The 257,617-nt window shown below is 40.9% G+C and overlaps 2 protein-coding genes, 11 non-coding genes and 1 pseudogene across 20 annotated transcripts; 1 reads left to right on the plus strand and 13 right to left on the minus strand.

Moving 5' to 3' along the window:
* Positions 1–7,362: 7,362 nt before the first annotated feature.
* RS1 (retinoschisin 1) lies at positions 7,363–22,763 on the minus strand. The gene is made up of 7 exons (XM_027534752.1): positions 22,736–22,763; positions 22,240–22,265; positions 21,556–21,661; positions 12,659–12,800; positions 10,306–10,501; positions 7,745–7,889; positions 7,363–7,421 (listed from the first exon to the last, which is right to left on the minus strand). Exons 1-7 carry the CDS (start codon positions 22,761–22,763, stop codon positions 7,363–7,365), a joined length of 702 nt encoding a protein of 233 aa, XP_027390553.1.
* Positions 22,764–32,163: 9,400 nt separating this feature from the next.
* Positions 32,164–32,237, minus strand: TRNAV-GAC. The gene has a single exon. It is a non-coding gene; the product is annotated as a tRNA-Val (tRNA).
* A 406-nt stretch (positions 32,238–32,643) lies between these two features.
* TRNAF-GAA lies at positions 32,644–32,716 on the minus strand. The gene has a single exon. It is a non-coding gene; the product is annotated as a tRNA-Phe (tRNA).
* Positions 32,717–33,132: 416 nt separating this feature from the next.
* On the minus strand, positions 33,133–33,207 carry TRNAF-GAA. Its single transcript has one exon. It is a non-coding gene; the product is annotated as a tRNA-Phe (tRNA).
* A 409-nt stretch (positions 33,208–33,616) lies between these two features.
* TRNAF-GAA lies at positions 33,617–33,689 on the minus strand. The gene has a single exon. It is a non-coding gene; the product is annotated as a tRNA-Phe (tRNA).
* Positions 33,690–34,105: 416 nt separating this feature from the next.
* TRNAF-GAA lies at positions 34,106–34,178 on the minus strand. Its single transcript has one exon. It is a non-coding gene; the product is annotated as a tRNA-Phe (tRNA).
* Positions 34,179–35,309: 1,131 nt separating this feature from the next.
* TRNAF-GAA lies at positions 35,310–35,381 on the minus strand. The gene has a single exon. It is a non-coding gene; the product is annotated as a tRNA-Phe (tRNA).
* Positions 35,382–40,387: 5,006 nt separating this feature from the next.
* TRNAF-GAA lies at positions 40,388–40,460 on the minus strand. Its single transcript has one exon. It is a non-coding gene; the product is annotated as a tRNA-Phe (tRNA).
* A 406-nt stretch (positions 40,461–40,866) lies between these two features.
* On the minus strand, positions 40,867–40,939 carry TRNAF-GAA. Its single transcript has one exon. It is a non-coding gene; the product is annotated as a tRNA-Phe (tRNA).
* Positions 40,940–42,110: 1,171 nt separating this feature from the next.
* Positions 42,111–42,183, minus strand: TRNAF-GAA. The gene has a single exon. It is a non-coding gene; the product is annotated as a tRNA-Phe (tRNA).
* A 1,315-nt stretch (positions 42,184–43,498) lies between these two features.
* On the minus strand, positions 43,499–43,571 carry TRNAF-GAA. The gene has a single exon. It is a non-coding gene; the product is annotated as a tRNA-Phe (tRNA).
* A 3,883-nt stretch (positions 43,572–47,454) lies between these two features.
* TRNAV-UAC lies at positions 47,455–47,527 on the minus strand. The gene has a single exon. It is a non-coding gene; the product is annotated as a tRNA-Val (tRNA).
* A 1,020-nt stretch (positions 47,528–48,547) lies between these two features.
* On the plus strand, positions 48,548–205,995 carry PPEF1 (protein phosphatase with EF-hand domain 1). Of its 8 annotated transcripts, XM_027534408.1 has the most exons (21): positions 48,548–48,791; positions 49,686–49,738; positions 77,282–77,365; positions 81,475–81,572; positions 82,565–82,638; positions 88,432–88,596; positions 116,959–117,086; positions 119,687–119,747; positions 129,000–129,160; positions 136,490–136,604; positions 141,542–141,588; positions 168,051–168,217; positions 171,041–171,077; positions 172,149–172,298; positions 176,271–176,414; positions 187,131–187,316; positions 188,714–188,856; positions 197,615–197,721; positions 201,114–201,277; positions 204,082–204,166; positions 205,362–205,995. In XM_027534408.1, exons 6-21 carry the CDS (start codon positions 88,524–88,526, stop codon positions 205,568–205,570), a joined length of 1,977 nt encoding a protein of 658 aa, XP_027390209.1. In that variant the 5' UTR covers positions 48,548–48,791; positions 49,686–49,738; positions 77,282–77,365; positions 81,475–81,572; positions 82,565–82,638; positions 88,432–88,523; the 3' UTR covers positions 205,571–205,995. The 8 variants fall into 8 exon arrangements, with proteins under 8 accessions (XP_027390209.1, XP_027390208.1, XP_027390214.1 ...); XM_027534407.1 differs by lacking the exon at positions 82,565–82,638; XM_027534413.1 differs by lacking the exons at positions 82,565–82,638; positions 172,149–172,298.
* A 6,956-nt stretch (positions 205,996–212,951) lies between these two features.
* LOC113887821 lies at positions 212,952–214,131 on the minus strand (annotated as a pseudogene).
* Positions 214,132–257,617: the final 43,486 nt, after the last annotated feature.

Here is a 257,617-nt window from a genome sequence, read left to right on the forward strand (position 1 = left end):
TAAGTGTGCAACTTTTTTTCAAGGCCAGAGGATTACTTTTCAAGTATGTAGAAGGCTCTGTCCATTTCTGTTCACCTAGGTCCTGGTGGTGATTCAACTTTTAGCAAGGGCAATGGCTCATTGCAACTTATTCCTAGAGCTCAGCTGGGACTCAGAAACCTGCATATTCTCTCCCGGTCAGAACATTTTTTTCTGGAGAGCACTGCTTTTATATCTAGAAGTTTGTTACCTCCTGCATTATAATAGGACATTGAGCTCCATGCGAGCACTAAGATCCACAGACTCGTACTTTTGTGACCTGGGAATGTGGTATGATACACTGAACCAAGTCAGAAAATAATGAAATATTTCCTTGCCTCCTTCAGTTCATCACTAATAAAGTGTGTAGGCAGAGAAAACTAATTTGCAGTTTAAAAAAATGGTTTCTTTAAAAGAGGCTGCAGAAACGACAGTACAAATGTTGTTAAATGTCCTGTCGCTAATCCCAGGGTCAGAATCTCACAAGAACGTTCTCTTAGAGACTTGAAGGGCCAACTTACAAAATAAAAACTTGTAAGTGGTTCTGATTTCTTCCTTTTGCGTCTTGACCAGCTGAGATGCAGAATATCTTGAGGTCTGATTCAGCTGGGTAAAAAATACTGTCTTAGAAACCACTAGTAAATGCAAGAAAGTGAATTCATGACAGGATGAGTCCGACGTCTTTCTGTATACACACAATGTGATAGTAGTAAAGTGGCTAGAAAACTGTGGGCCTGCTGCCCTATTCTATTCTATTTCTTCTTTTTTAACTGAATGTACTATAAACAGTCATAGAATTTTGTGCCAAGTCAGTTACTACATGAATATTCATTTCCCATAGTGCTTTGTTAATACATCAGCATTTGGCCTGGTCCTGACTCTACCTTTCTCCACTCCAGGCATTGATCCACCTTTCTATGTATTTCCTATAGGGTATTAAATATAATCACGACCTGCCTTGTACTTTCATTCACTAACTGTTTACTCCCAAGTTTGAGGGAGGTTTGTCTTTTATTTTGCCAGAAAAAATTTGTAATAGTCTACACGTTGGATTTCTAGGGCCAGAGAACTACAGCAGTAAAACTGGTATCTCTTCTAAGGCCCTTCATTACCCACAAGGTTAAGCTCTCTGAACCCCATTTGATCCTTGGGTTGTATTTTGATCTTCCTTTGGAATCTTAAAAATCGGTCTCCATGTTGTATGCAGATTAGAAGTTGCCTTGTTCGCTACTCTTCCAGCACAGAGTATCAGGGAGAAAGAGGCCTTATCTGTTCCTCCATCCCCTCCATTTTGACAGACTGCTAAGAATTCCTCAGGACTTCCTTTGGTTTGGGATTTTACATTCCCAAAAGCCTGATGTGATTCATTTCAGGCATAGACAAGTTTGTCCCAGTGCTCTGCTTCAGGGCTAATCAGACAAAACCCAGGAATAGAAAAGGTAGATGCCTTGACTTTTGTCCCCGTTTGGGGATTAAAGTATTTATTGCCAGAGTTGTCAAAAGCTCCAATTATAACACATTCAGTTTCAAGGGAAAAAAAAAAAAAAAGATGCTTTTCCTTCTGGAGAACTTTTAAGTTCTCTACAGCTTAGATTTTCCAAAATGGAAAGTAAAGCTTGTATAAAATCTGTTTTCACTAGAAGTATTAATATACAATTGATTATAGTCAACTCAGTTCATTTCCCTCTCCTTGTTTCCTCCTTGGTCACTGATTGAGTCGGGCTGGAGGGGTAATGCTGTGATTGTAAGAAGTAAATTCTCACGTAAATGTGGATTCATCAACAGAAACAAACCAAACAAAATAGTTGCCCCTAATTCCTATCTCCAAGAATTGCTTTGTGCCATTTTGAATTCAGGTAGTTATTCTGTATATATTTAGAAGACTATTCTGAGCTTCTTCAATCTCTAGGAAGTTTGAAGTGGGTATCTGGGAAGACACAGGGCAGGGAGACTTTGAAAACCCTGCTTGTGCCTGAAAACAAAAATAGGGATAAGCCAGAGTGATGTAACATCTAAATTTGTGGTAGATGAAGAATCAGTTGAAATTCTTAATTGCACAGACTTTATAATCCATAATAAAAAGTGTAATTCCATACTTTGTACTGTGGCAAGGGTGTGACGTGGTGTTAACCTTTTTAATTTTTGAATCCAAGCTGAATTTAAAGTGTTGAATATTTAAATTCCTCACAAGCTAATTATGTACCATTTGTAAAGTGTTTATATAACTCTTTGTATCATGTGTTGGTACATCTTATCAAGTTTTTTCTGGCATGTATTCCATTCTAAACTTCTGTAAAATTTCTATTGTTGCTGTAAATATTATACAAATATCTATTCCGTGGTAACCTTAATTATCAGCATGAAATGGTTAATTTTTACTGAGCACAATGTATTTTTGAATGGACCTTCCCAAATGTCTTTAATAAAATGCAGATTTTGCACTGACTGATGTGATTGCCAGGCCATCCCCATCGTGAGCACTGTGGTCCCTCTTGTTTGAACAGCAAGCAGCTCCGCGGTCACTCCTTCTTTGTAAAGAACTCGTTTGAATTCAAATGAAGGATAATGGGTCTTTGAAGTTGGAATCAGTTTAAGGGACAGAAATTATTGTAAAGCAGGGCAAATCCTGTTATTTACTGATGTTGATAATTTTTTTGTATTTATAAAGCTTTTCCCCCCCTTCTGGCATTTTGAAAACTTTGGTTTATTTTACATTTGAGTGTTGCCTCCTTTTTACGTTGCTAGACACTCACTTGGTGGTTTGGGGAAGATGGGAAGATGTCAACTTCCTGCATAGTGCCATTGGAGGAAGCAAAGGTGGACAACTTAATAAGGATTTCTTCATGTTTTGGAACAGGGGGTTGGCAAACTTTTTCTGTAAAGGGCCAGATAGTAAATATTTGAGGCTCTATGAGTCATTGGATTTCTGACTACTCACCGTGCAACTCTGCCATTGTAGTGCAGAAGTAGTATAGATGATATGTAAATGAATGGGTGTGACTGTGTTCCAGGAAAACTTTATTACAAAAACAGGCAGGGGACCAGATTTGTCAACCGGTTTCAGGCCCTCACTTTGTCTTTAAGGATAAGAAGACCAACTAAGTAAATGGGGTGAGGGGGAGAACTTAAATTTTGTGATAACATGTGTAAATGTTCTCCAACTTTCTTTATCTTTCTAAACAAAGGATGGAGCTAAAACACTTTCTTACAGAACTGTGTCACCAAATCTTCACTCCAAGTTTCTCAAGTGTCATACAGACTTGTGGCCTATGATTTCAGCTATACTGTTGATCTAGATTGACTCAAAGTAACTGAAGCTTGTCACTTTTTTATGTTCATAGCACTTAATATGGCTGGGCAAATTGCCAAGTATTTTACTTATATTAATACATTTATTTTTCGGAAGGCAACAAAGTGGATAGTATCCCCATTTGTAGATGAGGAAACTGAGGTTTATGGCGTTTACATTAACCTACCCAAGGTTACCCTGCTAGGATTTGAAACCAAGTACTTTCACTGTTAAGACTATACCCTTTAACACTACTATACTAAGCGATCACCATGTTTCCACGTATAGAAACTGACATGGGTTTGTGCCGTGGGGCAGTTCATGTACCACCCTTCCTTCCATCTCCCATCAGGTGGTAATTGATCTGATTTGAGAGTAGAAAATTTCATTGAAACAAGTCACTGTGTGTGTGTGTGTGTGTGTGTGTGTGTGTGTGTGTGTATGCGTGCATGCTAAGTTGCTTCAGTCGTGTCTAACTCTTTGTGACCCTATGGACTGTAGCCTACTAGGCTCCTCTGTCCTGGGATTTCCCAGGTGAGAATGCTGGAGTGGGTTGCCATGCCCTCCTCCAGGGAATCTTCCAGACCCAAGGATTGAACCCACGTCTTGTACGGCTCCTGCATTGGTAGGCAGATTCCTTACCACTGAGCCAGGGGAAGCCCATATACTTTAACTGGAAGTTTCCCCCACAAAAGAAATAGTACTACAAACATAGTTTATGTTTTTAATAGCAAGATTCTGTTGGGCTTCAGGTGTCCCTCAATAAAAGTTTTATTTTTTATACATTCTGTCATTAATTAAATGAAGTAAGAAATTCAAATGCTGTTATAAACAAATAATAGATAAATGTTTTACAAATCTCATTGTTTATTAAACTCTGAAGTATTGAGCAATTTCCAATAAGAAATCTCAGCTGACTTCTTTGCAGAAATTGACAAGTTGATCCCCACAATATTATGGAAACTCAAGGGACTCAGAGTAGCCAAAATGATCTTGAAGGAGAACAAAGTTGGAAGACTTATGTGTTACAATTTGAAAACTTACTACAAAGCTACCGTAATCAAAACAATGTGTACTAGAATAACAATAGACATATAGACCAATGGAATAGAATTTAATGTCCAGGAAATTTCCTGGTGGTCCAGTGGTTAGGACTCTGTTCTTTCATTGCTATGGGTGCAATGAAACTAAGATCCCACAAGTGACATGGCAAAAAAAAAAAAAAAAAAAATATATATATATATATATATATATATAGAGAGAGAGAGAGAGAGAGAGAGAGTGTCCAGAAATATAAACCCTCACCCTCTGGTCAGTTGATTCTTGGTAAAGGTTCAAGATCATTCAATTGGGGAAGAATAGTTTTTTCAACAAGTGTGCTGGGACATTTGGATATTCACATGCAAAGAGTTAAATCAGACCCCTACCTCATACCATATATAAAAATTAACTCAAAATTGATCAAAGATCTAAATTTAAAAGGTAAAACTATAAAATTCTTGGGGAAAAAAGCAAAAATAAATCTTCATGATCTGGATTTGGCAATGGTTTCTCAGATATGACACCTATAGCACAAATAACAAAAGAGAAAAAATAAGCTGGACTTCATCAATAAAATGTGTTTCAAAGGACTCCTTCAAGAGAGTGAAAAGACAACTTATGAAATAGAAGAAAATATTTGCAAATCATTTATCTGGTGAGGTATCTAGAATATATAAGGAACTCTTACAACTCAATATTTTAAAAAACAACCTAATTTCAAAAATGGGCAGAGTCTGAATAGACATTTCTTCAAAGAAGGTGTACAAACACAGTAAACACATGAAAAGATATTTAACATCATTAGTCATTAGAGAAATGCAAATCAAAACCACAATGAAGGATACTACTTCATACAAATCAGGATGGCCTCAATCAAAAAAGACAGATAATAATAAGTGTGGAGAAATTGGAACCCTCATACATTGCTGGTGGGAATGTAAAATGGTATAGCCACCTTGAAAAACAGTCTGACAGTTCCTCAAAAGGTTAAATCAAGTTACCATATGACCCAACAGTTCCACTCCTAGGTATATACCCAGGATAAATGAAAACATGTCCACACAAAACCTTGTACACAGTTGTTCATAGCAGCACTATTTATAATAGCCAAGAAATGGAAACAATCCAAATGTCCATCAACAGATGAATGGATAAATACAATGTGGTATATCCATACACTGGAATGATATTCAGCCATGACAAGGAATGAAGTACTGATACATGCTACAACCTGCATGAACCTTGGAAACACTATACTAAGTAAAAGAAGCCAGACAGGAAAAACCACATATTGTATGATTTCATTTATATGAAATGTCCAGAATAGGTAAATCTACAGAGACAGGAGATTAATGGTTTCCCAGGACTGGGGTGGGCAAGTGGGTTGGAGGGGTGATGGCTAGTGGGTACAGGGCTCCTTTTGGAGGTGATAAAAATTTTCTAAAATTGATTGTGATAATGGTAGCTCAACTCTGAATTTACTAAAAGTCATTGAATTATACACTGTAAATAAGTGAGATTTGTATGGTATGTGAATTTTATCTCAATAAAGCTATTCCAAAACAGAAGTTTCCAATATAAACAGTTATTTGGAGAACTTTCATCCCTGCCTCACCCTGTTTACTTCTTTTCTTTTTTTCCCCTTAACTGTACTCCCCATCTGGGTCTGGTGTGCCAGTTGTAGTCCTGAACTCTTAGGATACCACCATTTTCTCTGACAGTCCATATCACAATAAGAGTTCATTCATCTTTCCCAGTAAGGATCTCTGTAGGCATTCTGTTCAAAGTGGATTTGTCCGTGTATCCTAAGGCCAGAGAAGGATTTTTTTTTCCCTACCCTGAATTGATAACCTCTATATTTGAGAGAAGATTGAGCAGAGAAAGGTGTTTTTCCAGGTTTAAGTATACAGCATGGGTATTAGAAAGATGCTAGGTTAAATAAGCTGATCTAAGACCCACAATACCAGAGAAGGGATTAAGGGATTTTAGGAGGCTGGCCATTCACAGAGAAGGTGAATATGATGTCCAGGATCATGTTGGTGTCCATTCACTAAGCTTGTCGTCTGAAAACTAACTCAGAGAAATGAATTTCTGCTAGCAGAGGCTGCACTGTGTCAAGGCCAGAACAGTCTTGGATTCCCTCGTCTCACTGGGGTCCCTCATCCTCAGATTCCACCCTCTCCTGGCTCCTACTTTCAAATCCTCTCCTGCCCACGTGCCCTGCTTCTGGGGAAGTGCCTGAAAACAGGCTGAGCTATAAACGGCAGAAGAGGCGGACTGTCCTTCCCCCAGCTGCCTGCTTACAGAGCTCCTCTGGGAGGGGAAGGCCAGACCAGCCCATACTTTACAAAGCAAGGGGGCTGAGGTTGGAAGGTTGGGCTCAGCAGCGGCCTGGCTACATCACGCTTCTCAGATTGTAGGTCCTGATCACTTCCTGCAGAGTGTACTTGTCTGATGGGCCTCCTCTGTAGCCAGTGACAGCTCCTGGCCAACTGTTTTCCCAGTGTTAAGTTTGTTGAAGAATGGTAGCCCTAGATAAAAGGATGTTCTGGTGTGTTCTGGTCATCTGGGTTTCCTAAATACAGGGAAATTTTGTTCCTTACATGTGTAGCCTGTCCCATGTTATTCAGTTAAATACTGACCACAGACTGGGATCATGTATCTGAGGGCATGCAGAGTGGAGCTGTCTGTAATGAGAGCTCTGAACCTCCCCTGCCACTGCGTGCAGTGTTGGGCATAGGAAGTGAAAGCTCAGAGCAGGGGAGACCTTCCTACCTCTGGGGTGTTTGGTCATGCAAAGCTATCACAAGACTGGGACACCAGCTCCCATCTACCAGACTCATCTGCGCCACCCAATCATCCCCAAACTCCATACCCAATGCTCTAGAGTCCTAAAAGACCATACTTTAATGAAAACTTAGGAGAAACCACAAGCTTGCTCCCCCTTTGTGTTCAGAGAGAGGCTTTATAAAACAGTATGTTCCTGTTTTGAGCATGGTAAAGAAAAAGAATTTTCAAATTATGAGGGCTGCTTTGCATTCCCCTGCAACTGCACCTTTCACTGCGTCGGAGACTAAAAACAAAAACAAACAAAAACAACACCCCCAGAGCAGCAAATTACTGCTGCTACTTAGGATTTCTGCATGAAAATTGTTTTTAGAGACATTTTCTTTATTCTTATTTTCTTTGACCCTGAATGGGGAATAAGTTCATTTTCATTTTCTCTCACTGAAATTGGAAACTATGCAAAAAAGATAGTATTCTCTGCCCAGCCCTGCGCTGAAAAGAGCCTGTAAAATCCAGCCCTGCTGGTCACAGTGATAAGTCAGCGTTCCCCCATGGGCCACTCTGCACCCTTCACCCACTGCAGGTATGAGCCGAGGCAACATCAGGTACACTTGCTGACGCACTCCAGCAGCTCCATCCGGATGGCAATGCGAACATGCCAGCCTAGCGGTATGAGCCGGATGAAGCGGGAGATGATGGGGGGCCGCAGCAGGTTCTGGACTGTGGAGGTTCGGTCCGAATTTCCATAGAAAACCTAAAGAGGAAGGAAATACTATCACCATCACAGCAGAGAGAAAAGGAAGACGTTTCCTGTCTGGATTTGGCTCCAACTTTTAACTATGGAAAATCTCAGTGCTTAAAAGGTAGAGAATTTGCTGATATCCTCCAAAATCTGACCTTGAGTGTTTGTCAGCACCTACATGCTCCAGGCATCAACAGAAATGAATTAATATTAGGTAACAACACATCCTCAGTCACACTAGCTGCTATTCAAATGCTTAGTACTGTATGTCATCCGTTGCTGCCATATTAGATACTGCAGATAACATTTCCTTCATTGCAGAAAGTTCTACTGGATGGTGCTGATAGAAAATGCCTCTTGGTTCATATCACCAATTTTGTGATTTAATCCTTTGCATTTTGACAAGAATTTTGAAAAGGACCACATTGCTTAAAAGAGGAACGTTCTCATGTTCCAAAGGTATCCACAGTGGGGCTCAAGTGAAAACTTGTGAACTGGCTCTGAAGTTGTGAGCCAAAGCTTAACTGTGTGTGTCTGCATTGATACAAATGGCAAGTACTTTTTAGACTTGGGAAAAAAAGTGTTTTTTAAAAAGAAAAAGACATAAAAACTAGAGAGAAGATTCTCAAAGTGGGAGAGCAGTGCCCAAAATAGAAAAAGGGGTTGCTTCCTGTTATGCAGTAGCTATAACATAGGACACAGTGGCTATTTGCCTATATTTTCAAAGAAACTTCTTTGCACTCTTTCCAGAGTCCTAAGTGCTCTGCCCCGTGACACTAGAACATTTCATTTCCTTCTGGGATTATCTCCTATAAAAAATTTGGCTGTCACATTGACCTCATCCATACACAAATCAAGAAGGACTTCAGCTGCCATGATCTTGACTGTATTTCTTCCCAGTAGCAACACCCCACACCCTCTTCTCCAAGCTGTTTGCTCTTGAACCTATTTAAGTCAGGAGCCTGGTGAAGAGGAAGGACGGAACAGGCCCACTCCACACAGCTGCCACAGTGGAGCACTTCTTTGCAAAGAACCATCAAGGCCTTCAGAAACTCAGCTTGAAAAAGAATTTGCGTATCTTTTTGAAAAGCCAACTAATAAGAACAAAAATGAAATACAATGTCCAAGTATGGAGGTGGTTTTTCCTATTGTGTTCAAACTCCTTGAAATCTCAACCTGTGAATGTTTTGCTGTACAAATTGTCATCAGAGAGTACAGAGCCTTCTGATGTTCAGCTACACATGTCTGCTTAACCTGATGAAATGTCTGAATTAGCTGGGGAGGCCTCAATCTCAGGCAAAAGGACAATTAACTTTTCCAAACAGCTGGTGAGTTTTTATTTCACTGCAGATAGCATTTTATATATATGTAAAATATTGACTATATATATGTGTGTATATATATATAGGGCTTCCCTGGTGGCTCAGCTGGTAAAGAATCCGCCTGTAATGCGGGAGGCCTGGGTTCGATCCCTGGGTTGAGAAGATCCTCTGGAGAAGGGAAAGGCTACCCACTCCAATATTCTGGTCTGGAGAACTCCATGGACTGTATAGTTCATGGAGTCGCAAAGAGTCAGACACAACTGAGCAACTTTCACTTTCATGTAGCTTCCCTGGTAGCTCAGACGGTAAAGCGTCTGCCTGCAATGTGGGAGACCTGGGTTCAATCCCTGGGTCGGGAAGATCCCCTGGAGAAGGAAATGGCAACCCACTCCAGTACTCTTGCCTGGAAAATTCCATGGATGGAGAAGCCTGGTAGGCTACAGTCCATGGGATTGCAAAGAGTCGGACATGACTGAGCAACTTCACTGATATATATATAATATATATAAACTAAAGAGCTTACTGTGTTCAGTCTGTGTTGAACAAGACTTGGGTCTCAGCCCTCAGAGATTAGTAGGATATAAAGTTTCTCAAAGGTTTAAGTGATTCTATTTCTTCTCAGCTAGAGTCCTTTTAACCATTTACATGGTTTAGTGGCTAACTTGTTGAGATTGTCTCAGTCAACAGTTAGGAGAAGCCATATCTATTGATACATAAAGGGACGAGGACCTAGCCGCATCAGTAGTAGATCAAGGAAACCCATGCAGTAGTGTTCAAGGTCCAATGAGTTTGGAAGCATCCAAATGACCAGTCTTGATTATTTAAGCATCTCTGCTGATGCGAGAATTCAGACAAAGATTTCTTTTGCACATATGATGGCACTCATTGGCAGACAAACTGTGCTAGGCATGAGGGGTACAAGAAAAGACACCTGTGTTGATATCGCTATCAGAGAGCAGATTGTGTGGTGGGGAGGAAGCATGGATGACTCACCATGCTGGGGGGGCAGAGTTCTGACAGAGCATGACGACAGAAACACAGGGATGGATGGGAGGGAAGTCCCAGAAGGGCTGTGTGGAAGGAGGTTTGGGGTAAGCCCGACATACCCGGTTGTTTCCGGTCTGGTCTTTATAGTAAATCCAGTTCAGACTCTCATCGGTCCTGTACTGCACACTGTACTTGGTCATCCACTCATCGATGTCACAGCGCCCCTGGGTGAGGATCCCCGAAATCACCTTGACCTCCTTCAGATCTATCTGTAACCACTGGCTGCTGTCCTGGAACTTGGAGAGCCAGGCACACCTGCGTGGACACAGCAAGTCACCAGGAGCCTTACCCCATGAGCCCCTCCGAAGAGCTGGGAGGCACTGTCTTTTGAGGGGACACCAGCACCTGCAGAGCACCCACAAAGGTCAGGCAGCCTGGGCTGCAATCTGTTAAGCACCCAGAGGCTTGTCCTCAAGAAATATCTGGCCTCTGATCCTTCTGTAGTTTCTCTCTCCCTGCACTTCCACCACCCAAGGAAGAATTGCCAGACTCAAATAATTTGTCAAAGAAATGCCTTCAAGTGTAGCTAAAATCATCTTTGGGGTGTGGTTGAGCATGTTTTTCTTCAAAACATGCAAATACATGGTCATTTCACCCACTGGCCCCCTTCCTTTTTCATTAGTTTCTCCTGATGTTATTTCTCCATAAGTTGTCTTTTTTCTCTTTAATTTCATCTCTTCATACCTTATCTGTGTCTCCTTCAGGTGCTGTCACCCACACCATGGTAGGAACTGTGTACAGAACATGAAACCAAGTGGCTCTGGAAGGCCTTCTCACAATTGTAAAGCAAACCAACCAATGAAGGAACTGATTTATGTTTTAGTTATATCCCTCATAATTTGTGGAAACCTATAGTTTCCCTTTGTGGTATGTGTGTGTGCACACATTGATTTAGCTTCTCAGGACTCTCAGCCCTTGGCTGCCTTCTCCTAATTCTGGACTTGCTCCTTGGGTGGCTCCTGAATTTTTAGGTCCATTCCAGACCTTTTCTAAATTCCAAATCCCAAGAATCAATTGCCAGCTATTCAACTTCTCCTGGATGCTATACAGCATCTCAAAACATGTCTAAAAAGAGCTCTTAATTATCCTAATCCCAGCCTCTCCTTCCAGTGTTCTTCTCTCTGAATGCTACCACTTCCTCTCTGTCACCTCAACCATCTAATCCATCTCTTGGGTCCATCTCCAAATGTTCCTCAAAGTCATTTCACTGCCACCATGCTAGCCCATGTCACCTTCAGTTCTTGCCTGGACAGCTGGCATAGCTTACTTAACTAGTCTCTCTGGATTCCTCTCCCCACCTCACCCCCAACCCATACTGCACATTAAACCGTTCTTCCCGTAAGAGCCAGAAATTTTTACTTAAAACATAAATCCGATTGTAATACTCCCCAACTTTAAATCTTTCTCTGGTAGAGTCTGCCGGTTATCTCCCCATATCCTCTACCCATCTTCCTTTAGTAATGGAACCCCTGAGATTTTTGCAAACGAGTGGCCACTCAGCTAAGATCACATTTCCCAGTCTCCTTTGCAGCTGGATGGGACCGTCTGAACAGATTCTGATCAATGAGATGTGGGCAGCAGTGGCCAGTAGGATTGTATATATATCCTTAAAGGAAAAGTGTCTGCACCGTGCTCTTCTCTCCCTACTGACTAGACTGTGGATATGGCAGTGGAAGCTAGAGCAGTCATCTTGGGCCCCAAGATGGAAACTTCTTATTAAGGAGGAGAGAACAAGGTAGAAAGAGTTTGGGTCCCTGATACCATCCAGCTGTCATAACAATTCTAGACTGCCTAATCACCTTCATGTTGATTAAGTCTCTGTATTTGGGGCCTGTTTGTTATAGCAGCACAAATCTGTATTCTAACTCATGCACATTCAGGGTTCTCCCAATATCCCTAAAATAAGGACCACAATCTTTAACATGACTTATAAGGCCCATACCATCTGACTGCTGCCTACCTCTCTGGCCTTATCTCATCGTCTAGGCACTTGAGGGATCTTCCCAACTCAGGGCCTTTGCATCTGCTGTGCCCTGTGCCTCTCTCCAACCTTCCCCCAACCTGGCCAACTGCAATTCTCAGGGCAAAGATTTTTTTCCTTAGAAAACCTTTCCTGGTGTTTCAAATCAAATAGGTCTTTCTTCATCTCCTCCACAGTGCTCCTCACACTTAGCAAATAGCCAGTTGTGTGACAGTGTGCTTAGAGTCCCCCCTCTAAACTGAGTGCTTCTCAAAGGCCAGGAGCTCATCCACCTTGTTCACTGCTATATCCATGGTCCTTGGCACATGGAAGGCACTTGGTCAATATTTGTTAAATAAATAAATGCATTCTATGTCATTCATTTATCACAGAGACATACTTTTTCAAATTACATGGAAAAAATAATCACCCAAGTTGCATGCCCTGCTTACCCAAAGCCTTGACTGTTAAGCCGGGCCTTGTTGGCAGTCCAGGAAGAATACCAGCCCACGTACTGCTCCACGTTGGAGCAGGTGATCTGGTCTGGTGTAACCTCTCCTGACTCGAAACCCAGGGGCTTATGGTATGGGCATTCTGGCAAAGGAAAAAACAAGGCACATTGAAACACACAGATCACATGGCAAGACTCAACAAACATGACATGATTGAAATAACAAATCAGACCCTCTCGTGAGGTGGAAGATGTTTTCCTTTGTCAGCACCATTCTCAGTGGATAGGACTGGGTCTTCATTCTTTTCACTGCTCTTGTGAGAAGAGAGTGAAGATGAAGTAAAGGGATTGTCATAGAGACTCACAACATTCATAAAAGCAGAGGGAAGTAGCTCTATGGCAACCTCTTGGATAGGGGGGAATTTTGAGAAATACTTCACCTCCTCCACAAACTCAGAGACCTAAAAACTAAGAGATTTGTAGCAAAATATCATACTTAAATGCCATACTCTCTATTTTCCTTATTAATACTGGTTAGCCATCCCACATGATGACATCAGAGTCCCTAATTGTCCTCAGGCAGCATATGATGCCAATTATAGGAACAAAACAATGGTGAGAGGCAAGAAGGGCAATTATATATTAAGACTGACTTCCTACTTGTAAATTGCAGTTTTCTCACTAGTCTAATGAAATTCTAATGAAAAAAGGAGAGGGGAATGAAATGCGCCTAAGTGACTGTTGAATAGGAACATTTGAAAGGAACTGCTTTTTCCAAATAAGACTAGACGAAGCTGGTGCTTGTATATGAATTTTCTGCTGCTTCTCATGTATTTCCTCTTATATTTAGCATTGAGTTACCTGGTCAGAGACTGCCAATTGCCAACCAAGCATCTATTCTCCCTTTCTTTTTGACTAAAATACCCTAATTTTGTTGGGTGCAGCAATGTAGCGAGCTGTATATGTATATATATGTATGTATTTCCCGGTCACCTTTGCAGTTAGAATTGACCATATGACACAGTTTCTGACCCATGAGATAGGAGAAGATATCTGTTGGTGATTGCGAATCAAATTTTGCTTGCCCCCTCTTTCTTCCTTGCCTAAAAGAAAGATCCGATGGCTGGTACAACAGTAGCCATCTTGCACAATGATGGTAAGGCCAAGAGAACTGAAGAGACCTCAGCCCTGATATCCTTAAGCTATTCCTTACCCCTAGTTTTTTACCATGTGAGTCAAAGCAAAACTATTTCAATAAGCCACTATTTAGGGGGTCTCTTATTTATAAACAAACCCAGATTCTAGCTAAATTTCTTTAGAAAACAAGCAATAAATTTAGGCAGATACATTCTCCTAGTTTTCCAGTTGTGAATGATAAACTTCAAGTAAGGCAGATCAAATTACTTTCTCACCATGTGTAAATGTAAGTTCAGATTAAAAAGCCGAGTGTATTTACTAAGGCATTGTCACCTTCAACGGTAAAATGAGTGCTTATGTCTTTGTAGCAGATAATTTTCAAGCATCAGTAAAATTGAATGAGGCTTATAAAAGCTTGAATGACATCCTGAGGCTCTGGAATGCCTGTAGGGATAGTCCTGCCCTGCCTCAGATGCTGAAGACAAAAGGACAGCTTCGGGCCTCTGGCCAAGGTGGCTTAACTGCCTTGCTACCCAGTGCACTGAAGGAATAGGGCCAACTCCCACCAGTGGCTGCAGCTTAGTGGAGCTGGGGGTCCGAGGACAGCATTTGTAGTTTATCAAGTACTCGAAGCTTTGGGTGGCCTATTAATGTCAAGAGAGAGAGAATAGGAGTGCTTTCTGGGCCACTCTATTATGCCTTATGTGGTCAGATCATCAGAGGGGCTTGTTAAGAATGCCGGTTCCAGGATTCCACCCCCAGAGCCGCCGCATTTTTAATGAACACACTTTGAAAGCACACTTTGAAAACCTTGGTTTGCCAGGAAGGTGTTTTGTTGGCTGGAGGATTCAGGGGGCCTGCTCTCTGTGGCCTTGGGGGTTCATCCACCTCCTCACCTCCCCCTCTGACCTGGAAAATGAGCCCAGCCACCAGAAGGAGGGACAAGGCCCCCAGCATCAGAAAGCTAGGTTTCAGTTGTAAACCACTTAAATTCTAACCATGGATGTCCCTGGGGCTCCTCCATCCTGAACCTCCCTTTTCTTACTCTGGGGCCACCAGCTCAGAGGGAAGAGGCAGAGGGAAAGGAAAAGCCATGGCCACCTCTCCTGATTGCTTTATTCTTGCCATTTGGCTCTTTCTCTATTTTCCCCCTCACATCTCTTTTGCCATCTCTTCCCAAGTAGCCCATCTAACAGTTAGTTACACTGCAGCGACCTGGCCAATGGCAATGTCCTTGGTGGCCTGTGAGGGCTTGTCCCGACATGGATCTTGCCCATACTCTCCAGGGCAGATGATGAGCTCACCATCCCCATGGCTTCAGCTGGTGTCTGAAAGCCAAAGAGTGACTCCCAGGCCCCAAGCTCCATTCCACTGCCTCCTGGATATTTTCTAGGTGAACAGTTCCATCTGGGTGACCTAAAGATGCTTCACACTCATCTATCCAAAACTAAGTCCTTCAGCATCCAAGCCCCAAGCCTGCCCCTGTCCAGTGCTCCATGACTCTGGCATTGGCGCCTCCAGCTACGAATCTGCTAACCCAAAAACCCCAGTGTTTGGGCCCAAGGCACAAAGTAGAGACTGTGATGGGTCTCAACCAGGACATCACCTGGAAAGTTCAAAAGTGCTGGTGTTCAGGCCATACCACCAGCGATTCTGATGTCCTTGCTCTGGGGCAGGACCTGGGCATGGGGTAAAGCTGCAGGTGATTTTAATGGGCAGCCAAGCTCAAGAATGCCACTTAAAGCCAGTTCAACCTAGGATGGGATCCCACTCTCCCTTCAGTGAGCTTAGGCAAGCTGCTCAACCTCTCTGGGTCTGTTTCCTCATCTGTGAAATGGGTACAACAGTCGTCCCTGCCTCCATAAAGTTGATTTGGGATTGTTTAAAACAGTGTAGAGTGTAGAGCCTCTATTGCCTGGCCAAAAATAATCAGCTAGTGCTGGTGTAGTGTGAATTTGTGAGAGTATATTAATGTCTTGAGTTGTATATATATATATATTTTTTTTATGGTGAAAACTCACCAGGGGAAATAATCTAGCACCTCTCTACCCCCGTCATCCTCCCTATATCTGTCTGAGAAGGTCAGCTTCCTATTTCTAAAGGTTTGGACTCTCCTTGCCTCACAAAGGAGTAAGATGTTTACAAGTGCATGCATGTGATTTGAGACAGGAGAGGCCTATTGACAGCCTAGCATCCCTCAGGCTCATGGATTCGGAAGGTCCAGGCCTCAGCAGGAATGAGGTGACTCTCCCAGATGAGGTGGCTGGAGGCTTTGGGCTTTGAGCCTTGCTGGGGCCTGGGAGAACTCGTGATAGGGGCCTGAGCACCTCTGAGAGAGTCTTGGGAAAATCCCCCGGGATTAAGCTTGGTTCAGAATGAGAAGGGCCACCAACAAGGTGTCTGCCCTCCTGTGAGGGCCAGTCAGGCAGAGAGCTGCCCCCAGTCAGCCCTGGCAGGCCCCCAAGGGGCAGGGGGCAGGGGAGTATAGTCCAAGGGGGAGAAGCAGGACCTTCGACAATCCTGTCTTTAGACTCTTCACAGCCCATGATAAAAGAGGAGTCAAACCAGAGTTATCTAAAAATTGGAAAAATAGAAAATGTAACATTTCTCCTGCTCTTTGTGCCCTGGAATGAAGGGCAGTCCACTCACATTCTTACTGTTTTCCCTGGCTCCTCCTTTCCCCTTCACCTGGCCACCTCTTCTCATCCTTTGGCTCTCTTCCCACTTCCCCTGCCCACCCTGAGCCGGTAGGGACTCCAGATGCTGCCTCCAGCTCCCCCGGTCTGTCTAGCTCACCATTCTATCTTGAGCTGAGCAGAATGCCTGTGTGTGCTAGGCACTCAATAGATATTGATTGGATGTATGAATGGAGGGATAAACAAACTTCATCACCTCATCTTGGGTGGCCACTGGGGATACGCAGAGATAATGGCAGGAAGAGGAAGCAGGGAGTTCAGGAAGGTAGTGGGAGTTGACTGGCCCAGAGAATTCCCCATTGGTCTCATCAAAAACTGTCAATTGAGTCTAAACTAGTATTAAACAACATAAACAATGCTGCTAGAGGAATTAAAGCGATCCACTTCACACACACACAGAATATGTCTGTCCCAAGCTTTCTGCTCAGTGGAGGTTACTATAAGCTATTAAGCCTTTTTGTGCACTCATTTTACTCTTATGGAAAAACCTGCATCTTCTGTGGCACAACTGTCTCTTGTGATCATTAGATGGGTAAAGGCATCATCATGCTGCTGCTGCTGCTGCTAAGTCGCTTCAGTCGTGTCCGACTCTGTGCGACCCCAAAGACGGCAGCCCACCAGGCTTCCCCGTCCCTGGGATTCTCCAGGCAAGAACACTGGAGTGGGTTGCCATTTCCTCCTCCAATGCATTAAAGTGAAAAGTGAAAGTGAAGTCGCTCAGTCGTGTCCGACTCTATCGACCCCATGGACTGCAGCCTACCAGGCTCCTCCATCCATGGGATTTTCCAGGCAAAAGTACTGGAGTGGGGTGCCATTGCCTTCTCCGAGGCATCATCGTCAGATCAGATCAGATCAGGTCAGATCAGTCGCTCAGTTGTGTCCGACTCTTTGCGACCCCATGAATCGCAGCACGCCAGGCCTCCCTGTCCATCACCAACTCCCGGAGTTCACTCAGACTCACGTCCATCGAGTCAGTGATGCCATCCAGCCATCTCATCCTCTGTCATCCCCTTCTCCTCCAGCCCCCAATCCCTCCCAGCATCAGAGTCTTTTCCAATGAGTCAACTCTTCGCATGAGGTGGCCAAAGTACTGGAGTTTCAGCTTTAGCATCATTCCTTCCAAAGAAATCCCAGGGCTGATCTTCTTCAAAATGGACTGATTGGATCTCCTTGCAGTCCAAGGGACTCTCAAGAGTCTTCTCCAACACCACAGTTCAAAAGCATCAATTCTTCGGTGCTCAGCCTTCTTCACAGTCCAACTCTCATATCCATACATGACCACAGGAAAAACCATAGCCTTGACTAGACGGACCTTTGTTGGCAAAGTAATGTCTCTGCTTTTGAATATGCTATCTAGGTTGGTCATAACTTTCCTTCCAAGGAGTAAGCGTCTTTTAATTTCATGGCTGCAGTCACCATCTGCAGTGATTTTGGAGCCCAGAAAAACGAAGTCTGACACTGCTTCCCCATCTATTTCCCATGAAGTGATGGGACCGGATGCCATGATCTTCGTTTTCTGAATGTTGAGCTTTAAGCCAACTTTTTTACTCTCCACTTTCACTTTCATCAAGAGGCTTTTCAGTTCCTCTTCACTTTCTGCCATAAGGATGGTGTCATCTGCATATCTGAGGTTATTGATATTTCTCCTGGCAATCTTGATTCCAGCTTGTGTTTCTTCCAGTCCAGCATTTCTCATGATGCACTCTGCATATAAGTTAAATAAACGGGGTGACAATATACAGCCTTGACGTACTCCTTTTCCTATTTGGAACCAGTCTGTTGTTCCATGTCCAGTTCTAACTGTTGCTTCCTGACCTGCATACAAATTTCTCAAGAGGCAGATCAGGTGGTCTGGTATTCCCATCTCTTTCAGAATTTTCCACAGTTTATCGTGATCCACACAGTCAAAGGCTTTGGCATAGTCAATAAAGCAGAAATAGATGTTTTTCTGGAACTCTCTTGCTTTTTCCATGATCCAGCGGATGTTGACAATTTGATTTCTGGTTCCTCTGCCTTTTCTAAAACCAGCTTGAACATCAGGAAGTTCACGGTTCACATATTGCTGAAGCCTGGCTTGGAGAATTTTGAGCATTACTTTACTAGCGTGTGAGATGAGTGCAATTGTGTGGTAGTTTGAGCATTCTTTGGCATTGCCTTTCTTTGGGATTGGAATGAAAACTGACCTTTTCCAGTCCTGTGGCCACTGCTGAGTTTTCCAAATTTGCTGGCATATTGAGTGCAGCGCTTTCACAGCATCATCTTTCAGGATTTGGAATAGCTCAACTTGAATTCTATCACCTCCACTAGCGTTGTTTGTAGTGATGCTTTCTAAGGCCCACTTGACTTCACATTCCAGGATGTCTGGCTCTAGGCATCATCATATGTACTGCTAAATCGGGCTATGCACGCTTAACATACTAGCCTTTCTTACTCAGTGTATAATTTTTCCATATGTAGACATATGAAAGTCAGACATGGAGAATATTAACATAAAGGAACACAAAGAGAGTTCAGGGCCATTTTTGACAAAAGACATGTGACTATTATTATGCACATGTGTTAGACTTGAATCTGTATGATGATGTAGTGGAATACAGAATAATGTTTATAAAAGAATAGAGTATAAACTTGAATATAATATGGAAATATAAAGTATTGAGTCATTGGATGTCTTATACTTTGATACCTTCCCTACCTTATTCCCCCCCTCTCAGAGTGACGAGGTAATCTTGGCTCAACATTGAAAAAGACAGACCTTTTACTATAAGAGCATTAGGCTGAAGATTAATAGGCCATAATGCAGCCAGTTGGTCACCTTCTGCTCTGTGGGTAGGGCCCCCTGGCAGTAACAGACAGTGTGCACCTGCCAGCACCTCCTGGCAGCTCTGAATGACCCTCCTGTCCTGTGCTTTCTAGGCTGTCCTTCCCTCATAAGGCAGACTCTGGTGGAAGCACTCAATCTCAGGATCCAGAAAGACCAGGCCACGTTCTTGATGTTCTAATGAGGATCTGAGGCACTGATGGGCAAGTGAATTCTGGAAAATTGTGGCCAGTCCTGCTGTCCCAAATCATCTCTTTTGTGGAAAAGCCAACTTACATAAATGAATCAACCATGTAACACTAAGATTGCATTTTTTTTTCTTTCCAGGGAATATCTGTATTGCTAAAATAAAAACAAAAACCCCAGTGGGGCAAGGAAAACACTTAAGCTAAAAGAATTTCTGATTTCAGAACTTCAAGTTCATGGCAGCTGTGTAGTGGAGAGGGCCTGAACCACCCAGGCCATCTTCATGTTCCTCAGATACACAGCCCTCCTCAGCTGCACAGTTGATGGGGTCAGTGAAACTAATCCATATAAATAATCTCTTCTCAATTTCTTCTTAGAAAGAGCTTCCTTGGACTGGAATTCCAGGAGGACTCCTGTCTCTAGTGAAGAGAACATTTGTTTCCACTAAAGGGTAAACTCCTTCAGGGTAGAGACAGTGGTTCATTTTTTATCTTCCCATCAGCACATAACAGGCACATGATGACAGAGGGTGGAATTGAATTCTAAATGGATTTATTAAGGAGATTGCCTCAGTCTTGACTGGGCAGATCACCCCAGCACAGAAGGGCTGCAGGAGCTCAGTGGGATGTCCTTCCCAAGGGAGAAGCCCCTGAACTCATCAGCACTTACTGCTTTCCTGGCTACCGGGCCCCCACTGTTTCCTTCAAGGAGACTTCCTTCAGAAACCAATTCCTACCCCTTTAGTAAATAGGAAAGCAGGCAGTAAAAGCCTTTGTAGATCCCCTTTCCCCACAACTTGCTATTTTAATGCAAATTTAATGAAATAATGCAGAGAAACTCACTTACTGCACACTAAACCTCTCTCCTGGAGCTATTATTAGGCGATTATGTAAAGTGAATGACACCGCAGGGCTCCAGCATAACTCTGGAAAGGGGTGGCAAGGACAGTTTCAGCTAAAGAGACTAAGAGACTTGGAGCTGTGGTAAATACTGAGCCTGGCAAAAGTTTGCTAGGCCACTTGAAAGTCAGAATGTGAGCTCTTAGGAGGCAGGAAGAAAAGGAGCTACAGTTTGCCAGGTCCAGGACAAGACACTTTAATGCCTCATCCATTTTATTCCTCAGAAATACTCCTTAGAGCAGGTTCCACACACTTTGGCCCGTGGGCCAAATGTGGCTCCGTGCCTGTTTTTATAAATAAAGTTTTATTGGAGCACAGCCATGCTCATGTATTTACATACTGTCTATGGCTGCTTTCTATTTGAGGTGTCAAGGCCCTGCAGTGCTCAGAGCCACAAATAATTACCCCCGGGTCCTTTACAGACAACGTTTTCTGGCCCCTGCCTTAGAGGAAGGCATTCATATTAGTCAGCAGAGGCTGCAGAAAAAATTGTCACAGAAATTTCAAAGGCTTAACACAACAAACTGATTTTTCACTTAGGTGAGGTCAGCAGGAGGTTCTGCTACATTTAACCTTCCTGGCTCCCAGATGAAAGGAGAAACCACTTTATCCAGCAGGGAAATGGACCCCATTTCAGAAGAGACACGGCTTCCTTCAGCTGGAACTGCTCCTGTGAGGCCACCTGACTGTGAAGGGGCTGAGAATGTGAGGCACATGGTGGTTTGGTGAGCAGTAAGTGTCCGGGCATAGTAGTATCACCTCCATTTGACAGAGAAAGGCCAGAGTGGAGTCCCAGAGTTAAGCAGTGATGCAGCCAAGATTCCAACCCTGGTATTTCTGGCTCAGAAGCCTGTGCTCTTCTCAAAATTGCCATTAGTTTATTTTAGATAAATTATGTTATCTCTTTCAGTGAAATTTAGGTCCCATCTTACCATCTCACAGAGGTCAAGCAGAGATCCAGCAAACTGTTCTGAACAATGATAGCAGTGCCATTTGTTGAAGCAGTGGCCACTGAAATTTGCAGTTTAAAGACCAACTGGTGAAAACCCGACTGTGGCATTCAGGGATTTAATTCATCAAAGTTGAAAGAAAGAAGAGAAACAGGGTGTTCCCAAGGACACCCTACGGATCTGGTGCCCCAAAGAGAGGAGACACTCACCCGGTATGCAGTCCAAGGGGGTGGGACCTGCAGACCACAGGGCATTGGCACCTCCTTGGCAATCGCACTTGCACGCTTTGTGGTACCAGGGATCTTCACCCTCATCCTGTGGGAAGTCAGGGGGCAGGGACTTCAGAAAAGTCATAGTCAAAGGCAACTGTGGTCAGAACTACTGGAAAAGCTTGCATTCACAAACCTCACTCATTCAGTTCCTATTGTATAGGGCAGCTCTCACTCTACAGCAGTGCAACTGACTTATGAACCCAGTTTAACACAGTCACCGCTCATCTTTGAGTCTAAATAGACAAATGTTTGTCACTGTGGATGACCAGCTAAAAACTTCACAGACACACCTATGTACAGAGCCATGTCCACCCCATTGTAGTGAGCTTCCAGTCAGGCTCCTCGCATCTCCTAGAGGTCCCTTCTGGGGATCCAATTTTAAAAGGGACTGAATTCAAGATTCTGCCATCTGACTTAAGACCTGGTCCACTTGCATTATCTCATTTATCTGAATCAGTCTTGGACTTTGTGCAGATAAAACATGCTATTTCCACCACCAGAAAAAAATATATGTTTAAAAATACATTTTTAAAGAAGTGGTAATCCTATACATTGTTTTTGGCTACAAAAATCTTCAAAAACAGTATCTGTATGAATTCCAGCCTTCTTACTGTAACATACCTCAGTAGATGATAATCCCAGTGTGGCTGAGCAAAAGGACAAGAGAGGAAAAATCAAGTTAAAACAAGAAAGAAAAATTCAACAAATGACTCATTACACGGAAAAGCAAAGTGATAATAGTCACATAAGAAGTTAACAAGACCCCTTCTGGAAGAAGTCAAAGTGAGTAAATATGTGCCTGGAAAAACATCCACGGAGGCTTAGAAACTAGGGACAGTAAAATAGAAAGACAAAGATGATGGTAATTATCTTGTTCATTATAGAATTTTGGAAAAATACATTAATGTTACAAATAGGAAAAAAGGCACCTCTCTCTCTACACACACACACACATATAAATATACCACCAAATGTAACACTATTAACATTTTACTGTAAATTTCTTCTCTTTTCTTTCATATTTTAAGAACATATTTGAGAACCTATCTAAACAATGTTTTAAGTTTATGACATTCTTATTCCATTTAACATTGTCAGTGAGAGTTTTTCCCTTTACTTGTTAACTCCTTATCATTCATCATCATGGTTCCCAGTGTCTGCCCAATGTGCTATTAAAGAGTTGATTCCTAGACCCCCTTGTGACATAATTAGGTGATTTAGAATTAGGACATCATTTTTTTAAAGTTTTTTTAGGTTTGTTTATTATCTACAAGAAATATCAAACCATAGTCAAAGTATAAATACCATATAAATGATGTGGAAAAATTGAAAATCTGCAAAATTTAACAAAATACTAACATTTAACCTATCTCTATAGAAGTATGAATAAATAGAGTGAATGCATAATTTAATAGGAAAAGAGTTTGTCTGTGTTAGCATAAGCGGATCACTTAAACCTGCACTGTCCATTGCGGTAGTCACTAGTCTCATGTGGCTATTTGAATTTAAATTCATTAATAAAATTAAAAATTCAATTCCTCAGTCATACCAGCCAAATTTCAAGTGTTTGCTGGCCACGTGACATAGTGGCTCCTGTACTGGGCAGCACAGATATATAACATTTCTGTCATCACCCAAGGTTCCATTAGACAGTGCTAGTTTACTGCACCAAAGCTCCATTTTCCATTTTCAACGAAACAAATTCCTTTATTTCTTTTCTGATTATAAAAGCAACACATACCTATTATAAAAATCTCAAACAAAACCCAAGTATAGGTAGTAGATATAAAAGTCCTTCCTTAACCACTTTCCTGTCTAAAAATTGAATCTGATGCCCACCAAAAACTTTCAGATTGTGAGAGTAAAGGAGTGGTCTCATCATTTTCATTAGAATTATAAAGCTAGTTTGTTTGTTTTTTTTTTTTTTCAAATTGTGCCTTTCTTTAATAATATGTATCCTTCCACACACCACTTTTTTGTGTCCACTGTGAGCCTGGCTCTGCTCCAGGGCCTGTGCTTTCTGAAATGGAAGCCTTGCTCTCTGCCCACAAGGGGCCTGAGGACCCAGGAGAAGACAGATCACTGGACTGCGCACATGGTGAGTCCCCTGCTGGGTTATGCATAGGCTGTAAGGGTAGTCGAGGGGGCATATCTTTCAGCCTGAGCAAATTCAGCACTACCTCTCAGCTATGGTCAACAAACTGCTGTCTCTCCTGGGCCTTATCCATTGATGATTCATTCCTAGAGACTCATTGGTCCACCTGCTATGGGCAGAATTGACCCTCTCAGGTAGCAATGTAACACTAGGGAGTATTATCTTGTTAGGAGTGCAAACTCTGAGCTGGCAAAGGAAGTTGCCAAGGGCTTCTTTTTTTTTTTTTTAATTGGGGTATAGTTGATTTACAGTGTTGTCTTAGTTTCTGCTGTACAGATAAGTGAATCAGTTATACATATACATCTATCCACTCTTTTTTAAGATTATTTTTCCATATAGACCATTGCAGAGTATTGAGTAGAGTTCCCTGTGCAATATAATATATGTTTTTGTTTGTCAGAGAACATATGTATGCATTTCTAGTGGGTAAATACTTGAATGGAATTCCTGGGCTGTTGGGCACATATATGTCCAGCCTTTGTACAAATTACTAAAGATTTTTTCAAAGAAATTAGACCAACTTATACCCCACAAGCAACATATGGGAGTTCAGGTTGCTTTATGACCTAGCCAGCACTTGGTTGGGTCCAGTTTTAGGTAGCAAGAGATAATTAATGAGAAGATATCCAATAAGCCAAACAAAACCATGTATTAATACTAGATTATTTGTACTAGCAGTATTTGTAAAACCCCAAACTGGAAACACTCATATGTCCATCAAGAGTAGAATGGATACACGTGGTAGATTCATACAGTGGAACACTACTGCAATGAAAATGGATGACCTACAACTCCACGCCACAATATGACCACTGCTCACAAACAACGCTGAGTGGAAAGGCAGATGAAGTGGACATACTATATGAATCCATTTAAAATGTACAAAAGTCATCTATGCCACTAGACCTTAGGGTCCTGGTTATACCTGGGGCAGGGAGTGGCAAGGCGGAAGCCCAGGGAGGGTGTCTGGGAGGCTGGTCAAGTTCTGTTACTTGATCCGAGCACTGGCTACTTAGGTGTGTTTAGTGGTAAAAATTCATTGAGCATACACTTACTTATACTCTTCTGTATGTATATTATACTTTAGGAAAAAAAATTTTTTAAACACTGAACTCATTACATCCTTCCTCAGATTGTTCTGCTTTCTCTATTTCTTATCCTACTGCATGGCTCCACTATTCACTACCACCCCATCCAGAAATCTGGGACTCCTCCTAATCACCTCTTTTTCCTAAACCCCCATAGGGAAAGTGAAGTCGCTCAGTCGTGTCTGACTCTTAGCAACCCCATGGACTACAGCCTACCAGGCTCCTCCATCCATGGGATTTTCCAGGCAAGAGTACTGGAGTGGGGTGCCATTGCCTTCTCCGCCTAAACCCCCATATCCACTGTCTATTACAGGCCATCTTTCCTCTCCACCCCCACTGCCACTTCCTGTTTTAGGCCCCCACCCTCTCTCCCCTAAAGAGAGACCTTGCCTCATCCATCCTCTATGCTGTCAATGGGATAGAAGGCAAACCTGATTGTGTCATCTGCTCCAAATCCTTTTGTGGGTTCCTATTATCATCGCCCCAGTTTCACATCTGACATAAGTTGTATGACTGCATCCCTCCACTTTTCATCTCTAAAATGGGTATAATAGTAATGTGTCCTTTAAGTTGCCATGATCTATCTCCTGCCTATCTCTGCAGATTTATTTTTTGCACTCTCTAATATTTGAGTTCATCAAATGTGCCAGGCTGTTTCATGCCTGTATGCCTTGGTGCATGATTTCTTGGCCTCAAATGCCTTCCCCTCCCAACTTTTCTGCCTGCTTATCCCCTTCCCTATGAAGAGGACCTTTTCAGTCCCTCACATAGAACTCACCACTTGCTCTGGCCTTTGTGTCCTATGTCTTTCTTGTCCACCGGTACAATTATTGAAATTGATAGAAAAGATGGCTCATAATGACTGGTCCCAAAGCATTCATTCATTAATTTTCATTGAGCATCTAATATATTCCAGGTCCAGCTTTAGGCACTGGGGATATAGAAGTAAACAAAGCAGGAAAAAACACCTGCCCTTCTAGAACTTAGGAGTCTAATGTGGGTTGGGGGAAGGTTAGGAGATAGAGAATGAATGAATAAAATATATAGTACATAAAAGAATGGTGACTATTGTAGAGAAAAATAAAGCACAGAGATATGGGAGGTAGGGGGAAGGGACTGGGAGTGGTACTTTGGGGCTTAGGGAAGGTTTCACTGAGAAGGTGATGTTGGAGCAAAGACCTGAGGGAGGTGAGATACCTGTGGACAGAGCCAATAGCATGTAAAAACCTCAGGTGGGTGGGTGCTTGGCATGTTGTCTAGGGGAGAGATGATGGCACCTTGGACACAGGGTGGTAGCAGAGGAAGTGATGAGAAGCGGCTGGATTCTCACTGTCTTTGGAAGGTAGTGCCCACAGGATTTGCTGACAAATGAAGTGAGTGTGAAATAAAGAGAGGAGAGGTTCAAGGCTGGAGCACCTGGGAAGATAAAGCCACCATTTACTAGGGGAGGAGAAGGCTCTAGGGGGACAGGGATTTGGGCAGATGGGATAGAGGTGTTCTGAGAGGCCTATGGGACTGTTGATACAGAAGGCACTCAGCTCCACCCCATCCTCAAGACCTGCTGGGTTGGCAGAAAGGCTCTGGGAGACCAAAGGTGAGGTGAGTCGGTCACTAACAGAGTGGCCCTAATAACCAGGTCAGATTGGCCTGGAAGCCATGTCCTGTCACAGGAAGAGGGTCTACGTGGCTGCAACTGAGCAAACCCAGATTTCAGATGAAGCCCATAATGGTCACAGAGTTCAGGGCCTTTGAACTAGGTGGGTCCTCGGGTGCGCCCCCAGAGGGCTCTGAATTGCACTGCATGGCAACAGAACAGAAGGCAAAAAGGAAAGGGCAGAGCGAGGAGGGGTTCTACCTGTGGAGAGGAAGAGACCCAAGAGGGAGGCCTGCTTGCAGAGCTGCCATCTGTGTTCATTCAGATTGCTGCCTTTGTTTCCCTGCCTGGGCTCCTCTCCCCAGAACGTGTTTGTCTGTAGGCAGCCTTGGGTCCTGAGGCACCAGATCTTATGGAAATGAGCAGAGAGAGAAGGAACAACAAGCCTTTTACAGGAAAAGCTGTCACCAAGGGAGCAGCAACGTGGCTGCTGTCATCCCTGAAATGATTTAATCACCCCAAGCTGGTGAACAAAAGCAAAAAGCGTGTTTGGTGACAACTTCTTATAATACCAGAAAATAACACTGTTGGGATGAGAAAAACAGGTCAGCCCTTAAAGGAAAAAGGACAAGATTTCACTTACATGGTTGCCTATTTTTCTCCCCACTCAGATCATCTTTGGGGTTCCTCCAGGTTACAGTTTTCCACCAGAGGGTCTGCCCCTCACCAGCCTTAGATTTTGGCAATACGAGAGCATTCTGCCCTTTTGCTCAAAGGGCCACTCTGTAGGGAAACACTTGTTACCACAGCCAGAAAATTCAAGCATGCCTATTTCTCAAAATGCAAACCCAGAAAGCAAAGTGTGCATTAGACACACTTAGGAAAGACTATTTCAGTTTGTTTGATTGGCTCTTACTAAATATGGAGTTTTCCTTCCCATGGAAACAGGTGAAGCTGAAGAGAAAGGCATAAAATTATGAATGATAGAAGCTGTCTATAACTAGCTTCCAATCTACTTGAGAAATAAGAATAAGACGTAGCAGGCTGCAGTAATGTCCCTCTGGTGAAGAAGAAAGAAGGAAATTGCTTCTGGTATGAAAGTGTTACTATTTTAAGCAACAGACATATTCATGGGTAAATCTGTTATCTGTACATGCTTCAACACAGATGAATCTCAAAAACATATGCTAAGTGAAAGACAAGAGACCATATGTTGTATGATTCCATTTAAATGAAATGTACAGAAAAGGCAAATCTATAAGAAGAAAGTAAATCAGTGGTTGCCAGTGACTTGGGGGAAGGGGAAATGGGGAGTGAGCACTTAATATCTACTGGTTTCTTTGGGGGATGATGAAAATGTTCTAAAGTTAGATTGTGTGCTCCACAAATCTGTAAATACACTAAAAACCATTGAATTGCACACTTTAAATGGGCAAATTTAATGGTATGTAAATTACATCTCAATAAAGCTGCTTTGAAAAAAAAAATCTGCTATCCCTGATGCTAACACACCAGCAAGGAAGGACACACACTCACCTGTGAGATGAGGCTTAGTGATTTTTTTTTTAACTTGTTTTTATATAATAGCCACAACCAAACAGTGGAACAATATACTTTAGTAAGATGGATGTTTTAAAAATCATCCTCAGCATTGAATCCAAAATGTATAATGGAAGATAAATAGAAGCCTGAGTTGATGGGTCCTTAAAGAGACACAGGTAGTGCTTTTACTATAATGATATGTGTATTCCGAAATGACCCTTCATCCAACACACAAGTGGAGTTAATCTATTTACCTTATTTCCCCATAATAAGGAGCCACTGCAGCCATGGGACAGAAACAGCAGAGTAAATTAGACAAAGATCCTTTGTCTTCAGGCTCCCAGTTCTGTAGGATACAACTTTCCCCTGTGCAGCAGCCTTATTTCTCTCTCTGGAACTGTACCCTGATTAACTGCAGCAGTTGTATCCTGCTGTTTCTCTCTTGGCATACCCCTGTAGCTCAGGGTAGAACACACCTAGGTTGCCAAGCCGAGTGTTGGGGCGGCTGCTTTCCTTTGATGCCTTGTGAGGGTGGAGGGCCTGGGTTATGTGTTAGGTGGATAAGAGATTTAAGTGTCTCAAGCCTATCTGCTGGACCACATTCTATTCTGCCAGGACAGATGCAATTCTCTGTTCTTTGTGGAAATTTTTGGAGCTCCCCAGCCAGGCACAAACGTTGATAAGCTATAGAACAGGAGAGAGTGTCCTGCTCTGTGCCTCCTGACAGTGTCTTTTATTACAGTTATCCCCTGACTGTGTGCATGTAATTGAAAAATGATAACCTTTTCTAGGGCTTATTCCCAGTTAGGGGTCATAGAACAAAGTTTTTAGAGTGGGCACAGCGAAAATAAGGATCTGCCCAGTGTGTCAAGTTCTTACATAATGTTTGGCCTATCATAGCAGAAACTCAGAAATGGATTCTTGAAATGACATCAATGGATTCTTGAATGAATCAATGGATGAATGAATCTCAATGCCAATCACAAGTAAGAGGAATCTGAGGGTGAGCTCTGTGGATGTCTGAGAACCAAGGGTATTGGGAGCTAAGTCTTGAAAGGTTCTGTTTAGATTTTCTTGCTGAAAAAAGAACAAGGAATAAAGGGAAAACAACAAACCCTTCGTGCTAAGTTGCTCCAGTTGTGTCCAACTCTTATGCGACCCTATGTATTGTAGCCACCCGGGAAGCCCTGATCCACAGGGCTTTGCAATTGCTATGCATATAAGTGAGAAGGAAGGACTCTTACTGCGGCTATTTCCCTTTGCTTAAGTGCCAAGCTCATCAGAGTTCAATTATAAGATAGTGAGGTTGCTAGAATTGCTCTTCTCCTGGATGTAGAAAAAGCAAGAGAATTCCAGAAAAACATCTACTTCTGCTTTATTGACTATGCCAAAGCCTTTGACTGTGTGGATCACAACAAACTGGAAAATTCTTAAAGAGATGGGAATACCAGACCATCTTACCTGCCTCCTGAGAAATCTGTATGCAGGTCAAGAAGCAATAGTAAGAAATGTACATGGAACAATGCACTGGTTCCAAATTAGGAAAGGAGTACATCAAGGCTGTATATTGTCACCTTGCTTATTTAACTTATGTGTAGAGTACATCGTGCGAAATGCCAGGCTGGATGAAGTGCAAGCTGTAATCAAGATTGCCAGGAGAAATGTCAATAACCTCAGATAGGCAGATGACACCACCCTTATGGCAGAAATCAAAGAGGAATTAAAAGCCTCTTGAAGAAGGTGAAAAAGGAGAGTGAAAAGGCTGGCTTAAAACTCAACATTCAAAAAACTAAGTTCATGGCATTGAGTCCCATCACTTCATGGCAAATATGGGGAGACAATGGAAACAGTGATGGACTTTATTTTCTTGGGCTCCAAAATCACTGTGGATGGTGACTGCAGCCATGAAATTAAAAGTCGATTGCTCCTTGAAAGAAAAGCAACGACAAACCTAGACAGCATATTAAAATGCAGAGACATTACTTTGCCAACAAAGGTCCATCTAGTCAAATCTATGGTTTTTCCAGTAGTCATGTATGGATATGAGAGTTGGACCATGAAGAAGGCTGAGCGCTGAAGAATTGATACTTTCAAATTGTGGTGCTGGAGAAGACTCTTGAGAGTCCCTTGGATTGTAAGGAGATCAAACCAGTCAATTCTAAAGGAAATCAACCCTGAATATTCATTGGAAGGACTGATGCTGAAGCTGAAGCTCCAATACTTTGGCCACTTGATGCAAAGAAACAACTGGTTGGAAAACACCCTGATGCTGGGAAAGACTGAAGGCAGGAGGAGAAGAGGACAACAGAGGATGAGATGGTTGGATGGCATCACTGACTCAAAGGACATGAGTTTGGGCAAACTCAGGAGATAGTGAAGCCTGGCATGCTGCAGTCCATGGGGGTGGGGGGCAAAGAGTCAGACACGACTGAGCAACAAGTGGGTATAGATGCCTCCACTTGGATGTAGGCTAAAATACTTGCTCTGTGAGAGACCTCAGATTGTGAGATTGCTAGAAATTGTTCCTTGTATGTAGGCAAAAACACTCACTCTGCCAGAACCCAGGACTATTCAGATCTTCAGTCTAATGCTCTCCCAACTGAGCTATGCCCTCTCAACGTAGCTTAGGAAAGAGTTTCTTGGAGGACAATTCCAATCCCTGGTGACTCAGATAATGAAGAATATGCCCGCAATGTGGGAGATTTGGGTTTGATCCCTGGGTCAGGAAGATCCTCAGGAGAGAAGGGAATGGCAACCCACTCTGGTATTCTTGCCTGTAAAATACCATGGACAGAGGGAGCCTGGAGGACTATGGTCAATGGAGTCACAGAGTCGGACACGACTGCATAACTAACACTTTCTTTCACTGGATGTAGGACTTCTCCTGGATGTAAGCTAAAACATCTGCTCTTTGAAAGAGCTCAGATCGCAAGGTTGCAAAAATTGTGCCTTTCCTTGGATATAGATGAAAACACTGATTCTGCTGGAATCTGGGTTCAAACCAGGGACCTTTAGATCTTCAGTCTAAATGCTCTGTCAACTAAGCTATTCCGGATCCCTAGTGAGCCCTGCCCTCAATGTATCTTAAAGAGTTTCTCAGAGGCGTCCCTGCTTCTTCATTGTAAGGGAACAATTGCAATGCCTGATGTATCAGATAGTAAAGAATATGCCTTCAATGCGGGAGACCTAGGTTCGATCTCCGGGTCGGGAAACTCCTCTGGAGAGAGGGAAATGGCAACCCACTCCAGTATTCTTGCCTGGAGAATTCCATGGGCAGAGGGAGCCTGGCGGACTATGGTCCATGGAATCACAGAGTCGGACACGACTAAGCGACTAACACTTTCTTTCACTGGAGATAGGACTCCTGGATGTAAGCTAAAACACTTGGTCTTTGAGAGAGCTCAGATCACGAGGTTGCAAGAAATGTGCCTTTCCTTGGGATGTAGAGGAAAACACCTGCTTTCCTGGAAACCTAGGTCGAACCAGGGACCTTTAAGATTTTCAGTCTAACACTCTTCTAACTGAATTATTCCAGTGCCTTGGCAAGCCCCACCCCGCCCCCTCCCGCCCCCCCCCCCGGGGGGGGGTATCTTAAAGAGTTTCTCAGAGGCATCCCTGTTTCTTCATTGTAAGGGAACAATTACAATGCCAGGTGGCTCAGATAGTGAAGAACATGCTCGCAATGTGGGAGGCCTGGGTTCGATTCCTGGGTTGTGAAGATCCCATGGTGAAGGGAATGGCAACCCACTTTGGTATTCCTGCCTGGAGAATTCCATGGACGGACCGAGCCTGGTGGACTGTGGTCCATGGAGTTACAGAGTCAGACAAGACTGTGCGACTAACATTTTCTTTCTCTGGTTGTAGGACTCCTCCTACAAATCCTCCTGTAAACTAAAAAACTTACTCTTTGCAAGAGCTCAGATTACGAGGTTGCAAGAATACCCACTACGGTATTCTTGCCTGGAGAATTCCATGGACAGAGGGAGCCTGGACGACTATGGTCCATGGAGTCATAGAGTCGGACACGACAGTGCGACTAACATTTTCTTTCACTGGATATAGGACTCCTCCTGGATGAAGCTAAAACACTTGCTCTTTGCCAGAGCTCAGATTGAGAGGTTGCAAGAATTGCACCTTTCCTTGGATGTAGATGAAAACAACAGGGGTGCCGGAACCCGGAATCGAACCAGGGACCTTTAGATCGTCAGTCTAAATGCTCTGCCAACTGAGCTATTCCTGACCCCAGTGAACCCCACCCTCAATGTACCTAAAGGAGTTTCTCAGAGGCGTCCCTGCTTCTTCACCATAAGGGAACAATTGCAATGCCTGATGTCTCAGATAGTAAAGAATATGCCTTCAATGTGGGAGACCTAGGTTCGATCCCCGGGTCGGGAAACTCCTCTGGAGAGAGGGAAATGGCAACCCACTCCAGTATTCTTGCCTGGAGAATTCCATGGGCAGAGGGAGCCTGGCGGACTATGGTCCATGGAATCAGAGTCAGACACGACTGAGCGACTAACACTTTCTTTCACTGGAATTAGGACTCCTCATGGATGTAAGCTAAAACACTTGCTCTTTGAGAGAGCTCAGAGCGGGAAGTTGGAAGAAGTGCGCCTTTCCTTGGATGTAGATGAAAACAATGGCTCTGCCAGAACCCTGGATCGAACCAGGGAGCTTTAGATCTTCAATCTAACTCTCTCCCAACTGAGCTATTCCGGCTCCTTGATGAACGCGTCTCCTCCACCCCCCAACGTATCTTAAACAGTTTCTCAGAGTAGTCGCTGGTGTTTAATTGTAAACGAACAATTGTGATGCCTGGTGACTCAGATAGTAAAGAATATGCCTACAATGCGGGAGACCTAGGTTTGATTCCCAGGTCGGGAAGATCCTCAGGAGAGAGGGGAATGGAAAACCACTGCAGGATTCTTGCCTGGAGAATTCCACGGATAGACCGAGCCTGGTGGACTGTGGTCCATGGAGTCACAGAGTCGGACACGACTGTGCCACTAACATTTTCTTTCACTGGATATAGGACTCCCCCTGATGAAGCTAAAACACTTGCTCTTTGCCAGAGCTCAGATTGCGAGGTTGCAAGAATTGCGCCTTTCCTTGGATGTAGATGAAAACAACAGGGGTGCCGGAACCCGGGATCGAACCAGGGACCTTTAGATTTTTCAGTCTAAACGCTCTGCCAACTGAGCTATTCTGGAACCCTAGTAAGGCCTACCCTCAATGTACCTTAAGGAGTTTCTCAGAGGCGTCCCTGCTTCTTCATCTTAAGGGAACAATTGCAATGCCTGATGTCTCAGATAGTAAAGAATATGCCTTCAATGAGGGAGACCTAGGTTCGATCCCCGGGTCGGGAAACTCCTCTGGAGAGAGGGAAATGGCAACCCACTCCAGTATTCTTGCCTGGAGAATTCCATGGGCAGAGGGAGCCTGGCGGACTATGGTCCATGAAATCACAGAGTCAGACACGACTGAGCAACTAACACTTTCTTTCACTGGAATTAGGACTCCTTATGGATGTAAGCTAAAACACTTGCTCTTTGAGAGAGCTCAGAGCGGAAAGTTGGAAGAAGTGTGCCTTTCCTTGGATGTAGATGAAAACAGTGGCTCTGCCAGAACCCTGGATTGAACCAGGGAGCTTTAGATCTTCAGTGTAACCCTCTCCCAACTGAGCTATTCCGGCTCCTTGGTGAACGCATCCCCTCCACCCCGCAAAGTCTTAAACAGTTTCTCAGAGTAGTTGCTGGTTTTTAATTGCAAGGGAACAAATGCGATGCTTGGTGACTCAGATAGTAAAGAATATGCCCACAACACTGGAGACCTGGATTTGATTCCCAGGTCGGGAAGATCCTCAGGAGAGAGGGAAATCGCAACCTACTCCAGTATTCTTGCCTGGAGAATTCCACGGACAGACCGAGCCTGGTGGTCTGTGGTCCATGGAGTCACAGAGTCGGACACGACTGTGCAACTAACATTTTCTTTCACTGGATATAGATCTCCTCTTGGATGTAAGCTAAAACACTTACTCTTTGCGAGAGCTCAGATTGCGAGGTTGCAAGAATTGCGCCTTTCCTTGGATGTAGATGAAAACAATAGGGGTGCCGGAACCCGGGATCGAACCAGGGACCTTTAGAACTTCAGTCTAACGCTCTCCCAACTGAGCTATTCCGGCTCCCTGATGAGCCCCACCCTCAATGTATCTTAAAGAATTTCTCATAGGCGTCCCTGCTTCTTCATTGTAAGGGAACAATTGCAATGCCTGATGTCTCAGATAGTAAAGAATATGCCTTCAATGCGGGAGACTAAGGTTCGATCCCCGGGTAGGGAAAATCCTCAGGAAAGAGGGAAATCGTAACCCACTCCAGTATTCTTGCCTGGAGAATTCCATGGGCAGAGGGAGCCTGGCGGACTATGGTCCATGAAATCACAGCGTCAGACACAACTTAGCGACTAACACTTTTTCACTGGAATTAGGACTCCTTCTACATGTAAGCTAAAACACTTGATCTTTGCGAGAGCTCAGAATGCGAAGTTGCAAGTGTGCCTTTCCTTGGAATATAGACGAAAACACCTGCTTTGCTGGAAACCTAGGTCGAACCTGGGACCTTTAAGATTTTCAGTCTAACACTTTTCTAACTGAATTATTCCGGCCCCTTGGAGAGCCCCCCACCCCGCCCTCACCCTCCCCCCCCCCCCCAAATATCTTAAAGAGTTTCTCAGAGGCGTCCCTGCTTCTGCATTGTAAGGGAACAATTGCAATGCCTGGTGGCTCAGATAGTAAAGAATATGCCTGCAGTGCTGGAGACCTAGGTTCGACCCCCCGGTCGGGAAGATCCTCAGGAGAGAGGGAAATGGCAACCCACTCCAGTATTCTTGCCTGGAGAATTTCATGGGCAGAGGGAGCCTGGCAGACTATGGTCCATGGAATCACAGAGTGAGACACGACTGAGAGACTAACACTTTCTTTCACTGGAATTGCTTCCCCGGTGGCTCAGAGGTTAAAGCTTCTGCCTGCAATGCAGGAGACCTAGGTTCGATCCCCAGGTCGGGAAGATCCTCAAGAGAGGAAAATGGCAACCCACTCCAGTATTCTTGCCTGGAGAATTCCACGGACAGACCGAGCCTGGTGGACTGTGGTCCATGGAGTCACAGAGTCGGACACGACTGTGCCACTAACATTTTCTTTCACTGGATATAGGACTCCTCCTGGATGTAAGCTAGAACACTTGCTCTTTATGAGAGCTCAGAATGCAAGGTTGTAAGATTTGCGCCTTTCCTTGGATGTAGATGGAAACAATAGGGCTTCTGGAACCTGGGATCAAACCAGGGACCTTTAGATCTTCAATCTAACGCTCTCCCAACTGAGCTATTCAGCTCTCCAGTGAACGCAGCCCTCAATGTATCTTAAAGAGTTTCTCGGAGGGGTACTCTTTCTACCCTCGTATGATGTCTATGTCAGAAGCTTTCTCTAGCTCCTCTATACTTTAATAAAACTTATTACACAAAAGTTCTGAGCAATCAAGCCTCGTCTCTGGCCCTGGATTCAATTCTTCTCCTCCAGGGGCCAAGAATCCTGGCGTCTTTGCATGATTCAGCAACAACCGGTCATCTTGGGGGCTTGTCTGGGATTCTTCAGGACAAGGTAAGGATGCTTGGAGCTCTAGTTCTTTGTTCTCCTAGTGAACAAGTTTTCTGTTGTACTTTACTAACTCTATTGTGTGCTTGCGTGAATGAATGAAACGTCCTGCATGAAGCAAGTGAGGAGCCCTGCTCTGTGGTTCCACAGTGACTTCATACGGCTTATGGCAGAAACATGTCGGGAGTTTATACCGACCTGCCAATGCCAAGAGGCACCCAACATCTCCTTTGGGGACCGACCAGAAATGGGCAAAGCATGTGGGCCGAACTCTCCTTTCTTGGTGAAACTTTTCAGTCTCTTTGACCATTTCATAACTCCTTGGGAAATTAGAAGTACTAACCTAATCTGTCGGATCATGGACTTTCAAGGGACTTGTGATCTATGTTGTTACCGTGTACTATGACTTAGGTCTCAAACTTGGATTGGTAGTCAGGAAGCGCCTAGCCTCGCTAGGAATCAAAAGTTCGGAAGCTAGATGGAGCTCTAGCTACAAGAGCATCTCTGAGGTTAAAGGTTACTCGGATTGGAACTGCAATGGGGTTTTTCCCTTTGGTAGCCCTGGCTCTTAGTGGACTAAAGTAGGCTCTTACACTGGTGTGGTGACACTTGGAAGGAACATCTCAGTTTTACGTTAGTATCGGTCTTATTGTAGTCAGGGATATACTCAGGGTCATGCACAGGCACTCAGGTGACGAACGGTGCCCCAAGCGGTCTTAGCCTGGGAGGCATTCCAGAAGGTTACTCTGATTGCACCCCGGGTGGCATCAGAGGTAATGGTGAAGAGCTGGACGTCAGTTAGGGATGTCATCAGGTCTACCCCTGGTGCATCTCCACCCCGGCTTGGTGGTAGACCCAGGAGGGACGAGTACGACGCCTGCGTCAGTAAGGGACAGATTAAGTCTGACCAGGAAAGAAAGGCTTTGGTGTAAAATCTGTCTACACCCCTATCTAGAGCATGGAGGGACGCCTCCAGTAGAAAGATGGCACTGGTCACTTTTTTTTCTCTCTTACAGATGGGAGCTAACAATTCCAGCCTCACTCCTTTGGACTGTATCCTGAAAAACTGGATTTTTTGATCCCCAGGGTTTAAAGAAGATACACCTGGTCTTCCTATGTGATACTGCATGGCCACGGTATCCATTGGAGGATGGCGAATGGTGGCTGGTTGGAGAGTCTCTTAAGTATAATACTGTTTTACAATTAGACCGGTTCTGTACAAAACAAGGGAAGTGGGTAGAAGTAGCATATGTGTTGCCCTTTTTCTCCCTGTGAAATATGCCAGACTTATGTCCTAAGGGTACAGATTTGGGTTCGACTCCTTTAGCTCCCTCCTGTCCTCCTACTTTGCTAGATGAGATGGAGGACAGGAGACAAAGAGATAAAGAAAAGCAGGTTTCTCCAATCTATCCCTGGGATCATATGTGCAGAGCAGCCAGAAAGACTGAGGAACAGCCACACAAGCTGTTGCCTCTTCATAAATCACCCACCAGGAGAAATAATCAGTCTATGAGAGTTAATAAGCCTTTTTCTTATCAAGAAATACAAAGACTCAAGGAGGATCTGGGAGACTATTTAGAGGACCTAAAAAATATATTAGAGCTTTTAAAGGTGTTTACTCTGCTTTATGACCTTACTTGGAAGGATGTGATGTCTACCTTGGGAAAAGCAGTTGCTTATGAAGATGAATGGTTTGGTAATGAATCAGTAGGGAAGAGGGAGGATGAGATAACCGCCCTCCCCACTGGGAATCAGACTGTCCCAACTACAGAACCAGACTGGGGCTACAACACAGCTAAAGGAAGATGGGATTGGTGTCATTTTGTCCTTTCAGTTCAGTTCAGTCGCTCAGTCATGTCAACTCTTTACGACTCTGCGTGAATTGCAAAGAATCAGGCCTTTGCAAAGAGCACTCCAGGCCTCCCTGTCCATCACCAACTCCTGGAGTTCACTCAAACTCACGTCCATCGAGTCGGTGATGCCATCCAGCCATCTCATCCTCTGTCATCCCCTTCTCCTCCAGCCCCCAATCCCTCCCAGCATCAGAGTCTTTTCCAATGAGTCAACTCTTCGCATGAGGTGGCCAAAGTACTGGAGTTTCAGCTTTAGCATCAGTCCTTCCAAAGGACACCCAGGACTGATCTCCTTTAGAATGGACTGGTTGGATCTCCTTGCAGTCCAAGGGACTCTCAAGAGTCTTCTCCAACACCACAGTTCAAAAGCATCAATTCTTTGGCGCTAGGCTTTCTTCACAGTCCAACTTTCACATCCATACCTGACCACTGGAAAAACCGTAGCCTTGACTAGATGGACCTTTGTTGGCAAAGTAATGTCTCTGCTTTTGAATATGCTATCTAGGTTGGTCATAACTTTCCTTTCAAGGAGTAAGCGTCATTTAATTTCATGGCTGCAGTCACCATCTGCAGTGATTTTGGAGCCCAAAAAATAAAAGACAAAATAAATTTTGTCCTTTAAACTATGGCAAATTGGCAAACATAGAACAGGAGAAGGAAGCTCCTGGTAAATTCCTAGATAGACTGAGAGAAGCCCTTCACAGATTCACTGAGATTGATCCAGAATGTGAAGAGGGAAAAGTGATCTTAAAAGATTTCTCACTCAGTCGGCTCCAGATATCTGCCGTAAGCTATTAAAACGGGCGTATGGACCAAATCAGTCTTTAGATAATCTGTTAGAACTGGCTCAGACAGTCTGTTATGGTAGGGAATATGAGGAAAAGAAAGAAAGGCAGAAAAAGACAAAGGAACAGGTGGAAGCCTTTCATAGCAATGGCTATGAAAACCATTCTTAAACAGCCTGAGACAAATGCCCAGAAGGACCCAGGTGAAAAGGGATGGGCTTGCTATTACTGTGGAAGGTAGGGGCACCTCAAAGGGGATTGCCCTCAGGCATCTAAGCCGCCCCTGGCTCCATGTCTGGTCTTCAAAGGACCACACTGGAAGAGAGACTGGCCCCAGAGGCCTAGGTTTCAGGGGTCAGACTCTCAAGATAATCAGGACTGAAGGTGCCTGGGGGTCCCCACACAAGCTCCCGTCCTAATTACACCTGAGGAACCCCAGGTATTAATAACTGTGGGAGGCTAATCCGACGATTTCCTTTTAGACACTGGGGCAACTTACTCCGTGCTTACTGAAGCCCCTGGCCCACTGGACGAGCCAAAAGATGGACCTGATAATCTATGTGAGCCTACTTCTGCTGACTCCAAAAATCCTGAGTCTGCCATTTGATCCTCAATACAATGCCTTCCTGTCCTGGGCTCACTCCTACACTGCATTCCACAATCAGTCTAACTGCTGGGTCTGCGGAGCACTCCCCTCTTCATCAGTGGAAGGCTTCCCATGGTGGACATCGCCACTTCAAGGAAAAGACTTTCTCCAAGTCTGTGAATACCTTGACAACAATCATATGTGATGCATCTTCTTAACCTGATGACATCTAACAATCCTAAAATGGACTGATTTAACTATGGACATATGGCTCAGACATAAAGCGTCTGCCCACAATGCGGGAGACCTGGGTTCGATTCCTGGGTTGGGTAGATGCCCTGGAGAAGGAAATGGCAATCCACTCCAGCACTCCTGCCTGGAAAATCCCATGGACGGAGGAGACTGGTGGGGTCGCAAAGAGTCAGACACGACTGAGCGACTTGACTTTCACTTTCAATGACTATTTTGCCTCGCATCTGGAACTGTGTAACTGGATTTGGTTGTAGTCACATGAAGGCTTTTAAGTTACAAATGGCGTCCAAGATCCTATGAGTGCCACAGCCTCCTCCAACTATTACTTGGGGCCCCTGGATCAGAGACCCTCAATGTGAGGGCTAGAAGAATATGTTGTGTCAGCAATTTAGGGAACACACCCCTAAACAGCAGAAAGTAGTTATGGAATCAAAATGACACCCCTTTCCCTTGGCAACATAATTCTACTAAAAGAAAAGGGGGGAATGACAGAGTCATTTCCTAGGCAGGTTGATAAGTCTAGGGGTACCCAAGGAGAGGGGGGTCTGGAATTCTTAAGGAGGAAGAAAGGACAAACTTTTCTTTCCTCTACATTCCTTAGGATTATGTATCCTGCCTGAGGACAGTCTCTGGATTAAACCTTCTGGCTAATTCTGTTATCTTAAAATGTAAATTATGGGAATAGGTCTGGTGAGGACTTTACAACCTCCAGACATTCTTTGGATTCATTGGAGAGTATATAACTCCATTGCTAACACTAGCAAGCAGGTACTCTTTCTCACCCACTTCTGATGTCTATGTCAGAAGCTTTCTCTGTCTCCTTTACACTTTAATAAAACTTTATTATACACACACACACACACACACACACACACACACACACACACACAAAGAGTTTCTCAGAGGCGTCCCTGCTTCTTCATTGTAAGGGAACAATTGCAATGCCTGGTGGCTCAGATAGTAAACAGTATGCCCACAATGCGGTAGACTTAGGTTCGATCCCCGGGTTGGGAAGATCCTCGGGGTCAGGGGGGAATGGCAACCCACTCCAGTATTCTTGCCTGGAGAATTCCACGGAAGGACCGAGCCTGGTGGACTGTGGTCCATGGAGTCACAGAGTCGGACACGACTGTGCAACTAACATTTTCTTTCACTGGATATAGAATTTCTACTGGATGTATGCTGAAACACTTGCTCTTTGAGAGAGCTCAGATGGAGATATTGCAAGAAGTGCGCCTTTCCTGGGGATGTGGACAAAAATAGCGGCTTCACCGGAACCCAGAATTGAACCGGGAACCTTTAGATTTTCAGTCTAACGCTCTGCTAACTGAGCTATTCCAGACGCCTGGTGGAAGCTCCCTCAACGTATCTTAAGAGTTTCTCAGAGGCGTCCCTGCTTCTTCATTGTAAGGGAACAATTGCAATGCTGATGGCTCAGATAGTAAAGAATATGCCCGCAGTGCGGAAGACATAGGTTCGATCCCCGGGTAGGGAAGATCCTCAGGAGAGAGGGAAATCGCAACCTACTCCAGTATTCTTGCCTGGAGAATTCCACGGACAGACCGAGCCTGGTGGTCTGTGGTCCATGGAGTCACAGAGTCGGACACGACTGTGCAACTAACATTTTCTTTCACTGGATATAGATCTCCTCTTGGATGTAAGCTAAAACACTTACTCTTTGCGAGAGCTCAGATTGCGAGGTTGCAAGAATTGCGCCTTTCCTTGGATGTAGATGAAAACAATAGGGGTGCCGGAACCCGGGATCGAACCAGGGACCTTTAGAACTTCAGTCTAACGCTCTCCCAACTGAGCTATTCCGGCTCCCTGATGAGCCCCACCCTCAATGTATCTTAAAGAATTTCTCATAGGCGTCCCTGCTTCTTCATTGTAAGGGAACAATTGCAATGCCTGATGTCTCAGATAGTAAAGAATATGCCTTCAATGCGGGAGACTAAGGTTCGATCCCCGGGTAGGGAAAATCCTCAGGAAAGAGGGAAATCGTAACCCACTCCAGTATTCTTGCCTGGAGAATTCCATGGGCAGAGGGAGCCTGGCGGACTATGGTCCATGAAATCACAGCGTCAGACACAACTTAGCGACTAACACTTTTTCACTGGAATTAGGACTCCTTCTACATGTAAGCTAAAACACTTGATCTTTGCGAGAGCTCAGAATGCGAAGTTGCAAGTGTGCCTTTCCTTGGAATATAGACGAAAACACCTGCTTTGCTGGAAACCTAGGTCGAACCTGGGACCTTTAAGATTTTCAGTCTAACACTTTTCTAACTGAATTATTCCGGCCCCTTGGAGAGCCCCCCACCCCGCCCTCACCCTCCCCCCCCCCCCAAATATCTTAAAGAGTTTCTCAGAGGCGTCCCTGCTTCTGCATTGTAAGGGAACAATTGCAATGCCTGGTGGCTCAGATAGTAAAGAATATGCCTGCAGTGCTGGAGACCTAGGTTCGACCCCCCGGTCGGGAAGATCCTCAGGAGAGAGGGAAATGGCAACCCACTCCAGTATTCTTGCCTGGAGAATTTCATGGGCAGAGGGAGCCTGGCAGACTATGGTCCATGGAATCACAGAGTGAGACACGACTGAGAGACTAACACTTTCTTTCACTGGAATTGCTTCCCTGGTGGCTCAGAGGTTAAAGCTTCTGCCTGCAATGCAGGAGACCTAGGTTCGATCCCCGGGTCGGGAAGATCCTCAAGAGAGGAAAATGGCAACCCACTCCAGTATTCTTGCCTGGAGAATTCCACGGACAGACCGAGCCTGGTGGACTGTGGTCCATGGAGTCACAGAGTCGGACACGACTGTGCCACTAACATTTTCTTTCACTGGATATAGGACTCCTCCTGGATGTAAGCTAAAACACTTGCTCTTTGCGAGATTGCAAGAATTGCGCCACACTTGCTCTTTGCAAGATTGCAAGAATTGTGCCTTTCCTTTGATGTAAATGCCACTTCTTTGGATGTAGATGAAAACAGTAGGGGTGCCGGAACCCGGGATCGAACCAGGGACCTTTAGAACTTCAGTCTAACGCTCTCCCAACTGAGCTATTCCGGCTCCCTGGTGAGCCCCACCCTCAATGTATCTTAAAGAATTTCTCATAGGCGTCCCTGCTTCTTCATTGTAAGGGAACAATTGCAATGCCTGGTGGCTCAGATAGTAAAGAATATGCCCACAGTGCGCAAGACATGGGTTCAGTTCCTGGGTCGGGAAGATCCCCTGGCGAAGGTAATGGCAACCCACTCCAGTATTCGTGCCTGGAGAATTCCACAGAAGGACCGAGCCCAGTGGACTGTGGTCCATGGAGTCACAGTGTCGGCCACGACTATGAGACCATTTTCTTTCACTGGATATAGGACTCCTGGATGTAAGCTGAAACACTTGCTCTTTGAGAGAGTTCAGATCGCGAGGTTGCAAGAAGTGAGCCTTTCCTTGGGTTGTGGACGGGAACAGCGGCTTCGCCAGAACCCCGAATTGAACCGGGAACATTTAGATTTTCAGTCTAACGCTCTCCTAACTGATCTATTCCGGCTGCCCTGTGGAAGGTCCCTCAATGCATCTTAAAGAGTTTCTCAGAGGAGTCGCTGGTTCTTAATCATAAGGTAATAATTGGAATGCCTGGTGGAACCGATAGTAAAGAGTATGTTGGAAATGCGGGAGACCTGAGTTCGATCCCTGGGTTGGGAAGATCCTCAGGAGAGACGGGCATGGCAACCAACTCTAGTGTTCTTGCCTGTTGGACTGTGGTCCATGGAACCACAGAGTTGGACACGAGTGAGTGACTAACAGTTTCTTTCACTGGATGCAGGACGACTCCTGGATGTAAGCTAAAACACTTGATCTTTGAGAGACCTCAGATCACGAAGTTGCAAGAATTGCCCCATTCCTTATATGTAGATGAAAACACTGACCCTGCCAGAACCCGGGATCAAGCCAGGGAGCATTTAGATCTTCAGTCTAACGCTCTCCCAACTGAGGTATTCAGGCTACCTTGGTAACCCTCTTTTCAAGGTATCTTAAAGAATTTTTCAGAGGCGTGTCTATTTCTTAATTGTAAGGGAACAATTGCAATGCCTGGTGGCTCAGATAGTAAAGAATATGCCCACAATGCGGGAGACCTGGGTTCGATTCCTGGGTTGGGAAGATCCCCTGGCAAAGGGAATGGCAACCCACCCCTTCCCGGGCAGAGCGAGCCTGGCGGACTGTGGTCCATGGAGTCACAGAGTCAGACACGACTGAGCGACCAACACTTTCTTTTATTAGACATAGGACTCCTCCTCCTGGATGTAGGCTAAGACATCCTTGAGAGAGCTCAGATCGTGAGGTTGCAAGAATTGCACTTTCTCTTCGATGTAGATGAAAACACTGAATCTGCCAGAACCCGGGATCGAACCAGGGACCTTTAGATCTTCAGGCTAATGCTCTCCCAACTGAGCTTTTCCAGCTCTTTATGATGCCCACCTCAAGGCATTTTTAAGGGGTCCTTGGGGGAGTTGCAGATTCTTAATTACAAGGGAACAATTGCAATTGTTTATTTGCAAACAGATAATGGATCTAAAAGATCCCTACTTAGAAATTTATCTTGGGTGTTTGCAAAATAACCTTGGAGTTATATTTTTATAGGTCTTCCCAAATATTGAGAAATGTGACTAAATAACAAAAGTTTTAAGATTGGGGAATCATGAAAGTGAGTATTCTACCAATAAAATAATGAGAGAGTAGAGCAGTCCATGGCGTCACTAAGAGTTGGACACGACTGAGCGACTTCACTTTGAGTTTTCACTTTCATGCATTGGAGAAGGAAATGGCAACCCACTCCAGTGTTCTTTCCTGGAGAATCCCAGGGATGGGGGAGCCTGGTGAGCTGCCGTCTGTGGGGTCACACAGAGTCAAACACGACTGACGTGACTTAGCAGCTTAGCAGAGAAGAAAATGATTTAAATCAGGAATTCTGACTCCGTGTGAGTTTTGTTGTTATCTGTCTACCAGGTCATTGGCAGAGTGAAGTCTCCTTCTTCCTGCCCTCCTTATTTATTTCTTGTAACACGCATAAATATACAGTGACCACAAAGAACCAATTTCTAATGTATGTAAAAACCTAAAAAGGAATTCTGAGTTAATGGGTCCTTGAAAGATGAGAGAGCCATGAAAGAGCATGATTTGAAAGATTGACATCGAATTTAAAATTTGAATTCGATGACATTTTAGAGATTTGCCTTTAATTTCTCCTTAATTAAGCATTTCACTCTGCCCAGGCTATATTTAGAAATTTTAAAATGATTGAGTGTATTGAGCCTTTGGGGATTCCTGACTCTCAGTTGGATTATGCTTTCTTAGTGTCCAGTGGTATTCGGCATGTTATGTTAATCCATATTTAAACTAGGGTGACCTCACATCCCGATTTGCCTAGGACAGTCCTGGTTTACACCTGTTGTCCCAGTAGAATTATTAATAGCATCCTCTGCCACTCAGTAGTGTCCTGGTTTGGAAGATTAAATTCTATCATCACCCTAATTTTGGCTCCTAAAAACATTCAAGAATATACCAGACTTTCTTAATTGTTGCAATTTATAGTTATTTTACACAATTTTGAGACCCTTTCTTCTTTCTGTCCCATTTTTAGCATCCTTTGAACTTTAGGTGGCTCCTTACAGGACCCGAAAGCCAATGGTGAGACAAAGAGGACCGCATCACACAAAGAAAACTATTGTTCATTAATAACACATATTAAGTAATTAGGATCCTTTGCTCATTAGTAATATTTTAATTATTCTGGTTGCATTTCTATTAATCAGCTATATGATTAATTCAATTGCATTATTAAGTATTTAATGAGTGCTAATGGTTTGATAGCACATACCTTCATAGCCGAAGAGAAGTAAAAACAAGAAGTTTTCTATCTTGCGTGGCATTCTCCCCTTGTCCTTGGCTGCTGCTCTTCCTTATCAAAGTGGAGAGCTTTCCTAGGAACAGAAGCTTAACTTAAGCACTGGCCTCATTAAGCATCTTATTCCATTTAGTTCTTAGGGCTTTGGCTGAGCCCCGCTAAATTAACCCACATAGTTACCTGCCTCAACAAGTCTCAGAGAGGAAGCTAATGTCAACTGAGGTCGGTTTAGCAAAGGAAGATACTGGCATTATTCTATGTTTAAATGTAAGCGAAGCAGAGGAGGAAAATAGAAACTAGCATCAGAAGACCCAGGTCTTAATCCTTTCTCTGCCATCATCTTCTAGGGGGTGACCTTGAGCAATTTCCTGCCAAGTAAGCACTAACTTCTTGAATTCTATGAAAATGACATGAATTCCCCACTCAGAAAGCAAGTTGGCATCATGTTTATGCCTATTTACTCAGGAAAACAGTAAATTGGGAGGGTGGTCAGTTACAGACAAACATTTACATTGCTGTGTTGTTATAACAAGACAAAATTGGAAACAATCTACATGGTCATCAAGGTGGGGATTCAAAACACCAAGCAGGTTTAAGAACTCAGATTCCCAAGACAGACTGGACTGGATGCAAATCCCAGCTCAACCAGTGGTAATGTGGCCTTGAGAAAGACAGGTAAAGTCTCTATGCCTCGGTTTTCTCCTCTGGAAGATGGTGAAAATAATGCCTACTTCATAGAGTTATAGGATTAGGCTACCCACTCCAGAAGGGATAGGCTACCCCCACTTCAGTATTCCTGGGCTTCCCTTGTGATTCAGCTGGTAAAGAATCTACTTGCAATGTGGGAACCTGGGTTTGATCCCTGGATTGGGAAAATCCCCTGGAGAAGGGAACTGGTCGCAAAGAGTTGAACGAGACTGAGCGACTTTCACTTCACTTCATAGAGTTAGTTTGAGGCTTAAATGGGATGAGATATATATATATATATATATATATATATATATATATATATATATATATAATGTTGAACATAATTAGTTATTATTACTGTACAGCCATTAAGAATAAAGTTGATGGGGGTAAGGGGAGTTGCTTAATGGATCAGAGTTTCATAAAAAAGTTGTGGAGATCTTTTTCACAACAATGGGACTATACTTAGCATTTCTGAACTATACACTTAAAAACAGTTAAGATTTTTTTTTTTTTAAGTTAATGAAGTGATTATAACAACAGGGACAATCGTGTTACACTCCTGAGTTAGAAATGGACACAAATTTACCCCCTGTATGAACAAAAACAATGTGGAAAAATGCAGAAAAAAATACTGAGTTTCTCCTTCCCTTTTTAGTTCTTGGCCACCATTATCCCCAGAGAAGGCAATGGCACCCCACTCCAGTACTCCTGCCTAGAAAATCCCATGGACGGAGGAGCTTGGTAGTCTGCAGTCCATGGGGTCGCTGAGGGTCGGACATGACTGAGTGATTTCCCTTTCACCTTTCACTTTCATGCATTGGAGAAGGAAATGGCACCCCACTCCAATGTTCTTGCCTGGAGAATCCCAGGGACGGGGGAGCCTGGTGGGCCGCCGTCTATGGGGTCACACAGAGTCGGACACGACTGAAGTGACTTAGCAGCAGCAACCATTATCCCACCTCAGTGCCCCAGGATCCCAGACACCTTTGCTTCATTCCTCTTGTTGAAGATGAAAAAGGTCAATACTAAAAAGATAACAATAAGCCCCCCCACCTTTTCAAAAGCGATGAATTAATACAGAGGAACAAAAAGGAACTAGAGTAATGTTTAATCATTTAGTTAGCATTTTGGGGGTGTCCACAAGCCTGACGCTTACTCTATACTATGCATGGCTTCTTCATACCTTTTTATTTTATTCTTCATTAAACAGATGACGGTCTATTTAAAGTCTATTCAACAAACCCTACTGCAGCATTACAAAGAAAAGAACTATTTTTTTCCTCTGCTCTGTATTTTAGAGTTTAATGGGGAAAAAAAATTTAGTAGTAGAAATAATAATAATAAACCTTAATAATAGAACTGCAGTCAAAGCACTTCTATACTATATTTTAGTTGGAGACTGCGGGGCGGCGGGGGGTCCGGGCTGCCCTGGTTTGCAGGGGAAGGGCGGCTCCGGGTGACGTTGGTTCCCACGAGCGCTGGATTTCCCTAGGTTGCTCGAGTACCGAAGGAGACGTGGGGGTAGGACTCGGGCCCGGCCAGACCCCCACTTTTGCAGTTTCCTAGGTCGGGCGAGGGCGGTGAGGATGGAAGGAGAGGGTATTTGTCACTACGCTTCTGTTATAAAAACATGCCAGAAAGTAGAGAAAAATGAAAAAAAAAAAATAATTTTAACGGAGAACGAAAAGCACCTCGTATTTTCTTTCCCATCGTTAAGGAATGGAAAAAAAAAAAAAGCCTTCCCGGCTTGGTTCCACTGGGGCTCGAACCCAGGACCTTCTGCGTGTAAAGCAGACGTGATAACCACTACACTACGGAACCTCTATGCAGAACACTTGCGTCGTTACTTTATTCATAGTGTCACAAGAGAACCAGAGCCTCTGCTGAAACCCCGCCCCTACGCTGTAACTCCGCCCCCACCGTGGCCCCGCGCCGCCTGCGGGATTTGGTGTTCGCGGCCCGGCGCCGGACTCCGGCTCCGACGTCTGGAGCGCTCGCCCTCCGTGTCCTCTAGGTTTTTCGCCCTTGAGACCCGGGGAGGCCGAGGCGAGAGGTTACCCTCCTGGCGAGAGCGCCGCGCCACTAGTCAACCGTCCCTAAACTTTCCCGCAGCCGCGGCGTTCGCGAGATCGGCCCGGCGGGCGGAAGCGGACAGTGCCCGCGGTGCGGCCCCTTCTAGTAGATTCTCTCAGCCTGTGAGGGACTCGCACTTCCCCACTTTCCCCACGGGCACACTGAGCCGCTTCCGTCAGTACTGGAAGCCTTGAGTCCGGAGCAGGGCGCACAGGAGCATCACGCCAGGCAAAGACTCAGGCAGCGCGGGGCTGGGGTGGTGGGGTGGCCCAGGGCGGGGGGTCATTTTTATATTGATCTTTGTTTTGTCAGCTATGGAAAAGGCAGCTGGTCAGTCGGCCTCTTGCCCTAGGATACAGACTCCTAATGCTCCCCAGACCTTTTCCACTACATCCTTCCCCTCCTGAAGCTCCAGGGGCTTTTGTTTGAGCTTATTTGTCTGGGGAGGGACGGGGGCAGTAGAGACCAGCCGCCCCTTTATGGCTGGGGGTGGGGTGCGGCGGGGGTGAGGCAGGACCGGCCACAAGATTTGAGGGGCCCAATGCAAAAGTAAAATATCAGATTCCTTGATCTTAAGTTACTAAAAATTCCAAAATCATGACAGGAGAGCATTAAACCCAGCGCGACCCGAGGGAATGCAGCCCATGAGCCTGCTGCTGTGCTTCCAGGACTGTGGTCCCCAAGAAGTGCTGGGATCATCCATTATGAAGGGCGTGTGTGTGTTCTTTTTTCCTGGTTTTCATTGTCGGTGCCGTTTGTTTTCCCCAGTACTTCTGGATGGATCTTCCTTATCCTAGGATTGCTCGCCATCCTCAAGCTTGAAAACCCACTTAAAACCATTTGAGGGGCCTTTTTAAGTGGTGAGTTGGACATGGCTGAAGGCTATGGCTGTCCTCTTCCCAGGCGTCTTCCTCTGAGGCTGGCAAAATAATGGAGAAACGATACTGATTGTATGAAAGCATCCCTTTTGGCCAACTCCTATCTTCCTGGGAAGGCCCCCTGGAAGAAACAGGTGGGTGGAAGGTGCACTAATCTGAGGGTGGTTATCTGGATTCTAGTGCTGCCTTGGCTACTCACTAGCTGTCTAGTCTTGAATGTCAGTTCACCTCCCAAGCCTCTGTGTATCTGCCTTTGTGAAATGTGTGGGTTGAACTAGACACCCTTGCTTTCCCCTCTGGGTCTAAATGTTATCTCTACTTTCCAGGTTGAGAAAATGGAGGCACTTGTCTGCTGTGTTAAGTTTTTCCACAGGAGTAGTTAGGGGCGGGGTTAGGTTCTCTAGTACCAGGTTTCCTGTATCCTAATTAGCTCCCTGTAATGTTTACATGGGCCCCTTCCAGAATGCCTTTTTGTTGATAACATTTCCAGAGGCCTCTTGAGCACTTGACACTGAGAGTGTGAGCCATGGGATGACTATGAGTGGACAGCCACTAGCCAGAGGATGAATTCATGGAAAGTCTGTGTTTCTTGCCAGTGAGCCATAATGACTCCCACGATGCCTAGTAATGAGTGTATTTCACCTGTTTCCAAACCCTTGTCAGTTGAAAACAAGGCTGCCAAGAATTAGGCCTAAATTGCACCTGCCGGATGTGTTTTGGTTTGTCTCTACAGAATGCTTTGCCCTTTCTTGAGCTTTCTCTCTGCCCTTGCTCTAAGGGTTGGTTTGCCACGTGCAAGCTTTGGCCAGGTTCCCACACATAGAAAAGAGGCTGGTGCACCTCTGATGCACGCGACATAGGATTCTGCCTTTAGTGAAAAGGAAGGAGACTTCTGTTACACTCCCCAGCTGCCTTCAAGGTGTATTCACAGTCTCTGTTATTAGTAAAGTGCTATATGGTTTACAAAGCATTTTCACATCCATTCCTATGAGGTAGCCATGGTAACTACTACTGTCTCCATTTTTCAGCTGAAGAAGTTGAAGCTGAAGAGTTCCAGTGCCTTGCCGAGACCATTCTGTTGGTGAGTGGCAGGGCGGGGCTCATACTCAGTTTTCTGATAGCCATGTGATTTGGGGAGGCCCTTATTCCTAAAGGCTGCATGTTTGTATTAAGAGTGCCATTGGTCTCTTATAATATCTTGTCTTTTATAATTTGTTTCAACTGGAAGATAATTGCTTTACAGTGTTGTGTTGGTTTCTGCTGTATAACAGCGTGAATCGGCTAGAAGTTTATATATGTTCTGTTTCTTTTGTGCCTTCCTGCCACTCTCTTTTGTAAATTTTTAAATGAAATCCTCAAAAGCTGGAACCAATAGCCTGTAGCCAATCACTGTTGATGACTTTTAACCTTGACACTGCTAGCGTCATGGCTAGTGCCACAGTTGGCCACAATTTCACCTTGCACTTCAGTCTAGTCAGATAGATTTGTGAGGCCTGTTGCCCCCAGGTCTGCCAATAATCACTGAACAACTACCAGAGAAATAGATACACTAGCAAATAAAGACAAGAAGTCTCTTTAAACTTTTTGAGTCCTCTGATTGCTCAGATATTTGGTATGGTTTCCCCAGCATTAGGCCTCACTGATGGAGGGTGACTCAACCAAGGAAACCACAGCCCCAAACATTGAGCTGACTTAGGAAGCTCCACTGACTTGATTTCATTTAAATGTGATTGTACTCCTTCAGTGTTTTTTCAAGTATTCACTAAGGAAAGGGAGTGGTTAACTTAGTATGACAGAGTTCACCTTATTTTTCCCTTTTTACAGCTCATCAAGACATTTGAAACTAGTCTGTTGGAATGGGTGTTTTTTCTAAAACAAATTTATTTATTTTTTTGGCAGTGCTGGGTCTTTGTTGCCACGCGGGCTTTTCTCTAGTTGCAGAGAGCAGGGGCTACTCTTGGATGCTGTGGTGGCTTCTCTTGTTGCGGAGTATGGGCTCTAGGGCACGTGGGCTCAGTAGTTGTGGCTTCCCGGCTCTAGAGGACAGGCTGAGTAGTTGGGACGCATGGGCTTAGTTGCTCTCCAGCATGTGGGATCCTCCCAAGGTAGGGATCAAACCCATGTCTCCTGTATTGGCAGGCAGATTCTTTGCCACTGAGCCACCAGGGAAGCCCTGGAATAGGTATTTGTTACTTTTTGCCCACCTGCCTTTTCACAGTCGCTTACATCCCTCTGTCTTTTTACCCAGTTCAAGTTCTGTGGTCATTTTTATCACTCCTTTGCCTCTTGGTTGCTTGTCCTTGTTGGCAAAACCAGTTTGTTAAATCCAACTCTTTCCCAATCCATCTCTGAATATGGCCCCAGGAGGAGCACACCTTCAGGCCTACTGATTTCACATTAAATTCTTGACAGAGTACCTCAGCGTGTTCTTAATGCAGCCCAGAATAATGTCTGCTTTCCCTGTTCAGTCATTTTCCACCTCACCTAGAGGACAGGTTAATGTCTTCTCTCCCTAAATTTCCTGTACCTCCTGCCCCAACCTCACCTACAACTGATGACCTTGCTTCCTTATTTCCATGCAAAAAAAAAAATGGAAGCAACCTGAAGAGGGGTAGTACCCTTCACTCTGCTCACTTGCCTGCATTTGTGCCCTTGTAGCTCTAGACCTGGCCCTGCCTCTAGATTAGGGCTTTCTGAACACAGCCCCGTTGACATTTGGAACTGGGGAACTCTGTCGTGGGGGAGCTGTCCTGTATAATGTGAGACGTTTCACAGCATCCCTGGCCTCTACTCACTAGATGCCGATAGCACCATTCCCCAAGTTGTTACAACCCAAAATATTCCCCGGGGGCTATTTGGCGATGTCTGGAGATGCTCTGGGCTGTCATGACTGCGGTGGTGGGGCTAGTGTGCTGCTAGCATCCAGTGCGTAGAGAGGAGAGATGCAGTGAAACATTCTACAGTGCACAGAACAGCCCCCACCACAAGAAATATCTGTGCCCCCAAAGTCACTAGTGCCCTGGTTGAGAACTCCTGCCCTAGATGACTTGTCTGCATTCCTGACACCCAACCACCTGCTGTTGCCTATTCAAGGAAAGTACCGTAACAACTCCCTTCTTTCTCCTTCATTATTATCTACTTTCTTTCTATTGGATCATTCCTGTCAGCATACAAACATGCTGTAATTTTTCTCATTCTTAAAAAATCATCTCTTAATCTCATTTCCACGTCAGCTACTCCCATTTCTCTGCTTTCTTTTATAGAAAAAAGAAAAACTCTTAGAAAATATGTCCCTAGGTGCTCTCTCCAGTACCTCTTCTCCTTGTGGAAATGATTACCCCTCCCAGTTTTTTGGTTTTGTTTTTTGTCCTCCCAGCTTTTAGGATGCCACTCTCTCCTGATTTTGTTTCTTACTTCACTGGTCACCCCTTCCCAGTCACCTTTGCTAGATCTCATCTCTTAGACTTCTAAACATGGGTGTTCCACAGGCCTCAGTTTGTGGATGTTTCTATTCATTATCACCACTCTGGTGATCTCATTTAATCTAATGACTTTAAATATGGTCAGTAACCTAGATGACTTTCAAATTTATATCCCTAGTCCAGACTTTTCTTTCAAACTCCCAGTCTTCCTGCAAAACATGTCCATTTAGATGTCTAATAGGTATTTCAGTCCTGTTCTGCCTGTGTCCTCGCCTTTCTTAGTCTTCCTTATCGTCCTTGTCTCAGATAAGGGCAACCTCATCTTTCCACATTTTTCTTTCTACATTTAGGCCTAAAATGTACATTTTACATTTTTCTACAAAATTGTACATCTTTCTACATTTAGGCCTAAAATGGAGAAAAAATGGAAGAAATCATACTTGATTCTTTTTCCCATCTTACACTTCAAATTTAATCTCACTTGCAAATCCTTTTGTCTATACCATCAAGAGCTATGTAGAATCTAATCACTTTCTACCATATGCCCTGCTACCATACAAATCAAAGTCACCATCATTTTTGTCTGGGTCATTGCCAAGAACCTCAAATTCTGGCCTCCCAACTTCTGCCCTTTTCTCCCTACAGACTATTCTTCACACAGTAACCAGAGTGATCTTTTTTATTTTTATTTTTTTTTAAGTCCTACTTGCTGGGCATCTTCTTTCAGGCCTTGTCACCTAGGGATTTTTAAAAAAAACTTTATTTATTTTTAGCTGTACTGGGTCTTCATTGCTGCGTGGGCTTTTCTCTAGTTTCAGCAAGTGGGCTCTACTCTCTGGTTCTTGGGCTTTTCATTGTGGTGGCTTCTCTTGTTGCGGAGCATGGGCTCTAGGGCACTCGGGCTTCAGTAGTTGTGGTTTTCGGCTTTAGAGCGTGGGCTTAGTAGTTGCGGCGTAAGGGCTTAGTTGTTTCTTGACATGTGGGATCTTCCCAGACCAGGGATCGAACACATGTCTCCTGCATTGGGAGGTGGATTCTTCATCACTGAGCCACCAGAGTGATCCTTTCAAGACCTAAGTTAGATCATGTCATTTTTCTGTTCAAAACCCTTCAATAGCTCTCCACCTTAACTCGAATGGAAGCCAGAGACTTACACTGGCTTGCAAGGCGCTACATGATCTGATCTTCCATTTATTACCCCTCTGATCATATATCCTGTTACATTGCCTTACAGGACCAGACTTGGCTGCTTTGTTGTTTTTCAGTCACTCAATTGTATCTGAATCTTTTCAACCCCATGGACTGCAGCATGCCAGGCTACTCTGTCCTCCACTATCTCCTAGAGTTTGCTCAAATTCATGTCCATTGAGTCAGTGATGCTGTCTAACCATCTCATTTACCTTCAATCTTTCCAAGCTTCAGGGTCTTTTCCAGTGAGTCAGCTCTTTGCTTCAGGTGGCCAAAATATTGGAGCTTAGGCACCAGTTCTTCTAATGAATATTCAGGGTTGATTTCCTTTAGGATCGACTGGTTTGCTCTCCTTGCAGTCCAAGGGACTCTCAAGAGTCTTCTCCAGTACCACAGTTTGAAAGCATCAGTTCTTCATCCCTCAGCCTTCTTTATGGTCCAAATCTCACATCTGTACATGACTACAGGAAAAACCATAGCTTGGACTATACATACCTTTGCTGGAAAGTGATATTTGCTTTTTAATACACTGTTTAGGTTTGTCATAGCTTTCCTTCCAAGGAGCAAGTGTCTTTTTTTTTTTAATTTGTTTTTAATTGGAGGATAATTTTTTTTGCAATACTGTGGTATTTCTGCCATACATCAGCATGAATCAGTCATAGGTATACATATGTCCCCTCCCTTTTAAACCTCCCTCCCCATCCCACCCTTCTAGGTTGTCACAGAGCACTGGCTTTAGGTTCCTGCATCATACGGCAAATTCCCATTGGCTGTCTGTTTTACGTATGGTATGTATATGTTTCAATGCTATTCTCTCAAATTGTTCCACCCTCTCCTTCCCCTGCTGTATCCAAAAGTCTGTCCTTTATGTCTGCGTCTCCTTTGCTCCCCTGTGAACAGGATCATCAGTATCATCTTTCTAGATTCCATATATATATATGTTTTTTACATTAAATTATTTTGATTGGAGGATAATTGCTTTTCAATACTGTGATGGGTTCTGCCATACATCAACATGAATCATCCATAGGCATGCATGTGTCCCCTCCCTCCTGAATACCCCTCTCACCTCCTTCCCTACCCGATCACTCCAGGTTGTCACATAGTCCTGGCTTTGGCTTTCCTGCATCATACATCAAACTCCCACCAGCTATCTATTTTATATATGGTAATGTACATGTTTCAATGCTATTCTCTCAAATCATCCTACCCTTTCCTCCCACTGAATCCAAAAGTCTGTTCTTTCTGTGTCTCCTTTGCTGCCCTGCATGTAGGATCATCAGTACCATCTTTTAGATTCCATATATATGCATTAATATACAATATTTGTCGTTCTCTTTTTAACTTACTTCACTATGTATAATAGGCTTTAGATTCATCCACCTCATTAGAACTGACTCAAATGCATTCCTTTTTGTAGCTGAGTAATATTCCATTGTATATATGTACCACAACTTCCTTATCCATTCATCTGCTGATGGACATCTAGGTTGCTTCCATGTCTTAGCTATTGTACATAGTACTGCAGTGAACATTGGGGTACATGTGTCTTTTTCAGTTCTGGTTTCCTCAGGATATATGCTCAATAGTGGGATTGCTGGGTCATATTATAGTTTTATTCTTAGTTTTTTAAGGAATCTCCATACATAGTGGCTGTATCAGTTTGCATTCCTACCAACAAGAGGGTCCAGTTTTTCCATATCCTCTCTAGCATGTATTGTCTGTGGACTTTTTGATGATAACCATTCCAAAAAGTGTGAGATGATACCTCATTGAGCTTTGATTTGCATTGCTTTAATAATGAGTGATGACCAGCATCTTTTCATGCGTTTGTTAGCCATCTGTATGTTTTCTTTGGAGAAATATCTGTTTAGGTCTTCTGCCTACTTTTTGATTCGGTTGGTTGCTTTTCTGGTATTGAGCTGCATGAACTTGTATCTTTTAGAGATTAATCCTTTGTCGGTTGTTTCATTTGCTATTATTTTCTCCCATTCTGAGGGTTGTCTTTTCACCTTGCTTATAGTTTCCTTTGTTGTGCAAAAATTTTTAAGTTTAATTAGGTCCCATTTGTTTATTTTTGTTTTTATTTCCATTACTTTAGGAGGTGGGTCATAGAGGATCTTGTGATTTATGTCAAAGAGTGTTCTGCCTATGTTTTCCTCTAAGAATTTTATAGTTTCTGGTCTTACATTTAGGTCTTAAATCCATTTTGAGTTTATTTTTGTGTATTGTGTTAGGAAGTATTCTAATTTCATTCTTTTACACATAGCTGACCAGTTTTCCCAGCACCACTTATTGAACAGATTGTCTTTTCTCCATTGTATATTTTTGCCTCCTTTGTCAGAGATAAGGTGCCCATAGGTGTGTGGATTTATCTCCAGGCTTTCTATCTTGTTCCATTGGTATATATTTCTGTTTTTGTGTCAGTACCATACTATCTTAATGATTGTAGCTTTGTAGTATAGTCTGAAGTCAGGAAGCTTGATTCCTCCATCTCCATTTTTTTTTCCTCAAGATTGCTTTGGCTATTTGGTGTCTTTTGTGTTTCCATACAAATTGTGAAATTATTTTTTCTAGTTTTGTGAAAAATACCATTGGTAGTTTGATAGAGATTGCACTGAATCTGTAGATTGTTTTGGGTAGTATAGTCATTTTCACAATATTGACTCTTCCAATCCAAACATGGTACATCTCTCATCTGTTTGTATTATCTTTGATTTCTTTATCAGTGTCTTACAAATTTCTGCATATAGGTCTTTTGTCTTTCTAGGTAAATTTATTCCTAAGTGTTTTATTCTTTTGTTTGCAATGGTGAATGAGATTGTCTCCTTAATTTCTCTTTCTGATTTCTCATTGTTAGTGTATAGGAATGCTAGGGATTTCTGTGTATTAATTTTTTATCCTACAACTTTACTATATTCATTGATTAGCTCTAACAATTTTCTGGTGGCATCTTTAGGGTTTTCTATGTAAAGAATTCATGTCACCTGCAAATAGTTTTACTTCTTTTTCAATCTGGATTCCTTTTATTTCTTTTTCTTCTCTGATTGCTGTAGCTAGGACTTCCAAAACTGTGTTGAATAGTAGTGGTGAGACTGGGCACCCTTGTCTTGTTCCTGATCTTAGGGGAAATGCTTTCAGTTTTTCACCATTGAGAATAATGTTTGCTGTGGTTCGTTGTATGTGGCCTTTATTATGTTGAGGTATGTTCCTTCTGTGCCTACTTTCTGGAGAGTTTTTTTTTTTTTTTATCATAAATGGCTGTTGAATTTTGTCAGAAGCTTTCTCTGCATCTATTGAGATGATCATATGGTTTTTATCTTTTAATTTGTTAATATGGTGTATCAAATTGATTGGTGCACTTCAGTTCAGTCACTCAGTCATGTCCAACTCTTTGTGACCCCATGAACCACAGCACACCAGGCCTCCCTGTCCATCACCAACTCCTGGAGTTCACCCAAACCTATGTCCATCGAGTCAGTGATGCCATCCAACCACCTCATCCTCTGTCATCCCCTTCTCATCCTGCCCCCAAACTTTCCCAGCATCAAGGTCTTTTCCAATTAGTCAATTCTTGGCATCAGGTGGCCAAAGTATTGGAGTTTCAGCTTCAACATCAGTCCTACCAATGAACACCCAGGACTGATCTCCTTTAGAATGGACTGCTTGGATCTTGCAGTCCAAGAGACTCTCAAGAGTCTTCTCCAACACCACAGTTCAAAAGCATCAATTCTTCAGCACTCAGCTTTCTTTATAGTCCAACTCTCACATCCATACATGACCACAGGAAAAACCATAGCCTTGACTAGATGGACCTTTGTTGACAAAGTAATGTCTTTGCTTTTTAATATGCTGTCCAGGTTGGTCATAACTTTCCTTCCAAGGAGTAAGCGTCTTTTAATTTCATGGCTGCAATCACCATCTGCAGTGATTTTGGAGACTGTTCATGAACAGTATGATTGGTGCAAGCATCTTTTAATTTCATGGCTGCAGTCCCCATCTGCAGTGATTTTGGAGACCAAGAAAATAAAATCTGTCATTGCTTCCACTTTTTCACCTTCTATTTCCCATGAGGTGATGGGACCAGATGCCATGATCTTAAGTTTTTTGAATGTTTAGTTTCAAGCCAGCTTTCTCACTCTCCTTTTTGACCTTCCTCAAGAGGTTCTTTTGTTCCCCTTCATTTTGTGGCATTAGAGTGGTATCATCTGCCTATCTAAGGTTGTTGATATTTCTCCCAGTAGTCATGATTCCAGCTTGTGAATCATCCAGCCTGGCATTTCACATAATGTACTCTGCATGTAAAGAATAGCAAGAAGAGATAAGAAAGCCTTCTTCAGCAATCAATGCAAAGAAATAGAGGAAAACAACAGAATGGGAGAGACTAGAGATCTCTTCAAGAAAATCAGAGATACCAAAGGAACATTTCATGCAAAGATAGGCTCGATTAAGGACAGAAATGGTGTGGACCTAACAGAAGCAGAAGATATTAAGAAGAGATGGCAAGAATACACAGAAGAACTGTACAAAAAAGATCTTCACGACCCAGATAATCATGATGGTGTGATCACTGACCTAGAGCCAGACATCCTGGAATGTGAAGTCAAGTGGGCCTTAGGAAGCATCACTACGAACAAAGCTAGTGGAGGTGATAGAATTCCAGTTGAGCTATTCCAAATCCTGAAAGATGATGCTGTGAAAGTGCTGCACTCAATATGCCAGCAAATTTGGAAAACTCAGCAGTGGCCACAGGACTGGAAAAGGTCAGTTTTCATTCCAATCCCAAAGAAAGGCAATGCCAAAGAATGCTCAAGCTACCGCACAATTGCACTCATCTCACACGCTAGTAAAGTAATGCTCAAAATTCTCCAAGCCAGGCTTCAGCAATATGTGAACCGTGAACTTCCTGATGTTCAAGCTGGTTTTAGAAAAGGCAGAGGAACCAGAGATCAAATTGCCAACATCCGCTGGATCATGGAAAAAGCAAGAGAGTTCCAGAAAAACATCTATTTCTGCTTTATTGACTATGCCAAAGCCTTTGACTGTGTGGATCACAATAAACTGTGGAAAATTCTGAAAGACATGGGAATACCAGACTACCTGACCTGCCTCTTGAGAAATTTGTATGCAGGTTAGGAAGCAACAGTTAGAACTGGACATGGAACAACAGACTGGTTCCAAATAGGAAAAGGAGTACGTCAAGGCTGTATATTGTCACCCTGCTTATTTAACTTCTATGCAGAGTACATCATGAGAAACGCTGGGCCGGAAGAAACACAAGCTGGAATCAAGATTACCAGGAGAAATATCAATAACCTCAGATATGCAGATGACACCACCCTTATGGCAGAAAGTGAAGAGGAACTAAAAAGCCTCTTGATGAAACTGAAAGTGGAGAGTGAAAAAGTTGGCTTAAAGCTCAACATTCAGAAAACGAAGATCATGGCATCTGGTCCCATCACTTCATGGGAAATAGATGGGGAAACAGTGGAAACAGTGTCAGACTTTATTTTTCTGGGCTCCAAAATCACTGCAGATGGTGACTACAGCCATGAAATTAAATGATGCTTACTCCTTGGAAGGAAAGTTATGACCAACCTAGATAGCATATTCAAAAGCAGAGGCATTACTTTGCCAACAAAGGTCCGTCTAGTCAAGGCTATGGTTTTTCCTGTGGTCATGTATGGATGTGAGAGTTGGACTGTGAAGAAGGCTGAGCGCCAAAGAATTGATGCTTTTGAACTGTGGTGTTGGAGAAGACTCTTGAGAGTCCCTTGGACTGCAAGGAGATCCAACCAGTCCATTCTGAAGGAGATCAGCCCTGGGATTTCTTTGGAAGGACTGATGCTAAAGCTGAAACTCCAGTACTTTGGCCACCTGATTCGAAGAGTTGACTCATTGGAAAAGACTCTGATGCTGGGAGGGATTGGGGGCAAGAGGAGAAGGGGACGACAGAGGATGAGATGGCTGGATGGCATCACTGACTTGATGGACATGAGTCTGAGTGATCTCTGGGAGTTGGTGATGGAGAGGGAGGCCTGGCATGCTGTGATTCATGGGGTCTCAAAGAGTTGGACACGACTGAGCGACTGATCTGATCTGATCTGATCTAAGTTAAATAAGCAAGGCGGCAGTATCCAGCCTTGTTGTACTTCCTTGTACTTCTTTCTCATTTTGAACCAGTCCTTTATTCCATGTCCTTTTCTAACTGTCACTTCTTGACCTGCATACAGGTTTTTCAGGAGACAAGTAGGCTGGTAGGTTATTCCCATCTCTTTAACAATTTTCCATAGTTTGTTGTGATCTACACATTCACAGCTTTAGTGTAGTCAATTAAGCAGAAGCAGATGTTTTTCTGGAATTCCCTTGCTTTGTCCATGACCCAGTGGAGGTTGGCAGTTTGGTGTCTGATACCTTTGGCTTTTCTAAATCCACCTTGAACACCTGGAATTTCTTGGTTCACACATTGCTGAAGCCTAGCTTAAAAGATTTCGAGTATAACCTTGCTAGCATGTGAAGTGAGCACAGTTGTATGGTACTTTTAACATTCTTTGACATTGCTCTTCTTAGGGATTGGAATGAACACTGACCTTTTTCCAGTCTTGTGGCCACTGTTGTTTTCCAAATTTGCTGGCATATTGAGTCCAGCACTTTAACAGCTTCATCTTTTAGGAGTTTAAATAGCTCAGTTGGAAATACATCACCTCCCCTAGCATTGTTCTTAGTAATGCTTCCTAAGGCCCCCTTGACTTCACACTCCAGAATGTTTGGCTCTAGGTGAGTGAAAGCACCAGACCACACTTATCTGAGTCAGTAAGACCTTTTTTGTGTAGTTCTTCTGTGTATTCTTGCCACCTTCTCTTTTTTGTTGTTTTTAATATTTATTTATTTGACTGCTCTAGGTCTTTAGTTGTGGCATGAAAACTCTTAGTTGTGGCACGTGGGATCTAGTTTTCTGACCAGAGATCGAACTGAGGCCCCCTGCATTGGGAGTTCAAAGTCATAGCTACTGGACCACCAGAGAAGTCCCTTGCCACCTCTTCTTAAATCTCTTCTGCTTCTGTTAGGTCCTTACTGTTTCTGTGCTGTATTATGCCCATCCTTACAAGAAATGTTCCCTTGATATCTCCAATTTTCTTGAAGAGATCTTTAGTCTTTCTCATACTATTATTTTCTTCTGTTTCTTTGCATTTTTCATTTAAGAAGGCCTTCTTATCTCTCCTTGCTATTCTGTGGAACTCTGCATGCAGTTGGGTATATCTTTCCCTTTGTCCCTTGTTTTTTGCTTCTCTTCTTTCCTCAGCTATTTTAAAGCCTCCTCAGACAACCACTTTGCCTTCTTGCAGTTTCTATTTCTTTGGCATAGTTTTGGTCATTGCCTCCTCTGTCTGTAATTCTTTAGGCACTCTGTGTACTAGATCTGATCTCTTGAATCTGTTTGTCACTTCCACTGTATGATCATAAGGGATTTGACTTAGGTCATACCTGAATGGCTTGGTGGTTTTCACAACTTTCTTCAATTTAAGCCTGGATTTTGCAGTAAGGAGTTCATGATCTGGGCCACTGTCAGCTCCTGGTCTTGATTTTACTGACTGTATAGAGCTTCTCTGTCTTCAACTGCAAAGAATATGATCAGGCTGATTTTAGTATTGATCATCTGGTGGTGTCCATGTGTAGCGTCATCTCTTGTCTTATTGGAAAAGGGTGTTTGCTATGACTGGTGTGTTCTTTTGGCAAAACTCTGTTAGCCTTTGCCCTGCTTCATTTTGTACTCCAAGGTCAAACTTGCCTGTTACTCCATATATCTCTTAACTTCCTACTTTTTCATTCCAGTCCCCTGTGATGAAAAGGACATCTTTTTGGGGTGTTAGTTCTAGAAGGTGTTGTAGGTCTTCATAGAATTGGTCAACTTCAGCTTCTCTGGCATCAGTGGTTGGGGCATAGACTTGGATTACTGTGGTATTGAATGGTTTGCCTTGGAAACAAACTGAGATCATTCTGTCATTTTTGAGATTGCACCCAAGTACTGCATTTAGGACTCTCTTGTTGACTATGAGGGCTACTCCATTTCTTCTAAGGGATTCTAGCCCAGCAGTAGATATAATGGTCATCTGAATTACATTCTCTCATTTCTGTCCATCTGAGTTCACTGATGCCTAAGATATTGATATTAATTCTTGCCATCTCCTGCATGAACACATCCTGTGTACCTTGATTCATGAACCTAACCTTCCAGGTTCCAATGCAGTATTGTTCTTTACAGCATCGAACTTTACTTTCACCACCAGACACATCCACAACTGAACATCGTTTCTGCTTTTGCCTAGCAATTTCATTCTTGCTGAATCTATTAGTAATTGCTTGCTGGTCTTCCCCAGTAGTATATTGGACACTTTACAACTGGAGGGGCATGCATCTTATGGTGTCATATTGTTCTGCTTTTTCATACTGTCCATGGGCTTCTCCAGGCAAGAATACTGGAGTGGTTTGCCATTTCCTCCTCCTCTGGACCACATTTTTCCAGAACTCTTCACTATGACCCTTCCTTCTTGGGTGGCCCTCCATGGCATAGTTCATAGCTTCATCGAGTTACACAAGCCCCTTCATCATGACAAGGCTGTTATCCATGAAGGGGTCTTGCCTGCTTACTGTCCCTCAAACACAGTAGGGCTTTTCTGCCTCAGGGCCTTTGCACATGCTATTCTCGCAGCCTTTACTGCTCTTTCTCTGTGTCACCGCATTGCTCTCTCACCTTGCTCAGGTATTTGCCCAAATATCTTCTTAGCAATCCTCCCCTGACTGCCCTGTTTAAAATTGCTGTTTTCCTTTCCCCTTTACCCTGGACACTCAATATCCCCCTTTCCTGCTTTATTTTTCTATATACTGCACCTCTATGTAATTTTCTAGATATTTATTTATTTCTAAATATTTTCTGCCCCTTATTCTCAACCAGAAAGTTCTGTGAGGCATGGATTTGGTTTTGTTCACTGTTACATTCTGTGGAACCTAAGTAGGACCTGTTACATAGTAACCATTCCATAAAAATATCTTGAATGGAGCTGTTCAAGATTGGAGATGACTCATGCTAGGTCAGTCAGTCCCAGTCAGAGCTTATTCTGGGCCTTTTGTGTGAATTCCTGAGAGGAGACATTTCCTTGTTCACCCTGGACTCAGTGTCAGATAATCCAGAGGCTGGGGATTCTCTTGTCATCTGACTACTGCATGGTATCACACGGGCTCTGAGTGGCCTACAGTGGAAGCTTTTTGCCCCAGATATTTACTGCTCTTCCTAGGTGGGATTTTTATACCATTGCCCCACGGATAGGTTTGACCAAGTGACTTATTTTCAGCAGTTGGATGTGGGCACAAGTGATGTGCCTCACTTCCCAGCAGAGGTGTGAAGGGCCAGCTTGTGGGGTGCTGCTTTGATATTTCCCCTTTGTTATGAGTATAACAATGACACTCCAGTACTCTTGTCTGGAAAATCCCATGGATGGAGGAGCCTGGTAGGCCACAGTCCATGGGATTGCTGAGGGTCGGACACGACTGAGCGACTTTACTTTCACTTTTCACTTTCATGCATTGGAGAAGGAAATGGCAACCCACTCCAGTGCTCTTGCCTGGAGAATCCCAGGGACGGAGGAGCCTGGTGGGCTGCCATCTATGGGGTCGCACAGAGTCGGACAGGACTGAAGTGACTTAGCAGCAGTAGCATGAGTATAGCAATGCCCCAGAGAGAGGTTGGCCCAAGTCTTAGAGGAAAGATCATGTTACTGAACTGCCGCCAGCCTGCACAAAACAGGAGTGAAAAATAAACCTTGAGAAGTGTAAACTACTGAGATTTAGGGTATAACATCATCTAAGCTGATTCAACACTTCTCCTAGTTTAAGAACAAAATATTTATTAAAGGATATTTGGTGGCCCAGAGGCTCTCCGAGAAGGCTGGCTTTGGAGACTCTAAAGCCAGGAATTATGTCTGAATATCATTGCAAGGCTGTACCAGCAGAGATACCTGCCCACGGCTACCCCTTTTGAATACAGACTTAGAAACTCAAGCCAGTGATGGGGCCCAGAGTCTCTGGTACTGCTGTCTCTGCAAACTAACTTTGGCAGATGATGGCTTTCATAATCCCTTGACTCCTTCTGTTGCTCTCTTCTAAATTGAGGTCTCTGGCAGAGCCTAGGTTACACACCTGTGCTCCTGCTATGAAAGAGGTTGGGAGAGCAAATTTCTTGTTTCTCCTCAAGGATTCAAATGTGGAGAATTACTGAAACATAGGGAGGATGTTGAGAAGTTAATGTGGGTGATCGCAAGGTCTGAGAGACACCAGTTTGAAGCCTGAGAATAGAGCCAACAGTGAGGAATTGGAGGTGAGAAACAGAGTGACTTGGTACTATCATTTAAGGCCTTGACCAAGTCAGGCCTTAGATCTCCTCATTGACTCGTCAGCTGTCAGAAGGGTGCATTTCCAGTTTTGCTGAGGCCAGCAGGAGTTGGCCTTACTGACTCTTGCAACAGGAGTCCTGATGACTCATGTCTAGAATGGATGGGCATCACCACAGTGGGCTGGCAGTGCCTTCTTGGCTCACTTGGAAGTTTTGTTGCCCTTGGTTCTGAGGAAATGAGGACAGAGGCTGATGGTCATGGGAATGGCTGCTCTGACAGCTCAGGATTTTGGTTTTCTGGCCTGGAAAGCCATCAGTTCTCAGATGCAGCAGGCCACTTGTCCCCACTGATTACAGTAACCAGGATGGGTGAGGCTACAGAGTGGCCAACACATCTACAGCAGATACTGCTGGTTGCTTATTCAATATTCATTCTTCTTTTTGTCAGTAATAAAAATAATCATTTTTAGAATGCTTGCTATGTATTAGAGACTGTTCAGACTCTTTACTCATATTAACTCATTTAATCCTCCCAAGAATCCTGTGAGAAAGGTACTGTTACTATGGTTAGTTTACAGATGAGAAAACTGAGTCACAGAATAATTACATAACTAAGTCACAAAGCTAAGTAAATAAAGGAGTAGGGTTTTACACCCAGGCCATCTGGCTCCATTATCTGTATTTAACCTCTACACCACACTTCCTGATTTTGTTTGACTCAGGAATGTGTCCAACTAGGATTGATTTCCTGGGCTCCCTTACAGTTAGAAGAGCCTGTGTGACGTAATTCTGGCCAATGACTTGTATAGAAGTAGGTGGGCTTCCAAAACCATTTCTTTAAAAGGAGGTCGACTCAGTTGGTATGCCCCATTTTGCCCTTAGCTTCACTTTCTCCTCAGAATGCACATAAAATGTTGGAGGGAGAGCAGCCATTTTGTGATCATGAGCTGACAATTGTGAAGAAGAAAGCTACATTGCTCAGCAGAAAGAAGGAAGATACCTGGGTCCCAGCCCCAAATTTACTACTTCCAGACTCTCGATTACACTTAAAAAATAAAATTACTAATTTTTAATGCTGCTATTTAGTGAGGGTTTCAGTTATATGAAGGAAAACACAATCCCCACTGATGCAGTATTTCCACATTTCTCTCCTATACCATTTTGACAGTGTGTTTAATCTGCCCACCAGTTACTGAGGGACCGCTCCTCAGTGTCTCAGTTCCTTTGTTTATTGTCGCATACCTGCAGTATGTCTACGAGTTCAGTGTTTTTGTTTGTTTGGAGTTTGTTTTTTTTTAAAGTGTACGACATGGCCCCATCTCAAGGAGTTTAGAGAACATTAATTAACCCAAAGGACTAATTTGTTTCAAGATGTTAATGGATGATAATGGCTTGATATGTTTTTCCTAACTTTGGATGTTACTGAATTTTTTTATTATTGACTTTTAGACTCTGTCTCTTCTCTCTTAAAGAGAAGGCAGGAGGCGGGGCAGGGTGATATGCAAAAGCCTATCTATTAGGAAAGATGGCTTTGTGGGGTATTCCTCTCGACAACAGCTATATGTCATCTACAAAATCACCTGCAGTCACATTCAGTGAGCTTAGACTTGATAGATAGCCACTCAAGAGAGAAACAGATCAACTGAAAATACTTTGTCTCCCCCTCCCTTACTTCAACGATTCAGGATGCCTCCAGTTTCTAAAGTCACTCCCCTGGGACTGTGTAACTGAGCACAGAGCAGTTTGGCTACTCCCCAAATTGGCTACTCCTATGGAACCCTGCTTAAAAGGAAGTGACTGATAGTGGCACCCAGCCAATGCTAATTGGTGACAGAAATGACATTTCCCTCTGATTCTCCCAAACTTACTGTCTTTAGATTTCTAAGTAGATTCAACTGTGCACACAATGGGACTTGCCTATAAGCTTTCTTCATAGTTTGATGGGAAGATTTCAAGAGTGGTGGAGGTGTTAAATTAAGATCATCTTAGTGTTTTTGTTAGTGATTTTAAGTGTTTGTGACTTTTTGGGATACAATTAGGGTATAGTCTGAAGACTATATATAATGATAAAACCAAAACCAATTAGTAGGTTGTTTAACACAGTTAGAGGCTGTCTGCAGGCTACCAGCTTTCCTTTGCTAAATCTTGTTAAAATGCAGTGGGTTCTATTTTGTGCAGAATGAGCAGGCTGCCATGACAACTGTCTGTGAATATTATTTCAATATTAGTCATAGGTTTCCAGTGTTTGCCTCTGGATCCAGCGTTCATTCTAAAACCCAGATGCACATCTATTCTTAAAGGCGTTCTCCTGGACGTGTTTACAAAAAACAAAAACAAAACAATTTCAATTCGCTGTTAATTTTTTTTTTTTCTCTTTTTGAAGAGAAATTTGAAAGAATTCACACAATTGAAAATTGTACATTTTATTGCTGTTCTTTTCTTTGGAAAAGGTGAGTTGGATATGAATTTTTATTGTGCTTGACTGTAGATTTGATTAAGTAGATTAAATAGGAGCCTGGAGATTACTCATATTGCCTGTCTTTAGTTACATGCCCACCTGAACCCTCCCTTTTGCTGGGAGAAGAGGATGTGTGAGCTGCCTAGGCCTGTGTTGTGTGCCTAGCCCTGGGCAGTCATTGTTGCTTGGCAAGTGGGCTCATGCTGATTGAATTAAGCCAGTTCAATCTCACACTTAGAGTGGAGGGTGGTGTCAATCCCATGCAAACCACAGGGCTTAGTATAGGGACAGAGTTGAGCTCAGAAAGGAAAACTAGGGTACTATTGTAAGGGATCAAGAGGCAATATTTGTCGGCCACCTGGTTAGGCAACAGAATGATGGGCAAATAATATTATTTATTGAATACTAACTATAAGCCAGGCACTACTCAAAACTGCTTTACAAGTGTATTGTTTAGAGAATGTGTTTGGCTGCATGTGATGAGGTAAGTGAAATAACAGGGACTTAATGCAGAGGGATTGGCTTTTACCTCAGGTGACATTAAGTCAGGAAAGAAGCCACTTCACATAATTTGTGTCCCAGGCTCTCCTTCAGCCTTTCTGCATTATCATTCTCAGCATTAGCCTCTTGTCCTAATGCACTCAAAAGGGCTGCTTTTCCTCTAGGCATTATGTCATGGTTCCAGACACAGTGGGGGAAGGATAAAAGCAAAGGGCTTCTGACAGCTAAGTCTTATCTCTTTTTTTTTAATCAGAAAAATGGCTTTTCTGGGAGCCTCAACCACTAGATTTCTCCTTATATCTCATTGGCCAGAACAGAGCCCCTAACCACTGGGGATCCTAGAAAATGAAGTTTTGGTGGCTGGGCCCATTGCCATCAAAAGCAAAATTAGGGCTTTATTGGTATGGAAGAAAAGGAGAATAGATACTGGCTAGGCAACTATCTGTGGCTGCCACAATGTGTATGAACCCATGTATTCCTTATATCAACTCAGTGTGAGCAGTGCTATTACTATCTCAGTTTATAAGAAGCAGACACAGAGGTTGTGTAATTTTCCCAAGCTCAGACACAACTATTAGGTGGTGGCTGTAGAAAATGACCCCAAGCAATCTGACTGTGAAACTGAAGTGTCTGATGCTCCTAAGCACATCCTGACCCACAGACCAGGCCACATTTCTCCTCCAGGATGTGTATCCACTCAGGAAATGTAGGCCTCGCCTAGAAATGGTAGCTAATATCTGTTTAGCACTTTATAGTTTATGAAGGATTTTCCACTTAGATTTTTCCATTTAAATATTATCCCCATTTTTAAAATGAGAAGGCACTCGGAGAAGTAATAAACGTTTCCTAAGGTACCCGGCTTGTATTAATAAGTGACAGAGCTGATATTCCCTTGAAATTGCGAGAATTTACTCCTGGTCCCCTTTCCTAACCCTCCTGTTCTTCCATGCACAGAGACTTTTTTAATTTTTAAAAATGACAGTACTTTCTCCAGACCCTATATTAACTTTATAGCCTTCTTAGGAAAAACAGTGTAGACAAATCTTGAATCTGCCACCAGCTCGTTTACCTAGTATCCGTTTCACATAACCACATCAGCAGGAGCATGGCATAGGAGGCAGACATACCGGTTTAGTGGTGAGAAACAGAGGCCTAAGTGGGGAGGTTATTTGTATCTCATGTAATATAAAATCCAGAGCTTCATTCGAAATGTATGTTCATTACAAATAGCTCTTATCTCCCTGTTAAAGTAAGAGAGTCATTAAACATGTAGAATTTTCCTGTTCTTAGTTACATCAGGTTAATTTGAATACATATCCTTAAAACTGTTTTGTAAATCAGACTTATGAAATAAGAATAACAATCCACCTCACTAGGGCAAATTAGTGAGGTTTTAGTACATTACTGATACATCAATTTGCTTATGATTGTTATTTCTTTCATTCTTTCCAAATATTTGAAATCTTTATGGCATTGTTTCATTTATACATCACAACATTCTCATGTTCTTCTGATACTGAGTTGACCGTGAAAATCACAAAAGCATTGTAGAATATATTTGACTTTAAAAGCTGTGGAAGAGTGGGTTGAAAAAGAAATAGAGATTAAAAAAAAATACAGTGTTACAGAGTAGTGCCTCTCAAAGTATGCTTCACCATCCCTTGGGAATTCATTAGCACTCCAGACTCATGAGCCAACTCCAGACCTACTGAATCAGAACTTCTAGGGGCTGGGCCCAGGCATCTGGGTTTTAACAGGGTCCCCAGGTTGTCTATAAGCACATCAAAGTTTGAGAAGCACTATTTTAGAGAGTTTTATGTAAATGAATAACTTTTGCCCTTTGGGGGATATTAGTGAAAATACTAACTTCAGCTTTAGTAAACTAAAGACTTATTAAACCCTAGTTTTTCCTTTGAAAGTCCCTAAATCATAGAGTCCACTTATATACTCCAGGGTCTAGAACAGTGTCTGGCATACAGTAGGGGCTCAACAAATATTTGTTGGATGAATATATGAATAAAACCAAGACAAGAGTAAGTATTCTTAAACAAAATTCTCTAAAAACCTTTCCAAAGTCTTCACCATAAACTTGTAGTCATCTGAGGCAATACTAACAAATGTTTTGTACAGAAAGCCATGGGTATTTCCTAGGCCTTGCTTTAGCTAATAGTTTCGACATTCCTCCAAGAAACCAACTGTTCTTTGTTCTCTATGTTCATGAAAACAAACACGGTTGACAGGGAGGTAATGGTTGGCGAAAAGTAAGCTTGGAGAACGTGGAAGCTACCTTCTCAGTAAGCAGGAAGTGGTTCTCTCATCCAGGTTGTGTTGTTCACATTCCATTGGCAGGTACAGTCATACCTGCATTCATCATTATGGAGTTGCCAAGGCAACCTATTAAAGAGTCATTCTAGAATCTCCATCTGGAAAATTCCAGGTGAGGCTGAGGACTCCTCTTCAAGTAAGATCTGTAAGCGTGATGATGGATTGTGTCCTGAGTCTGCAGGTCAGGCTAAAAGATTCAGCAACCAACAACGTGAAAATCTAGGAGTTTTACTTTCCTTCAACCTGTGTGGAACTGGTAAAACTTAGAGGGAAGGATAAGAACTCTTAAAGGAGCAGATAAATTGAATGAAATCTGGGTAGACATGGAACCATATGTTCTTCCTGTTGTTTGGCCAGATCTAGTAGAGTTAATGTTTTATGTATTGAGTTTGTCATACTTTAGTGTATGTAGTATTGAAGGTGTCTTTATTAGGGTAGAGTTGGATCACTGATGTAATGGGACGAGTACTGGCCACCAAGTCTTAAGACGATGATGTTGGGAGGCTACTTAACCTCTCTGGGCCTGACTTCCTCTCTCAGAAAATAAAGGGCCTTTCTGAACAAGTCCAGAGGACCAGAGTATCTTACCACATCACAGCCTGGTGCAGGGCTCTGGGACATGACCCTTGTGATGATCTTGTAAGGGGACTCCGCTGTCTGGCCTAGATCAGTTTTGCCCAATTCCCCGTGCTTTGACATGAGAGGGGATAGTATAAATGTATATTCTTTGTTTCACTTTTGTCTTGGAATGATGGACTATAGCTCCTGCTGAAGGAAAAAAAAAAAGTAAGGAATTACCATTGCTCTGCCATTGACTCATGCTAGATGTCAACAGAGACACAATAACAAGCTGAAAGAACAGATTGTGGCGATATTTAAAAATATCCACAACTCTCTAAATAAGAAGCAGTTCTGATAAGGCTATTTGGAATTCATGTGAAACGCCAAACACCCATAATTCTGAAAATCTGAATTGTACATTTTGCCAAGGTTATTTACTTCTGTGCATTAATTATAGATAAAGGTATATTAGATTCCATGATAATATGTTTCTCCCTTGGTTTACAGATATCCCTCTCTCCTGAGCCTTTTCCTTTCCAGATTGTTCTGTTTTTAGTCTCCTTTTTTTATCCCTCCTCCTCATTCCCTTTAAATGTCTCTGTTCCTAGGCATCTGATTTTGCCCCTGTTGCCTCTAACTTTACAAGTGCTCCCTCTGATCACTTTAGCTGTTACCGATAACCTGATAACCTCTTTAATCAGAATCTGCAGACCTGATTTATTTTCTGGGCTTTAAAAAGAGCCTCTGCTGCCTATGGGACATTTTAACTTGTTAGGGTGTCACTCACTAGACTGTAAATGACCAGAGGGCAGGGACCATGTGTGTTTTGTCCATCGTTGTACCCCCAGGGTGCAGTGCAGTGCCCAGCACCTGGTAGATACCCAGTGAGCATTGGTGAAGATGTGATGGATCCATCTAGTATTTCAGACTAGAAACTTTGGAATCCTTATCGATGCCTCTATCCCCCTTACTCCCTATACCCAGTCTGGGACCAGTGGGTTTATTTCCTAAAGGGCTTTCACAATTGGCCTCTCCTCTCCATTTGCACTGCTACTGCTTTAATTAAGCCCTTATCCTTGATCTCTTGGATCATTGCAGGTGCTTCCTCATTGGTCTTCCTCTGGCTGGCATTTCACCAGGTCATTGCCATGTGACCCGCAGAGTCATCTTCCTAAAGTGTGAATCTAATGAGATTACTCTTAGGCTCCTCTTCACTTAATCAGAGTTTGCAATCTGGCAGCCTCACACTGGAGTCTGTACAGTGTTCTGAGAAAGTGAGAATCACTGCTGCATTTCATTGATTCTGAGAGACACATTTTTTCACATTTTAGCACCACTGAAATTGGGATGTGCCTTAAAATCAATGGTGTGTCACAGTTTGATGAGTTGCTTTTTTGTTTCCTATTGGTACATAAAATAATGATATGCCTTGTAATCGATGGCATCTTAAGTTTGTAGAGGTATACTCATACTGGCATTTAAAAATACAGAGATTTTACATAAAAGTATGTTCAGCTTCTTTTGAAAAATTACAGTGGGTAATGTTGGGTTGGGATTTTTGGACAACTGCTGCCTCATTTAGATAGACACTCTCTACAATGTCCCATCATCTCCACCCAGGCTGCTTTATTCATTTCTGTTATGTATTCCAGCCCATGTCAGCATTTGAAATTGCAGTCTCTGACTGACAGATAAAAGTATGAATTGTTTGCTGTGATTTATGAGAACAGTCACAGTTGGCACCAGTCTACCTCCTCAGGTTCACATCCCCATCTTCTGCTGTTATACATTCTACCCACCCCAGTCTCAGGAAATATAACTCAAATGTAGTGTGCTCCCAATTTCCCTGGAGTGCCGTTCTCTACCTTGTATGCTCTAGGAAATGTCTCCTGACTTGTCCTGGCAGGGCTCGTATCCTTCTGGGCTGTGGTAGTACATGGCATATCTTTGTACCTGATCTTGGGTGGCCTCAGCCTGTAGTGGCTTGAAGCAGGATTTTGGTTCCTGGCCAGAGACTGAGGCCAGTTACAGATGGTGAAAGCGCTGAATCCCAGCCACTAGACCAGTGGTCAGTGACAAGGCCCTGGCTCTTCGGCTCTGCAGAATTCACACGAAAATGGAAAGTAGTGAAACAAGTCAAGTGTTCATTAGGAGGAAACGGGTACGGTACGTGTGGATAGACACATGGGCAGACTCAGAGAGAGTTGTGCCCTCCTGGTGGTTTGAATCACTTAAAAAAAATTATTTATTTATTTTACTTTTGGCTGCACTCGGTCTTTGTTGCTGCTGGCAGGGTTTGTCCAGTTGCGGCAAGTGGTGGCTACTGTGTAGTTCTAGTGCGCAGGCTTCTCATTGTGGTGGCTTCTCTTGTTGCAGAGCACGGCCTCTAGGCATGCAGGCTTAGTAGTTGTGGTGCATGGGCTCAGTTGCCCCGAAACATGTGGGATCTTCCCAGACCAGGGATTGAACTGGTGTCCCTTGCATTGCAAGGTGGATTTCTTAACCATTGGACCACCAGGGAAGCCCCTTGAATCACTTTTGTGGGGCATTCCCTCCAGGTTTCCTTTGGCCACTCATTTTGATTTGTCTGGTTCTGAGTCCGTATTTGGCATATCTCAGAATCCTCTCCTGTGTGCATGCTCATCTCTTTGCCAAGGTGAACGCTGGTGAAGAGGCTTATGGGAAGTTGACATCACTTACTGTGAGGTGATGTCCCCTCCCTTTTCTACCTCCAAGGAGCCTTTCTGCGCATGTGTAGTCAGGGAGGTCTCCTTGACTTTGAGAAGTAGGAATATGTGGTCTTTTATCTCTTATCTGGGTAGGGCCCAACCTCCTCCATCATTCCGCTTTTATGCAGTTTCTGTCCATTGCAGAGAAACTGTTCAGCCTGGGGCATGTCTGTCTCCTGCCTCATACCTACACCTTCTGTCTTAAAATTATCTGTGGATGGCCCATGTCCCTCGTTACACTATGAATCTGGTAGGGAAATGAATCAGAATGTATTCATTTTTTATATCTGCCCCCTCATAGCTGGAACTTGCTCAGTAAGTATCTGTTAGATAAAGGATGGATGGGTTGCAATTTTCTCACTGGGGTCTCTGATTATGAGTTTTGTCCATGGATAGCTAAAAGTGAAGTCCAGTGGAAGGACAAGTGTATTCCTTGGTGCTCATAGTTTACAGTGGCAGGCACTGCTTCTGGCATTGCTTTAGGAAGACCCTTGGCAGTCACAGTCAGCCCATGCGGACTTTAATGTCTGCAGACCCAAAGGCACTAAGGCACAAAGGGCAGCTCTGAAGTTTTATAAAAATTTATTTTTAAATTAGTGTACAGTAAAACCGACTTGTACAGTTCTGTGAATTTTAACACTTGGGTAGGTTAGTGTCACACCATAATCAGGATACAGAACATCACCTCCAAAACTCCTTGCTCTTCCTTTGTAGTCACATTCTCCCTTACCCCATAAACCTTGGCAGCCATTAGTCAGCTCTCCATTACTACAGTTTTGTCTTTTTGAGAATGTCATGTAAGTGTACTCAACGTTTTAAGCCTGACTTTTTTCAGCATAATGCCTTTGAGATTCATCCAGGCTGTCTTTATCAGTAGTTTGTTCCTTTTTATTGGTAAGTAATATTCCATTGTATGGCTGTCCTGCAGTTTGTATATCTGTTTACCCACTGAAGGACATTCGGGCTGTTTTAAGTATTTGACCATATGAACTTGAGTACAGGTTTCTATATGAATATAAACTTTCATTCCTTTAGAGTAAATATCCAGGGGGTAGGGTTACTATGTCATATGGCAAGTACATATTCAACTGTATGAGAGACTATCAAACTATTTTGCAGAGTGGCTGCACTATTTTGTATTCCCACCAGCAAAGTATAAGAGTTCTAGTTGCTCCATATCCTAGCCAGTGCTGGGTATTATTAGAGTTTTAAAAAAATCTAATAGGTGTTCAGTGTTAGCTCACTGTGCTTTTGATATGAATTTAAGCTTCCTTGAATCCAGGCTGTGGAAATTGGAGGGAAAAAAATGGTTAACTCACCACCAGTGTGGCAGTACTTCAAACTCTTATCTTCTCAATATGCCTTCTGCTGTTTACTTTCCAAACTCTTTGTGGTACTTATTTATTGCTGTAATAACAAAATCTAGAGGCTTAAAATGCACATTTATGATCTCACAGCTTTTTTGGGTCATGAATCCAGGTGCAGTTTACATGGGCCCTCTATTTCAGGGTCTCTCACAAGCTGCTGCAGTCAAGGTGTCAGGTGAGCTGCAGTCATCTTAAGGCTTCACTGGGGGAGGATCTGCTTCCAAGCTCACATGGTTGTTGGCAAGATTTCAGTTTCTTGAGGTCTGTTTGACTGAGGGCCTCAGTTCCATGCTGGCTTTTGGCCCATGACTTCCCTCAGTCCTGTGCCATGGGGGCCTCTCCAGCACGACAGATTATTTCATCAAAAACACACGAGTTGTGAAGGCAATAGAGAGAGTCTGCTTACAGGACAGAAAGTCACAATCTTTCATAACTTAGTCACAGTAGTAACAGCCCAACATATTTGCCATATTCTGCTGACTAGAAGTCAGTCACTAGGTCAAGCCTTACACTGAAAGGGAGGAGATGACACAAAAGCATGAACACCAGGAGGCAGGGATCATTGGGGGCCATCTTGAAATTTACCACAGTCTTCAAACAGCTGGTCCACGGATTCTGTCCAGGTTTTACAGCTTTATTCTATGGGAGAGACAGGGTAGAGTGTCCTTACTGTGTCTTACTCTTTCATTTGATTTATGAACATTCAAGGTTAATTTAAGGAGTTTTGTTTTTTGAGTCATGCCATCTTGGACAAAGCTAGGGTTCGACTGTTGTTTTTCAGTCACCCAGTCATGTCTGACTCTTTGCAACCCTGTGGACTGCAGCATGCCAGGCCTCCCTGTCCCTCACCATCTCCCGAAGTTTGCCCAAGTTCACGTCCATTGCATTGGTGATGCCATCCAGCCATCTTATCCTGGCAGGGTTAGATTACCAGTGGTTAAATTCTAATATCTACTAATATGCTATTTATTAAGTGACAACCATGGAAAGCTCAACTTTTGTACTCAAGATGGAGCCTTTTCAGTGATGAATTTATAAACTTCAACACATGACAGCTCTTTCAGCCTGTCATTGTGGCTGCTGACCAGGTGACCACAATAGACAGATGTGGCCAAAACTGGCCTTTATGAATTTCTTTCACCTGATAGTGACTTATAACCCATCTTTGATTTATTTTAATAACTTTCTAATGACTTGCCAAATCTGGCCTCTCTTTTCTCCTACTTAATGTGGTTTTTCAATACCCAGAAATCATCCCTGGAAATAGGCTTGATCCTTTCTCTTTATTAAAATATAAAACTACTTAGTATTCCTTCCCTCTCTTCAAAAGAAGCAGGCTCTTTAAATCAAGGTTCTTCAAATGTTTTTGATCATGAACTTCTCTCAGTGAAAGCTTTCTGAGAATGGATGTCTGATAATTATATTTATTTATATACAGCTAATACTATTGAACTCATATTTTGTGTATATTACCAAAAATGTACATTATGAAAATAGAAAATTCAAAAAGAATTAGAAAATATGAGTTCTGTTACTTTGCTTTTTATTGTCCAGCAGATCTTTTGGTTTTTGCTGTGGGGCAGGTACCTCAGTTTGGAGACTATTAGGTGCTAGGAAATCCCATGGACAGAGGAGCCTGATGGGCTACAGTCCATGGAGTTGCAAAGAGTCCGACACGACTGACTAAACAACAACAACAAGAGGTGCCAGGAAGCTGGGATTGGATGTGATTGCTTATCACTGGCCCTGAAATGGAGCAGGATCCTGTGGGGCTGTCTGGGGTGCAAATCCTTTCTGTGTCCCCTGTTTCTTGTTTGTAGGAAACAGGCTTCATTCAGCCCCCTTGCTCTTCCCTGAGTCCCAAAGGCGAGCTTTGAACAGTTGCTAATCAAATGAGGAAATGCAGAAACTGGGGAGGAGCGGTCCAGAAACAGCAGTGCAGGGTCCTGGCTCCTCCTCAGGGGGCGCACAGAATGGTGTCTCTGAGCTCTTCTGCAGGAGCTAAGGCCCCACCCGGGCAGAGGATGGCAGTTTCAGGCCATGCACAAGCATCCTGGAACACCACCCTGTTACCTCGCCAACAGCCATTCAGAAGAAAGTCTGAACATAGTGGAAGATAAGGGAGACTCTGACCCCTTCCCCAAATGATTCTCCCTTTAAACACTTTCATGGTTGAGCAGAGTCTTCAGAGTTGGTTTTTGGACACTAGTCCACCTTCTCCCCAGGTTGTTGGTCTCCTGGATAAAACAGCCTTTTTCTTCCAACCACCACTCATCTCTTGAGCATTGGCTTTTGCGTGAGCTGCTGAGCCTTAGTTGGGAACAACCCCAGCACTAGAGGGCTAGCTGAGAGTCGCCAGAGCTGGGAGGCCAGCCCAATCTGAGCTCCCCACTTTGGTGCTATCAGGTGTTAAGGTATCAGGCACCATGAGCAGGCAGACACTTTAGTTTAAGTACTACTCACTCAGCACCAAGCATATCTGCACACACCATTTCTTCTCAGTCTGTTCCCAAGTCCAGTTGCTTTGCCTGGATTCTAGCATGTTTTCCTTGGCTGTGTCATGACCAATAATAGGAGCTGCTCATTAGATGACTTTTCCTTTATAGAAGCTGGAACTGTGGCCAGCTCCAGGAAGCTTGTGAAATAGTAGAGGTTTACCTGCAATGCCCAATTTCTCCCTTGTGAGAAAACCAGCCTTCTCTGTTCCTCTGTGCCTTGCTATAGCTTGCTACTGCCATAGACTAACCGAGTGTCCTGATTTGGGTTCCCTCAGAAGCTGACCCCAAGACAAACATTTGAGACCAAGTTTATTTGAAAGGTGAAGGGAAACTCAATAGGGGAGTGGGGAAGTGAGAAAGAGAGACCACCAAGACAGCCAAGAAAGAGTCAGTGAGTCCAGGCTGTAGAGGTTGTGCAGCCACCATTTTTCAGTCATAGCAGATGGATAGTTTTCTCTTATCTGCTTATAAGTCTAATTGCAGCATTATAATTAGGAACTCAGTTCGTTCTGATTTTTGTTTCACTGCTGCCGTTGCACATCCTTATTAGGTACATATCTACAGGAGGCCTTTTTTTCTCCTTCATTCTCTTCTTCTGGTTAACTCTTAACTTCTGGCTATATAATCCTCCAGTCTTAGGGTATCACTTCTTCTAGAAAGCCTTGCTTCACCCTCCTCTCAGGGGTAGGGCTCTTTCTCTGTGGCCCCTGCCTGTCCTATTAGAGATTTTGTCATACTGTATTGCTTTCATTTATTCATGTAATAAATATTTGTTATGTGCCTGGCAGTGTTTTAGGTTCCTGGTGCTTATATTCCAATACCAGAGGTACTTTTATTTGTAATTTTATTTTGATTTCTTATTTACCTGTGTGTTTGCCTCACCTAATCATATCCATTTTGTTTACCATTTATGTCCTTGTCCTTTTAACACAGTGCCTGCCAAATAGAGGGAGAGCAATAAAAATGTGTTGAATTGCATAGAAAAGCACAGTGCATCTTAGTTCAGAATGATTTGATATTTCTATGGCCTTTTCCAAGGAGGAAACTGATCTCTCACCTTTCCATTGGCTGTTTTCATATGACACTGTGCCCATTGAGAGATAAATTGACCCACCTTGCCTGTTGGGGGTATAAGTCTGTTATTGGGTGAGTTAACGTTATTTTGCCCATTATATTTTCTTTTTTCAGGCTGGGGGAATACATCCCTGCCTAGCTGGAGGAAAGGAGGAGAGCATCCGAAGAGGCTGGCAGCTTCATTTTGAAAACACACAGGTGCTGACTGAAGCAGTATAGTGTAATTGATCTCCGATGGCCTTGGCCTGCAGTGACTTGGAGTGGGGCTTGGGTTCCCAGCCAGAGATTGAGGCCCGGTAGCGGTGCTGAGAGCACCAAATCCTAGCCGCTAGACCAGTGGTCAGTGACAAAGGCCTGGCCCTTCAGCTTTGCAGAAATGAATTCCTACAAAGAAAGTAGTGAAACAAGTAAAGTATTTAACAGGAAAAAGAGTACAGTATGTGTGGATAGATACACAAGTGGACTCAGAGTTACTGAGTCGCACCCTCGTGACAGTTTGAATTATTTTTATGGGACATTTCTTCCAGATTTCCTTTGGCCAGTCATTTCGATTTGCTTGGTTCACAGTCCGTATTTGGTAAATCTCAGGATCCTCCCATGTGTGTGCAGGCATCTTTTAGCCAAGATGGATTCTACTGAAAAGGCGTCTGGGTAGAGCATTCCTTGGCATCACTCCCCCTTTGACTTCCCAGAAGCCTTTCTGCACATGTGTGGTTGGGGAGGTCTCCTCACTTTGAGAATGAGAAATATGTGGTCTGGGCAGGGCCCGGCCTTCTCCCTTAATTGTCTTGCTGTTCTTGTCTTGGAGTTTTAGTCCACAGGGAATGAATCTCAAATCATTTTACCCTGGAGGGGGGCCCATCTACCTCCTGCCACATAATGATTGTAAGTAGAAGTTCTAGAGTCAAAGTGCCCAAGTTGAAATCCCTGCTCTGCCACTCATTTGCTGTTGGACTTTAGGCTCCAGTTTCTAATGCATAAGTAGGAATAATAATAGTATATACTTCATAGGATAGTGTGTAGATTAAGTAAGATTAACACCTTTAAAATCAACAAATGCCTAGAACGTGGTAAGTGATCAATAAATGTTATCATTGTGATTTGTTCCCATATGTCAGTGCTGGTTCATTTAACAATTTGAGGCTGGCTACAGGAGTCTTTGTGGTGCTCAAAGTAACATTTCAGTGTTCTTCATACAGTGGAAAAATATGGTAAAGGTCTTCATTGTAAACAAACTCTAAATTTTAGACAAATCATGTAAAGTTCACAGCCAGTCCAATTCATGGTCCAGAGACTGGCTATTAAAACAACCACCTAAATCATAAGTTCTTTCCTTCCTTTCTTTCTATTATTAAATATTTAGTGAGTACTCTAGGGGCAGAAAAATTTTCTCTTGCCCTTCTAGGTTCTTTGGCTAGTATAATAGTTATATTTATATAAGGCAGGTTAATAGGAGAAAAACAAATTTAATTATGTATATACAGAAACCCTATAAACATATGAAGACTCAAAAGATAGGGAAGATCCCCTGGAGGAGGAAATAGCAACCCACTCCACTATTCTTGCTTGGGAAATCCCATGGACAGAGGAGCCTGGCGGGCTACAGTCCAGGGGGTCACAAAGAGTCGGACACAACTGAGTGACTGAGCACACGTGCATGTACTCAATTGGAACTTATATAACGTCCTGAGCTAAGGAAAGGGGTGGGAGTCTGGGGATACAGAGAAAAGGAAGGACATTCACAGGAAGGCAGAGGAGAGATTTGGAAAACAAGGGTTGCCCTGTTACGCAAATAAGTTTCTTAGGTAAAAAGGTATCTCTGGTAATAGTTCTCTTCCTGGTACAAGGCCCCTTTCCAATGTAAATTTAGGCAGTTGAGGGGGAGGTAAAGAGCTTTTCCTGAATCTGCTGGATTTTTGATTGCCTTTAGCTCAAAATTATTCCTATGCCAAAATGGCATATTTTGGGTGGCAAAACCTGCTCCCCTTCAAATGCTCTTATGCATTTGGAGGCAGAGATGCCAAGAGGAATGAAATGGATCCTTTTCCTTGAGGATTTCACATGTAAAAGGACAAATTACAGCACACTTTGGGAAGTTCTATAATTGGACACACACATGGCTTGGAGAGCCAGAAGACAGAATGACTAACTCCACTTTGGTGATTTAGGAAAGGCTTCACACAGAGGAGGTGACATTTGAACAACTGTAGCTAGACATAGGCATCATTTAATCACGTGGCTTGAATAGGCATTTGGCTGGAAACCCAGCCGTATAGTGACATTGTCCGTTATTTTGGGGGAGCCTGGGTAACTGTATTATCGTTTATAGTACTTATAGCAGCCTTACCAGTTTCTAGTCCTGGAGCCTCTGCCATGGAGACCTATATGGTTGAATAGCCTCATAATGAGGCCCTCTGGTAATATTTAATATGCTAATAGGAGTTCTGAAGCCCAGAACTGCCTTTCCAGTTATTTTTTTAACGTGACTCCATTAGATTAAATAGTAAGCTAGGTAACCACTTTACTGGATCTCCTGCGGCTCTCAATTGCAGAAAGGAATTGGCTAAAGAGCAGCTTTGGGTGGGGTTATGAAATGCTTATGACTGGAGACCTTTAAATCCTAGCTCAGGATGACTTAGCAGCAGCAGCAGCAGGATGCCTAAGGCCAGTAAGCTCAAAAACACATGTGGTATGTAACCAGCTGGGAAGAGTTTGGGAGGAATATTGCTGTTGGTGCAGCAGCAGGCAACTTGAGACTTGAGGACCAAGATCTCTCACCCCTGAATTGCCTCCAAAGATAGCAGAACTGAGGCTGGTGACATATAGTACTGACACTGGCACTTCAGTTTTTCAGTCGTGTCTCCCTCCTCTTCCTTCTCAAACTCAGCAGAACCACAGGTCAGCTTTCCGCTTCCATTATGCTGATGATGGGAGGTGAATCTCCCTCTCACAGATACATTTTTTTTTTTTTTTTTTACTGAGCAAGGGCTCACATGGCCACGGTGCAGAAAGCCAAACACTGGCAGCAGGCGTTTGTAACAAAATAAAGGTTTGTTGCAGGGCCAGGCAAGGAGAACAGGCAGCTCATGCTTCCAAAGACCTGAACTCCTTGATGGCTTTCAGGCAGGGGTTTTAAAGACAGTGTTGGGGTGAGGGTCACAGCATGCATGATCTGCTTGTAGATCTTCCTTTGACTGGTTGCTAGTGAGGTAGCTGTGGGGTGTTTCAGGGATCTCCACCTTCTGATTCCAACTAGTCTGGGGTCTACATGCTTGTAGTCAGCATGGAGCTACCATCCTCCACTGGGTAAGGGATCTTAGTTCTGCAGAACAACTCTGAGATAATGCGTCAGATTATCTGTATCACTTTGGGAGGAACTAGGAGTCCTGTGACTCTGTTGTCCACATCATTAACTGCTTTCATCTGCTCTTTGAACTCAAGGAGGCTAGGAGACCAGGACCTTTTTCTACAAACAAGAAACAGGACATGGAGGGGCTTTTGTGTCTGAGAGGGTTCTGCACAGTCCTGCTCAGTTTCAGTCCTTCCTTTTCTATGATACTCCTCAACTTCAGGGAAACAGGTGCAGATTAAGAAAGGGAATAAAGTTTTGGATAGAGCGGTTAATCATAAACTCCACAGAGGAACTTGGTTTTAGGAGGAGTCAGTTTCATGTTCTCCAACAAGCAGAGGAAAAAATGCCATAGAAGTAAATTTGTAGTGTGGCACCCAAAGGCTACTCCCTTAAACCCACACCTCTTCAAGTCCTAAGAAGGAATGTTTAGTGTTCCCACTTCCTTCTCTTAATTGTGCCTAGCTTACTATAATGTTTCCTGAAAATTATCCTCAGTTGACTTAAAAGTCAGTTACTAAATGCTTTTCTGCCCTTACTTACCAAAATTCATTCTGTATTTTGTACTGACCAGATTATTTATGCAAACAGTGGCTCGGTCTTGCCTATACAAAGCCTGGTCCCCTTGGAAGCAGTCATGTGACCAGAGCCCATTACTTGAGTGCTTCCCTTTATCTCTTTGCTGGGAACAGGGCAGGGTTGGGGCAGACAGCTGCGGCTCACGGGCCAGCGCAGCCTCTCCCAGATCTGCAGCTCTGGGCTCGTCTTCCAGGCTGAAAGGCAAAGCCTATTTGAGTTACTTCTTTGTGTGTATGTGTATGTATTTGTTTTTTGATATATTTAATCAAGAGCTCTCCCTGCACAGAGCTGTAGAGATGTGAGATGTATGGAGTGTGTGTGTGTGTGTATGTAGGGGGATGATCCAGAGAGAGTTGAAATTGTACCTCTTTTCTTTCAGATCTCTGCATCCCTCAGAGAAGTTTTTTCCTGATTTTGTTTCTCTTGAAGCACTTGGGGTGAGGATAAACTTCTACATTGGCCAAGCAGAAGAAGCAGGTAATATGTTTGTTTGTTCTTAGGTATTTTGGGCAAGCAGAAGTCTACATTATAAACATACATTGTGTAGCAATGGAATGGGAAATGTGCACTCCTTGAAGTTTATTTCATTGCTTTGCATTTTCTCAGAATGATTTTTCTCGAAGATGGTGATTGCAAATCAGTTGTCATTGTCTTACAAAAGATGTACAGGTGAATTTGCATTCTGAAGCAATGTAGCCTATTTCAAATGAACTCGATACTTGGGAAGACTCTGTGGTCACTTGGGTGAGAGCTAAAAAATGAGAGAAGGGATACTTTGAGAAACTCTTCCAGACCCTTCATAGGCATTGCCCACTACACAACTGAAGATTCAGAAATTTTCCTTGCCCTCTTGTTGCACAGGACCACAGGATTTCCATCTGTCTGTAAAAAAGGGACGCAGAATCCCTTGCAATGTTCAAGATTTCTTTTTGGTGATTTTGTGCTTCTGTAGATCAAATTGGATCCTGAAACCAAAGCACAGCTAACTTTTTGGTGGATAGACATTTTTTTTAAAGCATTAAATAGAATGGATCTTCAGTCCTGCACTGATCAGCTGTGCCATGGAGTCTCATATTTAATTTCTCAGTCTCAGTTTTTTCATCTTTAATACAGAGTGATGATACTCCTTGAAATTTGCTGTGACGATTAACTGGAATAATAGAAATATAAAGTATCCACTGTGCTGGGTAAATAGTCCCTTAATAAACAGTTGTGATTTTAACTGTTATTGTTACTGGTAAAGCGTTTTTTCTTTACCAGTAATAATAAAAAAGCTCTCTTGGGGGAAAAGAGTCCATTTCTTTGTGAATCTACAGTTATCCCAGAACCAGTAGACACCCACAGGGTTTAGTCTCTGGGAGGTCCCCAGACAGTGCATTCTGAAGAAAGAGATAAGAGCAAACAGGTTTTGTTTCAACACTTTGACCGCAATAGGTACCACTCATGCATGGCTCTTCTTAACCCCTCAGCTAAGAAGAATTCTGTTCCAGTTTTGTTTTTCCATCCTCAGTCTTCTCATTAGTCTTTAGTACAAGTCTGTAAGGTAAGTGTTTTTATCTCTATTTTCTTATGAGAAAACTGAAGTGCAGAGGAATTAATAACTAGCTGAGAAGAATTTAAACTCTGGTTTGTCTGACTGCTAAACCCCAGTCTCCATTGGGCCAGCATTAGCAGTTATGAATGATAGATGTTCTTGAAATACTTTACCTCAAGAGGGTCCCCTGTTTGGCTGTTTGGGAAAAAGTGAACACTCTAGCTTTTTCTTAGAGATTCATGTTAGAGATACACATTGACATTCAGAAGGTTCTGGGAAGTCCTGCAGTGAAGGAACCTGTTGAATACTGCTTCTCCTGAACTTATTTGATGGTGGGGCTTTTTTTTTTTTTTGGTCTAATTTCGAGAATCATAAACCACATAGAATTCTCCCACAAACGTTCTTTGGAAAACCTGGCACTTGGCCTAGCTGCCTCCTGATTACAATCCTGTCTGGGAGAATAGCACACACCCTTGGATAGCTTCTGGTGGTCAGTATGGTTTCCTTGTTTTTCTTCCCCTTTCATGGACCCAGGCATAATCATCAGCTTTGTCTTACAGAATTCCCCTTATTCATTGGAGACCCCAGACAGGAGTACATGCTTATAGGATTATACTGGAAGGGTGGTGGTGGAAGGGGCCCTTCTAGAGCAGTCTGCCAGGGACTCCTCTACCTCCTCTATGCCCCTTCGTCATGTTTAGTCCACAGACCTCAGGCTGTAGAACCTCTGTTTCAGCGGATGCCAAAAAGCATGCTGCAGCAGAGTGAGCCTGAAGAGGTGTCTGTGTTCCATGCTCGTGTGTCATGCTCTGAGCGGGGAGAACTAAACAATTAGATGTGCTCATCTCTCACACTGGGGACTGGGGTTTGTTGCCAGTTGATGACTGGGTTCTGAATTTGGGGTTCTTGGGGCCAGAGCTGGAGTACAGATTTCTCACAGAAGTCAGCATCTCTAGGAAAAGCTGAGTTTCTTGCATGGGAAACCATGCAGTTCACGTCTAGAATGCCAGAGGTGGAGCAGAATCAAGGTCATGGTGGCTGAGGAAGGTGTGGGCCTTCAGTAGAGATGTGCTTAGAAAGAAAACCAAGAATAAGTAAGAACAACTCAGGGAGCCTGGGTTAGTACTTGAAGGGTGCTTGAAGGCCAAGGTTGGATTGGCTCCAAGGGCCATCGTTTGTTCTTTCCTTGTATTTTTGCATTGGGAAATGAATAGTGATTAAATGAAAGGAACTGAACCATGTCAAACAGTCTCGCCCTCCAGTTCTCCCGGCTCCCTCTACTCCTCCCCCGTCCCCCACAGTAGCAGAAACCTTTTAGCAGAAACCTCAGAAGACTTTTCCTTTGGCAGATTATGAGTGAGTGCCAATGATGAGTCACTATTTTATGTTTATGCTTTAGAATCATCCTTGGTGTGTATTGGTAGGGGCAGCAGCACTGAGCAAGTTTCAAGCTGTTTTTGCCAAGATCCACCTTTTTGGTGGTTTTTATCACTGACCATGGTATCCTCAGGTCTTGGTGAAGGCTGCAGAGACTCCCCGCCTCTTGAGCCAGAGAACCCCTTTCAGGCCCTAGGGCATCATTTCTTCAGACTCCTTTAGCACACTAAGTACTTATCTCCCGCTGACAGAGGGCAGGGAATGGAAGGAGCTTAGATTGTCCCACATAATGGAAAATTCCAAGATCATTTTTATCTGCTTTATACCACCCAGGGTTGTCTTCAAAGGCACTTACATTGCTTCCAAACATGTGTGATTGCAGTCTAGGTTGGGTAGTGTGTGGGAGTAGTGAGTGGCACCTGGCCATAATCAGCTCTTGTTTTGGTGAGAAATAAAATGCGGTGACTCTTCTTTGTTTTGTTTTACCTGTTACCTGAGGAAATTAAATTATTATCAATTAATAATGTAAAAATTCCAATAGCAAATTATTTTTTCTAAATAACCCAAAATTCTCAAACAATTCTCATTTCTTTCTGTCATGATTTAAAATTTTTCTTTAAAAATGAATATATAAGTACTACCCATTTTCTGGTTTAATAAAAGACTTTTGTGTAATTAAATAGCATGTATTTGTGCATGGAATGATGGACTAATAATTACTTTTAGCATTCATTTTTTAAAGGGCCCTGGATTACAAATATTTATTCTCTTATTCATTCATTCATTCACTTGGCATTTTTCAAACACCTGCTACGTGAAAGGCACTGTGTAGGTGCCAGAGATTCAAGGAGTATTTAGAAAGAAAGGTATCCATGGAGCTTACAATCTAGCAGAAATATACTCAAGTTTGATGCTTTTTAGTTCTTAGTGAATCTTTTATATGGACTTTTGTTTGTTGTGTAATGAGTTGACTGAGGAGTGGCTGAGAACCGAATGCCTTTAGAGAGAGAAATTTTTTTCCTGGGGAAAAAATTGAGTTTGAAGTATATCACTTCCTGTCATTGCATCAGTGTTGCCTACTCAGTGTCTAACTCTGTGTATTCGTAAAACGGGGTAGAAAAAAGTAGTATAAAAATGGAAGCAGAGCCCAAGGGAGATATGCAGAGCAGTGCTTCTCAGACTGAGATATGGGGAGTGCTTGTGTCAAAGTTCCATGAAGGGTGCATTTTTAATTGCAAATTCCTAGGCCCCCTTGGACTGCTTGAATCCAAGTATTGGCAGTAATACTTGGATTGTATTGGGAGTGTGCCTTTTAAAATAATCTCCCCTGGTAAGTTTTGCAGTGCTCATGTAGGAGAGTATGGATCTAGGCACATGGAGAAACTCTCCAGGACCAAATGTCCTACTTCAAAGGTTGAGGAAAAATCCAGCAGACATGCTCTCATAGGCACTGTAGATAACCTTTGAGAAATGTCTGAGGATGGAGAGAACAGAGGCAATGGGTAAATAGTGCTTCAGTTTCAAAAACAAGAAAAGAGTAGATCCCAGAAGCCACTACCTTATAAGCCTGACATGACCTCTGGAAAAATTCTGTTCCAAACAGATGGAGTCAAAGCATTTAGAGGAAAATATGATAATCACTAGGCATCGTTGTGGGTTTGCTGGAACATTGTTTCCAGTAGAGAATGTCAAGCTCTGCTGCACATTAGAATTACCTGGGGAGCTTTTAATACTCTCAATGCCCAAACTGCACTCAATACCAGTGACATCAGAATCTCTGGGGATGGGACCCAGGCATCACTATTCTTCAAATCCCCAGAGACTCTTAATTTGTTGAGGTGGCCTCTGAGCATTGAGAGTTTTAAAAGCTTCCCAGGTGATGCTAATATGCAACAGACTTTGACAGCTGGTTTGTCTATATGACGTTAGGTAAGTATCTTGGTTTTCTTGCACTGTGTGTAAATTCTAGGTAATTTTAAAAGTCTCTGTGACCTTTAAAGTGGCTGCCCAGGTGGTGCTAGTGGTAAAGAACTTGCCTGCCAATGCTGGAGACATAAGAGATGCAGGTTCAATCCCTGGGTGGGGAAGATGCCCTGGAGGGTAGCATGGTTGTCCACTCCAGTGTTCTTGCCTGAAGAATCCCATGGACAAAGGGGCCTGGAGGACTGCAGTCCATGGGGTTGCAAAGAGTCAGGCATGACTGAAGAGACTTAGTACGCACACATGCACCACCTTTAAATGTCTATGATTCTGTTACTAAATAAAAATAATGGCAAACTATTTTCCTTTCTTTCTTCCTCCCTCCCTCCCTCCTTCCTTCTGCCTTCCTCTCCTCCTCCTCTTTATCTTCTGCTGTTGCTGGCTAGCCTGGAATATGTGTGTGTGTTAGTTGTTCAGTTATGTCTGACTCTTGCGACCCCATGGACTGTAGCCCTTCAGTCTCCTCTGTCCATGGATTTCCCAGGCAAGAATACTGGAGTGGGTTGCCACTCCCTTCTCCAGAGGATCTTCCCGATCCAGGGCTCAAAGCCAGGTCTCCTGCACTACAGGCAGATAGGTTCTTTACCGTCTGAACCATGAGGGAAACCCAGCCTGGAATGTAAGGTGTCAGATTATGTATCTTAATTTCATTAAAATATTTAGCGAAATTTCCCAATACATCTTATAGATAAGTAAGTGGATACTTATGATGGGTAAATTTGCCACCTGACTAAATGAATATGCTGGGAGAGTGTGACTGCAATGGGTCTGTACTAACCTTGGAGATTGGTCTGGAGTGGAATGCCACAAGGGTTTTCTGCCCTTGAAGCTGACCCTATTAACATTTTTTACTCATGATGTGGATAAGAGAGACATGTAAGAAATGCCTATCGAATTTGGAAATAACCCAAAGTTTAAGAGAGTTAATTAATTCCATAACCCATAGTTTAGGAGGGTTAATTAATTCCGTAATAGAATCAAGCCTAGCTCTGATCAGAATGTCTGTTTATTAAGGTTATAGTTGTTTTAAAAATATTTCCATAATTCAAATATTTTCCTCATTTCTTTCTGCCCCTTTCTTTCATTGATTCACATTTTGAAGCTTTTAGTGTAGTACTAAAAGAAAAATAGGCAGGCTTGGCAGAGTCCCAAGTCAGTTGTTCTCTTTGTTACTATCAAGAAATGCAAATAGATTAGCTCAGCTGGTTTGGAGCATCATGAAATAAAGGAAACATCCCACAAGTCATGAGGTGGGGTTACTATAGAAAGGAATTTAGTTGAAAACTCCCATGGGATGGTTGTGAAAGATCCAATATAGCAGTCTCAGCTAACCCATCAAAAGGCCCGGTCAGTGTGAGGGCAGACTTTGGAGGGGCCTCAGAAATGCCTGGAGAGCTTGTTTGAAAAGGGCATTTTTCTAGGGAGGCCTTCAGCCTCTGTTTTTTTAAAGCAAGTATGCCAACTGATTCTGAGAAACAGTGTCAGAGAACTCATTGTTGACTAAAAAAGATGCACAGCATGAGAGTTGTGAGCTAAGTTTTATTTGGGGCAAAATGAGGACTGCAGCCCAGGAAACAGCACCTCAGATAGCTCTGAGAGACTGCTCCAAAGAGGCAGGTCAATATATAAGACTTCGGTGAATGGGGAGTTTAATGCAATCAAACACTTATTTTACAAAAGGTTTTCTGCTAGTCATGAGCTGATGTCATCATAAGGGGATTTAGTGCTTTTCTGGGCTTTTTTAGATATGAAGAGATGCAAGGATTGGGATCATGAAATCAGTTCCTGAAAATAGCTGACTGTCTAGAGGCCTGTTCCACTAGTTTCCCTGGAGGACAGAGTGCCTCACTCTCCACCCTGAACTCCCTTTAGGGTGTGTCGAAGGTCAACAGCCGCAGCAGCACGGGATTCAGTCTCAGCAGAAGCTGACTGCAAATGCCCTTGACAAGCCCCAATTTGTAGTTGACATCATTTTGGTTTGAATTTTGGCATAACTGTATAAATATGTTGTCTCATAGTCATTTTCCAATTTGTGTATTTAAAAGCCTAGATAGATATAGTAATAACTATTTTGAGCTTAAAACCAAAGCTGTTAATTTGTGTCAGATCCTTCATAGTGCCTTACCTATATTTCAATTATAAAATTGTTTGCTCTTAAATTTCCATTTTACTTTTCATTTTAATGCTTTATTTTATAGAGTATTGATCTGACCTAGACACGGGCAAGCTCTAATTTATGTGTTGCAGAAATGCAGCCTATATCTGCTGTGTTGCTGCTGCTGTGTTTTGGAAAATAAATCAGGATTAGATTATGTCTGATCACTTTCCACATCACATGATGAACAGCAGTTGAGGAGAAGCAAAAAATGAATCCTGCTGAGCAGCCCGTAGATACCTTGTTGTTAACGGGCGCTTTCCTCCCCACCTTGTGTGTCCTCCTCCTAGGATCTGTGACCCAGGTGAATCAGTCAGAAGGGGCTCTTCACAGCGCAGAGGGAAGCACTTTTCACACTGTTTTAGAATGAGAAGTTGAATTCATGAACACACCTAATTTAGAAGACATGGGCTGTGGCACTTCATCTGCAACAAAAGACAAGAAATCTGAGAAAGGTGAGTTCCAGGAGTGTGCCTGCCTTCCTGAATGAAAAGGGGAGGGCGAGCTGGGTTCATCCTCTGCCCCTTTCTCAATTACTCACATGGTTCTCAAGCTGCCCAGAGAGATTTTTCACCAGACATCATCACTCGAACTGAAGGTTAAATATTGGGATAATGTTGGTAACTACCTTTAGGAAGAGGTAGCTCTGAATTTATAATGTGCCATAAAGTATTATCTGAGAGATATTTTATGTTTGATTTGATTTCAGTTGAAAATGTACCAATATAAAATCTCAATTTAAAACTCAGTGGCAGGGAACAAGAAAGCCTCTCTGTAAATTTATATCTGTTTATTCAATACACTTATAAATAGCTCTATCCATACCTATGTGACATTTGGTAGCATCATTAAATTTTTATTAGATTTTATAACTCAGTGATCAGATTATTATTTATAGCTGATCAGTACAGAACCTCATGAAAAAAAAAAAGAACTTCATGAGATTTGCTTCATGTTTTCAGAATGTTCTAGGTAGAATTTGAGAAATGCTAGATCATCTGCTTCCCCAAAAGTATGTTGTTTCTAAATAGATGATGTGCCCCCCCCCCACTACCCCCCATGTAATTAGAGGCTTCTGTATTTCCTTTGTTTACTTTGTACTGAGGTTCTTTCTCACAGATACTAGAATCTAGTTGAAACTCACTTGAATGTTTCTTTAATAGACATAGTCTCCACATGCAAATTAAACCCAAAACAAACAGGCTAGGATGATTGTGTGAATAACTTGCTCTTAAACTCCATTCCTGTGTTATTTTGGTTGTATTAATAGATAATTTTCCCAGTTTCTATTCCACATCTTTGTTTTAGCAGTTCACTCAGGCTTAACATGCAGAGTTTAGGATACAGAGTATTCTATCCTAATTAGTGTGGGATGTTTTCCTTTGGAAATCAAATGCTGGTCTCCCTCCCAGCTGACTTAATGCCAGTGAGTTAGCAAATTAATCCTTGACAGTAGAGTAACAGAGATGCACTAAGTCTTTGAAATCTGTAAGCATGTCATGAAATAAATCTTTCAAGAGCTCCAACTGAACTAATTCCATGGTAGTAATTTATTGTGAGAGTAGAGATTACCCAGATTTTTAAAAATGTAGCCAGATTTCTTAGGTTAAAAAAAAAAAGCCAAGCCCAACATGTAAATGTAGATTCTTTTTCTGAAATGCATTTCAGCTTTTGAAATGTTGCATGTAAATGAAAACATTAATTTTGAATTTTCGGTTGCTGTTTCTTGTAAATAATTTATTGAGATGAAATTCATGTAAGACAAAATTAACCATCTGAACAATTCAGTGGCATGTATACAAAGCTGTGTAACCACCACTTTCCTCTAGTTCTCAAACTTTTCCATCACTGCAAAGTAAAATCCCTTATTTATTAATCAGTTTCTGCATATTTCCCTCTTCCCTCAGACCCTGACAACTGCCAATCTGTATTCTTTTTCTATGAATTTACCTGTTCTGGACATGTCATGTAAATAGAATCATAGATGATATGACCTTTTCCTCTGGCTTCCTTTACTTAGCATAATGTTTTTGAGGTTCATCCATGTTGTAGCATGCATCAATATTTCATTCCTTTTTAAGGCTGGATAATATTTCATCATGTGTATGTATTACATTTTTTTTGTATCACATTTTTTAGTCCATTCATTTGATGGACATTGGGTTTTTTCCACCTTTTTAGCTATTGTGAATAGTGCTACTATGCACATGAGTGTATGTATACTTATTTGAGTCTGTGTTTTCAGTTCTTTTGGGTATATACCTAGTAATGAAATTTCAGGGTCATTTGGCTATTTTGTGGTTGACTTTTTAAGGAAATGACAAACTGTTTTCCTGGATCACTTTTTAATAATAGCAGCTTTATTGAGATATAATTCACATACTACACAATTCACCAGTTTAAAGTATAAAATTCAGTGACTTTTTTGGTATATTGATACAGCTGTATAAACCATCACCACAATCAATTTTGGAACATTTTCATCCCCCTGCTCCCCAAACCAGTAGCAGTTACTCTCCTACGCTATACCTCCCCAGCCCTAGGCAGTCACAAATCTACCTCTGTCTGTAAATTTGGGCTGTTCTGGACATTTCATATAAACATAATCAGACAATATGGGGTCTTTCATGTCTGACTTCTTTTATTCAGCATAGTGTTTCAAAGTTTATCCATGTCATGTCATGAATCAGAACTTCATTCCTTTGTATTGCTGAATAATATTCCATTGTATGAATATGTAACCTTGTATTCATCCATTCATCAATTAATGGGTATTTAGATTGTTTCTACTTTTTTACTATAGTGAGCAATGCTACTATGAACATTCATATACAAGTTATTATGTAAATACATGTTTTCAGTTCTCTTGGTTATAGACCTTTGAGAAGAATTGCTGGGTCATTTGGTAGCTCAATGTTTAACATTCTGAGAAACGTCTAAACTTGTTTTCCCAAGTGGCTACACCATTTTGTATCCCTGTCAGTAAGGTATGAGTGTTCTTATTTCTCCATATCCTCAGCCACACTTGTTATTGTCTTTCCTTTTGATTATAACCATCCTAGTGGATATGGAGTGGTATCTCATTAGGGTTTTTATTTGCATGCCCCTAATGACTAAAGATGCTGAGCATCTTTTCATGTATTTATTAGCCATTTGTAGATCTTCTTTGGAGAAATGTCTGTTCAGATCATTTGCTAATTTTTAAATTATTTTTTGTAAGACTTTAAAATATATTCTAGTTACAAGTTCCTTATCAAATGTGTGATTTGCAAATATTTTTACCCATTCAGTGGGTTGTCTTCTCATTTTCTTGATAATGTTCTTTGAAGCACAAAAGTTTTAGTTTTGATGAAGTCCAGTTTATTTTTTCTTTGGTTACTTGTGCTTTTGGGTCAAATCCAAGATTATTTGTACTTCTGTTTTCTTCTAAGAATTTTTAAAAAATTATTTATTTATTGGCTATACTGGATCTTCTTCACTGTGTGCTGGCTTTCTCTAGTTGCACTGAACAGGGGCTACTCTCTAGTTGTGGTTTGCGGGCTTCTCGTTGCAGTGGCTTCTCTTGTTGCAGAGCACAGGCTCTACGTGCATGGGCTTCAGTAATTGTGGCTCCAGGGTTCTAGAGCGAGGCTCGGGTAGTTGTGGTGCGGCAGCTGAGTTGCCTTGCAGCGGACAGGTTGAGTTGCCTTGTGGCATGTGGGATCTTCCCGGACCAGGGATCCAACCTATGTCCCCTGCATTGGCAAGTGGATTCTTAACTATTGGATCACTAAGGATGCCCAATAATTTTGTATTTTTAGCCCTTCCATTTAGTTCTTGATCAATTTTGAGTTAATTTTCATATATGGTGTGAGGAAAGAAAGTGAAAGTGAAAGTTAAGTCGCTTAGTTGTGTCCGACTCTTTGCGACCCCGTGGACTGTAGCCCACCAGGCTCCTCCGTCCATGGGGTTCTCCAGTCAAGAATACTGGAGTGGGTTGCCGTTTCCTTCTCCAGGGGATCTTCCTGACCCAGGGATCGAACCCAGGTCTCCCGCACTGCAGGCAGACGCTTTAACCTCTGAGCTGCCAGGGAAGCCCCGGTATGAGGTGGGGATACAAATGTATCCTTTGGATGTGAATAGTTGTCCCAACACTATTTGTTGAAAAGATTATTTTTTCCCCATTGAATGATCTTGGCACTCTTGCCAAAAGTCAGTTGACCATAAATGTCAGGGTTTTATTTCTGGATTCTCAATTCTGTTGCATTGATCTATGTGTCCAATCCTGTGTCCTGCCTGGACCATCCAATATGTCCAGCCAATATCACACCATCTTGATTACTGTAGATTTTGTAGAAAGTTTTGAAATTGGAGGTGTGAATCCTTCGACTTTCTCTTTTTCAAGATTGTTTTGGCTGGGTCCCTTGCATTTCCATATAAATTTTAGAATCAATTTCTTAAAAGAAACCAGCTGGAGTGTTGGTGTGGATTATTTTGAATCTGTAGATCAATTTGGGAAGTATTCTTAAACAGTTAAATCATCTGATTCATGAACACAGGGTATCTTTCCAGTTATTTAGGTCTTTAATTTCTTTCAATGATGTTTTGTAGTATTCAGAGTTTGAGTTTCACTCTTCTTTTGTTAAATTTAACCCAGGTATTTATTCTTTTTGATGCTATTGTAAATGATATTGTTGTCTTTTTTTAAATTTAAATTTATTTATTTTAATTAGAGGCTAATTACTTTACAATATTGTATTGGTTTTGCCATACATCAACATGAATCCGCCATGGGTGTACATGTGTTTTCTTCATTTTTGGGGTGTTCATTGCAAGTGTGTGGAAAAACAGTTGGTCTTTGAATGCTGATTGATTGTATATCCTGAGACTTTGCTAAGCTCATTTATTAGCTCTAATAGATTTTTAGTGGATTTCTTAGGATTTTCTATTTATAAATCATGTCATCTGCAAATAAAGGTAATTTTGCTTCTTCCTTTCTATTCTTTGCCTTTGATTTCACTTTCTTGCTTGACTGTCCTGGCTGCAATCTCTGTTACTGTTAAATAGAAATGCAAGAGTAGGCTTCCTTGTCTTGTTCTTGATCTTAGGGGGAAAGCATTCAGTCTTTCACCTTTAAGTGTGGTATTAGCTGTGACCTTTCTTTTTTTATGGATGCTCTTTATCAGGTTGAGGAAGTTTATTGTTTTTTTTTTAATTAAAAAACGATATTTAACTTTGTCTAATGCCTTATCTGCATGTATTGGGAAGATCATGTAGTTTTGTTTTTTATTCTGTGTTATTGAGTATATTAATTGAATTTCAGATATTGAACTAAATTTGTATTCCTGACATAAATCCCACTTGATCATGGTATGTAATCTTTTTTATATGTTACTGAATTCAGTTTGCTAGCATTTTGTTTAAGATTTTTGCTTCTATATTCAAGAGATATATTGGTCTCTATTTTCCTTTTCCTTTGATGTCTTTGTCTGAATTTGATATCAGGGTAGTACTAGTCTTACAGAATGAGTTGGAAAGTATTCCATCTCTTCTATAGTTTAAAAGAGTTTGTGAAGAATTAGAATTAATTCTTTAAACGTTTGGTAGAATTTGTCAGTGAAGCCATCTGGGCATGGGCCTTTCTTTGTGGGTAGTTTTTTGATTACTTTTTCTACTCTTTACTTGTTATAATAAAGTATATTGTCATATTTTCTATTTCTTCTTGAGTCATTTTCAGTAGTTTGTGTCCTTGAAGAACTGGTTCATTTCATCTCGTCAGGGAATGTTTAACAGGAGGATTCCTATGTGCTGTTTCTCACAAGTCCTTTGTTTCTTTTTAAGTGGAACAGCACGCTGCTCCCAGGAACTGAGGTCATTATGTGAGGCAGGCTTGAATCTCCTTTAGTAAACATTCTCTTTACGACAAAACTGCTTAGTCTCGATCCCCTTTCTTGAGATATGGATTGTCTCCTGACCTTGTGACCATTATTAATCCCTTGTTCCCTTGGTAACAGTTGCTGTACATTTGGTTTTCTGATCTTTATCATTGTCAAAAGGAACTTCTTGTACCACAGCCTTTATATACTCACAGAGAAATCATTAAAACACCTTTGCTCCATCAGAGCTTGGGGTCCCCGTGTCTTTCTTTCTCTCTCTCTCTTTCTCCCTCCCTTCGGCTCTCTCTTTCACTTTCTTATCATCAACTCTGGACCGCCAGGTCCCGGTCCATTAAAGGACCCCAACAAATGGCGCCCCAGAACAGGGACACTGGTATATGTGGCATTTTGGTCGGAGGGACTCGGGACCTATTGAGGTCGGTAAGTACTAAGACATGGGTCAAACGGCTGGAAAGCCCCATCATTTCTCTACTTTACTTCACCATTTGTTTAAAGCTCAGGGACTTTTGGTTTAGCGCCAATGAATAGAGGCTTGCTTTCAAACAGTGGTTAAATGTAATCCTTGATTCCCTGATAAATGCAGTTTTGATTTAGAAATTTGGCACTGGGTCAAAGAAAATGTTGAATGAGCCGCCAAGCAAGGAAAAAATATTCCAATTGATTTCTAGCCCTCAACGATATTCAACAACAGACAGAACACTTGTTGCATGAATATGAATTAGATGATAAAACTTTACAAAAGGCCCAATTAGAACAACATGAAATATTTCAAAATTTTCTTACTAGCCCTGCCCCGGCTGCTCCAAATGCTCCTCCTCTGCTAACAGGTGCAACTCCAAAAGTCTCTCCTTTGTTAGAACCTAATGAAAGTTATACTAATTTTTTAGCGAGATTAGAAACTGCTATTTCTCATACTGTAATCAGAGAAGAAACCAAGAAACAGCTAGAGAAATTACTTGCTTATGAGAATGCAAATCAGGAATGTCAGAGAGCTATCGCTGCAATTCATGAGACTGGGACTATTACTGATTGTTTGAAGGCTTGTCACAATCTAGAATCAGAAACTCAAAAGATGCAAATGCTAGCTGAAACAATGGCTACTACCTTTAAAAAGGGAAATGAAGGATGCTTTACATGTAGAGATAAAAACCATTTAAAAAGGGACTGCCCTAAGAAGGCTAATAAAAAACCTCCAAGAATTCGCCCTCATTGCCATAGAGGAATGCATTGGGCCAAAGACTGTAAATTTAAATTTGATATTGATGGAAAACCTATTCCAGGGAACTCCAAACAGGGGACCCCCCTGGTCCCCTACAACAAAAACCAGGGGCAAATTCTATCTTTTCCCTCAAACCATCAACATCCGGCAATGCTACCGTTAATATACCAGCCCTAGATGATTTTTTCCTTTACCCTTAAGCAGTCCCTTCTAGAGTACCTACTGGACTTTTTGGACCCCTGCCTCCACAAACCTTCAGTCTTTTATTTGGCTGATCTAGTTTGGCTTCTAAAGGAATTACTGTTCACCCTGGAATAATTGATTCAAATTATAAAGGAGCAATTCAAATTATGATGTCATCTCAGATTCTATGGCAATTCTAAAAAGGGGACAAAATTGCTCAATTACTTCTTTTGCCTTACATTTCTATTCACTCCTCTAATAATGTATGGACAAGCAGATTCAGCAGTACAGATGAAAGACAATCCTTATGGACATCATTGGTATCTGAATATGCCCAACCAAATATAAATATCAAAATTAATAATAAAAGATTTTCTAGTCTCCTCGACACTGGATCTAATATTACTATTATTTCCAAACACTTATGGCCCAAATCCTGGCCTATACAAAAGGTCTCTTGCCAAATTGCAGGAATTTCTCAAATCAAAGTACAAGAAATTTATCAAAATTTTCAAATCTACCCATATGAAAGACCAAAAGGCCAACCTACAACATTAAGACCTTATGTGATAAATGCACCCCTTAATCTAATAAAAAGAAACAAAGGACTTGTGAGAAACAGCACGTAGGAATCCTCCTGTTAAACACTCCCTGACATCATCTGAATTATTTCTTAGCACATACTTGTTCAGAGTCTTCCCTTATTCTTTTTAGTCTTCCATTATCTTTTGTTGAATATATCAATCAATGTTTATTATAAATTCCATAGTAATCTATGGAAACTGATACAATGTGTTTATTTATATTTACCATAAAAAGTTTTTCTCATTCAAAAATATAAGATTGAGAAAGCAACTGGAAATAATAATCATCATTCTGCTACCCAGTTTTTTTTTTATATAGTGTATATTTTTGATCATCCTAAATAGTAATTTTTTTATAGCCTTGCTTTGGCACTGAGACATGATTGTGTAAACATTTCTCAAATTGTTATGCTTTGTAAACATTTTAGCCATTGCTAAATGTCTCATTAGTGGATAGGCCATAATATAATTAATTATTCCTCAATATTTGACATTTAGGTTTGAAGAATTTACATTGAATAATTTCTTCATGTAAAGATTTTTCCTTATTTTGGGTTATTTCCATATTTAGGTGATTTGACATGAAATTTCTGTGTCAAGGGCTATGAAAGTTTTGAAAGATTTCTTGATAGAAAAGAATAGTTATTATTTCCTTATTACTAACTGTATTACAGAGTATTGACAATATTCTGCATATATTTTATTTAGTCCTTGCAGTAAACCTGAGTAAAGTGTTATCATTACTTTTTGTACTGAGGAAGAATCTTGTGCTCAGTGATTAGGTAAGTACTTGTCAAGGTTATCCCCGAGTTGGGATTTGAACCCAGGGAGTTCTGAATACAGTGTTTTTTGCCATCAACCATTACACCCTTTCATGGTGCCTTCCAAAATTGCTGTTCTTGGAAACTAGCTAAATGTATGCATGTAAAGTACCTTTTATTTGCATAGTGCTTTTATAGTTGGACAAAATCTTTCACATATATTTGATCTTCACAACCTGTGAAGGATTGTTCTCAATTTGCAGAAAAGGAAACTGAGGCTTTGAGAGGCAAAGTGATTTGCTTAAGACATAACTAGTAAGTGGCAGAGCCAGGCCTAGAGCTTACCTCTGACTAGTGTGATGGATTTTTTTCCCCACCTTGGTCATTGAGCCCCACCGCAGCATTCTGCCTCCAGAGTATCATGGCATTTTTGAGAAAGAATAGCCTACATATAAAATTGAGGCTATCCCTTTCTTGTGGGCTATCTGCGTTCCATGTAGAGAAGTAGCATTGTTGTTGTGTTATTGTTGTTAGTTTGATTCTTTTGTGATATGCAGTATGGGAGAGAATAGTTGTTGCCAAAACTCTTGGAGGAAGCTTTGATTAATTTCGTTTTCTTCATGAGGAAATGGAGACTTAGATTAAAGAGCTGCCCAAAGTCATGTACTAGTTGATGTCTGAGTCTGAATTGGAACCAGCTCTGACAGATACCAAAGTTCATGCTCCTTTTGATATGCTGCCCTGACATGTAAAACTGGAATTTATCCAAAAAAACAGAAATTAAACATTGTAGTTTCCTTCTCCTGAATTTCACTTTACACTTAAAGTTTTATATTGATGGGTTTTGAATGAATAATCTATTACCTTTTATTTTTTCCTGTAGAGCACTTTGAAAACACTATATTTTCTTTTATTTCTTCCCTTGAGACCACTTAGAAATGCATTTATTCATTTAAGTGCTAGGTCTCCTACAAAGGCTATCTAGCATTTTTGGCTTTGAAGTTTGATGCTTTTAAGCTATGACAATGGAAATTTTCTCTAATGGATATTGTTCTCTTAAAAAATATTTGTCCTCTATTTTTGCCTAAAAATGTAAAAATACTAAATAGCAATCTGTTAGAAAAATAAAATTCAACATAGCAAATTTAAAGATCTTATTGGCTTTATTGAATGATTCATGAATCAGGCAGCATTCCATCTAGAAAACAGAAAAGAACTTCAAAAAGCTGCAGAAAAGGAGAGATTTTTAAAGTCAGAAAGGGAGTGGGACAAGGAAATCATAAATGAAAAGAATTATTTCAGGCAAGGTCAGCTTCCTTTGGGGAAAAACAGGGGTCTATCAGGTTGATTACCTCACTAGTGCTGGCCAGAAAATTCTAGACAGGTTAAGATTACATTCCTAGGAGAGGCTGAAAATGCAATTAGGTTAGGTACTAAGTTTCTGTTTGCTGACATGGAGCTTAGTACAAGTGACTCCATTTGGGGCCTGCTGCCTCTTTTTTTTTTTTTTTTTAACCAATTCCCCTGTTTTCATCAGACTCTCAGCCTGAAAGATATGAAACAAAACAAAACATTAGTACCACTCCCAGCTAATCTCTGAGTTCTTACAATTTTTGTTGATCTTTTGTGTGCTATTCACAGGTCAATGTTATTTGCTTAATCTCTGTGATATGCACAGGCCATGACTTCACGTTCACAATTTTTAAGTCTGTCATTTTCTTTATTCCTTTTCTGATGTTCCAGTGCTAGAGAGTTCATTTGCTTAGTGATGAATGGCTGCAATCATTCTTTTAAAGCTTTTTAGAGGATACAGTGTTCCAGGGAGACTACTGTGATTATGATAAGCAGGATAATTCCCAGTGTTTGCGGTATACTTCAAAACCATGGTGCCCAAGACGCAAACCAATCAAAATCAAATAAGTCAAGGAAAGACCCTTGAAGGATTTACGTTTTTAAGTGACTTGTTCCGTGATCTTATGTAGCTGAGTTTCAACTTTGCCAGAAATGTTAATCTAGGTGCAGCAGATGGTGTTGGCCACAGCAGACACTTCCCTTACAAAGCTGAAAGATAATCAAGAACTGTCCATCAACGGGAATTTGCCATATGACTCAGGGAACTCAAACCGGGCCTCTGTAACAACCTAGAGGGGTGGGATGGGGAGGAAAGTGGGAGGGAGGTTCAAGAGGGAGGGGACATATGTATACCTATGGCTGATTCATGTTGATGTTTGGCAGAAACCAACACAATTCTGTAAAGCAATTATCCTTCAATTAAAAAAATTTTTTTAATTAAAAAAAAACACATAATCAAGGGCTATCCAATTACCAAGAGCAACTTTGGCCATAGAGTCTCAGGATTTTCACTGGGCAGCTTTTCCTTTAGCAACAAATTCTGCAGTAAGATAAAGAGTTTAGGAGAGATTCCTGATCATAGCCTATTTACATTTATTTCTGACCAGGGAAGTAGGGACCAGCCAAAGAAAGCAAATCCTAAATCATGAAAGCCTCCTGGTAGGTTCTTTATAACTTGACAATGCAAATTCAGGGGAGTTGACCAATGAGGTGTCTCTGTGGACAGTTAGGGGAACAGTTAGGTCACCTAAGAGATATTGCCCAGTTATGCACAGTCATCTAGGTATTCATAGACCCAAGGAGAATGTTAATCACCATGGACAAAGATAAATCCTGTCAGGGCACAAACTACTTCCAATAAGGTAGTACTGTAAAGAGACAGCTCAGGTTTTTTGATGATGACAAATTTAGCAGTGAAAGGTTATCCCTCCCCTTGGCAATGGGCTGGGAGATACTGGGGATGGTGTTACCTTTCCAGGCCAATCCTAGAGTGAAGGAAAGAAAGAGAAGAAGAAAGGGTTTCATGTTTAAAGTATGAAGTCTGCTTTTTTAAAACTTTTTTGGCTGCCCTTTGAGGCATGTGGGATCTTTGTTTCCCCGACCAGAGATTGAACCTGTGCCCCCTGCAGTGGAAGAACAGAGTCTTAACCGCTGGATCACCAGGGAAGTCCCTAAGTATGAAGTCGTGATCCAACATCTTGGGAGAAAGCAGTCCATATTAATATCAGCTATTTGTCTTTTTGTCAGTCTGATTTGGAAGTCACTAGCATTTGTGTAGGACAGATAACCAGGTGAAGCCTTCTTGGGCTGTGAAATGTGTCCCCAAGGTTCAAGTTCCTAAAGTTTGGCTGTCATCTGGGTAGTGAAGCATATCTGGGATAGTCCCTTCCAAGGAGATTCAAGGGCAGTCTTTGTTCTTAGTGATTCCAAGTCAAAAGGGTAGCAGAAAATTGGAAACATTAGTTTGATGAGTTATAGCCAGATATTTGAGGAAACTATAAGAATATAGGATCCGGTCTAATTTATAGGTATTTAACAAAATCTCAAAGACAATGAATTGGATATAATATCTACAAAGGTGCAAGCATCTTTCTTTCTAGAATTACCCCCATTTTTTAAAATCAAAGATAAAAATAAAATCAAAGATAATCACAGTAAAATTAATTTATTTGCGTTATACTTGGCCTGATTATTTACATAGGTGCAGCAAGAATAGTAATTGACCCTATGGGTTCTTTTTAAGCCTGCTTTGCTGGAACCTTGTAAGTAAGGTACCAGGTCGACTTTTCCGAGGGACTTTATTGGTTCCATAAAGTCAACCTTAGTTCTTTAAAGCAGTCTGGTCATATCTGAGTCTATGTACATCTCTCTCAAATATGACATTCCAGTTAAAGCTTTTGTAACCAGTGCTTCTGATTGTGTCCTGTTACAAGGATAATAGATTCTCATTCAGCTTATGTAAATAACTATTTTGCCATAAAAAGAATGCTCAAGAGTCTCCAAATTTTGGAGGAGTCAGGTAGGGAGAAAAAGTTAATGTTTACAAAATTGTATTTTACCAAATTGTTTTAAGTCATAGATAGCTTAAGAGAAAAAGTTTCCTCAAATCTAGAAAAGCAAAACATTAAAGAACCAGCAGTGCTTCAAGCAAGAAGGAATAAAAATTATAATCACCCTTTTCAATTCATTCAGTTCTAGGTTATTTATTCTTGTTCTGCTTTAATCCATTTTCCCCCATTAGTTCTAGAAATTCTTACCCAATTCAGTATTTTTAAAATTTTTATTTATTTTAAATTAGTTTAAATTAGTTGGAAGATATTTACAATATTGTGATGGTTTCTGCCATACATCAACATGAATCAGCCATAGGTATACATGTGTCCCCCCCATCCTGAACCCCCCTCCCACTGCCCTCCCCACTCTATCCCTCTAGGTTGTCCCAGAGCACTGGCTTTGAGTACCCTGCTTCGTACATTGAACTCACACTGGTTGTCTGTTTTACATGTGGTAATGTATATGTTTCAGTGCTATTCTCTCAAATCATCCCGCCCTCTCCTTCTTCCATGAAGTCCAAAAGTCTGTTCTTTACATCTGTGTTTCCTTTGCTGCCCTGCATGTAGGATTGTCAGTATCATTTTTCTAAATTTCATATATATGGATTAATATATAGTATTTGTCTGTCTTTTTCTGACTTACTTCACTCTGTATAACAGGCTTTAGGTTCATCCACCTCATTAGAACTGACTCAGATGCTCCTTTTTATAGCTGAGTAGTACTCCACTGTATATATGTACCATAACTTCCTTATCCATTCATCTGCCAATGGATATCTAGGTTGCTTTCATATCCTAGCTATTGTAAATAGTGCTGCAGTGAACAGTGAGGTACATGTGTCTCTTTCAATTCTGGTTTTCTTGGGATGCATGCCCAGCAGTGGGATTGCTGGATCATATAGCGGGTCTATGCCAAGTTTTTTAAGGAATCTGCCCACTGTTCTTCATAGTGGCTGTACTAGTTTGCATTCCCACCAGCAGTATAAGAGAGTTTCCTTTTCTCCACACCCTCTCTAGCATTTATTGTTTGTAGACGTTTTGATGATGGCCATTCTGACTACTGTGAGATGACCAATTCAATATTATGATCTTAAAGTTATCAGAAACTTGTGTTTGCCAAATTCTTTCCATGAATCTCCTTGAAGATGGGTCACTTCTGCAGCAACATTTTTGCAGAAGCATCTGAGTAAAATAATAAGTGTAAATGACAGAAGACTTTAAAAAATGCCCATTGTTATAATGAGCATTTATTCTCTAATGAGAATTTATTATAATGGAATTGACAAGGAAATGTGGTTATTTCTGTGACACTCAACATTGTCAAATGATAACTGGAATTATGATGATAATATTATTCCAGGACATTTCATTCAGACTTTAGGAATTGCATATGGTTTCTAAAACATTTATAACTTACACAAGTACAACATAAAGGCTTAGTATTACTTCTTATTTGATGATTCTTGCTATGTAACTTAACCTATCAAATAAGTCTGATTAGTTTAACATCTTCATTTTTTTGAGGAGAGGAAACAAATCTCTTGAGATATTCTAGAGGCCCTCTGGAAAATACCAAAGTTAGTTCGAGGTTAAAAAAAACTTCATTCAGAACTTTATTTTGGGGAAGCTTGTCAGAATTATCAAAAAAGTTTTAAAACACTTGTCAAATAGGATCATAGATCACTGAGAAATGATAACTTAGTTATCCATTTAATCGTAGTGACAAAGACTTTGCAGAGAAACACAGAAAGTTATTTTTTAAACACCTTAGGTCTTTAAAAAATTTTTTTAATTTTGTATGGGATATAGCTAATTAACAATGTTGTGATATTTTCAGGTGAACAGCAAAGGGACTCAGCCACACATATACATGTATCCATCCATTCTCCCCCAAACTTCCCTCCCATCCAGGCTGCCACATAACACTGAGCAGAGTTCCATGTGCTATACAGTAGGCCCTTGTTGGTTAACCATTTTAAATACAGCAGTAAACACCTTAGATCTTTTAATGGAGAAGATTCAGCTTTCTTTAGTAATCAAAGACCTGATAAAGACAACATGGCAAATTATTTTCACAAAACACAGAATCTTTGTTGTCTAGGCAGATTACTTTAAAAGGTAAGGAAAAGCTTTTTTCAGTGTCTTACTAAAAGAAAACAGGGATTCCCTGGTGGCTCAGAGGGTAAAGAGTCTGCTTGCAATGCAGGAGACCTGAGTTCGATCCCTGGATCAGGCAGATCCCCTGGAAAAGAAAATGGCAACCCACCCCAGTATTCTTGCCTGGAAAATCCCATGGACAGAGGAGGAGCCTGGTGGGGTACAGTCCATAGGGTTGCAAAGAGTCAGACACTACTGAGCAACTTCACTTTCACTTTCAAGAGAAGACAAAGAATCCAATAAAACCTGTCCTTTTAACAAAGAGAAAACCAAATTAAAAACCCATCAACTTTTAAAAAAATTAGATAAATTGATTTTAATCTTAGTCATTTTGACCACACATAAAATTGTTTTGTGAGATTTGGGAGTGGGGGCACAAATTTTTACAAAAACTTTTTTTTTAACATTCAAATCTTGCCCTATTTTTTTCCTTTCTCCTGAAATAGCCTCAATTTAGGATAAAATTGCTTCCCTTTCCCTCAACAACATGTGTTTCCTTTCCTAATACCCTCTTTTGCTAAAAGCATGCATCTTACTTTCTTTATATACAGAGATAATTTCCCTCATTTTTAGTAGCTTTCATTACATATATTAGAATTCTTAACCCTTAAAAACTTTAATTTTTAGTGAAAATAAGTAACCAATTATGAACTCTCTTTTAGCATTCTATGGTTTGGGAAATTTCTAAATACTTTTTATAATTTTTTATACTTTTTATAATTAAATTTTCTCTCAGTAAATTTTTCAGTGTGGCAGAAGCTATGTTTACTAGGAAACCCAAATATCTTTAGTTTCCCTCTAAAAGGAAGCCAAAAGTAGTAAACCTATGTTCAGTAATCAATATTTCATTATTTTACCTTATTTGGAAATGATCTGAATATTCAGTGACTATCCATCATTTAATTTAACTTAGCAAAACTTTAAGATTTCAAGTTACCAAAAAGATATGGAGAAAGCATTAAGGAAAGTTCACCTAAAAACTTTTATCCCATTTGCATCCATTCAGTTTACTTATTTCATTTAATTTATATAAGTGCTTCATTTCTTTGAGCCAGTTAAATAGAGCTCTCTTACATAGTAATTTTGGCAGTACCCTCTGAAGGTAGAAAATACTGTACATCTATAATACACACATAAACACACATAAATAGACAGTTGCTAGCAGGGACCTAATAGCTTCTGTTTTAAAATTACTGCCATGAATTGGGTACAGTAATTCACTAGTTGTAAAATAAATTGAATCTAAATTGTTTTTCTGGTAGGTAGAGCAAGCTAAGGTTATCTGCTCAGGTGGGTAAAGCATTTTTACTAATATTTTTTGGGGAAGACAGAAGATTTTTTTATTTGACTGTTTTCCCTTTCCTTTGCCATAAGGAAATGGTCAAATGAAAAAGTTTGTAGAACATTTATATCTCAAAGGTACAGAAAAAGAATGCAAGTTCCACTAAGGGGTACTTTGGTTTCCTAAGGCCAGATTTTTTTTTTTACAAAACTTACAAGCTTTTTGAGATAAATAGGGGAGGTTTAGTCAGTTCAGTCAGTTCAGTTGCTCAGTCATGTCCGACTCTTTGCGACCCCATGAACTGCAGCATACCAGGCCTCCCTGTCCATCACCAACTCCTGGAGTTTACCCAAACTCATGTCCATTGAGTTGGTGATGCCATCCAACCATCTCATCCTCTGTCGTCCCTTTCTCCTCCTGCCCTCAATCTTTCCCAGCATCAGGGTCTTTTCAGATGAGTCAGCTCTTCACATCAGGTGGCCAAAGTATTGGAGTTTCAGCTTCAACATCAGTCCTTCCAGTGAACACTCAGGACTGATCTCCTTTAGGATGGACTGGTTGGATCTCCTTGCAGTCCAAGGGACTCTCAAGAGTCTTCTCCAACACCACAGTTCAAAAGCATCAATTCTTTGGTGCTCAGCTTTCTTTATGGGGACTTGTAAAAGGAATGGGTGGACTGTGAACTGCCTCTGGAGTTGTATTCTCAGTTTTACAAAGATTTATAGATAAGGATAGTTGCTTTCATGTCCTCAGGGAATTGGGTTGCAACTTAAAATGACATCATAGGCTGATCCTCCCATTCAGCTACATTATTCTTAATTTGCTTTCTTCTGTGTGTGTGTACACACACAGCCCCTCACATACCCCTCTGTATATCAGGGACAAGATTTCTAACCTAGATGGAAATTAAAAGATTTCTATGTTCTGGACTTGGAGCTGTTTGCCTTTGAAAGGTTTTGGTAAATCCTTTCACAGAGGCTTTAGAAGGTTTTTCTTTCCCTCTGGGTACATAGTTCATTTTGGTTTAGTGGAGGAAACCTAAAAAAATATTCTTATCAGACTCTGAATATCAGCTTTCACTTTCTGGCCAACATCAGACCATAGTGCTACTTTTAAAAAATCCTTTTAAATATCTTGTCAGTTTTCACTTGGGACAAACAGTAAGCATTTCCCAATTTTCAGTTGACACAGGCAGTAAATGTTGACAACCCCTTGGACTTAAGAGGCATCCCCATAGAAGGTACAAAAATTTTTTTTTAATTTTTTTCTCTTTTTGGGTACTATAAGCAGTGATTTGGGAGAGCTGACTCTGGGAAGAATTCTCACCTTTAGCTGGCTTCTGACAGTTCTCCCAGGGTCCCATCTGCAGACTCCGAGGGGGATTTAATGTAGAGGGTATAGCTCTAATATCTGCCAGACGCCAAGATTTTTCACTAATTTAGTTTCCCTTGGCTGTTTAAGGGAATAACATAGCAGTTTCCCCATAAAGTCCCTCAGAGTCTCATCAACTCTGAGAGGGATCCACATGAGAGCCCTCCTTCAAGGGTAGATATGGGGGTGTAAGTCCAGTAACTTGGCCGACTTTCAAGGTCTTGTAGTCTCTTTAGAGTGGAAAGATGGTTTAGACTGAGGATTACTAGAAGGAGTACTCAGCTAGAGGAGGAAAGGTGGCGGGTAGTACAAGTTGCGTCTGTCTTGCAGTCATTTGTTTTAGGTATCTCTTGTGTCTAATTTTTTGTTGGCCTTTTTCAGTGAATTTTTCAATGAAGCTATTCTGGAGTTATGAAGCTTTTTGGAATTCTACATACCAATTAAAATAGATGTCCCACTCTGTTTGTTTAATTTAGGAACCCTGCTTTCAAGTACACTTCTTAAATGATCTTATCTAATTGGAATGTTCCTCTTAATGGCCGTTGTAATTTCCCTGAGGGCTGGTAACAGTTTAGTAGGATCCTCAGCTGCAAATGAAGTTCAACCCACATTTCTGTCCAGCCATATCTCGCTGTACATGGGGTACAACCCACATTTCTTTCAGCCATATTTTTGGGCCCCTAACCTGATGGCTCTCAAGCTAAGTTCCCAGGATCCAAAACAATGATCTTGTCTAATTCCAGATTGTTTTTGATAACAACAAAACAACAAAAATGTTTTGTCGTTTTTCGTAGATATTTAAAATTTCGTGAACTATAGTTTTTAGACATAAACATGTGTCAGAAAGTGGCACACTTAACTCCTTGAATTTAAGGACCCTAGATGATGTTATTATTTATTTATATTTAGTTAAATCTTTGGATCTCTCACTTCCACTGTATAATCATAAGGGATTTGATTTAGGTCATACCTGAATGGTCTAGTGGTTTTCCCTACTTCCTTCAATTTAAGTCTGAATTTGGCAATAAGGAGTTCATGGTCTGAGCCACAGTCAGCTCCTGGTCTTGTTTTTGCTGACTGTATAGAGCTTCTCCATCTTTGGCTGCAAAGAATATAATCAATCTGATTTCGGTGTTGACCATCTGGTGATGTCCATGTATAGAGTCTTCTCTTGTGTTATTCGAAGAGGGTGTTTGCTATGACCAGTGCATTTTCTTGGCAAAACTCTATTAGTCTTTGCCCTGCTTCATTCCATATTCCAAGGCCAAATTTGCCTGTTACCCTAGGTGTTTCTTGACTTCCTACTTTTGCATTCCAGTCCCCTATAATGAAAAGGACATCTTTTTTGGATGTTAGTTCTAAAAGGTCTTGTAGGTCTTCATAGAACTGTTCAACTTCAGCTTCTTCAGCATTACTGTTTGGGGCATAGACTTGGATTACTGTGATATTGAATGGTTTGCCTTGGAAACGAACAGAGATCATTCTGTCGTTTTTGAGATTGCATCCAAGTACTGCATTTCAGACTCTTTTGTTGACCATGATGGCCACTCCATTTCTTCTGAGGGATTCCTGCCTGCAGTAGTAGATATAATGGTCATCTGAGTTAAATTCACCCATTCCAGTCCATTTCAGTTCGCTGATTCCTAGAATGTCGACATTCAATCTTGCCATCTCTTGTTTGACCACTTCCAATTAGCCTTGATTCATGGAGCTGACATTCCAGGTTCCTATGCAATATTGCTCTTTACAGCATCAGACCTTGCTTCTATCACCAGTCACATCCACAGCTGGGTATTATTTTTGCTTTGGCTCCATCCCTTCATTCTTTCTGGAGTTCAGTGGAAGTGAGAAATAGATTTAAGGGCTTAGATCTGATAGATAGAGTGCCTGATGAACTATGGATGGAGGTTCGTGACATTGTACAGGAGACAGGGATCAAGACCATCCCCATGGAAAAGAAATGCAAAAAAGCAAAATGGCTGTCTGGGGAGGCCTTACAAATAGCTGTGAAAAGAAGAGAAGCGAAAAGCAAAGGAGAAAAGGAAAGATATAAACATCTGAATGCAGAGTTCCAAAGAATAGCAAGAAGAGATAAGAAAGCCTTCTTCAGCGATCAATGCAAAGAAATAGAGGAAAACAACAGAATGGCAAAGACTAGGGATCTCTTCAAGAAAATCAGAGATACCAAAGGAACATTTCATGCAAAGATGGGCTCAATAAAGGACAGAAATGGTATGGACCTAACAGAAGCCGAAGATATTAAGAGATGGCAAGGATACACAGAAGAACTGTACAAAAAAGATCTTCACTACCCAGATAATCACAATGATGTGATCACGGACCTAAAGTCAGACATCCTGGAATGTGAAGTCAAGGGGGCTTTAGGAAGCGTCACTAGGAACAAAGTTAGGGGAGGTGATGGAATTCCGCTTGAGCCATTTCAAATCCTAAAGGATGATGCTGGGAAAGTGCTGCACTCAATATGCCAGCAAATTTGGAAAACTCAGCAGTGGCCACAGGTCTGGAAAAGGTCAGTTTTCATTCCAATCCCAAAGAAAGGCAATACCAAAGAATGCTCAAACTACCATACAATTGCACTCATCTCACACGCTAGTAAAGTAATGCTCAAAATTCTCCAAGCCAGGCTTCAGCAATATGTGAATCGTGAACTTCCTGATGTTCAAGCCGGTTTTAGAAAAGGCAGAGGAACCAGAGATCAAATTGCCAACATCCCCTGGATCGTGGAAAAAGCAAGAGAGTTGAAAAGCATCTATTTCTGCTTTATTGACTATGCCAAAGCCTTTGACTGTGTGGATCACGATAAACTGTGGAAAATTCTGAAAGAGATGGGAATACCAGACCACCTGATCTGCCTCTTGAGAAATTTGTATGCAGGTCAGGAAGCAACAGTTAGAACTGGACATGGAACAACAGACTGGTTCCAAATAGGAAAAAGAGTTCATCAAGGCTGTATATTGTCACCCTGTTTATTTAACTTATATGCAGAGTACATCATGAGAAACGCTGGACTGGAAGAAACACAAGCTGGAATCAAGATTGCTGGGAGAAATATCAATAAGCTCAGATATGCAGATGACACCACCCTTATGGCAGAAAGTGAAGAGGAACTAAAAAGCCTCTTGATGAAAGTGAAAGAGGAGAGTGAAAAAGTTGGCTTCAAGCTCAACATTCAGAAAACGAAGATCATGGCATCTGGTCCCATCACTTCATGGGAAATAGATGGGGAAACAGTGGAAACAGTGTCAGACTTTATTTTTCTGGGCTCCAAAATCACTGCAGATGGTGATTGCAGCCATGAAATTAAAAGATGCTTACTCCTTGGAAGGAAAGTTATGACCAACCTAGATAGCATACTCAAAAGCAGAGACATTACTTTGCCAACAAAGGTTCGTCTAGTCAAGGCTATGGTTTTTCCTGTGGTCATGTATGGATGTGAGAGTTGGACTGTGAAAAAGGCTGAGCGCCGAAGAATTGATGCTTTTGAACTGTGGTGTTGGAGAAGACTCTTGAGAGTCCCTTGGACTGCAAGGAGATCCAACCAGTCCATTCTGAAGGAGATCAGCCCTGGGATTTCTTTGGGAGGAATGATGCTGAAGCTGAAGCTCCAGTACTTTGGCCACCTCATGCGAAGAGTTGACTCACTGGAAAAGACTCTGATGCTGGGAGGGATTGGGGGCAAGAGGAGAAGGGGATGACAGAGGATGAGATAGCTGGATGGCATCACTGACTTGATGGACTTGAGTCTCAGTGAACTCCAGGAATTGGTGATGGAGAGGGAGGCCTGGCGTGCTGCGATTCATGGGGTCGCAAAGAGTCGGACACGGCTGCGCGACTGATCTGATCTGATCTTGGATTTCTCAGAGCTAAGAAAGACGAATATGTTGCTGTATTGGAAATTGCATGATGTTTTACAGTGTAACTCATTACACAAATTTTCTTGAGGTTGGCAGGCAACCTAATGTCAGTCTAACCCATTCAGTGACCACCTTGTCCTAACATGAGGGTATTTTAGAGTTAGGTGGCAAGTACTCTGATAGCTTTCAAAGTATTCAACTTATGCCCACCAATTTTCGCAGCTGTTTTCTTTTTGGCTTCCAAGATTTCTATTAGCAGTAGCCTTTATCCATACAAAACAAGACAAACAGACCTGTGTACTTCATCACAACAGCTGTAACCGAGATGTTGACAGTGAACTGGCCAAGAGAAGGCACTGTGTGCACCACCAGCAATTCCCAAATTGGCCACTGGGAACTGGGGAAAAGTCACAACCAGCAGACCCCCAAAATGAGGGCTGTGGATTGGCCTGGGTTTCTGAAAAGGGGTAATATATACGGACTCATTGGAAAAGACCCTGATGCTGGGAAAGATTGCAGGCAGGAGGAGAAGGGGATGACAGAGGATGAGATAGTTGGATGGCGTCACTGACTCAATGGACATGGGTGTGGGTAGACTCCGGCAGTTGGTGATGGACAGGGAGGCCTGGTGTGCTGCGGTTCATAGGGTTGCAAAGAGTTGGATACGACTGAGCAACTGAACTGAATGTCCCAAAAGAGGCATATTCTCTTACATAACTAAAATACTATATTACACTGAAAAAATAAAATTAATAGAGTAATATTTTCTGGCATATAGTTCATATTCAGAATTCCCCAGTTGTGCAGAAGTGCCTTTGTAGCTGTGTTTTCTTTCCCTTTGGAAGAAGAGCCTTCCCTAGCGTTCTTGTTCTCTCCATTCATTCTGCTTTCTTGCCTGTTTTTCTGAGCTTGCCCCTGAAGGGTGCATTCACACTGCTGTCTCCTACGTTTTTATTTATCCCACCCCATGGAATATGATTTAGACAAGTTCTTGAATGACCTCGAAATCCGATGGAGCATTTTCAGTACTTATTTTGCTTGACTTCCTGGCGATACCTGGCCCTCCTGTACACTTCCATCTTAAAATACTCAATGGCTCTTAGCTTCAGTGACAGCCTCTTCTCCTGGTTTTCCTATTATGTCTCTGTTTGAACTATTTATGAGGGCTTCATTTTCTTCCAGCTTCTCAATATTGGGGCTTCTCTGGGTTTATCTCGGCTCTCTTACTTGGTCACTCTAATGCTCTCCTTGAGTGACTTTACTCCTGTGGCTTTAATTATCATCAGTATGTCACAGCTGCTGTATCTTTATTTTCAGCTCGTATCATATACTATAAACTCTGGTTCGTTGGCCTTGATTGGGAATCATTTTAGACAAGTACATTTCTTTGTAAAAGGAGACTATGGTCTCCATCTGAAATTACGATCCCTCTCAATAACAATTTTTTTTTAGTTCAGATCAGATCAGTCACTCAGTCGTGTCCAACTCTTTGCGACCCCATGAATCGCAGCTTGCCAGGCCTCCTTGTCCATCACCAACTCCCGGAGTTCACTCAGACTCATGTCCATCGAGTCAGTGATGCCATCCAGCCATCTCATCCTCTGTCGTCCCCTTCTCCTCCTGCCCCCAATCCCTCCCAGCATCAGACTCTTTTCCAATGAGTCAACTCTTCGCGTGAGGTGGCCAAAGTACTGGAGTTTCAGCTTCAGCATCATTCCTTCCAAAGAAATCCCAGGGCTGATCTACTCATTTTTTAATATGATAACATGTTGGCCTTATGGTTTATGTAGGATTAACACTACACACAGCTATTGCTTACATGAAATAGGCAAACAAAAAGCCAATCAACCTTTTTGTTCTTTATACCACTTAAATTCATTTTCATCTTTTCCCTTTTTACTGTGTAATTAATCCATCTCTGCTTTAGAGATGTCAAGTATTATGAGACTCTGACATTGACTCTTTAGATAGCACTCTAGTACTTTAGAAGGTAGAAGGTAGTGCTGAAAGGATATGAAGTCCCACTTCTTTACTTTTTTTGGCCAAATTCCAGCCTTGACTAAATTCACCAAGAAGCCAGCCTTGTAGTTGGATCCTGTTAATTACTAGAAAATCCTGTTACAGATACATATCAATTCAATTTAAGAAAGGGCAGTACCTCAGCCCCAATTGCCAATTTTAGGTATACCTTGTTTTATTGCACTTTGCTTTATTGTGCTTTGCAGATATTGTACTTTTTACAAATTGAGGTTTGTAGCAATCCTATTGGCACCATTTTTCCAGCAGCATTTGTTCACTTCATGTGTCACATTTTAATAATTCTGACAGTTTTTTCAACTTTTCCATTTTATTATGGTTGTTAACAGTGATCTGTGATCAGCGATCCTTGATGTTACTATTGTAATTGTTTTGACTTTTTTAGCAGTATTTTTTAAATTAAGATATGTACATTTTTTAAGACTTAATGCTATTGTACACTTAGTAGGATACAATATAGTATAAACATAACTTTTATATGCACTGAGGAAAAAATTTATGTGACTCTCTTTATTGCATTATTTATTGTATTGTGGTTGTCTGGAACCTAAATCTCTCCAAGGTATGCCTGTGTTTCCTGTAATCAGAACACTTTTCTATATGATTATGGCTTTATACTACATTATCTTTCTAGCAGCTGCAAAATTTGAAGATTTAATGCTAATTATATTTGATCCTGGGTGAATGAATGTGGCAGTATAACTCCAATTAGTAATTAATAACAGAAGATGTAAAATGAAATTGTAGTTAAGGTATTTAATTTTTTTTCTTGAGTGAGGATTAAAGGTCATTATTGAATTGTTAAATACAACATACTTCTTACAAGAAAATATTTTAATCATTTAAAATAATAGTAAATCTTTTACATAGCTAAATTTATTATACAATAATTATTTTAAAAATTTGTATTTTCATGATAATGATTGTTTTAGAACAATCATTCTGCTGCTCCACTTCAGCTGCTCCCTCCCATTTCCTGGCTACCATGGCCACCTCGATCACCTCGACCTCGCTGGGATCTTTATGATCAAATGATTGTTATCCCATTCTCATAATTTCTCAATTTTCATTGAATCTTCTGGACTTCCCATTGTTTCTGTATCCCCACCCTTTCTTTACTTTTTTCCCCATCCATTTCTCCCCATCTTCTATTGGCTATCACTTGAACCAGTTAACAAATGTACACAGTAATCATGTTTTAGGCCATTTAACGCAAGAGTAATAGGTGAATTGTTTGTTCCTAGACCAGTTGCTAGCAAACTTTGGCTATAGTTCTTTTTTTTCATTATTAAAATTATTTATTTATTTTAAAATGAAACAAAGATGAATATTTTTAATGATAAAAGGTACAACTCACAAAGAAGATAGACATCTATTTCTTCTGATTTTTGCTTTGGTCTAATGGTTTATGATGGCTATAGTTTCTTGATGGGAAAGCCAAGGATATTAGTAATTGACTTGAATTTTTCTACACGGATAATTCAGATTTTTTTTTTTTTAGTAGCCTTAAGAATTTGTCTTTTGTGCCCAGAAGGTTCTGATTTGAGTGTTCACATTTACACACCCTATTTTATCCTTTAATGGTTATTTTCAGCTTTGCTATAGGCTTGGTAGGCTGCAGCTGGGGCACTACCAAAAAAAAAAAAAAAAAGAGGAATGAACTAGAGTATTTTATAATTGGAAAGAATCTTAGAGATTATATAATTCCAAATTCTCATTGTTCATATGAGAAATTGAGGATCGGAGAGGTTAAGCGATTTGCCTGAGGCTACATAGTTGGCACCTGGTTGAGTTAGGACCAAAATGGAAATCTCCAGATTACAAATTCAGAACTTATTTTTATTATCCCATGTGAATGGGTTGGTGGGTCGGCAAGTGTGTGAGTAATTAAAAAGTCAGAGAAATGACTTCTTTTTCTTCCCCTTCTCTGACTGGAAGGCCAGATGTTTCCAAGAATAATAAAACTATGATCTCTTTTGTCATTTGGAAAAGTGATAGTTTTGTTTAAAGCATCTGTCATTGTTTGAAGGCTGGACCTCAGGCTTTCGTCTTATTTATCTCTTGTTTAAGAAAAATGCTTTCCAGGGACAAGGATGCTGTATTGTGCGCTTGCTGGTAGGGATGCCAGAGTTTGTGGAGGAGCGAGCCTCATAGGGTCCCTGCCTTGCTTGCTGCTCAGGAAGCAGGCTTTGTGACCGACCATCTCCTGTCTGCTGGGCGTGTATGTGCTTTGAGCTGTTTTTCTGATGAAGTTGGAAGTCTCACTGGGACAGCCATATACTCTAGCAGATGGCAGACACCTGTAAACAAAAGTGACAGTGAAAACTGTGGTCCCAGAATTGAGCCATACCCTATTCTCTCTGTGCTTTGAACAGCTGAGGCGATAGATGCTTTCCCTTCTTGTTTAAAGTCTTTTGCTTCTGGACGGTTCATTCTTTTTCCAGTTCATTTGAATTCATTTTAATCAGCTCTATCACACTCGTGTCTCTCTCCTGACTTAAAGTTACATTAAATATTCACTCATCCTGTTGCCTCCTCAGGAGGCCTCTGCCAGCAGAATTTCAAAAGCAGAGTCTTTAAATGCCTTATCATTCTGAATATAAAACTTCTTATTTAAAGGACTGTCGAATAAATGCCTATTTAAAAAACCAAACCAAGCATAAGATTCACCAATTAGCATGAAGAGAAACACAAGACAGTAAGTTTTAACTGAACTGTAATTTCATTCATTCATTTAGTCATTTAATAAATATTTATTGCACATTTACTATGTTCCAGGGATGGTTCCAGACCCAGGGGATATAGCAGCTAACCCTGTGGACCAAAATCCCAGCTTTAATGGAGATTACATTCTAGTGAAAGGAGACAGTAACAAATGAGTAAAACATATGCTCTATCAGATGGTGACACGTGCTGTGGAGAGAAAATAAAGGAGATAGGCAGTGGGGAGTTGGGTGCCATTTTCAAGGGGTAGTCAGGAAAGGCCTCACTGAGAAGGTGATGTTTGAGCCAAGACCGTGGACTCTGAGGCAGTCTTGTGCATCCTGGTTTGCATGGCTCTTTTGGCTCTTGGTTTCTGAGATGGTAACCTGTTTGTTCACAGTAATTTGTGAATTTGTAAATGAAATACTACATATAATTAGAAAGTCTTTGAGGGTACTAGAAGTTGCTAGCCTCTCTGAAGCTGAAGTATCCTTATGTGTAACATGGAGATGATAATACTTGTGGAACTGAATGTCTTATAATAGACTATTGAACTTATGGTGCTACTTTGCCCTACTGTTATAGAAATAACAATAAACTTGATTTTTTTTTGGTGTTGTTAATACTAAATAGAAGAGATTTTAGTGGTCATTTTTTCTATGACATCACTATGTAGATGAAGAGGCACTGGAAAGATCAATGGCTCTATGGAAGTTAAGATCTTGGGCCATGGGGTCATTGAGACCTGGGTTCAATTCATTGCTGTCCATTTCCACTTACTGGCTACGTGCCCTTAAGTAAGTCTCCCCCAGCTTCATAGAGTGGTAAGGACTGACTACAGAGATGAATTCCTTGCCTGGCCCTCAGTACGTGCCCAGGAAATAGCCCTGGAAGAGTTCTGTTATGCTTGGTGAATAGAGAGCCCCTGAGATGAGAGTTGGTTGATTATGACAATGACTGTCCCACAGAAGAGGCCTTTCAGGTGTGCCTGGGCTGCACATAATGATATGGTGAGAACACTTGAGTTTTCAGACATTGTACCAACAATTACTTGCTTTGTGATATTGAACGTCACTTGATTTCTTCTCCCTCTGGTTTTCCCCTGTAAAGGTAATGATACTTGACCTTATGCCTATTTCCTGGGGTTTTCTGGAAGCTGAATAATGAAATGATAGTCTCTGGAACCTGACAACGTTGGAGAAGTTCACAAACAGATACCCTCAGATGACTAGTGTGTATACTCATTGTACCACAGCAGTACTAAACTGAGAGGCTGGATTGCTGCTTTCCAAACTCAGATTGTTCTTGTTAGAGTCAACTCTTAATTCTTATGTGCTAACTGGGAAAAATTATAGCCTGAATAAAAGAAGCCAGCTGGTGTTGATTACTCGTCACTCTAAAAGTTGAGAAAGACATAAGAGACTATATTTTAACTCCCATTATCTCTCACCTGATTTCTTTCTTCAAAGCTGTGAAGCTGCAGGATGGTTCAGAGGCTCCCAGCCCCAGAAGAGAGCCAGTGTGCCTGAATAATCTACAAGCAAAACAGTACTTGTCACTATAGTTGCCATTTATTTATCAAGTGTTTTACACTGGGCATTGGATTAAACTGTTCACCTATGGTATCTCATTTCATCCTCATAGTAACTCTGTGTGGAGAAGGCAATGGCACCCCACTCCAGTACTGTTGCCTGGCAAATCCCATGGACGGAGGAGCCTGGTGGGCTGCAGTCCATGGGGTCGCTGAGGGTCGGACACGACTGAGCGACTTCACTTTCACTTTTCATTTTCATGCATTGGAGAAGGAAATGGCAACCCACTCCAGTGTTCTTGCCTGGAGAATCCCAGGGACAGGGGAGCCTGATGGGCTGCCGTCTATGGGATCGCACAGTGTCGGACAGGACTGAAGGGACTTAGCAGTAGCAGCAGCAGCAGTAACTCTGTGAAGGAGAGGGGGTGTGTGTTCTTTTAACAGTTGAATCACAGGTGCAGAAGGTAGAGTGAATCATACTTCTCAGTATGTTGTACATTGTCATACTGGTCTGCACAAGACCGTTTCTTATGGTAGTTCACTAGCTTATTCCCCTTTAACCATGTACTCTATGCTCATTCATTTACCCACCCCTCACAAATAACCAATCTCTTATTTTTCATGTATTTTCCTTTCTGTATATTCTTATGAAACATACCTTGTGGTTTCATGTGTGTTGAAAATTTATATAAAATGGTATGTTATATTTCATTCTGTCTTTCATTTTCTAATAACTGTTCTGACTGAAGTACTGTATTTTTAAGACCCATCCACATTGTAATATGTTGCTTCCAGTTGTGGCATAATACTCCATGGTGTGCATCCACCACAATCACATCTTCTCCTTCCTAGCAGTAGACAGCCAGGCTGCATTGGTGTCAAACTCCCTATTGCCACCAACAAAGAATTATTGTATCCCTATATGTCTCCTTTATGACCTGTGTGAGAATTGCTTTGGGGTATATAGTGAAGGATGGAATTGCTGCTTCATAGGGCATGCATAGACTTCATATACCTAAGTAGTGCCAGAGAAGGAAACTAAAGCTGTGAAAGCTCTAATAACTTCCCCCAAATCACATAGACAGTAATCAGCAGAGATAGGATTCAAAAATTCTACTCTGATGGCTGTGTCATCATTAGTCCTATTTGAGACTTGAGGACATTGTACAGAAGCATGAAGTTACATCTCATTGTCTGTAGTTTTTATGTTCTTAGAACCTAGGAATCCAGGTGGACTGACTTTTTTTCTGAAGCACTTATCGTCCGCGCCCCTCCCCACCAAAGCTCCATAGTAACTGTTTTTCTTTGTCTTTCATATCCTGTGGGTCTGCAGCACTAAAAGCCGCATTGGTCATACAGAACTGGTACCGAGGTTACAGCGCCCGGTTGAAGACCAGACAGCGCTATGCCCTCACTATCTTCCAGTCCATCGAATACGCTGATGAGCAAGGCCAGTTGCAGGTCTGTTTTGCAAGCTTGTCTCTTCTTTTGATAAAATGCTTCTCTTTACTCCTTTTATTGAAAGCATGAAAGATTGAGTCCATTTTAATAGCAGAGGAACCTTGGTGAAAGACTTTTATAGAGGATATAGTGACACTGTTTTGGAACTAGCTATTGAGAGAGTATGATTTGGGAACAGGATAGTGTTTTTCAGTTCTGAAGTTCATATTTTTAAGACAGCTACTAGATGTCCAGTTAACTAAAAAAAAAATGGTCTTATTCTTTTTTTCAATATGTGCCCTAATAGTAAAGTTGCTACTTCATGAAGCAAAAAATGTTTTAAGGAGTTAAATAAATGGAAGAATCTCTTGGGGTCAAACATAGGAAAATTCTAGAAGAAAATATAGATGAGTGGGGAAAGACTTTTTCAAGCTTGCAAAAGCAATATGTAAATCCAGCTTTAACAATAAAAAGATCTCAGAAAGATCTACAATATATTTGTTAATGAAAAATCAACTTGTGGAACAATATGAAGAATTTTATCCCATATATGTGAAAGAAAATGCAACATACAATAAAAGTTTGGAAATGATATAAAGTATTTACTGTGTCCATTTCTGAGAAGAAGCATGGTATTGGTAGGTAGGAGGGGACTTCTCATTTTTATTCTGTATCATTTGTATTTTTCAACAATTGTGTCTTTATAAATGTATCACACAATATAATTTAAGTAAAATGTTATATAAAAATAATAACTATAATTAAAAATAATTAAGATTTCAAAAAGAATTAAAGAAATTGCTGGATTTATTCTTAGTAGCTATAAAAATTATATACTATGATTTAGTCAGATATTCCCATAGCAGTTCACATCACTGACTGTCCTTTTAAGCACTGTAGAATATAGTGACGGAGATTAAGAGAGAGTGAGCTCTTAAATTGATATGCTTTATGCACAAATGTTCCAGTATTAGTACATTCTTTAAATATTGAGTCTTTTTAAATAACATTTATTGGGGTATAATTCACCCATTTAAAGTAGACAATTCAGTGGCCTTTAGTTTATTCACAAGTTGTGTAATCATCACTACAATATAGTTTAGAACACTTTCATCAACACCCCCTTCAACAACAAAAAATACCTCTATATTCATTAGCACTCACTCCCCATTCCTGCTCTCTGCGGTCCCTGGCAACTGCTAATCTGTTTTTTGTCTTTCTAGATTTGCCTTTTGTGGCCATTTCAAATAAATAAAGTCACATAGTATGCGATCCTTTGTGACTGGCTTCTTTCACTGAGCATAATGCCTTCAAGGTTCATCCATGTTACAGCATGTGTCAGTACTTCATTCCTCTTTATTGCTGAACGTTATTCTGTTGTATAGATCTAGGACATTTTGTTTATCCTTTCCTCAGTGAATACATCATTTGGGTTGCTTCTACTTTTTTTTGTCTATTATGAATAATGCTGCTATGAATATTTGTGTGCAGATTTTTCTGTGAACATATTTTTTTTTCAGTTCTCTTAGATATATACCTAGGAGTGGAAATTCTGAGTCTTTGAGTTTAACTTTTTGAGTAATTACTAAACTGTTTTTCAAAGCAGCTGCACCATTTTACATTCCCACCAGCAGTGTATGAGGGCTTTAATTTTGCCACATCTGTGTCAACATTTGTTGTTTATGTTTTTGATGATAGTCATCCTAGTATATGTGAAGTGGTGTCTCATTGTGATTTCTATTGACTCATAATTGACAAATCCATCAACAGCTTTAAAATCATACATTTTGGTATTTGTATGGAAGGTTTTCCTTCCCAGATCTACTCCCAGATTGATAAGGTTCCTTAGTGTTCACTCTTCATAGGAGATGAGGCTTGGAAGTTATTTGTGCTATATACATGCAGGTCTTTGCAGATAATTTGTAGTCACAGAGGAAGTATCTTGGTGATGGTTGGAATGCTGGTAGATTTCCATCTTTCCTTCCTCCCTCCTTCCCTTCCTTCCTTTCCCAAATATGTTTGACATTTAAGAATATCTCTTACTCTCACCATAAAAAGGAATAGAAGAACATAATGAAAAAATATCTAGTAGTTGTCTTAGATTGGTTTCTTAGAATCAGAGTCTGAGATAGGGCTTCTTGTACAAGTGACTTCCTGAGAGGATATTCACAGGAAAAACCTGTAAGGGAGCGTGAAAAGCAAGATAGGATGGGGGAAAAAGCTAGGCAAAAATATGGTTTCTGGAAAAGTCTGACCTCAGCCTGATCCTGTTGGGAGATCTGAAGTGTGAAATGTGTCAGATTGTCCCACCAGTGGCAAAGGAGGAGGTGGTCTGGGCTGTGATACCCTTGCTTCAGTTAGTCATTTCCTATGGGCGGTCCCCCAGGAGGGGGATATCTGATATCCTAAGCGACTCTGCCGGGCCTATGGACTTTCCCATCGGCCAAGGAAAGTCCTAGGGAGGAGGAGGGCTGGTGAAGACAGGACCCAGTAGCATCTGTGGCAGCTTGGAGATGAGAACCTCAGAGAAGTAAAGGGGACTCGCATGGAACACCAACAACTTTTGCCACAGTACCTGTTTGGGGTTCATTAATTGATCGGTGTATTTTTATTTTGTACAGCTCTCAAACTTCTTCTCCTTCATGTTGGAAAACTATACAAATGTGCCGGAGAAAGAGCCAGGTAAGTAGAAAGTCTAGTCTTTTGAAAAGCAGTCATTAAATATTGAATTGTTTCATCAAGGAATGTCAACTCTTGAAAATGGGAGAACACTAAGAAATTAAAAAGATATTGTCTATGTGACACCAAACAACTGGTAAAATCAGTTCAACTGGCTTTTTCCATCCCTGATTGGTGTCAACTAAATTGACCATTTAGTTTTTTTATTAAAAAAAAAAAGAATTAGATTTCATTCTACATTAGTATGTTGAGTATCTTCTCTGAACCACAACCTAAAGATGTACAATAGTAACTTAGTAAAGATCTTATTTTTTATCCACAGAACTTTTGTGCTGAGAGATCAAAATATCTTGAATATTTCATGAAACAGATCTGAGGGGGTATGGAAGATTAAACACAGTGGGCACCATCATATTTCTGTTTTCTCCATAGCTAGCTAGCTATCTGTCAGTCTGTCTATCTATTTATCTGTCATTTATTTAGTCCTTCTGGAATGATGACTAAATAAATCGTTTCAGATATAGACAATATAAGTGTGATTCAAAATGATTTTAAAATTATAGTTATTCACAAGTCATGTATTCCTCTTGCAAATTAATCTGCCTATTGTTATTGTCAAGGTAGACACTTGACTTAGAAACCTATTCTTTAATTTGGACCAGCCATTTTTTGCTCTAGTTAAAAATGTGTATGACATCTAAGAGCATCTTTTAATCTATCGGGCGCCCTTCAAAGTGGCAAAAGAATGGTGTTTTAATGGTACGCTCTGAGCTAAGTACATATGTGTGAAACTAATTGAAGCATTTAATGATCTGTGGAAGGTTTCTGAATGGTAGAATAGCCAAACTGGAGGAGTGGGGAGTGGGTGGAAGTGGGCATTTTGCCATTTTTTTTTTTCTTTTAGATAATTACAATTTGAAGACAGTTTTTTGTGCTTCATGTTCTTTGGCAAAAACATTTCTGAGAGGAAATATAATAATGATGAAATGAAATAGCCCTCTTCTGCTAATGACCTAATATTTTAATCTGGACTATGCATCAGAATCACTTAATGGAGATTCGTAACTACAGATGGCTGGGTTCCAGCCCAAAGATATTTACTCAGGCTCTGTATTTTTTAAAATGTGCTTTTAAAAAAATTCTGTAAGTGATTTAAAAAATATTTTTAAAATTTTATCAGAGAAGGAGACAGCAGTTTATAATCTTATATAAACTTCTCTGGAAGAAAAGCATATACATTACAGAAAAGTACACAAATGATAAATATATAATTTAATAAATTTTCTCAGAGTAAACTCAGCCTTGTAACATGCCCCCAGAGCAAGAAGTATAACATCATCATAACCACAGAAACCACCTCCCGTCTTCCTATACTCACCACCCAGTCTCTGCACCCCGTCACTACTTTTCTGCCTCCTAGGTTAGTTTTGCTTGTTTTTGAACTTCTCTGTATAAATGAAAGCGTATAGTTTTGCTTCTTTTACTCGACTTTGTATTTGTGAGAGTCATCCATCTGGTCATTCTTATTGCTGAATAATAATTAGTTTTATGAATATACCAAAATTTATCCATTCTACTGTTTATAGACATTTGAGTTTTCAGTTTTGATAATTTAAATGGTACTACTATGCACATTCTTGTACCTGTCCTTTTTAGTGAACACATGTATTATTTTCTTTTGCTGTATATTCATTTTCAGTTATCTATTGCTGTATAACAACCAGCCCCCCCCCGCCCCCCAAAATTTAGTGCTTAAAAACAACAGCCATTTTTTTTGCTTGTGATTCTGTCGGTTTGAACAGGGCTCAGTGGGGATGGCTTGTGTGTTGTCTGTGATCAGCTGGGCTTACTCAGCATAGCTGGGTTGGGGAGGGAGGTCCAAATGGTTTTATTCACACGTGTGGAAGTTTGATGTTAGCTATGAACTTGGATATCTCACTTTTCCTCATGTAGCCTCTGCCCAACAGTATTTCCTGGACTTATTTACATGGCCTCTGGATCCCAAGAGGGCAAAGGGAGAAGCAGCAAGCCTCTTTGGGCCTCTGCTCACACAAAATCAGTTCTGCCATATCCTCTTAGTTAAAACAAGCCACAGGACTAGGTACAGATTCAAAGGGGTTAGGAAAGATCCATCTCTTGAAGGAGCAGTAGCAGCAGCATTCAGATGGTAAAGCGTCTGCCTACAGCATTGTAGACCTGGGTTCAATCCCTGGGTCAGGAAGATCCTCTGGAGAAGGAAATGGCAACCCACTCCAGTACCCTTGCCTGGAAAATCCCATGGACGTGTGGTAGACCACAGTCCATGGGGTCGCAAAGAGTTGGACACAACTGAGCGACTCCACTTTCACTTTCACTTATTTATAAAGATGTACCACAACCCAGGAAAGGAGATTTGCAGTTACAGGGCATACATATGTTCAGCCTTATTTGGTACTGATAAACAGTTTTACAAAACTGTTTACAAAACAACAAAAACTTGTTGTTACAAGTTATACTGCCAATAGTGTAGGAGAGTTCTAGTAGTTCAGTGTCTTCATCAACACTTGAAGTTATCAGTCCTTTTCATGTTAGCCATTCTGGTGGGTATGTAGTGATACCACATTTCTGCTTTAATTGGCATTTCCCTGGTGAGCAGAGAAGTTGCTCACCTGTTTGAATGTTTAACAGTCATGTGGACATCTGATTTTGTCAAAATGCCTGTTCAGGTCTTTTACTCATTTTTCTTTTGGATTATCTGCCTTTTTCTTACCAATTTGTAGGAGTTCTGTAAGTATTCTGAATATGAGACTGTGAATCTTTGTTAGATAAATTTATTGCAAATATTGATCCCCATCTAGGACTTTTATCCATCCCCTTAGTCTTTAAGTGGTATCTTCTGATGAGTAGACATTCTTGATTTTAATGTAGAACAGTTTTTTTCTTTTATGGTTAATGTTTTCTGTATCCTGCTTAAGAAACCTTTGCCTGATATGAGTGTGTGTGTGTATGCTCATTTGTGTAAAAATACAGAAGAAACCTACAGGATAAATCAGAAATGAAAGGCAATATTTACCTACAGGGAATGAGGGAATGGAGGGATGAGTGGGAGCAGGGAAGAAAGAACAGGTAGAATGGGGATTAGGTAGGAGGGATGAGAGAAAAGTGACATTTCTCTGAGAATACCTTTTTTGTAGTTCTGATTCTTAGAACCATAGTAATATTTCACATCCCTAAAAAAATAATTAAAAACAGGAAGAAAGAGAGAATGTGATTCCCAAATAGAATACACACTGTGACAAGTGAACTTAATTGTATTCAGTTCAGTTCAGTCGCTCAGTCGTGTCCGACTCTTTGCGACCCCATGAACTGCAGCACGCCGGGCCTCCCTGTCCATTACCAACTCCCGGAGTTTACCCAAACTCATGTCCATTGAGTTGGTGATGCCATCCAGCCATCTCATCCTCTATCGTCCCCTTCTATCATCTGAAGAAGGTGGGGAAGAAACAAAATAACCAAAGTGACATCATTGAAAAATAGTGTTTTAACCATAAAATGCCTTGATGAGGTTTCGTTTTTATTTATCCTGAGTGGGGTTTACTGAGCTTCTGTTATATCGAAGTTGATATTTTTGTCAGGTTTAGGAAATTTTCATCCATTAATTATTTAAAATATTTTTCTTTTCAAGTCTAAATATCTTTCTTTTTTTTTAATTTTATTTTATTTTTAAACTTTACATAATTGTATTAGTTTTGCCAAATATCAAAATGAATCCTAAATATCTTTCTTTGTGACTCCTGGTTTTAACTTAGAAGGCCCTAAAATATTTCAAATGTGGATGACTATGCCTATTTTTCTAGTTTTTTATGATTTGAATTTAAAAATGTTAACATTTCATAAATTTTGAATTTTTGACAAACTAACAAGGAAATTTTGATGCCTAGTAGTTGAGAATAATTAAAAAACACAACTGCAAAGCAAATGTCCAAGTAGTTTACCTAATTTTTCCTACATTTATTTCATAATGTATCTTTTCATTGTAATTTGTAGTAACTCTTTTATAATGTTCAATATATTCATTTAAAAATGTGTAATAGGATATATTTCTGGGTTGTCTGTTATCTTATACATCTCTCTGTTATATAGTCCATGAATCATACTGATTTAGTTATTATATGTATCAGAAAAAGAGATTTACGTATTATTGCTATATGTTAATTTCACTTAAAATTTTTTTTCCAGCTTTATTAAACTATAATTAACACATAATCTTACATACATTTAAGGTGTAAAGTATGATGATTTAATATATGTATATATTGCAAAATGATTACCACAGTGTTAGTTATTTAATGATACATGCATCAAAGACAGTTATAATTTTGTGTGTGTGGTGAGAACTTTTAAAATACACTCTCTTGGCACTTTTTAATATGGAGTAGAATATTGTTAACTAGAGTCACCATGCTGTACATCACTGTAGGTTGCTTTCTGTTAGCCCTTTTTTGTGGGAATGTCCCAAATGTACCTAGGCCTGTTTGGCGGAAGTGCTGTGACCCTTAAGCAGGATATATTTTGGGACCACAAGGTCACTTTAACATTTCCAGATACGAGGGCCAGATTAATGGTTTTGACTTTGAGCCACCGAGTACCCTGAGATATTCTAAGTGTTCCAGAGGTGAGAGGTGATCTGCATGTCCTACTGCTTGCTCAAAACTAATCCACAGGACTTGATGGGGAGACTCTACACATCCATTCCCCAGGTTGCTTTTTCGCATTAGCCTCCTCTCACAGGTAGAAAGCCTATATATATTAATAGCAGTGGTTTTAACAGAGGCTGGTGGAAGTGGGGAGTAGGATGGAGTGAGTGAAAATGTTATTTTGACTTCTCTTTCTACTTCCCAGATCAATCAAAATGTCCTATCAAGCCAGGTATTTTATATTTTTTGTTGCTGTCATAAGATATTTTCCCCACTATCTCAACCTAATGATTATTCAGTTCAGTTCAGTCACTCAGTCGTGTCCAACTCTTTGCGACCCCATGAATCGCAGCACGCCAGGCCTCCCTGTCCATCACCAACTCCCAGAGTTCACTCAGACTCACGTCCATTGAGTCAGTGATGCCATCCAGCCATCTCATCCTCTGTCATCCCCTTCTCCTCCTGCTCCCAATCCCTCCCAACATCAGAGTCTTTTCCAATGAGTCAACTCTTCGCATGAGGTGGCCCAAGTACTGGAGTTTCAGCTTTAGCATCATTCCTTCCAAAGAAATCCCAGGGCTTATCTCCTTCAAAATGTACTGGTTGGATCTCCTTGCAGTCCAAGCAACTCTCTAGTCTTCTCCAACACCACAGTTCAAAAGCATCAATTCTTCAGTGCTCAGCTTTCTTCACATTCCAACTCTCACATCCATACATGACCACAGGAAAAACCATAGCCTTGACTAGATGGACCTTTGTTAGCAAAGTAATATCTCTGCTTTTGAATATGCTATCTAGGTTGGTCACAACTTTCCTTCCAAGGAGTAAGCGTCTTTAAATTTCATGGCTGCAATCACCATCTGCAGTGATTTTGGAGCCCAAAAAATAAAGTCTGACACTGTTTCCACTGTTGCCCCATCTATTTCCCATGAAGTGATGGGACCGGATTAGTATTTAATAAAGCTTTTGGTTTCTGTTTATTTTATACTGTGTTACTATTTACAGTAACATTAAATAATAATTTTTATTATTACTGATATTTACTAAATACCATGTGCCATGTCTTCAAGTGCTTCAGATATTTCATTTAGTTTTCATGACAAACCAGTGGAATTAATATTATTATCATCCGTCTTTATAATACTAAGTCTTACAAAGGTAGTCTCACAAAGTTACTCATCTTATCAGTGGTGGAGCTGTGGTTCAAACCAGTGAGATTAACCTCTGTACTATTTTAATTCTCCTATCAATTCTGGAAGTTTTTCAGTTGATTTCCTTGAGTTTAGATATTTCAATATCTAAAGTAAGTTTATTTTTGTATCTTTCTTTCCAGTAGTCACTGCTCTTATTTTTGCTTCATGGTTTATTGTATTTGCTGGAGATAGCAGAACAGTGTTAAAATGAAACAGTGAAAGTGGGCATTTAAAAAATACATATTAAGGAGGTAGCCTTCCATTCCTAGTTGTTTGAGTTTTTTTAAAAAATCAAGAACAGGTGTTGAATTTTAAAAAATGTCATTTTGACATCTATTTAACTTACTGTATGGACACTCAAGGTTTTAATCCAGATTCATAATTCAGAAATGAAGTAACTATAAACATGGTTCAGTTGGTGATTTTCTTTTTCCAGCAATGTCTGGAGCTTGTTTTCAAAGTGACATGTGGGTGGTAGAGGCAGAAATTGTGTTGTTTTTTTTTTTTTAATTATGGGCTTTAGATTTTTCCCTGTCCAGATTTTGAGTCTGTACTGGGTAAAAGAAAAGATTGTGTGTAGGGGGTATTTGTGAGGTATTTTCTTTAGAACAACTTGTAAAGGCATAATTCTATTGTAATTCAGGATTTTATTATATTTAATTACTGTAGATTCACGTTGATAGAATTGTAAACCAAATAGGTAAGGATTAATTCTAATTATATGTTTTGCAAATATTCTTATGTTGCTGGCATTCATTAGATTATTATTACTTGTTACAATAGTTACAGCCCAGAAGGATAGTACATAAATTAGAAATGTTAAAGCTTTTGATTATTTTCATATATTGACCCACATTAGCTACCCATATTTGGAAGAGAATCTATTTTATTCTTTTTTATGTGGATAAAAAACAGCAGAAGGATTATGACTTGATGTTTACTGATACTTTATATTGAGCAGTTTTGATTAAGAATAGGTTTAGGGAAATGGTGCTTTTTCATGTATTTATCACTGAACTTAAAAGAAGTGAGAATCGTCAGATGCATGAAAGGAAGGACCAAATTGTATTTCTTTTAAAGAAGAAAAACAATATTTTTACTATGGTCTTAAATAACATGACTGAGTTTTAATAACCAGAACTGATGGCATTGACATGATGTGTCACTTAGCTGATGAGAAAGGGAAATTTGACAGAACACTGGTGAAGGCAGTGATCGGGAAAAGAGAGTCACTTCTTGTTTATACCTCACCAGTTGGGATTACTCAGTTAGTTAGTTTTAAAATGATATAGTGAAACTACAGGGTTGTTTTTGGTTTTGTTTGTTTGTTGTGTTTTCCCAAGAAGAGCTTAATTTTTCAGTATGTAGAGTTAAGAGGAAAGGGTTTTTTTGTTTGTTTTTTTAGTAAACTGCAATTCTAAGAAAGACTACCAAGTAGAAATGATCATTAAGATAGGTAGAATATTTTGGCTTTTCTGCCTACAAAAGGAACCTGAGATAAAATTTATGAAGCTTCTCTGCATTTCTAGTTTTCAAACATAAAATGAAATAGTAATTTTTTTCAAATTTCAAACCGTATCCAAATGAGAAAAATAGCCTCTGCTGTATCTCAGTGAAGACAGACATTGTTACTCCTAAATTTAATTTCTTATAAAGCATCATCAACTGTCCCCCCAAAATATTGGGGTACACAATAATTTAGAAAGCATTTTAAAATTACCAAATATAATGACTGTAGAAGGAAATTTCATTTAGTTTTTAATTGTAATCTCTCATTCTAACTGAATTATGAAAAGCGGTGTTTTCTGTCTATATCTGCTGACATTGTACCTTCCAAGCCTATAGAGAGCTTCTGATTAATGAGCTTAGTAGCAATTCAGTGTTAATGAATTGAAGAGTATGTTATCATCCTCCATGTCACTTATCTGTTACCACAATAATACTGTGTATTAAACAACCACAATAACTCAGTAGCCTGTAATAAACATTTCTTTCTGCTCACAAGTCTACAGATTAGTTGAGCACTTCTACAGATCTCGGCAGACTTGATTTGGGAGTTTTTCAGGTCTTGGCTGGAGTTCACTCATGTGTTTGCAGGTCTGCTGGCTGGTGGCTGATCTAGGTGTCCTTGGCTAGGATGACTCAGTTCTGTTCTGCATGATCTTGGAGCTTTCAGTAGACTGGCTTTGTGGGAGTGGCATGCTTTCATGGAAGCATACAAGGCGCCCTGAGGCCTTGGTTTAGAACCGATACATAACATTTCCACCACATTCTTCAATCGAACTCAAGTCACAAACCCAACCCAGCTTCAAGGACTGGAGAAAGAGGCTCTGAATGAGGGTGGCTGCAGAATCTTATTTAAAAAGGGCATGACCAGAGGTTGGAATAGAGAATGGGGGATACTTTTGCAATCAGTCTGCCATATCCCTTTTCATCTTTCTCCACCTGAATTGGCCAGATTTCTCTTCTTGTTTCATAGGCAGTCTAGCAAGAAAGAGATCCTGGGTTTCAGCACCTACTGAAATGAGCAGTGCTGGTAATCTGTTACACAGAAATTTCTCTGCCAGAGAGAGGCCCTTTGGGAATTTCTGCCTGTGTTTGGTCATGTAACTTTATCTACTTTGTTACCAAGAAGAAAGAAAAATCATGTCAGAAAATTTATTTTTATGTGATGAGAGAAACAAATCAGTTACAGCTAAGTAAAATTTGAAGTATTTAACAGGAAAAAATTGAATGTTGCCATTTAATTTTCTGTGGATCCTGAAAAGTTACAGATGTTTGAATCAAATACAATGCATCTTCAGCCTCATTTGTAAAACTCTAAGATATTAGAGTGCGCAAAAAAAAAAAAAAAAAAAAAGGTAGAACTGGAGCTGTGCTGTGCTCAGTCACTCACTCGTGTCCAACTCTTTGCTATCCCATGGTCTTCAGCCTGGCAGACTCCTCTGTCCATGAGATTTGGTCGGCAAGAATACTGGAGTGGGTTGCTTGCCGTTTCCTTCTCCAGGGGATGTACCCAGACCAGGGATAGAACCTGAGTCTTCTGCGTTGGCAGACAGATTCTTTACCACTGAGCCACTTGGAAAGCCCTTCAGAGCATCAAAATACCTTGATTGATCAGTTTTCTTTGTGCGCCATCCTCTCCTCCTCACTAATGAACTCACTGCTTTGGTAAAATGTCCACCCAGGAAGGAATAATGATGATTCATGTGAATATACCTACTGATCTCAGAACAAGTCATTCCTCATGGTTATGTGTGGGATATCTTGGTATGTGTAACATTTAACACAGTGCTTTACATGGGCTAGATATTCAAGAAGGTATCAATTGTATTTTAAGTATGGGAATGTTGATTCCCCCCCCCTTCCTGTCTTTCCATTTCCAGGATTAGTAACTCGCCTTTTTGGTAGCAGCATCCAGGACAAGGATAGACAAGACTATTTGGGGTTGATAGAAATCCCAGACTCCTACTGTGGTCCTCGGCTGCAATTTCCTCTCACTTTTACGGACATTGATTTACTTATTGAGGCCTTCAAGCAACAACAGGCAAGTGGAAGCAGATACTGTCCTTATTCTTGTACATAACATGTGTTCAATAACTATCTATTGAATGAATGAAAACACTACAGCAGAAATGCATTCCCTTGGGGAAAAAACTTCACATAAAGTGAGCGCTACCCTCTGCTTTGTTTAACCATTTAAATAGAAGTTTCTTAAGGTGCACAAAAACCTCCTTTCTGTCTATAGGCTCACAGTATTTCCTTGTTCTTTTTCTGAGATGTAATTCACATACTATAAAATTCACCATTTTAAAGTGTATGATTCAGTGCTTTTTAGTATACTCACAAGATAGTGCAACAATCACTAATATCAAATTCCAGAACATTTTCTTTGCCTCCCAAAGAAGTGCCACACCCATTACCATTCCCTCCTCCTCCACTCCAGGCAATCACTGTTCTACTTTCTATGGATTTTTCTATTCAGAACGTTGCATACAAATGGAATTATATAATATGTTTCCTTTTGTATGTGGCTGCTTTCCCTTCGCATAATGTTTTTAAGGTTCATTCATGGCATAGTATGTTTCAGTACTCCTTTATTTTAATGTCTGGCTAATATTCTGTATTTTTTTTTTTTTTTTTGATAAATGATGCTTATCAAGTTGAGGAAGTTTCCTTCTATTCCTAGTCTTCTGAGTGGCTTTATCATGAAAAGGTGTTGGAATTTGTCAAATGCTTTTTCTACATCAGTGGAGATTATTGTGTGTTTTTTTCCCCCTTCATTCTAGTAATGCTGTGTATTACACTGATTAGTTTTCTTATGTTGAACCGCCCTTATATTCCTGGAATAAATCCCACAGTCATTGTATGTAATTCTTTAAAAATTCTGTTGGATTTGGTTTGCTAGTGTTTTGTTGAGGATTTTTACATTTTATTCGTAAGGGATATTGGTTTGTATTTTCTTTTCCGGTGGTGTCTTTATCTGGTTTTGATATCAAGATAATACTGGCCTCATGGAATGAGTCAGGAATTGCTTCCTACTCTTCTGTATTTTAGAAGAGTTTGAGAAGGATTGGTGTTATTTCTTTAAATGTTTTGTAGAGTTCACCAGTGAAGCTCTTGGGTCTTGCACTTTATGATTACTGATTCAATCTCTGCTTGTTCTAGATGTGTTCAGATTTTGTATTTCTTCTTGAGTAAGTCTTGATAATTTGTGTGTTTCCAGGAATTTGTCCCTTTCATCTTTTTAAGTTATCTAATTTGTTAGTATGCAATTGTTCATAATATTCTCTTGTAATTCTTTTTATTTCTTTTAGGTCAGTGGTAATGTCCCCATTTTCATTTCTGATTATAGTTATTTGCTTTTTCTCTCTTTTTTCTTGGCCAGTCTAGGTAAAATTTTCTCAACTTTGTAGCTCTTTTCAAAGATCCAACTTTTGGTTTTGTTGATTGTCTCTCTTATTTTTTGGTTCTCTATTTAATTATCTGCACTCTAGTTCTTCTGCTGGCTTTCAGTTTAATTTGCTCTTCTTTTTCTAGCTCCTTAAGCATTAAGTTAGGCTTTCATTTGAGATTTTTCTTTGTTTTTGTAGGCATTTACAGCCATACATTTCTTGCTAAGCATTGTTTTCACTGTATCCCATAAATTTTGGTATGTTATGTTTTCATTTTTGTTGATCTCAAAGTATTTTCTCATTTCCCTTGTGATTTCTTCTTTAACCCATCAGTTGTTCAAAAGTACGTTGTTTAATTTCCACATATTTGTGAATTTTCCAGTTTTCCTTCTGTTACTGATTTCTAGTTTCATTCCATTGTGGTCAGAGAAGATACTCTGTGTGATTTCAGTTTTTTAGAATGTAATGAGGCTTATTTTGTGGCCTAACATCTGGTCTGTCCTGGAGAATGTTCCATGAGCCCTTGTAAAGATGTGTAGTCTGCTGTTGTTGGGTGGAGTATTCTGTAGATGTCTTTTAGGTATAGTTGTATGAGGGGTATCTGAAGTTTCTTTTCTTTTTTAGTTTTATTTATTATTACTTTTATTAATATTTTTATATTTTTGGCCATACCATGCAACATGTAGGATCTTAGTTCCCTGTCCAGTGATTGAACCTGTGCCCCTGAAGTAGAAGTGTGGAGTCTTAACCATTGGACCACCAGGGAAATCCCCTGAAATTTCTTTTCTTTTAGCCTGTACTCACTTAATGTTTTGATAAGGATTTCCTTGAACACCAAGAGCCATTAAGAAAGAAAGAAAGAGAGAGAAAGGCCAGAGGAAGGAAGGAGGAAAGGGGAAAAGAAAGAAGGGAAGGACGAAAAATCTCATCTCTGCAGACTGGCTCTGTGTTGGTATACTACTCCTTTACCACTTGGCTTGACTGTTTACAAATCTGTCATCGCCTTTGCTTTCTACTTAGTGTGTTAGTTGCTCAGTTGTGTCTCTTTGTGACCCCATGGACTGTACCTCTGTCCATGGAATTCTCCAGGCAAGAGTACTGGAGTGGGTAGGCAGCCATTCTCTTCTCCAGAGGATCTTCTTGACCCAGGGATTGAACCTGGGACTCCTGCGTTGCAGGCAGATTCTTTACCGTCTGAGCCACCAGGTGATTGACTGAACCATATTTAAGTTGTCTCTTTCTTGATTCAGCATTTCCTTGGTTGCTGTGAGCTTTGACTATTTTCCAGAGTTCTGATGAATTTGGATCTGACTGGTTTGTTTGTTCGATCTGTTTTTTTGGCTTGATTTTTCAGTGTTTCTGCAGAGGGATGGGATCTTGGAACTACCTGCTCCATTATTTTCTGACATCACCCCGAAACCATCACTTTGACCTTAAGGGCATACCCTAGGAGTAAGAGTGAGTGAAAAGTACTGGCTCTGTAGGGTCTGAAGCAAAATTTTCAATCATCTAATTCCTAAAATTGAGATCATCCTGGACAGCTAATGCTCCTAGCCACCTGCCAAAAGAAAATATAAATCCTTTCTGTAAGAAAATAGGCTTCAAGTTATTTCTTCAAGTTTTCATATACAATATCCAGAACTTAATACAAGTGTTAACCAAGCATAGGAAGATGCAAGATTCACGAAAGAAAACTTAGGTGAACCACAAACAGTGCAAACAAACCTATAGAGTTTTTAGATAATGGCATTATCAGACTCAGACTTTAAAGTAAGTACGCTTAATATGCTCAAGGATGTAAAAGATAAGACCAAAATCCAAGGAGCTCTGAAAAGATAGACAGTTTTGATTTTATAAAAATGAAAAGATTGTGTTGTTAAGGAAAGACGAAAAGATTCAACATAGTGTACAGTGTGTTCCTATTTGTTAAACAAAATTAATAAGCATTATATATATATATATATATATATATGGTTTTTTAAAATTAAGATAAAAGTCACATAACATAAAATTGATTTTTTAAACCAATTTAAAGGAAGTGTATGATTCATTGGTTTTTAGTATATTCCCGGTGTTGTACAACCATCACCATTGTCTAATTCCAGAACATTTTTATCATCCTCAAAACAAAGCCTGGTACCCATTAAGCAGTTATTTCCCATTTCTCCCTTCTCCCTAGCCCCTGTCAACTACCAGTTTACCTTCTGTCTCTACAGATTTGCCTAATCTGGACATTTATATAAATGGAATCATATGTAGCCTTTTGTGCCTGGTGGCTTCTCCTTGGCATAATGTTTTCAAGGTTCAGTCATACTGTAGCATGTATCAGTACCTCATTCCTATTTTTGGTTGAATAATATTCCTTTGTGTGAATATACCACATGTTATTTAAGGAATTATGTGCTTATATATATGTTTACATATTCATATGTAGTTATATTGATTTTTATAGGCTGGCAAGTACATAGAATATTTTTTGGAAAGATACTCCAAACAGTGGCTGTTTTGTGGGATAGGGAAAGGGGACTGATGTCTGGCAAAGAAGGAGAATTGCTTTTCATTGTTATGCTTCTTTTTGCTATTTAAATTTGTATTTCAACTTTACAAAGAACTTTTCTTTTTCTGTTTAAAAACTAGTTGCTTTTCTTTTTGGCCATGCTGCACAGCTTGCGAGCTCTTAGTTCCCTAACGAGAGCTTGAACCCACACCCTCAGCAGTGAAAGCATGGAGTCCTAACCACTGGGAAGCCAGGGAATTCCCTAGTTACTTTTTAAAAAAGAAAATCCTTTAAAAGTACTATTTTCCTCTCTAAGTGCCTTAAAAAGAATGTGAATATTTTATTTGAGTTGCCATTTAATCTGAATATATTTATAAGCATATAAACCAACATGAGTTAACTCTTTTGAGTAGTATTTAATATTGCAATTGTAAACACAATTAAAATGCTATTGAAAGAGAAGTACACTGGCTCTGTAGGGACTAATATAACCAACGTGATTTTAGACAATTGAAAAAGGACCCAGAAAAACTATTTTCATAACAGGAATTTTCTGTTGTTGCAATATATCCTCAATGAATATTTGTTAATTTAACTTAAAACAGCTGCCTTTTCAGGCAGCAATTACTCTTATTAATGCTACAAATGGTCCAAAAAGTCTACAGTGGCAAGCTAAGGTAACACTGAAGCCAGTTTTAGGAATCAGTAAATTAAATAAATGCCAGTTCATATATTAGTAAATCATTTTATCAAAGTGTTTTGCCTGTTCCTTTAAAATGTGGCTAAAGGAAAGGTTACATTCAAGGTTTGACTCACCCTATCAAGTTGAATAGATTTAAAATGCTTTTGTGGGGGGAATCCTTATTAATCCATTAGGTGTGGGGAGACAGGAAATAGGGCTTGCTCCCTACTAATCAACATCCAGGGTCCCTTCTCTTTCTTCCTAATTCTCACGTTGCTTCAAATCCTGCTTCCTGTTGTTGTTGTTGTTGTTTTAATTATTTAATCATGAAAATTCTCCAAACTTAAATATTTTTGATTAGAAAATAATTTCATTATTTTAATTGGAAATGGAAACTTCAGGACACCATGAGATAGGATTGTTCCAAAGGGTTCCATCTGTCCTAAATCTGATACCCAAAGCATTGTTGTTATTTAGTCCCTGAGTTGTGTCCAGCTGTTTGTGACCCCATAGACTGTAGCCTGCCAGGCTCCTCTGTCCATGGGATTCTCCAGGCAAGAATACTGGAGTGGGTTGCCATGCCCTCCTCCAGGGGATCTTTCCAACCCAGGAATCAAACCCCGCATCTCCTGCTTGGCAGGCAGATTCTTTACCACTGAGCCATCTAGGAAGCTCACCTAAAGCATTATCTGAACAGTATGTAGATAACAACCTCTCTTAGCCTCCAATAATCTAAACCAGTCAGTGCTGTCCAATAGAAATATAATGTGATCCACATACATATTTAAAATCTTCTAGTAGTCAATATTAGGCTTCCCTCATAGCTCAGTAGGTAAAGAATCTGACTGCAATGCAGGAGACCCAGGTTCGATTCCTGGGTCGGGAAGATCCCCTGGAGAAGGAAGTGGCAACCCACTCCAGTATTCTTGCCTGGAGAATCCCATGGACAGAGGAGCCTGGCGGGCTACAGTCCATGGGGTTGCAAGTCAGACACAACTTAGCAACTAAACCATCAGTAGTCAATATTATAAAAGTGAAAAGAAAAAAGTGAAATTAATTTTAATAATGTGTTTTATGTATTCCAACATGTAAAATTATCATTTTAATATGTAATTGTATTAAAAGTTTTTAATGAGATATTTTACTTTTTTTTCATACTAAATCTTTAAAATCCAGTGTGTATTTTGTGCTTATATTATGTCTCAGTTTTGACTAGCCCCATTTCAAGTGGTCAATAGCCCCATGTGACCAGTTTCTACTGCATTGGACAATACAGGTACAAACATTTCTGACCATAAAGTGGTATTCAGTTCAGTTCAGTCACTCAGTCGTGTCCGACTCTTTGCGACCCCATGAATCGCAGCATGCCAGGCCTTCCTGTCCATCACCAACTCCCGGAGTTCACTCAGACTCATCCATTGAGTCAGTGATGCCATCCAGCCATCTCATCCTCTGGTGTCTCCTTCTCCTCCTGCCCCCCATCCCTCCCAGCATCAGAATCTTTTCCAATGAGTCAGTTCTTTGCATCAGGTGGCCAAAGTATTGGAGTTTCAGCTTTAGCATCAGTCCTTCCAAAGAACACCCAGGACTGATCTCCTTTAGGATGGACTGGTTGGATCTCCTTGCAGTCTAAGGGACTCTCAAGAGTCTTCTCCAACACCACAGTTCAAAGGCATCAATTCTTCGGCGCTCAGCTTTCTTCACAGTCCAATTCTCACATCCATATGTGACCACTGGAGAAACCTAAGTTTGTATCAGCTACATCATTTTTTGGATTATGTATTTGGAATATTTTATAATTAAAAAAGAGAATGATAAACCAAAAAGCCTGGAGGAGAAAACCCAGTAAATCTGTCCAAAACAATGCTTTCATCAACACTGTAACTGGAGGAGACCAAGGAATGAATAGTCATCACAGGAGATAATCGGAATTGTTTACTTGACTTTGCAGTACGTTTTACACTTAGACTTGTGTATAAATGTGCTTGCTGGCTTGTACCCTCACATCTGTGTACCAAATACTGAGCCACAGCAGGGGCACCTGGCTCAGGAGTCCCTTGAGGCTTGTCTGGCTGCCTTGTGAGGTCTCCTAACCCAGCACCCCCACCTAGCTTCCAGCCTGGGGGCAGGAAGTTGCACAGAAATGCAAAGAAGCCCCTCTTGTCCAATCTTTCTCTCCCTCTTTTTCTTTCTCCTTCTCTCTTCCTGCCTTTCCTTTTATTCTTTATGTTTTTGCCTGCTAATTTCTTAGGCCAGGGGAGTCTCCTTTTTTCCCTGTTTCCTCTCTTGGGTTCTAAGGACCAAGAATCATCAGAAATGTTTTGTGAATGGGTGATGTTAATTAAGAACATGAGACTATAGACATGCTAGGAACCATTCGTTCATTCAACTTACAAATCTCTGCTGTTGCTGCTGCTGCTAAGTCGTTTCAGTCGTGTCCGACTCTGTGCGACCCCATAGACGGCAGCGCACCAGGCTCCCCCGTCCCTGGGATTCTCCAGGCAAGAACACTGGAGTGGGTTGCCATTTCCTTCTCCAATGCAGGAAAGTGAAAAGTGAAAGTGAAGTTGCTCAGTCATGTCTGACTCCTAGCAACCCCATGGACTGCAGCCCACCAGGCTTCTCCATCCATGGGATTTTCCAGGCAAGAGTACTTGAGTGGGTTGCCATTGCCTTCTCCGTACAAATCTCTAGTGAGGGCTTATTATGTGCCAGATACTGTGCCAGGATAATACATTGCTTTCTATGCACTCATGCCTTTCTTCCTAGTTCATTATATCTATTTCCTCTTCACCCTCACAGATACTTCATGCTTATTATGTCTTAGAGGTGCTGTTTGAAACCAAGAAAGTCCTGCAGCAAATGCCGAATTTCACTCATACAAACACATCTCCATCCAAAGAGATAACAATCTGTGGTAAGTTCCAGAGCCCAGTTGCCAGATTAATATTTAGGAGCCTCTTGGTTCTACATCATTGGCCTAACTTGAAAACTGTGTACATTGGACTATATTGAGGGAAAAGTGTTAATATAGAGTTATCTATCATGATACTACTGTTCCCCATCTTGTCTTTGTTTTGCATACCAGCTGGCAGGAATTAATTATGTGAGAAATTAAAGAACTCTTAGCTTTTTATAAAGGCAGGCAGCATTTTAATACAGAAAACTACCCATGGGTGGAATAAGCATTCTTTGCTCTCCATCTAGCTATCATTGTCTTTGTTCCATGTTGCTTTTTCTAGATGGGCCTCTGCATGCCACTTCTGCTGGGAAGGGAAAAGCCCAAGGCAGGGTGGAGATTAAACTCTTCTCTTCCCTCGGCTGCTGTTTGAGATTTTTCAGCTGGTATCTGCAGCTTTTAGAAGAGTGAGAATGTCCCAAAAATCTTTTCCTTGTTCTTCTAAATAACAAGAGCTGAGATTTTGTTATCATATAGGCCAGCCTGGCAGGATATTGCTTCAGGAAGCAGTACACATTGAAATTCAACACAGTTGGTGCTCAGCATGCTTGCAACTGTCTGAGAATGGAGTGTGTGGAAGGAACAGCAATTCTCTTAACTTCTAATTAAGCCTTTAGGTTACAACACAGTGATTGTTATTTTCCAAATCACTTATTAGCCCATGTTTCTTTTACTCTGGCAGGTAGAATGGATTTGACAATCTAATTCAACCATTTCCATTTCTAGCATCTGATAGTGGTGACAGAGACTTGATGTAGCAGTATATGCTCCATGTCATGCCCGGACTCAGGCTTTTGATGAGTCCTTAATGGTTCAGTTTCAACCTGATCAGGCTACCACATCTCTGCCTACCAGATGATGCATCTCAGCAGGGGGAACTTTTATTCAAGGCCTCATTGGCTTTTACTTTCCATGCAGATAAAGAATTTGGAGTTATGAGGCTTAGGAAGCCAGGCCAGCCAATGAAGCCTGTGGAGCCAGGGCAAGATTTGCTCTCAAAGTGTAATATAATAAGCCAAACAGAGACTGTGATCTGCTCCTGTATGTTTCTAGTACACCTCCAGTTGCCATTGGAGACTTGTCTTTGCATAAAAGGATTTAGAAGAAGACATGAATTAATTAGAGGGCATGTAAGTTCTAGAATCACAAAGTGTAAGGACTGAATGGTTCTTACAGAGGTCAGCTGATCTATCCCTTGTTCTTATGGATAAAATTGAGGCCCAGAAATGGTATTGCCTTCCATGCATTTCTATGTAATAACTTGTCCTCTTCTCTCCACCCCAGCTCACTCAGCTGGTTAGTGGCAGAGTCAGAATTTCAGATCTTTTGCATCCCAGGTTAGAGCCAGTCCCATATCTGCTATCCCAGTCCCATTATGCACTGCTCTGACTGGTGTTTCATTTTCCATCACAAGACAGGGATTAGGGAATGGATTGATTGGACAGTTGCATTTTTTAAAAGATACATCTTGGGCATTTATTAATATTTCCAGACTTTTCCCACATAGCACCATTGGTAGAAGGAAAATCCAGGCTCATACATTTCCATAGCATAGGAAATTTCATTAAATTGTCTTTAATAGCCCGATTGAACCTAGAAAGATTTGGCCATCATTTAAAATCGGGGCCACATTTTCAAAACCATCCTCTGTTTAAGACAGTATTAGGAAAGGGAGAGAAATTATGATGAACCTTTACCATTATTTTAATTTCCAGCTGCAGTTTTTTTACATGCACATCTAAACATGCTCATGGTTCTTAATGTGCATGAAATATAGGTGTTTTAGTCTACATTTATATTATAAAAGTTAACCATGTATGTACTTATATTTTTATATGCAGTGAAAATATCTTTCTGTGGCTTTTACATGATATATCGAGTGTTATCTTTTGCTGTCCAACTAGAAGTTGGTTATATCTTTGTAACCTCAACTCTTAATATGCTGAAACCAATTCATTTATTAGCTTGCTAGCTACAACACTTCTGACTACCCAAAGCTTTGAAAGACAAGTCATCCTGAAGAGAATTAGGAAAACAAAATAATTAAAAATATATATTTAACTAATAAGTAAAGTTCTTCCATTTTTATTTCCTTAGATTTGGAGTGAGAGCAATGAGATTTAAGTATGAAGTAGTATTAATACGCTCTTAATATTCTTGTTGTTGTTCAGTCGCTAAGTCATGTCCTACTCTTTGTGACCCCATGGACTACAGCACATCAGGCTTCCCTGTTCCTCACTATCTCCCAGAAACCTGAGATACTGGGGATCCTTGGGATCTGCCTTGAACTAAGAACCACTCATCTCTGCAGTCCCATTTTAAGGCTGCTCTCCTTAAATAGGAGCTTTTCAAAGCTCCTAATGTGAAATTGGAAACAATTTAAAAGTCACATTTTTTCCAAACTACATTTTTCTATTTGACACAATTTTGAAAGCTCCTAAAGATGAAGCCAGTGAATCTCTTGATTTCCATATTGCTGAAAGTTCCACAAATGGCTTTTGCCGACTGGTAAATCTCCCAGTGACCAGTGCTATCCTTGCCTTGCTGATCACGGAAAAGTTCCAGGGTCTCTGTAGGATCCAGTGGCAACAGCACATAGTAGTGAACATTAAGAACAGCAGCAGCAACCCCTCTGGACATTCCTGTAGCTCTTCATGGTCTGTGGAGCACCTTGGCATCCATCATCTCCCCATGTCCCCCTGAAGTGGGTGGAGAAGTTTGTATTATCCTCACTTTGCTGATGAGAAGATCATCACATCTCACTTTGATGAGCTCAAAGTGGTGGGTCCTTTTCTGGGTTACCCAGCAAGAAACAGTATCAAGGTGTCAAAAACAGCTCTCCAGAACTTTCTTCTACCGTAGCCCATATGAAGTGCTTACTTTTGGCCATATGAGTATGTTTTAGCCAAGATCTTTAACACGGGTGACTTTAACCATGAGGGATGTTGTTGTAGATGAGGGCTTGACAAGCTCTTCTTTAAGGAACAGGATGATAAACATTTTGGTTTTGTAAACCATATGGTCTCTGTGGCCAACTACTCGGCTCTGCCCTAGTAGCTCAAAAGCAGCCCTAGACAATATGTAAATGAGTTGAGTTCAGTTGCTTAGTCATGTCCAACTCTGTGACCCCATGGATTGCAGCATGCCAGGACTTCCTATCCATCACCAACTCCCGGAGCTTGGTCAAACTCATGTCCATTAAGTCAGTGATGCCATCCAACCATCTCATTCTCTGTCGTCCCCTTCTCCCACTCTCAATCTCTCCCAGCATCAGAGTCTTTTCCAGTGAGTCAGCTCTTTGCATCAGATGGCCAAAGGATTGGAGCTTCAGCTTTAGCATCAGTCCTTCCAATGAATATTCAGGATTGATTCACTTTAAGATCGACTGGTTTGATCTCCTTGCTTAATATTAATATTGTAGTCATTTTATAAATAAGTGCTGGTGATGTTATATTTTTATTTTGTTACTCCCATAATAATTAGACTTACCTCTTGTATATGTTTGGTTAATTTTGTTTGTAGCATTTGGGGAATGTAGCAACTGGGGAAAGTATTCCTAAATTAAATTACATTTGGTAATAAAGTTGGATATAAGGAATAAAAGTTTATGATCAGAGCTTATGAAAGACAAATATTTACCTAGAAATAGTTATCCAAATATGGCTTTTGAATATTCACATATTTGCTCTTGTTTTTAAATTAATGGCTTCATATATTTACATGATTTCTTGAGTTTTATAAAGCAATGCTTTCATTTTTATTTTTGCTAATAGTCTCATTAAGAGAATGTCAAATATCTACTCAGAATTTTTAAGTTTCAGATTCTACTGCATGTCCTTGAAAACGTGGCTTTAAAAAGCTGTGCATTTAGCAATTGAATTTAATTATTGAATGCCTACTATGCAGCAGGTACTATAGGAGGCATTTAGGGGTTTAATGATAAATAAGTAATATTGCTGTTCTTCTAGAGATTCTCCTAGTGTAGGCAGTAGAGTACAGTACAGTTTTGAAGTGAGATAAAGTTGAGTTTGAATTCCAGCTCTGCTACTTGGTAGCTGGACAACTTTGTAAGTTACTTAACTACTCTGAGCCTCATTTGTAAAATGAATATGGTGAAAACAATACCCATCTCATAGAGTGGTTATCAGTTCAGTTCAGTCGCTCAGTCGTGTCCGACTCTTTGCGACCCCATGGACTGCAGCACGCCAGGCTTCCCTATCCTTCACCATCTCCCAGAACTTACTCAAACTCATGTCAATCGAGCCGGTGATGCCATCCAACCATCTCATCCTCTGTCATCCCCTTCTCCTCCCACCTTCAATCTTTCCCAGCATCAGGGTCTTTTCCAATGAGTTGGTTCTTCGCATCAGGTGGCCAAAGTATTGGAGTTTCAGCTTCAACATCAGTCCTTCCAATGAATATTCAGGGCTGATTTCTTTTAAGATCGACTGGTTTGATCTCCTTGCAGTCCACAGGACTCTCAAGAGTCTTCTCCAACACCACAGTTCAAAATCATCAATTCTTTGGTGCTCAGCTTTCTTTGTAGTCCAATTCTCACATCCATACTTGACTAGTGGTTTTAGGATTGAACAAGATAGTTCATGTAAACCCTTAGTCTGGCACTTGGCACAGAGTCAGCTAAGCACAGCATAAATGGCAGGAATGAATAGGAAATCGTGACATTGGATGCTGCCCCCTATAGGAAAAGGGATGAAGTTTCCACAGGGTGCTATGGAAACAAACCGTCTCTTGAATTAATATCATCTTAGGATAGCAACCCAATGCCCTGAGAATGCTTGGCATGTATCAGCAGTATTTCAGGTTTTAAATTCTTTTGTACAAAGGGCATTTTCTTGTTTCCTCCTGAATACTGATATTTTTCATTTCATTTTCAGGTGATTTGCATGGGAAGCTAGATGACCTTTTTCTGATCTTCTATAAGGTAAATTATTGTTTTGCTAAATATTTATTTACATTTTTGTTGGGGGAAGGCAGGACTACAGCAGATAACAGTATTAGTTTTATTAGGGATATGTACAAATACAGATGTAATAGGATATTTTTTATTCAAGAAGTTGAAAGTTTTGTTGGTTTTTTTCCCCCACAAAAAGAGTTAAAGATTTGAGTATCTGTTTAATATTAGTATTATCTGTAGATCCATTAGGATTTGTGCCTGATGGTATTTATGTTCTTTATTACTTTGTAAATGTGTAGATGGCACAGGATGGAGAGGGGAGCAGTTTTTTACTTTATTGTTATTTTGTTCAGAAGTGAGCAGGCCACAGCAGTCTTCTCCTCCAGTGCACACTAATTGTGCATGAAAGGAGTCCCCCATAGAAAGTTCCAAACTGCTCTCTTCTCCACCCTGATTCACCACTGCTGGGCTCGGCTGCTCTTCCAATGCTGTGACTCCTTTTCGTTTGAGTGTTGTTTGTGGAAGCCTGCACAGAGGGCACAAAGCAGCTTGGCTGGCATGGAGTTTCTGTGCATCTCTTTGATTGAATTCATTTCTCTCTCTGAGCTAGCACTGCAACCTAAATATTTGCTTATGGGATGATTAGATATAGAAAATTGATCCTGAGGTAACTTCTACCTTTAGAGTGGTGTCCCCTTCATCTTTCTTTTTGATCGGAACGTCTTCCCCACAAGATAGCATGTCAAATAATTGGTCACAGCATAGGTATCTCAAATAGCCTGAAAGAAAATATAGTCTGATTATTATGACGGGAAATCAGTTTTACTCTTTGGGGACTGTAAGAGCTTGAGTAAGCCACGTAACCTCCATGACCCTTAATTCCTTTTTTGCCTACAATATTCTTTTTTTTTTTTTGAAACCTCCCAGTACTGCCTGCCCTGCACAGGGCCAAGTAGGCAGATTCACTGATGGGGTGTCACTGGCAGGATCTGGGGAGCAGCTGTGCACAGAGGCCTCTCCCACTGGTGAGGCAGGAGATATGAAGGGTGTGGGGACCCTAGTCCGGTGCTGGGACTGCAGAAGCAGAGCCCTGGGACTCTGTGCCGTGGCCTGAGCTCTGATCACACTCTGTCTGCACAGGAAAGGGACTGGCTGGCAGCCCCAGCCTGGCCCTTTTCTCCCCCTGCCCTGAACTCCCCTGGATTCATGACCTGGACCTCTCCTCTTTCCACAGCTTCCTCCTCTCAGGGTCCTGGCCCCAGTCGGTCCTGACGCAGACACTCAAGAGTCTGCAGCTCTGGGACAGAGGGTCCACATGTACTACTCTGGAGTCAGCAGTGATACTGGGGGTTACAGCCAGGTGTGCTGGGTCGCCCTTGGGTCAGTGGCGCCCAAGGCCTACCCAGCACCCCCAGGGCATAATGTCTTCCTTGCCCTACAGGGTCCCTCTCCATTTCACGTCTGGCCACTGGCCTCCTCCAGCTGCAGCTGGAGGACTCACTCTATTGCCTGAGTGCTTGCTTTCCAGGAGCACCTCACTCCCAGGGGTCCCACACTTACAGAGAAGGCTCGTCACCCAGCCCTTGCCCAATACCACAAAGGGGCCCAGTGTCTGGGATCTGAAACCCGCCTCCCAAGCACAGGTTCGGAACCTCACCGTGGCTTCGTGAATGGGTCCCCAACTCGCCGAAGCTGCCTCTTCTAACACAACAGCAGGACCAAAGCTCTCTTAGGAAAATGACTTGGGAAACTAAAGGGTGCTCATCCTCCTCCTGCCCTGAGGGCCTCAGGCCCCAGATGCTACCCAGCGCCAAGATGACCAGAACGGAGTGGACACCAGAGGTGGCCAAGGGGATCAGCTTACCTCAAGATGACTTCCACCTGCACTGGTTCAGCTCACAATGGCCTCAGGCCCTCACACACCTGGTTTCCCTCGTCTCCTATCCTCTAAGTCACCCGTGTCCACCCGAGCCTGAGAGCAAGAACCAAAATGCTCCATAAGTAAGAAGACGGTACGTCAACATGCGTATTTAGGAAGCCTGAGAATACACTGAAAACCGGAGAGCCGACTCCGCCACGTGACTGCACGTCTCCTCATCTCCAAATCTGAGCAATTTCTCGAGGGCTGGACCAGCGGACGATGGAAGCCCCGAGCTGGTGCTTGGGTCAAAGTGCCCTTCCTCTAAGGACACTGACCACCATCCCGCAGCCCCATTTCGGTCCCTTGCTTGGCCCACCACGCCCTGGCACCTCCAGAGGGGACCCCACGTCCAGTGCCAAGCAGCGGCAGACCGTGGTTCGCTGCATTATTGCATCCACAGCGCGGTCCCGCGGCCTCTTTCTGGAGCACGTGGCCCCAGCTGGCTCCTCCCCTGCTTCAGCCTTCACTCCAGCCCGCGGTCCCATAACTCCTTTTAGGGCAGCAAATAGAACTGTGGGTCCGTGGGGGCGAACAAGGGACTAGCTCAAGCTCACCTTGAGGGAAAGCTGGGAACCCGAGGCGGGAACTTACGGTTTGTGCAGCTGTGCCTCTCCACGTGCAATATTCTTTTTTTTAAAAAATATTATTGAAATATAGTTGGTTTACAATATTGTTTTCAGGTGTACAGAAAAGTGATTCATATATATGTTTATGTATATACGTATGTGTATATGTGTATATATACATATATACATATGTATGTGTATTTGTGTGTGTGTGTGTATTCAGTTGCTCAGTCGTGTCTGACTCTTTGTGACCCCATGAACTGTAGCTAGCCAGGCTCCTCTGTCCAGGGAATTTTCTAAGCAAGAAAACTGGAGTGGGTTGCCATTTCCTACTCTAGGGGATCTTCCTGACCCAGGGATTGAACCTGAGTCTCTTGTGTCTCCTGCATTGGCAGGCAGATTCTTTGCCACTATGCCACCTGGGAAGCCCATGTGTGTGTGTATATATTTATCAGGGAGCAGGCTTACTGGGGTGAAGACCCAGGAAGTAGGATGGTTGAGAAGTTGCAAGGGGTATAGTCCTAGGAGATGAATGGGTCCAAGGTGGAGTCCAGAATGTCGGTGGTTGAAGTGAATGAAAGAGAATATTGGAGATGAGGAGATCAAGCACGTGAATAGCAGGTGTGGTGAGTGAGTTGGCCACAGGCCTGAGAGATAAAAGCAGGAGAGGAAGTTTAGTCAGAGCCTAGAAGGACGAGAGGCTTTTATCCAAGACTGGCAAAGTGTTGGTCTGTTGGTGGCCCTATGGAGCAGGTGAACCCTCTCCAGCTCCTGACCCTGAGGTCTCCATCCTGGGGAGGAATGGGTCCTTTCCTTCCAGAGGCCTGCAGGAGTCAGGAGTCCAGCACCGTTCCTAAGGGAGGCCAAGATTTCCAGAGGGATGTCTTGCTGAATGAGTTGAAGGCAGAAGGGAGTTCATTTACACAGTTTGAGGAATGGGATTTGTTTAAATCTACACGTAGCACCATATAAATGTTCAGAAGTGCAGTCTTGTTATTTTTGACGATTACAGTCTGAGGATGGAGGAAGGGTGGAGGCATGTGGGTAATAACCACAGCAGAATATCTGATAATTATTTCTCTGGAGGTTTGGGGGAAATACAGAAAAGGGAAAATAGTTGAGTAAATTAAATGGGAAAAGTGACTTCCTAGGCAATTAGAAAAGAAAATTTCTCAAGAGGTAGTTGAAGATACTAAGGTGTGATCAGGGAAGGGACACTGGAGTACACAGACACGAGAAGAGAATGTTTCTTTAATTTCATTGGCAAAACTAAATGGAATATATAAAACTGGAAAGTTCTAATGTAAAGACTGAACAGGAGGAGGTGGGTGGTAAGAAGTACTATAAAAAGGACTTAAGGTGAAATTATAGCATTCACATGAAAACAAGAAATATTTTGAGAGTTAACCAATGATGGTGTTCAGGAAGTGGAGATTGAGAGCCCAGTGATGAAAGAGTAAAGCTCTGTTATTTGGGATAGATTTGAGTAGAGGGAGGTGAGAGGAATATCTGGAAATAAGATATTTGGAAAGTAGAGCCATGAGTTAGAATTTTAACAGACTTGAGTGAGGAGCAGATAAAAAGTACCCTGGACATGGAATAAACTACATGCACCAGAATCTTGAAATTGCCTGGTTTAAAAAAGACAACTAAGGGGAGAGCCATTGATGACAGCAGGCTTCCATCTTAAGAAACTGAAAAGATGATGCAATTAATGGTGTCTGAGAAGGGAGAGTGACCTGGTGGCCTTGCGAGGATGGTGAGACACTTAGCTTGTGGGTAAGGAGTGTGCTAAGTTAGAGGCCAAGGAAGGAATGGGCAGGACACAGACGCATCTCAAGAAGCTATGCTGTATGGTGATCTGTAACTTGTGACAGTCAGCAATTTGCCTTTTCTGTCTTACTTTTTATCCAAAGTTTAAATGAGTAATGGTGGTAGATCACACAAGTAGAGTAGGCCTAAAACCATGAACAGAAATTGTTCTGGGTACAACGTTTCTACCTGAATACAAAGGACAGTGATATCCACCTGTCCAAAGAACAAACTCCCATCTTATTATCACTCCTATGGTTCCAAGTCCAGAATTAAGTAAAAAGGGTCTCTGAACTCTTGAAATCACTGTCAGAAATCCAGTGAACTTTACTCACGGGATGAGCTCTAGGCCCTTACTCAATGCCCAATGACCATATATCTGCAAAACCTTATCTGACACATTATTCCTGTAAGTTTGCCTGTCTGGTTACCCACGCTGCCACAGATTAGGGAGTGAGAGGGGAAAGGAGAAGTGAGATAGAATGAGAACGATGAAAAATAAAATTCTTTCTGACAGTACGAGGAGATCTAAAACTATCAAAATGAGGTAGAAATGAAGCAGTAACATTAAGTGTTATGGGGCTGTGTGTCGGGAAGAGCTCCGTCCTGAGCCCTTCTGAGGGGATGTGCCTGAGGGGATGCTTAGATTGATGAACCTGCATGGTCAAGAAAGTTTGAAGTTCTATGATGTACACTCTGTTAAGAAGTAGAGAGACCAAATGGCCCATTTTCAGAACTCTTAGCCAGAATGGTTAAGTAATTTAAAAATGTATTTTAGCTTTTAAAGGAATAAACTTCATTGATCTGGAAAATTCGTTTGAGCAGTGCTGCAGTATGAGGAGTGTTGTTGGTTCTTAGGTACAAGATGAGAGAGCATGAAAAAAAGAAAGATCAGGTGAGGAAGGAGTAATAGGCCAGGAAAGCAGATGAGGAGGAAAGGAAGAACACCTTAAAAATGAGGAGAGAGGTAGAGAGTGGTGGGTTTCTCTCGAGGCATCAGATGCAGAGCTTGCCTGCATGAGGATTACAGCAAATGCTCACTGTGACCACAGCAGTCACTTGATTGCTTCAGGAAAAGGTAGAGTTTCTGTGATGGTGACTGGTTCTTGTTACTCAGTGCATCAGCAATGTGTTAAAGCCCAGTGATAGGTAATGCCCGCATGTGACGCTCTCCTCTGGTTCATTCATGGGAGCACACAGGACTAAGGCACCTCAGTGTAAGCCATGGGCTCACTCTCTTCTTTCTAGAAGCAGCTAGTGACCAGGCTTTAACTCATCCTTATTTAACTTATTATTTAATTTATTAAAAGTACTTTATTATTAATTAAAATTGGTTTATTTTATTTAAGTTCTGGTTGAACTTGAATTTTAGGGAATAGTTTGGAAACTATATCCTGTGGGAGATTTTTTAAGCTATAAGTGGCCAAAGCTTATACTGTACTCTAACTTTTTTCTTTCCATCAACCTAAAAGAGAAACCAGGAAAAACTCAGGCTTTGAATTAAAACATAATTGTAATTCATCTTTCAGTTGGTGTTTTGCTAGACAGTTTCTCCCTCATCATTTCTTTTTTATAGTATAGAGTGAGTAGGCTGCAGGGCTGGGGCTGGTCCAGGGCCAACACAGGGCATAGCCTGAGAGGGAGAGTTACAATGTAGGGTCGCTGAGATGCCTTGCCATATTACTCTTTTCATCCAAATGACTGGTTCAGTTTAAGACTTCTATTTGTTACAACTGATCATATGCAGAAGTGCATCTGTCCACTAATTTACTCATTCAGTAAACTTTTATCCAGTCCCTACAGTGTTCAAAGCCCTGTGTAAAAACTGTGGGAAGATACAAAGATGAGTATAAATTTCATTTCACATATATTTATTAAATACCTATTATAAATGAGATACTGTGCTATGTTGGTGATACAGTATGACTAAGATGCAGCTTTTGGCCCCAAAGGCATCACAGTTTAGTGGGGTAGGTCAACCAATAAAAAGACAAGATAGTTCAGGGTAGGACATGTTATAATTGGGGTATGCATGTTTCCAAGGGAGCACATTGGAGGGGCACCTAAGTCGTGGGAGACTTTCTGGATAAGGTGACATTAAGATAGTCCCTTCACAGAGTTTTAGTAATTTGGTAAGTGCCTAATCATGAAGGAAAGTTTTGAAGAATCAGAAAAGATTAATCCCACACCCTTTTTGTGGTGTGCTGCAATAAATGATGGAATTTGTACAAGTGATCATTTTTGTTTTGACATTTTAGTTTCTTTAATATTTGGTTATCCTTACAAATTGTATAATTTAGCACCTTAAGACCAAGCTAGACAGTTTCAGCTCACAATCCTATCAGGTTTTAAGGAATTCCTTTGCATGCCATATGATTAACCATGATACACCTTTACTAAAAGAGTATCTCAACTTTATATGGCTTTGGATATCATCAAGTGAACAGATTTACGTGGCATTACTTGTTGTTCAGTCGCTAGGTTGTGTCTGACTCTTTGCAACCCCATGGACTGCAGTATGCCAGGCTTCCTTGTCCTTCACTAATTCCCGGAGTTTGCTCAAACTCATCTCCATTGAGTCAGTGATGCCATCCAACCATCTCATCCTCTGTCACCCCCTTCTCCTGCCCTCAACCTTTCCTAGCATCAAGGTCTTTAGCAGTGAGTCAGCTCTTCACGTCAGGTGGCCATAGTATTGGATCTTCAGTATATATCCTTCTAATGAATATTCAGGGTTGATTTCCTTCAGGATGGACTGGTTGGATCTCCTTGCAGTCCAAGGGACTCTCAAGAGTCTTCTCCAACACCACAGTTCAAAAGCATCAATTCTTCAGCGCTCAGCTTTCTTCACAGTCCAACTCTCACATCCATACATGACCACTGGAAAAACCATAGCTTTGACTATACTGACCTTTGTTGGCAAAGTGATGTCTCTGCTTTTTAATATGCTGTCTAGATTTGTCATAGCTTTTCTTCCAAGGGGTAAGCGTCTTTTAATTTCATAGCTACAGTCACCATCCATAGTGATTTTGGAGCTCAAGAAAATAAAATCTGTCACTGTTTCCACTGGCATTAGTTAGGTCCTATTTTTAGACTTTATTTCCTGAAAAGGTTAATTTTAATCAGCACTCTCGCTTAATTGAAGTGACCAATTTGGAATTCTTCATTCAGAACTTTAGCCTTGCTAAAATTACAAGACATTTTTCCTCATTGAATAGAAAGCTGGAAATTTTAGACTAAGTATTGGAAAGTTAGTTTGTTAAACTGATGCTGTCTGTGGAGACCTCCTGCAGTTGAAAGAGAGATGTACATGGACAGAGAGAAGCTAATTGCTTCTCAACCCTGCCGGTGTCATACTGATGCGGTCCGTGGGAGCCACACAGCCTTGTTTTCCTTTTCTTTCTCTCTTCCCCACCATCCTCCATCCCACCCCTTATGACCCAAATTTGCCAGCTGTGAAGGTCATTAAATATTTTCTTTTTTCTCTGTTGCTGATATGCTTCCTACTGCCACAGCAGTCAATTCTTTACCCTTTAAAATTAAGACAGTATGTTACAATCGGAACAGATCTCTTAAATACAGTTTGCAAATGAAATAAAAATTAAAATAATGTGGAGTTGAGGTCCAGAGGTTATTTGATGTGCTTTGGGAAAATGTCCAAAAAAATTGCAGTTATTTCTAGATGTCTTATGTAAAATATATCAGAGGGAAATAGGACTCTCTATCTCTACTCAGTTCATTGTGGTCTGCTGCTTTTCCCCCTGAAGGTCATCTGATGCTGTGCAGAGTCGTAGTTAACCCTGGGTTTTCTATATCTGTCAGTGTATCAGCTGCGGAATAAGCCAGAGAGTTTGGTTTACTGGAACTGAGTGAAGGATGGGTTCACTCAGCGGCAGTAAGTCCTCTTTTGAAAGAAATCCAGAGAAGCCTCAGTAACCAGAAGTCTAAATATCCTAGAGACCCACGTCCCAGAAGACTTAGATCATCTTTTTATCTGTTTTCCAATTCTCCTATTATTCTAAGACTAAAATGTATTTGAACTCAGACTGTGTAAAGTAATACAACTAGTCCTGGACCAGTTGTGTCTTAAGTGCAGATCCTATACACCCAAATAAGTCTTGCCTTTGCCTTCAGAGGCTCAACACTTAACAGAAGTTCAGTATATAATTAGGACTCCTTTTAGAATCACTTTCAGAGACAGTGACATTTTCTACTGAATGAGCTTCATTATCACAAACCTTATTCTTTTGAAGACATGTGATTTTTTTTGAAAAGGTTAAAGCTTATTGGGTGTCAAGTGTGCTATGTAAGGTGTATGGCTTAGCTGATCATTACTATTTGGGACTTAAAATTAGCTTTGACTAAAGAAATTCACTATTCATGGCTCATAGAAGAGGTGAAATACCTGTAAACGAAGTTGATTTAACTGGAGATGAATTCTACTGCCAGAAAATTGGTCATCCCAGTGAAAAATAGTTTACATCTTTGTTCAAATTTTGGCTGCTGTTTTTCTCAAATTTTTATACTAAGGTTATACTGATCTTATCAGATAAATTGGAGAGATTTACATCTTTTTCTGTGGTTTAGAACTTAAATCCCTTGTGCTCAAACTTAGCTAAACTTTGTAATCACCCAAGGAAATAGGAAAAAAAAAAAAACACCAAACTACTGAGAGATGTACATCTCCACTCCCAGAGATGCTGATGGACACCTAGGAATCATCATGTGATTCTAATATGCAGGCAAGGATGGGAATCATTGGTTGAAGGAACCTCAAACTATTTGCTTAAAAAAAAAAAAAAAAAACTATTTGCTTTTGAAAATGGAAAGAGAGCTCTGCTATAAAGCCACATGCAAGTCTGTTCTCTATGTCTGCATCTGCATTGCTGTCCTGCAAGTAAGTTCATCAGTAGCATGTTTCTAGATGCCATGCTGCTAAGTCACTTAGTCGTGTCCGACTCTGTGTGACCCTATAGACGGCAGCCACCAGGCTCCCCCGTCCCTGGGATTCTCCAGGCAAGAACACTGGAGTGGGTTGCCATTTCCTTCTCCAGTGCAGGAAAATGAAAAATGAAAGGGAAGTCACTCAGTCGTGTCTGACTCTTCGCAACCCCACGGACTGCAGCCCACCAGGCTCCTCCGTCCATGGGATTTTCTGGGCAAACTATTGGAGTGGGGTGCCATTGCCTTCTCCGTCTAGATGCTATATATATATATGCGTTAATATACGATATTTGTTTTTCTCTTTCTGACTTACTTCACTCTGTATAATAGGCTCTAGGTTCACCCACATCATTAGAGCTGACTCAAATGCGTTCCTTTTTACAGCTGGAGAAGGAAAGGATGGGACAGATTGAGAGAGTAGCATGGAAACATATACATTCAGATCAGATCAGATCAGTCGCTCAGTCGTGTCCGACTCTTTGCAACCCCATGAATCACAGCACGCCAGGCCTCCCTGTCCATCACCAACTCCCGGAGTTCACTGAGACTCACGTCCATCACCAACTCCCGGAGTTCATTCAGACTCACATCCATCGAGTCAGTGATGCCATCCAGCCATCTCATCCTCTGTCGTCCCCTTCTCCTCCTGCCCCCAATCCCTCCCAGCATCAGAGTCTTTTCTAGTGAGTCAACTCTTCACATGAGGTGGCCAAAGTCCTGGAGTTTCAGCTTTAGTATCATTCCCTCCAAAGAAATCCCAGGGCTGATCTCCTTCAGAATGGACTGGTTGGATCTCCTTGCAGTCCAAGGGACTCTCAAGAGTCTTCTCCAACACCACAGTTCAAAAGCATCAATTTTTCAGCACTCAGCCTTCTTCACAGTCCAACTCTCACATCCATACATGACCACAGGAAAAACCATAGCCTTGACTAGACAGACCTTTGTTGGCAAAGTAATGTCTCTGCTTTTGAGTATGCTATCTAGGTTGGTCATAACTTTCCTTCCAAGGAGTAAGTGTCTTTTAATTTCATGGCTGCAGTCACCATCTGCAGTGATTTTGGAGCCCAGAAAAATAAAGTCTGACACTGTTTCCACTGTTTCCCCATCTATTTCCCATGAAGTGATGGGACCGGATGCCATGATCTTCGTTTTCTGAATGTTGAGCTTGAAGCCAACTTTTTCACTCTCCTCTTTCACTTTCATCAAGAGGCTTTTTAGTTCCTCTTCACTTTCTGCCATAAGGGTGGTGTCATCTGCATATCTCAGGTTATTGATATTTCTCTCGGCACTCTTGATTCCAGCTTGTGTTTCTTCCAGTCCAGCGTTTCTCATGATGTACTCATTACCATATGTAAAATAGATAGTGGAAATTTAGTGTATGACACAGGAAGCTGAAAGGTGATGCTCTGTGACCACTTGAAGGGGTGGGATGGGGTGGGAGGTGGAGGGAGGTTCAAGAAGGAGGGGACATAATATACCTATGGCTGATTCATGCGAAGCCAACACAATATTGTAAAGCAATTATCTTCTAGTTAAAAAAATAAAAAGTTGCCCAAAAAATGCTTAAAAAAAATGCTGTATGCAGCCAATGCACTTTTTTAGTGTTCTATTTCTTTTGAATCAGTTTTCAGTCATTTCAGTCTGCTCAGTTGTGTCCGACTCTGCGACCCTGTGAACTGCAGGATGCCAGGCTTCCCTGTCCATCACCAACTCCTGGAACCTACTCAAACTCATGTCCATTGCGTCGATGATGCCATCCACCCATCTCATCCTCTGTTGTCTCCTTCTCCTCCTGCCCTCGATCTTTCCCAGCATCAGGGTCTTTTCAAATGAGTTGGTTCATCGCATCAGGTGGCCAAAGTATTGGAGTTTCAGCTTCAGCATCAGTCCTTCCAATGAATATTCAGGACTGATTTCTTTTAGAATTGACTGGTTGGATCTCCTGGAAGTCCAAGGGACTCTCAAGAGTCTTCTCCAACAACACAGTTCAAAAGCATCAATTCTTGGCGCTCAGCCTTCTTTATGGTCCAACTCTCACATCCATACATGACTACTGGAAAAACCATAGCTTTGACTAGATGGACCTTTGTTGGTAAAGTAATGCCTCTGCTTTTTAATATGCTGTCTAGGTTGATCATAGCTTTTCTTCCAAGTAGCAAGCGTCTTTTAATTTCATGGCTGCGGTCACCATCTGCAGTGATTTTGGAGACCCCCAAAATAAAGTCTCTTACTGTTTCCATTGTTTCTCCATTTATTTGCCATGAAGTTATTCGACCAGATGCCATGATCTTAGTTATCTGAATGTTGAGTTTTAAGCCAACTTTTTCACTCTCCTCTTTCACTTTAATCAAGAGGCTCTTTAGTTCTTCCTCACCTTCTGCCGTAAGGGTCACATCATCTGCATATCTGAGGTTATTGATATTTCTCCTGGCAGTCTTAATTCCAGCTTGTGCTTCATCCAGCTCAGCATTTTGCATGATATACTCTGCATAAGTTAAATAAGCAGGGTGACAATTTACAGCCTTGATGTACTCCTTTCCCAATTTGGAACCAGTCTGTTGTTCCATGTCCAGTTCTAACGATTGCTTCTTGACCTGCATACAGATTTCTCAGGAGACAGATCAGGTGGTCTGGTATTCCCATCTCTAAGAATTTTCCACAGTTTGTTGTGATCCACACAGTCAGAGGCTTTGGCGTAGTCAATAAAGCAAAAGTAGATGTTTTTCTGGAACTCTCTTGCTTTTTCGATGGTCCAGCAGATGTTGGCAATTGGATCTCTGGTTCCTCTGCCTTTTCTAAATCCAGCTTGAACATCTGGAAGTTCACAGTTCATGTATTGCTGAAGCCTGGCTTGGAGAATTTTGAGCATTACTTTGCTCCGGGTGAGATGAGTGCAATTGCACAGTAGTTTGAACATTCTTTGGCATTGCCTTTCTTGGGGATTGGAATGAAAACTCCCCTTTTCCTATGGCCATTGCTGAGTTTTCCAGATTTGCTGGCATATTGATTGCAGCACTTTCACAGCATCATCTTTTAGGATTTGAAATAGCTCCACTGGAATTCCATCACCTCCACTAGCTTTGTGCATAGTGATGCTTTCTAAGGCCCACTTGACTTCACATTCTAGGATGTCTGGCTCTAAGTCAGTGATCACACCATCATGATTATCTGGGTCATGAAGATCTTTTTTGTACAGTTTTTCTGTGTATTCTTGCCACCTCTTCTTAATATCTTCTGCTTCTGTTAGGTCCATACTATTTGTGTCCTTTATCAAGCCCATCTTTGCATGAAATTTTCCCTTGGTATCTCTAATTTTCTGAAGAGATCTCTCGTCTTTCCCATTCTATTGTTTTCATCTATTTCTTTGCATTGATCACAGAGGAAGACTTTCTTTCTTATTTCTCCTTGCTATTCTTTGGAACTCTGCATTCAAATGGGTATATCTTTCCTTTTCTCCTTTGCCTTTAGCTTCTCTTCTTTTCTGAGCTATTTTTAAGGCCTCTTCAGACAACCATTTTGCCTTTTTGCATTTCTTTTTTTTGGGGATGGTCTGCCGGGGTCCAGCCCCGGTGGATCCAGGGAATTCAAAGCGGGGACGGCGTCGGCGAGGATCAGGAAACAACTGTTTAATTAAACTTTAATTAAGGATATAAAGAGTAATAGAATAAGGATAGCTCAGTAGGAAAATTCAGTGAAGAAAGAGGCTGAATAATTCAGCCAGAAGGTAAGAGAAAGAACGACATGGTGAGACCAAGTTTCGGTGAACAAGGCCCGCACTTTATTTTCCAAAGTAGTTTTTATACCTTAAGTTATGCATAGAGGATAATGGGGGAAGGGGTAGAGTCATGCAGCAAGCCAGGCTTTCTTCCTGCAAACTTATCATATGCAAAAGCTTAGGTGATTTGCATCATCTTCTGGCCCGGAGGCCTGTTAACATTTTAAGACCCTTTCTTCAGAAAACTTATTTTTCTCTAAAGGTGATTGGTCAGGAGCCACCCTCCAAAAGCATTAGATAAAGTTGCATTCCTACAGAGCAAAGGTGTGGTGGGCTATAACAAGAAAAAGAATTAACTCAAGGGTTCCAGGTTACAAACATTAAAGCTACTATTTACACAAATTATATTAATCAATACACTGCCAGGGACACAGCAGGTAAGGGATATGGAAACTTAGCAGCAAACATTGGCCCAACAAGTGAAAATCCCTTCACCAATACAATTTCTAATCAATCTTTTAACTACTCAAAAGAATCTGTGTTGGGACAGTTTAGAACATCTCCTGCCTCTCACAGTTGGGAGGCTCTGAACAATCATATGTGGCCGGAAAAACCTATTCAGGCAGGCTAGAGGATTTCCAAAGGAGTTTGTAGGTTAAACACTGTCACACCCAGGAATTATTAACTGGAACTGTAAGCTAACTCTTTTTTCAGAGAGAGGTAGTGGGGGACAGCCCCCTGTAAAGTCAGAGGTGTAGGTGAAAGCACAAAGCAGAAAGTAGGCAGACTCTGGTTTTGGGGCTAGATGCTCGAGAATTTCCTGGGCGGACTCCTGAAGCTCAATCCCGCCTTTGCGTATGCCGAGCCTCCTTCCTCATGACCTTTGTCATGGGCAGAGTTCCTCACGCTGGCTCCCGGCAGTGATAGAATTCCAGTTGAGCTATTCCAGATCCTGAAAGATGATGCTGTGGAAAGTGCTGCACTCAATATGCAATATGCAATATGCACTCAATATGCAATATGCCGGCTCCCGGCAATGGTCTTTTTTTTTTTTTTGAGAGGGAGTGAGAATTTATTAAAATAAACATAAGCCCCAACTATTTATATAGAGTACAAACAAGTGGAAAATTCCAGTATTCATCCTAGGGGCATGGGACTTTGTAGTCCATTTTGAATATCACTGCCTTCTGTACAATGTCACGAACCTCTGTCCATAGTTCTTCAGGCACTCTGTCTATCAGATCTAATCCCTTGAATCTATTTGTCACTTCCACTATATAATCATAAGGGATTTGATTTAGGTCATACCTGAATGGTCTAGTGGTTTTCCCTACTCTCTTCAATTTAAGTCTGAATTTGGCAATAAGGAGTTCATAATCTGAGCCACAGTCAGCTCCCGGTCTTGTTTTTGCTGACTGTATAGAGCTGCTCCATCTTTGGCTGCAAACAATGTAATCATTCTGATTTTGATATTGACTATCTGGTGATGTCCATGTGTAGAGTCTTCTCTTGTGTTGTTGGAAGAGGGTGTTTTCTATGACCAGTGCGTTTTCTTGGCAAAACTCTGTTAGCCTTTGCCCTGCTTCATTTTGTACTCCAAGGCCAAATTTACCTGTTACTCCAGGTATCTCTTGACTTCCTTCTTTTGCCTTCCAGTCTGAAAGGTTGTTGTTGAATCACGTGAATACACCGGGATTCTTGGCCCCTGGAGGAGAAGAATTCAATCCGGGGCCAGAGACGAGGCTTGACCGCTCAGAGCTTTTGTGTAATAAAGTTTTATTAAAGTATAAAGGAGATAGAGAAAGCTTCTGACATAGGCATCAGAAGGGGGCAGAAAGAGTACCCACTTGCTAGTGTTAACAATGAAGTTATATACTCTCTAATGAATCCAAAGAATGTCTGGAGGTTGTAAAGACCTCATCAGACCTACTCCCATAATTTACATTTTAAGGTAACACTGTCCTCAGGCAAGATACATCCTTGTAAAGACCAGGTCTACTCCCATAATTAACATTTTAAGATAACAGAAGGTTTAATCCAAAGACTGTCCTTAGGCAGGATACATTATTGTTATATAATCCTAAGGAATATGGAGAAAGAAGAAAAGTTTGTCCTTTCTTCCTCCTTGAGAATTCCAGACCCTTCTCTCTTTGGGGACCCCTAGACTCCCTATCAACCTGCCTAGGAACTGACTCTCTCATTCCCCCCTTTTCTTTTAGGAGAATTATGTTGCCTAGGGAAAAGGGGCGTCGTTTTCGTTCCAAAACTACTTCCGAGCTGATAAGGGGCGTTGTCCCTAAATTGGTGAGGCAACATATTCTCCTAATCCTCATATTGAGGATATCTGATCCAGGGGCCCCAAATAGTAGTTGGAGGAAGCTACAGCAGTAGCAGGAGTTTGAGCAACCATTTGTAACTTAAAAGTTTTCATGCGGCTAGAAACAAATCCAGTTATACAATTACAGATGCAGGGAGCAAACAGCAAAAACAAAACACCAGAATTATTGTAATTAAGATAGTTGTCCACCATGGGGAACTAGTTAATGTCTCCCAAAGTGAGGCAATTGAGGAATCAAAATTAAAAGTCACATTATGTCCATAGTTAGAGTACAAAGTTGCACCAGTCCATTTTAGGGTTGGTAGATGTCATCAGATGAAGAAGAGGCATCGCATGTGATTGTTGTCCAAGGTATTCACAGACTTGGAGAAAGTCTTTTTCTTGAAGTGGGGATGTCCACCACAGGAAGCCTTCCACTGACGAAGAGGGGAGCTCTCTGCAGACCCAGCAGTTAGACCGATTGTGGAATGTAGCATAGGAGTGAGCCCAGGACAGGAATATATTGTCTTGAGGATACAACAGCAGACTCAGGATATTTGGAGTCAGCAGAAGTAGACTCACATAGATTATCAGGCCCATCTGCTGCCCTTTGCTTAACTCTAGAGCTCGGGTCAGGGCCACAAGCTCCGCTAACTGAGCACTGGTTCCCTGGGGGAGAGATTTTGCTTCCAAAACCTGTTCAGCAGTCACCACAGCATAACCTGCTTTACGCTTTCCATCCTGAACAAAAGAACTGCCATCTGTAAATATTTCCATGTCAGGATTGTCTAATGGGGTATCCTTTAGATCCTCCTGAGCTGCATAGCTCAAAGTTAGGAATTGAGAACAATCGTGATCAGGTGTTTCATTTTCCTTCTCAGGCAGGATTTAAATTTCCACAAACTTTAAGCTTAGTTACTGGTCCTTCTAACAACGACTGATACTTAAGAAGCCTACTGTCTGTCATCCAAATATTAACCTTAGAATGTAAGATTCCACTCACATCATGAGAAGTCAGTACAGTAAGGTTTCATCCATTAATTATTTTTAAAGCTTCAGGTGCTAATAAAGCCGCTGCCCCAATTACTCTTAGGCAGTGGGGCCACCCACGTGAAACTACATCTAATTCTCTGTTTAGATAAGCAATAGGTTGTTGGTGAGGCCCTCGGGGTTGTGTCAAAACTCCCAATGCCACACCTTTTCTTTCAGTGACAGACAAATTAAATTCTGACCCTGTGGGCAAGCTCAGAGCTGGAGAGCAGTCTGAAGAACCTTAAAAGCCTTTTGAGTTTCTGGAGACCAAACCAGTTTGTCGGTTTGGGCCTGCTGAGTTTCAGCTATAAGTTTATATAAAGGCCAAGCAAGTTCCCTGTAACCCGGAATCCAAATGTGACAGTAACCTGTGATTCCCAAAAATCCTCTCAATTGTCTTAAAGTCATAGGTAGGGGGTGATTTAGTATAGGTTTAATTCTCTCAGGGCCTATGGCCCTAGTCCCTTCTGATATGATTAGGCCCAGATATCTAATTGTTGACAAAGCTGAGCCTTTTCTCTTGATGCCTTGTAACCACAGCCTGCCAGAAAGTTTAAGAAATCCTCTGAAGCTTGCGAACAAGCTTCCTCTGTCTCAGCACAGAGCAAAATATCATCTACATATTGTAACACCACTGCTTCAGAGCTATTAAAGTTTTGTAGATCCCATGACGAACTTTGTCCGAATAAGTGAGGACTGTCACGAAACCCCTGGGGCAAAACTGTCCAGGTTAACTGAGAAGCTGGCTGCGTAGGGTCTTCAAAGGCAAATAGGAATTGACTTTCTTCCGCCAAAGGCACTGAATAGAAGGCATCCTTTAAATCAATTACTGAGAAATATTTGGCCCGTTCAGGAATTTCAGACAATAGAGTATAAGGATTAGGCACCTCGGGGTGTAAAGGAACTACAGCCTCATTTATTATTCGTAAATCTTGAACTAGTCTCCATTTACCATTCGATTTCTTTATACCCAAAATAGGAGTGTTGCAAGGACTGTTAGGGAATTAATAGTCCCTGCTCCTTTAAATTTTTGATGATGGGTTTTAACCCTTCCTTAACTTCAGGTTTCAGTGGATACTTCTTCTTATGTGGAAATACGTGTGGGTCTTTGAGCTTGACAACTACAGGAATAGCATTTTGTGCTTGACCCACAGATTTTCCATCAGCCCATACTCTAGGATTTACATTTTGTTCAACTAAAGGGAGAGAAAGGGAGGGCTCCATATTCATGAAAACAGAGGCATGGACCTTGCTCAGTATATCCCTTCCCAAAAGGGGTGAGGGAGATTCTGGCACGATCAGAAACTCGTGTGAAAACAGCACAGAATCCCAGTTGCAAGATAAAGAATAACTGAAATAATACCTTTTGGCTCGTCCAGACAGTCCCATTACGGAAGCAGATCGGGAAGAAAGTGGGCCAGGGGCTTCAGTAAGCACAGAATAAGTTGCCCCAGTATCTAAAAGGAAATCGACGGATTGGCCCCCCACAACTATTAATACCCGGGGTTCCTCAGGTGTAATTAGGACGGGAGCTTGTGTGGGGACCCCCGGGCACCTTCAGTCCTGATTTGTCTTGAGAGTCCGACCCGGGAGACCTACGCCTCTGGGGGCAGTCTCTCTTCCAGTGTGGTCCTTTGCAGACTGGACATGGGGCGGCTTAGATGCCTGAGGGCAATCTCGCTTGAGGTGCCCCTCCTTTCCACAGTAGTAGCAAGCCCATCCGTTTTCACCTGGGCCCCTCTGGGCATTTTCCTCAGGCTGTTTAAGAACGTTTTTCATAGCCATGGCGAAGGCTTCCGCCTTTTCCTTTGTCTTTTTTTGCCTTTCTTTCTTTTCCTCATATTCTCTACCATAATAGACTGTCTGAGCCAGTTGTAACAGAGTATCTAAAGACTGATTTGGTCCATACGCCTGTTTTAATAGCTTACGGCGGATATCTGGAGCCGACTGAGTGAGAAATCTATCCTTAAAGATCACTTTTCCCTCTTCACTTTCGGGATCAATCTCAGTGAATCTGCGAAGGCCTTCTCTCAGTCTATCTAGGAATTTACCAGGAGCTTCTTTCTCCTCCTGTTCTATGTCTGCCAATTTGCCATAGTTTAAAGGCTTAGAACGAGCCAGCCTAAGTCCCTCAAGAATACATCTAACAAAATGACTCTGATCCCATCTTCCTTTAGCTGTGTTGTAGTCCCAGTCTGGTTCTATAGTTGGGACCGCCTGATTCCCAGTGGGGAGGGCCGCTATCTCGTTCTCCCTCTTCCCTACTGATTCATTACCAAGCCATTCATCTCCATAAGCAACCGCTTTTCCCAAAATTCGAGTCTTTGACTCAGGAGTCAGCGTTTGTCCCAAGATATACATCACATCCTTCCAAGTGAGGTCATAAAGCAGAGTAACACCTTTAAAAGCTCTAATATATTTTTCTGGGTCCTCTAAATATAGTCTCCCAGATCCTCCTTGATTCTTTGTATTTCCTGATAAGAAAAAGGCTTATTAACTCTCACAGACTGATTATTTCTCCCGGTGGGTGTTTCATAAAGAAGCAACAGCTTGTGTGGCTGTTCCTCAGTCTCTCTGGCTGCTCTGCGCATATGATCCCAGGGATAGATTGGAGAAACCTGTTTTTCCTCTTCTCTTTGTCTCCTGTCCTCCATCTCATCTCTTACTTCGATGGTCTGAGTTTCTACTGAAACCAGAGTAGTCTGAGGTCGTATTGAGACAGGAGTTGTTTGGACCTCCATGTGGGCAGTTTGAATCCCAGTTTGGAGTCCCTGGTACGGGGGCAAAGTAAGAGGATAGGAGGGAGCTGAAGATTTCACGCCCAAATCTATACCCTTAGGACATAAGTCTGGCATATTTCACAGAGAGAAAAAGGGCAACACATATGCTACTTCTACCCATTTCCCTTGTTCCTTACAGAACCGGTCTAATTGTAGAACAGTATTATACTTAAGAGACCCTCCAACTGGCCACCGTTTGCCGTCCTCCAATGGATACCGTGGCCATGCAGTATACACAGGAAGACCAGGTGTGTCTACTTTAAGCCCTGGGGATCAAATCTATCCCAGTTTTTCAGGATACAGTTCAAAGGAGTGAGGCTGGAATTGTTAGCTCCCATCTGTAAGAGAGGAAAAAAAAGCAACCAGCGCCATTTTTTCTACCGGAGGCGTCCCTCCCTGCTCTAGATGGGGGTGTAGACAGACGTTACACCAAAAGCTTTTCCTTCCTGGTCGGACTTAGTCTGTCCCTTACCGACGCAGGTGCCGTACTCGTCCCTCCCGGTTCTACCACCGAGATGGGGTGGGGATGTACCAGGGGTAGACTTGATAGCATCCCTACTTGACGTCCAGCTCTTCACCCTTAACCTTGTTTGCCTCTGATGTCACCCGGGGTGAATCAGAGTAACCTTCTGGAATGCCTCCCAAGCTAAGACTACCGGGGGAAACATTTGTCACCTGAGTGCCTGTGCACGACCCTGAGTATTTCCTGACCACAATAAGACTGACGCGAACATAAAACTGAGATGTTCTTTCCAAGCATCACCACACCAGTATAACAGCCTCCTCTGATCCACTAAGAGCCGGCATTACCAAAGAAAAAAAAAACCCATCGCAGTCCCAATCTGAGTAACCTTTAACCTCAGAGATGTTCTGGGAGCTAGAGCTCCATCTAGCTTCCGAACTTGCGATTTCTAGCGAGGCTAGGCACTTTCTTGACTACCAATCTAAGTTTGGGACCTAAGCCACAGTACACAATAACAGTATAGATCACAAGTCCCTTGAAAGTCTATGATCCGATGGATTAGGTTAGTACTTCTAATTCCCAAGGAGTTATGAAATGGTCAAAGAAACTGAAAAGTTTGACCAAGAAAGGAGAGTTCGGTCCACACGCTTTGCCCATTTCTGGTCGGTTCCCGAAAGAGACATTGGGTACCTCTTGGCGTTGGCAGGTCGGTATAACGCCCCGACAGGTTTCTGCCATAAGCTGTATGAGATCACCGTAGAACCGCAGAGCAGGGCCCCTTACTTGCTTCACGCAGGGCATGCCATTCATTCACACAAGCACACGGTAGAGTTAGTAAAGCACGGCAGAAAATGTGTTCGCTAAGAGAACAAAGAACTAAAGCTCCAAGCATCCTTACCTTGTCCTGAAGGATCCTGGACGAGCCCCCAAGATGAAAGGTTGTTGTTGAATCATGCGAATACACCGGGATTCTTGGCCCCCGGAGGAGAAGAATTCAATCCGGGGCCAGAGACGAGGCCTGATTGCTCAGAGCTTTTGTGTAATAAAGTTTTATTAAAGTATAAAGGAGATAGAGAAAGCTTCTGACATAGGCATCAGAAGGGGGCAGAAAGAGTACCCACTTGCTAGTGTTAACAATGAAGTTATATACTCTCTAATGAATCCAAAGAATGTCTGGAGGTTGTAAAGACCTCATCAGACCTACTCCCATAATTTACATTTTAAGGTAACACTGTCCTCAGGCAAGATACATCCTTGTAAAGACCAGGTCTACTCCCATAATTTACATTTTAAGATAACACTGTCCTCAGGCAAGATACATCCTTGTAAAGACCAGGTCTACTCCCATAATTAACATTTTAAGATAACAGAAGGTTTAATCCAAAGACTGTCCTTAGGCAGGATACATTATTTTTATATAATCCTAAGGAATGTGGAGAAAGAAAAAAAGTTTGTCCTTTCTTCCTCCTTGAGAATTCCAGACCCCTCTCTCTTTGGGGACCCCTAGACTCCCTATCAACCTGCCTAGGAAATGACTCTCTCAAGTCCCTTTTAATGAAGAGGACATCTTTTTGGGTGTTAGTTCTAGAAGGTCTTAGGGGTCTTCATAGAACTGTTCAACTTCAGCTTCTTCGGCATTACTGGTCAGAGCATAAACTTGGATTACTGGGATTACTATGATATTAAATGGTTTGCCTTGAAAACAAATAGAGATCATTGTCATTTTTGAGCCTGCATCCAAGTACTGCATTTCAGACTCTTCTGTTGACTCTGAGGGCTACACCATTTCTTCTAAGGAATTCTTGCCTACAGTAGTAGATGTAATGGTCATTTGAGTTAAATTCACGCATTCCAGTTTTAGGATCAGTTTTAGTATCTTTACTAGAATCAGTTTTAGTAGCTTCTAATTTTTAAGAAAATCTTCCATATCTCTAGATTGTCAAAGTATATTGCCACAGATTCCAATATTATATTCTCTTTTTATATATATAAGTTTAAAACTTACTTCTCTATATCTTTGTCTTTTTTCTAATCTTTAATCTTAAATGTTTTTTGTTATCTTTTTTTACTTATCCTTAATCAAGCTTATGATGAGTTTTATCATCAATTTTATTAGTTCTTTCAAAGAATCACTCTTTGGATTATATAGCTTTCATTTTTTGTTTTCCATTTAATTAATTTCAGCTTTTATCTTTATCTAATTGATTTTATTTTTCTGATGTGTTAAGGTGAATATAGTCTTTCATGTGCATCTTCTTTAATAATGAAGTCATTTAAGACTACACATTTTTTCTTACTTTAGCTGTTAGTGAGCCTTCTGTCAAATTTATAATATTGCTGTTAATTTCTTCTTTAATCCAATGGTATGAAGACCATAATATTTAATTTCCAAGGACCTTAATTCAAAAAGCTAGAATTTTTTGCATCATATTATTTGCTTCAGGTTTTATTGGATTATGATATGAGACTGCATCCTATGAAATGTTTATTATTTTGAATTTGTTAAGAATTTCTTTGAAATCAAGTATATGATAGATTCTCATGAAACCTCCGTGGACAAATGAAAAATTAATTGCACCTGCTGTTCATAGGATGTAGAGTTCTTCGTATTTCTATCTATTAAGTTCATTAGTTATACAGTTGACCCTTGAACAATATAAGAGTTAATCCACGTATAACTGATTGTTGGCCTTCCTCATCAGCAGTTCCTCTGTATCCATAGATTCAACCAACAATGGACCATGCAGTAGTGTAGTATTTACTACACTAAAAATTTGTGTTTAAGTGGACCCTTGCAGCTCAAACGCTCAATGTTCAAGGGTAAACTATACATTCAATTTTTTCCATTTGTATCTTTTAAAATATGTGTATTATATATTTCTGTATAACAAATTACCCCAGTACTTAACTGGCTTAAAACCACAAATGTTTAGTATCTCACAGTTTCTGTGATTCAGAAATCTGAGTACAGCTTAGCTGGGTGGTTCTCCCTGAAGGTCTCTCATGAGCTGGCTATCAAGCTGTTGGCCAGGGCTGCAGTCATTTGTAAGGTTGACTGGACCTGGTGGACCCACTTCCAAGATTGCTGACTCATATGGCTGCAGACACAGCTTTTCAGTTAGTCCCTACTGGCTATTGACAGAACAGCCACATGGTCCTCTCCACAGGGTACCTGAGTGTTCTCATGACAGAGCAGTAGCTTTTCCCAGAGTGAGTGATCCGAGAGAACAGATAGGAGGCTGTAGTCTCCTTTATGACTTAGTCTCCACAGTTACACACCGGCATTCTTGCTTTTGTTTCTTATTCCTTCCTTAGAAGCAAATCACTAAGTCCAGCCCACCTTCAGGGAGTGGTGTTAGGCTTCACCTTTTAAAGGGAGTATCAAATAATTTGTGGACATTATTTTAAACCAATAATTAAGTTTGAATAATTTACTCTGTGTTTTTAAAAATTTTCTTCTTGCATTTATAGTAAATATATGAAGCAAAAACTTGTTCTTTTGTTTATTGAATACAAGTTTATAAATTAAACTTTCTTTATAAAGTGCCCATTATTATGATATAATGTTGCTTTGTGATAATTTTTAGCACTTTGAATATTAAATTCCACTTTGTCAAATATTAATATTTTCATCTTTACCTTTTCTTTGTTTCATTTACCTTGCTTTCAGTCTCCCTTTATTTTTTTTCATGTGTATTTCTCACAAACTATACATACTTGGAGTTTTGTGCTTTAAAGTAGTCTTTCCTTTTGCTGTTTTGGTGAAGTTTTTTAAATTATTGTTTTCTTTGGCATTTTTACCATGCTTTCCTATTCATTACCCATTCCTGACATTTCTAATAAATGATGTATGCGTGTATACTTCTCAAATAGCTATAACTTTATTCCTTCATCATCCTCTCTCTCCTCCAGGAAGATAAATATGTGTTTTCGCACTTTCCATGTACATTCCCCATTCAGATGAGATTTGTAGAGAATTTTACTTTTCTCCCTTCACATCCCCTACAAATCCTTAGTTTTGGCTCATGCCAGATTTTTAGTTCTTGACCATTATCAGATTTCCTTCATACGACATCTCTTCTATTTCTTGAATCCTTGTTTTGTATCGGGTTGGCCAAAAAGTTCATTTAGGTTTTTCTGTTAGCTGTTTCAGAGAAAACAATTTCTACATTATTGCTATTGATTTATATTTAATTATGTATTGCAAGGTTCATTGTTCACATCTGTAATCTTTTCTCTTAGTCTTCCCAGGCTTAAGGACTTTTTATTGTTACTGCTCTTATTTGGTTAAAATATGTTCTTGAGTGTTTTCCTTTGTGGGGCATGTGGATGCTAGGTTCTTTAAATGGAAACTCTTTGAATGCAGGGACTTCGTATTGTTTACTTCTGTGTTTCTAACACCTAAAATTATGTCTGGTGCATAACAAGCAATCAGTACAGGTTCATTGAACACAGGAGTCATGAGCTCTTTCAAACTTCAGGGTGAAGTCTCATTTTAAACCGTAGAAAATTCCCTCTCTTATTTATGTAATTATTGCCTCTTCTCCATCTGTTCCTTTTTCCTGATTCTCGAATGCTTATTGTTGGCATATTAGTTCTCTTGACTCTGAACTCTAATCTCTTACTCATCCCTCATGATTTCCATCGTTTTGCCTTTTGCTCTTTGTGAGAGATTTTTCATCTGCTTGCTCTTTCAGGTCAGTAATGTATTTTTCAACCATTCTATCTTTTAGTTATCACCAGTCTATTGATATTTTAAATTTCAATAGTATATTTTTAATGCCAAGAATTACTGACTTTCTGTTCTTTATTTCATGGTACTCTCATTTTTTAAAAAGTTGGCCTCTGTCTCCTCCAGCACTGTTACCTCATTAGGGAATGGTACTTTAGTAGGTCTGATTGGTCTGCCTCTCTCTGGTTACTGGATCCTCTTAAATATGAGGTTATTTCCATTTTTAATTTTCTGCTTAAGCTTCTCCATAGTTGGAGGCACAACAACACTTTCTGCTTCTGCATCAAGAGTGTGAGAGGAAGTCTCTGTGTTCCTAGGTGTCTCTAAATGAAGTGTTAGTATTCTTTTAGTTTCAGAGATGTGAAAGTTCTCTTGCCTTTCCGGTAAGATACAGATCCTTCCCCCACAACCAAGACCACACACATGCTCTGAGACAAAGTGTCCCCTTAATCAGAGTCTACATGTCCCCTCAGGCCTAGTTCTTCCACGGCTCTCTGCTGCTCCTTAAGCCCCCTTCAGTCTTGGACATCCCGATAGAACCTATAGCCTCCAGCACTCCTCAGACTTCTCCAGGTTACTCATCACAGCCAGCTGAAGTCTGGGGGAAGGAAGAGTATTAGAGATGCAGAATCACTGCCTTTTCCTTTATGTTTTGATGAACAATAACCTATAGTTTTATAATTGCTCACACTATCTAAGCCCAGTGTGAATAGGTTATGTGAATTCATGTATAAGACAATATAAATTAGTGGGATTGTAAAGTTAGAAATAACATGGAGGTCATAATAAAATGAATCTCTTAGTTTGTGTGGTACTTTATAATTTTTACACACTATAGTAAAAGCACACTGTAGTTTTTACACACTACAGTCTCATGTGAGTTCCAAAGTAGCCCTGTATGATAAGCATGGAAGTTATAATTTAACAGATGGGAAACTAGAGTTCATAATGATCAAATAACTTGCCCAGGGACACATGGGTAACAGTGGAGTTGAATTAGAGAATAAGTCTTCTGGCCCAGAACGCTACACCACTGCTTGCTTGCTGTTTTCCAGTTGCCTTTAGAACATGTTTTGTTGCATACTGACTTCTGGAATTCCTAAGTTATATGCTACAACTTGTATTTTATTTTTTTCAACTATTTTTGTCATATTGATATGAACAATTTAAAATGTATATAAATACTAGGTGGTGAGTATAAAGTAATATTTTCTTACATAATTTGAAACTTAACAAAAGAGAAAATCAAAAATCATTTGAAAAAGTTTAACATATCTAGAATATGTGAATTACTTCTTGAAGGTAACTTTTTGGAAAGAGGACATATATTAGAATATATAAGTATTTAAAATTTTCTTTTTGTAATGTATTTTTTAGACATTTGAATTATCTTACTATGCAATAAAAATGCACTCAACCATTTCTCTACCAGACATGGCGTGTTTTATTTTAGAGTTTACTAGTACAGAAGTAAAGGAAAGAATAGCCGCTATAAAGACCTTTGTCCTAATCCCAGTCTTTTTTTATGCTAACACTGTATTTTAAGGTATTATGCTCAGGAGTGGTAATCAACATATTAAACAACAAATATGGCTCTGGTTGGTGAGCAGTCAAGAACACATGCCTCCAACACCTGGTGTAATTGTATCAGAGTGGACTGATGGTATATTAGCTCTGCTCACAGTTGGACAGTACCTTACACTTTCCTGAGTACATTCATATCCTATCTCTCATTTTTGATCTGGGATGGAGTTGTTTTTACAAATTGAGAGAATCACAGCCTAGAGAAATTAAACAGAGGGTCCCTTAGAATGAACGACTTCTGGCTCTTACTTAGTTCAATGTTTTTCCCTCTTTACCCAAGGAAGAGATGAAAGAATCCATTTTTAATAGGATAATTATCAGGTCCTTTCAGAGAAAACTCATAGTTTTCATGGGTGGGAGTGAGTAGGATGAGCCACCCCCCTGGAGTCTTCCTGTCCCAAGCTAATTCTTTACTTCCAAAAGGTCTCTTGCAGGAGAAGAGTGAAACCTTTCACCCTTGCCCTGGAAGAGTCAAATAGGCTTGAGTGGGTAAGCAGATTTTTCCCAGTGGAAGAACTGACTCAGCCTCTTTTCTCCATATCCGTGTGAACGTTAAGTACAAGACCTTACTTTAAAAAGTACATTCTTTTAACTGCTCCTTTTCCCCCCTCTTCCTTCCACAGAATGGTCTCCCCTCAGTGACCAACCCATATGTTTTTAATGGTGATTTTGTAGATCGAGGAAAAAATTCCATGGAGATCCTAATGATCCTGTTTGTGAGTTTTCTTGTGTACCCAAATGACCTGCACTTGAACAGAGGCAACCATGAGGATTTTATGATGAATATGAGGTAACCTAGCCCTGTAGATTTCCTCTTTTGTTTCCTGTTCTGGAAAATGCTACCATGTTTAGTTCCTAGCAGAGAGTTAGAGGTGAGTGTAGAGAAGTAGGGATGAGAATCTCAAGGAAGATCTCAGTTCTTACCCCAGTTTAGCTCCCTCAATCCTCTACTGTGTGAGTATAAATTGCTCTAAAATTCCCTTCCTATCTTTTCTTCCAATCCTTCCTTCTCCCTTCTATTATGTTCTTCCCCCCATGCCCACCCTTCCCAAGTCAAATTGTGTGCTTTCTAGACGTGTTAGGCCAGGTTTGGAGGTGGGGTTGTTCTATGAGCAGGTTTAGATGGACTCATTCTCTCGATACTCTTTTGGCTTGCCTCAGAAGTTGTCTCGGAAACTAGTACTGTGTTTTTCACTGATGTGTATATTTTTTTATGACATGGTGATGACTTCTGGCATAGTTGTTCGTAAACATATTGGAGAATAGTGGTAACATAGCATTTCAGCTATCTGACTCAATGGAAGCTGGGGGAATAAAGATTGGTTAAGTGGTTTACCAGTTTTTGCTGTGAAAGGCATAGTAAGTGACAAATGTTCTTCTTTCCTTTCTTTCCTCTTCCTCCTTTCCCCTTTCCATTCCTCCTCTTCTTCCTCTCCTCCTTTTCTTTTCCTTTTGTTTCTTGTTTTATGAAAAAACAGAATCCAGTTTGCACTAGGGAAGTAGAAGGCATGGCATGTTAGATGCTTCAGTGCTGGGCTTTTGAGTAACTGCATCAAAGCTCAGCAACTGATGAGTTTTCTCTTTGGGGCAGTTTTGGCACTTGGCCTGAAAACAAGAGTTTCAATTCTAACCCTAAGGTATGGAATAAAATGCTAAATATGAAGGAAAAAAATCCCAAGGCTATTTTCAGAGGCTATATATATATATAAAATATAGCTCAATACATATATGTAATATAGCTCAAAACATTTATTTGGGCATGCCATTTATTCTTCCATTTATTTAGCTCTTCAGTTCTATTTGTTGATGCTGTTCAGTCGCTTAGTCGTCCGACTCTTTGTGACCCCATGAACTGTAGCATGCCAGGCTTCCCTGTCCTTCACCATTTCCCAGAGTTTGCTCAGACTCATGTCCATTGAGTTGGTGATGCCATCCATCCATCTTATCCTCCGTCACCCCCTTCTCCTCCTGCCATCAGTCTTTCCCAGCATCAGGGACTTTTTCAGTGAGTCACTGCTACACGTCAGGTGGCCAAAGTGTTGGAGCTTCAGCTTCAGGATCTAGGGCTGAATGGTTACTGAAAGAGACATGGCCCCTGCCCTTCTAGAATTTACATCTAGCAGGGAAGACACAAGTTGAGCAGGTTTTTCAAATGTGATGAATTTGTAAAGAGGGAGATCCAACCTGTCTGAGAGGTGGTTGGAAGGTTCTCCCATAGAAATATGACATTAGCCTGAGACCTGAAGGATGAATTAGGAAACCAAGAGAGGACCATGGCAAGAGTGGATGGGAAACAGTGTTCCACAGTGAAGAGACAACTTAGGCAGAGCTTGAGAAAGGACTTTTTAGATTTGAAAGAAATTCAAGATAGGAGAAGCATAAACTGAAGAACAGAATGGTACCTGATAGAGCTGGAGACATAAGAAATTATTGTAGAGGAACTTGAGCTTTCTTCTGAGGACAGAAGAAAATCATTGAAGAGTATTATAAAATTTGTGTTGTAAGATGCAGCAGTAAGAGTAGTTTGGTGAGGGACAAGAATAGATATGGGGATGCCAGTAGGAAATATAAGAGTTGAAGAGATAGATGATGGGCTCTCACTTAGACTGGGAGATGGAGAAGCAAAGAAGTAGATAGATTCAAGAGGAGTTTAGGCATTGATTTAAGGCTTGGTAACATGATATGGAGGACTTGAAAGAAGAGAGAATCAAGATGACCTCCAGATTCCTAGGTTGAATTTGCAATATCACTGATACTGGGAACATGATAAGAGGAGAAAGGTGGGCTGAGGGAGAATAATGAATTCAGTTGGGGGTAAGCTGATTTGAGATTTGAGGTGCTGTTGAATGGACAGGACTGAGTTCATTTCAGGAAACATCATGTTACACTGTAGAAGCTTCACATGACATGATTTGTGTGGAAACCTGGAGTGAGTATGCTGCATTCTGACTTCACTTTGTTGGGTGTTCAAGGTAAATATTATTATCTTAAGGCAAGGAAAGTATTGGAAAAAACATCTCATCATTAAATCCCTTTTAGTGACTGCTATTCAGGCATTAAACTTCCTGATACTTTTTATTAAAACGCGCAATACCATTACATGAGCTATGTCAGAGAGAGTATTAAGAACCAACTTATTACCTTCTAGGCTTTTCTTTGTCTTTGTTTGGTCTTTTTTCCCTCCTAATCATTCATTTACCATAAGGTATAGGATGTCTGAGAAATTCTATCTAAATGAAAAACATTCTCCCACACACCTTCCCTCAGTGGCCACAGCACACATCTCTGAATACTTGCAGTACTCAGACATGGGTGCCCACCACATATTTCTTAAGTTGTCTTGTATTGGTTTCATGAAAATTTATCTTCTTTTCCCAGCTATACTCTAAACTCCTTGAGGGTAGGGATGACGTCATCAGCTGCCTTTGTTCTTTCCCATAGTGCCTAGCAAAGACTTGAGTAAGTAACAGTTCCAACTGAAGTCTAGTTGCTTGAGTTCTTGATACTTGTGATAGTAAGATGTCAAGGACTCGCTTTTTTGCATGACTTGACTCAGGTAAGTGGGAGTTATCAACATTCAGTGAAAGAGTTGAAATCCCATTGTTTTTTTCAGGTATGGCTTCACGAAAGAAATTTTACATAAATATAAGGTAAGACTCATCTACTTTTTTTTTTACATCCTCTTTGCTGTTTATACATAGAAGTTTAAAAAAAGAAAAAGCTTCAAGAAGGATGATGGGAAAATTAATCAGAATCCAGGCCAATAAAAGCACAAAAGGAAGCCTTGGCCATGGTGAAGACCTGTTTTTCTTTCTGGACTAAACGAAGCTTTTTCATTGTGACTTCTGTGTGAGTTTTAACACAGATACAAACTCTGTTGTTTCAAAGATACCTGGGATTTTTTTACTCAGGTTTGGTAAAACATGAAAATGACTGTCATGAAGGGAAAGGTTTTTACTCACAATTCCTTAGAAACTGAAGTCAGTGGAGCACCACACTGTATGGGGCTGCGCCTCAGGGTCAGTCAGAGGCAGTGGCAAGAGCCTTTATTGTGGTTTTCTCAGGAAGAAATGGGTGAGGCAGTGTAAGCAGGTTTAGGATTGGCTCGTTTGAGTAATCTCAGCAGGCTCTGGGGTTTACAAGCTGTCCATGGTTGCCTGGTATCTGGCTCGCCCTGGGGTGATTAGAGCAGGAAATAGTGGCCCTGGGTGTGCTGCTCAGTCGTGTCTGACTCTGTGTGACCCCATGGACTGTAGCCCACCAGGCTCCTCTGTCCATGGGAGTCTCAAGGCAAGAATACTGGAGTGGGTTGCCATGCCCTCCTCCCGGAGAATCTTCCTGACCCAGGAATGGAACCCAGGTCTCTCATGTTTCCTGCATTGGCAGGCTGGTTAAATCCGCAAAGGACTAGTTGGGAGGATGGGCTCTGATTAGGTTTATTTGCATATGAAAGGCACCCTGCTTTACATACAAAAGACAACTCCTTTCTATCTCTAGGAATTAACTAGCCTTGGGAGGGGCAGTCTCTTCCCCTGGGTCAGCAAGTCAAAGTATCAAAAAAAGAGAATTAAAAGATGATTCATGCATGCTTGTTGGTTAGTGTGTCCATCCTGACCTAGTTTGGGTGGCATGAAGACTGTTGGTTTTTGTCCATATGTTGGGATTATTGAGTAAAATTGAACCTATCAGAAAAACAAACTTACTCAAGCTCTTACTTACAGCTGCATGGAAAAAAAATCTTACAAATCTTGGAAGAGGTCTATACCTGGCTCCCAATTGGTACAATCATTGACAATGAAGTCCTGGTCATACATGGAGGGATATCAGAGTCCACAGACTTGAATTTACTCCACCGTATAGAAAGAAACAAAGTAAGAAGCAATGTTTGCATGAATGTTGTCTCAGATTTACAAAGGGATACATACCTCCTTTCATGTATTGTTTTATATAGATTTGTGTTTTAGTGATTGCTATAACTCTGAAAAAATGAGTAAAAATTTTAAGAAAATCCATGATTGAGTGATAAAGAACTAAATTGATAACTTCTGTGCATAGAAAAAATATTTTTAAAAATTCATGGTGAAAGTGGGAAAATATTGGCATTTCATAATTGTTTCTAAAAGTGAAAAATCTTGATTTTTGAAAAGTTAAAATTTCTAATTAATCAATGTTGTGGTAAAATATACCAACATAAGTTTACCACTTTAACCATTTTTAAGTGTGCAGTTCAGTGGCATTAAGTACTTTCACATTATTGTGCAACTGTCACTACTGTCACCACCATCTATTTCTAAAACTTTCCATTTTCTGAAACTGAAAATACCCATTAAACACTAATTCCCAATTCCACCTTCCCCAGCCCTTGGCAGCCACCATTCTGTGTTATAGCTCTAAGAATTTGACTCCTCCAGGAACCTTTTAGAAGTAGAATCATACAGCAGTTTGTTTCTGAATTGGCGTGATTTCCCATATGTATTCTAAATGGCTCATATTTTTTTTAAGGGGGGGGGATAGTTTAATATTTTAAACTTAAGTAACCATATTCAATACAGCAGAAGCAAAGCAGGAATATATATTGACCCTCTGAGGGAAGTGGCTGTGTGGAGCCTGAAGCTCTGAGGCTTAGTGAAAGGCTTCTTTGGTGGGGCTTTGCAGAGTGACTGGAATTGCCTTCTGCCTGTCAAGAGCCCAGCCAATGCCCCCAGACTAGGGGAACAGGGGAACCACCTGGGCATGACGACCAGTGGCAGCTCTGAGCCCGGTGATCATGTGTGGTCCTAGTGAGAAACCTGAACCCTGCTCCTCAGGACTGTTAATCAAATTCCTACCAATCCAGGCAAGGGGAATCTAGAACCAGAATTTAATTTGATGTGGACATGTGATTCCTGTTCACCTTGAGTTTTTAGAGTCCTTATACCTTTATATACATATGAATGATTATATTGTCGCCAACTCCTTCTCATCCTTCTAATTTCAGCTTAAACCTACCCCTCCCCTGGAAAGCCCTCCATGACCTCCTGACTAGATCAGGTCCCCGTCCGTATGCTCTCAAGCCCCTTGTACCTATCCTTCATAACAGTTACCAAAATTAAATAAGCAATTGTGGTACTATTTGTTTATCATCTTCCCCTGCTTCTCTAGTTCACTGATATAACTCCAGCACCTAAGATGTAGTCAGTATTAATGTTTGATGAATATTTCCTAAGAGATTTAAGACTGAAATAGGGCAAACCTAAGGTAAAACTGGATAAAAACTTTTTTTTACAACTCCTTTCCTGATTCTGTGCTGATTTTACATACCCCCTCCCCAGCCTCACCCAGTGATAACCATACTTCCTGGTTTACACCTGTTGTCTTGGTGTAGGTGTTAATACCACCTCCCTTTACTCTCAGAAGCACCCCAGTTGCAATAAATTTTAAGGCCACCCTAATTTAAGGTACCTTTTTTAGGATCTCAGCAAATAGTCAAGCCAATAAGCTGTTTGAATCAACATGAGATAGTAATTGTTAACATAATGAGTGGATATGATTCTAGCCAAGAGCAAGGGAACATGATGTTTTTGTCAGTCAAATATTGGCAAGCACATGGCGGGAATGCGACACTCCACCACCATTGGCCCTGTGAGAACAGCACTAATCAGCTGTGGCAGCCACTACTAATTAATCAGATTGAAAACTTTTCCTTTCCTGAGGTTAGCCTGAGAAGCCAGTCCTCTCTCAGGCTTTTTGAGATATTAGGAGCATTTCTCTGAAATGTCCATTACTATTTCTGTGGCGACCCTAAATTGAGAGCCACCTTAACCTAGTAAACACTGTGAAGCTCTGACATCAGACAGATGTAGCTAACATTGCATCTATTACATCCTGCTTCTGCCCCTTCCTGGCTGGGTGACTGGGTAAGGTGCCAGTGATTTCTAAGCCTCAGTTCCCACATCTATGCATTAAAGCTAAAAAATACCTGCCATATTGAATTGCTGGGAAGATTAAATATAATTACCTAGATGAAAAAGATGGCATAGAGTAAGCTCAGAACATAAAGCTCTCTTCTCCAACTCTGTCCTCTTTTTCATGATACTTAAAACTGAGGTTTAAATTTCAGTCACCAAGAGAGACCCTGGGGAGAAATTTTGAGGCCAGAAATTTTCCCAGGATACCTCACATTTCACCCCCTTAGGGGATCATTGTTCCACCTACTGTTAAGACTGGCTTTAAAGGTAGAAATTTGACTTGTATGTTTTTTGTCTACCCTGCTGGAATGAAGTTGAACTGGTAGCACGTGTTCTTTGTGTGAAATATAATTGAACTGTAATGAAAGTAGTAGGTTTAAGCCTTTGGAACTCTACTAGATGAGATACAAAAACAGATTTTCAGGTTAGTTTTATAACCCCCACTTGCCCATCTGTTTGGACCTCCAAATGTAGGGGTGAACATGCTTCCTCGTTTACACCTGCTGTATGATTTAGTTGTTCACGGGGAAGGGGTAGAGTTGGGGGAACTCAATGACAACCTCCACTGCAGGTTCATTAAAGGTATTTTGTAAAGTGGGCAGGTTGGAAAGGATGGGGTGGTGAATGCAGAGGGACAGAGAAGGAAGACTATAATACTTTAGCCTCTGGTTTAGTATTCTTCAAACTCCTTGGCAGAGGTTATGGGAAGAGATTGCTAGTAGGACCCCCAGGAGAAAATGATGATGTGGCACCCAGCAGGGACTGGGCAAAGTGTCCTGATCCCACATGGCTTTGAAAACAGAAGAGCCACAGTACTTAAGAGACCATGTGGCTTTGTCCTGCCCGATAACCTTATCAGAAGTGAGTTGTGTGGACCCCGAGTTCAGAGTGTCCTCCCAAAATACTCTGCTCTGCCTAAGACCTGGAGACATTTTCTGGGGGGGAGACAGGGAGGTAGGCTGTGAGCTCACTAATAACAGCTGAATTGAATTCCAACCGTCTCAATGAGATAGGACCTCAGAATACGGTTTGCTTCTATTTTTGAAAAATAAAGGTAAGATTTTATAGACACCGTAGTTTATAGAAGAAACTTAAGTGCCTACCTCAGAGAATTGTCCATCGCTGAACTAAGGCTTCCAATGTAATAGAACCATTGCTTCAAATTGTTTTGTGTAAAGGTATGGTGCTACAGAGAAACAAGTATAAAATTGCAGTCTCAAATTATATAAGGGAACATAGAATGGATTATAGTAATTGATCTACTATCAGAAAGACATTTTGTTTACAAAGAAATACACCGCCTCTGTTAATAGGATTAGATATAATGTTCAGTTGCTGGCACCTCAGACTGCGAACCCAGTGCACTAAAGTTAGAAGGCTTCCAAAGTTTTCAATTTATGTCCCCTTTGTGAACTTTCTTGGACATAGATATACTTTCTCTCATTTCTCCTGGAAAACACAACAAAAAGAAAAGCAGCCATCCTCTAAAGAGGTATTTCTGAACTCCAGGCCTATTAGTTCTCAGCTCCATGTATAGATAAAGGCTCAGAGGGAGACTTATTTTCCCTTAGCATCCTCCATTTCCCGTCACAATGCCAAAGAACATGTCTCCGCTGACATCTGTGCCTCTGAGGTCTTTTAGAAACTCTAATGGGAAACTTTCCCTGTAAGACAGTGTCTCTAGTTGAAAAATGTACAAACAGAGCTTAACAGGCCCAGTTTATAGAGATCAGTGCATCAGTAAGATGAAGGAGGTAGGTGAGATAGAACAGGTGATCATGTATTTTCCATTGAGTTGAGGCACAATAATATAGACAAAATAGCAACTAGTGCTGAAGTTTCTACGTGCAGCACACTAAGCATAGGGTTTGGCTAAAGCATGAATTTGTTTTGTAGATGAGATCTGTGCTGATGCCGCCAATTCCAATGGATGGAGACCGTGCTGAGAAGAGAAATAAACTGGGTACAGCCACTGTGGCTCTGGGAATCAGAACAAGTGGATCCTTTTCTGAACAATTAACAAAGCAGGAATGGGAGCAGGTAAGTAATCAGACTGTTCACTAAAGTGGCAGTGAAGATGCAGCATAGATGATTTTGTCCCTAGTAATATATAAAAAGTGGCTTGCCTTTCTCAGCAGATCATATCCTTTTCTCTAAATCCATTACTATATTTTAACAGCTTAATTGAAATATCATTCAAATACCATATAATTCACTCACTTAAAGTATATAATTCATTGAGTTTGGTATATTCAAAATGTACAACTATCCCCACAATCTAAATTTAGAATATTTTCATCACCTGAAAAAGGAACTTCACATACCTATTACCAGTCACTTCCCATTCTCTTCCCATCCCTGCAGATTAGACCTTTTGGTCTTAGTACATTTGTCTATTCTGGACGTGTTATAGAAAAGGACCCATACAGTGTGTGATCTTTTGTCCCTGGCTCCTTTTACTCAGTCAGAATAAAAGATTAGTGCTTTTGCTTTGAGTTTTGGTGTTGTATCTAAGAAGCCGTTGCCTAACCCCAAATCGTGAAGATTTATTCCTATGTTTTCCTCTGAAAATTTTATAGTTTCAGCTCTTACATTTAGGTGTCTGATCCATTTTGAGTTAATTTTTGTGGATAGTGTGAGGTAGGTGTCCAAATTCATTTTATTGCATGTGGATATCCAATTATCCCAGCACCATTTGTTAAAAAGACTTCCTCTCATTGAATTTTCTTGGCACCCTTATGAAAAATCAATTGACCATAAATATGAAGGTTTATTTCTAAACTCTTGATTCTATCCGATGATCTATATGTCTATCCTTATGTCAAGATAACACAGTTTTGATCACTATAGCTTTGTAGAAAGTTTTGAAACTATAAAGTGTGAGTTCTCTAGCTTTCTTCTTTTTCAAGATTGTTTTGACTATTCTGGGTCCCTTGAATTTCCATATGAATTTTAGAATCAGCTTGTCAATCTCTATGAAAAAAAAAAGAGCTGAAATTTTGGTAGGGATTGCCTTGAATTTGTGGATCAATTTAGTTACTATTGCAATCTTAACAATATTGTATCTTTAATTCCATGAATGTGTGATGTCTTTCCATTTGTTTAGATCTTTCATTTCAACAGTGCTTTGTAATCACATACATGGAAACACTTATTAAAGTTATTCCTAGTTTATTCCCAAATACTTTTGACACTATATTAAATAGAATTGTTTTCTTAATTACATTTTGGATTGTTCATTGCTGGTATATATTGACTTTTATATACTGATCTCATGTTGTGAACCTTGATAAACTTGTTTATTCTAACGGTTTTTAGTGGATTCCCTGGGACTTTGTATTAAATATAAACAAGAACATGCTTCTTTCTTTCTAATCTGGCTGCCTTTTATTTCTTTTTTTTGCTTCATTGTCCTGTCTAGAACCTCTAGTATAGTGTTGAAAAATAGAAGTGGTCAGAGTCGACATCCTTGTCTAATTCCTAATATTAGGGGGAAGCATTCAGTCTTTCCCATTAAATATATTAGTTGTTTGTTTATATGTTAACTATCCCTCAACAGATTGAGGAATTTCTCTTCTGTGCCTACTTTCTTGGGTGTTTTTTACCATGATAGAGTGTTCAGTTCAGTTCAGTTCAGTTGGACTTTGTCAAATGCTTTTCTGTATCTGTTAGGATAATCATGTATTGTTTGTTCTTTATTCTACTAATGTGATATATTACATTGATTGATTTCAGATGTTAAACCAATCTTACATTTCTGGGATAAATCCCACTTGGTCATGGCATATAATCCATTTTATCTGTTGTTGGCTTCATTTTGCTACTTTTTGAGGATTTTAATATTTATATTCATAAAGGATATTAGTCTATAGTTTTCTTTCTTGTGATGTCTTTGGTATTATTGTAAAATCGACCTCATAGGATGAGATAGGAAGCATTATCTCCTCTTCTATTTTTTTGGAGGAGTTTGTGTGAAGTATTGATATTAACTCTTCAAATATGTAGTAGAATTCATCAGTGAAGCCATCTGAGCCTGGACTTTTTTCTTTGTAGGCAGTTTTAAAATGACTAATTCAGTCTTCTTTCTTGCTATAGTTCTATTCAGATTTTTTACTTTTTGAGTAGTTGTGTCTTGGTATCCTTGATAGTTTGTGTCTTTCTTGAAACTTGTCCATTCATCTAGTTTATCTAATTTGTTGGCCTAAAGTTGATTGTAACATATACATATATATGAAATATATTTATTAAAAAAATATATTTTGAAATTTCTTTGTGAGCGATGCCTCCTCTTTCATTTCTGATTTTTGTAATCTGAGTCTCTTTTTGCTTGGTCAGTCTCACTAAGATTTTCAGTTTTATTGGTCTCTTCAAAGAATCAATTTTTGTTTATTTTTATTTTTCTCTATTTTCTGTTCTCTCCATTTATTTCTGCTTTAGTCTTTATTTTTTCCTTGCCTTCTGATTTAGATTTATTTTGGTCTTCTTTTTCTAGTTTCCTAAGGTGAAAGTTAGTGTCTTTCATTTGAACTCTTTATCCTTTGCCAACGAAGCTATAGATTTCCCTGTGAGTACTGCTTTAGCTCCATCTTGTGAATTTTGCTATGTTGTGCTTTTGTTTTCAGTCATATCAGAGAATTTTCTAATTACTTTTCTTTAACATATATGTCATTTAGGAATATGTTGTTTAATTTCTGCATATTTGTGGATTTCTCATATTTCCTTCTCTTAATTATTTTTACTTGAATTTGTGGTTGAAGGACATATTAACATGATTGAAATCCTTTTAAAACTTATTGAGGCCTTTTTTTTTTTTAATGCTCTAGCATTTAGTCTGTCTTGAAAAATGCTCTTGTGTGCTCTTGAGAAGAAAATGTATTCTGTTCTTATTCAGTGAAGTGTTTTATATATATGTATAATAATTGGTTTGAAATACTTGTCTGCTAGTTCAGTTCAGTTGCTCAGTCATGTTCAACTCTTTGCGACCCCATGGACTGCAGCACGCCAGGCCTCCCTGTCCATCACCAACAGACTCAAACTCATTTCCATTGAGTCGGTGATGCCATGCAACCGTCTCATCCTCTGTCGTCCCCTTCTCCTTCTGCCCCCAATCCCTCCCAGCATCAGGGTCTTTTCAAATGAGTCAGTTCTTCGCATCAGGTGGCCAAAGTATTGGAGTTTCAGCTTCAGCATCTGTCCTTCCAATGAATATTCAGGACTAATTTCCTTTAGGATTGACTGGTTGGATCTCCTTGCAGTCCAAGGGACTCTCAGGAGTCTTCTCCAACACCACAGTTCAAAAGCATCAATTCTTCGGTGCTCAGCTTTCTTTATAGTCCAACTCTCACATCCATACATGACTACTGGGAAAACCATAGATTTGGCTACACTGACCTTTGTTGGCAAAGTAATATCTCTGCTTTTTAATATACTGACTAGGTTGGTTGTAACTTTTCTTCCAAGGAGTAAGCATCTTTTAATTTCATGGCTGTAGTCACCATCTGCAATGATTTTGGAGCCCAAGAAAATAGTCTCTCATTGTTTCTATTGTTTCCCCATCTATCTGCCATGAAGTGATGGGAACAGATGCCATGATCTTAGTTTTCTGAATGTTGAGTTTTAAGCCAACTTTTTCGCTCTCCTCTTTCACTTTCATCAAGAGGCTCTTTAGTTCTTCTTTGCTTTCTGCCATAAGGGTGGTGTCATCTGCATATCTGAGGTTATTGATATTTCTCCCATCAATCTTGATTCCAGCTTGTGCTTCATCTAGCCCAGCATTTCTCATGATGTACTGTGCATGTAAGTTAAATTGTCACAGGGTGACAATATACAGCCTTGACGTACTCCTTTCCCTATTTGGAACCAGTCTGTTGTTCCATGTCGAGTTCTAACTATTGCTTCCTGACCTGCATACAGATTTCTCAAGAGGCAGGTCAGGTAGTCTGGTATTCCCATCTCTTTAAGAATTTTCCACAGTTTGTTGTCTACTCCTAATCCTCAAAGGCTTATTGTCTGCTTAGTTTTCCCTGTGAAATTTTTTTCTTGCACGTTTTGTAATTTTTTGTTGAAAACTGGATATTTTAGGCAATATAGTAACTTTCTATGGGGTCTCACAGAGTCGGACACGACTGAAGCGACTTAGCAGCAGCAGCGGTAACTTTAATTATTCCCATGCTCCTCTGGGGCTTGTTGTTATTTGTTTTTTTGGTTTTTTTTTTTGCTCATTTATTTGTTTACTGGCTTGTCTGGACTAATTTGGTGAAGTCTGTTCCTTTTCATTGTGTAGCTTCTGATGTCATGCGTCATGAGGTCTTGCCTTGGGCATGCACACAGTTTCCCTGACTACCATGGATGGTTGTAGCTTTAGCTAGGCTCTCTTCAACTATCTTTTCCCCTGATTTCTCCTTTAAGCTTTGGTCCATTTGCCTCTTTTTGTATCAGACCCAGTATTAGCCTTCACTAATTGCTAGCTGATTGTGCTATTGTTTTTAATAATGCCCTGGGGCTCACAAAATAGTTCCACAATCTGATTACATTAAAATTGAACTCCTTTGCAGGAAAGAGAGTGTTGACAATCATCAAGTCTTGTTCTGGCCCTCAGAAGGTTCTTTCTTATCTGTTCCTTTCCCTAATTCTATCAATTAAACGTCTAGCTGGTCTCTTCTTGCTACTAGTATTATGAAACTGCTAGACTGAAGCGACTTAGCAGCAACAGCAGCAGCCTTCTTCTAATTGCTTACTTCCAAGAAGTCTTCATTTCTTGATTCTGTACCCTTATACCTTGATTGCCGAAAATGTTGACCTAAAATGTGATTTCTGAAAATGTGATTTCTAGAAAATGTAAAACACAGTCTAATCAATAAGGAGAAGGAGAAGAGGGAGGATAGAGAGGGAGAGGGAAGAGATGGTAAGGGAGAAATAGAGTTCATCACTGACTTGTGCATCCAAAATATTTAACAGTCAAACCAAGTATAAGAGGCATCCTACAGCAAGTAGGAAAGGATGCCTCCTTAAATTTTGATATCCATAATCCAAAGAACAAAGGTTATGGTGAATAAAAAGGATGATGCCAAAAAGATTGCAGTTGCACAAGAAGAAAATCATGACATCTGGAAGCCTGGATGAGTTAGAATTATAGAGGAATGGAGCCTTAAGAAGTGGGAGGGAGGAAACTGGTGACCATTATTCTATAATAGAACCTCCCCTCATTCCAACAATATAGATGAGGCATCTTACAGACTCAGTGTACATGACTGGAACTGACACAGGATAAAATTGACCAGGATTTCATTCCCAATATTTTAATAATTTCAATTGTACCTTTAATTTTTTTTCCTCATTTGTTGGTATGTCATGGTCATGCACACTTTAGTTAGATAGAGTTGAAATTTTCAGATTAAAAACACAATTGCTTTATTTCTTAATATCTATGGGCCATATTGCAATAAAGATCATAGGCTGTTTGTTCCATAATCATGGAAGTGCATGATTCCTGGCAGAGGACTATAATGTAAGTTTCATCTTATATTCCCTGAGATGTGGGGGGAATGTGTGTACTCAAAGCTGAGTCATCATATAGAAACAAGCGTAACCTCTTTAGGACAGATGTGTAAGAAGGAGGAGGCCAGAAAGGTTTAAAAAATAATTTTAATTATTTATATCCTGAGTGACTTCCTTCTCTTAATTTGCTTAACAAGTATTTGTTGAGTACCTTCTATGTGTCAGGGACTGTTCTAAGCTTTTGAGAAAGTAATTGAACTCAGATCTATTCCCTCATGGAGTTCACGTTCTAGGCGTAGGAGCTAAATAACATAAATATATATGTATATATGAAGTCATGTTATTTATATTACATATATAATTATATAATAGTAAGTACATATGTTAAGTGAGACGTTCTGTGGAAAAAATTAAAACTAGAACAAGGTTAGGAGAAACCATGAACTTGAGGTGTAGGGGACAGAGTTGTAATTTTAAATAGTTGCAATTTAAATTTTGTAGTCACGTGGCTAGTCACTGGATTTGATTTGAGCAGGATTTGATCCCAGGCTTGACTTTAATGCCCATGCTCTTTTTCTGAAGGGAAAGATGACAAGAGTGGTAGGAGGTCTCAGGAAAGAAATGATCTACTCTAGTCTCCCCTTGTTCAACAAGGTGATGGGTAGACAGGAGTAGGCCTCTGACGACATCTAGGTACCTGCTGGAAGGTTTGTGATGAGCACAGCTTTTAAAATGGCATGTTCAAAAGCTGGAAGGAAGACACATAACTAACGGAACATACAGAAGTGAATCTACAGTATTAGTGTTTTAGAAGAGAAGCTTTTCAATATATCTTTCTGAGCTAGTATCTCTCCCCAAAGCATACTTTTGAAAACAGGATTACTTAAAACTGTAGACAGGCATGGGACACTTCTTGCAGGATTTATTTTGGATTTAAGAGGTTTAAAGGCTGAGACACAAATAGAGTTTTGTTGACCAGGTCATATAAAAGTAAAACCTTTCCAATTTTTAGTTTGAAAATTTTCAAGATGAAATGTTGTAAATACTTTTTCATGCCCTCACCACCCCAAAGGCCCTTGCATTTCAGAGGAGAGGATGTTGAGAAGAGAGAGGAATTTGTTTCACCAGCAAAGGGCCCTTTATAGCATTCTTTGTGAGCCTCAGAGTTAGATCTGTATTGTGGTCATGGACTGGGTAAACCTAGTCAAGTGAATGAATTCTTGGCAAAGAAAAGAATTGTAGAACTCATTGAATGGATGATTCTGAAGAAGCTCACTTTTATAAAATTAATACCCCTTATGACCCTTTATGATTTTGAACCAAAGAAAAGTGAATGTTACCTCTATCTTCCTCATTTCGTTGAGGAGTCAGCTAAGGCCCGAGTAGGTTCCCAGGTGACACAGGTGACACCTGAAGAGCTTTTCATGGCCAGTGCTTATTCTAGTTCAACAGAATTCCAGCATATGTACATTTAATTTATGTAGATTTCAACTATATGCATCTGGCAAAAAGAAAAAAGTGTAAAATTTTAGTTTCATATAATTCATCATATATTGTACATTATCACATATATAAAATGTTCACTCATCCCTATGTTTGTATAAGGTTTTGTATACAAAATCATGTATAATGTGCTTTAAGAGTAATTTAGAATGTTTTCCTGGGGTAATTTTGGCTGTAAATGGCTTGCATCTCAGGTGGGAATTTAGAAGTTAATTCTCTCCTTATAAAATGCACCTCTTTGTGTTCCATGTTTTCACTTTCATTTTATTAAAGGTCAAATCATGTCTCCAAAACATGAATTCATGGTGTAAAATTCAGATATGACTCAGTTTCAAGTGCAAATGTTATTTTTGTTATGAACACCAGCAAAATAAATAGATTTCTTTGTATTTATTTGTAGGGTAGGGTTCTGCCCGTGTTAGAATTTGATGGGGGAGAAAGGAGAATCATGATACTACTTTTCTTTGTGTGGTTTTAATTCTCACTGAAATCGGTCATCAAAAATCAGTCATCTTCAAGTGTTTGGGATATGCCTGGTGCAGGGTTTCTCCAGTTCTGACGAGATACTTAGTATTCTAGAGCAGTTTTTCTTTTCTCTCCACCTCACTGTCTTTCCCCTTACTTATTTCTAGCTTCCCTTCAATACCAAACCTGTAAATGGGTCAGGTTTAGTGGGACAGCCATTTCAGGTCTTTTTTCCTTTTTTAAGATTGCTTAATTTATTTTAATTGGAGGATAATTACTTTATATATTGTGATGGTTTTTGCCATACATGGACATGAATCAGCCATGGGTATACATGTGTCCCCCATACTGAACTTCCATCTCACCTCCCTCCCCACCCCATCCCTCTGGGTTATCCCAGAACACTGGCTTTGAGTGCCCTGCTTCATGCATCAAACTTGCACTGGTCATCTATTTTGCATATGGTAGTATGCATGTTTCAATGCTATTCTCTCAAATCATCCCACCCTGGCCTTCTCCCACATAGTCCAAAAGTCTGTTCTTCTGTGTTTTTTTTTTTTTTGCTGCCTTGCATATAGGATCATTGTTACTGTCTTTCTAAATTCCATATATATGTGTTAATATATTGGAGAAGGAAATGGCAACCCACTCCAGTGTTCTTGCCTGGAGAATCCCAGGGATGGGGGAGCCTGGTGGGCTGCTATCTCTGGGGTTACACAGAGTCGGACACAAATGAAGTGACGCAGCAGCAGCAGTGTTAATATATAGTATTTGTGTTTCTTTTTATGACTTACTTCACTCTGTATAATAGGCTCCAGTTTCATCCACCTCATTAGAACTGACTCAAATGTGTTCCATTGTGTGTATGTACCACAACTTCCTTCTCCATTCATCTGCTGATGGACATCTAGGTTGCTTCCATGTCCTGGCTATTGTAAACAGTACTGCGATGAACATTGGGGTACACGTGTCTCTTTCAATTCTGGTTTCCTTGGTGTGTATGCCCAACAGTGGGACTGCTGGATCATAAAGCAGTTCTATTTCCAGTTTTTTAAGGAATCTCCACACTGTTCTCCATAGTGGCTGTACTAGTTTGCATTCCCACCAACAGTGTAACAGGGTTCCCTTTTCTCCACACCTTCTTTAGCATTTATTGTTTGTAGACTTTTTGATGGCAGCCATTCTGACTGGTGTGAGATGGTCTTCATTTTAAGATCTGACTTGGATTCACTGGAATAACTGCACAACTTAAAATACATGCTTCTTCATGCCCTCCAAGGAAACATGTGGAAAATACAGTCTATTTGACTATGAAAAATTAGAAAAAAAGTCTGTTAGAACTTTGCAATACTTTATAAGTCATCTGGCCCAAACCTCTGATTTTAAAGAAAATGAGACCCAGAGATTTTTCTCAAGGTTGCATCAGTCAGTTCAGTCACTCAATTGTGTCTGACTCTTTGCGACCCCATGGACTGCAGCACACCAGGCTTTCCTGTCCATCACCAACTCCTGGAGCTTGCTCAAACTCATGTCCATCAAGTCGGTGATGCCATTCAACCATCTCATCCTCTGTGGTCCCCTTCTCCTCCTGCCTTCAATCTCTCCCAGCATCAGGGTCTTTTCAAATGAGTCAGTTCTTCACATCAGGTGGCCAAAGTATTGGAGTTTCAGCTTCAGCATCAGTCCTTTCAAAGAATATTCAGGACTGATTTCCTTTAGGATTGATTGGTTTGATCTCCAAGGTTGCATAGCTTTAGCTCTAAAGCTAGTTTTTCACACTGCTACTGAAGCTCCCATCAGTTCAGTTCAGTCGCTCAGTCGTGTCCGACTCTTTGCGACCTCATGAATCGCAGCACGCCAGGCCTCCCTGTCCATCACAAACTCCCGGAGTTCACTGAGACTCACGTCCATTGAGTCAGTGATGCCATCCAGCCATCTCATCCTCTGTCGTCCCCTTCTCTTCCTGCCCCCAATCCCTCCCAGCATCAGAGTCTTTTCCAATGAGTCAACTCTTCGCATGAGGTGGCCAAAGTCCTGGAGTTTCAGCTTTAGTATCATTCCCTCCAAAGAAATCCCAGGGCTGATCTCCTTCAGAATGGACTGGTTGGATCTCCTTGCAGTCCAAGGGACTCTCAAGAGTCTTCTCCAACACCACAGTTCAAAAGCATCAATTCTTCAGCGCTCAGCCTTCTTCACCATCCAACTCTCGCATCCATACATGACCACAGGAGAAACCATAGCCTTGACTAGACAGACCTTTGTTGGCAAAGTAATGTCTCTGCTTTTGAATATGCTATCTAGGTTGGTCATAACTTTCCTTCCAAAGAGTAAGCATCTTTTAATTTCATGGCTGCAGTCACCATCTGCAGTGATTTTGGAGCCCAGAAAAATAAAGTCTGACACTGTTTCCCCATCTATTTCCCATGAAGTGATAGGACCGGATGCCATAGGAGATGTTTAAATAAAGAAATGTTTTATGTAGATTAGAGGTACAAACAGGGAGCCCCCAAATTTTATGAAAAATTCTTAGAAACTTGGGTCTTCAGTCCTGAGTATCATGCAGCCTGCATTTGCTGTTTCAACTCCAAAAGGAAATATTATACTAATAACATACTTGTGGATTCAAGAGAACACATTGTGGAAACCAGTCAGTGGCTAAATATACTGCTGAAGCTGAGAATGAACTCATCAAGGGGGTGGTGGGGCAAAAAGTGAAGGCGATGCTTTAGAAGCTATTCTTGGATGAACAGTTGACTATATCTTTGATGGGGAAAGGCCTTCTCATTCTGTTTATTCAACAGGACAAAAACCAGGGCCAAAACCATAGCTGGGAGACCTAGCATACCTGTTTGAACATAATTGAAAACACCAAATAAATGTGTGTTCATTGTGGGGAATGACTTTCTGCTTTGAACATGGCAGTGAAGTTCTTTTTAAGAGAAAAGAGCTTGTAGATTCAGCAATTGTGAAATAATGGAGATAGAATTTTAAAAATGTAGATTTTAAAAAAGCCCAAAGGCTGATTCTTCGTGATTACTAAATATTGCTGTGTTTGGTTACTGGGGATGAGTAGAATGGGATTGTGGTGGCTATGGGCATTGAAATTATTTTGGAAAAGATTCATGGAGGAGGTGAGTATGAAACGGTTTTGAAAGAGGATTAGAGTTAGGAAATGGTGAGAAATAGTGAGACTTTGTGATAACTGGGTTAATGTTTCTGGAAAAGAAGTTGAACGTAGAAGGATAAACTCTCACTTGTCAGTGACAGCCTAATCTAATTTGTTGTTCCAAGGTTATCGATATCCTTTGGAGTGATCCCAGAGGCAAAAGAGGCTGCTACCCAAACACGAACCGAGGAGGGGGCTGCTACTTTGGACCAGACATTACCTCCAAGATTCTTAATAAATACCAGTTGAAGATGCTTGTTAGATCTCATGAGTGTAAGCCTGAAGGGTATGAAATCTGCCACGATGGGAAGGTAAGCTAACGGTGTGGGTGACCTCCTCACCGACATCCCTCCCTCAAGGCCTAGTCTTTCTTTACAGGATGTTTGACTTCAAGGCCATGGGAAGATGTCTTCCCTAGTCCCAGAACAGAACTCCATGCTTTGGTAGACAAGAACAGGAGACTGTCGGGTTCACAGAGGTTATTTGAAGGAGCCTCATTGTCCCTTACCCCAAGAGATACTTGGTTTATTTCCCCGATCTTCCTAATCCCAGCGATAGGAACTGACATAGGACCCTAAGTACACACACACAAAGGCTTTATTTTATGCTGATCGCAAGGCAAGTCTCCAGTAGTGGGGTGAAGAGTGTATGTATACTCCCAGAACACAGAAAGGTGGCAGTGAATCACTTGCTCTCTTTTACCTTTTGTACTTGCCTGTGCAGAACAGAGCCACAAAACACACTGCCCTTCTATTCACTGACTAGGGGAGCTCTGCCAGGTCCCTCACTGTGGGCAGTTTGGCAGCAACCACTGAAATGGAGTGTGTTCTGCTTCTTCCGTGCTTTCTGATAGGCTAGAGAGGTGAGGTCTGAGGAGCTGGTTTCTGGCCCCAAGTTGTCCTGGGATGCCCCCCTTTCTCTTAGTGAACAGCAGTAGTTAAAAAGAAATACCAAATTTCATGGCCTTTCCTTGTATTTCAACACTTTCACTTTTCTTAACTCTCTTAATTCATTGGAGTCTCATCCTTTGCAGGATGGTAAGGCAAGTATTCTTTAGGGTTTATTTGTAATTTAAAAAAAAAAAAAAAAAAAAACAGAAAAAAGCAGTGGCTTGTCTGAAGTGACATGTGCATTTGGGCAGGATTAGGTCTAAATCAGCTTTCCTGTCACTAACAAGTATTATGCTCCAAGACTCTTCATCTTCCATCACACCCCCAAGACTGGTTCCTTCCCAACAGAGTGATCATGGTCCCTTATCTAGCCACTATTTCTCTGACCTTGAAGCACTGGTTTGATGGGGGCCCTGAGCCCTGTAAATCAGTCAGCTACAGACAAAAGAAAAGGACTGTGATATTACACAAGTTTTATTTTGAATGGTCAAATATCACAAGGAAAGAAAAATAAAAGCTTTACCCTGCTGGAAAATTGGAATTTACAAAACTGAGCAGTAAGGAACTGAAATTGAATATAGGATTGCAAGGCCATGCACTGTGGGGATGAGTGGCTAGAAGTTAGTACTCATGGGGACAATGATTTAAAAACCTTGCTTCTCTTCAGTGGAATCACAGGAAATCCCATTAGACTTTGATAATTTGTATGAATTTTGAATTTTGTATAACTTTTGATTTTTAAGAATTAAGCTGTTTCTGACTTTATTGAAGGACATTTTGAGAACTATGTGAACCTGACGTTCTTTTTCTTTAACCAGGTTATTACTGTATTTTCTGCGTCTAATTATTATGAAGAAGGTAGCAATCGAGGAGCTTACATCAGAATGAGTTCTGGTACGACCCCTCGATTTTTCCAGTACCAAATAACTAAGGCAACATGCTTCAGGCCTCTTTACCAAAGGTGTGTATACTCTAAGGAGCTTTCTGAGCTCTGGTAATGGTGACCACGTAGAACCAGTCCAGAGTGCCTAAGAGCAGCCTTGGGATTGAAGAAAACAACTTACCTGTTACTCATTAGTAGAAACAAAATGAAATAATTCTGGAAACCAAGTGGTGAATGTGCTCTTATTTGAAACCAAGAGCAGTAGTTCTAAAGCAGTCAGCATCCATGAACAGTCCCTAATTGAATATAAGGAAAAGGAGGTCTCTGTACCTACCCAGTCCCGTAAGCTCTTGCCTTTTCTGCCCCCAAACACAACCCAGTTGGCTCTGGCCTCTTTGTCCCTTCTCTACCCAGAAGTGTATATGATGGAGTTGAGTGTGTCTCACTGTGTGATGGCATGCATCCCTTACCTTTATTTCCCCCCTTTGACATTATCTTTTTAATATTTTTGTATTCTAAAACAAATATATTTGTTGTTAGGTGTGCTAAAACAAAGTTGTATAAAGAAAATGTTAGTGATCTCTCCCAGTACTTCTCAGTAATTTTTTTCCGCAGAGGCAGCTGAAATTAATAGCCTGGAGGGGACCCTTCCACCCTCTTCTCCTTGCTCCTACAAAAACAGACAAGCAATTTCTCATTCATGGAACTTAAATGTTGAGCACCTACTATCTGTCAGACACTGTTCTAGGCACAGGTGATATTGAAATAAACAAAATAGGCAAAAGTCTTTTTCATCATCAAAGCATATCCCAGTGGAAGGAGAAAGGCAGTAAACAATATACATACATTTTTTTTTTTTTTAACAAAGATAGAATCACACTGCACAGTCTATTCTGCAACTGACTCTTTCCCTAAAGATTGTATCATGAACATCACTCCGAGTTCATACATGTAGACCTAACTCATTCTTTGTAGTAGATGCATAATATTCTATACTATATGTATGCCATAACAATTATGGATAGCTAAATTGTATTCAATTGATGGCCATCCAGATTGGTTTCAGGGTGTTGTACTTAAAAGCAGTACTGTAACAAACATTCCTCTGTGTGTATATGTGTACATACATATATACACATATTCATAAGTTTTTAGTGCTTGTTTTAAACATGAAATTTTAAAATGTGGGATTTATATGTTTGAAATTTTGCTAGGTACTCCAAAAAAGTTGTCACAGTTAACAATCTGGAAAACAGCATATTAATTTCTCCACATCCTCATTAATCTCCAATTTTATTACCCTTCTTCATTTTTGACAAACTGATGGATAAAAATGGTAAATCTAATTATTTTAATTAGCATTTTTTTATACAGCTGAGTTTATCCATCTTGTTTTTGGACATTGTGTTTTCTTTTCTTTGAATTTCCTGTTTATCATATTCCCCCATTTTACATTGGACCATTTGTCATTTTCTGATATATTTTTAGGAATTTTTTGCATTTGAGGGATGGAGGACTTTTACAGGCATGTTATATATATTTTGTTGATGTCGTGATATTGCTTTAGTTCTATGAAATCATATTTTTATAATTTCATTTTATCTTTTGGATTTTCACCTGTGGTAGAAAAATGTCTCCATATTAATTTTACATTCAGTTCAGTTCAGTTCATTCAGTCGTGTCCAACTCTTTGTGACCCCATGAACTGCAGCACGCCAGGCCTCCCTGTCCATCACCAACTCCTGGAGTTCACACAAACCCATGTCCATCGAGTTGGTGATGCCATCCAGCCATCTCATCATCTGGCGTCCCCTTCTCCTCCTGCCCTCAATCATTCCCAGCATCAGGGTCTTTTCCAATGGGTCAGCTCTTCGCATGAGGTGGCCAAAGTATTGGAGTTTCAGCATCAGTCCTTCCAATGAATACCTAGGACTGATCTCCTTCAGAATGGACTGGTTGGATCTCCTTGCAGTCCAAGGGACTCTCAAGAGTCTTCTCCAACACCACAGTTCAAAAGCATCAATTCTTCAGCGCTCAGCTATCTTCACAGTTCAACTCTCACATCCATACATGACCACTGGAAAAACCATAGCCTTGACTAGATGGACATTTGTTGGCAAAGTAATGTCTCTTCTTTTGAATATGCTATCTAGGTTGGTCATAACTTTCCTTCCAAGGAGTAAGCATCTTTAAATTTCATGGCTGCAATCACCATCTGCAGTGATTTTGGAGCCCCCCAAAAAATAAAGTCTGACACTTTCCACTGTTTCCCCATCTATTTCCCATGAAGTGATGGGACCGGATGCCATGATCTTTGTTTTCTGAATGTTGAGCTTTTAAGCCAACTTTTTCACTCTCCACTTTCACTTTCATCAAGAGGCTTTTTAATTCCTCTTCACTTTCTGCCATAAGGGTGGTGTCATCTGCATATCTGAGGTTATTGCTATTTCTCCCAGCAGTCTTGATTCCAGCTTGTGCTTCTTCCAGCCCAGCGTTTCTCATGATAGCTTACTAAGTTAAAGTATACAATCCAGTGATATTTAGTATATTTACCCAGTTGTGTAACACTGCTGCTGCTGCGTCGCTTCAGTCGTGTCTGACTCTGTGCGACCCCATAGATGGCCGCCCACCAGGCTCCCCCGTCCCTGGGATTCTCAAGGCAAGAACACTGGAGTGGGTTGCCATTTCCTTCTCCAATATGTGAAAGTGAAAAGTGAAAGTGAAGTCGCACAGTTGTATCTGACTCTTAGCGACCTGATGGACTGCAGCCCCACCTGGCTCCTCCGTCCATGGGATTTTCCAGGCAAGAGTACTGGAGTGGGGTGCCATTGCCTTCTCACTACCATAATCTAATTGTTGAATGTTTGTTCCATTCTGTAAAGACAACTTGTATCCATTAGTAGTCATTCATCATTATCACCTCCCTCATCACAACTCTAGTCAACTACCAGTCTGTTTTCTCTCTGTATAGATTTGCCTATTCTGGATATGTCATGTAAATGAAATTAAATAATATGTCGTCTTTGTAACTAGCTTCTTTTACTTAGTACGCTGCCTTTGAGGTTCATTCACGTTGTATGCATGTGCTCATCGCTTCAGTGGTGTTTGACTCTTTGCAACCCCATGGACTATATAGCCTGCCAGGGTCCGCTGTTCATGGGATTCTCCAGGCAAGAATGCTGGAGTGGGTTGCCATGCACTCCTCCAAGGCATTCCCTTTGTAACATGTATCAATTTATTTTAATGGCTGAATAACATTCCATTGTATCAGTAGACCTCATTTTCTTTGTTCATTTATCAGCTAATAGAAATGTGATTAGGACTTCCTGGTGGCCCAGTGGTTGGGACTCTGAGCTCCCAATGCAGGGGGCATGGGTTTTATCCCTGGTTGGGGAACTAAGATTCCACATGCCACGTGGCCAATAAATAAATAAATAAAATATTTTTTTTTAAAAGAGAAATGTAGATTGTTTCTACTTTTTGGTTACTGTGAGTAATGTTTTGAACTTTGGTGGACAAGGTTTTGTTATACATTTAATTTCTTTTGGGTATATACCTGAAAGTAGAATTATAACAACTCTTATGTTTAATATTTTGAGGAACTTGAAAGCTCTTTTCCAAGGGAATGCATGATTTTACATTCCCATCAGCAATGTATGTGGATTCCAATTTCTCCACATCCTTGACAACCCTTGTTATGATCTTTTTGATTATAGCCATCTTAGTGGATGTGAGGTCTTGATTTTGATTTGTATTTCCTTACCTACCATTGACTTTGAGGATCTTTTTGGTTCTTATTGGACATTTGTATATTGTCTTTGGAGAAATGTCTGTTTCAGATCCTTTTTCCTTTTTTTTGGCTGTTCCATGTGACTTATGGGATTTCAGATCCCTGACCAGGGATTGAACCAAGCCCCATCAATGAAAGAATCAGAGTTCTAGCCACTGTACTGCCAGAGAATTCCCACCTTTTTTCATTCTTAATTGAATTATTACACTTTTTACTATTACATTGTTAGAGTTGTTTATATATCCTATATTTGTGTCACTTATTGGATATTGTAGTTGTTCGATTGCTAAGTCATATCCAACTCTTTGCAAACCTGAGGGATACAGCATGCCAGGCTGCTCTGTCCTCCACGATCACCTGGACTTTGCTCAAAATCATGTCCTCTGAGTCCGTGATTCCATCCAACCATCTCAGCCTGTGTTGCCCCCCCTTCTCCTCCTGTCCTCAATCTTTCCCAGCATCAGGGTCTTTTCCAATGAGTCAGCTCTTGTGACTGAGGTGGCCAAAGTATTGGAGCTTCAGTTTCAGCAGTAGTCCTCCCAGTTCAGGGTTGATTTCCTTCAGGATTGACTGGTTTGATCTCCTTGCTGTCCAAGGGACTCTCAAGAGTCTTCTCCAACACCACAGTTGGAAGGCATCAATTCTTCAGCGCTCAGCCTTCTTTATGGTCCAACTCTCACATCCGTACATGACTACTGGAAAAACCATAGCTTTGACTAGACGGACCTTTGTCGACAAAGTGATATCTCTGCTTTTTAATATGCTAAGTTTGTTATGGCTTTCTTCCAAGGAGCATCTATTAATTTCATGGCTCCAGTCACCATCTGCAGTGATTTTGGAGCCCAAGAAAATAAAATGTGTCCCTGCTTCCACTTTCCCCCCATCTATTTGCCATGAAGTGGTGGGACCGGATGCCATGATCTTAGTTTTTTGAATGCTGAGTTTTAAGCCAGCTTTTTTTGATCTCCTCTTTCACCCTCATCAAGAGGCTCTTTAGTTCCTCTTCACTGCCTGCCATTAGAGTGGTATCATCTGCATATCTGAGGTTGTTGATACTTCTTCTGGCAATCTTGATTACAGCTTGTGCTTCATCCAGCCAAACATTTCTCAGGATATACTCTGCATATAAGTTAAGTAAGCAGAGTGACAATATACAACCTTGTCATACTCCTTTCCCAATTTTGAACCAATCTGTTGTTTCATGTCTGGTTTTAATTGTTGTTTCTCGACCTGCATACAGGTTTTTCAGGAGACAGATAAGGTGGTCTGCTGTTCCCATCTCTTTAAGAGTTTTCCACAGTTTGTGGTGATTCACATAGTCAAAGGCTTTAACACGGTCAGTAAAGCAGAAGTAGATGTTTTTCTGGAATTCCCTTGCCTTCTCTGTGAACCAACAAATGTTGGCAAATTGATCTCTGGTTCCTCTGCCTCTTCAAAACCCAACTTTGTGCATCTAGAAGTTCTTAGTTCACATACTGCTGAAGCCTAGCTTGAAGGATACTGAGCATAACCTTTCTAGCATGTGAAATGAATGCCATTGTCCAGTAGTTTGAACATTCTTTGGCATTGCCCTTTTTTGGGATTGAAATGAAAACTGACCTTTCCCAGCCTTTGGCAGCTGCTGAGTTTTCCAAATTTACTGACATATTGAGTGTAGCACTTTCACAGCATCAGCTTTTAGGATTTGAAATAGCTCAGCTAGAATTCTGTCACCTCTACTAGCTTTGTTTGTAGTAGTGATGCTTCCTAAGGCCCACTTGACTTCATACTCCAAGATGTCTGGCTCTAGGTGAATGACCATACCATCGTGGTTATCTGAGTCATTAAGACCTATTTTGTGTAGTTCTTCTGTGTATTTTTGCCACCTCTTTTTAATCTCTTCTCCTTCCTTAGGTACTTACTGTTTCTGTTCTTTATTGTGTCTGTCTTTAGATGAAATGTTCCCTTGATATCTCTAGTTTTCTTGAAGAGATCTCTAGTCTTCCCCATTCTGTTGTTTCCCTCTATTTCTTTGTATTGTTCACTAAGAAGACCTTATCTCTCCTTGCTATTCTTTGAAACTCTGCATTCAGTTCTTTCCCTTTCTCCCTTGCCTTTCTCTTTTCTTCTATTCTCAGCTATTTGTAAAGCCTCCTCAGACAACCACTTTGTCCTCTCACATTTCTTTTTCTTGGGTACGGTTTTGGTCACCACCTCCTGTACAGTGTTACAAACCTCCATCAGTAGTTTTTCAGGCAGTCTTGTCTGCCAGATCTAATAATTTAAATCTATTTGTCACCTCCATTGTATAATCATAAGAGATTTGATTTAGGTCATACCTGAATGGCCTAGTGGCTTTCCCTACCTTAAGTCTGAATTTTGTAATGAGCTCATGATCTGAGCCACAGTCAGCTCCTGGTCTTGTTTTTGCTGACTATATAGAGCTTCTCCATCTTTGGCTGCAAAGAACATAATCAGTCTGATTTCAGTATTGGCCATTTGATGATATCCATGTGTAGAGTCCTCCCAGGTATGGTTGGAAGAGGGTGTTTCCTGTGAACAGTGTGTTCTCTTGACAAAACTCTGTTAGCCTTTGCCCTGCTTCATTTTGTACTCCAAGGCCAAACTTGCCTGTTATTCTGGGAAATCTCTTGACTTCCTGCCTTTGCATTCCAATCCCCTATGATGAAAAGGACATCTTTTTTTGGTGTTAGTTCTAGAAGGTCTTGTAGGTCTTCATAGAACAGGTCAACTTCAGCATTTTTATATCAGTGGTTGGGGCATAGATTTGGATTACTGTGATGCTGAGTGGTTTGCCTTGGAAATGAACTGAGATCATTCTGTTGTTTTTGAGGTTGCACCCAAATACTGCTTTTCAGACTCTTGTTGACTACGAGGAGTACTCCATTTCTTCTAAGGGATTCCTGCCCACAGTAGTAGATATAATTGTAATCTGAATTAAATTTGCCCATTCCCATCCATTTTAGTTTACTGATTCCTAAGATGTCGATGCTCATTCTTGCCATCTCCTGCTTCACCACATTCAGTTTACCTTGATTCATGGACCTAACATTCCAGGTTCCTATGTAATATTATTCTTTACAACATCGGACTTTACTTTCACCACCAGGTACATCCACAATGGAGCATTGTTTCTGCTTTGGCCCAACTGCTTCATTCTTTCTGGAGCTATTAGCAATTGCCCTCTGCTTTTCCCCAGTAGCATATTGGACACCTTCTGATGTGGGGGGCTCATCTTCTGGTGTCATGTCTTTTTTCCTTTTCATATTGTTCATGGAATTCTCATGGCAAGAATACTAGAATGGTGTGCCATCCTCTCCTCCAGTGGACCACATTTTGTCAGAACTCTCCACTATGACCTGTCTGCCTTCTGTGGCCCTGCACAGCATGGCTCGTAGCTTCATTGAGTTATGCAAGCCCCTTCACCTCAAGAAGGCTGTGATCCATGAAGGGATTATTAGATATAGGATTTGTAAATTGTCTCTCCTATTCTGTAGGATGTATTTTTACCTTCTTGATGTTATTATTTACAGCACCAAAGTTTTAAATTTTGATGAAATCAAATATATCTATTTTCTCTTCTTTGCTTGTGATGATGTATCTAAAAAGATATTGTCTAACTCAGAGTCGTGAAAATTTATTCTATGTTTTCTTCCTATAATTTTATAAATTATCTTTATAGATTAAGCTCTTACATTTGATTTATATTTTACTCATTTTGAGTTTATTTTTGTGTATGGTATGAGGTAGGGGTTCAACTTTATTCTTTAAAATGTGGATATTTAATTGTCCCAGCAACATCAGTTAGAAAGACTATCCCTCCCCTATTTGACTTTCTTGACACAGTTGTCCAAAATCAATTGACCATAAAGGTATGGGTTTATTTCTGGACTTTAAGTTGTATTCCATCGACCTATATATCTGTCCTAATGTGAGTGACACACTGTCTTGATTAGTAAAGGTTTTTTGTAAGTTTGAAATTGGGAAATGTGAGTTGAATTTGGCTCTTCTTTTTTAAGATTGATTTCCATGTGAATTTTAGAATCAGCTTGTCAACTTCTGCAAAATATGCCCACTGGGATTTTGATAGGGATTATTTTGAATCTGTAGATCAATTTGGAGCTATTGCCATTTTCTTGACTGGTTCTTTTATCATTATAAAATATCCCTCTTTATCTCTAGTAATAGCTTTTGTCTTAAAATCTATTTTGTTTACTATAAATTTGGCCACTCTAACTCTCTAATGGTTGGTGTTTACATGGTATACTTTTTCCTTTCAAACTCTTTGTATCTTTGAAGCTAAAGTGTGTCTCCTATAGACAACATATAGTTGGATCTTGTTTTTTTAATCCAGTCTCACAATCTCTGTTTTTTTTTTTTAATTTGTTTATCTATTCACCTATGATGTTATTTTTGATATGGTTGGATTTGCGTATGCCATTTTGCTTTTTTGAGGGATATGTGACTGATAACTACTTTGTTTCTCTGTTCTTCCTTTATTGTGAATTTATTTTTGTAAATGGTCTGAGGTAGAAATTTAGCATCCAGACATTGAGTTAATTATGCTAGCCCCCATTTTAAAAAACTGTCCTTTTCTACTGAATTTTAATACTTGCTTCATCATATATATTGTTCCCATATATAGTTAGCTGTAGTTATGAAAATTCCATTATATTCTATTCAGGTACGTGTCTGTCTTCTCTTGTGTCAATGCCTGCTCTTTAGTTTAAGTAAGTTAAGATAAATTCCAGCATCTTCTATAGCAAGTCCCTCTGTTTTCCTTCTTGTCTTGGACATTCTCATGCACTAATTGTTCATGTGAATCTTTGAAACCAAAAAGAAAACACCAGTGATAATCCTTTTAAAATTTCACAAAACATGTGCACACATACATATAAACACATTCACCACCTAATAATATGTTACATGTGAGGTTAAGGAACTTATTTAATGTAGAATCTGGTAAGTGGCAACACAGTATATTAAAATGAAACAGAACAGAATGACTTATGTAACTTTCACCTAACAGTTTTTTTCTTAATATAGGGTGAATGCTATTGAAAGTAGTGCCATCAGGATGTTAAAAGAGAGAATGATTTCACGAAAAACTGACCTCATTCGAGCTTTCCAACTTCAAGACCGCAATAAATCAGGTAAAAAAAATTTAATGCTTACCATTTCTGAACATACCAGGTTCTATACAGATTAGTTTTCATTTTCTTTGCTGTCTTAAAAGCTCAGTTTTCTACTTTTACCACTGAAGGATGATAGAGATAAAATATAATCCATTATATGCTTGGAAAAAAGCATATTCTTCCTTTTCAATAAGCGTCTTTCAACTTAACAACAACAACCCTGAATTTGACTTCTATTCTGGTAGTATGTGAGACTAGATACTCTCAAAAGTCCTCCTGTTAAGAGACAGAGGGATGGTATGGGGAGGGATGTGGGAGGGGGGTACAGGATTGGGAACATGTGTACACCCATGGTGGATTCATGTTGATGTATGGCAAAACCAGTACAATATTGTAAAGTAAAAAAAATAAAAGAAAGAAAAAAAAAAAAGAGACAGATTCTAGAGGATGCAGGATTTTAATGCATTTATGAGCTTCACAGTAATTAAAGTAAATCTCTAGGCTATATTTCCTCTCCCTGCTAGTGGATTTTTAAAGCTGCATGTTAAAGCATGGAGCAGCAAGCAAGCATCATAGGCTCGATTGTCTTGGGGGCAAATGCTAATATTGCTGTAGCAGTCAATCTTGGGATTAACTGTAGGATAGTAGAAAAGATGAGTAAGCTGAATTTGAGACTTCCAACATTAGGCCTAGATCCTCAAAGTGACCAGAGTAATCCTAGGTCTGTAGTGCCCTGACTCCTGGCAAGCAAATGTAAATCCATGTTCATGGGAAGTGTCCCTAATTTGCGCCACTAATATATCCAGAGAGTGAGATCAATTAATATGAGGTCGCAACCAAAGATCCCCAAACAAACAAGGAGAGCATGAGTGAGAGTCAGCAGGAACAATAAGCAACAGATTTAGTTTCCCAAGGATATCATATATTGGGATTATCAAATGCAAAGTAAAAATTACTAGGGAAGAAAATGTTTAAAGAAATGAAAGATGGAGTCACAAGTATGCATTTTAAAATGATCTAAAGAACCATTTTTATTTTATATAGATATAAAAATAACTTGTTAAAAACCATAATGAATGGGTTAAATACAAATTTAGATATTGCTAAAAAAATTAGAAAGATTAAGAATAAAATGTTTAATATACATCTAAGCATGGTCCCAGGAGGAGAGACAGTAAGAGAGAATATATTTTGCATGATAATGGCTGAGAGTTTGCCAGAATTGTTGAAAGAACTCATACTCACAGGTAAAGAGGAACAGTGATTCTCAAATAGGATAAATAAAATCAAATTCACACCTATACACACTTGTGGTGAAACTGCAGCACACCAACAGCAAAAAGAAAATCTTAGAAGCAACCAGAGGAAACACACATTGCTCAAGATACAACAGTTAGAGTGACATCAGACTTCTCAAAAGTTGCAACAGAAGCCAGTAGACAGTGGAATCATATGTACAGGTTGTCCCCAATTTATGGTGGTTTGACTTACGAGTTTTTGACTTTAAAATTGTATGAAAGCCATATGCATTGAGGAGAAACATATTTTGAATTTTGACCTTTTCCCAGACGAGCGATATATAGTATGATGCTCTCTCATGCTGGGTGGTAGTATTGAGCCACAGTTCCCAGCCATCCAGGTGATCACAAGGGTAAACAACTGATACATTTACAACCATCCCGTACTCATACAGCCAATTTTTCACTTTCAGAACATTATTCAATAAATTACAGGAGATAGTCAACACTTTACTATAAAATAGGCTTTGTATTAGATAATTTTGCTCAACTCTAGGCTAATGTAAGTGTTTTGAGCACATTTAAGGTAGGCTAGGCTAAGCTATGTTTTTCAGTAGGTTAGATGTGTTAAATGCATTTTTTATTTATTATATCTTCAACTAATTATAGGTTTATTGGGCTATAACCTCATTTTAAGTCTAGAAAGATCTATACAAAACATTGAAAAAAAACAAAGTCTAGAAAGATCTATACAAAACATTGAAAAAAAACAAAGTGGGAACAACTCTATTAATATCAGACAAAGTAGACTTCAAGGAGATACACATTATTAGAACTATAAAGAGATACTTTATAATAATACTCAGTTTTCTAATTGAATCCATTTGAAATGTGTATGTACCTATTTATATAGTCTCCTTAAAAACTGTGTAAAACAAAAATGGACTGAACAAGTAGAAGTTGAAAAATCTATTGTCATAGTGGGAGATTGTAACACTCTTTTCTCAGGAACTGAAAGTATAAACAGACAAAAGTTTAACAAACTTTTTGTAAAAGACATATGTTGAACTCTATCCAACATTGCAGAATATACACTCTTGTCAAGCATAAATGGAACATTTATGTTTGACCATTAAGTGGAACATAAAGCAAATCTCTACAAATTTTGTATTGGAAACATATAGAATAAATTCTCTGACATAGTGAAATTAACTACAACTTAATTACATAAGGTAGCTAGAAAATCCCCTTGGGCTTGGAAATGAGGAATACACTTCTAAATAACCTTTGTCCTTAGCAGCTAAGTGTGTGGTGAATGGTCTTGGTGGGGGTATCAAATGACTACTCTTTCTTGAAAGCAGTTTGGCAAAATATATCAGAAGCCTTAAAATGTACATACCTTTAGGTCTAGCAATTCTACTTCTAGGAATGATCCTAAGAAAATAATGGAATAATTTCACAGCCATTAAAAGAATGATGTAGGTTTATGTTTATTAACATAGATGCATGTCCATGATTGTAAGTAAAGAATCAAGTTAGAATATCTATGTTTGTTGTGTATGTGTGTGTTGCCATATGTAATACATATATATGAAACATATGGTACAACGTATATTTGGCTTTAAGAAATATAAAATATTGTACCTTTATATATGTCCATGTTTATATACATAGAAAAACAGTAGAAATAGTAATGTTTTCTGTTTATTCAAAATCCTTTCAAATGAGCGTATCTTTAATAATCAGAAAGCAAAAGTATATTTTTAAATACTACATGTAATATTAGAGGATGAAAGGATACTACCTAAGAAAATGAGACATGAGCAATATGCTCAAATGTTAAAAGTAATCTTATCTTTTATATCCTTTTGTGTTTTCAAGTCTTCTATTATAATTATACCTTACTTTGTTAGTAAGAAAAAGGGAAAAAGATCTAGCATACCCAAATTCTGATCACTTACCCATAACAGTAAGGAAAAGATCCATGGAACCTCTAAGGCTTTCTTTAGTTAATCTTCCCTCAGAGCTGTGGGGTCTGGTAGACAGATGATAAAGGGTAGCAGAGGCACCCAGACCTCAAAACCCAGGCTGTCTGCTTGCTCCATTGATGAGGTTGCATTTTTTAAAAATCAACTTATCAACCAATTATATGGGCTTTGTTGTTGCCGTTAGGAAAACTTTCAATGGGCCAGTGGGCTTTTTCAATGGAGAATGTTTTGGGGCTGAACTTACCATGGAGATCACTGAGTTCTCATCTGGTAACCACAGACAAAGATGGAAATATTGACTACATGTCTGGCTTCCAGGATGTCCACATTCAGAAACCTGTGAAAGAGGTAAGTGAAATAACACCAGTTAAAACCTGGCTGGCACTGAATATCCTCTGGACAACTTATGAGTTCCTTAGTTCTTTGAAAAAGTTGAAAGTGGAATTGGCTAGTGGATGGGCATGGCAGTCTCAGGAAAACAGCTAAGGGGGGGTGTTCCAGGTATGTTGTGATCTGTTCAGGAAATTTGTGTGTTGTAAGGATAGCCAAAATGAGAAGAATGAAAAAGTTTCTGCGAGCAAATCTCTGTCAAATATGTGATTCTTGTCTTAAGTTCTGTTCAGCAGAAGAGCAGATATGAAATCTGCATTTCATGTAATACACTTTTTAAAACACTCAACACACTCCTATTAACTGCCAGTAAGTATAGATACCAAGAAACAAAATTAGAGATACCAAGGGAACATTTTGGGCATAGATAGGCACAATAAAGGACAGAAACAGTATGGACCTAACAGAAGCAGAAGATATTAAGAAAAGGTGGCAAGAATACAAAGAAGAACTATACAAAAAAGATCTTAATGACCTGGATAACCACAGTGGCACGCTCACTCACCCAAAACCAGACATCCTGGAGTGTGAAGTCAAGTGGGCCTTAGAAAGCATCACTATGAACAAAGCTAATGGAGGTGATGGAATTCCAGCTGAGCTATTTCAAATCCTAAAAGATGATGCTGTGAAAGTGCTGCACTCAATATGCCAGCAAATTTGGAAAACTCAGCAGTGGCCACAGGACTGGAAAAGGTCAGTTTTCATTCCAATCCCTAAGAAGGGCAATGCCAAATAATGTTCAAACTACTGCATAATTGCACTCATTTCACATGCTGGCAAAGTAATGCTCAAAATCCTTCAAGCTAGGCTTCAATGGTATGTGAACTGAGAACTTCCAGATGTACAAGCTGGATTTAGAAAAGGCAGAACCAGAGATCAAATTGCCAACATCTGCTGGATCATAGAGAAAGCTAGAAAATTCCAGAAAAACATCTACTTCTGCTTCATTGAGTATGCTAAAGCCTTTGTGTGGATCACAAGAAACTGTGGGAAATTCTTAAAGAGATGGGAATACCAGACCACCTTACCTGCCTCCTGAGAAACCTGTATGCAGGTCAAGAAGCAACAGTTAGAACCAGACATGGAACAATGGACTGATTCAAAATTGGGAAAGGAGTATGTCAAGGCTGTATATTGTCACCTTGCTTATTTAACTTATATGCAGAGTACATCATGAGAAACACTGGGATGGATGAAGCACAAGCTGGAATCAAGATTGTCAGGAGAACTAGCAATAACCTCAGATATGTAGATGACACCACCCTTATGGCAGAAAGCAAAGAGGAATTAAAGAGCCTCTTGATGAAGGTGAAAGAGAATGAAAAAGCTGGCTTAAAACTCAACATTCAGAAAACTAAGATCATGGCATCCGGCCCCATCACTGCATGACAAATAGATGGGGAAACAATGGAAACAGTGACAGACTTTATTTTCTTGGGCTCCAAAATCACTGTGACTGCAGCCATGAAATTAAAAGATACTTGCTCCTTGGATGAAAAGCAATGACAAACATAGACAGCGTATTAAAAAGCAGAGACATCACTTTGCCAACAAAGGTCTGTCTAGTCAAAACTATGGCTTTTTCAGTAGTCATGTACGGATGTGACAGTTGAACCATAAAGGCTGAATGTCAAAAGAATTGATGCTTTTGAACTGTGGTGTTGGATAAGACTCTTGAGAGTCCCTTGGACAGCAAGGAGATCAAACCAGTCAATCCTAAAGGAAATCAACCCTGAATATTCACTGAAAGGACTGATGCTGAAGCTCCAATACTTTGGCCACCTGATACGAAGAGCCAACTCATTGGAAAAGATCCTGATGCTGGGAAAAATTGAAGGCAGGAGGAGAAGGGGACGACAGGATGAGATGGTAGGATGGCATCACCGACTCAGTGGACATGAGTTTGAGTAGGCTACAGGAGTTGGTGATGGACAGGGAGGCCTGGTGTGCTGCAGTCCATGGGGTCGCAAAGAGTTGGACACAACTGAGCGACTGAACAACAACAACAAAGTATAGACTTATTGATATCTTATACATTAAGAATTTTAAAATTTAGAATTTCTTATTAAAATGGGAATACCCCAGGGAGAATTGTCAGACCTTCGGTACTCATCAGTAACTAGTTACAATATTGGGCTGAAAGTGAGCTGATGGGAACTAGGACTGGGGTGATTGTTTGCAGGGGAGATGAAAAGTTGATTAGAGAAAAGGAAGTAAATGTACACATGGGAAGCTAAAATATCCACAGGAAGGAGACTTTTGGCTTCACTTGAGAGACAGTTTACCATGGTGACTAAGCTCATAGGTCTTGGCTTCAGGCCAAGATTTAAATCTCACTTACCAATTATGTGAACCTTCTGAAACTTACTTTACCTGTTTGTCTTCCAGTCTGTAAAATGGGCACAATAATGGTTGTGTTCCTTGGGCCTGTTTTTGAGGACTGAATGAAATAATCCATAGACACTCTGAATGCAGAGCCTGGCACACAGGTGCTATCAATAAATATTGGCTATTGTTATTTACTCCTTCCAGATTCACTTTGGACCATCCTCTGAGGAACATAGGCTGAAGACACTACAGAACACAAGAGCATGGTCTTTTATCTGATTTAAGAGGGTTGGGTCTCCAAGGAAGGCTTGCCTTCTCAAATTTCTATCTAAATCACATACTCTGAATTGGTGACCATGTTGTGTGTTTGTTACTTTTACTAAAATTGATCTGCTATTCTGTATGTTTTAACATTTAGACAATCTTTATTTTAGGTTCAGTCTTCTCTAATTGAAACAGTGTACAGATACCGATCTGACCTGCAAATCATCTTTAATATCATTGACTCTGATCACTCAGGTAAATTTGCTTCGATTGGTTCAGTAGCAGTAGAAAGCAAAGGCTAGTCTGTTTATTTGAAACCAGAACTCTGTTTTCATCTAATGCATTCTTCATCCAAACTTGATTTAACTCAGGGAAGAGAGGAGAGCATGGGGATAAACTCATGTTTAATATTACTGTTTTTTTTAGTTTGGCCACAAACTCTCTATTCAAATCCATATGGTACAGGCTTATGTATCCATTAGTCAGATAAGACCAGCTCCTTTTATAAATCACCAGCACAGATGGAAAAAGAATTAACTGTCCATTTAAAAATCATAATTATTTCTGGCAATAAAAATCATTCCTAGAGTTCTGATTCTGTTTTTTGGACTGAGGACTATGAAAACTCTTTCTGCTTAGGTTTGATGCACAATTATTTATTTTCAAGCTTTAAAAAATATCATCAGATAATCTTGAAGCTTTAAAAAATATCATCAAATAATCCCCAACTGCAGAGAGCATTAAATACCAAAAAATCACTAATCAAAACACAAAAGTAAGTTACTGCCTATAGAAAATGGTGGAGCCATTGTTTACAATCCTCTTATTGAGTCTCAGGGCTAATTCTCCCTTTCCTTTGATGTAGCTCTCCTCTCTACCATCCTTTGTGTCCCTCGCCCTTAGGTTTTAGATCTTGTAATTTCTACATTACATGTATTAGTACCACAGTCTGCAGTCCCCTCCCCCACCTTTGGTTCACTGTTTACTCATTCCAGCTTTAGAATAATGGCGGATGCATGTTAATGTATGGCAAAACCAATACAATATTGTAAAGTAAAAAAATACTAATAAATTAAAAAAAAATCTCAGGATCACTTGGTAATTTAAACTGACATATTGTTTCTTTCATTTACAATCTTACTTTTCCATTTCCTTCAGTTTCTCAACGGCCAGGCATTTTTGTTGTTATTTAGTTGATAAGTCATGTCCGACTCTTTTGCTGCCCCATGGACTGTTGCCTGCCAGGGTCCTCTGTCCATGGGATTTCCCATGCAAGAATACTGGAGTGAGTTGTCATCTCCTTCTCCAGGGGATCTTCCTGACTCAGGGATCGAACTCATGTGTCCTGTATTGCAGGCGGATTCATTACCACTGGGCCCCCTGGGAAACCCCACCCCTCCCTAGGATGGGTCTTAAAAATGAATATTCACAGCCTTCTATATTCTTTCAGGCCTGATCTCCATGGAAGAATTTCGTAGCATGTGGAGACTTTTCAAAAGTCACTACAGTGTCCATATTGATGATTCCCAGTTTGATGAGCTCGCCGAAAGGATGGACTTAAACAAAGATGGAAGCATTGACTTTAATGAGTTTTTAAAGGCTTTCTATGTAGTGCATAAATTTGACCAGTTGAACAAATCAGACACCAAGCTTGCATAACAAGAATTAGGGCTTTCCCTCCGTGAAATAGTTGGCCCAAATCTCTGACACAGTCCTTACCATGACCCTTGAAATCCATACTCAACAGTAGACAGAAGTAGACCCCAATTTATGCCATAAGTAGATGTATAATGTGGGTATTGTAAGTCCCTAGTAAGCTGTTATTGGTAAGACTAGGTTAAATGTCAGCTTATAGAATTTGACTCCAGTAGTGGGAGTCCCACATTGTCGGGTAGAAACTGAATTTAAGCCTAGTGTTGGTCTCTTGGATGCCACCTGACCAGGAGACCTGAGCAGTTTGGAAACATATTGAAAAGAACCCACAGAACACCAGAGGAAAGTACAGCATCTGTGAGTGGCTGAGGGGTGGGAGGAGGAATACAAAACTATTAATGGAATAAAGTGTTTCCATCTTTAAACTGTAATCTTCTTTGGAGATACCATAAACCAGTGATTTTCTGTTGTGGGAGAACCACACTTCAGGGATGGGGGCCATATCAGAATCTTGGGGGGAGGGTGTTGGAGTGTATTGTTTGAAAAAGCATAATTTTTCTTGTCTATTGGAGATAAAAAGTGAATACATCCAGATGGAACCCTATAATTAATACAGTTTGACACCTTCATTGGTAAGATGGGGCTTGGTTGTGTATACATTGTGTAGTTTATTCTGCCATTCTGATTGCATATCAAACATAAGAGATTTCTACTAAAGGTGAGTGCATGTTTCATTTTTCTCTAAGTTTGGGAACTTCAGGATCTATCAATATGCCAGATTAAATATCAATATGCCTGCTTGCTACACACACCAGAAATAATGGATCACGTGTAACAAATATCTTTTAAAAATGCATTGCTGAATTGGCAGGTAAGTAAAAGAAACCTCAAAGGCAAGGTGAAAAAAAGCATAATTAAATTGCTATTATGGTATTATTACTATGGTTTAAGTGATATTAGCTTTATTCAGTGATATTACATTTGGACAGGATAGACTTTAGAAAAGAATATCATTTGGATAAAAAGGTCATTGTTGTTGCTTAGTTGCTCAGTCATGTCTAAGTCTTTGCGATTCCATGGTCTGTAACCCACCAGGCTCCTCTGTCCATGGTATTTCCCAGGCAAGAATACTGGAGTGGGTTGCCATTTCCTCTCCCAAAAGGTCACTACTGAATGCTAAAAGGAATGATTCACCAGGAAGATATAATAGTTATAAAATTATGCATCTAAAAACGTAGAGTTTTAAAAGTGATAGTGTAAAAATTGACGTAACTGCTGGGAGAAATTGATAGAGGGAGATTTTTAATATACATCTGTCAGTAATTGATCACTTACATAAAAAACTTGTGTATAGAAGATTGGACAACCTAATTAATTTACCTGATCATGTATGTGTATATGTATTCTGCAATCAGTTTTAGAGAATACACATTATTTTCAAGCTCATATGGAACATTTATAAAAACTGGTCATGTATTAGACCACAAAACATATATCAAACACTAAGCAATCAATAACAAAGATACTACATTTTCTGATCATGATGCATAATTTTCCTAGGGAAAAAAAGAATTTACTACAGCTAACTCAAGAGCAATAGGGGAGTCTGAAGAGACACATAACCATTAAAGAATGTGTCAATTTGGCTAGGCTGAACTACAGTTCTCAGAATTCCCTTTCTTGCATGTTTCTGTTTAAGGTGGACCATGGTGGAGATTCTTAAGAGATTTGGAAGGCAAAGAGAAGTGGCAGCCATGGTGTAGCTCCTATACGCTATTGCTGAACTGCTGATTGACCTTGGTGTGAAGCGGCAGCTAGGCCTGCAATTGCTGTATTCCCTGGGATCCCATGTCAGCTGCTCTTATTCCTGGGACCACTGTGTGGGTTTAGCTGCAGGATGAGCACCTGGGCCAGGTGTGTGTGTTCAATGCCATGATGCAATTTCTGGGCCAGGTGTGTGTTTAGGTCCGTGATGAAGTTCCTCAGGCCCAGTGTATGTTTAGCGCCATGATGGAGGGCCCTGGCTTCTTCAGGATGCCAGGTTCTTGTGAGGTGCCAGCTTGTGCGTGTGGGTTTGAGCCTGCTCCAGATCTGCCCTGCCTGCCTACCCTGTGGACATCGAGCTCCAGAATCAGGTATGTTGTCGACAGCCCTACAGAGCCTGCTTAACCAGCTTCCACATTTGTATAAACCACGTCTACACACACACACCCCTCTCCCCACCTCCCTCACTGGTTTGGCCTCTGTTTGAACTCTGATTGATACAGAATTTGGTACTGAGAGTGGTTCCGGAAAAATAATTTTTGAAAAAAAAAAAAAAACGAGTACTCTGACTGTGTATAAGCTGACGTGTGCTGAGCTTCTGCTGCATTATCTCACATGAAAATCCACTGCTCATTCTGGAATAGTTGTTTTAAGAAATATCCAATCTCTGGCAGTACCAGATGAGTCTTTTTTTGTTGCTTCCTGAATGTCATTTGGTTATTTATTCTTGGGTTTCTTTCTACAACTTTCATTTTCTCCCTTGGGCTTCTAATCTCTGGGATTAATTGTATGCCTTTGTTGGAAATTTTACCTAAAAAATGTCCTTTGATTTTACTAAACATTATCATTTAATGTCACAAACTTATGCTTGAGAAGAGTTGTGCTTAACTAAAATTCAGTTTTACAAAGTATGTGTGTATATATGTTATACAATTAATATAGAGTTGTGAAATTTCTCATTTTAAATTTATATTTCTTAATTACAAATGAAATTGAGCATCTTTTCATTAGTTAGTTGGTTAGTCTGTTTTCTTCTAAGAAAATGCTTGTTCTTATCCTTTGCTTGTGTTTCTAATATCTGTTTATCTTTTTCTTATTGATTTCTAAAACCCTTCATGGTGCTAATCCTCTGTGGGGTTTTTTTTGGTTTGTTTTTTTACATGTTTCATGATCTTTATTTTTGAATTTCCTCAGTGTAGACTGTTATATTCACAATATATTAGAATCCATAAAATTATATTTTAATAGAAATTGGAAAAATGTGGTTTGGGTGTCTTAGTTTGGTTAATTTAAATACATGATTTTAAAGTGGTCATCTTGTTACCAAAAGGTGGGGTCCAGCTGCTCGCCTCTCAAAAGCCGATAAACAGGCGGGGTTGGTGGAAAGGAAAGTTTGCTTTATTTCAGGTGCTGGCAACTAGGGTGGGGGGCAGGACGTGGGGGTGGACATCTATCCAAAGGCCAGCTCACCACCACCGCCCACCCCCCCACCCCCAACAAGCAGCGGGTAAGAGCTTTGATAGACAGAGGAAGGGTTCATGAAGAAACAGAACAGTCAGCTCTTACAGTCATCTTCAAATTGGTCAATTCAGTTCAGTCACTCAATCGTGTCCAACTCTGTGACGCCATGGACTGCAGCACGCCAGGCTTCCCTGTCCATCACCAACTCCCAGAGCCTACTCAAACTCATGTCCATCACATCGGTGATGCCATCCAACCATCTCATCCTCTGTCATCCCCTTCTCCTCCCACCTTCGATCTTTCCCAGCATCAGGGTCTTTTCAGATGAGTCATTTATTCACATAAGGTGGCCAAAGTATTGGAGTTTCAGCTTCAGCATTAGTCCTTCCATGAATATTCAGGACTGATTTCCTTTAGGATTGACCGGTTGGATCGCCTTGCAGTCCAAGGGACTCTCAAGAGTCTTCTCCAACACCACAGTTCAAAAGTATCAGTTCTTTGGTGCTCAGCTTTCCTTATGTTCCAACTCTTACATCCATACATGACTACTGGAAAAACCATAGCTTTGACTAGACAGACCTTTGTTGGTAAAGTAATGTCTCTGCTTTTTAATATGCTATCTAGGTTGGTCATAGCTTTTCTTCCAAGGAGCAAGCATCTTTTAATTTCATGGCTGCAGTCACCATCTGCAGTGATTTCAGAGCCCCCCAAAATAAAGTCTCTCACTGTTTCTCCATGACGTCATGGGACCGGATGCCATGATCTTAGTTTTCTGAATGTTGAGTTTTAAGCCAACTTTTTCACTCTCCTCTTTTTCACTTTGATCAAGAGGCTCTTTAGTTCTTCTTCACTTTCTGCCACAAGGGTGGTGTCATCTGCATATCTGAGGTTATTGATATTTCTCCCAGCAATCTTGATTCCAGCTTGTGCTTCATCCAGCCTGGTATTTCACATGATGTACTCTGCATATAAGTTAAATAAGCAGGGTGACAATATACAGCCTTGACATGCTCCTTTCTTTATTTGAAACCAGTCTGTTGTTTCATGTCCAGTTCTAACTGTTGCTTCTTGACCTGCGTACAGATTTCTTAGGAGGCAGGTCAAGTGGTCTGGTATTCCCATCTCTTTAAGAATTTTCTGCAGTTTGTTGTGATCCACACAGTCAGAGGCTTTGGTGTAGTCAATAAAGTAAAACTAGATGGCAAAAATAGATGTTTTTCTGGAACCCTCTTGCTGTTTTGATGATCCAGAGGATGTTGGCAATTTGATCTCTGGTCCCTCTGCCTTTTCTAAATCCAGCTTGAGCATCTGGAAGTTCATGGTTCATGTACTGTTGAAGCCTGGCTTGGAGAATTTTAAGCATTACTTTGCTAGCATGTGAGATGAGTGCAATTGTGCAGTAGTTTGAGCATTCTTTGGCATTGCCTTTCTTTGGGATTGGAATAAAAACTGACCTTTTCCAGTCCTGTGGCCACTGCTGAGTTTTCCAGATTTGCTGGCATATTGAGTGCAACACTTTCACAGCATCATCTTTTAGGATTTGAAATATCTCAACTGGAATTCCATCACCTCAAATTGGTCATCAGTGGTTTAACCAGTGTCATCTCCATTATTTTAAGTACAGTTGACCTTCATTTCCAGGCTCAGTTTGTTTCCATTTCTTTAAGGCCAGTTCTCAGAATTGTGGCCCCTTATGTCATGGGTACAGTCTGGTCATCATGTAGTTAACATCTCTACCTGGGGTTTCAGTATCTATAAGACACCTGACAGGATATGGCTCTGAATATTATCTATAGGCCTTGAGAAAGAACTAAAGGTCCTTGACTATGCTTAATCACTACATTATTATTATTATTTTATTTATTAATTTTTTATTTTCATAAATTATTTTATGTATTATTTTGATAATTTTATATTTTAAGTGTTCACAATGGGAATTTAGTTGATTATGAAGATTTTGGTTTCATTTTTGTTTTCTTTTTTTAATATAAATTTATTTATTTTAATTGGAGATTAATTACTTTACAATATTGTATTGGTTTTGCCATACATCAACATGAATCCACCACAGGTATACACATGTTCCCCATCCCAAACCCCCCTCCCTCCTCCCTCCCCATGCCATCCCTCTGGGTCATCCCAGTGCACCAGCCCCAAGCAACCAGTATCATGCATCGAGCTTGGACTGGCGATTTGTTTCATATATGATATTATACATGTTTCAATGCCATTCTCCCAAATCATCCCACCCTCTCCCTCTCCCACAGAGTCCAAAAGACTGTTCTATACATCAGTGTCTCTTTTGCTGTCTCGCATACAGGATTATTGTTACCATCTTTCTAAATTCCATATATATGCATTGGTATACTGTATTGGTGTTTTTCTTTCTGGCTTACTTCACTCTGTATAATAGGCTCCAGTTTCATCCACCTCATTAGAACTGATTCAAATGTATTCTTTTTAATGGCTGAGTAATACTCCATTGTATATATGTACCACAGCTTTCTTATCCATTCATCTGCTGATGGACATCTAGGTTGCTTCCATGTCCTGGCTATTATAAACAGTGCTGCGATGAACATTGGGGTACACGTGTCTCTTTCAATTCTGGATTAAAGATCTAAACATAAGACCAGAAACTATAAAACTCCTGGAGGAGAACATAGGCAAAACACTCTCTGACATACATCACAGCAGGATCCTCTATGACCCACTTCCCAGAATATTGGAAATAAAAGCAAAAATAAACAAATGGGACCTAATTAAACTTAAAAGCTTCTGCACAACAAAGGAAACTAAGCAAGGTGAAAAGACAGCCTTCAGAATGGGAGAAAATAATAGCAAAGGAAGCACCTGACAAACAACTAATCTCAAAAATATACAAGCAACTCCTGCAGCTCAATTTCAGAAAAATAAATGACCCAATCAAAAAATGGGCCAAAGAACTAAATAGACATTTCTCCAAAGAAGACATACAGATGGCTAACAAACATATGAAAAGATGCTCAACATCACTCAGTATCAGACAAATGCAAATCAAAACCACAATGAGGTACCATTTCACGCCAGTCAGAATGGCTGTGATCCGAAAGTCTATAAGCAATAAATGCTGGAGAGGGTGTGGGGAAAAGGGAACCCTCTTAACTGTTGGTGGGAATGCAAACTAGTATAGCCACTATGGAGAACAGTGTGGAGATTCCTTAAAAAACTGGAAATAGAACTGCCTTATGACCCAGCAATCCCACTCCTGGGCATACACATCGAGGAAACCAAAATTGAAAGAGATACATTATTATTATTTGATCTCCTTTGACTGTTTTCAGAAGAGAACAACATTTCATTCAAATGTTCTCATTTCTCTGATTAAACTTAGTCCTTGGCTAAAGTTTTTCCATAAACAAAAAGCAGGCAGAGGACATGGGGGGCAAGGACCAGAAGGTCCCATTCTGTTTCAATCTGATTGCAAAAATCAACCTTCAAAAGTGTTCTGTGGAGTGAATAACTGTTCCTTAGATGTGCCTGTGACCTCCATGGGTCACATATTTACATTCATTTAATTTTGTTATTTTCTTGGCTTCTCTAGTCCTTTGAGTTTGTAATTACCAGTCTAGAGGGGTGGGTGATCTGCACTTCCTTCAGGGAATCCTCCAGAAGTACTCTTTATCTGATTCAAGCTTTTGATAAACATTTGGTGTAGTGACATCAAAATAATATGCTCTGAGAAGTGTCTTGAATACACTTTATACATTGCTGATTGAGCGGTACTAATCCTGTGTTCTAAATTTGGGAAGCAGATAACTTAGTCCAGTCTGTGACTTGATTTTTCACTTTCTGATATATTGATATGTCTTCAAGCAAAAGTTTTCCTTTATTTTGTAGAATGTTCCATCAGTTTTTAAATAGAATTATCACACTGTAACCATGAAATACACAATAAACTGTACAAAGGCAAAAGTAGTATAAGTAGAATAACAAAAAATATTTTACTAAAAAGTAAGATTTACAGAAGTTTTCAGAAAAGCCATCCAAAATGGTTACAAGCTTTTTCTTGAAGAGGATTCTGCACTTGACAGCAGAGTGAGGGCTGTGATGTTTGTTTAATGTTCCCATTTTGATTGAAACAATCAAGTTTGTCTATCTACATCATCTGAATAAAGTTAGATTTGGATAGAGAGCATATATCTAAAGAACTGGTTAGCTGCTTTAACCAGTGCAATTAGATCACCATAAAAGTGAGGAAAGGAGCCCATAAAATTAAAACTACCTCCCCACACAAAAAAATAATAAAAATACCCAAACCCCTGCAGCTAACCCTGACAACTTCCTTCATTTCCGGTGCTTTATACTTAAACCATGATGGAGGAAATAAATAAAAGCAGAGTGGGGCCCTTGTAAAAGTTTGTCAACAGTTTTGATGATACTTCTAGCCTCTGCTGATGTTTCACAACAGTGAATCAGGACAAGACATAGATTTGCTAATGTGCATTTAATCACCAAAGGACTGAAGCTTTCTAGAATTTTATTCTGCAGTGTTTGTAAGACTGTATTCATTAAATGCAAACAAAAAAGGAGAAAGTCTTAGAACACTTGGTGATTGGGTCAATGTAAATATTATTCATGCCATATTCATGGCATATATAGGCCATGCTCTCTAGCTGTATCTGTGGCTTGGGCTTCATTGGTCTTCCACTGCTCTACTACATCATTTGCTAATGAATCATCTGGATTGGGAGCATTTAACAAAGCCTGGATATATGGCAGAACTGTTCAGATCTTCAGTACTAGGGACCACTTATTCAAAATATCTAAACTTACTCTTCCCAACTTGTCTACATTAGGATGATAAATTTTGGTCATGAATCGTACTTTAGGAGCTACCATTGGGTAGTCTTCTGGAAGGAATAGTTCAAGTTGAAAACTCCCTCCCTCAAAAGCGGAATCCTGGCAACAAGCACGTGAAAATAATGGGCGTTACTCTCATCTAGTTCTGCTTTAATGCCGGAAACTGGTTCTGCCAGCAGACTCTAGGTTTCCTTGATAACCCTGCAGGGCAGCGTAGCCATCTTGTCAGATCCCGAGTTCGGCCTCCGGTCTTGAAGCAAAAGTTTTAAATTTCAATTTATTTTATTTTAATTTATCCAGTTTGTCAGTCTTTTCCTTTATAATTTGTGCTTTTTGCATCTTGTCAAAAACCAAAAATATCCTTTCCAACTCTGGAAATATAAAGATACAGCAGATGCACAACAGATCCTTATTATTTGCAGATTCTGTATTTGCGAATTCACCTAGTCTCTAAAAATCTGTGTGTAACCCAAAAATAATGTTTATGGTGGTCATATGCAAAGGAGCAATTGTTTGGGGTTGCGCCTATTCCCAGCTGTGGTGGGGCAAGGAGGTGGTCTGCTTTCTTGTCTCTCTCATACTATAAACAAGTCACCTCTCTGAGGTGCATTTAGTGCTGGTTTTTTATAAATTTGTGTGCTTTTTTTTGTTGGTTATCTTGCTATTTATTTTTTTTTTCGTTTCATACATGATATTTTACATGTTTCAGTGCCATTCTCCCAAATCTTCCCACCCTCTCCCTCTCCCACAGAGTCCATAAGACTGTTCTATACATCAGTGTCTCTTTTGCTGTCTCGTACACAGGGTTATTGTTACCATCTTTCTAAATTCCATATATATGCGTTAGTATATAGTGCTGAAGTGCTATCTAAAGTTTTCCTGAGTGCAGGAAGGTTGTGAGGTACCTTAAGAAGAAAATACATGTATTAGATAAGGTTTGCTCAAGCCTGAGTTACATTGCTGCCGTGAGTTCAGTGTTAAGGAATCAACTAAATATATTACATGAGGTGTCCTTAAACAGAAGCACACTCAAAACAAGGTGACATTATTGATTGACAGAAATGTGTGACCATAGGCTCACAAGGACCAAACTCTGTATTTCCTGGAGGAGTAAACTTCAGTATTCACTAATTCATTATATAGCGATTATGTAACTAGGCAAATAAGATCAACTGTATTCTCTAGAAGTTCCTTATATTCTCAAAAAGTTCCTAATTTCAGAGAATTTAGTTCTATTAGGATTTGATTGCTTCCTTTTTGGTTTTCAGTCATTTTATGTGTATTTCCTTTATAAGCACTTTCTGTTTCTCTCCTGCTGTATTTGCAGTTAGTGGGGTAGAATTGTTTGTTTTTTGTACATGTAGACTAGGCCAGGTTGGATTGTTCACTCAGGGGCTTTGGCATTTTTTTATTGTGAACTCATCATTAGCAGGGCTTATACACACACACACACACACACACACACACACATAATATATATATTTCCCACCCCCACCCCCCACTGGGAAAATCTCATGGTATTTGGGATGTAGAAGTATCTCTTCAGAGTGTTTTTTTTACTTCTGCTTTGTGTCCCAGGAGTATCACTGCTTGAGGAATAATTCTACCGTGGCTTTTTCGTCTGGAGTTTCTGAACTATGTGGGTAGAGTAAAAGCAGCGTGAATTGAGTCCTGTGGTTTTGAATTCTCGGAGAGCTTTTCTTCCCCTCCCCGCCCCACCCCCCCACCCAAAGCCCTGTGTCCTGTGGTCTCTCTTGTTTTTCAATCCTTACATAAATAGAATAGTCTTTTGAGGGTCTTGGCTTTATAGAAAGTTCTCATTTCCGATTCTAGCCTCCCAAAACTTCATTTGCTACCCCTCTGTGGGAATTAACACCAAAACCCTGGATGTTAGAGACCAATACCCCCTATTTAAGCACTCACCCCTGTGCTTTTTCACTTCCATCTTTGTTTTTGGCACCTGGGGATTTGCTTTTATTTTTTGTGAGCTTAGCTGTACATTTAAATGTAATTGTTACATTTTACTCAGTACTTCTAGGTAAATATAATAAAAGAATCTTCAGATTGTCCACCATAATGCTGGAAGGTAGTAATTAGACATTTTGTATCCACTGCTATTTGTTAATAATCTTGAGACTTCATATTTTACCTGAACAGTGTTCATAATAAGCCATGGTGTTTGAATTATGCAATATGTGTCATTTACTGGATCTCAGTTTTTAAGCTCTGGTAGAAGGCAGTGGCACCCCACTCCAGTACTCTTGCCTGGAAAATCCCATGGACGGAGGAGCCTGGTGGGCTGAAGTCCATGGGGTTGCGAAGAGTTGGACACGACTGAGCGACTTCACTTTTCCTTTTCCCTTACGTGCATTGGAGAAGGAAATGGCAACCCGCTCCAGTGTTCTTGCCTGGAGAATCCCAGGGACAGGGGAGCCTGGTGGGCTGCTGTCTATGGGGTCACACAGAGTCGGACACGACTGAAGCAACTTAGCAGCAGCAGCAGAACTATTTCTAAATAAATAATTTTCTTCTTTACTGTTTTTTTTAAAACATAAATGGGATCATATTATACACTTTTTTAAAAACAGGAGCACATTTTTTTGTCCTTCCAGCTTTCCTTCTCTAACGTAAGCAAGGGCCTAACCTCCCTTCTCTGTCACTCAGGGAAGCCATGTTAACCTACTGTATGGTCTTCCATATTTTTATTTATCCCATGTAGACCTATATAGAGGGCTTGCCAGGTGATGGTGGTGAAGAATCCTCCTGCTGATGCAGGAGACATGGGTTCGATCCCTGGGTCAGGAAGATCCTCTGGAGAAGAAAATAGAAACCTAATCTAGTATTCTTGCTGGGAAATCCCATGCACAGAGAAGCCTGGCAGGCTACAGTCCATGGGGTCTCAAAGAGTTGGATATGACTGGGAATACACACACAGACCTATATAGAGCTATATTTGTCATCAGATATACATATATTTATGTATACAGTAATATATAATCAAGGTAGTTTATTATATGGTGTATAAAATGGTATTTTAGTATTCATTATTTTTTGCATTCTGCATTTCTCAACCAATAACATCTAGTTGAGACCCCTGTAAACTGTAATGGCTCTAATTCTTTTCTTTTTGAATGTACAAATCATGAGGGTATTGCTTGGTGAATTTCCATAGTGAATACACCCATGTAACCAGCACCCAAATCAAGAAACAGAACACTACCAGTGTCCCAGAATCCCCCTCACACCTCCTTCCACATACCCAACTCTACCCCCACCTGACACTAACCATTATCCTGACTTGGAACAGCACAGATTTTCTTCTAAGACTGTTTTATGCTTTATATAAATGGAACCTTTCAGTACATTCTCCTTTTTAATGACGTATTTATGACATTCGGAATGTATGGAGTTACAGTTTTCTCACTGATTACTGTATGATTTCTTATTGTGGGAATATACTATGCCAAAGCCTTTGACTGTGTGGGTTGCAATAAACTGGAAAATTCTGAAAGAGATGGGAATACCAGACCACCTGACCTGCCTCTTGAGAAACCTATATACAGGTCAGGAAGCAACAGTTAGAACTGGACATGAAACAACAGACTGGTTCCAAATAGGAAAAGGAGTACATCAAGGCTGTATATCGGCACCCTGCTTATTTAACTTATATGCAGAGTACATCATGAGAAACACTGGGCTGGAAGAAGCACAAGCTGGAATCAAGATTGCTGGGAGAAATATCAATAACCTCAGATATGCAGATGACACCACCCTTGTGGCAGAAAGTGAAGAGGAACTAAAAAGCCTCTTAATGAAAGTGAAAGTGGAGAGTGAAAAAATTGGCTTAAAGCTCAACATTCAGAAAACTCAGATCATGGCATCTGGTCCCATCAATTCATGGGAAATAGATGGGGAAACAGTGGAAACAGTGTCAGACTTTATTTTTGGGGGGGCTCCAAAATCACTGCAGATGGTGATTGCAGCCATGAAATTAAAAGACACTTACTCCTTGGATGGAAAGTTATGCCTAGATAGCATATTTAAAAGCAGTGATATTACTCTGCCAACAAAGGTCCATCTAGTCAAGGCTATGGTTTTTCCAGTGGTTATGTATGGATGTGAGAGTTGGACTGTGAAGAAAGCTGAGTGCCGAACAATTGATGCTTTTGAACTGTGGTGTTGGAGAAGACTCTTGAGAGTCCCTTGGACTGCAAGGAGATCCAACCAGTCCATTCTAAAGGAGATCAGTCCTGGGTGTTCATTGGAAGGACTGATGCTGAAGCTGAAACTCCAGTACTTTGGCCGCCTCATGTGAAGAATTGAGTCATCGGAAAAGACCCTGATGCTGGGAGGGATTGGGAGCAGGACGAAAGAGGACGACAGAGGATGAGATGGCTGGATGGCATCACCAACTTGATGGACGTGAGTTTGAGTGCACTCCGGGAGTTGGTGATGGACAGGGAGGCCTGGCATGCTGCGATTCATGGGGTCGCAAAGAGTCAGACATGACTGAGCGACTGAATTGAACTGAACTGAACTGAATATATTGGAATTTATCCATTGTACTACTGATAGGCTCTATGGTTATTATGGACAGTGCTGCCATGAATGTTTTTGATCATGAATTTATTTTTCTTATTATTCTTACTAATTTATTATACTTCAGTGCTATGAAAGTGGCTTCCCAGGTGGCACTAATGGTAAAGAACCTGTCTGCCAATGCAGGAGACGTAAGAGATGTGGGTTCAATCCCTGGGTTTGGAAGATACCCTGGGGAAGGGCATGGCAACCCACTCTAGTATTCTTGCCTGGAGAATCCTTATGGACAGAGGAGCCTGGTAGGCTATAGTCCATAGTGTCACAAAGAGTCAGACATGACTGAAGCGACTTGGCACACATGCACACTATGAAGGATCACCCTTTATTTAGCCATCCTGCTTTTTAATAGGTGCTTTTTACTTTGTTTCCAGCTCTTGACCACTCAGGTAAAGCTGCAATAAATATTGAATGTATGTTCCTATGTAGGAGTACTAATCCAGCCCTCCTAAAGGGATACTGCCAGAAGTCGAATTGCTGGTTAATATTAAAATTAAAGGCTGTTGCTGTATTGTTGTTGTCTAGTCACTAAGTTGGGTCCAACACTTTTGCAACATTGGCTTCCAGAAAGTCTTTGGCAGTGCCATTTCCCTCACCAGTGTATGAAAATTCCCTTTTCCTCATCTCTACTAGCATTAGATATTACAGTTCTATGTTTTATGAATCTGAGTATAAAATGACATCACATAAGTACTTTAATTTATATTCCCCAACTACTAAAGAATTTGAGCATCTTTTCATGTGTTCTGGCTTGCTCTTCTGTGAATTGTGTATTCATGTTTTGGGGGGCTTACTTTTCTTTGGAGCTCTTCATCCTTTTCTTGTTTTGCTTTTTTAAATTTTTTCTTTTTTTCTCTTCATCCTTTTCTTATCAGTTTGTAAGATATTTTTGTATAGTATAGAAATTAAACTTTTGTTATTTGTGTTACAAATTCTTAAATATATTCCTAAGTATTTTATCATTTTTGGCCACTATTATAAATGAAAACTTATCCCATTTGCATTTCTAGGTACTTATTGTTAGAGTAAAAAAACATCAATATATTACTGTCATATATCTGATATCCAACCTTCTTACCAAATATTAATTTAAAAAGTTTTTTAATAGTATCTCTTGGGTTTTGGGGGTAGACAGTTACAGTATCAACAAACAGATCTGATTTATGTATTTTCATTCAAGGCTACCAGAGATAGGAAGCAAAAATACAGAATGCCAAGTTAAATATAATTTCAGATAAACAATGAGTAATTTTTTAGAATAATTATGTCTGGAAATATATATTGCATGGGACATAGTTATCCTAAAAGTGTATTCATTGTTCATTAGAAATTCAAATTTAACTAGATGTTCAGTATTTTTCTGGCAAGCCTACTTTTTCCCCAAAGATTATACCTGTTTTATTTTCTTTGCATACTGCATTTGATGACGCTTCTAAGACAATGATTCCAATCCCAGGTTGCATTAACATCAACCAGGAAGCTTTTTAAAAAGTTCTAGTGCCAGACTTCTATGGTCAGAGATTAAATTGATATATATTTCAGGAAAGCTTTCCAGATGATTCTTTATGAGCATCCAGGGTTGAGAACCACTAAAGCCCTAAAACAGTGTTAAATAATAAAGGTATTAGTGTGCACCCGTGTCTCCTCCTTGATTTTAATGAAATATTTTCAGGGTTTTGGCATTTGAGATAATCTTTGTTGTTGGTTTTTAAATAAATATCCTTAGTTTTCATGTATTCCTATTTTCCTTCAAGTTTTTATTAGGAATGGCTGCTTTTATCTTTATTGTATTTTATTTATTTGGCTGCAATGGGTCTTAGTTGCAGCACACAGGATCTTTGTTGCATCATGCAGGATCTTTTCATTGCAGTGCACAGGCTCTTTAGTTGTGGCACACGGGCCTAGTTGCATTATGGCATATGGGATCTTCCTGAACCGGAGATCAAGCCCACATCCTCTGCATTGGCAGGTGGATTCCTAAGCTCTGGACCACCAGGGAAGTCCCCGGGATATGGCTGCTTTTAGCATCTATCAATATGCTTATATTTTCTTTCTCAGTTTATCAAAACAAAGACTCGTACTGATAGGTTTCTTCATACTGAAACGCTTTGTGATTTTTAAAATTTCATATCTATCAATATGCTTATATTTTCTTTCTCAGTTTATTAAAACAAAGACTCGTATTGATAGGTTTCTTCATACTGAAACGCTTTGTGATTTTTAAAATTTCATATCTAAGTCTATTTGCTAATCTGTTTTTAGAATTTGTATCTATATTTATAAATGAATTTGAGGTTGAGAATTTGTTTTTCTTGAAATTAGCTTTGTCTGGTTTTGGTATTTAAGGTATGCTGGCTTTGTAAAATGAATTGGTAAACCTTATCTTTAAAAAAAAGTTTTTTATTTCTTTATACTTTAAATTATGAAAGTACGATAACACATTTACAGGAGACTTGGAAAACACAGAACAAAGTTACATATAGTTCCACTATATATTGCAATTATTTTTAAGTAGATAAATTAAGATTTTTAGTTGGAGTTTCAATATCAAACTCTCAAAAATTAATAGAATAGACAGAAAAGTTGAAGGACATAATAGACCTGAAAAGCACTGTGAACCTGTTCAACATAAGTAAGATTTATACAGTTTTCACACAACAGCAGGGTACAAATTCTGTTCAAGTTCCCATATACTGTAAACTAGGAGAAACTGAAACATCCAGGGACATCAAACAAGGTGCAAAAATTTCATTATCTAAAGATACTGAAATCATACAGAGTCTATTCTCTTAATCACTGTGAAATTATGTTAGAAATCAATATCAAAAGATACTTGAATATATCCCACTTACTTTCAAGTGCTATGTGACGTTTACTAAGAGAAATCTTTGACTTAGCCATTGAAAACCTTGGTAAAGTTAAAAGACTGAAAAAAAACCACAGAGGATGATTGCAGAGAAGAAAGCATTTATTTATTTATTTTGTAGGATTCAAATTCTATTCAAGTTCCCATGGACTATAAAGTAAAAGACAATGGAACATATCTAGGGACATAAAGTGCAAAAATTTCATGGTGTACAGGTATTGAAATCATACAGAGTCTGTTCTCTTATCACTGTGTAATTCTGTTAGAAATCAATATCAAAAGATTTTTAAAATAACCCACATATTTTCAAGTGCAATGTGATATTTACCAAGAGTGATCTTCAACTTAGCCATCAAAAGCCTCAATAAAGTTAAACTGAAAAAAAACAGAGGGTGATTGCAGAGAAGAAAGCATTTAAATGAGAAATAAGTATCAAAATGAGAAATTAATATTAAAGATACTTTAAATAAAATCCCATGTATTTGAAAATTAAATGTCCACTTATAAATGATGGGTGTATCTAAAAAGCCATAACAAAATTAGAAAATAATTGTAACAGAATAAAAATGAAAAGAATTTGTCAGAATTTGTTGCATGCATCTGAAGCTGCTCAATGCAACTAAATACAATGTAGACTCTTGAATAAGATATAAAAGCAAATAATTGATGCTAGTATAAAATATTGTGAAATTAGGACAAAAGTCTGTATTTTAGTTAATATATCACATGTTAATTTCTTATTTTTCTTTTTTTACAACATAGTATTTCTTTATATTCTCAGAATTGGATTAGAAGTTTTAAGTCTCATTTAAATTTTTTTTTAAAAAATCACTAAGATAATAAGCTTTCTAGACTTTTAGCAGTAACACTAGATATCAGAATAAATGAAACAATATCAAAGTTTTGAGTCAATATAAATTAGAAATCTAGCATTCTATTCACACTTAAACAAGTGGAACCAAAATGTCCTGTAAGTTTTTTTGGTAGGCAAAAATTCATAAGTTTTCAAAAATAGATATATATACTATATATATATATGTATACAAAAGCTTTTTTACTAAATAAAGGCTTGAGAAAGAACAATAGAAAAATGAGAAGGATAAGTGGACAAACAAATGAGAGCACTCAATATGAAATAGAAAAAGTGAAACAAAGTAGATAGAAGTAAAATATCATCATGTAATCTAGTTGTTTTTAAACATGGCTGCTCATTAGACTCACACTTGAAGATTTGGAGGAAGAAAAGCAATAGCTGGCCGTTTTTGTACTTTTCAAAAAATTCCAAGATAGTTCTAATGTGCATGTGGATTTTAAAAAGTGATTACAGATTTTTCTATTAAATGGTAGTTTTAGTGATACAGAATTCTAGTGTTAATATTTTCCGTTGCCCCATCATGATACAGTGGTATTAAAATGAATAATAGCTGCATAATCACAGTAGTTGGAGAAGGGCATGGCAACCCACTCCAGTATTCTTCCCTGGAGAATCCCATGGACAGAGAAGCCTGGCGGGCTATAGTCCATGGGGTCACAGAGTCGGACACGACTGAGTGACTAAACAACAACAACAAATCACAATAGTAAAAGATGGTTTATCAGTTTTCATAGTCAATAGCCAGATAAAAATAAAATATAATTGCAATCCATAATGAAAACATGATTAACCTAACAATATAAAATAATTATATACAATTTGGGAGGTTAAGTAGAGTGATATGGTAAGTATAAGTGAATACATGCAGATGTTTTCATCCACCCAGCCAGTCTGTGTGATTTGGTGGTGCATTTAATCCATTTACACTTAAGGTAATTATCGATATATATGATCCTATTATGATTTTCATAATTTTGGAGGTTTGTTTTTTGTAAATCTTTTCCTTCTCTTGTGTTTCCTGCCTAGAGAAGTCCCTTTAGCATTTGTTATAATAAAGCTGGTTTGATGGTGCTGAATTCTCTTAACTTTTGCTTGTCTATAAAGCTTTTGATTCTCTGTCAAATCTGAACAAGGGTATTGCTAGGTAGAGTATTCTTGGTTGTAGTTTCTTCCCTTTTATCACTTTAAATATATCATGCCATTCCCTTCTGGCTTGTAGAGTTTTCTGTTGAGAAATCAGCTGATAACCTTATGGGAGTTCCCTTGTATATTCAGTTCAGTTCAGTCGCTCAGTCATGTCCGACTCTTTGCGACCCCATGAACCGCAGCATGCCAGGCCTCCCTGTCCATCACCAACTCCTGGACTTCACTCAAACTCATGTCCATCGAGTCGGTGATGCCATCCAGCCATCTGATCCTCTGTCATCCCCTTCTCCTGCCCCCAGTCCCTCCCAGCATCAGGGTCTTTTCCAATGAGTCAACTCTTCGCATGAGGTGGCCAAAGTACTGGAGTTTCAGCTTCAGCATCAGTCCTTCCAATGAACACCCAGGACTGATCTCCTGTAGGATGGACTGGTTGGATCTCCTTGCAGTCCAAGGGACTCTCAAGAGTCTTCTCCAACACCACAGTTCAAAATCATCAATTCTTCGGCACTCAGCTTTCTTCACAGTCCAACTTTCACATCCATACATGACCACTGGAAAAACCATAGCCTTGACTAGATGGACCTTTGTTGACAAAGTAATCTCTATGCTTTTGAATATGCTGTCTAGGTTGGTCATAACTTTCCATCCAAAGAGTAAGCATCTTTTAATTTTATGGCTGCAATCACCATCTGCAGTGATTTTGGAGCCCCCCAAAATAAAGTCTGACACTGTTTCCACTGTTTCCCCATCTATTTCCCATGAAGTGATGGGACCAGATGCCATGATCTGAGTTTTCTGAATGTTGAGCTTTAAGCCAACTTTTTCACTCTCCACTTTCACTTTCATCAAGAGGCTTTTTAGTTCCTCTTCACTTTCTGCCACAAGGGTGGTGTCATCTGCATATCTGAGGTTATTGATATTTCTCCCAGCAATCTTGATTCCAGCTTGTGCTTCTTCCAGCCCAGCGTTTCTCATGATGTAATCTGCATAGAAGTTAAATAAGCAGGGTGCCAATATACAGCCTTGACATACTCCTTTTCCTATTTGGAACCAGTTTGTTGTTCCATGTCCAGTTCTAACTTGCTTCCTGACCTGCATATAGGTTTCTCAAGAGGCAGATCAGGTGGTCTGGTATTCCCATCTCTTTCAGAATTTTCCACAATTTATTGTGATCCACACAAAGGCTTTGGCATAGTCAATAAAGCAGAAATAGATGTTTTCTGGAACTCTCTTGCTTTTTCTCTGATCCAACAGATGTTGGCAATTTGATCTCTGGTTCCTCTGCCTTTTCTCAAACCAGCTTGAACATCTGGAAGTTCACGGTTCACGTATTGCTGAAGCATGGCTTGGAGAATTTTGAGCATTCCTTTACTAGCGTGTGAGATGAGTGCAATTGTTCAGTAGTTTGAGCATTCTTTGCCATTACCTTTCTTTGGGAGTGGAATGAAAACTGACCTTTTCCAGTCCTGTGGCCACTGCTGAGTTTTCCAAATTTGCTGACATATCAAGTGCAGCACTTTCACAGCATCATCTTTCAGAATTTGAAATAGCTCAACTGGAATTCCATCACCTCCACTAGCTTTGTTCGTAGTGATGCTTTCTAAGGCCCACTTGACTTCACATTCCAGTATGTCTGCCTCTAGGTGAGTGATCACACCATCGTGATTATCTTGGTTGTGAAGATCTTTTTTGTACAGTTCTTCTTTGTATTCTTGCCACCTCTTCTTAATATCTTCTGCTTCTGATAGGCCCACACCATTTCTGTCCTTTATTGAGCCCATCTTTGCATTAAATGTTCCCTTGGTATCTCTAATTTTCTTGAAGAAATCTCTAGAGATCCCTTGTATATTATTTGTCATTTTTCCCTTGTTGCTTTTAATATTTTATCTTTGTCTTTCATTTTTGTCAGTTTGATTGCTATGTGTCTTGATGTATTCCTCTTTGGGTTTATCCTGCCTGGAACTCTCTGTGCTTCCTGGACTTGGGTTGACTATTTCCTTTCCCATGTTAGGGATGTTTTCCACTATTATATCCTCAAATATTTTGTCAGGTCCTTTCTCTCTTCTCCTTCTATAACCCTTACAATGCAAATGTTGGTGCTTTTAATGTTGTCTCAGAGATCTCTTATGTTGTCTTCATTTAAAAAAAATTTTTTTATTGTATATTTTGTTTTGAGGCAGTGATTTCCACCATTCTGTCTTCCAGGTCACTTTTCCATTCTTCTGCTTCAGTTATTCTGCTATCTATTCCTTCCAGTGTATTGTTCATCTCTGTTCTTTAGTTCTTCCAGATCTTTGGTAAACATTTCTTGCATCTTCTCCATTCTTTTTCTGAGACCCTAGATTATCTTCACTGTTATTATTCTGAATTCTTTTTCTGAATGGTTGTCTATCTCCACTTCATTTAGTTTTTCTGGGGTTTTATCTTGTCCCTTCATCTGGGACATAACTCTGCCTTTTCATTTTGATTAATTTTTTGTGATGTGCTTTTCACTCTGGCAGCTGCAGGATTGTGATTCTTCCTGCTTCTTCTGTCTGCCCTCTGGTGGATGAGGCGGAGGCTTCTGTAAGCTTCCTGATCGGAGAGACTGGTGGTGGGAAAAACTGGGTCTTGTTCTGGTGGGCAAGGCCATGCTCAGTAAAACTTTAATCCTATTGTCTGCTGATGGCTGGGGCTGTGCTTCTTCCTTCTTAGTTGTTTGGCCTGAGGTGACCCAGCCCTGGGGTCTACAGAGTGTATGATCGGGTTAATGGTGACCTCCAAGAGGGCTCACACCAAGGACACCTCTCACGACTGGTGGGCTCCCATCCTCATGGTGAGCCACTGTCCACCCAGACCTCTGCAGGAGACCCTCCAACACTAGTATGTAGATCTGGCTCAGTTTCCTGTGGAGTCACTGCTTCTTTCCTCTGGGTCTTAGTGCAGGCAAGATTTGGTTTGTACCCCTTGAGACTGGAGTCTCTGAACCCCATCACCCTCCCCGTCCTGTGGAAGTGCTATAATCAAATCCCGCTGGCCTTCAGGGTCAGATTCCCTGGGGATTCTCAGTCCCTTTTTCTAATCCCCAGGCTGGGAAGCCAGACATGGGGCTCAGAACCTTCACAACAGTAAGAGAACTTCTTTGGTATTGTTCTCCAGCTTGTGGGTCACCCACCTGGCCAGTATGGGATTTGATTTTATCGTGATTGTGCCACTCTTACCATCTCATTGAAGCTTTTCCTTTGTCTTTGGACTTGGGAAAACTTTATTTGATGGGTTCCAGTGTCCTCCTATTTGATGGTGGTTTTGACAACTAGTTGTGATTTTGGTGCTCTTGCAGGAGGAAACGAGTGCGTGTTCTTCTCTGCCATCTTGAACCAATCTCCCTTTTTTTTTTTTTTTTTTCCCACTGCCTAAAATAGTTAAATCTTTGCTACTCAAAGTGGAGTCCATGTACCAATAGCATCTGCCTCATCTGGGAACTGGTTAGAAATGCAGAGTCTTGGGTCCAGTGGACCTACTGGCTTCAAATCTGCATTTTGATAGGAGCCATACATCGTTTGTGTATACATTCAGTTAGAGAGAAGCAGGTACAAAAAGCAGCAGACCCATTTTTCCCCAAACCTCATCTGTGGGCCTGTGTGGTCTCAGTGCATTTTTCATGGTGGACAGCTACTCTCCTTTCCAACCTCATCCATGGTAATTGATCTTAATAGGTTGATCTGTTTTGCTGGCTTCAGTTTTGCAAAGAAATCATCCATTTCCTATACATTGTTTACAATTACATGTTACTGTTTCTTATAGTTGTGGTTTTTGGCCATGCCGCTTATGGGATGTTAGTTTCCTGACCACAGATTGAACCTGGGACTTTGGCAGTGAAAGCATGGTGTCCTAATCACTGGACTGCCAGGGAATTCCCTCATAGTTCTATTAATTTCTACTGAATCTGTGGTTTTCTCACCTTTCTTATTCCTCTATTGTGAACTGCTGCTGCTTCCTTTTCCCCTTGATCTGCCTTGCAAGGGGGCTTACAAGACCTTGTTATTTGTCTTTTGTAAGTTCCAGCTTTTACATTTAGTTTTCCTTTGAACTATTTTGGGGGAGGGACACTTATTTACTCTGTGCTTTTATCTATACTGATTTTCTCTTCTGATTTCTCTGGGTTTAGTACTTTGCTATTTTTTTTTTCTAATTTCTTAACATTGGTTATAGGTCCTTCATTTTTAGACAGTTTTTAGAATAATGAAGATATTTAAGGCTATAAATTTTCCTTTAAACCCTGCTTTCACTGTATCCTGTAAATTTTAATATGAAATGTTCTCTTTTTCATTAGGTTCTAGGCAATAATTCCCCTTTTAATATCCTCTTTAAGGGGTTTCTAGTAGAATGTTTTTCTTTCCACATTTAAAATAGTCTATATTTTAAAGTGTCACTCTTTCATTATTCCTTAAAGATTTAATGAGATTTTCTTTGCAGCCATGTACCTGACCTATTTCTGTGTTTCGTGTACATAGAAGCAAAATGTATATTTTCCATTTGAAGAATGTCACGCTCTCTATGTATTTGTTACCCCAAATTGTTAGTTGAATCAATCACCTCATCCATGCTTCTGCTAACTTTTTGCTTCTTAGATGTATAATAGTTCTGAAAGAGGTGAATTGAAGCATTCCTCTAACACTGCATTTTTATTATTTTCTTTTTGCATTTCTATAGTGTTTTTTTGCCTATTTTGGCATCTGTGTTACTTAATAAACATAAATGTATAAAAATTATATATTCTTTTTTTTTTTTTTTTTTTTTTAGAAAGAGACCCAGCAGCCACAGACAAGGAGTAGCAAGAAAAAAAATTCCACAGAATGAATTGACATCTCATATGTTTTTATCATACACAGTGTCCTTTTTGATCTTGTTTAGTGTTTGAGCCTTAATTTTCTCCTTACCTTTACTATTCCTGCTTTCTTTTTTTTAAATTAATTTATTTTAATTGGAGGCTAATTACTTTACAATATTGTGGTTTTTGCCATACATCAACATGAATTAGCCATGGGTGTACAGGTGTCCCCCCATCCTGAAACCCCCTCCCACCTCTCTCCCCATCCCATCCCTCTGGGTTGTCCCAGAGCACCAGCTTTGAGTGCCCTGCTTCATGTATTGAACTTGCACTGGTCATCTATTTTACATATGGTAATATACATGTTTCAGTGCTATTCTCTCATATCATCCCACCCTCGCCTTCTCCCACAGAGTCCAAAACTCTGTTCTTTACATCTGTGTCTCTTCTGCTGTCTCACATATAGGGTCATTGTTACCATCTTTCTAAATTCCATATATATGCGTTAATATACTATATTGATGGTTCTCTTTCTGACTTACTTCACGCCATATAATAGGCTCCAGTTTCATCCACCTCATTAGAACTGACTCAAATGTGTTCTTTTTTATAGCTGAGCAATGTTCTATTGTGTATATGTACCACAACTTCCTGATCCATTCGTTTGCTGATGGACATCTAGGTTGCTTCCCTGTCCTGGCTATTGTAAACAGTGCTGCAGTGAACATTGGGGTACATGTGTCTCTTTCAATTCTGGTTTCCTTGGTGTGTATGCCCAGCAGTGATTGCTGGGTCATATGGCATTTCTATTTCCAGTTTTTTAAGGAATCACCACACTGTCCTCCATAGTGGCTGTACTAGTTTGCATTTGCACCAACAGTGTAAGAGGGTTCCCTTTTCTCCACACCCTCTCCAACATTTATTGTTTGTAAACTTTTTGATGGCACTCATTCTGACCAGCATGAGATGGTACCTCATTGTGGTTTTGATTTGCATTTCTCTGATAATGAGTGATGGTGAACATCTTTTCATGTGTTTGTTAGCCATCTGTATGTCTTCTTTGGAGAAATGTCTGTTTAGTTCTTTGGCCCATTTTTTGATTGGGTCATTTATTTTTCTGCTATTGAGCTGCATGAGCTGCTTGTATATTTTTAAGGTTAATTCTTTGTCAGTTGCTTTTTTTACTATTATTTTCTCCCATTCTGAAGGCTGTCTTTTCACCTTGCTTATAGTTTCCTTCGTTGTACAAAAGCTTTTAAGTTTAATTAGGTCCCATTTGTTTATTTTTGTTTTTATTTCCATTACTCTGGGAGGTGGGTCATAGAGGATCTTGCTATGATTTATGTCAGAGAGTGTTCTGCCTATGTTTTCCTCTTGGAGTTTTATAGTTTCTGGACTTACGTTTAGATCTTTAATCCATTTTTATTTTATTTTTGTGTATGGTGTTAGAAAGTGATTTAGTTTCATTCTTTTACAGGTGATTGACCAGTTTTCCCAGCACCACTTGTTAAAGAGATTGTCTTTCCTCCATTGTATATTTTTGCCTCCTTTGTCAAAGATAAGATGTCCATAGGTGCGTAGATTTATCTCTGGGCTTGTTATTTTGTGCCATTGATCTATATTTCTGTCTTTGTGCCAGTACCACACTGTCTTGATGACTGTAGCTTTGTAGTATAGTCTGAAGTCAGGCAGTTTGATTCCTCCAGTTCCATGCTTCTTTCTCAAGATTGCTTTGGCTATTCGAGGCTTTTGTGTTTCCATACAAATTGTGAAATTATTTTTCTAGTTCTGTGAAAAATACTGTTGGTAGCTTGATAGGGATTGCATTGAATCTATAGATTGCTTTGGGTAGTTTACTCATTTTCACTATATTGATTCCTCCAATACACGAACATGGTATATTTCTCCATCTATTTGTGTCATCTTTGGTTTCTTTCATCAGTGTTTATAGTTTTCTATATTTAGGTCTTTTGTTTCTTTAGGTACATTTATTCCTGAGTATTTTATTCTTTTTGTTACAATGGTTAATGGGATTGTTTCCTTAATTTATCTTTTTGTTTTCTGATTATTATTGTATAGGAATACAAGGGATTTCTGTGTATTAATTTTATATCCTGGAACTTTACTGTATTCATTGATTAGCTCTAGTAATTTTCTGGTGATATCTTTAGGGCTTTCTATGTAGAGGATCATGTCATCTGCAAACAGGGAGCGTCTTACTTCTTCTTTTCCAATCTGGATTCCTTTTATTCCTTTTCTTCTCATTGCTGTGGCTAGGACTTCCAAAACTATGTTGAACAGTAGTGGTGAAAGTGGGCACTCTTGTCTCATTCCTGATTTTTAGTGGAAATGCTTTCAGTTTTTCACCATTGAGGATAATGTTTGTTGTGGGTTTGTTGTATATGGCTTAATTTTCTCCTTACCTCTGCTAGTCCTGCTTTCTTCTTTTTTGTATTTCTGTGATATGTTTTTGGCATTTTATTTTCAGTCTTTGTCATTTTATTTTGTTTTTCCTCTAAGTGGCGTATACCTGCATTTTTATTTTTAACTCTTTTATTGGGTGAATTCAGTGTAATTAACTTTGGTGAACTGTTAGGCTAGATTTTACTTTACTCATCTTACTTTGTGTTTATTTATTAAATTGTTTTATTCTTTTTTCTAATTTAAGTTGCCACTCATTACATTTTTCCCCTTATTGATACTTACTATGGATAAATAGACTGTTATATATTTATTTATTTATTTTTGGTTGTGCTGGGTCTTTGTTGATTCGTGTGGGCTTTTCTCTAGTTGGAGTGAGGCTTCTCCTGTTGTGGAGCATGAGCTCTAGGATGCTCAGGCTTTAGTAGTTGCGGCTCTTGGGCTCCTGAATGTAGTCTCATTAGTTGTGGCTCACTGACTCAGTTGCCCCACAGCATGTGGAATCTTCCTGGATAAGGGATTGAACCCGTGTCCCTTGCATTGCAAAGTGGATTCTTTACCATGGGACCACTAGGAGCCTGGTAAATGGACTTCTAATGGAACTTATAGGTGTATAAGTTTTGTCTTATTTTTAAGTCTTTCACAGAGTTTGAAGTGACAGAGTAGCAGAGATAAATTCCATATGATGTCCTTTTGACTCTAATCCAAGTGATCTTTCCACAATACCAGAGATTTAGAGCAAAGCCAAGAATTTGTAACTGAATAAACATGGCTTATGCTTAGGTCAGCTTAGAGTCAGGGTCTGTTCCTCTCTTTTAGGGTACATCTGTGAGGTGTGTGCAATGTCTAATGAGTGAGAACTGAGCATACTGAATGGGAAGGGTGGCTCCACAGGCTTGATATGGTGAGAACTGCAGGCCTGTTGGCTGTGTTCTCCAGGAGGATCCTTAGGAAGGCTCTGGATTTCCTCCGTTGTAGAAGTACTCCCTGAGACCCTGAGCATCTTAGGACAGGGTAGAGCTTTGGCATGTATGTCTAAAGGTCTAGGAAGGTGATATTCTGGTCCCTTTATTGCTTTGGCTTGTCACCAAGGGGCGAGGGCCCCAAGTTATCAGAGTGGGTAGTCTGCCTTGGGTATAGGCTGGAGGCCCTGACCCCAGCAGCAGATACTAGGTCCCTTCCTCTTCTTCAGCACTGTCACCTCCTTGGGTCCTCACCCAACCATTATCACCAGGGGGCGGGGTGGGGGGCAGGGCAGGGGGCAGGCTTAGACTGCCATGGTGGGATTGGAGCCTGTGGCTCCCTTCCTGGGGTCTCTGGACCTCTTGGGAGGGCAGTCATCATAACAGGAGTCCATGAGATGTTGTCATTTTATAAAGCCTTCCCGAGACTGTTCTTGGAGCTCTGATAAGTCATCTTGGGCCAATAAAAATGTCACATTTCTTTGCTTTTGGCAGGAATCCCAGCTCCTCAGCTTGGGAACACTATTTCTTGCTGTACAAAAACTCCATTTGGCCGTTATGTTGGTCTCCAATTAATAAATTAGAGGAGAACAAATTAATTTATCACTTGCAGCATGGTAGATAATATCTTTTAAAGCATAGGGAACATGAGGTACATGTTGGGTCTCAGTGGATGAAACAGCTCTTGATTCAAAAGCACCCAGGGAATCCACAGAGCGGGGCACCCTCCCTCCCTGTCCCCAAGGCCCCTATGTTTGGTGTGAGGATCGGAACGAGGTGACAGTGCTGGAACTTGCAGCCTGAATGTGAGCTGAGTGATGAGGGTGGTTGCCTTGTGGTGAGGGGACTCTGCCCCCAGCCTGGTGTGGCTCAAAGTGGCAGATAGTCCCTCTTCGCCTGGTGCACTGCAAATCTCCCAGCAGGCACAACCTGCTTCCCTCTCCAATAGAGTCAGTGTAGCAGGGTCCTCAGGGAGTGTGGGGAAGAGCACCCGATGGGGAGTCAGAAGGGGGCTGTGCCACATTTGGTTGCTCACATTCGTAAGGTGCATTTCCTCATCTGCAACCATCTTGGCTGGACAGGATGCACGGCAGGCCTACAGGCTCCCCAGTCGGTGCATCCTGCCTCTGCCAGGTTTCTGGCCTGTGGCCTTCTGTACAGCCTGGGTGGCCCTATTCCCAGGTCCTGGCAGTGCCCCCAGGTCCACTGCTGGTGGTGGTATTGAAAGGTCACACATTAGCATTTCCGCTGAGCCAAGTGCTAAGCACTTCACACATATTACCTCATGAATCTTCACAGCCACCCTAGAGGGAAATATTCCCATCACTACTATTTCATAGACACAGAGAGATGAAGCCATTCAACTTGGGTCACACATTGAGTTGGTAGTGGGTGTAAAGGGCTGTGAGCACCTGCTGGGCCTGGGGTGTGGAGGCGGGCCTGTGCGTGCTCACTGGGCTACCTGTTCTGGAGGCTCAGTTAACCAAAACCTGCACAAGGACCTGGCAAGTCCATTTTAACCTGGAGTTTCAACCTCTTGACAAACTTCACTTTAAACAATTGAAATGTTAACACTTGTCGAAATGGACAGATTTCCCCTCCTTTTCTTTCCTGGCAGCCCGGGACATCCACCCCTGGGGTGGGTCTGCTGTCCTTCCTGGCTGCCCAGTTGGACCCTTAGCAGGCTCGAGGCTTTCCCCCAACAAGGGGGAATCAATATGAAGGATCTGTCAGGGGATCCTGAGCCGAAGTATAAAGACCCCAAATAACCCTAATATAAATGGGGATTCTGAAGCTGTGTGATGCACTTCCACATCATGACTCATGCTCAGCCAAGGTTTCCGCGAACAATATGTTCACAGTCTGATTTAATTATAGCCTCGCCTCCCGGCTGCCTCGCTAAGTCTCCAGAGCGCACCCCAGCTCCCCCCACCACCCGCCCAACCTGCTGGCCCGAGAGCCGAAATGGTTTTCCACAGGGGCCATGTGTCACATCCCGCACGGCAGACAGCTCTTGAGGGGACATGGGTAAGGAGGGGGCCTCCTCCAACAAGCCCGCAAAGCTTTGTGCAAGGTTTGCATCTCGGGCTTCCCTTTCATGCAGAGGCTGGAGTTGAGTTTCACAAGCGTTGGAGCAGAGGTGTCTGGGGTGATCGATGGAAGGAGAGAAACAGGATTTAGACAAAGCTCCCTCGCGCCGGGGTGGTGGGAAACCCGAGGCTGCCTGCCTCGTGCGGTGCCTCCTCCTCTCCCCACTTGACTCTGGAGCTTCTGCCTTGGAAGGGGATCAGCTCACACAAGGGGATGAGCACCCCCCCACACACCCAGTTACATCTTCGATAGCAGAAAAACCAGTAATTCCCCTACCCCTGCAAAGTGGGAAAGCAATAGAGTGCATTTCAGTGGAAAACAGGACATCTGCCTCCACTACTGAGCATTGGGCGTAATTCACATGAACTGGTGAACTGCCGTCTGTTTTTTAAGTAACTAATGGTGGCAGAGGGACCTGATACCCGGGCTTCACTGTTGCCTGATAAAACACAGAGCACCTGATTAAATTTGAATCCCAGACAACAAATAATTTTTTAATATAAGCATGTCCCAGATATTAGCCTGGGGCATGCATGTACTGAAAATTGATCCATTGTTTACCTGAAGTTCAAATTTAACTGTCATTCCGTGCTTTTATTTGCTAACTTTAGCAACCCTATTCAGCACTTGGCAGTTGCACAATTTCTTCCCCTCTGTCCCTCTGCCACTAAGGAGCTCTGAAACTGGGAAAAATGACTTGAGCTTCTATTTTTGTTCATGGAAAATGAAAGTAAGAGCAGCAAGGATGGTGCAGGTGAAAGAAAAGCTGAGCGCCTGGCACGCACAGGTTGGGGAAGCACAGGAGCACAGTGCCACTCACATCCCTGCCACGAGGGCACCTTTGTCCCACCCCCTTACCCCTCCCCACTCCATCACTAAATACAGCTGCTTGCCTGTCCTGTCCCCTGAATTGCCCCAGGCTGATGGAGGTCCCCACCTCCCACCTGCAGCAGCCAGGCACTTGACTCTAGGAGATGCCTGAATGATGTTTCCAAGGTCTCTATGGCCTGTCCCCTGGTCCTTATAGTTTCAGGCTAAAACTACCCTCTCAGGAATCCTCTCTTCCTTCATTAGTTTGTATCAGGGAAGGTCCAGATAGAATCCTCAGGGGCTCTTGGTTCCTGTCAGAATCAGGCGCTGATCTCAGCTGCTCTGTTTGCCCAGCAGTGGCTCACTTTCCCTGTCTCCTTACCTGCTCAGCAGTGTCAACTCTGTCTGTCCCCTAGATTGTGTGGAAGAACAGTGATGTTGGTTGCCAACTCAGTACCTGTTCTGCCACCTTCTTTTCTCCGGTCGACCTGCTTGCATCATTGGTCGGGTATGGCCTGCTCCTATTTATTTAATTATTTAGCTAGCTATTTTTAACCATAAGCGCATGCAAACCCACTACCCCAAACAAAAGTCAGGACCCCGACACTAACTAAAACCTCATCACATGGTCCTCAACCCCATCCTATGCCCATCTTACCAGCTGACAGAATCTTAAGAAGCCCAAATGCTTTGTTCCTCTCTCCTTTGCTTTTCTTGGGTTTCATATGCATCTGTTCCTAAAATGTGTGTGTATGTGTTGAATTTTTTAAGAAGAGTGTCATGCTGTTTGTAATCTTTTGGATGTCCTGCTATTTTGTGAAGATTCATTTACGTTGCTGCATCACACATTCATTCATTCTGAATCCTTCCATTCATTCTGAATCTTTTCATTCATTCTGAATCCCTCTAAAAATCCCACCACAAGAAGCTATTCTTACTACAGGCAGGTGAAGCCCTTGCAGGCATCTGCCTTCATGATGAGTGTGCCACAGGCATTGCCAACACTTCTTTTCTCACCTTAAAAATTACTGCCATATTGTTGAATTTGCTAGTATCCTTTATTATCTTTTTATTCACATTTAGTTTTTCTGTACTCATGTCCCCCTTTTCATAATACTTTTTATGTTTCTTCTCTTGTGCAAACTAGATGATGTTTAACATTTCATTGTTGTTGTATACATTTCATTTCATTGTATTTCATTGTTGTTCAGTCGCTCAGTCATGTCCCACTCTTTGCGACCCCATGGACTGCAGCACGCCAGGCTTCCCTGTCCATCACCAATTCCCAGAGCATGCTCAAGTAAACTCATGTCCATCAAGTTGGTGATGTCATCCAACCATCTCATCCTCTGTCGTCCCTTTCTCCTCTTGCCCTCAATTTTCCCAACATCAGGGTCTTTTCCAATGAGTCAGCTCTTTGCATCAGGTGGCCAAAGTATTGGAGCTTTAGCTTCAGCATCAGTCCTTCCAATGAATATTCAGGGTTGATTTCCTTTAGGATTGACTGGTTTAATCTCCTTGCTGTCCAAGGGACTCCCAAGAGTTTTCTCCAGCACTACAGTTTGAAAGCATCAATTTTTCAGTGCTCAGCCTTCTTTGTGGTCCAGCTCTCACATCTGTACATGACTACTGGAAAAACCATAGCTCTGACTATATGGACCTTTGTTGGCAAAGTGATGTCTCTGCTTTTTAATACACTGTCTAGCTTTGTCATAGCTTTCCTTCCAAGGAACAAGTGTCTTTTAATTTCATGGCTGCAGCCACCATCCGTGGTGATATTGGAGGCCAAGAAAATGGAATCTGGCACTGTTTCCATTGTTTCCCTATCTATTTCCCATGAAGTGATGGGACCAGATGCCATGATCTTAGTTTTTTGAATGTTGAGTTTTAAGTCAGCATTTTCACTCTCTTGCGCCTTCATCAAGAGGCTCTTTAGTTCCTCTTTACTTTCTGCTTTTAGAGTGGTATCATGTGCATATCTGAGGTTGTTGATATTTCTCCCAGCAATCTTGATACCAGCTTGTGATTCATCCAACCCTGCATTTCATATGATGTACTCTGTTGACATAGATGTTAAACAAGCAGGGTGACAATATACAGCCTTGATGCACTGCTTTCCCAATTTTGAACCAGTCCGTTTTTTCATGTCCAGTTCTAATTGTTGCTTCTTGTCCTGCATACAGGTTTCTCAGAAGACAGGTAAGGTAGTCTGGAACTCCCATCTCTTTAGAAAAATTTTCACAGCTTGTTGTGATCCACACAGTCAAAGGCTTTAGTGTAGTCAATGAAGCGCAGGTAGACTTTTTTTTTTTTTGGAATTCCCTCACGTTTTCTATGATCCAACAAATGTTCACAATTTGATCTCTGGTTTCCTCTTCCTTTTCTAAATCCAGCTTGTATATCTGGAAGTTCTTGGATTTGATTTAGGTCATACCTGAATGGCCTAGTGGTTTTCCCTACTTTTTTCAATTTAAGCCTGAATTTTACAATAAGGAGCTCATGATCTGAGCCACAGTCAGCTCCAGGTCTTGTTATTGCTGACCATATAGAGCTTCTCCATCTTTGGCTGCAAAGAATATAATCAGTCTCATTTCAGTATTGACCATCTGGTGATGACCATGTGTAGAGCCTTCCCTTGTATTGTTGCAAAAGGGTTTTTGCTATGACCAGTGCATTCTCTTGGCAAAACTCTGTTAGCCTTTGCCCTGCTTCATTTTGTACTTCAAGGCCAGACTTGCCTTGGAGTCTGGGTAACTCTGGGTATCCCCTGACTTCCTACCTTTGCATTCCAGTCCCCTATGGTGAAAAGAACATCTTTTTTTGGGTGTTAGTTCTAGAAGGTCTTGTAGATCTTCATTGAACCATTCAAATTCAGTTTCTTCAGCATTAGTGGTTGGGGCATAGACTTAGATTACTGTGATTTTGAATGGTTTGCCCTGGAAATGAACTGAGGTTATTCTGAAGTTTTTAAGATTGCACCCAAGTACTGCATTTCGGACTCTTGTTGACTGTGAGGACTAATCCATTTCTTCTAAGGGTTTCTTGCTCATGATAGTAGATATAATGGTTATCTGAATTAAATTTGCCCATTCTCTTCCACTTTAGTTCACTGATTCCTAAAATGTTGATGTTCACTCTCGCCACCTCCTGCTTGACCATGTCCAATTTAGCAGGATTCTCGTACCTAACATTCCAGGCTACTGTGCAGTATTGTTCTTTACCAAAGCAGAAACAATGCTCAGTTGAGGATGTGTCTGGTGGTGAATGTAAAGTCCAATGCTGTAAAGAACAATATTGCATAATAACCTGTTTCATTACTTTTCCTAAAAAAGCCGCTTTTGGCTTTGTTGATCTTTTGCGTATTGATATTGTTGTCTTTTGTTTCAGTAATCTGTGCTTATTTTATTATCTTTGGTTTTTCATTCTCTAATTTCTTAAAATGAAAACCTAGCTCATCAATCTTGATGTTCTTATCTTTTCTTTTTCTTTTTCTGTTTGGCTGCACCGGGTCTTAGTTGCAACATGAGAACCCCTAGTTGTGGCATGTGGGATCTAGTTCCCTGACCAGGGATCGAACCCAGGCCCCCTGCATTGAGAGCAAAAAGTCTTAGCCACTGGACCACCAGGGAAGTCCTTCATTTTTTCTTTATAATTGGAGTCTAATTGCTTTACAGTGTTAGTTTCTGCTGTACAACAAAGTGAATCAACCATAGTTATACATATACCCGTCCCTCTTGAACCTTCCTTCCTTCCCTCCCTCCATCCCACCCATCTTGATCATCACAGAGCACCAAGCTGAGCTCCCTGTGCTGTACAGCAGCTTCCCATTAGCTCTCTGTGTTACACATGGTGGTGTGTATATGTCAGTGCTACTCTTTCAGTTCATCCCATGCTCTCCTTCCCCCTGCCTCTCCTTCCCCCATGTGTCCACAGTCTGTTCTCTACATCTGCATCTCTGTTCCTGCCCTGGAAATAGGTTCCTCAGTACCATTTTTCTAGATTCCTTATATATACATTAATATGATATTTGTTTTTCTCTGTCTGACTTCACTCTGTATGACAGACTCTAGGTTCATCCATATCACTACAAATGACCCAGTTTCATTCCTTTTTATAGCTAAAATTCCATTGTATATATGTAGTACATCTTCTTTATCCATCCATCTGTTAATGGATATTTGGTAGCTTCCATGTTCTGGCTATTGTAAATTGTGTCTGACTCTTTGCGACCCCATGAATCACAGCACGCCAGGCCTCCCTGTCCATCACCAGCTCCCGGAGTGCACTCAAACTCACGTCCATCAAGTTGGTGATACCATCCAGCCATCTCATTCTCTGTCGTCCCCTTCTGTTCCTGCCCCCAATCCCTCCCAGCATCAGAGTCTTTTCCAATGAGTCAACTCTTTGCATGAGGTGGCCAAAGTACTGGAGTTTCGGCTTTAGCATCATTCCTTCCAAAGAACACCCACGACTGATCTCCTTCAGAATAGAGTGGTTGGATCTCCTTGTAGTCCAAGGGACTCTCAAGAGTCTTCTCCAATACCACAGTTCAAAAGCATCAATTCTTCAGTGCTCAGTTTTTTTCACAGTCTAACACTCACATCCATACATGACCACTGGAAAAACCATAGCCTTGACTAGATGGACCTTTGTTAGCAAAGTAATGTCTCTGCTTTTGAATATGCTATCTAGATTGGTCATAACTTTCCTTCCAAGGAGTAAGCGTCTTTTAATTTCATCATCTGCAGTGATTTTGGAGCCCCAAAAAATAAAGTCTGACACTGTTTCCACTGTTTCCCCATCTATTTTCCATGAAGTGATGGGACCGGATGCCATGATCTTCATTTTCTGATTGTTGAGCTTTAAGCCAACTTTTTCACTCTCTTTCACTTTCATCAAGAGGCTTTTTAGTTCCTCTTCCCTTTCTGCCATAAGGGTGGTATCATCTGCATATGTGAGTTATTGATATTTCTCCCAGCAATCTTGATTCCAGCTTGTGCTTCTTCCAGCCCAGCGTTTCTCATGATGTACTCTGCATAGAAGTTAAATAAGCAGGGTGCCGATATACTGCCTTGACGTACTCCTTTTCCTATTTGGAACCAGTCTGTTGTTTCATGTCCAGTTCTAACTGTTGCTTCCTGACCTGCATATAGGTTTCTCAAGAGGCAGGTCAGGTGGTCTGGTATTCCCATCTCTTTCAGAATTTTCCACAGTTTATTGCAACCCACACAGTCAAAGGCTTTGGCATAGTCAGTAAAGCAGAAATAGATGTTTTTCTGGAACTCTCTTGCTTTTTTGACGGTCCAGCAGATGTTGGCAATTTGATCTCTGGTTCCTCTGCCTTTTCTCAAACCAGCTTGAACATCTGGAAGTTCACGGTTCACGTATTGCTGAAGCCTGGCTTGGAGAATTTTGAGCATTACTTTACTAGTGTGTGAGATGAGTGCAGTTGTGCGATAGTTTGAGCATTCTTTAGCATTGCCTTTCTTAGGGGTTGGAATGAAAACTGACCTTTTCCAGTCCTGTGGCCACTGCTGAGTTTTCCAAATTTGCTGACATATCAAGTGCAGCACTTTCACAGCATCATCTTTCAGGATTTGAAGTAGCTCAACTGAAATTCCATCACCTCCACTAGCTTTGTGCATAGTGATGCTTTCTAAGGCCCACTTGACTTCACATTCCAGTATGTCTGGCTCTAGGTGAGTGATCACACCATTGTGATTATCTTGGTCATGAAGATCTTTTTTGTACAGTTCTTCTGTGTATTCTTGTCACCTCTTCTTAATATCTTCTGCTTCTGTTAGGTCCACACCATTTCTGTCCTTTATTGAGCCCATCTTTGCATGAAATATTCACTTGGTATCTAATTTTCTTGAAGAGATCTCTAGTCTTCATTCTGTTGTTTTCCTCTATTTCTTTGCATTGATCGCTAAGGAAGGGTTTCTTATCTCTCCTTGCTATTCTTTGGAACTCTGCATTCAGATGTTTATATCTTTCCTTTTCTCCTTTGCTTTTGGCTTCTCTTCTTTTCACAGCTATTTGTAAGGCCTCCCCAGACAGCCATTTTGCTTTTTTGCATTTCTTTTCCATGGGGTACATGTGTCTTTTTGAATTGTGTTTTTCTCAGGGTATACACCCTGGTTTTGCTGGGTCATATGGTAGTTCTATGTTTAGTTTTTGAAGACACCTCCATACTGTTCTCCATAATGGCTGTATCAGTTAACATTCCCATCAACAGTGCCTGAGTTCCCTTTTTTCCACATCCTTTCAAGCATTTGTTGGTTGTAGACGTTTTAATGATGATCATCTGACCGGTGAGAGGTGATACCTCACTGTGGTTTTGGTTTGCATTTCTCTAATAATTTGTGATATTGAGCATTTTTTCATGTTTGTTAGCCATCTGTACGTCTTCCTTGGAAAATGTCTGTTTAGGTCTTCTGCCCACTTTTTGATTGGGTTGTTTGTATTTTTGGTACTGAGCTGCATGAGCTACTTATAGATTTTGTAGATTAACCCTTTGTCAGTTGTTTCATTGGCAAATATTTTGTACCATTCTGAGGGTTGTCTTTTCATCTTGTTTGTGGTTTCCTTTGCTGTGCAAAGCTTTTAAGTTTAATTATGTTCCATTTTGTTTTACTTTCATTACTCTAGGAGGTTGTTCAGAAAGGATCTTACTGCAATTTATGTCAGTGTTCTGCCTGTGTTTTCTTGAGGTTTTCATATTTTCTAATGCAAGTATTTAGGTTATAAATTTCGCTCAAAGCATTGTTTTTTCTGTATGTCACAAGATTTGATATGCACCATTCTCATTTACGTCTGGATATTTTGAAGCTGTCATTTGAATTCCTCTTTTGCCTGTGAGTTACTTAGCCATTTTAAAAGATTTGTAAATGTCTTGGGATTATTTACATTTTTCAAGGTCAAGGATTGTGGTCTTTATAGTTATTATAAAATATTGGCTATATTTCCTGTACTGTACAGTATATCCTTGTTGCTTATTTTTTATTTTTTTGACTGTGGTGGGTCTTTGTTGCTGCCTGTGGGCTTTGTCTACTCTTTGCTGTGCACGGCTTCTCACTGTAGTGGTCTCTCTTGCCACGGAGCAGGGGCTCTAGGGCACTCGGGCTTCAGTAGTTGCAGCACGTGGGCTCAGTAGTTGTGGCTTACAAGCCCTAGAGTGCTGGCTCAGTAGGTGGTGGTGGCACATGAGCTTAGTTGCCCTGCAGCGCAGCACGTGGGATCCTCCTGGACCAGGGATCAAACCAGAGTCCCCTGCACTGCAAGGCAGACTCCCAACCACTGAATCACCAGGGAAGCCCTGTTTATTTCTATATATAGTATTTGATGCCTCTTCATTGCTTACCCCATCTTGGCCCTCCCCCTTCCCTCTCCCTACTAGTAACCACTAATTACTTCTCTGTATTTGTGAGTCTCTGTTTTTTAATATAGATTTATTTTATTTTTTAGATTCCACATATAAATGATTACATAGAGTATTTGTCTATTTCAGTCAGACTTATTTCACTAAGCATAATGCTCTCTAGGTTCATCCATACTATTGCAAATTGCAGAAGTCTATTCTTTTTACAGCTGAGCAGTATTCCATTGTGTGTGTGCGCGCGCATATTTACCACATCTTTACCCGTTCATCTGTTGATGGAAACTTGGGTTGCTTCCGTATCTTGGCTATCGTAAATAATGCTGTTTAGAACATTGGGGTGCATGTACTTTTTTGAATTAATGTTTCATTTTCTTTGAATGTATACCCAGGAGTGGGATGGGGCATGGAATGGGGTGGGGACCATGTGACAAGGACCACATCATGGTTCTATTTTTAGTTTCTTTGAAGACCCTCCATACTGTTTTCCACATGTCTATACCACGATTCCTACTAAATAATTCATAATTAAAGTTGAATCTCATTTGGCTCTTTTTTAAGTCTGAGGGTATTTGAGAAACTGAACTCACCGTACATGCCAGACTCTATCCTGTGGACCCACCTGGTTGTTGTTCAGTTGCTAAGTCATGTCTGACTCTTTGTGACCCCAATGGACTGCAGCCCGCCAGGCTTCCCTGTCCTTCACCATCTCCCAGAGCTTGCTCAAACTCATGTCCATCAAATCAGTGATGCCATCCAACCAGCTCATCCTGTCGTCCCCTTCTCCTCCTGCCTTAAATCTTTCCCAGCATCAGGATCTTTTCCAGTGAGTCAGCTCTTCACATTAGGTGGCCAAAGTATTGGAGCTTCAGCATCAGTCCTTCCAATGAATATTCAGGACTGATTTCCTTTAGAATGGACTGGTTGGATCTCCTTGCAGTCCATGGGACTCTTAAGAGTCTTCCAGCACAACAATTCAAAAGCATCAAATCTTAGGTGCTCAGACTTCTTGATGGTCCAGCTCTCACATCCATACGTGACTACTGGAAAACCATGGCTTTGACTATATAAAGTCTGTCACTTTTTCCATTGTTTCCTCATCTGTTTGCCTTGAAGTGATGGGACTGAATGCCATGATCTTCGTTTTTTGAATGTCGAGTTTTAAGCCAGCTTTTTCACTCTCGTCTTTCACCTTCATCAAGAGGCTCTTTAGACCCTCTTTGCTGTCTGACGTAAGGGTGGTGGCATCTGCATATCTGAGGTTATTGCTGTTTCTCCTGGCAATCTTGATTCCAGCATGTGCTTCATCCATCCTGGCATTTCACATGATGTACTCAACATATAAGATAAATAAGCAGGGTGACAATATACAGCCTTGACATACTCCTTTCCCAATTTTGAATTAGTCTGTTGTTCCATGTCTGGTTCTAACTGTTGCTTCTTGACCTATATACAGGTTTCTCAGGAGGCAGGTAAGGTGGTCTGGTATTCCTATCTTTTTAAGAATTTTCCAGTTTGTTGTGATCCACACAGTCAAGGCTTTAGTGTAATCAATGAATCAGAAGTAGATGTTTTTCTGGATTTCCCTTGCTATTTCTATGATCCAACAGGTGTTGGCATTTTGATCTCTGGTTCCTCTGTCTTTTCTATATCCAGCTTGAACATCTGCAAGTTCTCAGTTCACGTACTGTTGAAGCCTGGCTTGGAGAATTTTGAGCATTACTTTTCTAGCATGTGAAATGAGTGCAATTGCACAGTAGTTTGAGCATTCTTTGGCATTGCCTTTCTTTGGGACTGGAATGAAAACTAACGTTTTCCAGTCCTGTGGCCATTGCTGAATTTTCCAAATTTGCAGGCATATTGAGTGCAGCGCTTTAACAGCATCATCTTTTAGGATTTGAAATAGTTCAGCTGGAATTTCATCATGTCCACTAGCTTTGTATATATGTGTATATATACATATCTGTATATATTTTTATATATGTATATAGCTTATATATATAATGCATTAATACATGATTTTTGTTTTTATCTTTCTGACTTCACTCTGTATAACAGGCTCTACGTTCATCCATCTCACTAGAACTGACTCAAATTCATTCCTTTTTTATGGCTTAGTAATATTCCATTGTATGTATGTACCACAGCTTTTTGATCTATTCATCTGTTGATGGACATCTAGGTTGCTTCCATGTTCTGGCTATTGTAAATAATGCTGCAATGAACATTGGGGCGCATGTGTCTTTCAGTTTTGGTTTCTTCAGTGTATATGCTTAGAAGTGGTATTACTGGGTCATGTGGTGGTTTTTATTCCTAGTTTTTTAAGGAATCTCCATACTGTTCTCCATAGTGGTTTTGTCAGTTTATATTCACATCAACAGTACAAGAGGGTTCCCTATTCTCCACATCCTCTTCAGCATTTATTGTTTATAGATTTTTGTGTGTCTGTGTGTTGCAATAGAATTTCACAGAAAAGCCTAGACCATGGTCATTGCACCTTCTGAATTCTGAAATAAAGTAATAACCTAGTCCAAACTGTGCCCATTCTGCTAAGGACCACCTATCTTTTCTCCTGTTCCCAACAGGAACCATTTTCAATCCTGCTTATTGGAGACCATGGATAAAATTGTTGTTTAGTTGCTAAGTCGTGTCCAACTCCTTTGCAACCCTGTGGACTGTAGCCCACTAGGCTCCTCTGTCCATGAAATTTTGCAGGCCAAGACTACTGTGGTAGATTGCCATTTCCTTCTCCAGATAGATTTTTGGTGATAGCCACTCTGACTGGTGTGACATGATACCTCATTGTAGTTTGGATTTGCATTTATCTAATCATAAGCGATGTTAAGCCTTTTTTCATGTGTTTATTAGCCATCTGTATGTCTTCTTTGGAGAAATGTCTATTTAGGTCTTCTGACGATTTTTTAATTGGGTTGTTGTTTTTCTGATATTGAGCTGCATGCGTGCATGTGCATGCTAAGTTGCTTTAGTTGTGTCTGACTTTTTGTAACACCAAGAACTATAGCCCGCCAGGCTCCTCTTTCCCTGGGATTCTCCAGGCAAGAATACTGCACTGAGTTGCCATGCCCTCCTCCAAGGGATCTTCCCAACCCAGGGATCAAAGCTGAGTCTCCTACATCTACTGCATTGGCAGACAGGTTCTTTACCACTAGCGCTACCTGGGAAGCCTGCTGTATGATCTGCTTTTATTAATAGATTTTGGAGATTAATCTTGTCAGTTGTTTTGTTGGCAAATACTTCCTACCATTCTAAGGGTTCTCTTTTCATCTTGTTTATGGTTTCCTATGTTGTGCAAAAGTTCTTAAGTTTAATTAGGTCCCACTTATTTTTGTTTTTATTTCCATTAGTCTATGAGATGGGTCATAGAGGATCTTGCTGTGATTTATGGTCATACAGTGTTCTGCCTGTGTTTTCCTCTAAGAGTTTTATAGTTTCTGGTCTTACATTTAGGTTTCTAATCCATTCAGTTTATCTCTGTGTATGGTGTTAGAAAGTGTTCTAATTTCATTCTTTTACAGGTATCTGTCCAGTTTTCCCAGCACCACTTACTGAAGAGACTACCTTTTCTCCATTGTGTATTGTTGCCTCCTTTGTCAACGAGAAGGTGCCCTGAGGTGTGTGGGTTTATCTTTGGGCATTCTATGTTGTTCCATTGGTATATATGTCTGTTTTTGTGCCAGTACCACCCTGTCTTGATGACTATAGCTTTTTAGTATAGTCTGAGGTCAGGAAGGTTGATTCCTCCTGCTCCATTTTTCTTTCTCAAGATTGCTGTGGCTATATGAGTATTTTGTGTTCCCATATGAATTGTGAAATTTTTTGTTTTAGTTCTGTGAAAAATGCCATCAGTGATTTGATAGGGATTGCATTGAATTTGTAGTTTGGTTTGGGTAGTGTAGTCATTTTCATAATATTGATTCTTCCAATCCAAGAACATGGTATATCTCTCCATCTGTTTGTATTGCCTTTGATTTTTTTCATGAATGTCTTATAATTTTCTGTATATAAGTCTTCTGTCTCCTTAAGTAGATTTATTCCTAGGCATTTTATTCTTTTGCTTGCAACAGTGAATGGGATTGATTCCTTAATATTTCTTTCTGATTTTTCATCTTATTGGTAGGAATGCAAGGGATTTCTGTGTATTGATTTTGTATCCTGAAACTTTACAAAATTCACTGATTAGCTCTAGAAATTTTCTGATCCTATCTTTAGGGTTTTCTATCTATAGTATCATGTCATCTGCAATCAGTGAAAGTTTTATTTTTTCTTTTCCAATCTGGATTCCTTTTACTTCTATATCTTTGATTGCCACAGCTAGGAGTTCCAAAACTATGTTGAATAATAGTGGCGAGAGTGGGCACCCTCATCTTGTTCCTGATCTTGAAATGCTTTCAGTTTTTCACCATTGAGAATAATGTTTGCTGTGGGCTTGTCATATATAGCCTTTATTATGCTGAGGTAATTTCCTTCTCTGCCCATTTTCTGAAAAGTTTTTATGATAAATGGGTGCTGAATTTTGTCAAAAGCTTTACCTACATCTATTGATATTATCATAATTTTATCTTTTAAATTGTTAATATGGTGTATCACATTAACTTGCAAATATTGAAGAATGTTTGCATCCCTGGGATAAAGTCCACTTGATCATGATGTATAATCTTTTTAATGTGTTGTTGGATTCTGTTTGCTAAAAGTTTGTTGAGAAATTTTGCATCTATGTTCATCAGTGATATCGGCCTGTCATTTTCTTTTTTGTGGTGTCTTTGGTTTTGGTATCAGGGTGATGGTGGCCTCATAGAATAAGTTTGGAAGTATTCCTTCCTCTGCAATTTTTTGGAAGAGTTTGAGAAGGATAGGCATTCAGTTCAGTTCAGTTGCTCAGTCGTGTCCGATTCTTTGCAGTCCCATGAATCGCAGCACGCCAGGCCTCCCTGTCCATCACCAATTCCCGGAGTTCACTCAAACTTACATCCATTGAGTCGGTGATGCCATCCAGCCATGTCATCCTCTGTTGTCCCCTTCTCCTCCTGCCCCCAATCCCTCCCAGCATCAGAGTCTTTTCCAATGAGTCACCTCTTCGCATTAGGTGGCCAAAGTACTGGAGTTTCAGCTTTAGCGTCATTCCTTCCAAAGAACACCCAGGACTGATCTTCTTTAGAATGGACTGGTTGGATCTCCTTGCAGTCCAAGGGACTCTGAAGAGTCTTCTCCAACACCACAGTTCAAAAGCATCAATTCTTCGGCGCTCAGCTTCCTTCACAGTCCAACTCTTATATCCATACATAACCACTGGAAAAACCATAGCCTTGACTAGATGGACCTTTGTTGGCAAAGTAATGTCTCTGCTTTTCAATATGCTATCTAGGTTAGTCATAACTTTTCTTCCAAGGAGTAAGCGTCTTTTAATTTCATGGCTGCAGTCACCATCTGCAGTGATTTTGGAGCCCCCAAAAATTAAGTCTGACACTGTTTCCACTGTTTCCCCATCTATTTCCCATGAAGTGATGGGACCAGATGCCATGATCTTTGTTTCTGAATGTTGAGCTTTAAGCCAACTTTTTCACTCTCCTCTTTCACTTTTATCAAGAGGCTTTTTAGTTCCTCTTCACTTTCTGCCATAAGGGTGGTGTCATCTGCATATTTGAGGTTATTGATATTCTCCTGGCAATCTTGATTCCAGCTTGTGCTTCTTCCAGCCCAGCATTTCTCATGATGTACTCTGCATAGAAGTTAAATAAACAGGGTGACAATATACACCCTTGATGTACTCCTTTTCCTATTTGGAATCAGTCTGTTGTTCCATATCCAGTTCTAACTGTTGTTTCCTGACCTGCATATAGGTTTCTCAAGAGGCAGGTCAGGGGGTCTTGTATTCCCATCTCTTTCAGAATTTTCCACAGTTTATTGTGATCCACACAGTCAAAGGCTTTGGCATAGTCAATAAAGCAGAAATAGATGTTTTTCTGGAACTCTCTTGCTTTTTTGATGATCCAGCAGATGTTGGCCCTTCTCTAAACATTTGCTAGAGTTCACCTATGAAGCCATTATGGCCCTGGGCTTTTTTGGGAGATTTTTGAGCACAGTTTTGATTTCAGTGTTTGTAATTGCCTTGTTCATAATTTATATTTCTTCCTGGTTCAGTCTTGAAAGGTTGAACTTTTCTAAGAATCTGTCCATTTCTTCCAGGTTGTCTATTTTATTGGCATATAGTTGCTTGTAATAGTCTCTTATGATCCCTTATATTTCTGTGTTGTCTGTTGTAACTTCTTTCTCATTTCTTATTTTGTTGATTTGAATCTTCTCCCTTTTTTCTTGATGAGTCTGGCTAATGGTCTGTCAATTTTGTTTATCTTTTTGAAGAACCAACTCTTAGTTTTATTGATCTTTGCTATTGTTTCCTTCATGTATTTTTCATTTATTTCTGCTTTGATTTTTATGATTTCTTTCCTTCCCCTAACTTTAGAGTTTTTCCTTTCTTCTTTTTCTAGTTGCTTTAGGCCAACATTACTTTTTGAAGAGACTGTCTTTTCTCCTTTATATATTATTGCCTCATTTGTCCTAGATTAATTTGTTGCAAGGTTTATTTATTGACTCTCTATTCTGTTCCATTGACCTATGTATCTGTTTTTGTGCCTATATCATACTCTTTTGATGACTGTAGTTTTGTAGTGTAGTCTGTGAAGTCAGGGAGCCTGATTCCTCCAGCTTTTTTTTTATTAGTGTTTTTCTTAATGGCTTAGTATATAATCAAAATTTTAATGCTCCACATGTTCATGGAGACCCCAGTGTGTATTCTCACTCTTCTGTCAACTTGTCTATCTGTCCCTCTTATCAAGGTTAATCGTGTCATTTAGTCTTCTGTCCTTGATGATATTTTGTTATGCTGTGCTTGTCAGTAGTCAAGACATGTGTTGAAATCTCGCACTGGGAAGATTGACTTATTGATTCTTCCTTGTAGTTCTATCAATGGTTCCTTCATATATTTTGGAGTTCCTAATATTTTGTTGGGTATATACATGTTTAACATGGAAATATCTTCTTGGTGAATTTGCTTTTATCATCACATAGTCACCTTTTTAATCCTTAATACTTTAAATTTTTGTACTGAAATCTATTTTACCTGACACGAGCACAGTGATACCAGCTCTGTTTCTGTTAATATTTGCCCAATGGGTCCTTTTTCATCCTTTTCCTTTAAATCTTTCAAGTCCATATGCTTAATAAAGAGGACATATCTCTCCATAGTAACCTGATTTGTCAACATTTGTCTTTTAACTGGTGAGTCTGGAACATTTGATCATGATTCTGTTGTAGAATTTTTTCTAACACCTTCACCTGTATTGTGGTTTGTCTCATCTTGTCTATGTTTCTCTGCTTTAGCCTACCATGTGGGGAAGTAGGGAGATAAGGGAGATGGTTTCAGTTTCAGGCCAGGCTCCAAGTTGCCCATCCAGCAACCATCCCCCTCCTTCCTTGTTAATAGGACCCAAGTGTGTTTCAGGCATTTGACAGGTGATGTCTCAGAAAATGGCTCCTTCCCCCAGGACCACAAATGCTTGTTTATTCAACAGTATAGTAGCTCTAAAGCTATCCTGTTAATCCTTACTGTCTTTGCCAGTGATCAGTGATAGGCATGTGACTCAGTTCTGGCCAATTAGAATTATGGGAAAGTCTATGAGGGGGCTTGTGGGAAAGATTTCCCTGCCTGGAATGGGTTGAGGGGAGAGAGAGAGAGGGTGGGAAAGAGAGATTCTGACTCATGGTGGGATGTTGTCTTTTAAGTGTGTGGTGCTTGGTGCTGTGGCAGCCATCTTGTAACCATGAGAAGAGGAAGCAACACATTCTGAGGATGATAGAAAAGGAAGATAGGAAGGACATGGATCATTCATGACATTATTGAGCCACTGAACCAACCCTGCAACCTCCTGGCTCCAGACTTGTTAAATGAGGTGATGCTTATTGTTTAAGCCACTGATAGTTGGGTAGTCTATGATGTATAGCTGAAAGTACCCTGAGAAATCATGGAGGAATCTGTCCACTCGTAAAATTTTGCTTGTTCTATTTTTTATATTTATGTACTTATTTGGCTGTACTGGGTCTTAGTTGTGACATGCAGGATCTTTAGTTGTGGCATGTGGGATCTAGTTCCCTGACCAGGGATCGAACCTTGCCCCCTTGCATTGAGAGTGTGGAGTCTTAGCCACTGGACTACCAGGGAAGTCCTTGTCCTGCTTTTTAGAGTTCTGGGAACAGACAGGTCTTCAGAGGATACCGCCTGCGCACCCTAGTGCCAGTCCATACTCAAGCAGAAACCATGACAGGCGGGGGTTGAAGGCCTTTGACTCTCCCATCTCTTTTCGCCTTTAGCTCCGCATCACACTGTCAAGCTCAGAGGCTGGAAATTCCACAAGTTATTGTTTTCACTGAGGGTAAAATGTGGTTTGTGAAAGGTAAATACCCCTGAAAGGGCTGGGAATGACCAATGACCATCAAGGCTTATTTCCTCTAACACTCACTTCTGCAACATGGACCCTCTCAGAGGAAACAAAAGACTGGCTGGAGTGAGGACAGTGGCGGAGAGATGGCATTTGGGGGCTGATTTTACACAGGAATTTATTGAACGTTTGCTAGTTTCCAGGAGCTTTATCCTCACTATCTGATTTTTTAGAAAAAAATCAAACATTTACTTAGTACTTACTGTGGTACCAAGTGATAGCCAAGCACTGTAAGAAGTAATGCATTTAATCCTTGTAACAATCATAGAAGATGGGGGTGCTCTCATGAGGCTCACTTCTCAGAGGCGTTGGACCAGATACATGGGTGCCAGCTCCGAGGCGGTGCTCTGAACTGTTCATGAGCCACGCATCTCTCACGGTCTTGGCAAAGCAACACCATGTCCTGCCAGCTCCCTGGCTTAGCCCCAAAGTGCCAACCTCCCTTCCTGCCTCTATCTGCCCGGCTCGATTGTTGGTCCACAGCAGAGAGCCCTGCTCAGGGCGGAGCAGAGGGCAGTGACCTCCGTAGAGTGTAACACCTGAATTTGGCTTAACCCAAGCTTTGCCAACTTGCAGTCCTGATGGATCTTCTTTTAAAAAGTTTTTAATTCCTATTATCTAATTTTTAATGGTCCTTTGAATCCTTTCATGAGGAAAGGTGGCTCAGCGGAAGGACTTGCTGTCCACAGGCACGCACCTAAAAGCTTGTCTGAATTGACGGTCCACATTCAAAAGCACTGGGCTGCCTGCCATGGGGACTGAGAGTCTGCAGGCCGCTGTGGGGACTCCAGGGGGGAGGTGCATAAGCCACTGTCTACTGAGCCTTTGCTATGTGCCAGTGGTTACACGCATTATCATATGACATTATGATATATACATGAAGATGATTATTACATACAGTTTCCTTCTAATCTCTGGAACTTCCCAGTGAGGACAGTTTATATAATCCCCATCCTATCTCATAGACAAGAAAACTGAGAGGCACCAAGAGACTATGTACAGTCCAAGGATGCCCAGCTCCAAACAGCAATGTGGGGATCTGACTTCTTGCCTGACTGACCCCAGAGCACCTGGTGGAGAAAGAGCTGGGGGCCCAGGATGCAATCAAGCCAGATTTGATGCCTTAAGACAACTGCTGCCTCCATCTCCCAGTTTTGTCAAAGGCTCACCATGTGGTCAAGGTCTCTTGAGTGGCAGGGTCTACATTAAAACAGATACTCTAAGAGCTTTGCAGTTTCCAAAGCACTAACCATGATTCTTCTGAATTGAAATGGGTGCTTGGAGAAAGTGGAGCAGGCCGTGGCCTCCCAGCTTTAGCTTGGGAGCTAAGGGCCACCGGACCTACTGCAGGCCATGCCCAGAGTGCTATCAGTGTAGCCCTGAGCTCTGTGCCCACTGGAGGCCTGTCTGGCATTCACCTCTCCAGGTATGACTGGTTCTGAAGTTGGCTGGAAGGCATCCGGGCTGCCTGTTTGCAAGCATGATTTGGATCATCCTAGGCTGCAGTAGGCTTTTAATCCCTATATGCTAAACCAAGAATTCCCTTCCCCTGCAGTAGTTCGCTCCATACCTGCTGTCCAAATTTTATGTAATCCAAGAAAACGTGAGGCTGTGTTCTGACAGAAGTTTGTAAAGGAAACACAGTATTTGCCCAAATCTAGGTAAACAGTGTTCTTGCCTGGAGAATCCCAGGGACAGGGGAGCCTGGTGGGCTGCTGTCTATGGGGTCACACAGAGTCGGACACGACTGAAGCGACTTAGCAGTAGCAGCAGCAGGTAAACATGGAGTCTTGAAACCCAGGCTTTAGTTCTGACCTAATGTGGGAGAATTTATGAAATTCACAAGCCTCTTGTGCCTCAGTTTCCTCAACTGTAAAATCTTGGTGCTGAGAAGGGTCATCTAAGCAAGCGGATGTATGGCGATAAAGTGCGTTCTTTACTAATGTCTGAGGGGTGTGCTACTCGAGCAGATGTTGGGTTTAAATCTCTGCCACCTTCCTCTGTCTTTCCAATACACCCGAGGCTTACCAGATGTCAGTGGTAAGTGCCAGGTGTCAGATGACACCCAGAGAACAGTGTCACTTATTCCAGAGAGGACTCACAGCCAATCCTACTGGCCTCATGTATTCCCACTGCTGTTTGCACTCTTTACCCTGCCCCCCACCCCATGTTCCCCTGACCACCACCTCCTAGCTCCCTTCCTCCTGAGGATGACTCACTACATTTCTTGCTTGCTTGCTCCATTGTGCTGTTTTTAGGTTCAGAAAAAGAAATGTGTCAAATTTAAAAGCATAGCACAGCTATTTAAAGTTCAGAGCATGAACCCTTTAGAGCCTGGAAGGCCTCGGCCCCCAATTTTCCTCATGCTTTCTAAGGCCCGACCTGAAAGGCAGCTGGGCACTTGCAGATGGTAGAGACAAGGTTTGATGTCCCCTGGGGTGCGGACTGGGAGAATTTTCTGCTGGGGTAGGGAGAGCAGGAGACTGCGAGCCTCAGGCGGAGCCCCAGGGACAAGGTCCAGCCTGGTTCCCTTGGTGGCCCCTTGCTGCAGGACTCGCAGCCTTGACACAGGAAACTTGGCCGTGGTGGGCTGATGGTTGGGTGCACGTGTGTACATTTGCTCGAAAATGGTCTAAAAGGGCCATACAGGGTTTCAAGCCTGAGGAGGAGGAGGCTTGAGGAAGGGGGCAGGAATAGTTTCCCTCTGTTCAGTCATTTGTTTGCCTCCATTTCCCGGCTCCAGGAGGAGCCTGTGTGCTTCCCAAGAGGAGTGGAAAGAAGTGCAATTGTCCTGGGCACTTGCCTCCTTCCTCTCACCCTCCCCACCCCAGTCTCTCCAAACCTGCTGTAAAATGAAACCCTTCTCCCCTCTGCCCTCACAGGCCCCTTCTCTGGAAGGGTGGGCATTCCTCTGTCCCAGCCTCCCAGTGACTTGGGGTCAAAGTCTATGCTCCAACACTTGACAGGGCCATTCGCACTCTCTGGACCCCTTCCTGTTCCAGAAACGTGGTGGCTGCACTCCTGCCTCAAGACCTTTGCAACTGGCTGTTCCCCTGACCTGGCACATTTTTTCCCTCAGAAGAACGTTCCGGCCCTCATTTCCTCCACGTCTCTAATCAAAGTGTACCTTATCGGAGGTCTTCTCTGCTCATCCCATAGGACAGCCTCTTATCATCCCAACAAATTATGCATCTTTGCTCATTGGTTTATTGTCTGAGCCAGGACAGGAAGGAGGACTCTCCGCCCTGCTGGCCAAGCTCCATGGAGACAGAGAGATGGGCTTGGTCTCGAGCCCTCCCCTAAGCCCCCTAGGGTTTGGCCAGCTGTAGGCCAAGGTCCAGTACTGGTCAGTAGATGACATCCTTACACTCTTGACAAGCTCTTGCCCCATCACCCAGAACATTTCCCTGGCGGCTATCTTATTCTTCCTTGACTGCGCAGAGAGGGAGGCCTGTGGCATCCAGGGGAGCATTCAGGGCTGCCCTCTCATCTTCCTCTGGCGTCATCTTTGAGAAAACAGGGTGGTCCTGGTGAAGGGTGGCGAGCGTGTTCTGCAGAGCCTCCGCCGGTGCCATGCTCAGAGTGAACCTTTGCTCTGAGCTCTGATTTGACCCCTCTCCCTGCTGACCTGCTTGTTTTGTCTCTTGCTTTTAACTAGGCTATTCCACAGCCTGCCAAGCACAGCGCCAGCCACATAAACATGGGCTGACAGCACAGAAGCCATCTCTGGCCTCACTCGGGACCCAGGGACAGAAGCATGGGGTAGGTGTGTGTGTGATCACTGCAGCCTACATCAGCTCACTGCTTTGAGGGTGAAAAGCCCAGAGTCGTTTCTGGAGACTTGGGCTCCAGTGCTGTGCATGCCACCAGGGCCACCAAAGCCGGCTGGGCTGTTTTCACTCCAGATGGAGCTCTGTGGTTAATAAGGGAGAGAGCACTGGGCACTGGGCGGGAGCTGGCACTGAGGGAGGGAGAGGGACGCCAGAGGCCGACTCACCTCCATGGCCGGGCTCCCTGTAGCCTAGGAGACAGTGGCTCAGATGCTTGAAAGAACTGGGGGGTGGCTGCTCGGTGACAGCTGGGGGAATTTATGCACACTGTCAGGATACAGGCTTACACTTCAAATCAGTTCCAACTCTTTATTTTTAAATCCCCCAGCTGGCTAAAGACTTAGAAGGAAAGATGAGACAATCATTTGCGTCTTGTCCCAGGCAGGCTGTCACTCAGAGTCCCGGAAAAGGCGGGTGTGCCAGGAGCTTTGCCACACTCCTTGGCAGCTGAGTGGCAGCAGGTGGTGCAGGTAGCAGCAGCGACCCTGCCTGCCTCAGTACCGTTTCTACTAGGAGAGAACCTGGGACTGGCCCAGCCTGAGTGAAGAGGGGGTGGTGGGCTGCCTGCTGTGCACACCCTCTTCACTCCTGCCGCCCAAGCCTCAAAAAGGCACCCTCCTGGGGGAGCTCCTGGGGGAGCACCTGTCCTTCTTTGGACAGAGGCATACGAGCCAAGGGTCCTGGCTGTAGTGGACAGTGGTCGGCTTTGGGGGCATCTATGGTGTAGGTCACAGGGTGTGAGCATGGGAAGGACTGGGGAGTTGCCAAATCTTGTGATCTTGTGACTTAGCCAATATCCTTTAAGACACACGTTTCCTACCCAGCTAGAGTTGCTGTTTGTAATCTGCAACTAAAAACTGACAGAGTGGTGAGTGGTGACACAGAGGCCATGGGAGAACAGAGCCAGCGACTAAGAATTCTCCTCGGCAAGTGTGCCCTCTTGGGTGTGTAGCTGGAAAGGTCTTCCAAAAAGGAAAACAGGAAGGTGCGACCATTGCCCATGCCCAGTTCAGATGGAGCTCGGGGCCGTGCCCTTTGTGAAGCCCGTCTTGCCAGCTGCAGGCATCTGGCAGCCACCCTGCTGGGAGGTGGTCCTGTCCTGGAGCACGGGAGGCTGGACAATGTGCCTCCTTGGGTCTTCTCAAACGCGACTGGCATATTTTCATCCTTGCCGCACCAGTCCAGTGATAACCACCCCCAGTAAGTGCCTTCTTGAGCAATTTGTTTTTCATAATAGTTGACATACTGCAACAAGGCAGAGAGATGAATCGTGACTTCAGAGTTCATTGGTTCCAATGATTCCCATCCTTCTAAGAAGGCATTTTTTGCCAAAATTGCACATATGCTCCTTAAAAACATACACGGTTGTTTTCTGATGGAATTTTCCCCTCAAACCATCAAACCCTGTGTGCATTTGGTTTGAAAATAGTCTTTCTTGCAGTTTCAGGTGGTCTTGTTCCTCAGAAGTGTCTTGGTAACTTGAGGATATGGCTTTTCCTAAACAGCTTTGAAGGAACAAGGGGACCCCAGGCTCTAAGAAGGTGGCAGTGTGGCTGTACTGTACTGTTCTGATACCAGCAGAGCTATCAGAAGGCATTGTGGGAACATGCAAAGTGCAGAACTGTACAGAACAGATGGCAGGGGCTTCAAAAGCTAAGAATCAGCTTGAAAGATAATGGTACCGAGGGAGGGGGCGGGAGGCTTTTGTACCTTTTGACAGGGAAGCAGGGGAGACAAAAGTGATTTGCCAGACCTGCGTGCAAGTCAGCAGAACTGATACTCTGCTGTAATTTACATCAAGGCAGGCCTGGCTGCCTGTCTTGTCCAGAAATAAGTGGTAGCAATCAACTGACAAACTGTTTCTCTTGCCTCATGATCTTTTTTGTATATAAGGAGCATTTACATCCTCTCTACCCAGGCAGTCATTGTGTAACACTCTCTCCTTCCATTCCCCGCACCTCAGAAGAGTTGCCAATGCTCTGACCGACCTCTGGACCAACATGTCCCAGGAGTCTCCCTCGCAGCTCCCCCAGCCCGGCCACAGGGAAGCCGGAGGCGGGGGAGCAGCTGCCACTCCCTCCCACTGAGCCCCGTGCTAGTCTGTGGGCCTCTTGCCTGGCTGCCAGATGGGCAGACTGAGGCCCACAGAGGCTAAACAATGGCCCACGTCACGGAGCTGCCGGTGGTGGTGATGGCTTGGGAGGCTAGTCCGTCTGACTCAGAGACAGAGCCTTCCGTGTTGCTGGGGTCCCCTGGGTCAGGGCCAGAGCAAGCAGCAGGTGGGTGGCCAGCTGCTTTTTGGCTGACGATGTGACAAGAAATATTTGTCACAGACCCTGCTAAACCCCAGCCATGGCAAAGGTCTGAGCTTGGCCTCTCTGCTCTGAGGAAGGAGAGAGGAGAGTACCCCTGCACCCTTGCAACCACTGCCACTATGTGTGCAGAACGAGCCCCCCAGGCACCTGGTGTGGGAACCTGTCCACTGAGGCCAGGATGGTGGCAGGACAGGCCTCTCCCATCCCGCTCCAACATCTATTCCCCTTCTTGGTGGCATGGGCCTCAGCTGCTTGTGAAAGGGATCAAGCCTCAGAAGCCTGTTCTTTGAAGCTGACAGCTTGATGCCTGTGGAAATGCAGTACTATTTCAGGATTTCATTTGAAAGAGGTTTCAAAAGAGTGAATCGAAGGCTCGGTTGAATTGCTTATTATGGCTCTTCTCCTGGCCGCGTCTCAGTTGGTGAGCCCAAACACAGCATCTGCGGCTTTGCACGTCATCCACAGGCAGGTGATGGTTCTAAATTAGCACCTGGCTCATTCTGGAAGGCTGTAACTCTTCCTGAGCCTTTGCCCGAGAGGTGACCGGGCCTTTAGCAGCTTGTACCTTTACGTTCTCTGTGTTTGAAATGACCCACCAGGGAGGTTACCTGGTCAATGACACGAGTCTTGTTTATGTTAAGCATGTGTGTGTGTGTGCGCTTAGTTGCTCAGTCAAGTCTGACTCTTTGCAACCCTATGGATAGCCTGCCAGGCTCCTCCGTCCATGGGCTTCTCCAGGCCAGAATACTGGAGTGGGTTGCCATGCCCTCCTCCAGGGGATCTTCCCGACCCAGGGATTGAAGCCAGGTCTGCCGCGTTGCAGGCGGATTTTTTACAGACTGAGCCACCAGGGAAGCATGTGTTAAAGACACCAAAAATAAAGGCTATGAAAATGCTCCTATGAAATGTGGGGCCTGTGACCCCCACCATGGACCCTCTGAGGCAAAAGGGAGCAAACAGGCTTCCAAGGAAAGTGGCAGAGAGAGGAAGGCTCTGGGCACCACGGGAGCTCAGCGGGGTACAGCCCCACCTACCCACACCGTCTCTGGGATCTGCCGCACCAATGGCAGGCCTCGGGGTGGTCTCACCTTCCTGTCTCGCACCTTATCCCCCCGTCCCACTGCCCCCACCCTGAGTGCCGAGGCATGTCTCCTGTATTTTTGTATTTCCACACCTGACACAGCTTCCCACACGTGCCAATGAATGACGGAAGGAACCGTCTAGTAATCTGTGGAGAAAGGTTTCACATACTTGCTTTTTTGCGCTCACGGCCTCCAGCCCCAGCCACCTGAGGGCCTTACGGTGAAAGTGCTGCTGGGAGAAAGGCCTGAGCACATCTTGCATCTCTGTGGCAGTGGATGCTGCAGACTCACG

Source organism: Bos indicus x Bos taurus, chromosome X, assembly GCF_003369695.1.
Source record: "Bos indicus x Bos taurus breed Angus x Brahman F1 hybrid chromosome X, Bos_hybrid_MaternalHap_v2.0, whole genome shotgun sequence".
NCBI classification, from domain to species: Eukaryota; Metazoa; Chordata; class Mammalia; order Artiodactyla; family Bovidae; genus Bos; species Bos indicus x Bos taurus.

What these genes read in the sequence shown, in the direction of transcription:
- PPEF1 (XM_027534408.1), top strand. Translation starts at nt 88,524, where the DNA reads ATGAACACACCTAATTTAGAAGACATGGGCTGTGGCACTTCATCTGCA. An exon ending in AGACAAGAAATCTGAGAAAG is followed by an intron (nt 88,597 to 116,958) that starts GTGAGTTCCAGG and finishes GTGGGTCTGCAG; the next exon opens with CACTAAAAGCCGCATTGGTC. An exon ending in TTCAGGCCTCTTTACCAAAG is followed by an intron (nt 188,857 to 197,614) that starts GTGTGTATACTC and finishes TTCTTAATATAG; the next exon opens with GGTGAATGCTATTGAAAGTA.
- RS1 (XM_027534752.1), bottom strand. Translation starts at nt 22,763, where the DNA reads ATGATGATGAATGATAAGGAGTTAACAA. An exon ending in GAATGATAAGGAGTTAACAA is followed by an intron (nt 22,266 to 22,735) that starts GTAAAGGGAAAA and finishes CCTTTTGCTCAG; the next exon opens with CCACACTGGGATTATCATCT. An exon ending in CCCCTTGGACTGCATACCGG is followed by an intron (nt 12,801 to 21,555) that starts GTGAGTGTCTCC and finishes TTCCTTTGCCAG; the next exon opens with AATGCCCATACCATAAGCCC.